Here is a 288,043-nt window from a genome sequence, read left to right as displayed (position 1 = left end):
CGTATGTGAATAGTTGTTTTCTCTACATTGTCTGTAGAGGGTCGGAAAGTGAAACTTCTGCTAATCCTGTGAGTACCGTCTAACAAGGACTACCACTGACTTCGCAGACTCCCAGAACTTTGAAGATTCGCCGAGCGGAATTCTTATGGTCCGTGTGTAGATAGTGGTTTTTAGTACATCGGCGGAAGAGGGATGTGAGCAGAGGGGCGTAGAGAACTGACGGGGCGGACCTGAAGCAGCGATGCAGACCAGGACTTTTGAGGAGTGGTCTTATGAAGATTATGGAAGCGTCCCAGAACGGCGGTATTCAGTACGCTCAAAGTAGTGGGAGAACCGTTTTGATGTTCGGATCTGGTGGCGTCAAGAGCGGCCATTGAGGCGGCGCAACGCGCTAAGAGCTGAAAGGAGTTGTCTTTGCATTTGAAGATTGGCAGCACTCCCTTGGCGGGACAGCCTTGCTCTCAAACGCGGGGCAACCAGACATGCATTGTTTTGAAAGTGTCTACAAGTGCACATTAAGATCTCGTCGGCCACCGTGCACTGATCTATTTGGATCAAAATTATTGTCTTTGGGGTATGTCCGCGCAGCCTGGGCAAATTTGACTTGGTTTGGCTCAAATTGTTTTCCCCTGACAGGTCACGTGGGCTGGTCAGCTTATAGATGCAGTCATGAAGACGCAGTGGGGTCTGTAAATAAACCCTGGAATACACACACACACACACACACACACACACACCGTTTCTTTAGAACGAATTTCAGGCAAAAATTGCTATTTCACAAAGTTTTACATTTGGTTTCTTAAAGATTTCAACGTACAAATTTAGTAAACAAAGTGTGTACTAACAACGTTTGTATTTACTATACCGGTAAGCGTGAAAGCAGTAAATTTGCATGTAATGTTTAGTAAACATCCTTTGGCATGGATATCTGTTCAGAGAAAACCAAACTGATGACCAACAACACCAACGGCATTGGCATCAGGGTCTGTGACAAGAAGCTAAACACCATCGAAAGCTTCAACTATCGCGGAGCAATTGTCAAAGAGGCTGGATGCAACCATGAAATAGCGCTTACATAACGTTTAAGACCATATGGAAGGACATGGTCCTCAGCTAAAAGATCAGACTGATGGAAACGATCAGAAGATAAACTATCAAACTGGACGGGGTTGAGGCTTGGCGAAGCCTTGAGACTGTTCGAACGACGAGAGGAATGACAAGGGCTGGCTGCCAGGTTACCTGTAGACTACCGGTTCAGTGAAGTAAAGACATAAAATGGCAGACAATCTTAATTTTGTGGTTTCTGTTTTTACTCCGAGTACGATAATAAGAACACATTGTTGACATACTAGAGCTCGATTGGTCATTGTCGGCTCTGGTTCTAATTACATGTACCCCGGGTACGGAAAACATACTAAAACGTACCCGGTAAATTAATGTATACTGTACCAGAGTTTTATTCCAGCCCATAATCCGATGTCGTAATACGCGCTACGGAATACGAAACAAGATTATCTTTGAAAAAATCTACCTTAACATTCATTTTTGAGTATGAGTTTCGATAATATAGATGCCATTTTGCAAAATATTGACATAAGAATGAACATAATTAATTAAAATAATCCGACAACGACCAATTTAGCGTTAGAATTCCCGGGTACGTTTTTAGTATATTTTCCTTACCCGGGGTACATTTAAGTATACTTAAGAGTACTCGGGTACATTTAAGTAGTACCCGAGCCAACAATGACCACTCGAGCCATACTATATATAGACACTCAAAATGTAAGCATGCATCCATAGTATTAGACATTCATTTATTTTTTCATCAACAGATCGAACATAATTTAGAATGACATCGCAATGTGATTGATGGTTATCAGATTGGATAGGTCATACCACTACATCATGCACGTTCAAATGGCTTTAATCATGTCTGTTAAATAGTTCAATTGATCAAAGTTCAATGAGTATGTGCAAATGCGCAATCTCATAATTAAATGCGCCACTGAATACATTAAATGCTAAACAGTTGCTACGGTGGATAGGAGATTGCAAGTCTTTGAAAACTTTAGGTAAAATGATATTTATTCATATTTATTTCCATCTTATCATGATGAAAATGGTATGAAATGCGTTTAGAACGAATGTGTCTGTTCACGAACAGCAAACATAGAAGCATTCCGTGACAACTGAAACAAAATGTGTTGTCATCCCTTCGTAAACGATTAAATCAGGAGTTTTATTGACAATTACTTTATATGAGTGTATAGCAGATTTCCATTGTGAATTAAAAGTAAGAAAATCTACCGAAAATGTTAAAGTGTGAATAAATTAAACTGTACCGTCTTCGGACGGCACATCTTTCGGGTAATTATCTTTTAAGTTGACGTTGAACCAGACACTGCTAAGTTAAACACTGATGTTTTGTTTTAGTTTATTTTTTAGCCATTAACTTGTTATAAAGTTTCAATTTTGTTGATATTTCTTCAGTACATTATAAAAAATGACAATGAGATGATTTTGTAGACCCATGTAGAGTGTAATACTAACATTTTATGTTGTGGATTCCAACAATTTTGATTTCAAGTTCTAAAACTGTTTTATTTGTTAAATATGTATTTATTTTTTTTAAGCATACTCATATATCTAGTAAGACAGTACTATAAAGAATTGCAGTCATTTCGCGTTCAACCTTTTACCTCCCCTGTCGTTTTACTCCCAAGTTGTTTCTGCAATCATTATATCTTCCCCATTTTTAAAGATATAATAACATAAAAAAATGATATTTATGTCAACCATAAAGACTAATATTATTTCAGCAATCTTCATTGGCATGGAAGTAATACACTCGGAAAATATAAAGACACGGAGGAAGGTGACATACACTAGCTGATATTGAAGAAAAACTCTGATATTTCTGAAAGCTCAAGATGAAGCGGAATTTCTCAATATCAGTTGACATGTCCAAGTATGTGTACTGTTGTATTGTTCATTGCTGTTTAGTTATTGCTTTCTTATTACATTAAATCAGTCCACAAATAAATCCAATATTGCATTTTTCCTTTTTCAAAATTATTACTTGGTTACAATTTGATGAAATATTAAATGCAATTACATATCCAGTCACAATTTAAACAGCAGATTTGTATTTTGTTTTGATATAACAGCAATGACATTCTAGCATCTATAATATTTTCCAAAACCAATGTGAACTCTTTTTCTATTGAAAAGTATAATCACTGCATGACAGTGTTTTTTCACCATTTTGGGAATGGGGCCAGGTCCCTTTGGATTGGGAAAATTTGCAGAGTTTTGACCAAAATTGGGAAATTAGTGTTGTTTTGCTGAAATATGCTTTAAAATTGAGAATATTTGTGTTTAAAGTATTATATTTACTAAGGATGAACTTATATGGATGTTGAATAGATGAACAATGTATTGAGATCTAAAAAAAAATAATAAAAACAATTTTGGAAACCTTCCATTGAGAATTTAGAATTTAAAATATATACTTTTTTCCATTGGGAATGGGGACTATTACCGGACCTGATTGCCGATGGAAAAAGAAACACTGCATGATAATCACTAGAATCATTTTGTGAGAACTCATGTTCATACCCTGTGAGAACTCATGTTCATACCCTGTGCTGTTGATAGGCTGAAGAACAGGCGTGCCCGACATGACGAGCATTACCAGCCCACCGATATGGAACACATCGCAAACATGCTCACCCATGGGGTTTGTCAAAAAATCAGTTGTCCATAAGTCTAAACAAGCAAAGCTTGAATTCTGGTACTAGTGGTTGATCATTTAGACTGAGTGCAGTAGAATGGTATAAGCTCACTACCCTATATACAAACAAGAATCAAAAAGATAAAATAAATTTGAAGTGTGAAGGGCTTTTGGCATGTGCTTATTTCATTCACTGTTAATTTACCTAAACATTATGTGCTGTGTAGAATAGGGATTGCAATTTTACCAGCCATAAATTTTAATAGTAATTACAATTACCATTAAACCATGGTTTTAAAGGGATCTTTTCACGCTTTGGTAAATTGACAAAATTGAAAAAAGTTGTTTCAGATTCGCAAATTTTCGTTTGAGTTATGATATTTGTGAGGAAACAGTAATACTGAACATTTACTATGGTCTAATAGAGCCATTATATGCATCTTTTGACGATTTTAAAACCTAAAAATTATAAAGCGTTGCAACGCGAAACGAATGAATAATTTGGAGAGTTCTGTTTTTGTCGTTAAATTTTGTGAAACTATGAAGATTGCTTATATAATGTATAAAATACATTCAGCATGTGTGCTCGACGGAATAGCTCAGTAGGCTAAAGCGTTTTTACTTCAGGACTCTGGCAGGACTCCAGGGGTCACTGGTTCGAAACCTGGTCCGGGCAATGTTCTTTTCCTTTTTTTAATTTTATTCTTGATTTTTTACTGGAGCTTTTACGATCCAATGTTTACATTTATCGATATAAAGCATTTAATGAATAAGTTAAAAAATGCCAAAATCTGTGAAAAGGCCCCTTTAAAGGCCTTACAATTGAATCTTGATTTTATTAGCGCTATTTGTTTTCTTGTTCATTGATATTTACTATTAAATAATTAAGTTAGTTATTTTATCTCAATTGCATTAAAGGCCTAAAGCTAATTGAAAGGCTCTTGAGTTAATTTCCTGGGTAGAACGAGTACTTATGGGAAGAACGAAAAAAACACTCCATCGCATCCTTGACCTCCTGGTTACTAGAGGGACACTGCAACCACGCACCACAGCAACACTTTGTCCCAAAATTGCATCAGTTATTTTAATGCTGAAAAATTACTACTGCTAATATTTCAATTTTCTCACCCTTCAATTTGGTTTTTATGCTGTTGTTTTTACCATGAAATGATAATGTTTTATATGTTTCTCATTTGTATTGTTTAGTGATTAATCTTGTTTCCAGTAATGTTTGTTCTAAAATGAGTGTTGGTTTTCTTGGCATATTTCATTTTGAAAATACCTTCAGACCCGCGTATATTTGCCTATTATTTACACCGTTTTCTACTTTCCTGACAGATATGTATAATTCCGAGCCTGTATGGTCTGAAAACCATGCACGAGAGAGCCTCTTCCCCGACAGAAGTTATTGCACTCTTAATTTATGGCATGGCACTCTTCTTTTTGTTCACAACATCTACATTATATCACTCATTGTCGTTTGCTGGTGCAAAAGGGTAAGCTTTTGATATTTGCCTTGGTATAATGAATTAAGTTTCATAAGCTGATGTGATGATTTCATTTGTATTTTCTGTTTGGAAATGTGTCTACATTTAAACTGTTCCTTGAGCTGAAATGTAGCCCATTTATTTGGTCTGGACAAGGTTTAATATTATTTTTACCATTTTACCATTTTTGTTGCTCAGTATCCTTTAAAATGCAATCTTTAACCTTACTGTTAAGAATCCATAAATTCAATTGTTGAACATTTACCTTCAAAACAGTGCAAGAAACTAAATGTGATACAGACTGTAAAGTTTAATTTATAATTTGAATATATACTTTGCATACTATGGTAATGTGCAGACTGCAGAGTTGATTATATGAGACACTGTTCCTGTTACAGACTTCTGAAGCACTGTTTCCACATGGGTGACCGGGCTGTGATCTATGTATTTATTGCTGCCTCTTACACACCATGGTGAATGTCGAGTCTACATGCTCAGTGAAATGGGAATTTCCCACGGATTTTTGTGTTCTCATTTATGCTGCTGAATTATTGTTTTTGAATTACGATGTTTTCACAAAATGAAGATTTTCATTAAACAATTGAATAGTGGATATGGTAATACCCCCCCCCCCTCCCCCTCCTCCCCACTCCAAGCCCCCTTTATGTTTATAATATCACAGCGTTAATGTTAATTTACCGATTCCTTGGTTTTCCTGAATACCATGATTACTAAAATTCTCAGTTTCATGTCTTGTCTTTAGTTCATTAAAGAGCATGTTAACTAAAGACATCAATAAAAAAAAACATAAACCAGACATGATTGTTAAATTATTTTAATTTGTTTAGCATAACTATTTGTATACACATATTATGAATTTTAACATTTTATTTGAAGAAATTGCTGAATCAAACTGTAGATGGCCGTTAAATTAACTGGCTGTTTATTAAGGGTTATAAGCCAATTTCAGGAATGCACACATATAAATTAATATTTATGTTCAAAATATATTCATTACCGGTATGCCAAATTATGATGGTACTAATATAATATTATAAATATGATTATAAATTTTAAATGAAGCACATATTTAAAAAAGAAAAAAATGAGCATTTTTTCGGGTTTTCAGAGATTTCCAGTTTATAAGGATTTCTGTGTTAAGTAAGTCCGTATGTTTCCTATTCATTTACTATAGTTGCTGTCTGCTTCACATTGAAGTGAACTGTTTCAGGCTTCTGTTGAAGGATTTCGGGGGAGTGAGCCATTTCTTCATGTGGCTGGTGTGGGTGATGTGTGTACTGGGCATACTATACCAGTTCTTGTTTCACAGCAAGTAAGTCACTAACACAGCCGCCGATCAGACTTTATCACTATGGACCAGAGTATGAGCTATGATTTTCATTATCTATACATCTGGTTATGGATTGTATTGATATATTTAATTATTATTTACTTACAATGGTGTGTGAGATGGATTTTATGTTGTAATTTTGAAAACTAGAAAACACACAGGTAACTCGGTGACCTCTTAACCCTTTGAATGCTGGGAAATTTGTCTTCTGCTAAAATGTCGTCTGCTGAATTTCTTAAATTAGCATTTTCATCGATTTTTTACAAAGAATACTATAAGAATAGCAAACAGTTTGGATCCTGATGAGACGCCACATTCTGTGGTGTCTCATCTGGATCCAAACTGTTTGCAAAGGCCTTCAAAATTTGGTTCCCGCACTGAAAGGGTTAACTACTTTTTTTTTACTCTGTAGAAGAAGGGGGCATATTGCAGTATCACTGTCCGACTGTAAGTCTCTACGTCTGTATAAAACTTTCTTTCTCAGCCATAACATTGCCATTTATGGATGGACATTAAAGTAACTTGGCAAAGATGTCAACCATCCCAAAACAACATGTTGCGTGTAAAAACCGTCTCCCAACCTGTTAGGTTGAGGTCACAATTTTATGTGAAAGGGCTTATGTAGCCATAAAACAACTTCAGAACTTCCCACCGTAGACATTGCATACATGTGTATATTGTTGGATTTAAAAAATAATTTGGCGCAACTATCAACCATCATTATGCAATATGTTGCATGTAGCTCATGCCTCCTTACCTTAAAGGTCAAGGTCACACACACTTACCTATTGATCAAAGGTCAGATGTGGGCTTTAAAATCTTGAAAAGTTCTTTTTGTTGGCCATAACTATAATGTATATTGAGGATTTTTATAAGTAACTTTACACATATGTAAACTATAAGAAGACAGGTCTATTTTGACACCTGTCTCCCTACCTCAAAGGTCAAGGTCACACATAGTGGTCAAAAGTAAGACTTGGCTAGAAAACAGCTTGAAAATTGCGGTCTCACTCAAAACTTTGCCATATATTGATGGATATTAAAGTAACTTGGCACATTCATTGTATGTAAACTTTCATGATAAGATGAGGGATGTGTAAAATTCTTCTCCTTACGCAAAGAATAAGGTCACACTAAGAGGTCAATGGTCAAATTTGACCATATAATAGCTTTTTTTGACAAAAGTGTAGGTTTGAGACAAAACTGGAATATTGTTTTGGTATCCTTTTAATGCTATTTATGTAAGCATATTTATAAAGTGGCCATAACTGATGCACAATGTAATTATGTTTTATTGTAGGTACAAATCTTTGGAAGTTATTTTCTATCTGATGATTGGAATATGTCCAGCCTACGCGATCACTCATATGGTAAGGTGCAAATATTGACCTTTAAGGGATCTAATGCTTGCAATTCATTTAAATAAATCAAGATAACAATCAAATGTTTTACCTTTAGAAGTACAAGGGCTGCTTCATAAATTTGTTGAATTCTTTTTCTCAAGACATTTTCATAAATTCATATAATTTTCTTTCTCAAAACATAGTTGGTTCATTCACTGTGCATGATTTCAGGTGAGGAAATAGTTAAATGCATATCTGATTATATTTTTAAATAAGGTTTAATTTTCTTCAGCTCCATGAAGACTGGTTGTATCTATATCAGCCATAAATTAAGAAACTTAAAACAATAAACTATAAATTTTCGATGTTATTTCATGAAAGAATTAAAAGGCATTTTTTATGCTTTGAGGTAATAAAAGAATATGAACAACACTGTTTAATTCAGTGACCTAGATCATGTTAATTTAACATTACTTTGAGTAGCAACATGCAGTAGCTGTGTTCAATGTTCAATTGGAAATTAGCTCTATTCCAATAAAAAAGTTTAAAGTTTTAATCTCAACTATTTTTTTCATTAGGAAGTCAAACATATGTATATTTATTTATTGATTTTATCTATCTTCAAAAGAAATAGATGAATATCGCAAATGAAACAGCCCTCAAACGTATTTGTTTTAGTATTAAATTAACTGATAAGTAAATATGATTAAATATTCCTTGATATTTGTTTTAAATAGTGGAGACTGCTTCATTTTTCCTGACATTTCATTTGTCTGAAAGTGTTTGAATATAATTGTGTGCTTTGCATACATTTTAAATTCTTTATGTTATGGCCTATGTTATGCACTAAGACTACGTTATTGCAGCATATTGTGTGTTAGTCCTTTGACTGTCTGTTGTAATTTGTATCCACTACTTGCCTTCTCTCAGGTAAACCTTATTTATTAATAATAAATGCATCATTCAACTCCTGTTCAAACACTTTTTCCCCTTTTATCTTACAGACTGATCCCTCAGGTGTTCAAGAGCTAGCCATTGGTGGGATAATATACGTCTCGGGAGTTGTATTCTTCAAGTGCGATGGAATCATTCCTTTTGCTCACGCCATTTGGCACTGTTTTGTTTTCTTGGGAGCGTTCTCTCACTTCTATGCCATCAATACCTACTTGGTAGGTAAGCACGGTGCAACCCAGGGTAGTTTTGTCAGTAATACTGCTTAATTGCAACAACATTAATTTTTACTTTCAATTTATAATATAAAAATGATTGGAAACAAGTTTCAATGATATTATTTATTATTTTTGCTGTATAAGTGATTTAATACTCAATATATAGCAAGCAACTTTTATAAAGATATATATTTTTGTATTGAAATTAAGTAAACTATTTTGTTTTTAGTAAAAAATGAAATGTTTATATGATTTGCCCTTTGGGATTTAAGTCATCCATTTCTGGCAGTCAAAGGCTATTGAAAATGCCTTCTAGTCTGCGCTGTTTCCTAGAAGTTGTAGAAGTAAATGATGTTGTTCTATTGTAAATCGTAAAAAAATATAAATATTTTGTCGGAAATGAGTGTACATGTACCTCCATTTTGGTTGTTGCAATAATATACAATGTTTCATACTCGTAGTTCTATACATGGTGTTTATGTTACCTTTTATTATCTGACAAACATCTACAAAATTACCATGACAATGGCTCTATAGAATTTATATTGATGGTATAACTGTTACTGTAAGAATGACATTGTCTAATGCAATATAACAGTTAAAGGAAAGTATGAAATTGATATCAATATCTCACAGTGGATACTACTTTACATTTAAATATTGAGACTGTTGGAGACCATGGGAGGGGGGGGGGGGATATTTATTGTTATGTCTTGCTATAATTGTATACACATTTTTTGTATTGTTTGAATTCTTGAAATTCTCTTTTTAATTCCATTGTAGATCTTTAATATTTAAAGTGCTAGTATTTAGTTTTTCAGTGTAGGTGATAAACGTGTATACATAATGGTATATTATTTATTCATATGTTTACTAGTTCAGTATTTTGTAACTGAAAAGCAATCAAATTATATGTGTGTCTGACCTTAATTGTTGATTTATCTGTTTTTCTATCTTGTATATTAAAACCTACCTAGGCATGGAAATCGTGATTGAATTTGTTGTTGCAGCATCTCCGTCCTCTTAATTATCTTTAAAATGATCCTTTATTTCTCTGGCCCCTACCAAAATGCTTCAAAATATTGATGTTTTACTAAACATCTGTCTGTTTTGAGGATTTTGTTCCTATAATGAAACCTTATCTTGAACATATACCATGGCTTGGATTTGGAAATTTATATTTTTTTAAATCCTCTTTTCTTCTCTTTTGCATTATGTGCACACACTTTAGATTATTTAATACAAAAAAAATGTCACTAGGGGCCGATTTTTCCTTATATCAAGCCTTTAATGATAGTTTAAACTCAGAAGAGCAGCTTAAGATCGTTAAGGATCTCTTGTAATTAACTTCATGGTCTGTACATGTAGCTTCAATTGTTATTGATTTGTACCTGAAACAAGTACTTCTGAGTATTCCTGACAACCGAGAATGTGCTGTCTGATGAAATCTGCCTTTCGGTACTCTCTTTGATAATTACAATATACTTCTACCAATTACCAGTACATATTTTAACAGTAAATACTGTACCTTTTGGGGCTCAACCTACATCATAGGACAGGCTTCTTTAAATTGTATGTTTCCTTATAAAGTACAGATGAAATTTAAGTTTTTTCACATAATTTGTTTGTTCATTTCACAGCTGTTTTTAAATCCAAGTTAATTGGATTTTGGTACTGTCTCAAGAAAAAAAGTTAATAAATTCGTAAGGTGAGCAATAATGCGTTGATTAAATGTTTGCCAAATATATTGTTTTTGAAGAACATTTAGTTTAGGCTGTATCTTTGTAAAATGTTTCATCTTTTGTTGTAATTATAGTGTTGTTTATGCAAACAATGGAATGTAGCAATACTTTTATTCCTGTATGTGTATAAAGACATTGCCTGTTTGGTGTTATTAATCAGGCATTGGTAGAATATGCAGCGCCTTTGGAACCAAAGTTTCCTCATAAATACCGAATTGAAGAAAGATCATTAATTAAAAAACATTTAAATTGTTTTGTTAATGCTGGATTATACAATCTGTAAATGAAAGTAAAATCAGTTAACGTATTACTGGTTGTTGGTGGCGTGTTCAATTAAGGCATGCTCTGGGAATACTGGTTTAACGCATGTGTGTAAAGTGTCTCCATGTGTGTAAAGTGTCTCCATGTGTGTAAAGTGTCTCCATGTGTGTAAAGTGTCGCCATGTGTGTAAAGTGTCGCCATGTGTGTAAAGTGTCGCCATGTGTGTAAAGTGTCTCCATGTGTGTAAAGTGTCTCCATGTGTGTAAAGTGTTGCCATGTGTGTAAAGTGTCTCCATGTGTGTAAAGTGTCTCCATGTGTGTAAAGTGTCGCCATGTGTGTAAAGTGTCTCCATGTGTGTAAAGTGTCTCCATGTGTGTTAAGTGTCGCCATGTGTGTAAAGTGTCTCCATGTGTGTAAAGTGTCTCCATGTGTGTAAAGTGTCGCCATGTGTGTAAAGTGTCTCCATGTGTGTTAAGTGTCGCCATGTGTGTAAAGTGTCTCCATGTGTGTAAAGTGTCTCCATGTGTGTAAAGTGTCTCCATGTGTGTAAAGTGTCGCCATGTGTGTAAAGTGTCGCCATGTGTGTAAAGTGTCGCCATGTGTGTAAAGTGTCTCCATGTGTGTAAAGTGTCTCCATGTGTGTTAAGTGTCGCCATGTGTGTAAAGTGTCGCCATGTGTGTAAAGTGTCTCCATGTGTGTAAAGTGTCTCCATGTGTGTAAAGTGTTGCCATGTGTGTAAAGTGTCTCCATGTGTGTAAAGTGTCTCCATGTGTGTAAAGTGTCGCCATGTGTGTAAAGTGTCTCCATGTGTGTAAAGTGTCTCCATGTGTGTAAAGTGTCTCCATGTGTGTAAAGTGTCTCCATGTGTGTAAAGTGTCGCCATGTGTGTAAAGTGTCGCCATGTGTGTAAAGTGTCGCCATGTGTGTAAAGTGTCTCCATGTGTGTAAAGTGTCTCCATGTGTGTTAAGTGTCGCCATGTGTGTAAAGTGTCGCCATGTGTGTAAAGTGTCGCCATGTGTGTAAAGTGTCGCCATGTGTGTAAAGTGTCGCCATGTGTGTAAAGTGTCGCCATGTGTGTAAAGTGTCGCCATGTGTGTAAAGTGTCGCCATGTGTGTAAAGTGTAGCCATGTGTGTAAAGTGTCGCCATGTGTGTAGAGTGTCGCCATGTGTGTAAAGTGTCGCCATGTGTGTCAAATGTCGCCATGTGTGTCAAGTGTCGCCATGTGTGTCAAGTGTCGCCATGTGTGTAAAGTGTCGCCATGTGTGTAAAGTGTCGCCATGTGTGTCAAGTGTCGCCATGTGTGTCAAGTGTCGCCATGTGTGTAAAGTGTCGCCCAAGATTAGCCTGTGAAGTCTACTGTGGCATATAAGGGACAACACTTTCTGCTTAAAATGGATTTTTGCTAAAATAAGACCTTTAAAAGAAGAATACAATAAAACGGTATTTTGTGGTCCTTTATTAGCCTCTGGAATGTACAGGCTAATCTGGGATGACACTTTATGCGCATCGTTTTACAACAACGGGGCTAAATTATTATAAATATCAGTAGGATGATTTAGTACTAAGTGAACAATCTCGTTGTAATTCTGTTTCTCAATTCTAGTATGCCTCACTGTATGTTTTTTCCAACTCTTATTTTGTATTATTATTATATTATTAAATAGTGACCAGTAGGTTAGTATTGAATCCAGACAAGTTTATTCAGCGAAGCTTGGAAAACTAGTACCATAAATCTTTGCGAGAATTTTATGGAGGAAAAAAAAATTGGGACAAAAAGGTCTGCACATTTTTTACTATCGTCGATTGTCTGTAATTATAAGGTACCATAGACGGAAAAGATAACATTGGCATTTGTTGTATGAATAGGTTTTTAAAACTACCATGACATTACCAATATGGTAGAACTGACACATGATTGCAATATATAATATTACTTTTGTATTTACATAATATGTATTATTTTTATAGAATGCTGTATCCTTACCCTATCTTTCTTATTATTGTTATGTGACATAGTGTTACATAGTGTTTAAAATATTTATAAGATTTTATCACTGATTTATTTTAATATATAAAGCTTATATATTTAATACTCCTGTTTCTGAAATAAAGTGTTGTTGCAAAAAGTGTTGTTTATATACTTTAACTGTATTTGTTACCAAGCCTTGAAACATTTTTTACAAAAGCCAAAGGATTTATAATTATTGTAAAATTTCTTCCATGAAATGACAAGGTTCAGAGGTGTAATATTTTGTATGTAAAAATCCTTAAGTGGTCCGCTACAAAGTTGTTCATATTATGCACTTATGGTCAAGACTGACAATACTATGGGTGCCACATGGTTAAGACTTACAATACTCTTGGCGTTACATGGTCAAGACTGACCGTACTTTGGGCGTCACATGGTCAAGACTGACCATACTCTTGGCGTTTCAAGTGGTCAAAACTCCATACTCTTGATGGCACGTGGTTAAGACTTACAATACTCTTGGCGTTACATGGTCAAAACTGACCATACACTAGGCATCATGTCAAAACTGACCATACATTTCACATCACATTGGCAAGACTTGCCATACTCTTGGCGTCATGTGGTCAAAACTGACCATACTCTTGACTCCGCATAGTCAAGACTTACCATACTCTTGGCGTTACATGGTCAAGACTGACCGTACTCTGGGTGTCACATGGTCAAGACTGACAATACTCTGAACATCATGTGGTCAAAACTGACCATTCTCTTGGCATCAAATGGACAATACTGACCATACACTAGGCGTCACATGTTCAAGACTGACCATACACTACTCCTCACTTGGTCAAGACTGACCATTCTATGGGTGTCACAAGGTCAAGACTTACCGTACTCTTGGCGTTTCATGGTCAAAACTGACCATACTCTTGGCGTCACATGGTCAAGACTTACCATACTCTTGGCGTTTCATGGTCAAAACTGACCGTACTCTGGGCGTCACATGGTCAAGACTTACCATACTCTTGGCATCATGTGGTCAAAACTGACCGTACTCTTGGCGTCACATGGTCAAGACTTACTATGCTCTTGGCGTCACATGGTCAAGACTTACCATACTCTTGGCGTTTCATGGTCAAAACTGACCGTACTCTGGGTGTCACATCGTCAAGACTTACCATACTCTTGGTGTAACATGGTCAAGACTTACCATACTCTTGGCGTCACATGGTCAAGACTTACCATACTCTTGGCGTCACATGGTCAAGACTTACCATACTCTTGGCGTTTCATGGTCAAAACTGACCGTACTCTGGGTGTCACATCGTCAAGACTTACCATACTCTTGGTGTAACATGGTCAAGACTTACCATACTCTTGGCGTCACATGGTCAAGACTTACCATACTCTTGGCGTCACATGGTCAAGACTTACCATACTCTTGGCGTTTCATGGCCAAAACTGACCGTACTCTTGGCGTCACATGGTCAAGACTATCCATACTCTTGGAGTTACATGGTCAAGACTTACCATACTCTTGGCGTCACATGGTCAAGACTGACAATACTCATGGTGTCACATGGTCAAAACTGAACATACTCCTGGCGTGACATGGTCAAGACTGACCATACTCTGGCGTCAAATTGACAAACTGATCATACACAAGGCGTCGGGTTTTCAAGACTTACCATACACAAGGCGTCACATGGTCAAAACTGACCATACTCTGTGCATCACATGGTCAAGACTGCCCATACACTAGGCGTCACATGGTCAAAACTGACCATACTCTGTGCATTGGATGGTCAAGACTGCCTATACACTAGGCGTCACATGGTCAAGACTGCCCATACACTAGGTGTTACATGGTCAAGACTGCCCATACACTAGGCGTCACATGGTCAAAACTGACCATACTCTGGGCGTCACATGGTCAAGACTGACCATACACTAAATTCTCACTGTAAAGACTACCATACACTAGGCGTCACATGGTCAAGACTGACCATACACTAGACATCAAATTATCAAGATTGACCATGCACTAGGCGTCACATGGTCACGACTAACCCTACATTGTTCGTCACATGGTCAAAGCTGACCAGACGTTGTGCATCACATGGTTAAGACTGACCATACTATGTGCATAACATGGTCAAAACTGACCATACTCTTGGTGTCACATGGTCACGACTGACCATACTCTGGGCGTCGCATGATAAAAAGCTGACAACTCGAGGCGTCACATGGACAAGACGGACACTATATTCTGGGCGTCGCATCATCTATTCTCTATGCATCACATTCCCATTCTCTATGCATCACATTCCCATTCTCTATGCATCACATGGTCAAAACTGAACATTCTCTGGACGTCACATGGTAAACACTGACTATACTTTGGGCCTCACGTGGTTAAAATGTACTTTATAATAGGAACATCTGAAATGTGAAGTGAAACTCCAGCTGCTGCAGCAGTATTGCATTCTTATTATACACAATTTCGTAGTCCTTTATTTATGTCAAGTTGCCAATTGCCAAAAAAGTACGGCACAATACGAAACAACATACACACATAGTAGAATAAAGCTGGCTTCACCGCCTTGGAACGGTCAATACAACGCACTATATAGGGGTTTAAACCGGTTGAAGAACGCTCAGCCTCACACGTGTTTAAACCACATTTAAAACATGGCTGAAGTGAGCGATCTACGTCCAAGATGGTCCTCACGTTTGTTTGTGGCTTTTTTTCTCAGAAAAATAGTGCATTCCATGCATGCTTTAAGAGGGAATTATAGGCTGTTCATACATACGCGTCTGGCAAAAGGTGTATTTCAGAAAAGCATTAACTTGTATGGTCATGCATCGCATGCAGTATATCTTTTTATAACATTGCATAAAAGTATGAACACCGTTTATATTTGATTTTGTTCCATAATGAAAACATAATTGATTTTTAGTTTTCTTTCTTAGGGTGTCTTAAGATGCTATTAATAAATAACACTATCAAATCAAATTAATATATTTATATATGAATACGTACAACAAAAGGTGTCGAAACCCAGCATGTTTACTTCAAGGCACTCTTAAGGCAATACATTTTTCATGGCCACATTTTAAATAAGTATCCACGACGTCATTTTGTGTGTATTTCACTTATCAGTAATTCTTATTCAATAATCTCATTGATAAAAATCGCATATGAATTTATACCACACATGCAGAATAGTTAAATATTAAATTAACACTTAAATGTACAGCTATCGATTGTTAACCCATTTATGCCCAGTGGACTCTCCCATCCTTCTAAATTGGATTAATTTATTTCCAAAATTAGGGATGTCTAGTATATTTATTTCTATATTGAGAATATTACTTACTACAATTCCTTTAAGCAAACAGCGTAGACCCAGATGAGACGCCGCATCATGCGGCGTCTCATCTGGGTCTACGCTGTTTGCAATGTCCTTTTTTCAGGACGCTAGGCATGAATGGGTTAAACACTATCCTAACTACACTAATCGTACAAAGTTTCTCAATTATTTTATTAAACCCCATGCATATATATGCACATATAATTAAATACACGTTAAAATGTTTATTTTTTATAATTTGTATACATGCAATAATCGGACGTATTGGTTGGTCTAAACATCGATCAACATAATTTATATTATAAGCTTAGATCATGAACAATTTAAGAGTACTGTAGGTACTATTTGAAAATAGCAAATACGTAATATTCTATTTAAAGCTAGGCTATATTAGCCTATATGACGATATGTACGAAAAGCGCATGCTCCGTTAACATGTTGAAACCTAGTCTTAACTTGTCGGTTTTGTATCTAGCTTACTATATAAACGCAGCGATTCGCTTATTTGCTATCAATATTGTAAGGGCGAAGCATCGAGATAACTGCAAGAAAACTTTTAGCGGTTCTTTTTCTGAGTTGTCTCCCTTTCAAAGAGGAAAAAGGTAATAAAAATATATCAACACAAGTTACTACATTACCTACATAACTTGATCATTAAGTAAAACTAACATTTTAATAATAGCTTTTATATTGCATACATTTTATAAATATATCGTACGTACTGTATAAACATGCAAACATTCATTCATACGCTTTCATTACATGTACAATTTCTTCTCAGATTCGTAACAGAATGGCGCTCCCAAACGGAAATATGGAGATCGTCTTCTCGTTTGACACGACCGGGAGCATGTCCAGTTGTCTGGCAGAAGTCAGGGGGCGCGTGTCTGACATGGTACAGCGCCTCCAAACGGACATTCCGGGCATCAAAGTCGGTCTGTTCGCGCACGGAGATTATTGCGACGCTCACACCTCGTACGTCACAAAGTTCGTGGACCTCACGAATGACCTGCCTAAACTGGTTGACTTCGCAAAGACCGTCGGCTCCACGGGCGGCGGAGACTCGGACGAGTGCTACGAGCTCGTGCTGCATGAGGTTCGAACCAAGCTCTCCTGGACGCCCGGCACACAGCGGGCTCTGGTCATGATTGGCGACTGTAACCCACACGAGCCATCCTACAAGCAGAACACATTGAAGCTTGACTGGAGGAAGGAGGCTGACGCCTTGGGGAAGATGGGAGTTCGAATATACGCTGTTCAGTGCGGCTCATATTCAACATCTGATAAGTTCTACTCGGATATTGCGCGCCGAACTGACGGCCAGCATCTAAAGCTTAGTGACTTTACAAATGTATTCGACATGTTGATGACCGTCTGCTACAGAGAGAAGGGAGACGATCTGTTCCATGCCTACGAGAAAGAAGTTAGAGAACGCGGTGCCATCCACAAAGATATGGACACTATGTTTGTTAATCTCCGAGATAAAGCACCGGCGTCGTGGACTGCATCCGGATCTTCAGTGAGTGCGCCGCCGAAACTCACTAAGAAAAATTCCAAACCTAAAGCAGTCAAGCTCACCAAAACGATCAAAGCAAAGAAACTTATATCGCCGAAACTCATCGGTAAAATCAGGCGGAGCGTGAAGACGCCGACTAAAAAGCCGCCAACCGCCGCTCTGAAAAAGTACCACGTCGCATTCATGCCTAGACTGCGTCGTGAAAATGTTCCGGAATGCAACTTTATGTTGAAAAATCTGAGCTGGTCTACGTGGCAACACGTCATTTCTCCAGATAAGAAAATCACCATCTCATGCAGCCGAAGCGGTCTGGGGTGCGGATACAGGACTCAGCAGATTTTCGGAGGAAAAACAAAAGTCCCAGCCATATACGAAGTAGCCGTTCAGATAAGACAACGGTCGCGAAAATATGTTGTATTCAGCAAGTTCAGCCGCCGTGGCTTCTCTGGTAAAGTCAGCTGGGAAAAACAGCTGATTGGAAAGAAAGACATCAAAGCACAGATCGACAAGGTGGTTCAAAAGAACTGCAATGTATTCGTTCGACGGGCCGACGTAAAAACGATTAAAACGCGTGACGAGATCGAGAATGCGCAGAAGAGATACGATTACGCCTGGCAGAGAATCCGCAATGGACGTAGCGGACACAGACACGTGACCAAGACAGACGTTGACATCTCCGAGCCCATGGAATCATGAAAACAGATTGCGTTTTTACAATTTAATGATGATTCAACATATTTAGTAGTAGTGAATCAATACCATTAATTGTATTAATAGCAGCTATCAGTACATTTTATGTCATATAATTATGTGTTCATATAAATCTATTCTTACTCGCTGATCTTTGTGTATATATACATGTTGTTATTGTTTACAGCTGTTGTTGTTAGTGCTTCTGATAAAAAAATGACTGTAAATATGTTTTGTGAACAAATGCCGAAATGAATTAACTTAACAATTTTTCTTTTGTTTTATGTTATCTCTCAAACCTTATATTAATTGTTAAAGTGTTTAGCAATTAATTTTAAGTTCAGTTTTCAGTCGAAACCAATAGTTTTTGAAGCCCATAAAACAGCAGTTGTCAAAGAGGACAATAATCTGCATCAGCATATATAGGACATTATAAACATGTGCAAACTAACTGTTTCACTTTCTTAATATCAGATACACGTCAATGCAAATAAATTCAACATCTTTTTAAGGCTTCTAAGAATTTCACGAAAGTACAACAATATATTATTGTTGTAAGGCAAACAGCTTCAAATGATAAAAAAGGCAATTGTAAACCAGTTATCCCAACAGAAAATTTGCATTTTATTGCAAGTAACTTGTACATAACTGTATAATAATTGTCAGTTTTAAACCGAAAAACTCCACATGCATTTTGGTTGGTAGTTTTAATACGTAGATATTAGTATTATATGATACGCGTCAAGTAAAAATGGGAATTATTTCATATGCGGCCAGCGCAGCTACAGAACACCATGCGCATCCCCGCAGTATGATCAGCAGCTTGCATGTCCTCTATAAATGGTTTTAAATATACATTCAACCTTCAGCTGCACCAGCAGGGCAGAGACATGTTTGCATCACGCGGCCCTTTATTTATCTCAAAAAACCAATTCCCAAACAATGAGACAAAAGATAGATCCATTAGACAAGACAAGCACGTACATAACAAACGCACAAACATTAACAACGCTGGAATAAGCGCCTTTAAACGGCCGATGTAGGTAGACCCCCATACCAAAAATTAGCCAAAAGCACAAAGCATAAAAAAAAAACTCTGGGAAACGGAAAATTTCGAAGTCCAAGTCCAATAACTTCGCCCCAAATCCCTAGACAGGAACGAAACTCACAACTCATCTGTAGGTAATTTAGGTAGGCTCACCTACCAAAAATCAGCTTCATATCTGAAAGCGTGGCGTGACAACGACGTCCGGAAAAAAGAAAATGTCAAAGTCCAAACCCCACAACTTCGCAAACAATCAATGTCCTAGTACAAAACTCACACTTCATCTGTAAGTCATGTAGATAACCTCACATACCAAAACCAGCTCAATATCTGAAAGCGTTGCGTAAAAACTCCGGAAAACTGTTGTTAACGAGAAAAGGTTCAACGCCAATTAATAACTTCGCAAAAGCAATGAACCAGAACGCAAATTACAATTCATCTTTAGGTCATGCGGGTAGACTCACATACCAAAAATGAGTTCAATAAAAGGCCTTATAGACTTGGCATTATATTTTTCTCCGTTCAGATCATCGTCAGAAAGACGCCGCACTAAGTTTGTAAACAACATTATTACAAAGCTTGGTGTGTGTGATTATAACACAAATTAGTACCAACAAATAATTTCAAACATTTGTTAATGAATTGAATCAAAACAGCAGTCAAGATTTCGTGGTCCAACATTTTTTAAATTTTAATCGTGTACTTTTGGTTTCTTTTGTATGGAAAGCCAAAGGGGACCCCCGCTAAAATACATATACTTATATAGTAAATATCGGGATTTTCATTTTTCGCGGAACTCTCACTTTCCGCGAAAAACCAAGGCCAGCATAGCCATAAAATACTACATACAAATCGAAATCTAAAAAGCGCGAAACTTTCATATATTTTCCGTCGGAACAATTCTCTTTCAACCCTGGAGAGAATGCGGGCTCAAATAATCGCGCGGAACCTAAATATTATCTACTCTGTACAAAAAGTAGTGTATAAAATCGCGCGGACCTTATCCACAAAGCGCGGAACACAAATATCTTCCGCGAAAATTAAGCATTGAATTACTGTACAAATCTCGGGTTGCTATGTAAATTGCGGGTTGCTAATGAAAAATCGCGCGGAAGATTCATTACTCCGCGCGATTTTCAATAGCATTGAATTACTGCACGAAATTCGGGTTGCTATGTGGTTACGCGATAAAATTTGATTGGTTCCGACACCTAGAAAGAACCTATCAAAACTCGCGTCTTATCCAGCATTCATGCAGTCATCATGATGACTGTTTCACATTAACACAAAAAATTTTAAGGGCGAAAGCGTGATCAATTTTGATGACATTAGCAATGAGGTTAGTATTTAACATACATGAATTTTAATGCAATTAAAACAGCTCAAGAGTATCGAGTGTTGTTTTCACGGTTTGTCTATATGCAAACGTCTCTGATTAAACATAAACACCCGCAAAAACACGTCATAATCATATGTCGGCAAATAATGAAATATATCTAGTGTTTGTGTGTAAGAAACATCTTCCCTTAAGCTCAGTTAGTAGAGAGCCAAGTTATTGTTATGGCAGTCGTATGCTCTAGTCCAGCGCCGTATACATCTTCAATTAAAAAGAAAAAGAACAAGGCTTTACAGGCAATTCATCCCAAAGGCAACTCGTACCTTGGTCAACTCGTACCCATTTTTAGCTCGGCGTTTTCGGAGAAAACCCGAGGTATTGTCATAGCCAGCTCGTCGTCCGCCGTAGGCGTCGTGCTAAAACCTTAGCATTGGCTCTAAAATCAAAGTGCTCCACCTACAACTTTGAAATTTCATATGTAGATGCACCTTGATGAGTTCTACACGCCACACCCATTTTTGGATCACTAGGTCAAAGTCACTGTGACCTCTAATATAAAACTTTAACATAGGCTCTAAAATCAAAGTGCTTCCACCTACAACTTTGAAACTTCATATGTAGATGCACCTTGATGAGTTCTACACGCCACACCCATTTTTGGGTCATTAGGTCAAAGGTCAAGGTCACTGTGACCTCTACTATAAAACTTTAACATTGGCTCTAAAATAAAGTGCTTCCACCTACAACTTTGAAACTTCATATGTAGATGCATGTTGATTTGTTCTACACGCCACACCCATTTTGGGGTCACTAGGTCAAGGTCATTGTGACCTCTAAAAAAATAAATCTGACAAGCACCTGTAGCAGAGCGTGGCATCCGTTATGCGGTGCTCTTGTTGTCAACTCGTTCTTCATTCAAACTATTCAACTTGTTTCATTTGTCTTATTTTGTCACAATTGTAAAATTCTTGAAAGACATCAACCACAAGTGTCAATTTTCATCAACACTTTCGCTGCTTATACATATCTGCAGCAGACAACTTGCGTGAGCAATGCTTAGATAATTTAAGTTGAAACATCAAGAGGAAAATAAAAATTGTTTGGGTAGGTACAAGTTGACTAAAAAACAGGTACGAGTTGACCACAATGGGTAGGTGTTTACCACGGAACAATTTGACCGGCATGCAGAACAAGATTATTGATTATTATATTTAACTGTCACACAAATCTGAAAGATAACACAATGTATTACAAACACAATGACTGTCAAGACATTCTAAACTCTTACAGTTAACATATAACAGGTGCACACATCTGATATACTGACCAAATTAAATAACTCAAGATTCACACCAGATACGACACAGTTTCAAAACTCGACATTTTGTCTGCATGCCACGCCAATTTAGTCCAAAAAATTTGATTTAACCAGTGAATTCTGAGCTATATATCTTAAAGCAGAATGCACATTATGTCTAAAAAGTGTTTTTCGGCTAATTTCTGGTATGAACTATCTTCACACATAGCATCTGGTAAACCTTCAGATAGCAATAGCAGAATGCTAATAATGAGTATAATGTTCTGTATTGTGGAAGAAATACATGTAGTAAAATAATATGATAGTATGAAACATGGTTTTTGTATTTTATAGCTGTAGCAGTGTTCCCAACTTGAACATCATCTTCTGTGTACATATCTGAGGCAGAGCCAGCTTGCCCATCTGACCTCTGTTGTGGACAACCGAGTAAGAGCCAGCTTGCATGTCATCTGTTGTGGACATCCGTGTTAGAGCCAGCTTGCACGTCCTCTATTGTGGACATCAGTGTTAGTGCTAGCTTTCATGTCATCTGTTGTGAACATCCGTGTAAGAGCCAGCTTGCACGTCATCTCTTTTGGACATCAGTGTTAGAGCCAGCTTACACATCCTCTGTTGTGGACATCCGTGTAAGTGCTAGCTTGCACGTAATCTGTTGTGGACATCTGTGTTAGAGCCAGCTTGCACGTCATATGTTTAGGACATCAGTCAGAGATAGCTTGCATGTTATATACTTGTGGACATTAGTCAGAGCCAGCAAGGACAATCTCTGTTGTGGATATCTGTCTTAGAGCTTGCACGTCATCGGTTGTTCACATCCTTGTAATAACCAGCTTGCACATCAACTGATGTGGAAATCTGAGTCAGAGCCAGCTTGCACATCATCCGTTGTGGACATCTCTTTATGATTCTACTCTTTGCTTAGATTGACACTGTGACTTTAGTGTAATATGTTACAACCTTAAGCTATTCCTATTGTTGAATAAAAATATTGTGTCATTAAAATATATTTTGTTGGATAATTTGTATGTTGAGTTGTATTGTTTGGTCATTGCAAAGTATCAAGTTATTTTAAGACAAGAAAAAGCTCATCTTTCATCATGTATTTATATTAAAATTCTTGAATGTTAGTGAAGGTACAGTTCATATAATTAAAAGCAATTTTAATATGATTGCTTGTGTTTTATTGCACAGTGAATACCATCTTGTCTTTATGCTGACATATAGAACGGAAAAATAGTAAACTGTCGTTTTTATATGCAATGGGATTGTATATGAAGACTTGCATGTTCAGATGAAAAAATTGCCATAATTTTTCTCTTTATATTTTATTCCTGCTAAATGGTTGATGCAATAAAGTTAAGTCTTTAATGACTTGTGTTTCTTGTAATATTATTTGTAAGCAAATTTGGCTGTAGTATTAGATGCATGCTGTACAAGATACTGTAGATCAACATTATATTGTATGAGTATGAATAGATAATTCAAGGTGCACAGCCATTAATTTTGCCCTCCACCATCTCCGATTTTGGTTAGACAGTTGCAAGTTACTTGCATTAGTATGAAGTCTTAAAATAACTTAAGTATAATTGCTGTTGTGTTATTATTAACCTTTTCCTGCTCTGAGGAAATTTTAAATTTTCTACATGCAAACATCATAAAACCAGAACAGCCTGCAAGTAACTCACAATCTGTTCAGGTTTTATGCTGTTTGCTGCTCATCAGTATCCATGGGTTGGAAACAAAGCCTTTAAAACTTTAATATAGTAAGAAAGGTCTTAAATTAAATTTATTCTCGAATGTGTCTTAGTGCGTTTTTGAGTGGTACAGGGTTAAATGTCTCATTTTGTTTTTGATTATCTTTGGTTTATTGAACATATATGAGCCTTGCTCTGTGAAATAGGGGTTTTATGCATGTGCGTTTAGTATCCTCCCTGATTAGCCTGTGCGGTCTGCCCAGGCTAATCTGGAGTGCACATGCATTAAACCCCTTTTTCACAGAGCGAGGCTCATATGTATTAGACAGTGCATTCAAATAATACAATTTAAATCTGAATATTTTATTTAGTTGCAATACTCAAAGACCTATCAATATTGATAGGTCTTTGCAATACTTTAAAGCTTACTATGTTTGCAGTTTTAGTGAAAACACAAACTTTTAATCAAAGAAGCATATAATGTGTATTACTCATTTAATCAACTTCCACTTTATTCCATACACGTGTTCGACTCTGTGACATTATGTTCTGTCAAAGCTTTTTATTGCAAATTTATTAAACATAAATTGGTAACCTTGGGTATCCAAAAGGAATCCAAATTTTACTAGCCATAGACTTTCCAAAATGCAATTGTTTCTGAGAAGTATTTTTCTCTAGAAGGTGGCAAAACTCCTAAGCAATTCCTTTTTGGGCTAATGGTAGGGCTTATGCGTGTAACACCCATTGACAAATTATTAAATATACATTGAAAGGTCATTGTTCACAAAACAGATCATGATATAACATGATGCAGCATTTTGTACTATATCAAATTAAATGTTGCTGAAAACAGTAGAATATTCAAATTATGGACATTTTATTCTGTTAATAATGCTATCTTTCTAACATTACAAATCAATAAAGCATGCTTAACAATAGCAGAACTCTTTTGACTTTTAATTATCTTTTCCAGTCTTTAAATCTTTACAAAATTCATTGTCCCACTAACACCATCTTAAAAACAGGTTATGGCTTCCAATTGTTAATCAACTATAAAGCATGAACAAAGGCACAAATATCGCAGTATCTTTTGCAAATGATACAAATGTCCATGGCCTCGATACTGAACAAAAAGCAAGATTTCTTGTCAGGCGGTAAGCTGAATCCTTGAGAACATTCGAAAAATGTCCATTTAATGCGCCACTGGGCCGTTCCTATTTAAATGGGCATCATGCACAGAACTTGGCCATCCAGGTCATATGTCCAAACATTTCAAGTAACTGTCACAGACTGCTTGAAGAACTAAACTGCTGATAAACAAGGACCTATGCTCAGATGTTGAAGCAGGACATGCACTGTGGGTTCCATCAACAGTCCAATCATTCTACATCATTCAGGAAATTCATAGGCAATGATCTTCAGCTCATGACGAGATTCTGGAAATCTGAAGTACTGCTCCATCATTGCTGACAAGACTCTACATGTTGAAATGACTGTGTAATGTTGAGTCCCTGAAATACAAAAGTAAAATTCATGCTAGAGTTTAGCCATATTAATTATGCTTGATTGCATTGAAAGCTTTATGCTTATTAAGACATTCTAGAGTCCGTTTTCTGGGAGTAATCAGTACTTTGTATATATGAAGATAAAGAGACCGCTAATAAACAGGGTTGAACCCAAAATGTTCCCATCACTAGGTGAACACCATATCCACTACGCCAGCCTGACAAAGTAAATGAAGTGAAGCTTCTAAGTTATGTCTCATTTGATTGTTAACAAGAGCACGCCCTGCAGGTTCAGACCTCTCATCTATTTTTTTTAAAGTTGAAGGGACCTATCTCAATACTTCAATCACAAAGGAGGGAGAGGTGGGGTGGAGAAGGGTGTATAGTGTGGTGGTGTGGTCATTTATTACACTATCTTCCAAAAATGAAAAAATGATAAAAATAAATATTTGTGTTTTTTAGCCATGTTTAAAAAAAATGGGCAGGGGGTATAGTGTGAGGGTGTGGTCATTTATTAGATGATCTTTCAAAATGAAAAAAAAGTACTTTTTTCTTTTTTTTGGGGGGGGCGTGGGGGATGGTTTGGGTGGAGTCTATTGTGGTATGTCAGATAAGAGTTGCTTTGTAACGCTTGTAAAGAAGTTATGGAAATTTTAGCAAAATTTAATAATTTCACCTTGAGAGTCATGGTCATTCAAAGGTCAAGGTAAAATTCAACTTGCCAGCTACAGTAACTTATGATAGCATGACAGTATTTGAAGTTTGAAAGCAATAGCCTTGATACTTGAGAAGTAAAGTAGATCAAAACACAAAATTTAACCATATATTCAAAGTTACTAAGTAAGAAAAGGACCATAATTCTGTCAAAATGACAACCAGAGTTATTCAACTTGTCCTGTACTGTCCCCTTATGATAATTTGCGAGTGTTCCCAGTATGAAAGCAATATCTATGATACTTTAGGAGTAAAGTGGACGAAAACACAAAACTTAACAAAATTTTCAATTTTCTAAGAATAAAAAGGGCACATAATACTTTCAAAATGCCAGTCAGAGTTACATAACTTTGTCTGCACAGTCCCTTTATGATAGTAAGTGTTGCAAGTATGAAAGCAATAGCTTTGATACTGTAGGAATAAAGTGGACCTAAACACAAAACTTAACCAAATTTTCAATTTTCTAAGTATAAGAAGGGCACATAATTCTGTCAAAATGCACGCCAGAGTTATCTAACTTTGCCTGCCCAGTCCCCTCATGGTAGTAAGTAAATAAGTTTTATACTTGATACTTTATGAGAAAAGTGGACCTAAACACAAAACTTAACCGGACGCCGACGCAGACGCCAAGATGATGACAATATCTCTTTTTTTTTCAAAAAAAAAGATGAGCTTATAAATAAAATGTAACATATTGCAAACTTGATTACACGATTTTTCATAAATACTCTTTCAGCTTTTTATTTATATATGAAGGCTAGGGTCACTTTCTGCGAGCCTTACAAAAAAACTAACTATATTTGCAATTGTCAAGACTCCTTCACATACAATTTACCTTTGCTTATTCCAATATCCTTTTGCCAACCAACATTGTGCGGTCACGTACCATACATGGTTCCACAGTTGTACAGAATTCCTACAAAATAAATGAAGTATACATTTACAATTCAAATTTCTTTTCAAAGAATGTGTAGGTAACTAAATTCCCTATACATTACTTTAATGTCATAAAATAAATTTCAAACAAGGGCTGTTTGTAAAACATGCATGCCGCCCATATGGATTGTCAATTGCTGTGGCAGCCATTGTGTGAATACGTTTTTTGGCACTGTGACCTTGACCTTTGACCTAGTGACCTGAAAGTCAATAGGGGTCATCTGCGAGTCATTATCTATGTACCTATGAAGTTTCATGATCCTAGGCATAAGTTCTTGAGTTATCATCCGGAAACCATTTTACTATTTTGGGTCACCGTGACCTTGACCTTCGACTTAGTGACCTCAAAATCAATAGGGGTCATCTGCGAGTCATGATCAATGTACCTATGAAGTTTCATGATCCTAGGCATAAGCGTTCTTGAGTTATCATCGGGAAACCATTTTACTATTTAGGGTCACTGTGACCTTGACCTTGTGACCTGAAAATCAATAGGGGTCATCTTCGAGTCATGATCAATGTACCTATGAAGTTTCATGATCCTAGGCAAAATCGTTCTTGGGTTATCATCCGGAAACCATCTGGTGGACAGACATATGGACATTCGGACCGACATGTGCAAAACAATAATCCTGCTCTTCTTCGGAGGGGGGCATAAATATTTAACAGATGTATTTAACAAAAATTAACTTGATTCATCAAATTAATCAGTATCGAATAATAGACCAGTTTCACAATATGAACACCGATACTATTTATAGATATCAATCATATCACCTGACGCGTTGAATTGCAGAACAAGGCTGAACGTGGAACTGCATTTTCTTTTGCTATGCAAATTGCGTTGAATATCAAGATTATAATGCGCACTTGACACTGGTTACAATTAAGTCAAACATATGAATACAGACAACCATCACATGTCATGCTGTGTTAAGTAAAAAAATTGATAAGTAATTCAAATATAAAAATTATAACACCTAAATAATGATTCAAGGACATAAGTTATGTACTATTAGTGTATATTAATGAATTATATTTAATCTTTATATATAACAATAGATGTGTTCATCAGAAACACAATGCCCACTACTGCGCCGCTTTTAATTCTACATATATTTTTTTAACCTTTGACCTTGAAGGACGACCTTGACCTTGAACTTCCACCACTCAAAATGTGCAGCTTCATGAGATACACATGCATGCCAAATATCAAGTTGCTATCTTCAATGTTGCAAAAGTAATGGCCAACGTTAATTTTTTTTCGGACAGACGGACAGACTGACATCCTGACTGACGGACAGTTCAACTGCTATATGCCACCCTTCCAGGGGCATACAATTTCCAGTTACCCATAAGCATCAGAGTAAATGTGGTCTGAAGACTAAACATCGATTATTGCACAAATCGAAGTCATAAATTAGCAGTATACAATACTAAGTATTGTAAGACTACAATTTTCAAAGGTAGGATGTGTACAATTTCATGAATTATAGAACGTGTAAGAGTTGAATCAAGCATCAGACAAAGTCCTATCAAATAGAAGAAAATGACACAAATGTTTAGCATTAAATTTTTGAAATATTAAAAATATATAGGTATAAAGCACTTTATAATTATGATAAAACTGGCTAATATGTATACAGTATTTAGTTTCTGACAATCTTTTTGGACAGATGACTTTCAATGTTGACAATATCTTTTATGTTCAGTAAAAGCAACAATTGAGTATTTGGCGTTAAATTATTCCAAGAAACAGCTACGCAATGCTACAACCATGAGACGCCATGGTCACATGGAGGTGTCATTAATTGTGTTAAATGACCAGATGACCAGATATCTACAAAATGTGGTTTATGACATCACGTTGTTATTTAGTATTTGTCTGCACAGTATCTGATCATAAAGAGGTTATGGGTTTGTGCTGAATACAGGGGAATTTAAACGCAAGATCTATCAATAAATAAAATAATTGATTAATCGCCCAAATAATGGGAAAACAAAGAGTGTCAGATAATCCAATAAGTTTAAGACTGTCAATTTACACACACTAAGAATTGAAAGCCATACTTGGAGTGTCAGAGTTTGTGCAAAAAAAAAGAATACAAACAAGAATACAAACAAGTACTTTAATCAAGAAAATGTATTTCATATATTGGCACTTAAAATGGAAAGTATATATTAAGTAATTAATGGCTATATCTGATGAAGTCAACTTGTGTTGGCAATATCATTAAGTAGATCTAGCTGAATGATCGAAAGCAGAGCGATATTGCGATGCACTATTAGAAATCTCTAAACGTTCAGCCTCATTCTGGAATTCTGCAATCATTTGACTACCTGCTATATTGGCTTATTGTGAAAAGGGTCTATTCACTTATAAATACTTTAAAGAAGTAGATTTTCCATCACTCTACAGCTGTTGGGCTTTCTTAAAGGTATTTGGGAGTAAAATAAATCTACTCCAAGTTTTTATCACAAAAAACTTCCAACAAGTGGAGAATTAGCCGCATTTAGTGGATGATTTAGAAACATGATTAATTTAAATTAGATCTACATGTAATAGCTATTGAAAAGTTAAGTTATCCAGTTATTCTTGCTGCAATGTGGATAAGAATAATACAAACCAATAGCTGACAAACCTGATATCAGTGATATGTTGACCTTTGAAGTCGAAATTGAGACCTGAAATCTGTCTGTATAGAGAGGCACAATTTGTTTGGCATATCTTCAACCATTACTGGCAACACACACCTACAAAATTTATATATAAATTATATTAAAACATAAATTTATTAATAATTTTATTTATTAATTTATGACGAAATGTTTAAATCTAGGTCAGCTATAACGAAACTAAAAACGGATTAAAAACAATACCTTATTTTAATTAATAGGTTGAAAACAAAAATAAATGTATTAATATATTGACGTTCAACTGAATACAAGACACAAGTACATTACATTACAATAAGTTATTATTTCAGTCGCATTCGGAGAAAACTGGGCTTAGTGCATGTGCGTAAAGTGTCATCCCAGATTAGCGTAAGCCTGTGCAGTCCGCACAGGCTAATCAGGGACGACACTTTCCGCATAAACTTCATTTTCGGTAAGGAGGGACTTCCTTGAAATTAAAAATACCATAAAAGCGGAAAGTATAATCCCTGATTAGCATGTGCGGACTGCACAGGCTAATCTGCGATGACACTTTACGCACATGCATTAAGCCCAGTTTTCTCAGAACGCGGCTCATTTAATTAACAATTGTCAACATTAAGCATATTATCGGATAGTTGTACACAATATTAAAAAAGTACAAATACAAACCTGGTAATACATGTAAATGATCGTATGCAATACAGTTATTGATCCCAATCTGATCTATTTCCGAATTATCTGCGAATCCATCGAGTAGAAACAATAACCATGCAATTCGCTCCGCCATCTTGAAACGTTATACTTACTGAACGCACTGATTGTGTTGCATTTGTTACAAAGTATCTGATTGGTTATTTCTAAGTATCGGATCCAATCAAATTTTTCGGGTAACTAGGGATTCTAACACCTAACAACCCGAGATTTGTACAGTAATTCAATGCTTAATTTTCGCGGACGATATTTGTGTTCCGCGCTTTTTGGATCTGGTATTTACTGGATTTTCTCTCTTTAATAGACTTCTTAAAATAGCATTCTACAATCTCCGCGCGATTTTAAACACTACTATTTGTACAGAGTAGATAAATAACGTTCCGCGCGATTAATTGAGCCCGCTTTTTCTACAGGGTTGAAAAATAATTGCTCCGACGGAAAATATATGAAAGTTCCGCGCTTTTTAGATTTCGATTTGTATGTAGTGTTTTATGGCCATGCTGGCATTGGTTTTTCGCGGAAAGTGAAAGTTCCGCGAAAAATGACAATCCCGATATTTGCTATATAAGTTTATGTTTTTTAGCGGGGGTCCCCTTTGGCTTTCCATACTTTTGTAAGCTGTATTAAAGCGATAAAAAGTGTGGTATTTATTCAAACCATGTCAATTAATGTACGAAGATGTGCACTTTAGTCGGCTGAATTAATCTTTTTTGTTAAAGATGACTTGTGGGCTGTGCTGTTCTCCAAAAATAAATGCGTTGACAGTCACATGTTTATTATTTATATTTTATGTAGATCATATTTCATATATGTTGTACGATTTTTCGGTTTTATAGAATAGAATTATAAAGAAAAACACAATCGGCTGCTGCATTGGATTCAATAAATTATTGTGTGAACTGTTTTATTTTGAAGTTGTTTCAGTGGTCAATTCGCTTTTCACGCTCGTGAGAATGCATAAGTACAGATAATTGATGTTTGATTTCAGTGAAGTTTCGCGCATCTAGGATGACTAGCCAGATGCATCAATGTCATGTTAGGTGAGCCGTGTAAAATTGAAGGCCGTGGTGTTTATCGCTGAAGTATATTTTGACGACGGTGACGCTTATTGCATTCAACAAAGAAGGGAGCACTATTAAAGAAAACTAATCGGAGCAAACTCATTGAAAACGGAGATAAAGGGTCTGTTATTGTTATATTTACATAAAAATATTACCTTGTTTACGACGGTGAATTTAACTGTTCACTTTGGACAGAAGAAACGGTACATTACGGCTATGCTAGAATCCGGCAAGTACAGTTATGACACGGGGTCGGTGCCGAGATTCCATGCCGCAGATTACGCGGTGTTCGCGTGCACACTGGCCATCTCTGCGTTTATCGGAATCTTCTATGCGATAAAAGACCGGAACAAACAAACGACAGACGACTACCTGCTCGCCGGCCGCTCCATGCATCCATTTCCGGTCGCCATGTCGCTCCTCTCCAGTTTCATTTCCGCGATCACGATTCTCGGAACGCCAGCGGAAGTATACGTGAACAGCACGATGTACTGGTGGATTTCCGTGGCCATGGTGATCACGGCGCTAGGGGCGGGCCAAATCTTCATTCCGATTTTCTACAAACTTGGCATTACCAGCGTGTTTCAGGTATTTTCCACCTTAAAATTAATATAACATTTCATATGAAGCAAACACATGTATACGTGTAATATGACTTAATTTCCTGGGCAAATTGTGTACTGTTGACACCGTCATATAAAAACTTGTATATCATTTTCGGGGTGTTTGTTTTAAAAGTTGATATTCGAGTACATTGACATACTGCTGATTGCTTGGCATCTAGTTTAATTCACTTAATGCAAATCCCTTGAAAGCTCGTGTTTGGTTGAGGATTGAACGCTTACCGAAGGGGGTCTCAGTAGATGTCATTACGACGGTTATCTTTACACATTCTTATACCGACTTAATTAGATTTGAGAAAAACATGTAGCAAGCTGTAATGAAGTTGTGAACAGATAATTATAAAACTAAATTGACAACGCATCTTACTGTGGAAGACACGAAAATAATGAGACAGACAAAATGTCAAGCTGTGAGCGGAAAAAAAACCCTAAAATGTACGGAAGCTTATATGGTACACCCTAATAATATGGTCATGCCGGATTAATTTATATCGACTTACTGTGAAATAACATGGTATGTCATCATAGTTTTGTAACCTTTTCCCACTTAATTTTACTCGCCATAACGACATTAAATTAAAGTCTCGACGTAATTGTTTTCGGCTTTCCTGAAAAAATATTTTGTCGACATGATCTAAGTCGACAAATTAACACTTTTTTTTTGCGTCATGCTCTTGTGAAAATGACTGGCCATCATAGTTTTAGTCGACACGATGAGTTATTTTTTACTCCATGACACCTTTTTCATATCATGTCGTCATAGAATATGGTACACCCCAATAATATGGTCATGCCAGATTAGTTTATATCGACTTACTGTAAAATAACATGGTATGTCGTCATAGTTTTGTAAGTTTTTCCCTCTTATTTTTACTCGCCATAACGACATTAAGTTAAGTCTCGACGTAAATGTTGCCGGCTTTTCCAGAAAACATATTTGGTCGACATGATCTAAGTCGACAAATCAACATAAATTTTGGCGGCATGCTCTTGTGAAAATGACTTGCCATCATAGTTTTTGTCGACACGATGAGTTATTTTTTTACGCCATGACACCTTTTTTCTATCATGCCGTCATAGAATGTTGACATCATCACATCATCAGGGTGTACCATGTACGCTTCCATAAAAATGAAACCTGCGTCAGTCGAGATGAAGTGAACACTATCGTCAAGTGTATGTTTAGAACTACTGCCACATAAAAGAAACCATCGCTTGTCCAAACAAGAACAGGTAATCATATTCCGATTGCGAACAGGGCAACATAAACTTACCCACCACATTTACAAGAGATTCCACCCTGTACCGTCTCCAAAGTGCCCCTGTTCAAAAGCCGACCAAACGTCTGAACACATCCTCCAGGAATGCCGGGACCAATCGTTGATGGAAAATATATGGCAAACAAGTGAGCGTGCTTGATAATCTGTATGGGCATTTTACCAAACCAGTGAGCGTGCTTGATATTCTGTATGGACATTTGGCCAAACCAGTTAGCGTTCTTTTATAATCTGTATGGGCATATGGCCAAACCAGTGAGCGTGCTTGATAATTTGTATGGGCATATGGCCAAACCAATGAGCGTGCTTGATAATATGTATGGGCATATGGTCAAACCAGTGAGTGTGCTTGGTAATATGTACATGTATCGACATTTAGCCAAAAACAGTGAGCGTGTTTGATAATCTGTATGAGCATGTGGCCAAACCAGTGTGCCTGCTTGGTAATCTGTATGGTCATATTGGCAAAGCCAGTGAGCGTGCTTAATAATCTGTATGGGCGTGTGTCCAAACCAGTGGGCGTGCTAGATAATATGTATCGGCATGTGGTCAAACCAGTGAGCGTGCTAGATAATATGTATGAGCATATGGACAAACAAGTGAGCGTCTTTGATAATCTGTATGGTCATATTGGCCAAACCAGTGAGCGTGCTTGATAATCTGTGTGGACATGTGGCCCAAACCAGTAAGCGTGCTTAATAATATGTATGGACATGTGGCCAAACCAGTGAGCGTGTTTGATAATCTGTATGGGCATGTGGCCAAACGAGTGAGCGTGCTTGCTAATCTGTATGGGCATGTGGCCAAACCAGTGAGCGTGTTTGCTAATCTGTATGGGCATGTGGCCAAACGAGGGAGCGTGTTTGCTAATCTGTATGGGCATGTGGCCAAACCAGTGAGCGTGTTTGCTAATCTGTATGGGCATGTGGCCAAACGAGTGAGCGTGTTTGCTAATCTGTATGGGCATGTGGCCAAACCAGTGAGCGTGTTTGCTAATCTGTATGGGCATGTGGCCAAACCAGTGAGCGTGTTTGCTAATCTGTATGGGCATGTGGCCAAACGCGTGAGCGTGCTTGATAATCTGTATGGGAATGTGACCAATCCAGTGAGCGTGCTTGAACATCTGTATAAGCATGTTGCCAAACGAGTGAGCGTGCTTGATAATCAGTATGGGCATGTGGCCAAACGAGTGAGCGTGCTTGATAATCAGTATGGGCATGTGGCACAACCAGTGAGCGTGTTTGATAATATGTATGAGCATGTGACCAAACCAGTGAGCGTGCTTGATAATCTGTATGAGCATGTGGCCAATCGAGTGAGCGTGCTTGATAATCTGTATGGGAATGTGGCAAAACCAGTGAGCGTGCTTGATAATATGTATGGGCATGTTGCCAAACCTGTGAGCGTGCTTGATAATCTGTATGGGTATGTTGCCAAACCAGTGAGCGTGCTTGCTAATATGTATGGGCATGTGGAGGCTCTACAGAAGACCACCCGGTTCATCCTTGTCTCCAAATGTGTAGCGGCAATCGAGAAGACAAAAATAATGCTATGTCTTTTATAAAGAAATCATGCAACACAATTATTCCACGAGCGGGAATATTAATGTGTCGATTTACTTGCTCTTAACCGGAAACGTAAAAAAGTAGTTATCGCAAAACGGAATATGAATGCATTCCCTCAATCTTTTTTACCGTTGCGAACTGTCTAAATAACCAATGTAACACTATTCACGTAAAAACATTCAATTTAATTCATTACAAGATATAATGACGACGGTACACTTGATAATAATGTGACATGTTGCTTAGTTTCGACATTTGATCGACAAGAGCATTCTTAATACAAAGTCATTGACCGAGCTCACTATTGAATCACTTCACAATGGGATTTTATAAATATTCTACTTATGGAACAAGTCATATGAAAACATACATAATAGCCGCACTCTGGAAAACTCGGGAATAATGCGTGTGCGTAAAATGTCGTCCCAGAACAGCCTGTGCAGTCCGCACAGGCTAAACAGGGACAACACTTCCGCGTAGACTTGCTTTTCCTCAAGATGAGTCTTCTTATGATTTCCATAAAAGCGGAAAGTGTTGTCTTAGATCAACCAGTACGGCCTGCACATTCTTATCTGGGACGACATTAACTTTTTCAGTGCGGGAACCAAATTTTGAAGGCCTTTGCAAACAGTTTGGATCCAGATGAGACGCCACAGAACGTGGCGTCTCATCAGGATCCAAACTGTTTGCTATTCTGATAATATTCTTTGAAAAAAATCGAAGAAAATGCTAATTTTAGAAATTCAGCAGACGACATTTTTGCAGACGACAAATTTCCCAGCATGCAAAGGGTTAAAGCACATGCATTAAGCCCAGTTTTCGCAGAGCGCGGTACTTATTCATTAAACATCATCCTGTGTGAATTTGTACCTATTTATATGTGGCACGAATACAATTGATATGCTCCTTAAGCTTGTTAAACATACTAGCGTCCATTCTCTGTTTGTCCAGTACATAGACATGCGGTTCGGGCGGCCTACCCGGGTGCTCGCCAGTATCATCTACCTACTCTGGATGGTGAGTAATCCACTGATGTGAGCCGCGCTCTTGGTAAACAAGGGCTTGACCCAGTTATGCCTAGTGAACTCTTCCATCCTTCTAAATTGGATCAATTTATTTCCAAAATTAGGGATGTCTAGTATATTTATTTCTATATTTTGAATATTTATTACAAAAATTCCTTTAAGCAAACAGCGCAGACCCAGATGAAACGCCGCATCATGCGGCGTCTCATCTGGGTCTACGCTGTTTGCCAAGGCATTTTTTCCCAGAGGCTATGCATACATGGGTTAATGCTGTCCGCACAGGCTAACCAGAGACGACAGTTTCGGCCTAGGCTAGATTTTCGTTTTGACAAGATTTTAACGATAAAATCCTTAAAAGCGCAGCGTCTTCCCTGAATAGCCTGACATCTCGCAGGCTGCTCTGTGACGATACCGGTACTTAACGCACAAGCTCGGTTTTCACAGAGCGCGGTTCATGTGCATCTCATGAAACATGTATACCAATTTTAGTTGGGATATGTGATTTTCCGTTGTTTTTTTTTACATAACATTATCATTGACATGAACACTTCACTTTTTGCTGTATTGATACAAAGTTTTTATCCTGCATCTTCATCAAACTGTTAGTAATAAATTTTCACATTCGAAGGGATTATTTAAACACCGAGGACATTCAAAGTGAAATTTGAGTTTGTCTGAAAAAAAATACAACAACTTTAGTTGAAGGTTGTCAACGGTTGTCTCAAACCATGTCGAGATCGTATGAACAATGCTATCTAAAGACGACATACGGATTTGGTTTTTAATTTTGAAAATTTTATTACTTCATTTAAAACGTTAAAATGCAAATGCTGTACACTTGATGTCACCGTTGCAAATCGGTTTTTCCATTATGGTAATGTCTTTTAAAGGAAAATGTTCAAATACTTTCATATGTTTTGAAGTAGACTCTCGGGTTCTTAACTTGACAGTTTAAAGCACAGTAACTAAAAGTATAAGTATAATAACTAGAAAAATGTATTGGAAAAATCATAAACGACACAAATTATTACCACCAGGATTCGTGTCCTGCTTTAAAAGGCGATCCACGTATTCTAAATTAATAAAATGAGTCGGGCTCATGGAGAACGGACCTTAATGTAAATGCGTTAAGTCTCGTCCCTGATTAGGCTGTGCAGTCCGCATATTCTAACATGCTCATGAACGACACTTTCCATCTACACAGGATTTTTGCTAAGAAAGGACTTCCTTAAAACGAAAAACACAATCCACGCGGAAAGTGTCGCCGCTGGCCAGCCTTTGCGAACTGCACAGGCTAATCTTGGACGAAACTTCACGCATACGAATAAAGCATTTTTCCAGAGCGAGGCTCAATTAAAACATTAACAATTGCATGTGTTTTTCAGCTGTTGTACATGGCCATTGTCCTTTATGCGCCGTCACTAGCCCTGAACGCAGGTAACGTAAGTCACGTGATATTTGGCGTCTTTCATCAACAATTATCAATCTTGCACAGTAACATATGGAGTAATGGCTCATGCATTGATTGCAATAATGGCAAGTATTTGTGCGCTAAAATATAGTATTGTTCCCTATCCTTTTTTTGCAAAACATTATTTTTTACGGATTTCATAATTATCCATTTAATGTGCTTAAGTTTTGAGTTTTACCTATAATAAACAGTTGTTCCAGCAGTACAATCGTGACCTCTCTTCAAATGCATTATGGACAATGCATCTCACATTAATACTCAAAACAATGAATCTTGCGCAAAATATTTCGTAAAATAATGTTAGCACATCAAAAATCAGTGTTTCTTTTAGCAAAAGCTCGTTTTTATATGTGTGTGCCACAATTTATTCCATGTGAATTTCCCGCCACGATATCCGAACATATACGAGCGAATGCGAGATTAGCTTAGGGAAGCGCGTCGGAAGAACGACGTATTCATACGAACTACTACGGATTGACTATGTACATAATTGTGACACCGGCTTGAGTGTTTGACGTTCGAATGCAACAAAAATGATACAATCAATGTACGTGTTATTACTAAAATGTAGAATTTACAAATGAAAGTTTTGTCAGTACCAAAAATTTCTTTAAAGAAGATATTCGGTGTATGCAATAATTCAATAATTATCATGCAAACATGGCAGGTAAATAATAGTTTTTTAATGTGTTTTTTTGCAACATGAAAGGAATCAATTTTCGATTGATGAAATAAAACCATGTCCATAAACTTAAGCATCATCGGTGACTCACGATATTATAAATATTCGAGCCAAATAGCCGTGTACGGAAAAAGTAGTAAAACAGGTCAGAACGCTTGAATAAATATTTGAAATATGTATGGATCATTCTCGTTTGGCCGTTTAACTTTTATGTTTGTTATTCATTTTCACAAAGTTCCTCTGTGTTTTATCTATAGATGCATCAGGAATAGTAACTTATAATGAGGAAAAGGTCACCCAAACGGGCGAAACGTTTCGTAAATGATGTAAGTGTGATTCAGCTACGGACGGCGCAGATAAGAATCATGCGCGATCGTTGATCTCATTGATATAAATGATTATGTTTTACCAACCATCTTCAACGCGGCATATCTTAAAAAATCTTCTCATGCCTCATACTTAATCCTGTTTACTTGCTTCAACAGTCTACCTCAAAAATCCAGTGATATTACAAGCACACATCTATTCACCAACACTATATTTCATACGAGGAGAAATTCAATGCAATTCTTTCATTCTTTCCCAGACGATACGAACGACTGTATGTGTGTTATGTAATCATAGATAGTGTGCTATATGTTGACTGTCGTTCAACAACATTTTTTTTTAAAGAATAAGCTTGTAACAAATCATTGTCACTTATAATTTGAAATTAACGTTCAGAAATAAATCGGCATAATTATAATAACACAACAAACTTTACGCTCCGTTGAGGCTATGAAGTATGTTTTGTAACTATGTATAGTCTGTTTCAGTAACTGGTTTGCATTTATGGGGGTCCGTGGTGGCGGTCGGTGTGGTCTGCACCTTCTATACTGCTGTAGTAAGTGTATTGCATGTACAATGCTATATTGTTATTTAAGGTGGCTTTAGTACATTCGCCTATACATATTTATTAAGTTGTTTTGCCGGTATTAAGTTTTTAAGTTCCAACAACGGTAAAAGATAGACACTTTGATTCACTCACAATTTCGCATATGAACAAGTTTTAAGTGCTAAAATATCGTAATTGTCATAAACAATATTTTCACGTTACATAAATAAAAGTTATTGATCATGAGGACGTTTATCCGTTGTGAATTGTTATGAGCGCGCAGTGAGAATTATCGTCATGTCCGTTCTCCTGTCTGTCTGCAGGGCGGCATGAAGGCGGTACTGTGGGCGGACACGGTGCAGATGGTGATCGTGTACGCCGGGCTGATCGCCCTTATCGCCGTCGGCGCCAACCTACTCGGCGGAATGGGGGAGGTCTGGAGAATCGCAGACAGCCATGGTCGCATCGTGCTTCTAGAGTAAGTTCTTTTTGGGAATGCTGAGGACTACGATAGTATGAAATAACTACTCTCATAACTCTTGTACTCTATGGTAAAACGTATTGAAACATGCTGTCTAAAAGGTGTCGATTCTCGACTATCGAACACAATTACGTCGCATTTGATCTATTGGTCGCTTTTTAAATGTATGAATAAAAGGAAAGATATGCATTACCGCCACACGGCTTCACAACCTAAGGTGGGTTTTTTATTTTATAGCTCACAATTGCGACCGGAGCGGGCCGTCCGCTCCTTTATGCAGTATCCTAATTGTTAGTCGGCACTAACATTTTTTTCTGGTGTCGATTACCAGATTTAAGATCTATAAATGTTAATTGATAGATATTTGGTCATATAAAAGATGATCACCATGTGCTTGATACAATTGAACTATACACTCGGATTTCCCGCATACACGGTACTTACTGTAGTATCATAACAGGTTCGATCCTGACCCCAGGATGCGGCACTCTGTGTGGACTGTGCTGTTTGGTGGTTCTGTGTTCTGGTGTTGCGTGTTCGGGACCAACCAGGCCCAGGTCCAGCGGGCCATCTCCGTGAGATCACTTACAGGAGCAAAGTGGTAGGTTACCAAGGTCACTGGCTAACAGGCCGGTTCGGACCGAACGACAGACACATCCTCCCGAAACGAAATAAATCATCCAATGAAACTTTCGGTTATTAGGCTAGCATACCAAATAGACAGGTGCATTTTATTCATGCCAGCAATAAGTGCAAGTATAATAGTATTTAAATCTGTTCGATCTCTATGTCATTAAAAATACATGTACGAAAGAACAAACCTATGCCTACACGACAATTTATTTTGCGGTGCGGGTTTCAACACAGTAGCCTGGATGACAACTAAATGGCTCGTATACGTACATATAAACATAAGATACATTTATTCACCATAATTACCGTTTATTGCTGTATTTAAAATCCGATTTTAAATTTTGCAAACACCGTTTTTAAATGATCGACGTTCTGTGAAAAATAGTCAATGAATATATGCGAAAAAGTATCGTCAAAGATTAGCCTGTGCAGTCCGCAAAGGCTTATCAAGGACGATACTTTCCGCGTAAATGGTATTTCACATTTAACGGAAGTCTCTTTTTAGAGAAAATCCAGTCAAGTCGGAAAGTGTTATCCCTGATTAGCCGGTGCTGACTACAAAGACACTTTACGCACGTGCATTAAGCCGACTATTTCCGAGAACGCGACTCAAATGATGACATTTTCAGGTCGATCTGGCTCAATGTTCCCGGTATGGCGTCTATTATCACTGTCAGCGTTCTTGCCGGTCTGGTCATGTTCTCCTTCTATGCAAATGCCAGATGTGACCCCGTTGAATTTGGTATCATATCAAAATCTGACCAAGTATGTATTGTCATATATATTCATACGAAAACTAACGTTACCAACATTTACCGGTATTTTGATTTCCATTTCCTATGGTGTTCCCCAATTGCTATACATGTATACTTTTATTTACCATCGAAATTAATCTTTTCAAAAGCCAAATTCCATCAAAGGTACACGTGCAGCAGTAACATTTAAAGGACAGGTCAACACCGGTGTACTTTCATTGTACAAGTGTTGTATGTTTATCTAGTGCTTTGATTGCTATATTGCAGCTGGTTCCCTTGTACATGATGGATATCCTGAACCAGTACCACGGACTGCCGGGACTTATGCTGTCCTGTATATTCAGCGGAAGTCTCAGGTATGGCCAAATCAAGCCCCCCCCCCCCTCTCGGATAAAGGCATCATAAGTATCAATAATTAGTAAAATACATCCAGATCTAGAAGGATTTCTAGTTTATTAGGTGTTTTTGTTGATGTTAAGGTGGCGTGTTGCTATATAAATGAATTCAAACATCATGCCGAAACACAAAATAAGTTCATATGTAAGTATTGCTACATCTTAAAACCAATCCAATTTAAAAGAGAAGTGTTTTTGATTCACCAACCGATGCGTTCACTACGAAGTATTCATAAAACTTTAAAAAAAACGCCGTTCGTTTGATTCTTAAATAACATTCACCTACGCAAATTTCACTATTTCGCAATTTGGGACAATGTGGCAGGGGCTTAATGTATGGGAGTAAAGTGTCGTCCAAGATGCGACTTTGCTGTCCGCATGGGCTAATCGGGTACGACACTTACCGCTATAATGGATTTTGTTTGTTTTAAGGAAGTCTGTTCAAAACGAAAATTAAGTTAAGGCGAAACGTGTCACTTTCCGCACATGCATTAAGCCCATTTTTCCTAGAAAAAGGCTCAAATGGTACATTAAAAACACACGGATTATTTTCCTTGTACACCTGTGGTTTGCAGCACAATCTCGTCCGGTCTGAACGCCGTTGCCGCGGTGATGCTCGAGGACTTCGTGCGCCCCATGTGCTGCAAGGCCATCACGACGGAGCGGGCCACTTTCTTCTCCAAGGTCTTCGGTAAGTGGATTAGTCGAAACATTCACCGAGTATGTATCTTTGTGTACTTTTTTCGGGGGGATAATAATGGACAATATGATACATTTTTATGGAAACCGCTTTGGTAAGCTCCCTGTAGCTTTCACTGTGGTGTATTTGATGTGTTAAGTGCGTCAGTTCGTAAGTACGCGCTTGTCAACCCTGTTACGTCATCAGTTAAAATAGAATTTGAAGAAAAAACATTGTCACACATATTCCCCAGGAAGTGTGTCTTGTGTAAGATTTGTCGTTAAGAAGTCCGGTCCCAAAATGTGCTTAAAAAGAATTCAGTTCCAAAAAGGGGGGTTAAACCATTTTTTAATGCAAATATAGATTACCGGTAAACTGCATCGGGAAAATGAAATAATCGTGATATTAGTTATATTTTACTGTAAACGTGCGTCAATTCTGTGTATTATAAGAAAAAAAAAGATATTTGTACATCAAATTTCTCAAACGTCACGTAAGTAGACAACAGATCTATGGAGGGTTTTGCTTTTTTTTATCCCGATGTACACGATCTTGAAACAAAAAACCGAGGGAAGCACAAAGACCGTAGAGCCGAAAGGGCGTATTCATTTAAAATAAATATAAATACAAAGTGGCTTTCCGGGTGAAAAAAAGCCACTACTCCTTCACGAAAAACAGAAAAGCGACGCTATCTTGGAAGTAAGTTACAAATAACCTCACTTACCCCCCCCCCCCCCCCTGTTTTATGAGGTGCACATAAACCGTCAATTGTTCCATTTTATAATTTTTATAAATCAACATCTATTTTATAAATTTGATATAGGAATTAGCAAAACAAGAAGGTTGAATCATTTTAATTATGTGTTATTGTTTCTGTTGCGTGGTTATGATTTATCGAGGTACAGTCTAAAACCTTATCGAATGACCACATTCGGTTGTAAAAACACAGATGTTGCATTACACTACAAACTTATTACAACATTATGCAGTTTTGATTTATTTTTCAAATTCTGTTTTTCTACATTTTCGTTCAGCCCACATTGTCGATCTGTCTCTTTCAATTGGTGATCCCATTTATTTCAGTGATTGCGTTTGGGCTGCTGTGTCTGGCGTTTGCCTTCCTAGTATCGTTGCTAGGAACGATGATACTCACGGTAGGGCGATAGTATGAGCTGCGTTTTGGGAAAACATGGTTTAAGGCATGTGCGTAAGTGTCGTCCAAGATTTGCCTGTGCAGTCCGCACATGACAGTCAGGGACGACACTTTCCGCTATTATTGCATAACGAAGGTCTCTTCTAAACAAAAATCCAGTGTTTGCGGAAAATGTCTTCCCTGATAAGCCTGTGCGGACTGTACATACCAAATTGGAACATAACTTTTCGCACATGCAGTAAGTCCAGTTTTCCCAGAGCGAGCCTCATAAATTCGTAAAATACGAATAGCGGGATCATATGGTGCTTGTATTCAGTGGAATTGTTCACTTTCTGATAAAAGCAACAAACTTGGCACATTTGTAGATAAAAATATTTTATTCAATTTTAGCTATGGACCCATTTCCAATTTTCAAAATGGCCGCCATTTTCAAGATGGCCACCAAGATGGCCGCCAAAATTTAGGAAATTACATGTTACTGCCATATTTGATAAAAATATTCTGTTTTTGGCATTGAAATTAGCTGTTTTATGATATCAATTAATTTTAATATGTTTCTACATGAAAAATAATAATTGAATATTGCATATAAGTCAAAATGGCTTCCAAAATGGCCGCCTAAAGTACAAAAAATAGGGTTTTTCCTACTCCAATCTATAATTTCAATTTTTCATTGAACGTATGTTATATGAGCAAGTGTTTTTCTTTTTATGCCCCCCTTCGAAGAAGAGGTGGTATATTGTTTTGTACATGTCGGTCGGTCCGTCCGTCGGTCGGTCCGTCCGTCGGTCGGTCCGTCGGTCCGTCCACCAGATGGTTTCCGGATGATAACTCAAGAACGCTTAGGCCTACGATCATGAAACTTCATGGGTACATTGATCATGACTGGCAGATGACCCCCCATTGATTTTTAGGTCACTAGGTCAAAGATCGAGGTCACAGTGACTCGTTCTTTGATGCAGTTTAGGACCACATTTGCAGATTATATTATGTACTGTTGTGGTGGGGTCTCCGTCTGTCCACCAGAAGCTTTCCGGATGATAACTCAAGAACGCTTATGCCTAGGATCATGAAACTTCATACGTACATTGATCATGACTGGTAGATGACTCCTATAGATTTTGAGATCACTAGGTCAAAGGTCAAGTTCACAGTGACTCGTTCTTGGATGCAGTTTAGGACTACATTTGCAGATTATATTATGTACTGTTGTGGTGGGGTCTCCGTCCGTCCACCAGATGGTTTCCGGATGATAACTCAAGAACGCTTACGCCTAGGATCATGAAACCCTGGGTATATTCCCATGACTTAAAATGTCTATTTATTTAATAATTCCAGAAATCAGCAGGAAAACTTTCGATTTTGAGTGATTTTACCCAAATCATCATAGATATGCACGGCTGTGACACATAAGAAATGGGTTTTCTTGAAGAATATAAAATACCGTTTTCAAATGTACAAAAACAATTCTTGGCCTCAAAACTTGCAATAAACAACAGTGGGCTCTCGGACCATCACCACCAAAGGTAAAAACGTTCTGAGTAATATACCGATCGAAGAAAGCAGTAGCCTTTCCCCATGTACACACGAAGAAGCAGATTCAATACTCTTACTCCATGCGAATCATGCTGCCAACCAGAACAATAAGAAAATCCGAATACGAACAGTTGATACAGATGTAGTTGTCATAGCTACAGCAGCTTGTCAACATATAAATGTAGAAGAACTTTGGATAGCATTTGGCACAGGAAAACAGTTTAGATATATACCTGTACATAAACTGTGTAATGTTCTTGGTCAGGATATCACGAGCGGTCTATTGGCAGTCCATGCATTTACTGGATGTGACCAGACCTCAGCATTCAGTGGTAAAGGTAAAACAAACAGCATGGGGAACGTTGAAGGCATATGGAGCCGCATTCAAGATTCTCGGTCAAACTCCAACAGACGAATCCATTGCAACTATCATGCCGACGTTGGAACGTTTTATAATACTAATGTATGATCGTTCAAATGCTGAATGTATCAATGATGCCCGAAAGGACATCTTCACACGCAAAGGTAGATCAATAGATGGAATTCCACCAACACAAGCAACCTACTGCAACACACTAAGCGTACTGCATACCAGGCTGGATACTGCTGGGGACAGGCACTATTGCCCTCACCAGAACTCCCTTGTCCAAGTCATTTGGGTTGGGTAAGAGACCAGGACAACACTTGGGTACCGCTCTGGACAGCACTACTGCAAGCATCAGAGTCGTGCCAGGAGTTACTGAAGTGTGGCTGCAGTCCCCAGATTGGTTGCCGTGGGATTCGCAAGTTTATAAAAGCTGACTTGTTGTGCACAGCCCTTTGCCTGTGTAGTGGAGGATGTGGCCGGGGATTTATATAAAGGCAGCTTGAAGGTCTGGAAGTGTGAACTCAATAAATGCAGTTTTGTCTTTATGTAAGGACTGACACAATATGTTGAGAATATTACATATGTACAAATGAAGGTATCTGTAAATACAAAAAAAGAAAAACACTTGCTTATATAACATACGTTCAATGAATATTGAAATTATAGATTGGAGTAGGAAAATCCTATTTTTTGTACTTTAGGTGGCCATTTTGGAAGCCATTTTGACTTATATGCAATATTTAATTCATTTTTGTTTCATGAGGAAACATATTTTAATTAATTAATAACATAAAACAGCCAATTTCAATGCCAAAAACAGAATATTTTAATCAAATATTGCAGTAACATGTAATTTCCTAAATTTTGGCGGCCATCTTGGCGGCCATCTTGAAAATGGCGGCCATCTTGAAAATTGGAGATGGGTCCATAGCTAAAATTGAATAAAATACTTGTTCTACAAATGTGCCAAGTTTGTTGCTTTTATCAAAAAGTGAACAATCATTTCACCATATGACCCCACTAGAAGAACTTCGAGGAGCTCCGTTACAAAATCTGTTGTTCCGTATATATTGTGTAAGTGTTTCAATGCTCTTGCCGCAGTCTTTCGTATCTTCTTAAAAATTGGTCCGATTTGTTTTGCTTCTTTTTTTTTCAGAAACTTTAAGTCAATTATATTAAGTTGTTATAGTTATTTCCGGATTAAGGATACATAATTATTCGTAAGTGTTCCAACACTTAGAATAAAAATAATATTGACGGAAAAACTACATTTTCGATTTTTATTTAATTATCTTATATAGTACTCCAAAATAAACGTTAAAACAAACTGTGTCATGAATCTTCTTTTTACGTTGCCATTACAACAAAAATGTGTTTAAGTTGGACGCCACCATTGATTTCGCCGACAAAGGTTTTGTCATGGAACATTTAAAAACTTGTTGTCACAGATTAATCGTCCCAGACTAGCATGTGCAGTCCGCACAGGCTAAACAGGGACGACAGTTTCCGTCTGGAGTGGAGTTTCATTTAGGCTAGACTTCCTTTCAACGAAACAATTCCATTAAGCGGAATGTGTCATCTCTGATAAGCCTATGCGAAATGCACAGGTTAATCAGGAACGACACTTAACGAACATGCATTTAGTTTTTTTCTCCACAGATTAGAAATTATGTATATGGCAGTAGCGTCCGAAATGGAGACTGTTAACCCGTTTCAGTTGGCCTATGTGTTGTTCGGAGTTCTGGGAGGACCGTTGCTGGGGATATTTTGCCTTGGAATGTTGTTTCCCTGGGCTAACAAATGGGTAGGCGATTGTATTTGTATACCGTTTCCTTTTTACCGCACATGTAAAACGCAATATGAAATTGGAATAAATACCGATTTCTACGAATATCTACATCTTTTTTTATAGTTTATAATTCAAATAAGAAACACATTGTCTGCAAATTGCATATGTAGATTATTATACATATTACATTAATATACCAGTAAATAAGTTTTTTTTATGATTTGTAGTATTTTTGTTTAGTATATACATATCAGAAAATAGTGGTTAAGTGCATACAATGTACATGCATGACTTTTTAAATATACACATGCCGATAATGTCCTCGTTTTCAGGGTGGTTTTATAGGTCTGGCAAGCAGTCTATCTTTTCTGCTCTGGATTGGACTGGGCCAAGCTATCACCGGAACCAGCGTTGTGATCACGCCCCCGGTAGAGTCTGTCGGCTGCAACTGGACCGCTATTAACAAACCGACCCCATCCCCTCTGCTACCGACCACCACGCCGGATTTTGCGCATCCCGTTACTTCGGAATACGATAAATACGAGTAAGTCAGTTTGTGTACAGGTGAGGTCGCTGAAAACCGTAAGCTTCAACTTGCATATTAAGGTCATGATGTCAAGAACAAGGGTCAATTTTGAATTTGAACTCTCGATCAAAAACAAAAATATTACAAGTAATCACAATTAGTCTTGTGTTGTCGGAAAGTTCGTTTGACTATTTGAATTTTGCAAAGTATTCCGTAAATTAAGTATGAAACAATTTGCAAATGTATTGACAATGTATTATGACTATATTTTAATTCGCAGTGGTATCAGCCGCCTTTACACGGTGTCCTACATGTGGTACAGTGCAATTGCCGTGCTCGCTTGCGTCGTTATCGGCCTTCTCGTCAGCATTATCACCGGTGAGTCCTCATTTCGAACGTTTTTGAGTAAATGAGCCTCGTTCTTTGAAAACTGGGCTTAATGCATGTGCGTAAAGTGTCATCCCCGCACAGGCTAATCTGGGGCGAAACTTTCCTTTACTTGATTTTTGTTTTTAGAAGAGAGCTGCTTTTAACGAAAAATTCTATAAAAGCTGAAAGTGTGATCGCTGATTAGCCTTACGGGCTGCACAGTCTAATCTTTGGCAACACTTTTACGCACATGCATTAAGCCCCGTTTTCTCATAGCGCGACTCATTGATAAATGGCGTTATATTTTTTAACAGTTTTACATGCAATTTTTGCGTGCTCCTTACTGGTCTGATTCTTGTCCCACAGGTATTCAGGATCCGAAAGAGCTGGACCCCAAGCTGGTTTGTCCGTTTTTTGACATTTTCTGTCCCTACCTGCCAGAGACGCTGCGAAGACCGCTGAGATTCGGGGTCAGACACGGAGAGGTGAGATTACACGCAATCTGGGAAAATTTTGGTTAATGCGAGTGCTTAATGTGTCGTCCAAGATTAGCCTTTGCAGTCCGCACAGACTAATCAGGGTCTAAACTGTCCGCTTTTATCGAATTTTTCGTTTATAGGAAGTCTCTTGTTAGCAAAAATCCAGTCGCGGCGGTAAGCACCGTCCATAATTAGGACGACACATAATGCACAAACATTTACCCATTAATGCCTAGTGGACTCTCCCATCCTTCCAAAGTGGATCAATTTATTTCCAAAATTAGGGATGTCTAGTATATTCATTTCTTCATTTAGAATATTTCTTACAGAAATTCATTTAAGCAAACAGCGCAGACCCTGATGATCATGCGGCCTCTCATCTGGGACTACGCTGTTTGCCAAGGCCTTTTTTCTAGACGCTAGGCATAAATGGGTTAATGCACAAATAATAAACCCAATTTTCCTAGGACGAGGCTCAGATAATCTTTGTTTGTGCACGTGAACATCTATGTAAGATTCCAAACCAATTCGCAGATATGTATTGAGTTGTGAAAATAATTAAAATGTGTTGCATATGGCGTATGACAGACTTTTTTTAATGAAAAGATGTATCTCTTGCATTTAGCAAAATATTTCAGGTTAAGTAATTATAACAACATTTAATATATGCAATTACACAGTAATTAATTTCTGTTGAACGAAAAACTGAACCCACACACATTTTGTCACATTTGGTCAATTAACTAGGAGGTACCAGAAGAGGTCACGTCGGAGAAGCGACGCGAGCGGCTCGCCAGTCTTCATTTAAACGATGATATAGGGAAGCGGGCGTCAAAAGACTCCGAGAAATCCGACAGCGTCAATTCAGTCAACGGCACGCCAGGGGAGAAATCCGAAGGGGTCGAGAACAATGGGTACGAACCGCAAGGTTACGAGATCGGCAATGGTTCGACACGATATCAGACACGTCTATAAATCCTCTTATAGTTACGCTTACCCATTTTCATAAAGTACAACTATTCGAGGAGCCTTTTTCGTTTATCCAGACATTAAGAGATATAAAACATACTGTCTCAGTCCACATATGATTTTGTTACATTTTTACATATGTCATTATGTGTAATAATACGTTTGACAATGTAACCTATCCCATCGCTAAAATTATTTAATTACCCCGGTAATAACATTTTGGCCATTTGTTACTGTTTATCGTATGGTAAGCATGTTATGCATCTGGAGTAAATCAAATTATTTATAATCCATGTTTAAGAAGCGTCTACCAATATTCTATGTTTTGTATTCACACGCACTGGAAACATATCATTAAGTGTTATTCATTCAAACATACATTTTCATTTTAAAAAGTCATTAACTTACATTAGATACGATGCTCTTTTAAAATACAATGAGTTGTTTTCGTTGGACTGGGGCTTTTAGAGATGGCACCCTGCACAGGTTTCACTCAGTCAAAAATGCGTCTCCACCAAGTTTCGTTGCTTGGAAAGTTGGAGCCCATGTTTGTCCATAATCATATTATGGTGCCACATTGGTAATGCCGGGCAATACGAAACAAACAAATCTAGATCAGAGTTTATTGAATGCAATAACCAGTTTGTGCAGGTTACGTACACATTACTTATTTGTTTAATAAATTTATATTTTGTCATTGCGTTTTATGTCAATGTAGCGGGCATAAAACACCACTATGCATTACAAAAGAACATGGCTAGTCATGTGCTTTAATTAGTCCTCGTGTAATTAGAATGTATGTGCTGAACACAGCGCCATTTCAAAGGCTCTGAAAACATTTTGTAAAATGTTCCATGTATGTGAATGTTATTACCTGCTTTGCAATTTTTAAGAAGGGTAACCCGGTATGATAGCAGATACATGTTTCTCAGAGTTATCTTGATGTTCTTATGATGAAATGGTGATATGCCCATCACAATTTATATATGCAAGTTACAATTTTGGTATGCAGTTAAGTTCAATGATACTGGAATAAATACAGTATAGAACTTTCCGTGCAGAAAACGTAGATTTTGAAAACCGTCATATTGATATCAATACTGCATGAAAATTTAACACACTAATTATAACCTTAGGTATTCTATTCTAATTGATAAAATTGATCAACTTCGAATTACTGATTTCTAAACAAATCATATTTTCCTCGAAGGCATGTTATACACTTTGTTCTGGTTTTATCGTTTGGAGATATTGATAGGGTAAGCATAGGTGTTCACTACTTAATCCCTGAAATAGGATAAAGTTGGAGATTAAAGTAAAAAATGGCACTGCAAAAGGTTACAATCCACTAGAAAACGGCCGAAAAAGGCGCAAAAACAGTCGATTTTGATTTGAGTCGAATTTGTTTTTGGTTTGAACATGACAAATCTTTTTTATTGCTTAAATCGATTCAGCTAAGAATGCCCGTCAAGAAAAGGTATGGTTATGGGGGTCTCTATGTGCAAAATGTTGTATTTATTTTCGCTCAAAGTTGTCGCTTTTACATCGAAATATATAAGGAAACTATTTAGTATATTTTGACCTAAACATTTACTTCAGCAGCAACTTCCCTGTATCTTGCAACTATGCTTTCAGCGCCATCGGCGCTCTCGTTAATGAATGATAACCGCACACACGGATAGAATACTTAACACATTTTGATAATCTACCGCGACTATCTAAGATCAGTAATTCTAGTAAGGTATGTTTATTTAATAAACGAGTCTCGTAATTGTGCCACGAGCGCGAGCTTGTCCACGTGGTATTAGTTATTTAGTGGGGAATGGGTGAATGTTTATGCTAGTACAGTCGTATGAAGAGTGTGTGCAGTTTGGGTCGCGGCAGTTGCTGTGTATATTCACCCATTTATGCCAAGTGGACTCTCCCATCCTTCTAAATTGGATCAATTTATTTCCTAAATTAGGGATGTATAGTATATTTATTTATATAATTAGAATATTACTTACTACAATTCCTTTAAGCAAACAGCGTAGACCCAGATGAGATGACCCATAGGCATGAATGGGTTTAACGTGGTTTGGGGTGCATGGCCTTTTGGTGAGGCTGGGCTTAGTGGTTAAAGTCGCGTACAAAACTTATAAAATTGATCCTAAACAAGGTGATACGTTAAAAACCACCCTTCTTTTGGACGCCAACTTTGTGTCCATGGTCACATTCAGTATGCAATCTGTTTACCCTCACTTAAATTGAACTTCAGGAATTCCACTGCTTCAATATTCAAAGAAACAGATTAGTGACTTTTTCAAAAAGCTACATATTCCGGAGGAAGTCTTTTAAGGGATCAGAATGTACTGAAATACTATACTAAATGGTCTCTCTTTATATTTAATGGGGTAGAGTTAAAATACTAGATATACAACTTGTTGTCAATATAAGAATTTTTAGTTCAACGAAGCGCACATGAAAGCAGCCATTAATTTCAACAACAACAATATCTGAACCAATTCGGCAATATTCACACAATCATACTCCGTAAATTGCAAAGATTTATATCAATATATACATTATATGAATTGCAAAAATAAACAATCTTGAAACAAAAAAAGCTTCAACAGCCCGTTGGTGAATATATGAATGTTTACTTACATTTGATACTCAAAGGGTAAACAGTAAATACATAAATAGACATTGCGATCTTCCGGCTAACTGCATAGAATAACATATTTGTCATCACAAAGGCATACTAGAACATATTTCAAAGTCATAGCCGTCGTCATCTTTAATCGTTTGCATTTAAATTAACTGATGAGTGATGAGACGCCGCATCATGCGGCGTCTCATCTGGGTCTACGCTGTTTGCAAAGTCCTTTTTTCTAGACGCTAGGCATAAATGGGTCAATTCATTTCAAAATTGCTTGTTTTACTGGAATCATACATGCTGCACGAAAATGTGTAAAATATTAGATTACACCATTGACGGCATTGTGTTCATTATGTTACATTCATTCTTTTCTACTGATTGAAAAAACTGCCCAACCACGAAAGTTTCGACTCTGATACGCTCATTTCGATTCACGAATAGTTCTCATTTTCTGACTTTCAGAAAAACTACAATTATCAAATTGAATGAGCGAAGCTTCTTATTCGAGTTATTTAAGATCTAAGGACATGATGAGAGAAATCGACCATGATAGAGAAAGCTCGCAACATTTCAAGCGTATGTGCTGTGCATTAAAATTTAAAAGTGTAATACACCAATATTTTGGTCAATATATAATGCAGTTGTCAGGTTTGAAGTGCCGTTAATCCACGAGGTTGTTGATTGGTACTAGTATTTACCGAGGTTCGTTCGTGTGTGACATTAACGTGCCGCACGCGTCTCACATTGTCCGAGTTTTTTCCAGCGGGGAGATGAGCTGCTCGTATAAACACATATATAAAACGTGACAGAAAATCTACACATGCGCGAGCAACTGCTGAATCTACCTGGTACAGTACTTTAAGTGGTGAGACGCTGATATGACTTTTGTCGATTGTTAAATACAAGTCGTTTAACTACAAAACCTTGGTATAGGTTTTGCAGCTTCAAACACTTACATGTAGCAAGCGACTATGTTTCTTTTTAAACATGGGTCGAAACACAAAAGTGAGTATAGCCGCATTCAAGTTTAAAGCTGAGTTCTTAGAGGTAGTTACGCACACACCAACCAGTTACAAACCAATACATATAGGCAGGGCAATAAACATTGAACTAATTGAAATGTTACAAATGGCTTAAGAATCACACAAACCATATTGTCCTCTAGACAATAAATTAACCGTAGTTTTAATTGACTACGCTTGATGCGTTTAATGTTTATAGTTGTGTTTGATCCAACGTCGCAAACAACGTATTAACCATACGCACAAAGCCGATAAGTGGACCATGGCTTGAGTAAACATGCAGTCTGTTTGAAAATATGTATGTCAACGCAGAGAGCATTACGATTTAACGTTAAATCCTATTAGAATGAACACGCCTCAACAGACTTTTTCAACGTGGTCAAAAGGCGAAGAACTTTGGCAGATTTTATCATTCATTTACATCATTCAATGGTTGTGGTGCATACGCATTAACATACATTTGCATGCAAATACGTGTTCTGTACAATTGCGACTAAATACACCCATGTGCGTATGGTTAATACGTTGCTTTCCATGGAGGCAGCGCCAAGTGTAGTGCGATAAGAACCTTCAGATTAAGTGGACCATTCTCGTATAATCTACATTTATAATGGTTTGTCCAATGGATTATTTCTTACTTCTTACAAGTATGACTTACATTTTTTTAAGCACTGGCCGCATGGCGTGATGCCATCAGTAAACAGGTATTAATCAAAGCGCTGAAGGCACTGGATTTGTTCGCTGTTGTATAATCTTAGACGCAACTCAGTTTTCAAAATTATGTTATAGCTTTTTATATCGCAAGTTTGAAATGACCACAACCCATTCAAATTTATAAAGAGTGTGTCTTAAAACACATGTCGCAATGTGTGTTTTTTTCACATCATTGATACAGCTAATCAGTGTGCACAGGCTAATCTTATTTGACATGCATTAAGCCCCGTTTTCCCTGAAAGCAGCCAATATGTACAGATTTCAAGGATAAACACTAGACTGGCCAACGTTGTCTTACAAGCTGTTAAATACACACTATGTACTGTACCAGTGAGAACAGGCAGATGCGGTGGTTAGAGTAGACGCTTTTAGCATTCTGTCGTCTGCTAAATTTTACTGGAGTTATCCACACAGGCAGTCACGGGTTACAGTTCCTAGCGTAGCTAAGGCCTACTGATTTGCAAAATTCGGTCTGCATTATTTGTGAGCGAAAACTATAAAGAGAACATTTGAGCACGGCGCACATTAATTCAAGGGCATTTAAACTAAATACTACGTAAAGTGTACATGAATTGAGCAGTAAAAATCATTCATAATGGTATGTTTGCCATAATTATTTGTAAGTCATCTCGTCTAATAAAGCATTCAGCACTATGAATTTTATAATAAAGATAATTCACGAATCACGCGTTTTTTCTTTCATTTTGTTTGCTCCGGAGTCCAGCTTTTGTTCAGGCCACGTGCCCAAATAAATACAAACCTTACATAAAATGACGTAGAAATCTGTTTCAACAATTAAACTTCACTTACCATATAATTGGACGGTTTACAAGAACTGGTTCTAAAATAAATATTTTTTGATGTCGCATACTCACTTTCGTCATAAAAGATATTGACTATTGTGAAGTATTTATCCCCCTGTAAAATATAACACAAATCTCAGGCTTTTAGAGATGGCACCCTGCAGAGGTTTCACTGAATAAAAAAGCCGTCTCCACCAAGTTTCGTTGCTTGGAAAGTTGGAGCCCATGTTTGTCCATAATCATATTATGGTGCCACAATGGTAATGCCGGGCAATACGAAACAAACAAATCTGGATCAGAGTTTATTGAATGCAATAACCAGTTTGCGCAGGTTATAATTATCATGTTTCTTGATTATAATCAGAATGAATATGAAATTATTGATACGTACACATTACTTATTTGTTTAATAAATTTATGTTTTGTCATTGCGTTTTATGTCAATGTAGCGGGCATAAAACACCACTATGCATTACAATGAAAATGGCTAGTCATGTGCTTTAATTAGTTCTCGTGCAATAAGAATGTATGTGTTGAACACAGCGCCATTTCAAAGGCTCTGAAAACATTTTGTAAAATGTCCCATGTAAGTGAAAGTTATTACTTGCTTTGCAATTTTTGACGATGCTGGAACAGCATCGTCCAAGGTATGATAACCATCCAAAAAAATTTCACAATGGCGACCTATGTAAAAGACCGAGCCAGTCCGATTGAGATAACTCGATTTTTCAGTTACTTCCCTTTTGCATTCGCCACTGTATCTGTATCTGTGTAGTCTTCACCGCCAAAGATGGCGAAACCCAGTGGTTGCTGGGAGTACAAGTCCAATGTATAAATATCACACCTTCACCACACTAGTTCCTATATACATGGTTTTCACAAGTATATCCCAAGGTACATATATTTACACATCACAGTCATTGCACAGTTTTCACAGGTATATCGTACAGTACACATATATACACACGGGTTATTACAGACGTTGGGGACATATCTGGACCACATGTTATTTTTTGTCACACGTACATCACAGGGTTCGTATATACACACATCAGTCATTACAAACACTGAACAAGTATCTAGACCGCATGCCATGCAACCAAGAAGTCCTCAGTTTCCAGACAGTTCTTTATAAAGCCTATATCTTGTAGTATGTAAGTGGAAGAATAGTCTTCGTATATGAAATTCTAACATGCACGTTTTGTCTCTATATGAAGGAAGGTTTGGGACTATGATTGACCAGTCAATGAGGGTTTGGGCTAGTAGAGCAGGGGAGGTAACTTGTTTGGTGAGATCCATAGATTCCAGTATATTCCAAATTTCGCACATAACTGGGGCTCTTACCTGTTCCAGTGCAGAGCAGTGTAACAGGAAGTGTTCGAATGTTTCATCTTCCACTTTACAGTTCGGGCACACTGCGCTTATGGCATACTGGTTGAAGCGGAATCTATTTACTTGGAGTACGTAAATGCCGGTAAGTTGCCTGAATATTGTAGGGAGTCGAGTTACCTCTAGTGCTGAGGAGCATCCAACTTGTATCAAAGGATGAAATTTGCCAGGTGAATATGTAATGTGCGTAGGATATTGCTCGTCATTGATAACATTCTCCTAGCAGAGTTGTCGTTCGTGTTTCAACATTCAACAATGGCCGCCCCCATGAGAGTCTCGATTCAAAATTTCTTACTGCATAAATTGGCTTGTTTCGCTATTTAGAAGCTGTCATTTAGGATATATGAATTATTTATTCACTAAATCTCCGCTTATGACAACAATAGTTGGAATTCGAAGGATATATACTCAATGTGAATGAAGGACTTCCTGGATCGTTATAGCTGAAATATTTCGCGTTCAGAATAAATCTGAAGAGTCTGCCAAAGCAAAAATCCTCAAAAGACTCTAAGGGGGCAATTTATATTGACTAGGATCGTAACAGCTTGACACGGCAAAACTGGCATACTGGTATTTTTAGTTATCAATATAAGTCACATTGTGCTTTATAAATTGTATTCGAGCATTTTGCGACTTATTGAATGACTATGATACCCGATATCAACATTTCATCGGGGATTTGCAGATCACCAAGCTGTCCTGAAATTCAACATTGATTTCAAACTCTTTACTGGTTTGTACTCTTTCTTAGTGTTAGTACTTTTTATCATTTTAAAGTTAAATGAACTGTATCACAGTAAAAGAGACATTAAGGCGATTGTGGCCAGTTTGGATCTAGATCAGCCTGCAGTCGCTTGAAAGCTGTTTGCTTAAAAGCGTTTTTCTGACAATAACAAATAATTTAATTGGATACTGATTTGACTGCGCTTTTCCTGTGACCTGGCTCAAATAATAGAATTGTCATTAATCAAATTATTTATTTCGAACATTAATCAATTGTTTTTCTTGTCCCTCGGGATCAATGACTCCAGCACTTTCCTGTTGAGAATTGAATACTGCTAAAGGCGATGCTAGAGGGCGTGAGAGATGTTGCACCTTCCTGTATCGCTCGATTGTTCATTTTCGGCTCGGGTACTACGTACATGTACCCCGGGTACTCTTAAGTATACTTACATGTATCCCGGGTACGGTAAATATACTAAAATGTACCCGGGAAATTTAACCCTTAATCAGTCGTTGTCGACTATTTTTTTGTAATAATTATATATACACATTTATGTCAATTTTCTGTAGAATGGCCTCTATATTATCGGAACACATACTCAAAAAGCATGTTGATGCAGTGTTTTTTGAAGAGAAGTGTGTTTAAGATAATCGGTTGCGCGTTTTACGACATCGGATTTTTGGCGCGAATACAACTCGGGTACAGTCTAATATGGACCGAGTACAATTACGTTTATTTACCGTATCTGGGGTACATGTAAGTATACTGAGAGTACCCAGGGTACATGTAAGTATACTTAAGAGTACCCGGGGTACATGTAAGTAGTACCAGAGCCGACAATGACCAATCAAGCTCCATTATCCCTCATGAACCGACTCAAAAAACCGAGTCGGCAATATTTGACTTAATTTTTGGTTTGGTTGCTCTCGAGGTATCGAAAATTTCAGAATCTTCCTAAAAGCCCAACATTGAAAACTAGCATACTTTGTTATCTAAAAGGCTGCTAAACCTGATATACAATGATAATGTGAATTTTCTCTCACATGATGTTCATCAGTCATATTATATAAAAACTTACAGCAGTAGTAAACAACTGGACAATAATTAATGAACGCATCTTTCATTTGTCTTTGACACTTTGATTTTGACATGGCCTAGATTTAAATATGTGACTGGACTTTACCAGCACTCTTGTAACAGCTAAAGTTTAAATGTACCATTGAAGATTACCTAAATCCAGATTTGCTATTATAGACGTGTGGAAAGTTTTAAGGGTGTGACAAGTGAGCAAAAATTGGTCATTACCCAGAGGCCACAACTGATCTATGACTGTATTAAAACAAGAAAAATCAGTGCCTGATTTAGATTTCCTTAGATAGTTCAATAAAAACTAATTTCATAAGCCTGGTAACAGTTTAACGGAAATGCTACCAATGTGTCACACCAGGGCCTTGCATTTGAAATCTAGGACATGCATGGTCATTTCTTCATGAAATCAGGACACAAAATTGTATTTTAATTGACCTGGCTATAGTTCTCAGATTATTATAAGCTCAATCAGTATTTATATCATTATTTATGCTTTGTGTATTGTAAACATATGCACAATCATGCAGTTTTTATGATAGCAACAAATAATATCAAAGCTACCCATACTATAAAGGTCATTGACAAAGCCTATGGTCAAAATGTGAACACATTGAGTGTAATCGCCCTCTCGTGCCAGCAAAAACAACACGTTGACAGGTTGTCATTTTTGACAGTTCTACTTTCACTTTCATTTTGAGATATCGAACTATTAACAATTATGTGGCTGAGAAAAATATCGCCATTGCTTTTTATGCCCCCGGTAGGGTGACCTATATCAGTCAGTCAGTCAGTCAGTGTGTAAGTCTGTCCGTCCGTCCGAAAACTTTAATGGCCATAACTTTTTTAATATTGAACATAGCAACTTGATATTTGGCATACATGTGCATCTCATGGAGCTGCACATTTTCAGTTGTGAAAGGTGAAGGTGAAGGTCATCCTTCAAGGTCATATGTCAAATATAAAGCGTCTGTCTGTCTGTCCGAAAACTTTAACATTGGCCATAACTTTTTCAATATTGGCGTGCATGCGTATCTCATAGAGCTGCACATATTGATTGGTGAAAGGTCAAGGTCATCCTTCAAGGTCAAGGTCAAAGGTCAAATTTTGCAATATTGAAGATAGCAACTCCATATTCGGCATGCATGTGTATGTCATGGAGCTGCATATTTTGAGTGGTGAAAGGTCAAGGTCATCCTTCAAGGTCAAAGATAAAATATATGGCATCAAAGCTGCGCAGCAGGGGGCATTGTGTTTCACAAACACAGCTCTTGTTTAATATATTTTCTGCACATTTCTTCAAAAAACTTACATCAATACACGACTTTCTTCGTTAATTCAATTATTCCTGACAGACTTGTGAACATATTTCGCTTACATTTTGACGCGCGTAGGTAGGACCGCATTACCGCTTCCGAAATGTGTATTCATACTATTGCCTACGAGGAACTTATCTGATGTTTGACGGAAAGGGCCGAAAATGTGCGAGTGTGGGTCAAGTTCCCCACAGGTACTACTTTCCCGTTACCCCAATTCTTTTTCCGTACCTAAAATTTTTCGTACCCAATTTTTTTTTCGTACCTAATTTTTTTTTCATCCCCAATTTTTTGTTCGTGCCCAAATTTGTTTCGATCCCAATTTTTTTCCCCAAATATTTTTTCGTACCCAAATTTGTTTTCATACCCAAATTTTTTTCGCAAAATTTGTGTACCAAATTTTTTTTTCGTACCAACATACACAATTGCGGTGATTGTGGTGATGTTGATAAACTTAACTTATGCTTTTATATCCATCCTCTCAAAAGCATCGTCACACCAGTACTGCCAGTACTTTGATTAAGAAGGGTAACCCGGTATGATAGCAGATACATGTTTCTCAGAGTTATCTTGATGTTCTTATGATGAAATGGTGATATGCCCATCACAATTTATATATGCAAGTTACAATTTTGGTATGCAGTTAAGTTCATTGATACTGGAATAAATACAGTATCTGCTCACAACGAACAGATACTGAATTCAAAATTGGATTAAATGTGCTGGAAATTGTAGACAAATATAAGTATCTGGGTGTAGTTATGCACGAAAAGCGTGATTATAGTTTTCATTGTGAAATGCTCGCAAAAAGTGCCGGGAGAGCTCTCGGGTCTATTATAAATAAAATCCATAATATGAAACAAGCTGGCTTTAAAACCTATGAAAAACTATACAATTCGTGTGTGATACCTATATCGGATTACTGTGCATCCATTTGGGGATTTAAACACTTTCAATCAGCAGAAAATGTTCACCACCGGGCAATACGGTACTTTTTAGGTGTACATAGATTTACGCCTATATTAGCGTTACTAGGTGAAATTGGGTGGTTACCGAGCATTTACCGTAGATGGCTTGCAATGATTAGGTTTTGGAATAGACTTGTAAAACTTGACGAATATAGATTAACCAAACGAGCATTTGAAAGGGATTACAGTTCATCAAATAACAATAACTGGTGTAGTGAATTTAAAACGGTCATGTCTAGTCTTAACCTTACGGATTATTATAACCGTAAACGCCCCATTCCAATGGATTTAGCTAAAGAAAGCATGACTCAGTTTTATTCAATAATTTGGTCTAGAGACTATGAACGTGTTTCAAAGTTAAGAACATATAGAACCTTCAAAACTGAATTTGTTTGTGAAGAATATCTGACACTGAACTTAAAAAGAAATGAACGCGCCTTATTTGCGCAATTCAGAACCGGAATTCTACCACTTAGGGTCGAAACCGGAAGGTATGTGGGTGAAGCCCCCGAGCAAAGACGGTGTAAGCTGTGTCACAGTGGACTGGTCGAAGATGAAACTCATTTTCTTGTTGAATGTGCTCTTTATGAAAACACAAGATCAGTTATATTTGGGAACATTTTGAACTCTGAAGAATATGCTACCTGTCAATCAAATAAAGATAAATTAGTTCTCTTGGTTAAATGTCATCCAAGAAAGTGTGCGAAATTTGTTGTAAATGCTTTTTATATCAGAAGCAGTATTTTATATAAGTAACAATATCTGTTGTATGATGTTGTGTCAGTTAAAACTTTAAAATAATATAATTATGTAAATGGGCTTCTAAGTATCAACTACGAATTACACATTTTTCAGGCATATGTCTTCTTACTTATGATAAAATTGTACATATCATATTATCATTGAACTCTTGCTATGTTCTTATACATATATTATATAGAAGATGCTAACTTATTCATTGAACTAAGTATGTTGCTCAAATATTTCATTGTCTATTTGTATAATAATGATCACGTTATATTTTACACTGTTGTTAAGGTGACTTATAGGCCTATTAGGCCGGGTGTTCTTGTATGCATTGTATATATGTCTGTTAATCTCCTGTACGTAAACACATGTCACTATAATAAAAGATTATCTTATCTTATCTTATCTTATCTTACAGTATAGAACTTTCCGTGCAGAAAACGTAGATTTTGAAAACCGTCATATTGATATCAATACTGCATGAAAATTTAACATACTAATTATAACATTAGGTATTCTATTCTTATTGATAAAATTGATCAACTTCGAATTTATTTGATTTCGCGTTGGAGCAAAACTATTTATCGGGTCACAAGCAAAAGATATACATGTACATGAGTTTTGCAATTAATTTTGCATGTACAAGTTTTGATAACGAAATTTTTCATAATAGATCCCACATGCGTGGAATTCAACTAAACGTACAACCAACGATTATCGATTAATATTAAGTCTTTAAAACAATACATACAAAGTGAATATTTCATCTTTAAGATGATTTAATCCGTTTAAATACATCAGCACTTGGATGTATTAATGCATGTCGCAGAACATGTCTGGTGTATAAAGTTGTCTGAATCGTGATCTATTGTACGCAACTACATGCACCCACATGTTCTGATGCAATGGTATCATATCTTCGGAATGTGTATTCTAGCCTTGTATCAATCGACGTTCTTAATACAGTAAAACCATGCATAACTTTTTAAATATAATTTTCCATTCAAAACAGTTCAGTGACATTGCCGGCCTCGATAAAATTCCTGTTGCGGGGTAAATTAAGTCCATCAAATGCATGAACATATACTTACCTAATTGTGAAGGAGTCAAACGATATAATTAGTAATACCATTACATTGTCTTATAATGGCTATCATGTATATTAAAGCATATAGTAGTATAATATATGAGTGCACCAAAACCTATAATGGGTAAGAGCACTTCTTATTAGTTAAATAATTGTTTAACAAAGTCAAATGGAAGTTGGTTTGTCTGTTTATTATTGTTGACAACGTTCATAGCGTCGTCACAAAATAGCATTGGGCATTCAATGTAAATCCAAAATATGGTTCGATTGACAAGGTAGCATTAGTAAGTCCACATTAGTCTTTCAATTTAATTGTGCGTTACAAATTACACAATACCCTATGCAAGTTGGTTAAGTAATTAACTGCAGATTACAGTTGGTGTTTTGTATTTGAGCAATAATAACAAGAAAACGCTGTTAACATTTAATAATTTATCAATTTCTCCTTGTTTGAAAATCATCCAGTTCAAAGCAATTGAGTGAACTGATGTGAGTTTTTCTGTCACATAAATTCTTTCTTTCTCATATTCATAACAAGCCAATTACGTTTGCAAAAGTAACTTTCAATTTCCAAAGAAGAGGAAACAATGCCGATTTTCTGAATGATCTCGTGAAATGAGCCGCGTCATGCGAAAATAGGACTTAAGCAATGTGCGTCCGTCTTAGCTCCAGACCAGCCTGCGCAATCTCACAGTCTGGTCGGGAGCTGGGCGGGTCGCAATAAAGTCTCGCAAGGTTTCGTGGTCTCATTAGCGAACAGTGTATTACGTGACCAGAAAGCGCTGATACGCGAACTGGTCTGGAGCTCCGCTGAACGCATAGAACATAAGACACGCTGTCACATGACACAGTTCATGTTCTCATCTCACATTTTATTATAAAGCTGTGTATGCATTCAATATATCAATATAATAAATCATGTTACCAGTCAAACAGTATAGTGTAAACGTTTGATGCTTCTTCCCTGTTTATTGAGAAGGCACCTTTTATTTTGTAATATATTTTGGCACGCCACACGATTTACTAACAATAATAACAACATAACATATTTAGGCGATGTCGGTCAAATAATACATGAAAGACGAGACTGTACAATAAATATCTCCCACCATCTAACGTCATATTCAACACTTTCTGTCAGGGCGCGCTACATTCTCCACTAATAACCAACCGCCCCATGCGATGAACATTTGGCACGAAATCAATGCATGTTTTACCTGGAAATAATGCATTCAACCTCTATATAATACTGAATACCTATAATTTATATGCTTGATAATAAAACACACGTACAGATAATAGTACATAATATTTAGTTCGAAACTTTAGAGACAAACTATCTTAGTTAAGAGGAGAAAAATTGTTGCTAAAACAATTTCCAACTTCTGAAACAGTGCGCCAGGTGGCGCTCTTGGTTGATTTAGTTTAAACCTATTTATTTTAGGTCGATTGCATAGAAAGCCTTATCTAGGCTTATTTGAAACGCTCTCGAGTCCGTTTCCTGGGACTAGAACCAGAACTTATGTGTCTATAGAAGAAATCTAAGGAACGCTCCCACAGTGGGCATCGAACGCGTGACCTCCCGATCGCTAGGCGGAAACAATATCCACTACACCACTGAGACCTTTAATGCACCTTCTTGCTTGATTTCAAGGAAACATAATGCATGTTTTGGGTAAAAACGTATTTGGAACAACCCATTAATGTAACATGGGAATCCTAAAATAGTTTATCAACGATTCATGCAGTCGAAACAAAATGAACAAAAAATAAAATAACAATTGCTAAATATAAATGTAAATACATATATACATATATATAAATGGAACTTACTCAAGAGTAAGTCTGCCTTACCCTTACATAAATATATTTTCATCACTTTATTAAATGAATCTATGATTCATCTTAATAAAAGAAACTATAAAATGTTTGGTTAAAAAAATCACCATAACCGAAACAATAGCCGAAACATTAACCTTAACATACAAGGTATAAATTAGCAAGCTTAATAAGCGCCAAACAAACGACTCTATTCATTGCACAAGCTAGTTGTCCATGAGTGGACGGCTCTGCCCTCCTTTAGACTGGAGCGCGCGGTCCGCTTCCTTTTAGAATCAGCGTAAGTATTCCATCTAGTCCCGGAAGTGAAGACCCTCTTCTAAAGGCACGGCAATGTCGTTGAGGATGATGTCGTCATCATAGTTGATGCAGTGAGACAGTATCACAGACGCCTTGACGGTGATATCACCGAACACCGCTTGAGACTGCCTCATGAGACTGTCTCTGAGCGACCGTTTGCTCTCCTCCGCCTCCTCTTCGAACATCGGAACCGAGATAAATGTGTGCAGCTTGGTTCCCCCTTCTATATAGCGCCACCGTATGCTGTCCAATTGATCACGCGCCATCACGCCGGGTCCAAGTGGAATGCCATTCAAAAGTCTGGGGATTTTCTTCATACACGTGTTAGGAATCGGCGAGTCGCTGTACACCGATTGAAACGACACTTGGAGAAGGAAGCAGAATCTGTCGTCATCTCTCTTTCGCTGATTTCGAACGAGTTTCGACGCCTCACTCGAACTGATGGTGAAGAGTGACGCGGACATGCCTGGTGGTTTCGATCGAAAGCTTACTAGCAGGGAACCTGCGCCTAAAGTCGAAGTGTCGGCCTCGATGGGAAGTACCGGAAGGGAATTAACCGCGCGTGTTCTGGGGGGTTGGAAGGAGGAGAAGTTTGCCTGCTGGACGTTCACCCAGCCTGCCAGCTTGATATTTGAGCGTTAAATTTCCGAAAATCAAGACAGACACTGATCGTCCGTTGCTTAGTATCTTTCTCAAACGCTGTATGTTATCACAGCAGAAGCCTACAATCCAAATACTAATGCTATCTCAGTATTTCTGTTCTACCTGTTTTCATTTTCCTGAGCACATAACAGAACTGTATCATGGCCGAAACGGAAAATGCGCTGCCTACATAACCACTGGGCTGAAAAATATCCACCGTAACACTGACGTAACACATAAACAGTCGTTAGCTGTAATTCCGAAGATCGGGTTGGTTTTCAGAAAAGCAACTGTTCTATAAAGAATGTCCTTACGTCTTGTTCACTGAAGGTCGCTGTTGAATACCCCGTGTTCCACTCACCCAGATACGCCAATCTTCACATATACGATGTATACATGTTGATCTCATTACGTATTATCTACTGAGTTAATCATTAATCATTGGGCTATTATGTACGCCTTTGTGCTAATCAATAGCATTGCTTTTAGTCTGTATACACACTGTACACTGAATACATTTGTACGAACCACGTATAAGCCCGTCAAACACTGGCTGTCGTTAAGCAATAGTTGTTCCCGCGCAGGTAAAGTAGATCAAATCGCACGCTTATTGTTTGGCACCGTTGGTATACAGCGGATAAATCCAGAAGGCTGCGTTGCGTCATCGAGTATTGCAAAGCAGGGACCTATACAAACAAATTTGTTTGTATAGGTCCCTGTGCAAAGGATAAAACGGTTAATCGTTCAACCATTTTGCTATACATATCTAAAGACGATTATGTAACATTTCACTGAACTAGATGTAAGACACCAAATAATAGTATATGTAGTTGCAATCGTATCGTTCAGAATGTTAAACAATCGAAGCAAATACAACGAAAAAAGGAAATATGAATTAAAATAAAGACACAGTGTATAACATAAACATGGTATGGCATTGTCAAAACTCCTACTTCTATTTGAGTACTATATTTTTTAACACGTATTTAGTTTTTTTTAACTGTAGTACTGTATTAAATAAAAAAGCCATTAATTCACGTATCCAGGGGCACCAGTTAACAGTTTATAATGCAACACAAGTACAACGATATGGACTTGGGCTTGGAAATAAGGCATGATTGTAGCTGCAAATTAATTATTCAATCACAGTCATTGATCACTTACTTAACTAGACTAAGTTGCCATTAATCATTTGCACCATCATTAACCTATCAACATTCATCATTACATGTTAGTTTTTTCGATGTTGGTAATAACATTGTTTGTGTTTGCATGTAAACGTGTACATGAAAGAAGATATTTCATATTTTAGTCCGTCGACGAAAATTACAAATAATATGTCCTCAGAGCAACCAAAGTAACCGACAAATTCAAGCCAGATCTTTTGATTTCAATATAAACTGACACACGGGAATATATGGTGTCGATAACTGCAACCGTTTCTTAAAGTGATGAGCAAATATTGTAACTAACTTGGTTTGAATACGATCATACTCGAAAACAAAATGTAACTTAGTGTCGAAATACCAAACAGCTGAATAAATCTAAAAAATTAAAATCTATCGCAACAAAAAATCAGTATATTTTGATATAAAACTCATTATTTGTCCACTGTGATTCTTTCTATGCGAACATTATAAATATTTATGTGTACAGACTCGTTTCTCATTTATTTTACCGACATTTCCTCAATATGTTATGTTGTTATTATGGTTAGTTATTCGCCCAGCGTGCCAAAAAGTATAATCAAAATAAAATGTGACTTCAACATGCAAAATAAACGGGTAAGAATCACCAACCGTGTACAATATACTGCCAACTAAATTGCTTGTATTCGTTCAGTATGTAGTCCAATATATAGACAGCTATAACAATAAAACAATGTGTAATGTGAATAAGAGCCGCTTCATGCGACAGCGTGTCTTATGTCATATGCGACCAGCGTAGCTCCAGACCAGTCTGCGAAATGGCGAAGTTTGGTAAGGAGCTACCCTATCGCTAATGCGACCACGACGCCCCTCGTAGTTTTATAGCGGACAGTTCAGCTTCCGACCAGACTGAGCGATTCCGCAGGCTTGTCTGGACCTATAATTGCCGCATGTGGCTTAAGAACCATTTTCGCATGACGCGGCTCATATCATATCGATAAATCTGAAATAATTCAGAAAATCGGCATTGTTTCCCCTCCATTTGAAAAGGACATTTACTTTTGAAAATTTATGTGTATCACTCGTAAGCGAATATCAGAAAAAAAGCTATATCTATCTATGGCAGACAAATTCACATCAGTTCACTCAATGGTTTTTAATTGGAAAATGGTCAGACAACGAGAAAAAGAGTGTAAAATGTTAAAATCGCTTTTATGTAAGGGTGCTCATGACAGAAATTAACTTCTGTAAATTGTAGTTAATGTCTTAAAATACTACTTAAGGTACTAGGTATTTTGCAACCAACAATTAACTTGACAGACTAATTGAAACGTATTAATGCTATCTTGTCAATCGAACCATATTTTGGATTTTTTATTGAATTCTGAATTGTACTTTGTAGTGACGATTTCCAACCTATCTTAACGAAATTACATTCACTGTATATATATTGTTATATATCGTGAATATAGATCGATATGCGTAAGTTAAGTTGAAATACACCCGTGGAATCTACAATAGAATATTGCGTTATCAACACTTGTCAAGCTTATTTTCATTCTAATGTATACCTTTTTCTCGCACCAAATAACCTTATGGTAAGTATTCCAAGAACTCATACCATAAAAAATTATAAATATCAATTTGACGGTTTGCATATATATATTATAATGTGCATTTATTCAAACTCGTTGTTAAAGATACAGGCGGATTGCGTAGACTGGGGGACATATTGTTTTGCCCTGTCTGTTGGTTTGTTTGCGTAAAACTTTAACATTGGTCAAGGTCATCCTTCAAGGTCAAAGGTCAAATATATTGGGGGGGGGGGACATAGTTTTTCACAAACAAATGTTCTGTTTTTGAGATATAGATAGACTTTTATTTTCCTTCATTCATGGAGAGCATAACATATAATACAGGTTATAAACAATAAAGTACAATCGACTATATACACATACAAGAGATCAAAATGAAGTAACTCAATACTGACATTATATTATTTACAAAGATAAGGAACATAACTAGAGTATATATAAACACAATTGTTAGGTCAATGACATGAATAAAATCAATGATAATGATTTTAGTTCACACACGCACGCACGCGCGCATGCACGCACGCACGCATAAGAATATATACGTTTACATGTACATAAAGACACAGTATTCGTTATGGACAATCAAATACGCATAAGAGATAACAATTATAAAAAGAACAACCTGATACATCTGGATATATTTATAATCATTTGGCAGCATCATCGCTGTATTAATGAAGCAATTTGCAAATTGAGACGGCAATACCAAGGTGTAAAAAAAGCTTCTGAGATGTTCAGAGCCCAACTTTAATATGTTCACACATTGCCCAAAGGCACTGATCTGGATGAAGCGTTTATAATCTTCAATCCCACAACTCTCAAGTATGAGTGTCCACAATTTCTCACGTTCGGCTTCAATAGCAGTACAATAACACAACTTGTGGATAATCAGGTTTCCCGTTCTGAGATTACACAGTGTGCAGATCTGCTTGAACTGATTTGATATTAATAAGCCGATGCCATTCATTAGGGTTTTGCACAAAGCTAAGAGTTTCTTATTGTCCTTTGCGATTAACCATAAAGGAGAGTAACCGTTAGTTCTTATAACATGCGCCGTTACGCCCCATTGGTCTCTAGCTTTTAAACGATTTACCATTGTCTTTGTTGATACGCGTCACGATATTGCGTTCAATGATTTGCTTCCACTGTCCCTTGGAAGGGAATGTTCCGTGTTTAACATATGAATGTAGATACTGATACAGTAGTTGGTAAGATTGTATCTTTGTAATATTTTATACGTATCAGGAAGAAAGCCGAAAGATTGGCGGTCTATATCAAGGAATCGTATAAGTCTGTTGTTGAATAGATCTTTTGCAAGATACTGTGGGTTTAATCTGCAAATTTGGCCTAGTAATTTGAGTTTCTGACACTCGAGTATGTAAACTATTGGTATAGCATTTATTGTTACTAGACAGAAATCCGTAAAAATGCATTTCTGGTATCCTTGCATGTGTTTTAAACATAAGTTTTGAGTGATTTGCAATTTCAATAGATCACTTGGTGAATTGTTATTCCAAAGCTCACTGCCGTAGATAGCCTTCGGTAACACCGTAGAATGGACTATCGTGATCTTAAGGATAGGGCTTAATCTCTCAGGTCCCAGACCTTTAGCGCATACGCTTATATATGTCCCTCTTAGATTCAAACATGCTTCTTGAATGCAGTTGCCTGTTGACAAGCATGAGTTACATTCCATGCCAAGATGAATGTAACTGTTATTTACAGGAATAGTTTCTGTTCCGAGGTAAAATTCCTTTTGAGTGATCAAAGACTTATTGTTATATATCACAACAGAACATTTGTTTGCATTATATAAAAATCGCCACTTATTGGCGTAACTGGTGCAAAGTTTGAGCATATTGTCAAGTCCAGCTCGTGAGTACGACACCAGAACCATATCATCGGCAACAGTTGGTGCGGACATGTTAATGTCATATAGGCACACTCCATTCCCATTTTCTTCCAGCTCTGAAATGAGAACGTTGATAAAAACGAGGTAGAATAGCGGCGAGCTCTTTCCGCCCAGGCGGGTTCCCTGGCGTACCGGAAGTGGCCCTGATAGCAGTCCCTGGTACCGCAAGCGGCTTTTAACATTCTGATACATATCACGAAACGCCACTAACGAGTTAGCGTCGATGGCTGGCGTATGGGCGTCATAACTGGAAGTGAGAGAGGACATCTTATAAATTGAGCCATCATGCCACACTCTGTCAAACGCTTGGCGTGCATCCAAAAAACACATGTACACAGGTGATGAGTGCTTCCTAGAGTAATTAAGACATTCCCGTAGAGAAAAACTTGACAGGATGCATCCAAGTCCGTCTTGGAACCCTCCTTGTAATCTCCTTATGGAGGTAATTATATTGCCCTTACTCCGGTCAAGCAAGACCATCTCGTACACTTTTAGCAAGGTCGAAGATAATGTTATGGCCCGATAGTTGCTCGGTTCATCTCGCCTTTTTCGGCCACCTTTATGAAAAGTAATAATGTCACCTTCTTTCATTCTATCGGGGATTAATCCGGACCGTAACATAACAGTATATAACTGGGATAAGTGGTACGCGATTATGTATTTACCATATAGTAAGTGTTCTTTGGTGATATTATCGGGACCACATGCTTTCCCCTTCGATAAAGTCTTAATACACTCGGTCACCAATGCGGGAGACACGGTGACATCTTGATCGGGAGACAAGCCACGAAACGTTTCATCAACTTCCTGTTTGACATAGTTCTCCCACTCAGCATCAAAGTCATGTAAGTTGGATGGAGTGTGAAATACTTGGCCCACTGGTCAACTATATCTTCGCGACTTCTATACGTCGTTCCATTAAATTTTATACCACCGCCAAGATAGGCTCCGGATCCATGTTTCCTGGGATTAACCGTTTTCCAGAAACTCACAGTATCATGTACAGAATCGTGTTCTAGCTTATTGTCAAGTTCGGCCATGTAGCGATCCGCGCATTGTCGCATCACCCTTCTGAAATTAGCCTTATCTTCCTTGTATTGACGATATGCGCTATGCTGAGTTCCTCTGGGTCTTCCAGCTCGTTGCCAGGCATCACGTGACCCTGCCATTTGAATGTGGTGGACGGTAAGGGCATCCGTCCAGAACGGCTTCAAATGTCCTCTGAATCGCCTAGTTGGGAAACAGTCATTTGCACAAGTATTCATCACTTCACACAGCCTGTTGTATAACTTGTCGGTCGTAAGATTGTGTACTGTATCAGTCTGCAACGCTTTATCCAGAGATGCACAATACTTCATTACATGATCATTGTTAGCAGATTTCCAATTAATATATTTATTACTAACAACATGTTCATCAGTATGAATTATAAAATCAAAACAACATAGTATAGGTCTGTGTCTGGAAACATTAAGACAGGCATCATCAGCAACTTCACGGTGACATACACAATCAGATATCTCACAAGGTACAGATACATAGTCAATCAACGACGTAAATTTATCATCATACGATACATGTGAATTATTAGGACCAATGCAGGAGTTATGTATATTCATAGCACACAAATTACAATCATTTTCACATTTGTATAGTAATCTCTGCCTATAAGTGTGAATTTGAGATTGAACGTCAGCATTAAAATCACCCAAAAATATAGTGTCACCTTGGTCGCTATATGTATTAAATACATCATACAAGTTATTTATACTGTCATAGTATTTCTCATTTGGATGGTTCACCCAGGGGAGGTAAACTTGAATAACAAATATGTATTTCACTGGAGAGAGTTGCATTTGTATACCCGCTATTCTATCGTCATCAATAGTTAACGGTGAAATAATATTGTCATATTTCTTTTCCACAAGATAGACACACCGCCTCTACCTATCACGCGTGAGGATGACGAATAATCAGCATTACTACAAACTGTGTGGTGACTATAGTCTCTAAGAATGCATGAAATGTACATTACTAGGCAGTAACCAATGTTCAGATATACCGCATATATCAATGTTGCCTCCGGGCAGTATTTCTGACAGGTACGCCGCGCTAATACCGGTAATGTTCCATGTCAGTATATTGAGACCCAAAACAGCCATTGTTAGAAAGATAATTGTTTTCACACACATCACTGATATTAAGCAGTGTTTTTGTTCAGTCAATTTCACTATATAAACTAACATAACGGTTGTATGTCGGAATGTCATAATACAGACGGTTATCTGTGTACCCACATTGTCTGTAAGTCTGTCGCTGGGCAGTTCTCCCGAGTCGTGGTGGGATCTCTGCGCTACGTTGCTTGTTTGTTCTCCATGCGTTTTCCGCCGATTTCATAGGCCGCTCGTTTCAAAGCCGCTGATTCCGAGATCCATTCATCGGTACCTTGTGCTCTCTGCGTGTCTCGCGTGATCTCCATGGTAGGCATCTGACGTACGCGGGCCAGAAATTGTCCGTAAGAACGAGGCTGGCGTTATCGTTTGCTACAAGTGTCAACTTAACTAACGCCCGTCCCGGATCCCGACGTATGGGAAACACGCGAATAGCCTTCACCTTCGGGCCCTGGTCCTCCACCTCTGTGGTAAGGAGTCTGGTATTCACAGTCGACCTCAGCCCTATCAAGCAATATCGTTCAACGCGATGGTTTTCTACTAACTGAAACTCGTCCTCGCACCACGAATCACCGTCGCTAGTGTCACGTGGTCGGGTTGTGACCCTGACAGAGATAGATTGTCCTTTCACATCCATTCCATGATCAACCGGAAGTTGAATTGTACTATCGCCTATAGAATTGCCGTCGTTTCCGACGATGTCATTTGATGGGTGCACATGTACCGTAGTGGTATTTGTCTGTGTATTAGCGATTTGCATTCACAATTGGGGACCCTTGACTCCTCGGTATAAGCGATGCGATGAATGGAACGTTCGTGTCTAGTCCTGTAAAGGGGACGTCATATCCTGGAGGATCAGGGACGTGATTTGGAGATTGGGGGTGTATAATGTTCCTATTTTCTAGGTATATTTTCTATTTTCTGATCATGACTCGCTCATGACCCCTATTGATTATCTGGTCACTATGTCAAAGGTCAAGGTCACAGTGCCAAAAAACGTATTCACACAATGGCTGTCAAGGTCACGGTGACTCAACTTAGAAAAATGATTTCCGGATGATAAATCAAGAATGCTTACGCCTAGGATCATGAAACTTCATAGGTACATTGCTCATGACTCGCAGATGAAATAATGATGAAACTTGACCAGGATGTTTGTCTGGACAATATCTAGGTCAAGTTTGACATTTGGTAAAGATTGAAAGATTGAAGATTGTATTACATGGAATTAGATCACTAATTAATGGCATATTATTTGAAAGCTGGTATTCTGTAACCTTTTCTTTTTATGCCCTCCTTCGAAGAAGAGGGGTATATTGCTTTGCACATGTCGGTCGGTCTGTCGGTCGGTCCGTCCACCAGGTGGTTTCCGGATGATAACTCAAGAACGCTTGGGCCGAGGATCATGAAACTTCATAGGTATATTGATCATGACTCGCAGATGACCCCTATTGATTTTGAGGTCACTAGGTCAAAGGTCAAGGTCACGGTGACCCGAAATAGTAAAATGTTTTTTGGATGATAACTCAAGAACGCATACGCGGCCAACAGGGCGAACTCTGAACAATATAACTGAAGCAACTGGTCTGTAATCCTAAATCTATTATTATCAATCCAATGAAACATCATCATTGGAGTAAAATAAAGTGGATCAGTAAAAATATTATCAGAATATGAGATAGATTTTTTGTATATTTTGTATATTAAATATTGTGTTAATGTTTAATTTATTGATAAATGTAAATATAAGTAGGACAGGGGAGGTAATACACTATTATATCTTTCTTATATACAGGGGAAACAAATGCAATACGTTTAAATTTCATGTTTAATAAATAGAGGATATTTGTTCATGTCAGTGTGAGATCATTTGTTATTTTTTATGATCACATTTTATTATTACTATGACAAAACAACACTTACCTGAATACCACAATGGATTCCACCCAAACAATACCCCACGCCCCTACCAGAATCCCTTCCCCCCAACCTCGTCCCCCCATATTTTTTTTAAACATCATCTAATAAATTACCACACCCCACATTATACCCCCCTCTCATCCCCCCTACCCTCCCTTACATTATACCCCCTCTCACTCCCCCCTCCCCCACCTCCCCCCAAAAAAACATTTTTTAAAACATCTAATAAATTACCACACCCCACATTATACCCCACCTCTCACCCCCACCCCAACCCCCCACCGGTTAACCCCCACCCCCAATTTTTTTAAACATCTTATAAATTACCACACCCCACATTATACCCCCCTCTCACTCCCCCTACCCCTCTTCCCCCCACCCCCCAATTTTTTTAACATCTAATAAATTACCACACCCCACATTATACCCCCCTCTCACCCCAACCCCCCTACCCCTCACTCCCTCCCAAAAAACCATTTTTTTAAACATCTAATAAATTACCACGCCCCACATTATAACCCCCCTCTCACCCCCACACCCCCTAGCCCCCCATCGCCCCAAAAAAAACATTTTTTAAACATCTAATAAATTACCACACCACACATTATAACCCCCCTCTCACCCCCACCCCCCTACCCCCCCCCCCAATTTTTTTTTAAACATCAAATAAATTACCACACCCCACATTATACCTCCCTCTCACTCCCCCCTATCCCCCTACCCCCCAAATAAAGGATTTTTTTAAACATCTAATAAATTACCACAACCCCACATTATACCCCCTCTCACCCCCCACCCCCCTACCCCCCACCTCCCCCACAAAACAAAATAAATATTTTTTAAACATCTTATAAATTACCACACCCCACATTATACCCCCCTCTCACCACCCCCCTACCCCACCAATTTTTTAAACATATAATAAATTACCACACCCCACATTATACCCCCCTCTTACTCCCCCCTACCCCCACCCCCATTTTTTTAAACATCTTATAAATTACCACACCCCACATTATACTCCCCCGCTAAACCCCCCGACCCCCCTACACCCCGCAATTTTTTTTTCCTTTTTATTTTTGAAAGATCGTCTAATAAATTATTGAATATGAACAATTTCCCCATGATGGCTTACATTATACTGTCAAGCACTCGAATAGTCGAGCGCGCTGTCCTCTGACAGCTCTTGTTAGGTCACAAGGTCAAAGGTCAAGGTCACAGTGACTCGAAATAGTAAAATGGTTTTCGGATGATAACTCAAGAATGCTTACGCCTAGGATCATGAAACTTCATCGGTACATTGATCATGACTGGCAGATGACCCCTATTGATTTATAGGTCACAAGGTCAAAGGTCAAGATCACAGTGACTCGAAATAGTACAATGGTTTCCGGATGAAAACTGACATTAGGTCAAAGGTCAAGGTAACAGTGACAAAAACGTATTCATACAATAGCTGCCACTACAACTGACAGCCCATATGGGGGGCATGCATGTTTTACAAACAGCCCTTGTTTCTTTTTGAACTTCATGATTCATTTTCCTTAGCAATTGAATTCCATGAGTTAAGCCTTATTTTTTATACCTTATTATAGTATCATAATTCATCTCTAACTGCTGTATGTCTGAATCTTTTTTCAGGGTTTAATACATCAAGGCAGAGGGGAACAACAAAACAGATGATCCTCTTGATGGCGATAATGTGGGAATTGATCCTCAAACACTGGAGATTGCTCGCATTTTACGGTCACCGGCTGACGAGATTACAGAGGAAAAAAGTTTGCCAGTGATAAAAGAAATAATCACAAAAATTTCCAATGAGTCAGTCCATGATAGAAATTACAATGCTTTGACCGATTATATGCGGCGCTTAGTCAATGTTCTTGGCTTTAGTGTACAGTTTTCAGTTAGTAAGACCAAAGAGATAATTAAAATTCTGCTTGTTATCTGGAATCAACCTAATGTCGCCAGATATGTTATGCAGGAAGTTTAAAATGAGGATATTTGTGCTCCTGAAAAAAAAACAATTGACCCAAACATACTGGATAAGATCCCAAATGCAGTTAAACAGTTGGATGACAAAGCCATTGATATTTTTTTTAAAGCATTACAATATGGAGAGGAAGAAGTTAAGAATATACGCCTGATGGTTGTTGGAATGTATGGTATGGGAAAAACTTCACTTGTGAACAATCTTATAAAAGACTTTAGAGATAAAAATATCAAACCGTTAAGCACCGATGGTATTGATCTCCACAGGTGCCAATTGATGGACGATGGAGTTTAGTGTTTAGATAAAGAACACAAATCACAGAAATATATAAAAAGGTTGGAAAATGCTTTCAACAAAAGGCCAGTAAACACTGATGCTGCAACTGCTTCTATTGATAGCACTGATAGCTTAGACGTCTTACACGTAGAAGAAAATCTTGATGCTGATCCAAGTGAAAAACAATTACAAACTGAACCAGTGCAAAGCAGGAACACTGTTGAACATCTTGAAAAAGATGATTTGGTACAAATGTTTTAACCTTTGGTAGAAAAAATGCAGAATGAAACCAACAAGATACCATCAGAGGACACCAAAGTTTCTCTTGAAAAAACTGAAAAAGAGATCACTGTGTCTGTTTGGGATTTTGCAGGCCAGACTATTCTACACATCAGTTCTTCTTGAATAAAAGGTCAATCTACTTAGTGCTGATGGACATGACAAAACCTTTGGATGAAGATGTAAAAGAGTTGGATGGTAGCGGAATTTTGTGTGGTTTGGTTAATGACTGTAAGTATTTAGATTTATTTAAGTTTTGGCTGAATGCAATCCACATGTATAGTGGTTACAAGACAACTACAGGGGAAATAAAACCAACTGTCATCTTAGTTGGAACTCGAAAAGACAAAATGGAGGGTACTGATAAAGAAAAAGAAGACATAAAGGATGAATACTTTAAAAATGCACAAATGTCATTTGAAAGAGATTCACCAATATTTAAACACATTCACGTGAAAACATTCTTAGTGAACAATCTATCTCCAACTGATCCTGATTTTGTTGAAATGAGAAAGGAAATCCAATGTTTAGCTGAGAATCAAGAATACTGGGGTACAGATAAGTATCCAGTTCGATGGATTCATATGGAACATTCTCTTGACAAACTTAGAGATGATGGAGAGTAATTAGTACACATGGATAAGATTGAAGAAGTAAATATTTCAAACAAACACAAACTTTATCTTTCTAAATAAGAATTGTCAGTGTTTTTGGAATTACAACACATGCAAGGCAATATCCTTTATTTCAAAACATCTGAACTGGAGCACCTGGTTGTTCTTGCTCCCCAATGGATCATTGAAGCTTTCAAGTGCTTTGTCACACAAACAAAAAAAATACAACCCAAAGCCATTAAAGATTGGGAAGACTTTGAGAAGCTTGCAATTCTTTAACCACAAGTTATCGATGAAATAATGAACAGCAGCCCTTCTCACGTAAATAAATACAAAGACGATGTCATTAAGTATATGGAACATCTAAATGTTATGGCAAAGCCAAAGGCAACAGAACTAAACGAAGGTGTACAGAATGAAACTGCTGTCCATTTAGATAACAATGTTGAATTGCTCGATTTCCACATTGTTCCTTGTCGACTCCCATAGACCTATTTACTTCACCTGACTGCACACGAACCCCAGTTTTAGGGTTTGTTTTTTTCGAAAGGTTTATGTCTCCATCCTTCTTCCATAGGCTTGGCCAATCACAAAAGAAGAGGACGAATATCGCCTATATAACGGATTGGCTATTTTTGCCATTCGCTCAACAGCACTCTAACCATCTGGTATAACGACTACATCATTTATGCAAGAATAGTGTGTTGTTCAACGAAGCATACGTCCGATATCGACTTCCACCTTTGTCAAGAAGTTCGAAACAAACTTTGGCAAAGTTTGCAAGATTTTGTTGGTCATTCTGTAGAGAAACCACGAACTGCTACAGCATTTTATATGTATATTCAGTGTCCTTCCATGAAAATATATGAATACAATAAAGGCATGCTGAGAGTCGCACAGTTCAATTACGAGAGTGAATTAGACTGTAAAGTATGTAAACGTCATTCAGTTGAAAGAGCAGATGCTTTGAAATATTGGTTCAAAAACGAACTGGATTCAGCAGACAAATGTGATAGCGATGATTTAAATAAACAAGCTGAAGATAAACATCTATAAAAAGCGGCCAGTGTCATTGGTAAAGAATACTGGATGCTTGGTATTGAGCTTGGGTTACGCAATGTGGAGTTGAACCAGATGTATGCTGACCCTGATTGTAAGGGCAATAAGTATGACTTTGTTTTCAAGTACTTGGTTAAATGGAGGAACATAGAGGCAGAGAAGGCAACGCTTCGAAATCTTAATAGAGCTATCAACGCAGCGCGATTGTATTCTAATGTGGAATCAAAGCCGGTCTTCTAGAGAGTATTAAGGTACTTGATTCTGTCAGAATTGAGCTTCTTTCAGTATGAAATGCTCATTTTTAATCAACAACTCAATTATGATTGAAAGATTTCGTCAAAATTAAAACATGCGAATAGGTATAACCAGCTATGGTTGACAACATGGTATATTTCGTTCGATGAATCACTGAATCAATAAATACATGTTATGAGATATCCATTCTGTCCATCTGTACGAGTGCCTGATGTCCGTTCAACAATTCCTGTCTCTCACACACATTTGCTATGTAGTTACTGATTTTAAAATAACAGCACAAACCTGTACACTGTCCTTGCAAAATGTGTCACGTGTAAAAACCCGTGAACCCACCTCAAAGGTCTTGGCATAATTAAGAGTCAGCTCATATTTTGCCATTAAACAACTTGCCTATTCCTGTATAAGCCATACTGTTGCCATATATAGATAGATTTAAATATAACTTGGTACATTGTAAATCGTCATAAAACAATGTGTCCATGGTAATTACCCTGGTCCCAGCCTCGCAGTCTCAAAGGTCGATGTCACACATCGACACTTAGAAGTCAGACGTCAAATTTAGGCATTTAACAGCTCACGGTTGATATAACTTACATGTAAGAGGAGGAGAGTGCAATAAGAGGACATACACGGTTAATGGACAAATGTTAGTGTTTGTTTAACAATTTAAGTTGTTAGTTTGTACGGCTGTAATGTATTTAAATATATGTGTAGTGAAGAGTGAGTTTTGTACAAAAATATGTTCAAAATTGTCCTTATGGAAAGATATGTAGGTGGGACAATTTCATATTACATGTATATGCTTAAATCGTTTTTGATGGTTGTAGATAGAGATTTGTAAACAGCATTATTGTTTTTATGTATTTGTTCTTAAGTCGCATAATTTGTTTGAGAATTGTGTTTCACAATGTTTATATGTAAACATATAATGGCTGGTTCTATTGTGGATTAAAAGGCTACCACTATTTCTTACTCATTGGGGCTCAGAAATTGCTTTTTTGTAAGCCCTTTAATAAGCAACATGTCTTTGATCTGTTAAAATGTTTTTCTTTTATTTAGTTTGTTTTATACATTTAAGATATAATTCTGAAACTTGAGGAATGAATGTATTAGGAAGGGCAATGCGAAAAAACAACATTAGTCTGCATATCGTAATTATAAAGTTTTTGCTCTTTGTTATTATTTCTTTTATTATTGTGTGATGAATAATTCATAGATTAAAAGCGGTATTCTTTTGAAATATTGAATTTTGAAGTGGATAAACCGCATCAAAAGCCATTAAATGCCTCAGTTATTGTGCTTTGTTAATTGCCCGCTTTAGGGGAGGGCCAACAATTGTTCGTTATCATTTGGCAATAATTTCTGCTTTCGGCTTTCGAAAACTCGAGAACAAATTGAAATAAACCCATTTTCCGGTTATTAACTTATGAATGAATTAAGGTCATGTGCACTGATGACACTGAGATCGCATATGGGTTGGGGCTCGTTAACGCAATCTCCAGTAAGTGGGAAGAAACAACCAGTTAACCAAGCTTACCAGATCAATGTAACAGACATGTCGCTTAAACCTTCACCACCACCTGCTTTTATGTAGGGCACGTTGCATCCCCTCAGTTCTTTTTCAAATATCTAATATCAAATACCGTATGTTGTATTTTGTATTTTGATTTTTTTATCTATATCTATAGCGTATTGTTTATATTGTATCTATTGACAAATAATTTAGAGGGTTGTGTCATTGTGGAATATGAAGCCAACTTGAAAATTGAGGGGCTTGACAAGTATGTTTCATATACGTAGGTCTTTTGGTCTTATGTTTTTGTATTGCCTTCTATATTTTGTAGCTTAATTTTGGTATAATGAATTGTTTGTTTTGTTTGTCTTGGTGCAAGTAATTATATACTATTTTATGATCCCTTTGAAACACATGTAGTGTTGTTATTATTCTTACGCTCACTATAAATGTACGCTTCTATTATAGTTAAACTTCTGTGACATAAGCACCTTTGTACCATTTATTTGAGTTTTATTTTATAGATTGTAATTTCTAATTTAAATTCAAATTTACTTATATATCCATGCTTAAAATGTATTTTGTTGAAGCTATAATACTATGTGTGACTACACGATTTTTAAGGGATGGCTTAATAATTTTTATGCCCCCGGTAGGGTGGCATATAGCAGTTGAACTGTCCGTCAGTTAGTATGTCAGTATGTCAGTCAGTCTGTCCGTCCGTCCGAAAAAAACTTAAACATTGGCCATAACCTTTTCACTATTGGAGATAGCAACTTGATTTTTGGCATGCATGTGTATCTCATGGAGCTAAACATTTTGAGTGGTGAAAGGTCAAGGTCATCCTTCAAGGTCAAATGTCAAATATATGGCGTCTGTCCGTCAGAAAACTTTAACATTGGCCATAACTTTTTCAATGTTGAAGATAGCAAATTGATATTTGGCATGCATGTGCATCTCACGGAGCTGCACATTTTGAGTGGTGTAAGGTGAAGGTGAAGGTCATCCTTCAAGGTCAAATGTCAAATATATGGCGTCTGTCCGTCCGAAAACTTTAACATTGGTCATATCTTTTTCAATATTGAAGATAGCAACTTGATATTTGGCATGCATGTCTATCGCATGCAGCTGCACATTTTGAATGGTGGAAGTTCAAGGTCAAGGTCATCCTTCAAGGTAAAAGGTCAAACAAAATATTCAAAGCGGCATTCTCATGAAGCTGCTCATTTTGCGTGGTGGAAGTTCAAGGTCAAGGTCATCCTTCAAGGTCAAAGGTAAAAAAATAATTTTTTTTCAAAGCGGCGTTCTCATGAAGCTGCACATTTTGAGTGGTGGAAGGTCAAAGTCATCCTTCAAGGTCAAAGGTATTTTTTTTTCAAAGCGGCTCAATAGGGGGCATTGTGTTTCTGACGAACACATCTCTTGTTTGTAAAGTTAATTCATATATATGTTTTAAAAATTTTAAAAGTGTGTAAATTGACTTATGATGCATAATTTAGCCTCACCTGAATATGTTGTGGTTTAATGTTTGTCTTGACAAAATCTAGACCAAGTTTGAATCTTTGTCAGGTGGGGTAAAACTTGGTCAAAATGTCAATTAAAAATTGTTTCTATTGCAGAAGTCACATTTATAGTTCAGTCTTGCTGAAACTTGTTCAGAATGTTTGTATTTACGATAACAAGCTCAAGTACAGTTCCGGGTCAAGTGTGGTAAACACAACTACGTTATTAGATAAAATCTTTATTTAAACACATAACTGATTAAATTTTGATGGATCCTGGTCAGATTGTTTATTTTGGTAATATCTGGGAAAGGTTCGACTATAGATCAGGTGGAGTATAACAGTAGGTCTCAAGTTCAAATCTATGAAAAATCTTGATACTTGTGTAGTTCAGAAATGTATTTATTGGTTGATGTACTCCATCTTGTCTGTATCAATATTTCTCAAATGAGCGACTGTCATTCATGTAATAATTGACACACAGCACATCTTGGAATTTTTATAATATATTGAATAAGCAGACATACGACAGTTAAACAGAGATGCTTCATGTTTTATTTATGTTTCTTTCACTGAAAATAATTTCCAAATGCACCCCTGATATTTTGTAAAATATAAAAATCTTTATAAAGTGTTAACATTCTATATTACTTTACAAATTTAATATATATTGTTGTACATATGTCTTTAAAATATCATATAAATTGAAAAAATCAATAAAGCATTACCACTGATTGTATCAAGGTCACCATTCAACGAAAACACCAAAATAATCTTAATGAATTGATTAGATGTCACGCATATGATTGTTTGATAGACCAGACTCTGAACACAGCACCCAAGACATGCCTTTGACATTTTATATGCTACTTTGTATGAGAGGGATCTACTTCATTGACAAATGTTAAGATCTAACAATTATATCACTGATGTTTGCATGTATATTTGTATTCCTTATAATGTTCTTCAATGTAATTGTTTTTCTACACAGTTAGTCAGTTACTTTTTAGTTTTAGCTCAACTTTGCAGAAAAAGCAATCTATTCTATCAGAGGGGTTAATCACGTGATAGTCAAGATGGCAACGTCCATGTCGAGACAAGAACTTGTCGCCGTTTTATACCCTTTGTAACTTGTATATTTAGCTCGACTATTATATATTAAATATATAAAGTGGAGCTATCCTACTCACCCCGGCGTCGGCGTTAGCGTTAGCGTTCCCGTGCAAATGTTAAAGTTTGCGTACCACCCCAAAAATTTTCATTGTCATTTGGCATATTGCTTTAATATTTTGCATACTTCTTTACCAACATGACCCCAACCTATAAACAAGAGCAGACAACTGTATCAACCATTTTGTAAGAATTATGGCCCTTTTATCACTTACAATATGCATATTATTGATAAATTTATGTAAAAGTTTGCGTACCACCTCAAATATGTTCTATGTTCTTTGACATATTGCTTTCATATTTTGCATACTTCTTTACCAACTTTGACATATTGCTTTCATATTTTGCATACTTCTTTACCAACATGATCCCAATCTATAAACAAGAGCAGACAACTGTATCAAGCATTCTGACAGAATTATGGCCCCTTTTATACTTATATAATTGAACATGTTGCTTAAATTGCCAGAACTTCTTTATTTATGATCACATTTGATTCATACTTTGACAAAAACAACACTTACCTGACATACTACAATAGACTTCACCCAAACCATCCCCCAGGCCCCACCCCAGAATACCCCCACTTAAAAAAATAAATATTTCCTCCCAGTAGGGTGGCATATTGCAGTTGAACTGTCTGTCAGTCTGTGCGTCCGTCCGAAAACTTTAACATTTGTCATAACTTTTGCAATATTGAAGATAGCAACTTGATATGTGGCATGCATGTGTATTTCATGGTGTTGCACATTTTTAGTGGTGAAAGGTCAAGCTCATCCTTCAAGGTCAAGGTCAAATTTTGCAATATTGAAGATAGCAACTCGATATTTGCCATTCATGCATATCTCATGGGGCTGCACATTTTGAGTGGTGAAAGGTCAAGGTCATCTTTCAAGGTCAAAGGTCAAGGTCAAAGGTTAAATTTTGCAATATTGAAGATAGCAACTCGATATTTGGCATGCATGCATATCTCACGGAGCTCAAATTTTGAGTGGTAAATGGTCAAGGTCATCCATAAAAGTCAAGGTCAAATGTCTAATTTTGCAATATTGAAGATAGCAACTCCATATTTTGCATGCATGCGTATCTCATGGAGCTGCACATTTTTAGTGGCGAAAGGTCAAGGTCATCGGTCAAGGTCAAAGGTCCTATTTTGCAATTTTGAACTTGTTATTTGGCATGCAATTGTATCTCATGGAGCTGCACGTTTTGAGTGGTGAAAGGTCAAGGTCATTTTTCAAGGTCAATGGTCAAGGTCAAAGGTCAAATTTTGCAATATTCAAGATAGCAATTCGATATTTGGCATGCATGTGTATCTCATGGAGCTTCACATTTTGAGTGATGAAAGGTCAAGGTAATTATTCAAGGTCAAAGTTCAAATTTTACAATACGATAGCAACTTTATATTTGGCATGCATGCGTATCTGATGGAGCTGCACATTTTGAGTGGTGAAAGGTCAAGGTCATCCTTTAAGGTCAAAGATCAAATATGTGGCTTCAAAGCGGCGCAGTAGGGTGCATTTTGTTTCACGAACACAGCTCTCGTTGTTTTCTTATTTTTGAAATATCATCTAATAAATGACCACGCCCCAACATTATTCCCCCTCTCCACCCCACACACAAAAAGATTATTTTTATTTGAAACGGTACAAAAAAAACCCCACAAGTTTTTATTATTTTATTTTTCAAAGACCGTCCAACCATCCCACCCAAGCTATTGCCATCAAACTTGAAATATAATCTTATAAGTTTGTTGTATGTCTTCAAAAATGTTCAATAGATAGTAGAAAATATACCTGAACTCAGAATCTTCTTTAATGTCTCACTTCTTTAAAACATTAGCGATCATTATGTTTCAATTATGGTCCTCTTAAAATTGCAGTAAGAATATGACTATATTGCCTCAGTAGCATGACATTATTGAATATGAACAATTTCCCCATGATAGCTTACTTTATACTGTCAAGCACTCGAAAAGTCGAGCGTGCTGTCTTCTGACAGCTCTTGTTAACATTTATTACACAACATTAAATGTGGTTACCAGTACATAAAGAATTTAGTATATTTTAAAGTAGGTACACATTTTTTTTGCTAACAAATGAATAATATTGCTCTTGAGAAGAAAATACGGCTATAAGGGATTTTGGTATATAGTTTTTACTTATGTGTTATTGTTCGTTTTTAATTGTTTGTAACTTTTGTATATATCAATGGGCAGTTAATTTCACGCCTTTCATTATGCTTAGGTAGAATAGATCCTTGTTGCTGATTGTTTACTAATTAATGTATTTAACGTTGTGTGTATCATAACTGTTCGTTCTTTTAACATGTTAACTTAGTGTTATTAAACATCCTTTAATTAATTATATTGGAACAAAACACAATTTAAATCAACATAGTTTATCATCCCTATTGTTTGCATGCTACAAAATTTAGTTTTGGCTTAAGTGCAAATTTAAACACAAGTTGAAGTTGCTTCTTTCTGATGATGATTCAAATCAATAAAGAAATACTATGGTATTGTGCATTGAAATTGTTCTGTTAATGATGGTGGTGGTTCACGACGACGACGATAGTCCCAGTAAGACATGAAGAACTGTTTTATAGTAATCTAATTTGTCCCTTCATCCTATATACATGATATGTCAGTACCTGTAATAATTCACAAGTGACCTATTGCACTATGTATAGACATACGTCCTGTGTTGGACATATTTTCAATTATCAAACTTTTGTCGTTTATTGTGCGTAGAAATGAAATATTTATATATACTTTTTGAGACAATTATTTTGAAAATATTAATTAACTTTGATTTTTGTTATAAATTGTATAACAGTTTAAGAATAACATTTTAAGATAGAGCCACTGTAATGATTTCCCGCGATTTCTTCAAAGATTGAAGAGCCTTTTTACCTGTTTACTTATGGATGTCTAATATAAGCAGGTACTAATGTAAAGTTGTCGTTGTCGAGTGGTTAAGGCGATAGACTTGAAATCTTTTGGGATCTTCCCGCGCAGGTTTGAATCCTGTCGACAATGTATACTTTTTGCGACGCGTTTTATTTCTTTTCTAACGTAATTTGATTTAATATAGCATATAAGCTATGTTTATTGTTTAATAGTAGTCCGGTTTTCCAGCAATAACACAAAAAAATGCAATTACTACCCGTATAAACCAAGCTTTGCATCGAAGTACAAAATGTTCGTATTTTCACTAGCGCCATGCGCTCGCGAAAATATTAAAAAGTAAACGGTAAATTTGTCTCTTTCTTGGTATTTTTGCTGTATATAGTGTATCTATATAAACTAAGCTCAAAATATTAGTTAAATGATACTATTTTGAATTTTATGAAACTTTGTTTTTAACCAACCCAATTTCTACTTGGCTGAGACCACTTACATTTCAAGGCGCTCTTCCATAGATAACAAGTTATAAAAAATAAATGTCTATAAAAGAATACTTATTTCATCTTATTTAAACTTAAACACCTTTACTGCATCTGTACACACCAACTGCATGCCCATATTTGGAAATCTGGATGAATTATGGCACGTTCATATACCCCAGGGGTGCAAATAAACCGGACAAAAGCCGAGCGTGGGGGTGGTTTTGAAAATAAATAAATATATTTTTTTAAGCTTGGTACTATTAAATAAATTAGAAATGAGAATAGTCATAATCATGCAGTATTTTATTTTAAACCGTTTTAAACACATAACATCATCTAGTTAGCGAGGCTGTTTTCGGAGAAAACCCGAGCTATTGTCATAGCCAGCTCGTCCGCCGTCCGACGTCCGCCGTAGCCGTCGTGCTAAAACCTTAACATTGGCTCTAAAATCAAAGTGCTTCCACCTACAACTTTGAAACTTCATATGTAGATGCACCTTGATGAGTTCTACACGCCACACCCATTTTTGGGTCACTAGGTCAAAGGTCAAGGTCACTGTGACCTCTAATATCAAACTTTAACATAGTTATTTTGTTAATAAACAATTCAGTGGTCACAATGTTATTTTGTGAAAATATTGAAATAAAAAGTATTAAAATTAACTCTAAAAGTATTTATCATTTGTGTGTATGCATAAATTACCCATCTAAAATCCATTAACACATCAATTGTTTGAATAAGGTACGCGTTGACCACGGTTCGAGTTGACTACCGTGTGAGTTGACCAAAAAACATGCGAGTTGACTACCGTGCTAGTTGACTAAGGTGCGAGTTGAATGTAAACTATTTTAATATAACCTTACATGGTGTACACACCGGTCTTACTGACCTGTGTTCTAGCGCGAAAGGAATTGTGGGTAGCACTTCTTTTACGAGTGAAAGCGAAAGAAGGTCAGGTAATCGTGCTTCGGATAATCGCTATCAGTCTTGATAGAGATTCAAAATCACATTAAAACATAATTTAATAAAATTTCTTTAAACTGTAACGTGTGTACCGTTCCTTCGGGATATATATATAATGGCTTTTCCTCGGGCTTTCCTTAGCCGTGTGATTTGATAAACAAATAATATAATTTGCCTCTATACAAGCCGGTTCCGTATGCCCTGTGCGACTTGGATTGCTTTGATCACTTGGGTTGACTTGGGTCGACTTGGGTTGACTTGGGTTGGCTTGAGTCGACTTGGGTCGGCTTGAGTCGACTTGGGTTGACTTGGGTCGACTTGGGTCGACTTGGGTTGACTTGGGTTGACTTGGGTCGACTTGGGTCGACTTGGGGTGTCTTGGGTCGACTTGGGTCGACTTGGGTCACCTAGGGTGTCTTGAGTTGACTTGGGTCAACTTGGGGTGATTTGAGTCAACTTGGGTTGACTTGGGTCACCTAGGGTGTCTTGGGTGACTTGGGTCACCCCGGGTGTCTTACACCTATTGCAACGAGTCTGCAATGTCCCCCCCCCTCTGCGTTATGCAAGGAAGACAATCGGTCAGTGTTGTACAAGCGACAATCGGTAGCTTGACAGACTCAGGCTGACCTACGAGACCTGACACGTGCACTAACTGGAATGGAAACCTTTGACCCGGACTTATATACGAGTCTCTAGGCTACCCAGCAAGCTATGGTATGTTGTGCGCAAAGTTGCCAGGGTCACCTCCACTCGAAAGTATCCAAAGTCACAGAGATGTCCCTTGCTCAGGCTGACCTAAGAGACCAGAAACGTGCACTGTCTTATATTACCAAAGGAGACCTGTGCCCGGACTAATATATGAGTCTCAAGCTTACCCAGCAAGCTATGGTATGTTATGCGCAAAGTTGCCTGGGTCACCCCCACTCAATAGGCATCCAAAGTCACAGATACTTCCAATGGTATAAGGTCTCTAATTAATGCAACGTATTTAACGTTGTGAACTGTTCGATGAAATACATATTGTGCATCTTAATAACCGACTTGTATTATTAAATCATCAAATTATGTACATAAAAATACAATGATCAATCCAAAATACACACGCTATTTGCGTGGAACGTACCGAATGGTCGAATGCTTGTTCGCGGGAAACGTACTTTCGTTTTGGTGTAAATAATAGGAAAGAACTCAAAGAATAATGAACCTAAAGGATAAAATACCGGCCAAAATCGTCACAAAAAGACATTCCGTTTTAAACAATCAATAAAAACGATTTTTCTTTCATTATTTACATTTTCATTCCTACGCAGAACTACTTTGGCAGAAGCATAATTCCCCAAACCAGGGAATGTGATGCGTCTTAGTATAGAGGTGACAATAACGTAGTGACGTCACCATCTATGTATAGAATGTACATCCTTACACCGGTGTGACGTGAAACTCGTCAGACCATGAGAAGGGTCAGATAAACGGAAAACACAGAGCACTGCGCATGCGCATTAGAACATAAATAAACAAAATCATATGTGTGAGAACCGTCAGATACAGGTAATAGTGAGCAACGATTCTTTCCATTATTTAATTATATTTGCAACAGACACATGACAATCTATGCATGATATTTCATGTATAACTACGATTACAATTTACCTTCAATTTTACTGCAGTTATTTACTAAATGTTTCTTAACGACATCTGTGCACAATGTCGCTACTACAGTCGCTACTACACTGCGGTGCGTTCAACTTCAACGTCTCATTTAATAATGTATTAGACTAATGCGGACACTTGTGCTGAATGTGCTTTTTATACTGAACAAAAACAATTTCGTCGCAAGTGAGATAATTTCTTTTAAGACTGATGTCTTAACAAAATACAGGCGAAATAGTTATTTTCAGATAGTTCTTTTGCAACCGACCTTAAGCCTGGCACAGGAGCTTGAAATTCTATCCATAAAGCTAATCTAATGGCTAAATAACAAAAAAATATACCCCTTTATAGTATATAGACTACCATATAGGGGTATATTTTTGTAATATTAGTTATTATTAGTTTTATGGATAGAATTTCATACTCCTGTGGGCCTAGCAACCCTGATTTGTTGATATCTTTCTTCTCAATCTCTTCTTCTTCTTCTTTTATAATAATGGCTATGTTCAATACTGATACATTATGGCCATGCGTGGGGGATTAAAAAGAAATAGATTGATAGGTTTCCCGAGTTACTCAATCCACTCAGGAAAATCCTATCAACAGTGATAAAAAAGGTGCAAAACCTAACACCTTAAGCCCCTAAGACCTAAATATATACATATACAACTGTGCATGTGGTGAGAATATTAGTCGTGTTAAAAACAGGATAAAAGCAGAATCATGTGATCTAAGGAAGGAACACTGATGTAGACAGCACTGATTTAAATCCAGGGATCGTATCAGCGCTGACTACATAAGATGGAAGTGTGTTCCATTGTACAACTGTTCTTGGAAAGGAAGAAAATTTGTGGTAATCTGCTGTACTTGGTGGTATTTGGTATGCCATGTGATGGTGATGGCGTGAGTGTCTAATGTATGGAGTGAGATAGTGAAGGGGTTTGACATCAACATGATTATATACTATTTTATAGAACAAAATGAGTCTAGCTTGTTGTCTTCTTGATTGCAAGGTATTCCAATTCAAATCCTTAATTATATTTGTGACCGTGCACGGTGTCTTGCTGTAATTATTTGTTACAAATCTGGCAGCTCGACGCTGAACATTTTCAATTTTATCAATATCTTTCTGATGGTAAGGGTCCCACACACTAGAGCAATATTCCAAGGATGGTCTAACAATGCTGTTATATGCCGCTGCCTTAGTTTCCATTTTAGAAGAATGAATGTTTCGTTTTAAGAAACCTAAGCTCTGGCTTGCTTTACTACTAATTTTATTTACGTGAGGTGACCAGTTTAAAGTTGAGCTTACTTCAACGCCAAGATAAGTGGCTTGGTTTACAACAGACAGAGGTTGATTGTGAAGAGTGTAGGCTGTTTTTAATGGTTTACGGTTTCTCGTAACATGCATGATATGACATTTTTCTATGTTAAAAGACATCTTCCATTTCAGCTCCCACAATGATAGACTATCTAGATCTCTCTGAAACTGAATATGTTCAGACTGAATGGCAGTCATCATTTTTATAAGATTAAGAACACACTTAACAATAAACTTGTCATGATTTTGATATAAAGCATTTAATAAATCGTATACATGAATGATCACCAACACACTGTTAATAGTGCTCGATTGGTCATTGTCGGCTCGGGTACTACTTACATGTACCCCGGGTAATCTTAAGTATACTTACATGTACCCCGGGTACGGTAAATATACTTAAACGTACCCGAGAAATTTAACGCTAAATCAGTCGTTGTCAGCTTTTTAAAAAATATTAATTATATTCACATTTATGTCTATTTTCTGTAAAATGGCCTCTATATTATCGAAAACTCATACTCAAAAAGCCTGTTGACGCAGTTTTTTTTAAGATAAGTTTGTTTAAAATAATTGGTAGCGCGTTTTATGACATCAGATTTTAGGCGGAAATACAACTCGGGTACAGTCTAATATTGAACGGGTACGATTACGTTTATTTACCGTACCCATGGTACATGTTAGTATACTTAAGAGTACCTGGGGTACATGTAAGTAGTACCTGAGCCGACAATGATCAATCAAGCATTATTAGTGAATATTTTCCAAATTATTTTCATCTACACAACATATGTAGCAAAGTTGGCAACTGTTTATTTAAAAAAATCCAAATAAAATGTAAAATTCTAGGAAATAAGGATAAGTCGTAGATTAGATATTTTATAAATTGTTTGTTAAAAGAAAGTGGCTAGCCGTACGGCCCTGTACGACAAGCCAATATACTTTATATAGGCTTGCCATACGGGGCCGTACGACTAGCCTATATTGGCTTGTCGTATGGCTCTGTACATTTAGCCTTTCCTATAGGGAATGTTTAGCCATACAGCTGTTATAACAAATAAATATATTGATTATTTATTGATCTACGTGCAGATATCTTTGCCATGCATTATGAGAACACGTGCTAATACATGTACTTAAAATTGTGTGCTACCACGCAGGCTGATTAGATGCTAATTGTTTTTTGCTACATGAACGTCAGGCAAGATAATAAGTGCATATGTTTTAGCTACTTAGATAGTGAAATTCCGATTTTTGTGCATAGTATATAAAGGGTGTAAAAAAGGGAGATATGAAAATGTAATTTATTTCGCCAAACAACAAATACAGCAAGTAATATAAATCACAGTTATGTAGTATTTAAATACGCATTGTACATTAATTCCTTAAACCCGGGTTCAAGACTTTGAACCGCGGTTCAAAGTCTCTTAGCTCTATAGTTAAGAAACGACCAATGAAACCGTGACATTTGCCTTCTAATTGTGGTTTAACCTCCGCTGATTGGTTGTCTCTGAATTATGTAGATATGAGATTTGTATCTTTTTTAGACGCAATTTGAACCGCGGTTCAAACTCTTGAACTCGGGTTTAAGGAATAAATAGTTAACTGTTTAAATAATGAATGTGCATTCCGCGCGTCTTAACCCCAGTTTAAGACTTTGAACCGCAGTTTAAGACTTTAAACCGCAGTTTAAGACTTTGAACCGCAGTTCAAAGTCTATTAACCCTATAGTTAAGAGAGGACCAATAAAGAATTAATGTGCAAACGGCACTTTGAACTCCGGTTCAAAGTTTCTTAACTATACAATTGACTGTAAAATAATAAATGTGCATTCCGCGCCTCTTAACCACAGTTTAGGACTTTGAACCGCAGATCAAAGTCTCTTAACCCTATAGTTAAGAGATGACCAATGAAGTCCCGGTATTTACCTTCAAATTGTGGTTTAAGCCCCGCTGATTGGTTGTCTCAGATAACAGATTTATATCTATGTTTAGACACACTTTGAACCGTGGTTCAAAGTCTTGAACCCGGGTTTAAGGACTTCATGTGCAAACGGCATTTTGAACCCGGGTTCAAAGTCAATTAACTATATATTTAACTGTTAAACCGTGGTTTAAGGAATTAATGTGCATTTCGCGTGCCATACATGTACCACTGCCTTATTTAAATGATCATTCATTAGTGAAGATTTTCACCTATAGACAGTTGTGATAAAGAGATCTTTATCAAGCAAATTGTTGGTTAAGAACCTTGAAACTTTCCCACATGGTAGCTACGAGCATATGTGCACATAGTAGCTACGAGCATATGTGCAACCCTGCACTATTTGGAATTTTTTGATCAGACCCCTGGGTCAAAAGTTATGGGGTTGGGGTGAGGCCGGGTCAGAGATTTTCACTCATTTTTGTAGGTTATTTTACATTAACTTCTTCATTTCTACACCGATTTACTTCAAATTGATACTGAACCTCTTTTATTACAATACGGTCAATCTCAACTATGCATGGCCCCATTACCAACCCTGGGGCACCCCGCCAACAAAGACCACGCCCACCCAAAATTGCCTTTTACTATAACTTCTTCATTTCTACACCGATTCACTTCTAATTGATACTGAACTTCTCTTATGACAATACGGTCAATCTCAACTATGCATGGACCCATTACCAACCCTGGGGCACCCCTGGGTCAAACATGCGGTGTAGGGATACTCGTCGGCCTCTACCGCGCCATTTCTAGTTATTACATGTATAAGTTTATTACTTCCTGTGAGATTTGTCAGACCAACTCTTTGTATGCTATAATGATTATGATGATGATGATGATGGTAGTGAGGGTTACTTGTCTTCATTATAATTACTGCCCATTAGAATTGTCAGACCAACTCTATGTATGCAATAATAATGATGATAAAAGTAAAAGTGGTGGTAACTTGTCTTTGTAATCATATAAATGATTACATGTTTATTACTGCCTGTAAGATTTTTCAGACCAAATCTATGTATGCAATTATGATGATTATAAAGGTGGTAGTTGTGGTAACTGGCATTTTTCATGATAACATGATTATCACTGCCCATGAGATTGGTTAGACCAACTCTATGTATGCAATAATGATGATAATAAAAGTGGTAGTGGTGGTGACTGGCCATTCTCATGATAACATGAGTATAACTGCCTGTGAGATCTGTTAGATCAACTCTAAGCATGCAATAATGATGATGATGAAGGTGGTAGTGATGGTGACTTGTCTTTCTCATGATAACATGATTATAAGTGCCTGTGAAATTTGTGAGACCAACTCTCTGTATGCGATAAAGATTATGATGAAGGTAGTAGTGGCGGTTACTTGCCTTTCTCATGAATACATTGATAATTACGGTACATCCCGTGAGATTTGTCAGACCAACTCTATGTATGCAATAATGATGATGATGAAGGTGGTAGTGGTGGTGACTGGCCTTTCTCATGATAACATGAGTATAACTGCCTGTGAGATTTGTCAGACCAACTCAAAGCATGCAATAATGATGATGATGAAGGTGGTAGTGATGGTGACTTGTCTTTCTCATGATAACATGAGTATAACTGCCTGTGAGATTTGTCAGATCAACTCTCTATATGCAATAATGATGCTTTCTCATGATAACATGAGTATAACTGCCTGTGAGATTTGTCAGATCAACTCCAAACATGCAATAATGATGATGATGAAGGTGGTAGTGATGGTGACTTGTCTTTCTCATGATAACATGAGTATAACTGCCTGTGAGATTGTCAGATCAACTCCAAGCTGCAATAATGATGATGATAAAGGTTGTAGTGGTGGTGACTGGCCTTTCTCATGATAACATGAGTATAACTGCCTGTGAGATTTGTCAGATCAACTCCAAGCATGCAATAATGATGATGATGAAGGTGGTAGTGATGGTGACTTGTCTTTCTCATGATAAAATTTATATAAGTGCCTGTGAAATTTGTGAGACCAACTCTCTGTATGCAATAAAGATTATGATGAAGGTGGAAGTGGCGGTTACTTGCCTTCTCATGAATACATTATTAATTACATCCCGTGAGATTTGTCAGACCAACTCTATGTATGGAATAATGATGATGATGAAGGTGGTAGTGATGGTGCCTTGTCTTTCTCATGATAACACAAGTATAACTGCCTGTGAGATTTGTCAGACCAACTCCAAGCATGAAATATTGATGATGATGAAGGTGGTAGTGATGGTGACTTGTCTTTCTCATGATAACATGAGTATAACTGCCTGTGAGATTTGTCAGATCAACTCCAAGCATGCAATAATGATGATGATGAAGGTGGTAGTGATGGTGACTTGTCTTTCTCATGATAAAATGATTATAAGTGCCTGTGAAATTTGTGAGACCAACTCTCTGTATGCAATAAAGATTATGATGAAGGTGGTAGTGGCGGTTACTTGCCTTTCTCATGAATACATTATTAATTACATCCCGTAAGATTTGTCAGACCAACTCTATGTATGCAATAATGATGATGATGAAGGTGGTAGTGATGGTGCCTTGTCTTTCTCATGATAACACAAGTATAACTGCCTGTGAGATTTGTCAGACCAACTCCAAGCATGCAATAATGATGATGATGAAGGTGGTAGTGATGGTGACTTGTCTTTCTCATGATAAAATGATTATAAGTGCCTGTGAAATTTGTGAGACCAACTCTCTGTATGCAATAAAGATTATGATGAAGGTGGTAGTGGCGGTTACTTGCCTTTCTCATAAATACATTATTAATTACATCCCGTGAGATTTTTCAGACCAACTCTATGTATGCAATAATGATGATGATGAAGGTGGTAGTGATGGTGCCTTGTCTTTCTCATGATAACACAAGTATAACTGCCTGTGAGATTTGTCAGACCAACTCCAAGCATGAAATATTGATAATGATGAAGGTGGTAGTGATGGTGACTTGTCTTTCTCATGATAACATCAGTATAACTGCCTGTGAGATTTGTCAGATCAACTCCAAGCATGCAATAATGATGATGATGAAGGTGGTAGTGATGGTGACTTGTCTTTCTCATGATAACATAAGTATAACTGCCTGTGAGATTTGTCAGATCAACTCCAAGCATGCAATAATGATGATGATGAAGGTGGTAGTGATAGTGACTTGTTTTTCTCATGATAACATGAGTATAACTGCCTGTGAGATTTGTCAGATCAACTCTCTATATGCAATAATGATGCTTATAAAGGTGGTAAAGGTGGCGACTTTTCTTTCTCTTGATTGCTTGATTATAAGTGCCTGTGAGATTTGTCAGACCAACTCTCTGTATGCAATAATGATTATGATGAAGGTGGTAGTGCGCACTTGCCTTTCTTATGAAAACATTGATAATTACTGCCTATTTTTCCTTCTGTACGGACGGGAAGCAATGTACCCGAGTCAGTTGCAGACTGTGGCTCTTGATGTATGTAAATAAAGCATCTTTGATTACATACTTAATATGTTGCTGACAGGAGTTTAGATGAAGATTTAATGTTTTCCATATCCTGTGTCAATTAATTGTTTTAGTCCCACATTCTTTAACATATCCTTGTTATGTAAAGGCCTAGAGTGAAAAAGAAGGGGGCAGCATAGCGATCTCTTATTGGTTCATCCCTCCTGCCCCTCATGGTTTGTCAAAACCAAAAATACGAAACAAATGCTTAAATTTTATACATTTTTAGCTCACCTCAGCACTACGAGCACATGTTGAGCTATTTATGCCCCCGGTAGGGTGGCATATAGCAGTTGAACTGTCCATCAGTGTGTCAGTCAGTTTGTCAGTCTGTCCGTCCGTCCGAAAAAAATTAACGTTTTCCATAACTTTTGCAATATTGAAGATAGCAACTTGATATTTGACATGCATGTGTATCTCATGAAGCTGCACATTTTGAGTGGTGAAAGGTCAAGGTTATCCTTCAAGGTCAAAGGTCAAAAAACTAAATCCAAGGGAAATAACAAGCTTTTAAGGGAGAGAATTTTTATTTTATATCTTTTGGCCTGTACAGATCAATTTCACAAGGGAAGTCATATTTTTTTAAAGGATATAATAAAACCAAATTTTAAGGTCACGGTCTTCCTTAAAAGTAAAAAAATACAATCCAAGGGAAGTAATAAGCTATACAAGGGAGATAATTTCTAAACCTGCCTAATGATATATTTAAATTTTATATCCAAGCGGCGCAAAAGAGGGCATTGTGTTTCTGACGAATACATCTCTTGTTCAATCACCTTTTGTTTGTCGTTGGTAATGCGTCATCATAATTACCTCGTGAACTTTCCCTTTCAGGCCACATTTATTGTCCAATCTTCCTGAAACTTGGTAAAAAAATGTGTCCCTATTATATTTTTACCAAGTTTGAAACTAAGTTGCCAGAGGTCAAGAAATAAGTCACTAGGTAAAATTAAAGAAAAGGTTTTTGAACTCCCTAGTTTCATGGCTAAATCTTTACTAAACTTGGTTAGAATCTTGACATTATCTAGGTCGAGTTCAAATCTGGGTCAGTGAGTCCAAAAACCGGTTCAACTGTTTAAATTTTACCAAAATCTTGTGACTACTATAGTGGCCACATTTATGACCCAATCTTGACGAAATATTATTTTTGAAAATACCTAGTCCAAGTCATGTGTATCCAAAAACTAGGTCACTAGGTCCAGTTTTGATTATTTGGTTACATGTACCTCAAACTCAGGTGAGCAATTCAGGGCCATACTTGTTAAACAACGAGTATATTTCTTGATCACCACCTAAATTATAAGTGTTTAGAATAAGGAATTCCCTAGAAATATTTAATTATTACGTCAACGTTTATGTTGTATGTTCAATTTATGTGCTTTTTCTTTTACAACGATATATTTCTTGTTCTGTCTACATAATAAGTTATATCTTTTCTCAAAAATTCATCAACTGCACTTATGAATAAACACTCACTTTGGAAACAAACATGGAAACAAAAATTATATTTTATGTTTTGTCAAACTGACAGAAAAACAATTCTGGATATTGACATATAATGGACTATTTTCTCCTTCTTAAATCAAGTACTGGTATGATTCATTCAAAATGAAGAAGTATATTTGTTTAGAAATGTTCTTTAGAAGAGTAAAAAGACTTGTTTGTTACACAAATGTAATATTAATCAGCAAAAGCAAAAAAATCATGAACAATACTTGTTCCTTTTTTTGGTGGATTGTTTTATGATGTGCATTTGTCTTTTTTTCATCAGGACAAAAAAGGTGTATTGTCCGACCCAGACATGATTGAAAAACAATCCAGTGTGCGAAAGCAACAAACAGAAACTGCAGGAAAAGTTGTACTGGACAATATGTCTAAAGCCAAAGAGACTAATTTCAAGCCAACAACAAAAAAAGAAAATTTGATCAAATACATGTTGGGGCTAGAGTGTTAAAGTTCAATGCTTCGAGGGCGGCGAGAAAAGCCAAAGGAAATCTTGAAAGTAATTACACTGGACCATATGTTGTAGACAATATAAAAGGGAATATTGCAACACTTAAAACAATGAGTGGACAAGTTTTGAAGTCTGGAGTGTCCCTCAACAACTTAAAAATATTTGTGGAATCAGCAGTGGAATCAGCAGAAAGCTTCAAACAGGAGTCAGCAGAGTAAATACAATACAATGTATTTGCAGTTTTACAGAAAAGCCAAGTGTTTGTCCAGTCAGCTCCTTCATTAATGAGGCTTTAAAACTAAATCAAGGTCAAATACACTTAATACTAAAAAGTAAAGATGGGCACTAAAATTTTGTGTGTACATGGTTTACGTGCATAAATAATTTGGAATTGCATATTTTTTTAAATTATAGAACAACAAAGTAAATGTTGAAAATGGTTCATGATAGTTCTATGTATACATATTGTTAAATCACTCATTTTAGGGCAATTATAATTTTTTTGTTTAAAAAGGCAATCTTACTGAACATTTGCAGATTTTAGGTGATATTGATACTGATTTTAAGGTGATGCCATGTTTTATAGTTAACTTGAATGTACAGATATTTTTCAATTCATTGCTTTGTAACTGAATTTATGTATTTTTTACCACCTTCCTGTAACTTTTAATTTAGTGTTTTGTTGGAAATTGAGATTTTCATGTTAAAAAGTATGCATTATTCAAGATAGATTAAATCAAAGACAAATGTTGATAAGTGCACATTGATAATATTTCATTCACTATGTGTGTAGTTTCCTATCCTTCACACAAATCAGGAATCATGTAAGAAACAAAAATTTGTTTGCAGCTGGTTGTAACTGCATGTGTAATTTCTATTCAAAATGATGGTTTTAATAACATGTGATTCAATTAGAAATGCATTTCTCATTTTGACCAGTTAATAATGGATAATCAGAGGATATAAAAAAAATCATCAATTTACATAATGAAGTATTAATAACACCATGTTATTCGGGTACAGACAACTGTAACATTTATTAATTTATATGAATCATAATTACTATATGTGCTCATGCATACATGTTGATTATTGTTGATGTCTTAATAAACCAATAGTATATTATCAATATGTGTTGTTGCTCGAAAATATGTTTTTGTAGCAGGAAGTGCTTTGGGCTTTGAGAACTCCACAAAATATTAATAAAATCCTTCTGTGCCTTTTATTTCTGAAAACAGAAGTAGCCAGTTGGTATTACACATCTCCTAAACAAGTACAGCACAATGAAACTTAAAGGTTCTATAAATAAATTCTAATTTTTTTATAACATCTTATCCACACACAAAATATTGATGATTGTGGTGCTCAAATCGCAAAACCAACTGTTTGGCAAAAATAATGCAGATGGTTAGATTATGATAAGTGCCAGAAAAAACAAACTCTGGAGATAATAATTGATATGATAATCATTGCTTGACAGAATCACAATTGACCTAAATATTTATTTGTGTGGTGATGTATTTTTCAATGAGTGCTTTAAGATTCCAAGAACATATTGACTTAAAATAAATAATTTGATGGCGGAAATGACTTATTATTTCATGTTCATGAACCGGTTTTTATATACTTTGTAGACTTATCTTCTAGGCGGTGAGGACTTTTAGACCACCTCGAAAGGTGATAAACTTCAACTATATTTTGACCTAGGTCAGTAACCGACTTAAGAATATTATGCAAACATAATACTGATGACTGATGAGTCTGTTGTGTCTTATATAATCAATGCTATTTAAAATGTTAAGTCCATTTCAACCTTAAGACTAATAATAACAAGCAAATTCATTAAATTGATATCCCCCGCAAAATAAATGTTGAATATTGATGGATGCAGAACTTACAGAAAAGTTTATTTGAAGGGTTGTACCCTTTCTCACTTATTTAAAAGTTACAACATAAAAAAACAATGGGCAATAACTCTTATTTAATAAAGTGAAGGGTTATGGTTCTATTTATGAGATATAGCCCTGAAAAGTTACATCATACAAAAACAATAACAAGAAAGGGCAATAACCGTTATGTAAGAAAGTATACGATTATGGCTCTTGTGCATTGATAATTATACATCCATGAAGTTTCATGTTAAAATCTTGTATAGTATCTGAGATATAGCCCTAATAACATCATACCAAAACAACAAAGAGCAATAACTCTTATTTCAGAAAGCGATGGGTTATGGTTCTTGTGCATGGCACCTTTCCTCAGCAATATTTATACACACATAAAGTTTCATGTTGAAAACTTATATTGAGTTTCTGAGAAGAAGCCCTGAAAAGTTTGTGAGAGACTGCACTGACAGACAGGCAGACGGTACATTTTAGTATATTTAGTGTACCCGGGGTACAGTTAAGTATACGTAAGAGTACCCGGGGTACTTTTAAACAGTACCCAAGCAAAACCGACAATGTCTGACAGACTAAACAAATGATGATAGTGGTAACTTTGATTGTATGAAATATATTATAATACAATAATTTTCTTGAATTGAGAGTGTACATGTGAATTAGCTAAAATAATGATAAAAACAGCGTTTAGGATTATACATTTCTGGAATTGAATTTTGTTTATAATCATTTTTTATCTGAAATAATATATATATATATTCTGAAAATATTTTCTTAAATCAATGTTAGATATTTCTATTAAAACACTGCAACACCATAAAGTACACATTAACCTATTTATTTACAACATAATGCATGTACATCATCGATATATATAACATTTGAAACGAACATCGTTCAAAAAATCAAATGTTTGCATGGTGATAGAACTACTGTTTTGATATCTTTGTTGTGAACAACGTCTTTACGTTGGTAATGTAACGACTCGCCCCCTTAACGACTCGCCCCATAACGACTCGCCCCACTTTTTATAACGACTCGCCCCACATGTATAACGACTCGCCCACATGTATAACGACTCGCCCCACATATATAACGACTCGCCCTTTCAAAATAAAATGTTATATTATATATGGTAATATAAATGAAATAAATTCATAATATTAATTTAAGGTTCGGCATTGTTTGATAACCATCGTTCAGCGTTTTTTTGCCTTATACCTGACCTTAAATACGTCTATTGTAGGCATATTCTGAAAAGTAATAATTTTTATTTTATGATTTTTTTTACATCTTTGTTCAGTGACAATATAATCATAAAGCAAGACTATTGGATATCGGTACTTTTGTCTCATCTCATACTTTCCTTTATATTTATAAAAAGAAGCAAAGGCTAAGATCATATCGACAATTAAAGATTCCCAGGTTAAATTACTCAAGAATTTAGGGATTATCGTTATAAAGGAGACCGATGAATTAACAACATAATTGACAGGTACATTACCGCGGGCGGGTGATGACAATCAACAATACACGTGTCATAATCGCGAAAGCGTGAATACCTTGTTTCGTGGTAAAGATATTTTCATATATACGGGTATTGAAAGGTAAGAAGAATGAAAAAAAGGTCTTTGCCGAAATTTATTTTTTGCAGAAATTTTACGGACACAATTCATCTGTAAGATAATTTTTTATTTATAATTTTAAAATAACCATTATAATCTTAAATCTACCTATTTATTACCTTTAAAATGCTAATCAAATGGCGTTTCTTTTAAATTTTGGTGTGAACAATTAGCGCGGAAAGTTTTCAATGGTTTCAAATAAACATTAAACGCTAATTAAATGGCGGCTCTTTGAATTTGTAGGTGTGAACAATTATCGCGGAAAATTTGCAATGGTTTCAAATAAACAAGAAACCATTTGTGATAAATCAATTAATTCCACGATTTGTTTAATTACTTAAATGGTTGTAACTTTAATTGAGTAATACGTGCCACTGCGGAGTTTAGTATTTAAAGATGTATACATGATTATATAAACCATCATTTTAAATTGATAATTCGACTAACACGATGCCTGCGCTTTGCACTCTGTATTTGCAGCGCAGCTGCTGGACTTGTGTTCAGCCATGTACGGACCTGTGTAAATAGTTGTTGTTGCTGTATTTGTTGTTGTTTGTGTAAATAGTGTTTAAATTTGTTATGAATAAAACGTTTGAATAAAATCATTTTCATAAATTCAATGTTGATAATATTAAGATATAATTATATTGATTACCCGGTACTGATGTATTACTGTCTTTTTGTAAACTTTTCTTATTATATCAATGTATTGATATTATTATACACACTGCGTAACTTTCTATTTTTATAAGTTGTTGTTGTTGTATATAAGTACATAAGTATCCAATAAACCATCAACACAAAAAAAGTTTTTCTTATATATTTCTCTTTCTTTTCATCTGTACTGTTTACATTTAACATAGATGCTAAAAATGTAACAATAAAAATGATTGGACGAGTCGTTATATATTATATACGCAAAAACATAGTTATGGTACTGCGGTAACGCATAATATTAATTGCAAGAGTTGATAAAATTCCAGGTGTAGAAATCTTGAACATATGATGCAGGATGCGATACAGTATTCCAGTTTCTGTTGAAAGTTCCTGAAAAAGGTGAAAGTTAAAGTAAAGCATTTTAACAAATTTCATCAAACTTCTAATTTGCCAAATCTTAAGATATTTTGTCAATACCCCACCAGTTTTTACCGACTTAAAACACAATAAAATCGAAATTAATTAAAAATCATACCATATAAGTAATTATGGGTCGAGTCGTTATCTATGTGGGGCGAGTCGTTATACATGTGGGGCGAGTCGTTATAAAAGTGGGGCGAGTCGTTTTAAGAAGTGGGGCGAGTCGTTATGGGGCGAGTCGTTAGTAAATCTTTACGTTCAACGTCCGAAAAAAAGATGTCCGAAAATAACTGCAAAGTGTTAAAACGCGAAATGAAGTTGAATATAAACAACCATTCGTAAAATATTATTTTTCATCAATCTGACATTTTTCACGGCGACTGATCTGAGCAATCTCACGGGGGTACTGTGAGAATCGTCAGATTTCCGGTTTATCTGACAGATCTCACGATCTGACCATATTCACGCTACACCGGTATTAAAACAGCCGTTAATAAGGTAACACCAATGACAATATAACAACAATATTCCATTACTAAATATGAAAAAAGAAACGGATTAAAGTCTTTTATGTGTTTCTTTCAGATTCTTTGTTTATCTGTGTGAGTTGTTTTACGCTTTAGGACGTTTAGTATGAAGATGTTCATAGTAGTGTGTAGCCTCATAATAAAAAAATCCTACTTCCGATTTTAAAACCGAAAGTGAGCGATGAAATCCATGATTAAATTTTAAAAACTAGGTAAGATCTAAGTGTTCGCTATGTGGTTGTTATCAAGAAATATGTATGTTAAGTTTGTCGATCAGATCAATATAATGTGTGTCCTCTAAATCGTTAAAAAAGTGTCCACAAAATTTCGCCACTTAATAAAAAAATATGGCCTTTATTATGGGCGATACAAATATTTCTTCAACAATTCTCTGTAAATACATTCAGGCTTAAATGACAGATTTAAGCAATTAACAGATAACCAGACTTTGTATGTGTCGCATTCGTGTTCTGGATGGCAATATTATAGTAATACAAAAGCAACAAAGCTAAATTTTATATTGCCTCCCAGCTAGCACAAAAACATTCTTAGAACGTTATCATAAGGTTAGCCCAAACGTTCCAGGAACGTTGCACTGTAACGTTCTCCTAACATTAAAATGTATGGTTTGCTTAAAGTTCCCGAAACGTTGCGGAATAACGTCATCATTTAACCTAAAACGAACATAAATATAATTTTCATATTGAGGTTGAAAACCAAGACATCTTTATTCTACACAAGTTTATCGCATGTAATTTATACAAATATATATCATCGCATTGTTGTTCTTTTTTGTCTTGAATCGGGATCTGTTCTGGTGTCTTCCCAGTTGTCCTGGAAGTACAAAAAATATCAGAATGACCAACTGTTCTTTTTTTTAATAAAACGGAGAAAAAATGACAAGACATACATGTACTGCATGAATAAACCAAGAAAACACACATGTATGCGTCATCTTGAACATACACATATATGAAACCGAATTTTCTATCATACATGGTAAAATAATCAAGCGTTACAACATCTTTAAATTTAATAATGTATTTTATGACTGTATCAATTCATAACTAAATTTGAAATTAACCTACAAGATCAATATTTTAATCATGTCATGACCAACAAACACTTTTAATGCCACCGGATCGAATGATCGGGGGTATATTGTTTTTGGCCTGTCTTTCTTTCTGTCTGTCATTGCATCATTAATTCTGTCATTCTGTCACCAAAACTTTAACCTTGAATTAAAGTTTTGCAATAACTTTTGAAATATTGAACATAGCAACTTGATATTTGGCATGCATGTGTATCTCATGGAGCTGCACATTTTGAGTGGTGAAAGGTCAAGGTCATCCTTCAAGGTCAACGGTAAAAAAAAGCGGCGCATTAGGGGGCATTGTGTTTCTGACAAACACATCTCTTGTTATCAACTACATTTAACATAATTATATATTTCAATTTTAGAATTTAATAATGTTAATAATTTAGGTTAAGATCAACTTTTGAATTTTATTTCTTTTTTCAATTAACGGTAATTCGGATTATCGGTGTTCGAAATAACGGCGTTGAAGTGTACATATTAATTATTCACGTAATTACATGTGTTTTCAAGAATGTTTTCAACAACAAATGCCTACCAAAAAATGACTTTTAAGTGAACGTTAGTATATTCAAAAGTGGTACGCAGTCTCCATGGTACGAGTTTTCCCATAACTCCGAATTTGAAATTAAAGCAAGTGCATAATGATATCAATTGTAATATTACAAATTGAAATAACAATAAAAACCTACCTCGCAAACTCGTTGTTGTAGGCTCCAACTTCTCTTATTATTGAACAAAAAGGTTTACATTCAATAACAGCAAAGTTTGAAAAATCAAATTAGCCAGTTTGTAGGTCAGTGAACAAAGGAATCGAGTGGCGCGCACGCGGGAGATCTGCTGGTTTAGATAACAAGAGAACCCAAACAAAAAAAATCTTTAGCAAATTGTACCAAAATTGTCAATAAATTGGTAATAAATCTGAGAAATACAATTCATTAGCCCCTTTAATTGACAATTCATTTAACGAATAAGCAATAAATTGGTTTCTTCAGTGAAAGCCCTAACCCTATTTGTTGTCAACTCATTATTAAGGCCCGATTTCTGTACAATTTATTTGAGAAAGAAAATACATAGAGTACTCTTTATTGCCAATCCATTGTAACAGAAAAATGTTTAGTACTATTTATTGCCAATTCACTATAGATAGAAATAAGACAAGCACTATTTATTGCCAATTCATTATAGATAATTAGAAATAGAGCATTATTTATTGCCAATTCATTATAAATAGAAATAAATTGAGCAATATTTATTGCCTATTCATTATAGATAGAAAAAATTGAGCAATATTTATTGCCTATTCTTTATACTTAAATATATGTCTTGTACATATTTAATTCATAATCATTATATTTGCGCAATGAAAATCGTTTCCTGCTAATTTCAAACATTATTTGTAAGTAGCCATAAATTGGTAGATTTTATTTAAAATTACAAAGCCATAAAAAGCTAGTTTCTGGCAATTTTAACATGATTAATTTATGCAATAAGCCTGATTACAATTCTTGTTTATCAGAAGACCAGCCATGTTCATAAATACTGAATTCAATACTAATTTAAATATATATAATTTTTGTCAAAAAAACTGATGAAGATCAAAGATATTTGCAGTTATGTCTTCCATAAATTAAGGTCATGGACGCTATACCTTGCTCAGTACAGACGACCCAGCGAACACGAAAGCAAAATTTGTTTTTCTATGTAAATGAACTTTTCTTTTTTTTGTTTTTTATGTCCCCACTATAGTAGTTTTTGCCCTGTCTGTTGGTCCGTTGGTCTGTTGGTCTGTTTGCGCCAACTTTAACATTTTGCAATAACTTTTGCTATATTTCTCCTTTTAAAAATGTATTGTCAAACAACAAAACACAGTCAACGAGAAACAAACACATTATTCTAGCAATTTGTATACATTTTTAACAAAACCTGTGCGCTGGCTATATCGATCATATGTAACCGTATAATATTGCGCTGCTTACTTCCCTTGGATATATCAGTGTTTGTTCACCTACGAATGTTCGAAGCGTTTGCCACCAATGCTATTTCGGCATTTTCTTAAGACGTTTATACCGGTTTATAGCCCCGAATGGTGTAAGTTTCCACATGTTATCAATGCTATATAACTTGTATTTTGTTAAGGCAGTAATTATTTTTGAGGTATATTCATTCATTCAGGGTTTTTCAGTAAATGCTATTCGTACCCAAATTACGTCGTACCTACCATTTCGACCCAGTTGAGGCTATATGTCCTAAATGTAAAGGTAACTTCCAAAGCTTTTCTTTCGTAACTATGTCATTGTTTATTAATTAGGTATAGGCTATATGTTTTACCTTTTTTTAGTCATTTTAAGTATTTTTTATTACAATACACCATTTTCTTTGTATCATTGATACTTAATTTACTGCAGAACTGAACGTCTTTTATATTGTTTTGCAGCAATTTACCACATACATCGAGTTGAATCTAAGAATAAATACTGAATACCACCACATCAGTATTCTTTTTCGACACAATCGGTTCACTATCTGTTTCCAGAACAGAATAGTAAATTGACCTACACTTTGCTAGTAGCAGATGGAGATGACGGGTACTGGACATCGAACTAAATCCACATTCAAAATGGTCACACTCAAGTCTCATCTGTATTTAAACCGGCTTTAGAAAGTTTATTGTATGTCAACACAGCGTGAACGTCTGTTATCTGTATAAGGAATGGCTCTTTATTAAGAGAGAATTGATGACTTTAGGAAGCGCTGTTCTGCTTCATGGCGCAAAGTGGCTGAAAGTTTGGACAAATTAAGTAAGAAGTTTAACTTATGAGAGTTATGTTGGTGAAATTAACCTGATTGAACAGCAATTACAAGAAACCTATGAAAGTTACGTAAAAGTAAAAGACGCATTTGAAGTGTACTTAAAAAATGTGTAAAGTGAAGCAAGTCTTAAAGAATTATTGGCTCTCACTATACAGACGCGTTGCTACAGGAAAAAGCAAAGTTACACGCGCTGGAAAAGATTGACCAAATTAAACAATAAATATTAAGAAAAAAGTCATGTTAAGCATGAAGCCAAACTCTGTTTATGGTGGTGTGAATTAAGACACACAGTTCGAGATATTCTAGCCATTTGAGTGAAGTTCAGTGAACTCATCACATTGAAACAAGCAGAAGCTGAATCTTCAAAGATAAAACAGAAATATACTCAACAGGAAGCAGCTCTTTTGAAACAAAAGGCAGAATCAGAAGCGAATTTTCAAGTTCTTTCTCAGCAAAAAGCTTTTGAAGCCGCGGCTGCAGAAATAAAGGTACTACAAGAGCATGATGAGCATGAGGCTCTGATAGGTCGGAAAGTCATGTTGCACCAGACATTAAATTCAAATTGCAAACTTTGCCTGTTGTAAAACCTGACAATCTAGTTCAAGATTACATCAAGAAATCCACAAAAAATCCAACAGTATCTGACACTAATATTGGAGAAAATCTGTGCAAATTCCTCCTTAAAAAAGACTTGGCTCTCTCGCGACTGACTATATTTAGTGACAAGGCGGAGTCTTATCAAGCCTGGAAAACGAGTTTCAAGAACGTGATGTTCGAGATGGATACAAGCGCTTCTGAGGAAATGGATTTGGCTGTGAAGTGGCCAAGTTCTCGCCAGCACGCAGTTAGCTTGAGATCATCGTACCGCAGAGATCCAGTCTTAGCATGCGAGAAACTATGGTCTCGACTGGATGAACGTTATGGAAAAGCGGAGATTGTCCACCAATCTATCACAAGGCGTATTGAATCTTTCCCTCAGCTGACCTATAAAGACTCAAAAAATGGTATGAGCTTAGTGACTTGCTGAATGAAATACGTGCCTTGAAAGAAGACAATGAGTTCTCAACGGCTCTATCGTTCTACGATACCCCGATTGGCTTAGCCCCTATACTAGCCAAGCTTCCAGCAAATGTTCAAGAACGTTGGGCAGCCAAAGCCAACGATTACGAGAAGAAACATATTGTTAGTTTCCCTCCATTCACTGCCTTTGTGGAATTCATAAGAGACCAGGCTACTATATGTAAATTGTAAATAACTAATATTGATAAAGGCACCTGATATGTACATTTATGCAAAACAAAACTGCGCAAGTTTTCATTACTTTATAAGAATTATAGAGCTACAATTCATATTCTAAAGATAAAAACATAGTTACATAAATTTGACATACATTTTTGTGGTCACTACCATTTTGCGTTTATTTTGATCCCCTAATTTGAAGCGTATAACATTTTTGAAACATATTTGAAATATATATTTAATTTTATATACAATTTCATACCATTAAGCTACAATGTTGATTTTTCTTCGAAAGATACCCTCCATTCTGTATGGTCTCAGACAATTTAAGGCTATATTCTTTTCCTTCAATTACTTCCATATGATTTCATCATCAATACTACATGTTGTTGTATCTATAGCTTACCAGATATCTAATATATTGTATAATGCCTCACCATTAACTGGCTGTATATTTCTTTGTAATGTATTATATTTGGAATGATGGGCATATTGCCTTTTTTTCTGAATATATATGGCCTTAAAATATGTTTTCATGAACTTTTATTAGTATAAACGACGCTTTCTTATTATACAGCCCATGCATAAAAAATCTCTGTAACAAACCAATACATTTAATAAAAAAAATACAGGAACAAATTAATACTTTGTTACATTTAAATTTTCATCAGATTTTTTTTCAGTTTTCAGAATTTATCAACACTATTTATTATAGACTTGTTAACCCGATTTATTGTCAATTTATTGCGTATAGGCTTTGTACTTACGTCCAATTTATTGCCAGTTTATTGAACGTATTTATTGACAATTCATTTATCATGTATGAATAAATTATTCACAATTTATTGCCCATTTATTGATCCAATTTTTTGCATATTTATTAGATACCCTATTTATTGACAATTCATTTATCATGTATGAATAAATTATTCACAATTTATTGCTGATTTATTGATCCAATTTTTTGCCAATTTATTGCATATTTATTAGCTCATTTGCATGTGATTTGCATTAGCTTATTTATTGAAACAAACATTCTAAGATACACAAACGGGTCAAAATGCAAATCTACTTATAAGCGTATTTTGTAAAAGCAAAACAACAACGTCAAATTCTTTATGAAAACATATTTAATGTACATGTTTATATTGTGTGATTTTTATACGTTCTTATAACGTTCTGCGAACTTTAGGAATGTAACGTTGAAATTTGGTTTCTCGATAACGTTCCGACAAAAACGTGGTAAGAACGCTACAGGAACGTTACACTTTTCAAGTCCACCAATACATTCTAGGATCTGTTCAAATGTGGCTTTCATAATATATATTTCATATAACAAGAATAAGTTACGAATACTGATAGTTTGATTTTTGTTACAACGTTCTGAAAACGTTCTGGGAACGTTCTGTGTGATGGTAACCTGAATAGAACTTAAGCGTAACGTTATTTGAACGTCACGTGCTAGCTGGGCTGTTAACAGTGTACGTTTAATCAAATGTTGCTAAAGAAACTCCAGCGAACAGTTTATATAGTATTGACAGACCTGTTTAAAGTCGCGCCGGTCAAAAATCATAAAAATCGACATTTAAAGTTATGGTAGACAGAACGAAATCAAATGGAGATTCGATCAACTGAATAAGTTCATAGACATATTTATTTGTGGAATTTTGCACTTAACCTTTCCCCTTTACGAAGCAAAGTTAAAATGGCTTTTGCAAACAGCATTAAACCAGAACAGCCTGCGAGCTGTTTGCTGCTCTGACATCAATAACTAAGGGTTGGAAATGAAGCCTTTAAAACATGAATTTAATAAGAAAGATGTTCAATTAAATTTAACTTTCTGAGGGACAACAAATGTGTAAAGATATATACTTTAGCGGTAAAGGGTTAAATTAATTTGAAATCAGATGAAGTACCTGGGCTAGAAGCGATGTTTCAACTTTGGCTCAACAGTTTTATGAACTGTTACAGTAGGCGTCGCCTTTTCCTGTTCTGCATGTGACTAAAAATTACAAACTTGGATTTTTTGGAACGAACATGACTGAAGTACCACAAGTGTGCTAATGTGATGGGATTCAAATATTTATAAATAATGGCTAATTATTATCACATTTTATTAAATTTGGAGTTCAATTTTCAACAAATACATGTAGATGAAGTGTACATCACTAGATGTAAATATACCATCTACAATTTAATTGGATATTGTCAGATTATTGTTTAATATTTTTAATGAGTACTTGTCTTCAAAAAAATACTCATTTACTAGAGTAATGAATCTGATTTGGAATACGCCTCTGCATAATATAGTTATTGTTGTAAGTCCATTCAAATACAGGTAAGTAAGTATTTCTGGCAATTCAAAGCTAGGACCTATACAGGTCCCTGTTTGAAGGAATATAAAGAATAAAGATACATGTGTATATGGTATATTTCACAAGTCTTTCAAACTTTTCCAACAAGTTATGGAAATAGTGTTCGGTAAATTGTTTTGAAAAAAGGCTACATTCATATTAAATTTCATTTGTTTACTTTGTTTTCACAGTGAAACTCAATGGTGTGTTTTGACACAGTCCCTGATCTTTTTGTACAACCATTGGGCCATATTTTTCTTTAAACGTATATATCTCAGAAGACATTTTGGTATCTTGGAAAATTATTACATTTAAATGAATGTGAAACTAGAAGAAAAACTATCTGTTCATACTTGAGTTAAACTCAAAGTAGTCTGTTGAATAAATTAAAAGGATGAAAAGTTGTAAGTACTCCATTGTTAGGGCCCTGATTGTATCAAGTGTGTTGAAGCTGAAGCTTTTCAATGGCATGAGAGTTGAACATCTTATTTATTATACCAAGTTCATAGGAGCAGCATAGGGCAGCTAATTTGCTTTTGACCTTCACTTTCTTACTGTTTGGAACAAGCAAATTATCTTGTGACCTTATTTCACCCAAATTATTTACGACTGTGACCATCTATTTGTCTGTCATTTCATCAGTTTGTCGAACTGAATCCTGAGATATCTTGTTCAGTACTGAAGACACTTAGATGAAACTTGGTACACTTATCAATCGGACTTTGGGGATTATGCATAAACTTTTTGTTATTCCTTATTAATTATAAATAATAAATATATGTAATTTATTCATTACATTCCAAAAGCTAGGTAGATACTTCTTTTAATAATAGACATGAGTAACATATATTTAAAATACAAATTCTAAATTTTGTATAAAAGAATGCCGTTTGTCTATCTGTTTGCAGCCTTATTTGGCACACACATGGTATAAATTATTAAATAATACTTGAAATCCGTGTATTACTTACAAACTCTGTTTTGTCGCCATTATGTGGTACCAAATCATAACCTTAAATGTGAAATTATATACTAGTAGTACAATGTGATGGTAATAAACATAATGAACTATCTGTAATTGATAGGGTGTTAATTTTAATCCTGTATTATTGGTCACATAGGTACATTAGGAAACATAGCCTCATCTTTTCCAGACTGATGTTAGATCTTTGATGCTACCATAACTTTATTATATACTTTTTTTTTAAAGAATGTCTGGTAAACATATGTATTAAATGGAATTAGATCACTAATTAATGGCATATTATTTGAACTTCATGATTCATTTTCCTTAGCAATTGAATTCCATTCGTTAAGCCTTAATTTTAATACCTTATTATAGTATCATAATTCATCTCTAACTGCTGTATGTCTAAACCTTTCTTCAGAGTTTAATACATCATGGCAGAGGGGAACAACACAACCGATGATCCTCCTGTTGTGAGCGATGATGTGGTATTTGATCCCCAAACACTGGACATTGCTCGCATTTTGAGGTCACTGGCTGATGAGATTACAGAGGAAAGTATGCCATTGCTAAAAGAAATAATCACAAAAATTGCCCACGAGTCAGCCCATGGTAGAAATTACAATGTTTTGGCAGATTATATGAGTCGCTTTGTCAATGTTCTTGGCTTTAGTGTACGGTTTTCAACTAGTAAGACAAAAGAGATCTTTAAAATTCTGCTTGTTATCTGGCGTCAACCTACTGTCGCCAGGTATGTGATGCAGGAAGTTTACAAGGAGGATATTGATGCTGCTGAAAAACCATTTGACCCAGATAAGATCCCAAATGCTGTGAAACAGTTGGATGACAAAGCCATCAAGATTTTTTTTAAAGCATTACAAGATGGAGAGGAGGAAGTTAAGACTATACGCCTGATGGTTGTTGGCATGTTTGGTGTGGGGAAGACTTCACTTGTGAACAATCTGATTAAAGACTTCAGAGATAAAAACATTATTCCTTCAAGCACAGAAGGTATTGATCTTCACAGGTGCCAAGTGATGGAAGATGGGGATTGGTGTTTGGATACAAAACACAAGTCACAGAAATATAAAAATAGGATGGAAAGTGCTTTCAACAAAATTCCACTGAACACTAATTCAGCAACTGCTTCTACTGATGACACTGATAGAATAGACGGGTTATCTGTACAAGAAGAAATAGATGCTGATGTTCATGACAATCAAATAGAAACTGAACCAGAACGAATGAACAATATCAGGAAATATACTGAACAACATGAAAAAGATGAGTTTGTACAAAACTATTTACCATTGGTACAAAAGAAAAACGATAACAAAGATGAATCTTTAAAAGACTCCAACGTTCCTCTAGAAAGAATAGAAACAGAGATAACTGTTTCTGTTTGGGATTTTGCAGGCCAGACATTGTACTATTCTACACATCAGTTCTTTTTGAATCAAAGGTCGATTTACTTAGTGCTAATGGACATGACAAAAAGTTTGCATGACAAGGTCGAAGAGTTTGATGGAAGCGGAATTTGGTGTGGTTTGGTTAATGAGTGTAAGTATTTGGATCTATTTAAGTTTTGGCTGAATGCAATCCACATGTATAGTGGTTATAAGTCAACAACAGGGGAAATAAAACACACTGTCATTTTAGTTGGAACTCGAAAAGACCAAATGGCGGGGAATGATCAAGACAAAGAAAATACAAAGAATAAATATTTTAATGACGCACTATTGTCGTTTGAACGAGATTCACCAGTTTTATATCATATTCACGAGAAGATATTCCTAGTGAACAATTTATCACCAACTGATTCGGACTTTGCTGAATTGAGAGAGGAAATCAAACGTTTGTCTGAGAATCAAGATTACTGGGGTAAAGATAGGTATCCACTTCGATGGATTCATATGGAACAGTCTCTTGACAAAATGAGAGATGAAGGCCAGCAATTAGTACACATGGATAATATTGAAGAAGTAAATCTTTCCAAAAAACACCCACTTGTTCTTTCGAAAGATGAACTATCAGTGTTTCTGGAATTACAGCACAGGCAAGGCAATATCCTTTTTTTCAACACTGATGAACTTAAACATTTGGTTGTTCTTGCTCCCCAATGGATCATTGAAGTCTTCAAGTGTTTTGTAACACATATCGGTAGAAGAAAACCCATATTTCAAAAGGATTGTGAATACTATGAGAAGCATGCAATCCTCAAACCACACGTTATCGATGAAATTATGAACAATAGCCCCCCTTACATAAAGGAATACAAAGACGATGTCATTAAGTATATGGAACATCTAAATGTTATGGCAAAGCCAAAGGTATCAGAACTAAACACATGTGGACACGGTAAAACGGATGCCATGTTAGATACCAATGTCGAATTGCATGATTTCCACATTGTTCCTTGCCGACTGAAAATTGCACCGCCTCCCATAGACCAATTCACTTCACCTGACTGCAAACGATTCAAAAGAACTCCAGTTTTAGGTTTTGTTTTTTGCGAAAAGTTTATGCCTCCATCGTTCTTTCATAGGCTTGTGGCTGTGTGCATCCGCGCTTGGCCAATCACAACGGAAAAGAGCGAATATCGCTTGTATAACGGATTGGCAATTTTTACCATTCAACCAACATACACCTTAACCATCTGGTATAAAGACTATATAATTTATGCAAGGATAGCTTGTTGTTCAAATAAGCATACGTCTGATATTGACTTCCATCTTTGCCAGGAAGTTAGACACAAACTTGTGCAAAGTTTGCAAGATTTTGTTGGTCATTCTGTAGAGACACCACGAACTGCTTCAGCATTTGATATGTATATTCAATGTCCATTCATGACAAAATGGGCGCACAATAATGGCATGCTCAGAGTGGCACAGTTTAATTACCAGAGCGAAGCGGACTGTGAAGCATGCACACGTCATTCAGTTGAAAGATCAGAGGCTTTGAAATATTGGTTTAAAAACGAACTGGATTTAGCTGACAAATGTGATGGTCATGATTTAAATAAACTAGCTGAAGATGATAATCTTAAAACAGCTGCTAGGGTTATTGGTAAAGAATACTGGATGCTAGGCGTTGAACTTGGTTTTAGCAATGCAGAGTTGAACAAGATGCACGCCGACCCTGCTTGTAATAACAATGTCTATGAATTTGTTTTCAAGTACTTGGTCAAATGGAGGAATACAAAGGCAGAGAAAGCAACGTTGCTAAATCTTAATAGGGCTATCAACGCTGCACGATTGTATTATTATGCGGAATCAACGCCGGTCTTCTAGAGAGTACTTAAGTACTTGATTATGTCAGAATTGAGCTTCTTTGAGAATGAAATGATTATTTTTAATCAACAAGTCAATTACGATTGAAAAAGATTCAGTCTAAATTAAAAACATCATGTATGATTGATAGGTATTAACAGCAATGGATACATCATGGTATGTTTTCCTTTGATTCGAGCAATAAATAAATCTTAAAATTTATTAACTAAATCAATTAATAAATGGAATGAAATTGCATGTTATGCCCCCTTCGAAGAAGGCTGCATTTAACAGTCACACTGTCAGCGTGTATGTGTGTCCAGATGTCTGTTCAATAACATATGTATAGGCTATGATTTAAGAATAGGTGGACGCAAATGTAAGACGACTTGTCACGTGTATCACCTGTCTCCCTACTTCAAAGGTCAGTGCCATATTTAGAATCAAATCACTTGCCATATAGACACATGTAATTGCTTTTTGGTGAAAAGTTATTTATTGCAAATAATATTGTGCTGGACTCTGAATGATGAATGACATTGAAATTTTCACAATTGTTCTCATGTAAAAGTATTTATGTTCGATAGTTTGGAATAACTTGCTAACAATTTTTTGCTGCGGCTGACTTGCAATTAGTTGGAGAAAGAGATTTGCATAAAGTGTCATTTTTAGCTCGACTATTATATATGAAATACATGTAGTGGAGCTATCCTACTCACGTCGGCGTTAGCGTTCCCGTTCCCGTTAGCGTGCACATGTTAAAGTTTGCGTACTACCCCAAATAATTCCTATGTCCTTTGACATATTGCTTTCATATTTTGCATACTTTTTTACCAACATGATCCCAATCTATAAACAAGAGCAGACAACTGTATCAAGCATTTTTACAGAATAATGGCTCCTTTTATACTTAGATTATTGAACATTTTGCTTAAATTGCCACAACTTCTTTATTTATGATCACATTTGATTCATACTTGGACAAAACAACACTTACCTTACATACCACAATGCCCTCCACCCAAACCATTCCCCATGCCCCACCCAGAATCCCCCCAATTTTTTTCCATATTATTGAAAGATCATCTATTAAATGACCACACACGCACATTATCAACCTCCGCGCAGTGATTTGACGGGAACCAGCATAGCTGGATCAATGTATGTGAGAGCAAGGAACGACAACTCTGCATGGAGATTGGCACATTATACCCCCTCTCCATGATGGCTTACGTTATACTGTCAAGCACTCGAATAGTCGAGCGAGCTGTCCTCTGACAGCTCTTGTTTATGTGTTTGTTCGTAAGTCGTATCGTCTGTATTATTTGTATTCTTTGTACTCACTTGTTTAACAAACCTTTAGTTAACTGCTTTACATACGAAAGTGTTTGCTTTAATATTGTATTTGAAATGTGTAAACATTATTATTTAATATGTTATTGGGATCTACTGTGGTTTTAATGCTTCCACTATACTCCTTTAATTGACGTTTCGGCATAATGCCTTTATCAAAACATTGGAAATTATATGTTAACTACATTTTTACGTCTTTTGACTGCACAATTTAAATAACAAAGAAAAATGTTTTTAAACGTCAAATGACGTTGTACATGATGACGTCATAAATGGCGTTATATAAAATGGCGCCAAAAAATGTAAAAATTCGCCAAAAATGAAATGACGTTAAACACTTACATATTGTATCTTAATCTTATGTTAAATGTGTGCTTTATATATTTAATAAATTGATATTTTACAATAAAACAATCATCATCATATGTAATTATAATCTACCTTAACTTATTATCATAAATTAAATAGGGTAAACTTATTTAATGACTCTAATTATTTCAATCCATATCTATGTATAATATTCTAATGATATTTGATTAAATAATCATATATACTTGCTATTCTATATATCATATACACATTATGGACAAGATAAATTGCATAAAGTACTATTATTTTTACATTCATTTATGTTGATGATTAATGTAAAATGTTTTTCACATATATTTTTTACAAGATAGTTTCCCGTAGCAGGACATCAAGTTGATTTTTTGTATTTAGTCCATTTGGTGATTGCGTTTGAAACTTCTTTATAAATTCCAATTCTTTAATAAGTCTGTAATAATGGGAACTGTCTCTTATTTGTGTTAACACTGATACACCCATATCCTGCACTCTGTGGCCAGCACCATTGAAATGTTCTGAGATTGGTTTCCCTCTTCGTAGTCGCACGTCAGCCTCGTGTTCTTTGGCACGTTCCTTTAATGATCTGCTTGTCTCTCCGACGTATACCATCTTTTGGCATTTAATACAAAACATACCGTACACCAAGTTATAAATGTTACAGTTCTGTTTTATTGCTTCGTTTGGAATGTCACTTTTTGGGTTGTTATGAAAACCTCTTTTCAACATTTTACAGACTATACAATTAGTCTTACACGATTGTGGTATTAGTTGAAAACGTTTGTTTATTTCTTTGTTTGTTTTTCCATGAACTAAAATGTCACCGATATTCCTATCTCGTATGTATGCAACTATTGGTACGTCTGGGAATATATTTTTCATTCTGTCTGATTTATATAGTTTGTCTGTATGTTTTCGAATTATTGAGTGGATATTTGGAAGGTTGTTAGAATAAGTTATAGCTAGTGGTACTCTCTTGTTGGCTGTTTTATTTGTTTCCTTCTTCTTAAGTAAGTCTTTCCTATTTAAATTATCAACTCGGGATAGCTCATGGTTTACAAATTTATTTGGATATCCTCGGTGACATTTTAGTTCATGGAAAAACAAACAAAGAAATAAACAAACGTTTTCAACTAATACCACAATCTGGTTTCTGCATTCATAATTATTCAGGTATCGCGTTTTGTTAGTTGTTGGCTTTCAGGAGCAACACTTTTTTGTTAACAGGTGGCAACAACTTTCGGTTTTGGCTTTCGAGAACTCGAGAACAAATAAGATGCATCTATTTTTAACGAAACTTCAAACATTGAAGTCATATATCGAGACCAGGTTATGAATTGCATAGTATGGATTGGGGTCAACGTTTAAAGAAAACAATCAGACAAATTACTCAAGAAATAGTACTACCCTATATGACCCTATGACACCTTATTTGGGTATTTAACTGGAATTATATGTAAGGTGGATAGGGTTGAAGTCCGTTGCCTATTTTTTTTTAAATTTCTGCCCAAAAACTAGATAAAAACAAATATGCATTTTATCTCGTCATTGGTAATTCATATAATTTGGGTTGGGTCAAATAACCGGAACTAGATTCAGAAAAAAATGACAAAACAAAAACTTATTAATGAAATTATTAGCATAAGATTGCTCCTGGGTTAATTAAGTCTCGTTAATTTGATCTCCACTTAGTGGGTGGAAACAAAAAGTTGACCTAGCTGACTGAAACAATCTGACAATTTTCTTCCACCTTCAGCATCACCTGCTTTCATCCAGGACACGTTGCCTACCCTCAGTCCTGTTGAAATATATGACTTTGTGTTATGAAGGCAATCTTCTTTAGCAAGTTAACTTTAAGTGTATTGCTAGTGTTGCGTCATTTTGGAATGTGAAGCCAACTGGACAACCGAGAGGCTAGACAAGTATGTTACATGTACATGAAGGTCTTCTGGTATAATGATTGTTTATTGTCTTCTAGATTTTGTTGCTTAATTTTGGCATGATCAATTGTTTGTTTATATTTTTTTGACACGATTACCTGTGCATGTAATAATATACTATTTTATGATTCACATTGAAACCAATGTAGCGTTGTTGTTAGTGTTTATGTTCACTGTGAAAATGTACCCTTCTATTATAGTTATATCTCTGTGACATAAGCACCTTTGTACCATTAATTTGTGTTTAATGTTAGAGATTGTTATTTGTAAAGTACATTTAAATCCACTGATATACCCATGCTTAAAATGTTGTTTGTTTAAGTTATGATTATGTTAATAATTTAAGTCCAATAACATTCTTGTATAAAATATGAATTTAAACATTAATAATTGGAATTTTAACATCTATATTTAAATTCTAATTGTATACAAGAATGTAAATTGAACTACACATATGTTGTTAAATTTTGCCTGACCTGAGTATGTTGTACTCAATGTTCATCTTGACAAAATCTAGACCAACTATGGCTCTTTTGAATCTTGGCCAGGTGGGGCAAAACACTAGGTCAACAGGTCAAATCTCTGATAATAAGTTCCTGTTCTAGAAGTCACATTTATGATTCAAATTTGACGAGAATTATATCGAGCTCAAGTACGATTCGTGGTGAAGTGTGGTACAAAAACATCACGTGAAATATGAATAAAAACGTGTTTCTTCTCCAGAAAACACATAAATGATTTATTTGTTATGGAATTTTATCGGGGTATAAAGCCAATATCTGGGTCTGGTGAGGTCAATAAGAAGGTCACATGGTCTAATCTATTAAACAATATTTTAACTACTCTAGTTAAAAAATGTAGTTATTGGTTGATGTAATTAGCATTTGGTAATAAGCAAAGCAAGGCTTCTTAAATTAGCGACATCAGACCGTCATGGTTTTATTGTAATAATTGACACGTAACACATCTTGGAATTTAAGCAATTTCTCATATTGAATAAGCAGGTAAACGTCATTTATATAAAGGCTCTTCAAGTTTTATTTGTGTTTTGTACAATGAAATAAATGTCCAAATGCGTCCCGATAGTTTGTAAAATCTGCAAACTGTTAACAGCGTTTTACTTTACTAATTTAATAGAGATTATTGAAAATATGTCTTTAAACTATTATTTAAATTGACGTAGTCAATCAAAACGATCGATTTTGTCACGGCCACTATTGAATGGAAAATACCAAAACAAATTAATAAATTGATGAGACATCACAGATTTAAAACGTTTACTAGACTAGACTCTATCACCGAACCCGAAATGTGCATTTGACTAATTATATGCTATTTTGTATAAGACGGAACTAAGGCCTTGTAAAATGTTAAGATTTTACAATTATACTTATTATGGGTGTGTGTTTATATGTATTCCTTATAATGAGGTCATTGTTATACCGCTATTACTTAGATAGAAAATATGGATTCTGCGTAATTTCTTAAAATACAATTGATCTGTTGTCACGCAACTGCATTAAAAGATACGTTTGCTCAAAACTTCATGTGATATTGCAGATTGGGTGAAGGACACTGTAACAAATTATAAAGCAATAGTTTCAGCTCAGTAACTCAATAACAAATTGAGCTGTTGTATTTAAACTACGTACATACATGAATAGTATCCAGATCTACCATGGAATCGTATATGTGTTGTATGGGTTAATGTAACTGTTAGTAGTAAGAATTGTGTGTGCTCAATAACTTGAAATAAACGTTTGCAAGTGTGATAAAATTAGAAACAAATATTCCTTATACTCAGGTTATATATATGGGATGGATGTGATCAAGGTAAAATGTCACTTTTAAAAATGCATAAGGTATTTCTGCCTTATATCTGGAGAATGAATATAGCTATTGTGATGCAAACTTATGTAGATAGTAAACTAATTTCATTTTTGTTTCTATATTGGGCAGATCGGGCCAATGTCTATGGTCAATGTCCCTTGATATTAGTAAATATCGAAAAAAGGATTTCACTTAAAATTTAAGTTTATTTGTCTCGTGGGATATTTTGCAAATTGGAAAAATACTAACTTACTTGATAGCTAAATTATCTACTGAACAAACAGTTTGTTTTGGTTTAAAAACAAGCAGCTTAATCTCTGACACGAACTCGAAAGGTCGAGCTCGTTGTCCTTTTGATAGCTCTTGTTGTAAATATCATTTTGATTTAATAATGTAAAAATGATATAATATCCCCAACTGAGATAACTATTTATCATATGTATCGTCTATTTGTATATGCTGGTGATCGCCTTTTGGGTAAGACTGACACTAAGTAAACGCTAAAAGCCTTATCGATACAATTATTAATGGCTATACATGTATATAAGCCTACGGCTTTCGATGCAATCGAGCTTCAATAAATAGGTTTAAACTAATTAAAATAAAACAAACGAAAAATTGAGCATATCTTTAATTGCTCTTACTCCACATGTACGGGTAATAATAGATCATTATCGGTCATTATTAGGGGACAAACACCATAATTGATCCCCATGAACGACCCGTAAATCGTTCATACGTGTTATCTAAGCCCCTTATGCACACACCGCTGATAAGAGCGTGCATGTTTTGATTGAACATTGGCCAAATGCAGACAGCAAGCGCTTGTGAGAATTTCAAGTGCACGCATTTTAGCCCGCTGGGCTAAAATCGCCTGGGGAAATCATAATTCTTATAATCCATGCATTACACGTTTGTTATTTTCTATTTTGTATATGGCTAAAAGCAATTGTATGCTTTAGAGATAATACAAGTTGCTGCTGTAGATGTTGTATTATAATTTCAAATGTATGTTGTCTGACCGCTATTCATATACAATTAACATAAGTATTAATTAAAATTTGAACAAACTATATATAAAATTTCTGTCCATTTGAAACAAATATTTTATATTTGAAAATGTGCTTTCTTAAAAACATAAATTGTATGTTCAGAGAAAAGCATAGGTAAACCGTTTATTGGTACATCTCGTTGTAAACACACCGCGTGCGTTCCTTTAATTTTTCTTTTGGTTAATAAAAACTGTTCCATATGCAAACAAGTTGACATTTACATTTACGGTTGACGTGTTTGAAACTTTGATTAAAATCTTTCTTCTGCGAGCACACCATATTATGCAAGGTATCTTAATTTGCTCATTATAGATATATTGACGATCTATTTGTGTTAATTCATGCCAGAAAATAGTTTATGTTGCTAATTTTACCAATAAATCAGCGCCCGGAATCCAGGCGGTAAAATTGTTATGGTAAATCGTCAAACCAGTTGCAACTCCCAGGACCCGGAGGGTCAATAGCTGGGAGTTGGATTATTGCAACTATACTATGCGATAGCAATACAAAAGCAACAGCACTAAATTGAATATTGCCTGTTACTAGTGTTAGTGTTAACAGAGTAAGTATAATCAATATAGATTGAATCAACTGAATTAGTTCATTCAGTCAATTTACCATTACCGGATCAGTAGCGTAATTAAGTTGTTCTGGTGAAAAGCAATAAATGTTTTGCGACTTCTTTTACACCAGTTTGATTAAATATTAAATTTGCTTACTGATTCAGCACATAGTCTTAGTTTTAAACGCAGGCAAATGTATTTTTGACACCTTTTTTATGCCACAAAATTCATGCATTATGGATCAGTTGTAGCCATAATGGATCATGTGACTGAAACCACTCAGGGGAGCATCTAACACGCTATTTGAACTGTCGAAACATGAAATGTGTTGTTTACAATGACCAAGTTACATTGCCAGTTATAAATTAAATTCATTTTTTTGTAATTAATTGTTTCCTATATGTGATCTTGTATGCACACTTTACGCATGGTGTTCTTGTGTGAATCTGTTGAAAATACTAAAAAGATCAAAATGATATGGGCATCTTATAAACCATGTAATTGTTTGATCATCGATATTGAACATGGAACATTAAAAACATTAAGATTGAGATCATTTATTGTAAGAATCAACAAGATTTGCATATATTTTAATATAATATATTATCAATACGCATATTATCACACTTGATCCGTTATTGCCCTATTTCTTCATTTCATTTAAGGTGTTGCAAAATCTTAAACACGACTCAAAACTGAAATGGACTTGTGCAGGCAGAAATACTACTAAATGGCCTTTAAATTAATGCTTAAACTTCTTACTTTCCAACATAGTTATAGCATGTGGCCGCGAAAAATACGGAAGTCAACAAAGTCGTTTATACATGTCACAATACATACCGAAATGTTTTACAAAGAGTAGCTCCGATTATGACTCAATCAATGCGTTTTAAACAACAGGCCTTGAAGATCGTGTGCAAAATATAATCTAAAAATGTCAACTATTTATCGCGATACGCAGTCTTGAACATCAACTGATCCGCTATGGGCAATGATCAGGTAATGGTAACTTGACTGTATCAATATTAATTTGTGGAATTTTGCACTAAATTACTTTGAAATCAGATGTAGCACCTATGGAAGGGAATATCTGTCAGTACATTCATGTTGCCAAATGACAATTAAATATTTCTAAGTGACAACTGCATTTTGCTTTATTTTATTTCTTACAAAATAACTGCGTCTTCCTTGTGTCTTTATGCTTGTTTCTATCAGTTGCATACCGTAATTACTCTAAGTTTTCGGACACTAAGTTTTCCGAAACCCTGTTTTTTAGCCAAAATAATTATTTTTCGTGACTATATTTTCGGACATACGGATGTTCGTCCATAATTAATGATTCCAATTTTTCGGACAATATATTTTACAGCGCTAGTTAACTAGATTTCTGCCCTGTTTTCGCTTATCTGGGACCCTTCGATCATGGAGTTTTACAACCGGATTAACATAATAAAACCTGGCATAGAATGCCCTGAGGGCAATGGATCATTACAATTGCGTTCTTGGGTAGATTATAATGTAAACATGTAAAAAAATGGTTTTACACAACAGCGTTTGAAATTTTATAGTATTCAGGAAGCAGTATGGTTGTTTTTATGACGTTTTTTACAAACCATTTCAGGTAAGCGATTGCAAATAAGTGAAGTTGTACTTGATTTGAAGCAGGGAAAGGAGAGTACAACACAATACAATTATTGCACATTTATAATTGGTTTTATTTCATTACAATAATTTACAAACTATCATAACATGTATGTCTCTAAATGTTCCGACACTCGTAATTTTTGAATATTTTTCGTATCTAAATTTCCGTACACGAACTTTTTTAATTATTTTTAAGTGTCCGAAAACATAGAGTAAAAAAATTACGGTACTTTGTTTTTATGTTTACTCGATGTATGGTAATCATACATTCTTGCGAGTAAATGACAAATGAACTATTTCTGTTAAAATGTTCATGTGACTATCTTCTTGTTGCTGAACTATTATCATTTCAATACTTAGTAATGCTAGAAAAGGAATATTGATTGTAAATTCTACTAAGCGAAATGAATAAGCACAAGGCAGCAGCTCACATGAAGTAAGCCGAATGCCAAGTGAATTTTGACGAATGAATTAGTAATACTGAATTCATATACGACGGAGAACCAGAGTTTTCTGTAGTTTTCGGTAGTTTTCGTAAAAGGTTGACATTAAGAATGGTGTTGTATTATATATCTACTAGATAAATTACTCTACCGCGTCGTTTCGAACGCATTTTCCACTGTTCTTATTCAGGTAAAGTGTACTTGTTTATTGTACTTGTTTATTAGGTAAATTGCAAACGATTGTAATCCCCATTTGGAACGTTTAGTTGTGATTAAGGTTTATTTGAAGTTAATGGACGCAGTATTGTTTTCATTTACACGTTAAAGGTACCACTGTCAGAACGTCCCATAGGCATGGTATCATTGTGACAAAGGTGAGTTACAATGATCAAAACGTCTAACTGTTGGCTTGTTTAAATTTAACTTTTAATTTCATACTGTTTTCATCGAATATCTTCGTAACGCTGTCTTTATCTAATTCAATGGTTCGAAAAATCATATCTTATTCTTATTATTCATGGTTATTGTTTTTTACTAGTTTATCATCAATACAGCATAGACATTCATATATAATTAAAACGGAAATCACCGTGAGAAAATAAGTACGCACAGTTACCTCATTTACGAACAAAAATGTAATATCTAACTACGTAACAGTTGTTATCTCTCGAATCGATCACTATACTACATAGTAGTGACTTGTTTTTGTAAATAAAAAATAATGTACATGAATACATTTGCAGATATGAGCCAACAGCAAAATGCAGCTGCTCTTTTAAGGCAGGCAGCAGATTTGTTGAATGTCAACACAAGTGACAGGAGTACACAATACCAGCACCTGCACCAGTAACCTCTGTCAGTAGCACTAGTGCTGCAAAGGCAATTTTTGCACCCGACAGTAAAAGTAAAAGAATAAGTCATGGACATGCAAATACAGGAACTGAGGCAGTGTCAGCACTGGACTATAATAACCCAGGTGTAATCACGTAGGCATCACTAAAGAGGCCTGCTGTGCTAGATATTTCGGAATTACAGTCTATACCACACTTATCCGTTTTTAATGTAAAGATTTATTTTGTTTCATAATATTCCTGCATATACATCTTATTTTACTGTGCAAACTTAAAGAAGTCATTTATTATTGTATACTTCCTAATTATTGTTTACAAGACCTTTCTGTACTTTCAATTTGTTCTGGAAACACACTACATAATTAATGACGAGGAAAAATGCTTTAAGCAGCTTATCTTAAAAGGTTTATGGTTTGAGTTCCATAGTTTAGGATATTTTAAACACTTTAGAATTAAAAACAAAAATTCCCAAGTGTACCCGTCCTTTTTCCAATTGGGTAAAAAATTGCTGCAATACAGAAAATCAGATTCCACAACACGGCACTTATAAGTACTGTATACAAATAAACATGTGTATCCAGTTGAGTCAGGTCCAAACTGCAAAGGCTATACCAGTAACTCTGCTGGTATCAGTTATAGAATTTAAATGTTTTGTTTGCCCTTAAATCCAATGCCAATAATTATTATAAGTAATCAGGTATAAAATTGCATATACGTTACGTTTCTTAATAAGGCCTAAGCTCTTGCATAAGTCAAGCTTAATATTAAATAATTTCAACCTTAACAAGTGTTTCATTCACTCCCCTGCTGTAAATGCAGGTCGCTGGTTACAACTAATTACCACCTGTTGAAGGAGCTAGACGAGACCCGGAGAAACACCAGCACAGAGGTTAATCAGATCAACTGGAGCAACAAGCAGCTTAAGAAAACCCACGAGGAACTAGTCTAAATGTTCTGTTAATGACAAAAGAGTGTGCTATGTGTTTTATTGCTAAGGATTTTTGCTACTCTGTATCCAATATCCGAAGTGTTATTTTATTAAGATTTAGAAAAAATAAGGCCAATCGTAATAAGAAATATTCTGCTAGTTAGAATAAATTGAACTGTTTATTCAATCATGCAGCACTTTGTTGTTTGCCATTTGAGCATTTTGCATTTTAGCTCAACATAATATTAGAGAAATTGATTTATTTCACATTATTTTACTTGCGATGATTTTACAAGCATCTTGTTCACACATCTTGTCGATTGGTAAGCAGTTACAAGAATGTTATTGCTAGATTTCAATGGTGTAGTATTTTAGAAAAAAGTTCTTGCCTTTCTATTTTGTTGTGCTGACATTTAAATATAAGTTATGTTTTGTTTGCAGTAAACAGCCAAGGTAAAGTAGACCTGGTATTCAGTCAAATTGAGCCGTGATCTTGGGAAAATGCATGTGCGTGAAGTGTCGTCCCAGATTAGCTTATGCGGTACACACCTAGACTGGATTTTCTTTTTGAAAATACTTTCCTTAAAAAAATCTCATAGACCAGAAAGTGTCTTCCCTAATAAGCCTGTGCAGACCGTACAAGTTAATCTGCGACGATACTTTAGGAACATGCATTAAACCCCATTTTCCAAGAGCAAGCGTCAATTGTATGTATTTCCATTCAATATTCACATGCCCTTTATTTTAGGACCATACTTATTCTTAATGCCTATTTGTGGTAAGCTGAATATTCAGTCATAACCAAAAAGTGTCATAAGTTCTTTGTTAAGACAGGACCCCGAATTCTAGCTTTAATGAGGTAATGTGCTTTTCCACACTTATTCTATGTCTTTTATAGGTAATATGTGATCACTAGCAACAATATAATTTGCTACCAACAATGTTTTCCATATATTACTTCTTTTACACGAAATAAATTAATACGTGTAAAAAAAGTTTGATAAAGAAAATGACAAGTATTAATTTATTTGTGGTTTTATTGCATTAATTTTACACGAATTATATATGTATGTATGATGAAGTATATGTAATTAACAAATAGGAATCAGTTTATTTATTGTGCATGCAGGCATTTACATATAACCACACAGTAGTACAATCTCACATGTATATGTAGGTTTTTAACTTATACTGCACCAGTGTATAGATTGTTTTGGAAAACAAATGTATGATCATGTCTTAGTCATAAGCAGTATACGTGAGATACACAAGGAACAGGACGAGAGGGATGATGTTTATGTAATGTGGGTCTCATCCGAATATTTATTTAACCAGAATACCATGTAATACATATATTTTCTAATAAAATTGTAAAAAAGGTTATTCAGCTTATCACTGATGAACTTTCTGCTTTAATGGAATTTTTCGATAATAAAGTCTCTGACAGAAAGTGTTGGCCCTGATAAGCCTGTGCTGACGGTACAGGCTAATCTTAGACAACATTTTTTTGCACATGCATTAAGTCCCATTTTCCAAGAGCCAGACTCAAATGATAAAGCAATGCTCGTTAAATTAAGGAATATACTAGTATATAATGCAGAGCAGCACTAGTGGTTTGCAATTTATTGAAAATCTCATAATTGTTCAAGCAAAAAAGATTTATTCATTATTTACAACAAGATGCAATTATGTTTCCAAAACAACAACGCAATTGGCATTTTATGTAAAGGCTATACACACTATATGATATATTAAACTGGTATTTATTATAAACAATACCATACTAAAGAAGCACATACAGTTCTCACTATTCCATTCATAGCAATTCATATTTAATTCAACAACAACTACCATAAACAACATTCCCATTTGCAAATTTTTAAAGGTACAAGTATTTCAAAATGCTATTTCAAAACACAACCTATCATGGAAACAACATGTTGACATTTGAATTGTAGCGGGCACTGTCACGTAAAGCTCTGTCTTAAAATGCACGTTTTTAAGTCATCAAGATAAAAAAATTCGGTACCTCTTCGACTCCTTCAAAATAAACACAAACTTATAATGATGTAACAACCGGTGACATGCAGTCTGATGTCTGGTTATCTGCTGAAACACCTTTTCTATTGTGTGAAAATGACATCAAAATATTATTTTATCTTCAGACATTTCTGGCTGAACAAACGCTTGTTGAAACAAAAAACATATTCAACCGGATAAATATCAACAATGATAGTTTAAGTTATATCTAAGATTTTATTTTTTTTACAAGTATAATTTTTTTGTATAATCTATATAAAAATTCATTTTCAAATCATTTTTCAATTTTCTTGAATGATTAATTTACAATAGTTTTCTAATAAACGTTCATTCATGTATTTAAATGATTTTTATGCCCCCGGTAGGGTGGCATATAGCAGTTGAACTGTCCGTCAGTCAGTATGTGTGTGTGTATGTCAGTCTGTCCGTCCGTCCAAAAAAACACTTTAACGTTGGCCATAACTTTTGCATTATTGAAGATAGAAACTTGATATTTGGCATGCATGTGTATCTCATGAAGCTGCACATTTTGAGTGGTGGAAGTTCAAGGTCAAGTCATCCTTCAAGGTCAAAGGTAAAAAAAATAATAATTCAAAGTGGCGTTCTAATGAAGCTGCACATTTTGAGTGGTAAAAGTTCAAGGTCATCCTTCAAGGTCAAAGGTCAAAAACATTTTTTTTCAAAGCGGCGTTCTCATGAAGCTGCACATTTTGAGTGGTGGAAATTCAAGGTCAAGGTCATCCTTCAAGGTCAAAGGTAAAAAAAAATTAATTTTATTTTTTATTTCAAAGCGGCGCAATAGGGGCCATTGTGTTTCTGACGAACACATCTCTTGTTAGTGTGTACATTTAGGAAATACTAATAGTTCATAATGATGTTATTTATCATGTCTTCTGCTTGTTCGAATCCTGCAATAATTTAAAAGCAGATGAGAAGTCTTTTCCACCAAACCCGTGAGTAGTCATAATGCGGTAAATCTGATGAGAAAGAGACCCATATGGTGTCGGTGACTTCACTGCCGTCACAGCATTTTGAGCAGGAGCCAGGTCCTACAATGTTGACAATTAATGTTTTTTGAGCCGTGTGGTGCGAAATGGGTCTTAGAATCTAACTTCAACAGATGCGACCAGAAAAGTGGCAGACCACAGCCTGCGCATCTGCTTACTTGTCTGCCATAAAGTCACGCAGGGTTTTGTGGTTTCATAAGCGGACATTATAACTCCTTATCAGAGTGTACGGATGGCAGAGGCATATCTGCAGCACTGCGCTGATAAGACCTAAGGCCCATCTTTGCATGAGCTTCTGAAGTAAATTTCTCCTTTAGACATTTTTTGTGTGATCAATATCTCAAAAATAACATGCTGGTATATATTGTTTATAATTTGTTTGAATTGTGGTTAAATAAGAAGCACCTGCTCTTATAGTAGAGGAATCATTCGTAAAATGATTAAGGGCTAGTCTATATATGCATTTAAACATTATTTTTTTCACAATAATAGCTGGAGGCGAGTGTTCTGCTATTGCAGTTGTATATTAAATGCTTACTTAGATGACCAGAGATCCTCACACAACGCCGCATTGTCATGATGAAACCTCATAAACTTTAAAAACAAACACACATACTAAATATGTACTCACCTTGGTCATAAAAGAAGTCCCGAATCTACAATTGTAGTGATTGCTGGATGGAGCCCCCTAAAAGACACCAGGGCATTGGTTTAACATTTCAGAAGATCAGCATCGCCCTGAACACATGTTTAGAACCTTGGCAAGCAGCATTGGACACAGCCGGGACCTGCAATAACACAGCATACATATGAGTTTTTGATGGCATTCACACTTACGCGAGAACATGACGTATTTACTCATCTCCTCAAAGTCTTTTAGTCATGTTAAAGGGACAATGAAACAATACTTGACTGATTTACTCACTTTATGCGCTTGCTCAAATTTAAACATGTGGTATAGTTCCTGATTTTTTAGTCTATAATAACAAATGAACTGAGTGTACTCCACACAATAGGAACCATAAGCTTACAAGGTATGCTTCTTAATTTGTTAATTGTGACATAAGTTCTCCAAACTTATACTAATCAATCTCTGTTCTGCCTCCTGCATATCTAACCAGGTCCCTGGTTAGGTATCCAGGTGCAGACTGTGCTACATAGCTACCATTAATACTCGAAAAAGGGTTTGGCATTAAGCAGAAATAAAAAAATGTTGTCCCGCTCATCACGGAATTTGAACCAAAAACTTTCGTATCCAGTACAGAGACAATTTCCGTGGACCAGCGTTCTACCCAAGTAATTGATCGAGTTGTATAGTAATTAGGATCTTCCTCCATCACCAATGAGAGGATCGCAATATAACTGAACTACACTTAACAGACTACTGCAATAAAACCTCTTCAACTTGAGACAATTAATCCATCGTCATTTGGTTTTCCAGGCATTGTGCTATATGCAGCAACCTATGGCCTGTGATAAATACTAAAGTTTGAAGGTATTGGAAGTGGTAAAGCTAAGATCATCTCTTATATTTTCATTTAACACTATTCAACTAGCAATTCTGTCATCATTTTTCTATACAATTGCTTCATTTTCGCTTTCACATGAAGCTTTTTTAAAGTGTTCTATGAAAGTGAGATGCTAAATTAAATTTCACTGTATGATTCAACATTATTGGCCAGAGTATTCTATCCTTTTTCTAAAGTATACTAGCTACACATTTAGTAAAGAAACGTCTTTTCTTGTGAAATTATTGATTTCCACTGAAAGCTTATATTAATAAAATTTACATCAAACACCAGAAATAATAAATGGCTTATAAAATTCATATAGGAAATAAAAGTAGCATGGTTGTCACACTTAGGCTTTGTCAAGAGAATGTATATCATTATATTTCTCACAAAAACTAATTCAGGCATTTATAAAAATAAATTTATGCAAAATAATCAATAGTATCTACATTGTTTACTTGCAATTTAACGCTTTCAGTATAAGACCTTAATCCACATGTAAACAACCATCTCTATAAAAAGCAAAAACCTATTTTATTATAAACTTTATGCTTATGATTATGTTTATCCTATGTTTGCCTGATTCTAATTGTTTCTCTAAAAACTATTTACCAGCTTCTTGATAAAAACTGCTGTTGAATATGACTATAATCCTTGATGTCGTATATGTCATTGTCCAATGCATATAACCAACTTGTGTTTAACCAGATTCATTTATCATATTATAAAAATATATTGTTACAAGATATGAGTATTACTATGTAATTGTTGTGTGCACATGAAATGTAAAACGACCTCGCTTATAAACTCTTAAATATTATTCATGTAACCTTTTAAAAAATAAAATAATTCAAATGTTAACTGATTAACTTTTAACATCTACTTCTAAATATTATAAGAAATTATACAAAAGCTAAGCAATAAAACATTAATATTCGAATATGAAATGTCCTGTGTTAACTTTACACTGAATTGCATATGTTCTGTTTTATTCTTTATTATTAATTATATCTATTTCATTTTTGTGTATTTCCAGTGTACGGAAGTGCGCTTTTTGTGTCTCTATTTGGGACCAGTTGTTTATTGTTTTTTCTCTCTCACTTTTGTCATTATTTTTCATACTTCTTCATTTCTATGGAACATTCATCTTCATGTTTCCATATTTTTTGTTTTCCTTTTCTGCTTGTATGTATGTACATCTTATGTCTTATAATGGAAAGCAACTGGACATATTTAAAAATAGAAACTAACTGGACAATCACACACAAACTATCATTTAGATCACCCTCCACCTCTTTAAATGATTAAAATATGTACTTTGAATGTAAAAGGGCTTAATAACACAATAAACGAATAAAAATATTCAAATGGTTAGACGAAAAAAATATAGTGTATGCCTACTACAAGAATGTCACTTGACACATACTTTAGCACAAACCTTAAAAGATGAATGGGACGGAGACATCTATCTCAGTGGACAGCATACTAATAAACAAGGCATTGCCGTTCTAATTAAAAACAATATAGGGATCACAGTCAATACTTTTAACGAAATAATAATTGGCAGACTAGCAAGTATAGATATCAAAATACATGAAACACAATTAACATTAATCAACATCTATGGTCCTAACATAGATGATTCCACATTTTACGAAACATTACAATCCTTTATAATTAATAACCAAGATAAAAACATTATAATCGGTGGTGATTTCAATACTGTCCTGAAACAATTATTAGATAAAAAGAAAGGAAACCTTTATACCCATCCTAAAAATAGAAGCATTTTAAATAACATAATTGAAAACTACATTATGATAGACATCTGGCGCACAGTATATCCAAACGAAAGCAAATTCACCTGGCACTCAAACACAAAACCAACAATATTTTGTAGATTAGACTATTTTTTAATTTCTGAGTCTCTTTGCAACATTATTGACACATGTAACATAAAACCAGGATTTATGACTGACCACTCTCTAGTTGAACTTAAACTGCACAATATACAACCTGAAAGAGGCCCAGGATACTTTAAAATTAACAACAGCATCTTATTAGATACACAATATCAAACACAAATAAAACAGGAAATATTAAATACAGTTCAAAATAATAAAGATGCAAACCCAAACACCTTAAGGGAAGTAATTAAAGGAAATATACGTAACACAACAATTAGATACACATCATTTAAACAAAAAGAAACACATAAACTTGAAACTAAAACCATCAAAACCATTGAAACACTTGAAAAACAATTGCATCAAACAAACACAAATGATACCACCGACATTGAAAATGAAATAACATTAAAAAAACAAATATTAGATGGAATCTATCATACACAACTCAATGGAATACTACTAAGAGCGCGTGCACAGCATGTTGAACACAATGAAAAAAAAAATACTTCGCAAACATTGAAAAACGTAGAAGTGAACAAAAAACTGTACACAAATTAGTAGTCAATGGCAAAGATATAACAAACCGAACTGAAATACTAGAAGAACAACGTTTATTTTTCGAAACCCTCTATAAACGAAAAAATGTTGAAAATAACACCCTTTTTAAAAATACACAACACGCTTTAAATCAAGAAGAAAAACTATTGTGTGACGGATTACTAAATGAATATGAATGTGGATTAGCACTAAAAGAAATGCAAAATAACAAAAGTCCAGGTTCTGATGGTATCACCATTGAGTTTTATAAAATATTTTGGAATGATATCAAAACACATTTTATTAATTCACTAAACTATTCATATAATAATGAAAACTTAACTACGCTTCAAAAACAAGGTATAATATCACTCATTCCAAAACCTGGAAAAAACTTAGAATCCTTATCGAACTGGCGCCCAATTAGTTTACTAAACAATGATTATAAAATTGCAACTAAAAGTATAGCAAACAGAATTAAAAAAATATTACCATCAATCATTTCAAAATCTCAATCTGGTTTCATAAAAGGACGTTACATTGGTGAAAACGTTCGTCTTATCCAAGAATGCATAAACTATTATAACAATTCAAATAATCCTGGTCTCATATTCTTTGCAGACTTTGAAAAGGCATTCGATTCGCTTGATCACTCATTTATGTTCTCTTGCTTAGAAAATATGAACTTTGATGAAAGTCTCATTCAATGGGTCAAACTATTCTATACCGATATTAACAGTATAATCATTAACAATGGCTTCAAACAGTTTTAACATCGAACGAGAGGTTCGACAAGGATGCCCACTCTATCCAATTAACGAACATTGACTCATTCTTGAATGCAATCAAATGCAGCTGGGTAAAAAGATACCAAGATAATACCAATTCGAGTAAATGGAAATTATTCTACCAGAAAATCCCCCAAAAAATATGGTGACTCCTTACTCTTTGAATGTAACATCAGCAATACTATCATACATGAAATTGCAAACGAAAACATATTTCTGTCTGATGTTCTATCAGCATGGAGTGATGTCACTCATAAACTAGAAACCAAAACCAGCAGTAAAACTATTTTATGGAACAATAAAGACATAACTTCAAAGAATAAGACGTTTTTCTATAAAGATTGGTTTGAACGAAGCATTAAATATGTCGACCAATTATATGACTTCAGAATTAAGGATTTTTACTCGTTTGATGATATATGCTACATATACGGAATACCTTCAAATAATTTCCTGAAGTATTACACACTAATCAAAAGCATACCCATACATATTAAATCTGAAATCAATACAAATAATACACCATGTACTCAAACAAAATTCGTAGAAAACATACTTGGAAGAAAAAACAAAACAAATAAAATATTGTACACACTACAAATTAAAAACCCTACAGAAAACTCCAAAACCCAAAATAAATGGCAAGTCCTTTTCGGAGAACATGAACTTAATTGGAAACACATATTTACCATGCCATATAAAGCAACTGTTGAAAGCACACTGAGAAATTTTCAATATAAATACATCCATAGAATTATAGCTACAAATAAATATCTCTTTAAATGCAAATTATCTAATTCAAATCTGTGTGATTTCTGCAGTGAAAACATCGAAACTATAGAACATCTTTTTTGGGAGTGCAAACACATCCAGCCTATTTGGAATCAATTAGCATCTTTTCTTGAACAACAGCAACTAAACGTTAAACTATCTTTCTTAAATGTAAGTTTCGGAATTAACTCATTGAAATCAATAGACTGTAATAATATTGTGAATTTTATTCTTATAATGATGAAATATTTTATCTTTATTATGAAGTACAAAAAACATGTACCAAATTTTAATTGTTTTGTCCATAGTCTTAAACTAAAAATCCAAATTGAGAAAGAAATAGCCCTCAGTAATGACAGATTACAACTCTTTGAACAAAAATGGAATCGGATTTAATTCTCATGTTTGTCCACTTATATACATTTCACTCTAATGTTAGTTTATCTTTCTAAAATATATATATATTTTTTTCAATCTTATAAGATCATTGTGAATGTTCAACAAAACACACAAGTCCAGTATGCTTTCTTCCGACTTTATACAACTCATCATTTTTCATAACTATTCTTCAGTTGTTCTTTTCTTTTCTCTTTAAAAAAATATATATATTAGCATATCTTGTATAACATGTCTGAATTTATTGCTTTGTACAATCACTATGTTGTATGATCATATACATGTATACATTATATGTATTATATTGAATAAAAAAAAAAAAAAAAAAAAAAAAACCTATGGCGACACAGATCTTTTATTTGAATAACTTGCTCCTCGTCACTGAAAAGAGAATGATAAAGATAGAATGTTAGTAAAAACATCATACAGCTACAATTCTATACTTGTATGGAGATTTAATGTTATTTTCAATACAGTGTATTTATTTTCAGCTTCATTGCAGCATCAGTTCATTAAGTCATGATCCCTGAAATGCAAACCACTACAAAGATAGGGAAGTGTTTCTTGCCCAGGAACATTTCCTTATAACCACATTCTATGCAATACAAAATATGGTAACTTTAAAACATACCATTTATGCAAACAAAGTGAAGTTAGAATACATTAGCCTCATTCTGGGAAAACACAGTTTAATGCATGTGCGAAATGTATTCTCAGATTAGCCTGTGCAGTCTGCATAGGCTAATTATGGTGACACTTTCCGCTTTTATGGTGTTTTTGTTTAAAGGAAGTCTTTTCTTACGAAATTCATTAGGCTGAAAGTGTCGTTCCTGATTAGCCTCATTAATCTTGGACAACACTACGCATTTGACCCTGTTTTCCCATAACAATACAAATTTGTTGACATAACAAAGAGACATGTTACTGCATGATCAAATTTTGAATATTGCATTTATAGATTTACTTTTTGACTATTAACTCTGGCAATTATTATAAATTAATATAAATTGGGGTGTACTCAAAAACCAAAGGATTTAAGAGAAATGATAAAGGATATCATTTATGAAATAGTATGTGTCCAACAGTTACTGTGAATTAAATTCTCCAAATGTATATTATCACTCTCTATTCTGCCGCCTGGATATGTAACCAGTAGGCCTACTTGTGTCTGATGTTGATTGATGCATTGTGGTTCAGTTATGTTACGCTTGACCACCAATCAAAAAGTCTAAGAATCGAATCTCCGTCAGGGCAGTGGGTTTTTCAGAGACAATTTCCATGTTTCCAACCCAACTAGAGGTAAACTTGTAGGAAACCCAGAGGGTAGCCCATGTATCAGTGCTTTAAACAGAGCACGATAAAGAACCATGAAAGTTCATTGACATTTCATAGAAAGAGCTAGTGTATCGCACCCTGATATCCATTTGTGACTCTAATCTATATATTTCGTGACTCTTATCTATATATGCCATTTTCAGCTCACCTGATTGCTCAGGTGAGCTTTTGTGACCGGTCTTTGTCCGTCATATGACCGTCCGTCCGTTAACATTTGCTCGTAAAGACTTTAGAGGCCACATTTCTTGTCCCATCTTCATGAAACTTGGTCAGAAGCTTTGTCCCAATGAAATCTCGGCCGAGTTCGAAACTGGGTTGTGCCGGGTCAAAAACTAGGTCACTAGATCAAAAAAAAAAGAAAAACCTTGTAAACACTGTAGAAGTCACATTTCATGCCCAATCTTCATGTAACTTTGTCAAAATGTTTGTCTTAATGATATCTTGGTTGAGTTCAAAAGTGGTTCCGATCCGTTGAAAAACATGGCCGCCAGTGGGCGGGGCAGTTTTCCTTATTCGGCTGTAGGGAAACCTTGTAAACACTCTAGAAGTCACAATTTTTGTCCAATCATCATGAAAATGGTCGGGATCGGTGAAAAAACATGGCCGCCAGTGGGCGGGGCATTTTTCTCTATATGTATATAGTGGCAGTTTTCCCTATTTGGCTATAGAGAAACCTTGTAAACACTCTAGAAGTCACACTTTTTGCCCAATCATCATGAAGGTTGGTCAAGGTTGGTTAAAACATTGGTTTTATTGATATCTCGGACGAGTTTGAAAATGGTTGGGATCGGTGAAAAAACATGGCCGCCTGTGGGTGGGGCATTTTTCTCTGTATGTATATAGTGAAAACATGTGAAGTCACAGTAGAAGTCACATTTTTGGCCCAATTTTCATGAAATTTGCTCAGAACATTTCGAGGGGTGAAAGCGAAACAGCTCTAAGTGCATTTTTCAACATTTTTTCAGGAGAAGGTTAAAACTGTATCATATTAACAATAACAACAAAAAAGGCTTTATATTTTCAAGTTTGATAGAGAATGTTCTGTTCTAATCACATTTTTAACAAACATTTTTGAATTTTCACAAACAAAAAAGTTATTTAAAAAAATGTCACTTAGACCCTTTTCGCACTGAAATTTCACATTTTTTGTACTTGGCGTTAAGAGCAAAACAGTTCTAAGTGATTTTTAACCTAACATAAATAATCAGTTTACAGAATTAATTTTTACATGAAATACTTTTTCTATATTGAAAATAATAATATTGCCAAAAATGGCACTTAGAACCATTTCGCACTGAAAAAACACTTTTTTCATCTTATTTGTTCAGAGCAAAAAAGTTCTAAGCGACATTTAGTGACTTGAAAAAGTATTGAAAATTCTCCCTTAATGGAATATATTTGAAATTGATTAATATTAACATTTTTATAAAGGTATTTTTAAAATATATTTTGAACAAATGTTACTTATAACCATTTTTGCTCTAAACAGATAGCATAAATATATTGTTCTTATACTATTTAATAATGCTTAACAATTCTATAAGTCAATTGATGTTATTTTATTCTTAAAAAATACTTTTTGCAGTTGTTTTTTGTTTAAACGTTGGAGATGTACCAAAGTATTTTTTAAATGTCTCAAAAACAGAATGTTTTTTTTAAATTGAATTCACAAAAAAGAATAATTAATAATGATTTGTTGTTGTGAGTGTTTCCAACAATCAGTAACAAGTTAGAAAAGGTGCATTTGGGAAACTTACTTGTTTTTCATTCTTAATTTAAGGTGTAGTTTTCAGTTATTTATGCAACATTCTACATGTATCATTACTTGTGAAATCAATTAATGCTTTGGCAGATATTTGGCGTAATTTGTAGGCCTAGGCCATGGCATTATACAACAAAATTTATACCAAAGTAATTAACAATTGAATATATTTAATGATTTAACATCATAACTATTAGTTTAGTACTTACCTTTTTATACAAAGTACACACTCAAAAGTCAAGCACTAAACAACAACATCCACCATCAAACTTTTTTCACTGAGCACTAGTATAAGCATGGTGGTGTATGTCGGATGAACCTTAAAACACATAGTTAATTGAGAAGGGGCTTTTCCACTGGGATAACTGAACTGTTATAGGCAATTAATACAAGATTTTCAAATGATCATAATTGGTATACATTTACATCATTCAGCTGTTTGATTTCTTCTCCACAGAATTGTTACAAATTGAAACCTTCTGATGGACAACCATTGGCACAGATACTAACCAAATCACATCACTCCTGAATGGTTACTTACTGTGAAACATCCACTGGTACAGGTAAAAAGCAAATCACATCATCCCTGAATGGTAACTTCCTGTTTAACATCCACTGCCACATATATCAAGCAAATCACATTGCTCATGAATGGTTACTTACTGTTAAACAACCACTGGCACAGGTACAAAGCAAATCACATCATCCCTGAATGGTAACTTACTGTTTAACATCCACTGCCACATATACAGAGCAAATCACATTGCTCATGAATGGTTACTTACTGTTAAACAACCACTGGCACAGGTATCAAGCAAATCACATCATCCCTGAATGGTAACTTACTGTTTAACATCCACTGCCACATATACCAAGCAAATCACATTGCTCATGAATGGTTACTTACTATTTAAACCACTGACACAGGTACCAAGCAAATCACATCATCCCTGAATGGTAACTTACTGTAAAACAACCACTGGTACAGGTACCAAGCAAATCACATTGCTCATGAATGGTCAATAACTGATTAACATTTACTAGCACAGATACCATGCAAATGAATCACATCACTCCCGAATGGTTACTTATTGTTTAACATCCACTTGCACAAATACAAAGCAAATCACTTCACCCCTGAATGGTTACTTAATTGTTTACCATCCATTGGCACAGATACCAAGCAAATCATATCACTCCTGAATTGCTATTTATTGTTTTACTGATTAACATCAACTGGCACAGATACCAAGCAAATCACAGCATTCCTGAGTGGTTGCTTAGTAATAAACATTCACTGACACAGATACCAAGCAAATCACATCACCTATGAATGGTTACTTACTGATTAACATTCACTGACACAGATACCAAGCAAATCACATCACCCCTAAATGGTTACTTACTTATTAACATCCACTTGCACATATTCTATGCAAATCACATCACTACTTAATGGAAACTAACTGATTATCAATCGCCGACACAGATACCAAGCAAATCACATCACTCCAGAATGGACATTAACTGATTAACATCTGCTGGCACAGAGACTAAGCAAATCACACCACAACAGAGTTGAAACTAACTAATTAAGAACCACTGATGCAGATTCAAACCAAATCACATCACTCCTGAAAGAAAGCTATCTGATCAACATTCATAAGCACACTTACCGGTACAAACCAAATCACATCACACCAGAAAGGTTGCCTACTGATTCACGGTTTATTTTCAGAGTTTCATACAAACTCAGAAAAGTAATTAGTTGACCAACTAATTAACATCTCACCTCAGAAATCCATTAGTGTTGGTTAATACCACAATATAAACCAAATTGCTGTCATGTTTTTTTTTTATATCTATTTATCCTAAATGACACATTTAACTTTCTATGATGGTATATACAACAAACTAGGTGTATTAGGTAATTACGAGAGGAGAATACAAAGATTTAAGGTATCAGCAATTTAGCAATTTAAATACACAACTATACTTTTAAATTATGATCACCTTAATTCTTTTATTGTTTTAGTTTTCTAAAACATTATAGCAATATATTTTACATTAATAACTTAGATAGAGCTAAAAAAAGGCTCACATCTCTCTGAAATTCATTTTAAAAATTCAACTAGCTTTTCTGCAATTACGTAACTTTCCTATTTTTCAATAAGCTTTATAGTTAAAAAAATATACATGTATAAAGAATTCGGAATTCAAATTGTGATTTAATGCTTATTAAATTGTTAAAAAGTTATTTATTAATGTTATACATGAAAAAACTCATTTAAGAAAATGTGTTAATACCCAAATTCAGTGCGAAAAAGGTCTAAGTGAATCTAAGTGAATATTATTACACAATGTATCAATATGTTTTCTTAGTTTGTATCAGTTACAAAATATTATCTGTTCTGGGGGTTCTCAAAATATTTTTTTTCAATTTTTTGTAAATATATTCCTGAATTATTGCTTAAAGTTTCATTTAGAATTTATCTTAGCATCAACAACCATAATGCGAAAGAGCTCTTAGTAGCACTTCACTGCACATAGAACCTTTTCGCACTAAACAATATATTTAATTTCACTTAAAGCTTTAGGACAAATTTCAATTTTACTTTTATGTGATTGCCTGGAACTAAGATATTTTAATACAAGATGGGCATGGATGTTACGAAACAAAATATACAAAAAAGTCATTTTGTGAAAAAATTTCAGTTAGAGCCGTTTCGCTTTAACCCCTCGATTTGTTTCCTTGATACGAGAGTTGAGTTCAAAAATGGTTCCGGTCAGTTGAATAACATGGCTGCTGGGAGGCGGGCAGTTTTCTCATTAGGCCCCCCCTTTTTCGAAGAAGAGGGGGTATATTGTTTTGCTCATGTCGGTCCGTCCACCAGATGGTTTCCGGATAATAACTCAAGAGCACTTATGCCAAGGACCATGAAACTTCATAGGTACATTGATCATGACTCATAGATGACCCCTTTTGATTTTCAGGTCACTAGGGCAAAAGTCAAGGTCACGGTGACCCAAAGCAGTAAAATGGTTTCCGGATGATAACTCAAGAACGCGTATGCCTAGGATCATAAAACTTCATAGATACATTGATCATGACTCGCAGATAACCCCTATTGATTTTCAGGTCACTAGGTCAAAGGTCAAGGTGACGATGACCCGAAATTGTAAAATGGTCTCCAGATGATAACTCAAGAACGCTTAGGCCTAGGATAATTAAACTTCATAGGTACATTGATCATAACTCGTAGATGACCCCTATTGATTTTTAGATCACAATATCAAAGGTCAAGGTCATGATGACCCGAAATAGTAAAATGGTTTCCGGATGATAACTCAAGAACGCTAAGGCCTAGGATCATGAAACTTCATAGGTACATTGATCATGATTTGTAGATGACCCCTATTGATTTATAGGTCACTAGGTCAAAGGTAAGGTCACGGTGACCAGAAATAGTTAAATGGTTTCCAAATGATAACTCAAGAACGCTTATACCTAGGATCATGAAACTTCATAGGTACATTGATCATGACTCGAAGATGACCCCTATTGATTTTCAGGTCACTAGGTCAAAGGTCAAGGTCACGGTGACCTGAAATAGTAAAATGGTTTCTGTATGTTAACTCAAGAACGCTTATGCCTAGGATCATGAAACTTCATTGGTACAATGATCATGACTCGCAGATGACCCCTATTGATTTTCAGGTCAAAGGCCAAGGTCACTGTGACCTGAAATAGTAAAATGGTTTCTGGATAATGACTCAAGAACGCTTATGCCTAGGTTCATGAAACTTCATAGGTATATTGATCATGACTCGCAGATGACCCCTATTGATTAACAGGTCACTATGTAAAAGGTCAAGGTCACAGTGCCAAAAAACGCATTCACACAATGGCTGTCAAGGTCACAGTGACTCAACTTAGAAAAATGGTTTCCGGATGATAACTCAAGAATGCTTACGCCTAGGATTATGAAACTTCATAGGTACATTGATCATGACTCGCAGATGAAATAATGATGAAACTTGACCAGGATGTTTGTCTGGACAATATCTAGGTCAAGTTTGACATTTGGTAAAGATTGAAAGAACCGACTCCTCTCAGGTGAGCGAACTAGGGCCATCTTGGTCCTCTTGTATATTGAAATGATCTTAATATATCTATGTGCTACACACCGCCCGTCTCTAGATTTGCCACCGATTTCCACCAAATGCCACCGTTTGCCACACTTTTACACTTATGGAAAACGATGGAAAATGGTGAAATGCCATCGTTTTCCACTTATCGATGGAAATTAACAGTGGCATTCGATGTAAAACGGTGGAAACTTGATGGCAAACGGTGAGAAATAGGATTTTTTGAAGTGGAAAATGTACATTTTGAATAGGAGAAAATGGCTCTTAGAAAATTTTGCAAGAAAACCTGAGTTGCAAACGGTGGGAAAAAAACCTTTTCAAACAAAATGCTCTCTAACAGACCAGAAAGTGACAAACAGTTCTTTATTCAAATTCAATGTTCGTGTAATAAAAAGACATTTTCCGCACTTGCATGCGGAAAACGAGTAAAAATATGCAGAAATATGCGGAATGATGACGTTAATATGCAGAATAATGGTGGAAAAGACTGAAATATTTTTATGAGATTGCGGATGCTCAAGAAAATTTGTCCGCATATTTTTGCGGACATTTGGTTTTGATACGCGGAAAGTAGATTTTGTATGCAGAAAGCTTGATTTTGTATACGGAAAATACACTAAAGTAAGGACTTAAGTTATTTCAGGCTATTTAAAAAGACACATGTGTGCGGAAAACACTTTGTCATTTTTACAAGTATTCTGGACTTACGCATTAAAAAAAAATTGAGTGCTGTTTCTTATTGTAAGAGCAGTAGCAGTTGCAGTTGTTGTTGTATCAGTAGCGGTGGCGGCTGCGGCGGTGTAGTAGTAGTAGTAGAAGTAGTAGTAGTAGTAGTAGTAGCAGGAGCAGGAGCAGCAGCAGCAGCAATAGTAATAATCATTGTTGTAGTTGTAGTAGCATTTGTAGTTGTTATTGTATCAGTAGCAATGGTGGTGGTGGTAGTAGTTGTAGAAGTAGTTGTAGTAGTAGTAGAAGCAGTAGTAGCAGTAGTAGCAGTAGTAGTAGTTGTCATCGTCGTCGTAGTAGTAGTAGAAGTAGCAGCAGCAGCTGCAGTAGCAGCAATAGAAGTAGTAGTAGAAGTAGAAATAGTAGTAGTAGTTGTTGTTGTTATTGTTGTAGTAGCAGTTGTAGTTGTTGTAGTATCAGTGGTGGTGGTGGTGGTAGTGTTGGTAGTAGTAGTAGAAGTAGTAGTAGTTTTAGTAGTAGCAGTAGTAGTTACAAGAAGTAGCAGTAGTAGTAGAAGTAGTAGTAGCAGTAGCAGTTGCAGTCGTTGACATAGTCGTCGTAGTAGTAGTAACAGCAGCAGCATCAGTAGAAGTAGTAGAAGCAGTAGTATAATTAGTAGTAGAAGTAGTAGCAGTAGTTGTTATTGATGTAATATTGTTGTAGTTGCATTTGTAGTTGTTGTAGTATCAGTGGTGGTGGTGGTGGTGGTAGTGGTGGTAGTAGTAGTAGAAGTAGTAGTAGTTGTAGTAATAGCAGTAGTAGTTACAAGTAGTAGCAGTAGTAGTAGTAGTAGTTGTAGTAGAAGTAGAGGTAGAAGTAGTAGTAGTAGTAGTAGTAGTAGTAGTAGTAGTAGTAGTAGTAGTAGTAGTAGTAGTAGTAGTAGTAGTAGTAGTAGTAGTAGCAGTAGAGTAGTAGTAGTAGCAGTACAATGTAGCAGCAGCAGCAGCAGCAGCAGCAGTAGTAGTAGTAGAAGTAGTAACTTTCAAAGCAATTTCTACAGTTTAAAATTTCTTAACCCTGTTCAAGTTACATACACACTCTGATTTCTTTGCATGAATATCAAACTACAGCAAAGGTTTACAAACTATCTGCGGTTTGTCTGCTGCTAATCTATTGGTTATAATAGATAACAGCCTTTTCAGATTGGCTGAATTCAAACACAGATGGTTTACCTCTTAGTTTGAAATACTGGAAATACACAATGTAAGACAATATACAGGTTAAACTTTTTGTTAAAATGATATTAAAGTAATTTCACAATCAGTAGAGATGAGTTATTTCATTACCAACAATTTATTTAAATAATAATTAATGTATTGATATCATTTGGAAAGTGACATGAAGTGTTGTTTAAGAGTGATGCATACAGTGTTTCAGCAGTCTGTCTAGGAATAGAACAACAACTGGAGGTTTGCGCTTTTCATAATATTTCTAAATATTCCTCAAAAGTAATGCTTCTTATGTCATTATTGTAGACCTTTTTTTGGATGGGATATTTATGGCAAATTTAAATGCTGCTGTCATACAAATTTTCACTAAGTGCAGTTTGCAGCTTGATAAAGGAAGTAATAAGACCTATGGTGTAGAAATTAATATGGTTGAATGTAGTATTGGAAGTTTATCATGCTAGGGAACTGAGGCTTAAAGGGAGTTTTGTGCAATGTGCATGAAGAGCACTCAATGCTCATTAATGATGTGAATGTTTATAAATAAATAAATTAATTTTTTAGGTTTTACTGTGCATTTTCATACCAATAGAATTACACATCATTCTAATTGTAGCAATATTTAATTTGTACAAATTATACGAACACATTAAGTTAAAATAAAAATATACTGTGTTAAATATATTTTGTCATAATTAGATGGTCGCTTTAGCGACCGTCTAAAGTGCTTAGTGTAAAATTCAGGTCGGTACGGCCTAGGTATGATTAGCCCAATTCCCGCTTAATACGCGCGAAGAAAGAGTTGTATAATTTATGCAAGAGGTTTGAGTTCTCCAATTATGTTTATTCACAAATGGAAAAATTATATTAATATCGTGTTAAATGCAATAGTTTCGAATGGTGTTTTATAGAAAAGAATTAAAAAAACAATGATCGTATTGTACGTGTCGCGGAGGAGATTGTTTATGAATGATTAAAATAGGCCACTTTCTGCTGCGTCTGCGTGACGTAGTATTTTTGCTCATCTCATTCATAAATCTGAGGCTGGCGATAAACAAAGGGGAGTCCGGGTGAGAATAACGCACTAGTATAAGGTTACGCTTGTTTATATTCACAGGTCTCAATAAATAATACGTTAACCACGAGTTCAACAATTATTACAGGGATACGATAGACAACATAAAAAATGTTTTATATCGCTGAAACTGTTAAAAAACATATAAATATAACAAAAATATTCTCTAAAAAATGTTGTCTTGCTGTTTTGAAATAAGGTTTGGAATTTTGGTTTCTAAATAACTTAATTCAAAACACATGTCTAATTATAATGTTTTTTACTTTTTAGTCGCATATTTACCGCATAATAATCTGTGTTATAATAGGCAAACCATACATTAGTAAAATTCAATCTGCCTTCGCACATAGAAGGAATGGGTCAATTAGGTGCTGCGTTTCCTTTGCTTACTTCAGTTAGAGGTCAATTCTTTACGTAATAGCAATCACACGGCCCCGGCTTCAGGAATTGCGGAGCGTTCTTACATAATACAAGTCGTAGTCGCATGGTATTTGCGTTTAGCGTCCTATTTGGTCATGTGGTTCGTTTCCGCGGGTGTTTTGGCATTCATGATATGAGGCTATTAATAGATGCGCCTGTCGATAAACAAAGGAAAGTTTACGGGCGATAACAACGCAATAGGTTACACTCTCACATACATCTCAATGACGTACAGGTCGTAAATTGAGAGATTTGGGAAAAAGTTGATGCTTATTTATATTCTCAATTTATAAAACGTTGAACATAAGTTCAACAATAACTTCAGCGATACGATAGACAAAAACAAAAAAATGTTTCATAATCGCTAAACCCGAATATAACAAACAATTTATAATAATACTACGAATGACCTGTTCATAACCTCGTTCATGCTACTACAGCGGGTATTTCTGGAAAACGTTCTTTGGTTCTCAACAGATAGCGGCGATCTTTTGTATTTACGGGTGCTAGCAACGCAATAGTAGAAGGTTAGTAGAAGGTTTAGCTTGTTTATATTCACAGTTCTCAATACATAGACAGTTGGATATGAGTTCATCAATTACTACAGGCATACTATAGGCAACCTCGAAAATGCTTTATAATCGCTAAAACCGAAAACAACTTAATATATTATATTAAATATATTTATAACAATAAATGTTTTTTTTAAAAATGTAGTCGGCTTATACGCTGACTTTGAAATAAAGTTAGCAATTTACTTTTTTAAATAATAAAATACAATTAAACAAAAGTTAAACTATTGTGTTGTGTTTTTCACTTGTAAGCTGCATATTTACCGCATGAAATGTGTGTTAGCATTGTCAAACCACACATTAGTGTGAGTAAATAAAAAATATACTACGGGAGAGCACTTCATATGTGTCCTCATATGCCTTGTTATGAGTATCTTTCTTCACTATCGAAATATATCGTATGTTTATATTGGATTTAATGCAGTTTTCTTTCAACACATTTAAATCACACGTCAATAGCAATGTCATGCGAAAATGGGTCTTATGCGTTTCGGCAAGCGTTTGTTAAACCCAACATGTGCTCTTGCGCAGTCAGGCCATAGGCGATGCTGTTCGCTTTAAAATCACTCAATATGTTATGTTTCTCCTTACCAGAAGGTGGGATAGCTGATTGGGCTATTTATATGATGGGCGCATATGGAATAAGACCCATTTTCGCATGACGAGGGTCATTACAAATCTCATTGCGAATTGAAAATGCCACATTTAAGAACAATGCTTTTTGATACAAAATTGAATTCAAAATAGCAAACTTGTTAATAATGGCAGCCTATCCACACATTAAGGAATGATTTTCAGACGTGCTGACCAAGTACGGCAAACATTGTGGTATGATAATTAAACGATTTTCTCATATCGTGACACTATACTATTTCGCTAATGATTGTTTTCTCATCTTGGAGGCGAAAGTGAAATTCTGCGAGATGGATTGTAACGCGTAATTGTAACAGGGTCACAATTTGTCAGAGGTTGTATCTCGAATCAGCTTATTAGGTCGCCGTGGTGTAATGGATATGGTGTCCGCCTTGCGACCGGGAGGTCACGGGTTCGATCCCCACCGTGGGAGCGTTCTTTAGATCTCCCCCAAAGACACCAAGTACTGGTTCTAGGCCCAGGAAACGGACTCGAGAGCGTTTGTATAAGCCTAAGGCTTTCGACGCAATCGAGCTAAAATAAATAGGTTTAAACTATCTAAACTAATCAGCTTATTAAATATTTGAAAATATTCATGCGTGTCTGTTGGCATTATGTAAAAGTCACTGCTCGGGTAACAAGTAAAGCATAAACAGCAATGTTTATATACTTTTATTCCTCCATATACAAGATATGAAGATTATTGTATATTTTGAATTTGTATATGGTGTCAAAAATCAAAAGTTTAGTACACGGAACTTTCATTATGAATTTATATTCTTGGTGAGATAGTCATTTGATATTAGAAAAAATATTCCTTTAATATGATGGTGACTGCAAATTTTCTTTATATTAAGTTCTCATTACCATTTTCATCATACTTTCTATGCTTTCAGAACTTCCAAAAAGCATGCTGTTTTTATTTTGTCTTGGTTATTTCTATGAAATAATAAGGATGATAATAAGCGCACACAAAACTCGACCCGTGCGCTATGACACACACTTTATAAAGTTGAATGGCGTGTGTTCATTTCAAACTTGCGATTGATTTTGAAAAATGAATTACGTGTTAAATTATGCAATAGCGAACATCTTCAGTGCCTTCAGCGCTTTGATTTTATTTAGTTGTAAGCTAACCTGAGCAAAAAAATGCTCATTAACTTGGCTGGTATTCTACAGACTGAGCTATCCCGCAACCTGACACTTAATCTCCTAAATTGACTTATTCAAAACATGACATAAGATCAAAATAACATTTATTTGAGTCACCAGTTGGACTTCAATATTAAGGGTAGATGGCTCCAGATTTATTGATTTCAATGGTTTGTCATACCTTTTTGACAGATTGATGGCCGACTTACAGAGCAACCGCAAGAGTTTCAGCAGCAACTTCTCCAACAGCAGCAACTTCTCCAACAGCATCAATCACTGCAGCAGCAAAAACAACAACTCCAGCAGCAACCAACCTAGCAGCTACATTAACCACCCCAGCAACAACAACCGCAGCAACAACAACTCCAGCTACAACAACCAGATCCTCAACCAGATTATCAAGACTTGCCTGCACCAGACGCTTTCAACAGGACATATGATGGGTACACAAAAGTAATTATTACAAAAAGTATATAACTCAAACTACATTATGCAGTGGCAAACAGAAGCATCAGTTATTGCTAACTGACCTGAATTCAATTTTAACAGAATCAAACAATTTTATCTTCACTCTGTAATTTGTAAAATTATTTTAACGTCACAGAAAAGTGATGGTAAAAGAACTAATTTTCTTAGAGCAACAAGAGCTTGTCACATAAGTGCCAAATCCCCGCCGAAATGTGTTTGCATGTATGACAACATTTGTTTTAGAGAGTAAAATAATATTTGTAAAAACAATTAAAGGGAGATAATTCATTATGCTCCCGACAAAAATATACTTTGAAATTAATTAAAGGGAGATAATTCAAACACTAAGGTAGATAGAGTTATGGTTCTTAGTCACTGCATTCCTCCTACTTGCCATATGTTTATATTTGAAGTTTCAAGTAAATCCCTTCAGAAGATTTAGAGTTATGCTCCGGACAAAAATTAACTTTAAAATTATATAAAAGGGGAGATAATTTAAAAACTAAGGTAGATAGAGTTGTGGTTCTTGGTCACAGCACTTCTCCTAGTTGCCATCTGTTTATGTTTCAAGTTTCAAGTAAATCCCTTTAGTAGATTTAGAGTTATGCTCCGGACAAACATTTGCTTTAAAGTTATATAAAAGGGGAGGTAATTCAAAAACTAAGGTAGATAGAGTTATGGATCTAAGTCACTGCACTTTTTCTACTTGCCATCTGTGTATATTTCAAGTTTCAAGTAAATCCCTTCAGTAGATTTAGAGTTATGCTCCGGACAAAAAATTACTTAAAAATTATATAAAAGGGAAGATAATTAAAAAACAAAGGTAGATAGAGTTGTGGTTCTTGGTCACCGCACTTCTCCTAGTTGCCATCTGTTTATATTTTAAGTTTCAAGTAAATCCCTTAAGTATATTAAGAGTTATGCTCCGGACAAAAATTTACTTTAAAGTTATATAAAAGGGGAGATAATTCAAAAACTAAGTTAGATAGAGTTATGGTTCTTAGTCACTGCACTTCTCCTAGTTGCCATCTGTTATTATTCTAAGTTTAAAGTAAATGCATTGAATAGATTTGGAGTTATGCTCCAGACAAAGTTTCGGCCGGACGTCAGACGGACGGACAGACGGACAGGGCCAATTACTATATGCCCTCCGATTTTTTTTGCGGGGATAAAATAAAAAGAAAGGAAATCAAACTTTTTATATGAAGTTACAGAATTCAATGTAAACATTTATTTCAGGCCCAGCTACTATCAGATATCACATGCATAACAGATGCCAGTAAGGCTGCATAGAAGTTGTTCCGCCGCCTGCACAGGGAGGAGGAGTGAAATAAAGTGAAGGACTGTGAAACACTAGAGTACTTGAAATATTCTGTTTTGTTAAGAACTTGTATATATCCATTGTCTACTTCAAATAATAAAATGTTATACGTTATTTATTTACCTAATTTGTATTTTATTTATCCTTTTTTTCATTTAGGTGACAGTCAAACTGAGGATGCAATATGCCATCAATATCCGTAAAACAATGACTAATTGTACATCTTTTTCCACCATTGCCATCGTCTGTGGCAAATGATGTAAAATATTACACCATTTTCACTGGATGGCAAACGGTAGCATTTTGTCCAAATACTCCGTTTGCCATCGTCTGTGGCAAACGATGTTAAATTTTACATCGTTTTCCTCTGGATGGCAAACGATGGCATTTTGTTTCAATACTCCACCGTTTGCCACCAAATGCCATCGATGATGTAAATTCTTCCACTGTCCTCTTTATTTCACTGTTTTCCACCAATTTTCTTCGAATTTGATGTTCCAATACTCCACCGTTTGCCACTCTTTTTATGCCCCCGGTATGGTGGCATATAGCAGTTTAACTGTCCGTCAGTGTGTCAGTATGTCAGTCAGTCAGTCCGTCCGAAAAAAACTTTAACAATTGCCATTACTTTTTCACTATTGAAGATAGCAACTTGATATTTGGCATGCATGTGTATCTCATTGAGCTGCACATTTTGAGTGGTGAAAGGTCAAGGTCATCCTTCAAGGTCAAATGTCAAATTTATGGCGTCTGTCCGTCCGAAAACTTTAACATTGGCCATAACTTTTTCAATATTGAAGATAGCAACTTGATATTTGGCATGCATGTGCATCTAACGGAGCTGCACATTTTGAGTGGTGAAAGGTGAAGGTCAATGTCATCCTTCAAGGTCAAATGTCTAATATATGGCGTATGTCCGTCCGTCCAAAAACTTTAACATTGGCCATTATTTTTTCACTATTGAAGATAGCAACTTTATTTTTGGCATGCATGTGTACCTCATGGAGCTGAAAATTTTGAGTGGTAAAAGGTCAAGGTCATCCTAAAAGGTCAAATAAATGGCGTCTGTCCGTCCGAAAACTTTAACATTGGCCATAACTTTTTCAATATTGAAGACAGCAACTTGATATTTGGCATGAATATTTATCTAATGAAGCTGCACATTTTGAAAGGTGGAAGTTCAAGGTCCAGGTCATCCTTCAAGGTCAAAGGTAAAAATAAATAAATCAAAGCGGTGTTCTCATGAAGCTGCACATTTTGAGTGGTGGAAGTTCAAGGTCAATGTCATCTTTCAAGGTCAAGGTCATCCTTCAAGGTCAAAGGTCAAGAAAAAAATCAAAGCGGCGTTATTTGAGTGGTGGAAGTTCAAGGTCAAGGTCATCCTTCAAGGTCAAAGGTAAAAATAAATAAATCAAAGCAGCGTTCTCATGAAGCTGCACATTTTGAGTGGTGGAAGTTCAATGTCAAGGTCATCCTTCAAGGTCAAGGTCATCCTTCAAGATCAAAGGTCAAGAAAAAAACTCAAAGCGGCGTTATTTGAGTGGTGGAAGTTCAAGGTCAAGGTCATCCTTCAAGGTCAAAGGTACCAAAATCAAAGCGGCGCAATAGGGGGCATTGTGTTTCTGACGAACACATCTCTTGTTTCCATGTAAAACGATGAAAATCGGTGGCAAATCTACAGACGGGTGGTAGCTGTCTGTAATAATGGAAAAGTTGTTGGTAGTAATTAGAGATAAATGGGCTGCCCCCGCGCTTCACGGGACTCGAACCATTAACTTTCGTATCCCGAGGCTATATCTCTGGACCACCGTCCTACCAAAGTAATTGATTTGTAAAATTCAAACCAAATCAAATCCCACGCGATACATGCTACAACATAGACACGTTTAGCTTTGAGGTTCCTGTTATAGCGTAAATTAAAAAAAAAGAAATTACCTGGGCATCATTTTTACTCAAAGCGATAACAACAGGAATTGTGTTACAAGAGTGGGATTTTAAACATTCCAAGCAAAACAATAGGCATGATATAGACGGGTATGTTATTTTTACTGTCTCACCGCTTTTTACGGAGGATTTCAGAGATAGTTGATATATCACAATTGATACCGGAGATTTTGATTTTGATGTTTAGAGTGATCTCCCGGCAATAGTAATTTGCGCTAGAATTTACGCTGGAATAGGTTTTTTTAATACTGGTTCCCCTTTTTGCAATGTGAACTATTAATAATGGCAGTGTATGCAAAACCAAAGACTAATTCTAAATCATAGACACACTAGCAATCACCTTAAGAATAAATATAGATCCACAAAGATATTAACAGCTAGTAAAATTCAGTAGCACCATAGCCAAATGCACATAGTAAAACAAAGAACACCGTTAGAATTAGCATTAATACAAATTCTAAAAGTTTAACGGCAGTTGTCAATAACACACGCAAAGTAAAGATATATATGAAGTAATTATAAACTTATCAATATGTGACAATTGGGTGAAGTGCTTGCACAGCAAATGTAACTAAGCAAAATGCAATTACCATGTATAAGAAAGCATATGCCAGTAGTTTAAATAAGAAAGTCATTTAACAGCATGCATGTTCTGTATTAAAATAAGAATGTCATTTAACAGCATGCATGTATTGGCGGGTTTCCCCTTTCTTAAGCACCTGTGTCAGTCTCCAATAGCAATGTTTGTCTAAACATTATTTTGAAATGTTAAAGTACCCGTTACTTTTTCTGTTCTGCCAGTGACTTTTACAGACTTGGATTTTTTTGTAATGAACAATGACGTACCATATGTGTGCTTATGTGATAGTATTCAAATATTAATAAATAATTGGTGTTTGTAGTTGAATTTCCAACAAATTACATATAGATGAAGTGTACCTTACTAGATCTAAATATACCATGTACAATTTAATTAGATATTGTCAGATTATTGTTTAATATTTTCAATAAATACTTGTCTTCAAAAAAATACTCAAAAATGAGAGTAATTAATCTGCTTTTGAATAAGCCTCTGCGGAATGTAGTGACTGTGTTGCATGTACATTCAAATACAAGTCAGTATTTCCGGCAATTTGAAGCAGGGACATATACAAGACCCTGTTTGAAGGAATATATAGAATAAAGATATATGGTATTTTACACAAGTCTTTCAAACTATTCCGATAAGTGATGTTAAAAGTGTTTGGTAAATTGTTTTGGGAAAAAAATCAGCATTCATATTTTATCTGACTTGTTTACTTTGTTTTCACAGTGAAACACAATTGTGTGTTGTGACACAGTCCCTGATCTTTTTGTACAACCATTAGGTCATATTTTTCTTTTAACGTATATATCTGAGAAGACATTTTGGTATTCAGGAAAATGATAACATTTAAATGCATGTGAAAAATTAAGAAGAACTCTTCCTGTTCATAGTTGTGTTTAACTCAAAGTAGTCTCTTCAATAAATAAATAGGATGCTAAGTTGTAAGTACTCCATTATTGGGACCCTGATTGTATCAAGTGTGTTGAAGCTGAAGCTTTACAATCGCATGGGTGTTGAACATCTCATTTATTAGACCAAGTACATAGGAGCAGCATAGGGGAACAAGAAGAAGAAGTGCTTAGCACCCTGCAATTTTGCTTTTGACCTTCCCTTTCTTAGTGTTTGGGACAAGCAAATTATCTTGTGACCTAATTTTACCCAAATGTTCTGTGACCATATATTTGTCTGTCATTTAATTAGTTTGCCAAACTGAATCCTGTGCTATATTGTTAAGTACTGGAGCCACTTTGATGAAACTGGGTACACTTATCAATCGGACTTTGGGGATTATGCATAAACTTTTTATTATTCATTATTAATTATAAATAATAAATAGATGTAATTTATTCATTACATTCCAAAAGCTAGGTAGATACTACTTTTAATAATAGACATGAGTAACATGTATTTAAGATAAAAATTCTCCATTTTGTATAAAGGAATGCCGTTTGTCTATCTGTTTGCAGCCTTATTTGGCACACACATGGTTTAAATTATAAAAACTATACTTTAAATCAGTGTATTACTTACAAACTGTTTTGTCGCCATTATGTGGTACCACATCATACCCTTAAATGTGAACATACATAGTGCATGACTTATGTTCATAATTATATACTAGTAGTACAATGTGAAGGTAATAAACCTAATGACCTCTGTAATTGATAGGGTGCTAACTTCAATCAAGTATTATTGGTCAAACAGGTAAATTAGGAAACATTGCGTCATCTTTGCCAGACTGATGTTAGATCCTTGATGCAACCATGACCTTGTTATATAGTTTTTTTAGCTCACCTGATTGCTCAGGTGAGCTTTTGTGACCGGTCTTTGTCCGTCGTATGTCCGTCCGTCCGTAAACATTTGCTCGTAAACATTCTATAGGCCACATTCCTTGTCCCATCTTCACTAAGCTTGGTCAGAAGCTTTGTCCCAATGAAATCTCGGCCGAGTTCGAAACTGGGTTGTGCCGGGTCAAAAACTAGGTCACTAGGTCAAAAAAAGAGAAAAACCTTGTAAACACTGTAGAAGTCACATTTCATGTCCAATCTTCATGTTACTTTGTGAAAATGTTTGTCTTTATGATATCTTGGTTGAGTTCAAAAGTGGTTCCGATCCGTTGAAAAACATGGCCACCAGTGGGCAGGGCAGTTTTCCTTATTTGGCTATAGAGAAACATTGTAAACACTCTAGAAGTCACAATTTTTGCCCAATCATCATGAAAGTCAAAACATTGGTTCAATTGATGTCTCGGATCAGTTCGAAAATGGTCGAGATTGGTGAAAAAACATGGCCGCCAGTGGGTGGGGCATTTTTCTCTATGTGTATACAGTGGCACTTTTCCCTATTTGGCATTGAGAAAGATTGTTAACACTCTAGAAGTCACAACTCTTGCCCAATCATCATGAAAGTTGGTCAAAACATTGGTTTTATTGATATCTCGGACGATTTTGAAAATGGTCGGGATCGGTGAAAAAACATGGCCGCCAGTGGGCGGGGCATTTTTCTCTATATGTATATAGTGAAAACATGTGAACACAGTAAAAGTCACATTTTTGGCACGATTTTCTTGAAATTTGCTCCGAACAATTGTTTCCTTGATACGAGAGTTGAGTTCAAAAATGGTTCCGGTCAGTTGAATAACATGGCTGCTGGGAGGGGGGCAGTTTTAACATTATGCCCCCCCCCTCTTTCGAAGAAGAGGGTTTATATTGTTTTGGTCACGTCGGTCCGTCCGTCCACCAGATGGTTTCCGGATGATAACTCAAGAGCGCTTATGCCAAGGATCATGAAACTTCAAAGGTACATTGATCATGACTCGCAGATGACCCCTATTGATTTTCAGGTCACTAGGTCAAAGGTCAAGGTCACGATGACCCGATATAGTAAAATGGTTTCCGGATGATAACTTAAGAACGCTTATGCCTAGGATCATGAAACTTCATAGATACATTGATCATGACTCGCAGATGACCCCTATTGATTTTCAGGTCACTAGGTCAAAGGTCAAGGTCACAGTGACCCAAAGCAGTAAAATGGTTTCCGAATGATTAATCAAGAACGCTTATGCATAGGATCATTATACTTCATAGATACATTTATCATGACTCGCAGCCCCTATTGATTTTCAGGTCACTAGGTCAAAGGTCAAGGTCACGATGACCCGAAATAGTAAAATGGTTTCCGGATGATAACTCAAGAATGCTTAGGCCTAGGATCATGAAACTTTATTGGTACATTGATCATGACTCGCAGATGACCCCTATTGATTTTCAGGTCACTAGGTCAAAGGTCAAGGTCACGCTGACCCGAAATAGTAAAATGGTTTCCAGATGATAACTCAAGAACGCTTATGCCTAGGATCATGAAACTTCATAGGTACATTGATCATGACTCGAAGATGACCCCTATTGATTTTCAGGTCACTAGGTCAAAGGTCAAGGTCACGGTGACCTGAAATAGTAAAATGGTATCTTGATGATAACTCAAGAACGCTTATGCCTAGGATCATGAAACTTTATAGGTACAATGATTATGACTCCCAGATGACCCCTATTGATTTTCAGGTCACTAGGTCAAAGGTCAAGGTCACGGTGACCTGAAATAGTAAAATGGTTTCTGGATGATAACTCAAGAACGCTTATGCCTAGGTTCATGAAACTTCATAGGTACATGTATATTAATCATGACTCGCTGATGACCCCTATTTATTATCAGGTTACTTGGTCAAAGGTCAAGGTCACAGTGCCAAAAAACGTATTCACACAATGGCTGTCAAGGTCACAGTGACTCAACTTAGAAAATGGTTTCCGGATAATTACTTAAGAATGCTTACGCCTAGGATCATGAAATTTTATAGGTACATTGTTCATGACTCGCAGATGAAATTATGATGAAACTTGACCAGGATGTTTGTCTGGACAATATCTAGGTCAAGTTTGACATTTGGTAAAGATTGAATGAACCGACTCCTCTCAGGTGAGCGAACTAGGGCCATCTTGGCCCTCTTGTTTTAAATGTCAGGTAAACATAAGTATTACATGGAATTAGATCACTAATTAATGGCATATTATTTGAAAGCTGGTATTCTGTAACATTTTCTTTTTTCTTTTTGAATTTCATGATTCATTTTCCTTAGCAATTGGATTCCATGCGTTAAGCCTTAATTTTTATACTTTATTATAGTATCATAATTCATCTCTAACTGCTGTATGTCTAAATCTTTCTTCAGGGTTTAATACATCATGGCAGAGGGGAACAACAAAACAGATGATCCTCTTGATGGCGATAATGTGGGAATTGATCCTCAAACACTGGAGATTGCTCGCATTTTACGGTCACTGGCTGACGAGATTACAGAGGAAAAAAGTTTGCCAGTTCTTAAAGAAATAATCACAAAAATTTCCAATGAGTCAGTCCATGATAGAAATTACAATGTTTTGACAGATTATATGCGGCGCTTTGTCAATGTTCTTGGCTTTAGTGTACAGTTTTCAGTTAGTAAGACCAAAGAGATAATTAAAATTCTGCTTGTTATCTGGAATCAACCTAATGTCGCCAAGTATTTTATGCAGGAAGTTTACAATGAGGATATTTGTGCTCCTGAAAAAACAATTGACCCAAATATACTGCATAAGATCCCAAATAAAGTTTAACAGTTTGATGACAAAGCCATTGAGATTTTTTTTAAAGCATTACAAGACGGAGAGGAAGAAGTTAAGAATATACGCCTGATGGTTGTTGGCATGTATGGTGTGGGAAAAACTTCACTTGTTAACAATCTTATAAAAGACTTTAGAGATAAAAAAAATCAAACCGTTAAGCACCGATGGTATAGATCTCCACAGGTGCCAATTGATGGATGATGGAGATTGGTGTTTAGATAAAGAACACAAATCACAGAAATATATAAAAAGGTTGGAAAGTGCTTTCAACAAAAGGCCAGTGAACACTGATGCTGCAACTGCTTCTATTGATAGCACTGTTAGCTTAGACGTCTTACACGTAGAAGAAAATCTTGATGCTGATCTAAGTGAAAAACAATTTCAAACTGAACCAGTGCAAAGCAGGAACACTGTTGAACATCATGAAAAAGATGATTTTGTACAAATGTTTTCACCTTTGGTAGAAAAGATGCAGAATGAAACCAACAAGAAACCATCAGAGGACACCAAAGTTTCTCTTGAAAAAACTTTAAAAGAGATCACTGTGTCTGTTTGGGATTTTGTAGGCCAGACCCTCTACTATTCTACACATCAGTTCTTCTTGAATAAAAGGTCAATCTACTTAGTGCTGATGGACATGACAAAACCTTTGGATGAAGATGTAAAAGAGTTGGATGGTAGCGGAATTTGGTGTGGTTTGGTTTATGACTGTAAGTATTTGATTTATTTAAGTTTTGGCTGAATGCAATCCACATGTATAGTGGTTACAAGACAACAACAGGGGTAATAAAACCAACTATCATCTTAGTTGGAACTCGAAAAGACAAAATGGAGGGTACTGATAAAGAAAAAGAAGACATAAAGGATGAATACTTTAAAAATGCACTAATGTCATTTGACAGAGATTCACCAATATTTAAATACATTCACGCGAAAACATTCTTAGTGAACAATTTATCCCCAACTGATCCGGATTTTGTTGAAATGAGAAAGGAAATCAAATGTTTTGCTGAGAATCAAGAATACTGGGTACAGATAAGTATCCAGTTCGATGGATTCATATGGAACATTCTCTTGACAAACTTAGAGATGATGGAGAGCAATTAGTACACTTGGATAAGATTGAAGAAGTAAATATTTCAAACAAATACAAACTTGATCATTCTAAACAATAATTGTCAGTGTTTTTGGAATTACAACACATGCAAGGCAATATCCTTTATTTCAAAACATCTGAACTGGAGCACCTGGTTGTTCTTGCTCCCCAATGGATCATTGAAGCTTCCAAGTGCTTTGTCACACAAACAAATAAAATACAAAAAGCCATTAAAGATTGGGAAGACTATGAGAAGCTTGCAATTCTTAAACCACAAGTTATCGATAAAATAATGAACAGCAGCCCTTCTCACGTAAATAAATACAAAGACGATGTCATTAAGTATATGGAACATCTAAATGTTATGGCAAAGCCAAAGGCAACAGAACTAAACGAAGGTGTACAAAATGAAACTGCTGTTCATTTAGATAACAATGTTGAATTGCTTGATTTCCACATTGTTCCTTGTCGACTGAAAAATGCACCGCCTCCCATAGACCTATTTACTTCACCTGACTGCAAACGAACCCCAGTTTTAGGGTTTGTTTTTTTGCGAAAGGTTTATGCCTCCATCCTTCTTCCATAGCCGTGTTGCTGTGTGCATCCGCGCTTGGCCAATCACAAAAGAAGAGGACGAATATCGCCTGTATAACGGATTGGCTATTTTTGCCATTCGCTTAACATACACTCTAACCATCTGGTATAACGACTACATCATTTATGCAAGAATAGCGTGTTGTTCAACGAAGCATACGTCCGATATCGACTTCCACCTTTGTCAAGAAGTTCGACACAAACTTTGGCAAAGTTTGCAAGATTGTGTTGGTCATTCTGTAGAGAAACCACGAACTGCTACAGCATTTGATATGCATATTCAGTGTCCTTCCATGAAAATATATGAACACAATAAAGGCATGCTGAGAGTCGCACAGTTCAATTACGAGAGTGAATTAGACTGTAAAGTATGTAAACGTCATTCAGTTGAAAGAGCAGATGCTCTGAAATATTGGTTCAAAAACGAACTGGATTCAGCAGACAAATGTGATAGCGATGATTTAAATAAACAAGCTGAAGATAAACATCTATAAAAAGCGGCCAGTGTCATTGTTAATGAATACTAATTGCTTGGTATTGAGCTTGGGTTACGCAATGTGGAGTTGAACCAGATGTATGCTGACCCTGATTGTAAGGGCAATAAGTATGAATTTGTTTTCAAGTACTTGGTTAAATGGAGGAACAGAGAGGCAGAGAAGGCAACGCTTCGAAATCTTAATAGAGCTATCAACGCAGCGCGATTGTATTCTAATGTGGAATCAAAGCCGGTCTTCTATAGAGTATTAAGGTACTTGATTCTGTCAGAATTGAGCTTCTGTCAGTATGAAATGCTCAGTTTTAATCAACAACTCAATTATGATTGAAAGATTTCGTCAAAATTAAAACATGTGAATAGGTATAACCAGCTATGGTTGACAACATGATATATTTCGTTCGATGAATCACTGAATCAATATATAAATGTAATGAGATATACATTCAGTCCATCTGTACGAGTGCCGGATGTCCGTTCAACAATTCCTGTCTCTCACACACATTTGCTATGAAGTGACTGATTTTAAAATAACAGGACAAACCTGTAAACTGTCCTTGCACAATATGTCATGTGTAAAAACCCGTGTACCCACCTCAAAAGTCTGGGCATAATTAAGAGTCAGCTCATATTTTGCCATTAAACAACTTGCCTATTCCTGTATAAGCCATACTGTTGCCATATATTGATAGATTTAAATATAACTTGGTACATTGTAAATCGCAATAAAACAATGTTTCCATGGTAATTACCCTGGTCGCAGCCTCAAAGTCTCTAAGGTCGAGGTCACACATCGCCACTTAGAAGTCAGACGTCAAATTTAGGCATTTAACAGCTCATGGTTGATATAACTTACATGTAAGTGGAGGAGAGTGCAATAAGAGGACATACACGGTTAAGGGACAAATGTTAGTGTTTGTTTTACATTTTAAGTTGTTAGTTTGTACGGCTGTAATGTATTTAAATATATGTGTAGTGAAGAGTGAGTTTTGTACAAAAATATGTTGAAAATTGTCCTTATGGAAAGATATGTAGGTGGGACAATTTCATATTACATGTATATGCTTACATTGTTTTTGATGGTTATTGATAGAGATTTGTAAACAGCATTATTGTTTTTATGTATTTGTTCTTAAGTCGCATAATTTGTTGGAGTATTGTGTTTCACAATGTTTATATGTAAACATATAATGGCTGGTTCTATTGTGGATTAAAAGGCTACCACTATTTCTTACTCATTGGGGCTCAGAAATTGCTTTTTTGTAAGCCCTTTAATAAGCAACATGTCTTTGATCTGTTAAAATGTTTTTCTTTTATTTAGTTTGTTTTATACATTTAAGATATAATTCTGAAACTTGAGGAATGAATGTAATAGGAGGGGCAATGTGAAAAAACAACATTAGTCTGCATATCTAATTATAAAGTTTTTGCTCTTTGTTATTATTTCTTTTTTTATTGTGTGATGAATAATTCATAGATTAAAAGCGGTATTCTTTTGAAATATTGAATTATGAAGTGGATGAACCTCATCAAAAGCCATTAAATGCAAATAATCTGTTATGCATTCTTAATTCCTCAATCATTGTGCTTTGTTAATTGTCCGCTTTAGGGGAGGGCCAACAATTTTTCGTTATCATTTGGCAATAACGTCTGCTTTTGGCTTTCGAAACTCGAGAACAAATTGAAATAAACCCATTTTCCGGTTATTAACTTATAAATGAATTAAGGTAATATGCACTGATGACACTGAGATCGCATATGGGTTGGGGCTCGTTAATGCAATCTCTAGTAAGTGGGAAGAAACAACAAGTTAACCAAGCTTACCAGATCAATGTAACAGACATGCCGCTTAAACATTCACCACCACCTGCTTTTATGTAGGGCACGTTGCATCCCTTCAGTTCTTTTTCAAATATCTAATATCAAATACCGTATGTTGTATTTTGATTTTTTTTATCTATATCTATAGCGTATTGTTTATATTGTATCTATTGACAAATAATTTAGAGGGTTGTGTTATTGTGGAATATGAAGCCAACTTTAAAATTGAGAGGCTTGACAAGTATGTTTCATATACGTAGGTCTTTTGGTTATATGTTTTTGTATTGCCTTCTATATTTTGTAGCTTAATTTTGGCATAATGAATTGTTTGTTTTGTTTGTCTTGGTGCATGTAATTATATACTATTTTATGATCCCTATGAAACACATGTAGTGTTGTAATTATTCTTACGTTCACTATTAATGTACCCTTCTATTATAGTTAAACTTCTGTGACATAAGCACCCTTGTACCATTTATTTGTGTTTTATTCTATAGATTGTTATTTCTAATGTAAATTCAAATCTTCTTTTATATCCATGCTTAAAATGTATTTTGTTAAAGCTATGATACTATGTGAGACTACAAGATTTTTAAGGGATGGCTTAACAATTTTTATGCCCCCGGTAGAATGGCATATAGCAGTTGAACTGTCCGTCAGTCAGTATATCAGTCAGTATGTTCGTCCGAAAAAAACTTTAACATTGGCCATAACCTTTTCACTATTGGAGATTTGGCATGCATGTGTATCTCATGGAGCTGAACATTTTGATGTATAAAAGTGTGTAAATTGACTTATGATGCATAATTTTGCCTCACCTGAATATGTTGTGGTTTAATGTTTGTCTTAACAAAATCTAGACCAAGTTTGAAACTTTGTCAGGTGAGGTAAAACGTGGTCAAAATGTCAATTAAAAATTGTATCTATTGCAGAAGTCACATTTAAAGTTCAGTCTTGCTGAAACTTGTTCATAATGTTTGTATTTACTATAACAAGCTCAAGTACAGTTCTGGGTCAAGTGTGGTTAACACAACTACGTTATTAGATACAATCTTTATTTAAACACATAACTGATTAAATTTTGATGGATCGTGGTCAGAGTGTTTATTTTGGTAATATCTGGGAAAGGTTCGACAATAGGTCAGGTGGAGTATAACAGTAGGTCTCAGGTTTAAATCTATGAAAAATCTTGATACTTGTGTAGTTCAGAAATGTATTTATTGGTTGATGTACTCCATCTCGTCTGTAGTTAGTCAGTTACTTTTTAGCTAAACTTTGCAGAAAAAGCAATCTCTTCTATCAGAGGGGTTAATCAAGTGATAGTCAAGATGGCAACGTCCATGCCGAGACAAGTATTTGTCGCCGTTTTATACCCTTTGTTACTTTTATTTTTAGCTCGACTATTATATATTAAATATATATAGTGGAGCTATCCTACTCACCCCGGCGTTAGCGTTCCCGTGCAAATGTTAAAGTTTGCGTACCACCCCAAATATTTTCATTGTCCCTTGACATCCTTCAAGTTCAAAGGTTAATTTATGCAATATTGAAGATAGCAACTCGATATTTGGCATGCATGCATATCTCATGGAGCTCAAATTTTGAGTGGTAAAAGGTCAAGGTCATCCTTAAAAGTCAAGGTCAAATGTCAGATTTTGTCATATTGAAGATAGCAACTCCATATTTTGCATGCATGCGTATCTCATGGAGCTGCACATTTTTTAGTGGCGAAAGGTCAAGGTCATCGGTCAAGGTCAAAGGTCCTATTTTGCAATTTTGAACTTGATATTTGGCATGCAATTGTATCTCATGGAGCTGCACATTTTGAGTGGTGAAAGGTCAACGTCATCCTTCAAGGTCAATGGTCAAGGTCAAATTTTGCAATATTCAAGATAGCAACTCGATATTTGGCATGCTGATTTATTTTGGTATAGATATAAGCTATATAAAACAATGCGAATTAATGAGTGTAAGACCTATCAGTATTTATGGTTTGCTTGAGTTTAGAAATAACGCATTGTTTAAAATTGCTATTGCTTCAAAATATAACCAATATTACAGTTCAATATAATTTTATAATTCTTACAGTTCAAGGACAAAATGAATGTGTTCAAATCACTTCATTCAATACAATTTAAAAGGTATCTGTTTAGACCTTTAAAGTACTGCGCCATGACAATTTGCCAAATCTTCATTCTTGAATCAAAATTATATACTATAATTCTGGAATACCAACACCCTGATTTTTATACTTTATTTTTTTATCAAGCAAATTTGGACTATCATTTAAGTCGACAAAAAAAAGTAAATTATATTATATAATAAACATTAATTATAATTATCAATTCTAGTAACCTACAATTATAGTTATATTACACAAACATTTTTTTATGGCAAACTTTCATCATTTGAACATCATGGTATTGACAAATAAATTCACTGACTTAATTATTAACAACAAATAAATTAATAATATTATAACTAATCAACCCAGTCAAAACATTTTGTACATAGAACCTATCATTTTTTGTTGTTTTATCGAGTACTACAATGGACAATAATTGTCTGTATTGCATAATGACCCGATTGTCTCTGTTCAATTATCTTCCTGAAACTTAACCAATATTAAATTGAATGTTATGAATCTAATTTCACTTTCTGTGTGAACATCATAAATTCATTTCAAAAACAAACAATTTGTGTACAATATTTACAATAAATAAACATATACAACACTATATGGATTTATTTGGAATTTGAATCATCTTTCCACAAAGATATTGGCAAAACAAAGAGGAAATTCCTATTTTAACATGCTATAGCACGGTTTGCAAAATAAACTTGTTACATACAAACATTTTAAAAACCATTCTTGATTTAAGAACATAAATGAATACAATATTCTGTATCTGTCTTGATATTTATATTACAATGTTCAGAAGCATGGCATACATTTTCACTCAATGAAAAAATAGAATTCACAATAACTGTAATATCACAAATAATGTATTTACAATAATATACAAAATCATTAGCAAAACTGGACATGGTAGGTAACATGCAATAATTAGAGGTAACATAACACACAACTTGAACATAAAAGCAATATGAGTACATTAAACAAAATACTCTGCTACCTCTTCAAAATACCCTTCACCAAACATGTCTGGTCACTAGTGGACAAGATTGTTTTAGTTTTTTTAAAAGCTGTCTAGTGGTGGTTGTGCTCTGATCTCTAGACATGGAAAGAAGGGTCAATCTTACCTTTAAGGATTGTAATGATCTATATCATTATTTTTTTCTCATATTATTCATCATCTGTTTCTATTCGATCTAACCTCTCTTTGAACCAATGTTTCATAGCATTTGATCGTGTCACAGCATGCGGGTTACATACTGGACAAAACATAGCCTTGTTGTACCTGAACTGTTTTATTACGAACAACCCTTTATTGTGCAAGGACACCTTCATGTCTGGGCACTGAATGCACTCTTCAAATACAGAAGAAGATTGATGACCAAAGTGTTGTAAACTTTTCTTAAGTTTGCGTCGCACCTCTTGAAACAGCCAGCTGAAATCGTCTAACTTCTCATTTTCTGAGCAACAAACTATCCTTGCATAAATAATGTAATCCATATACCATATTCTCAATGTATAGGTTTCATTAAGAGAAAATATAGCCAAGCCGTTGAATAAACAATAGTGGTCACGTTCCTGGCTGATAGGCCAAGCACAAATGCACACTGCAACAAGCCTGTGGAAGAAAGAGGGGGGCAAAAACTTTCCGCAAAACACAAAAGCTAATACTGGTGTTTGGGGTTTATCAGGTGGGGAAGTAAAGATGTGTAATGGCGGTGGTGCTCTGCTCAGTAGACAAGGAACGATGTGGAAATCTAACGGGATTCCAGTTATTCCCTCTTCACTTGTTAAAGGCTTGGCTATAACATTTAGATATTCCATGTAATTTATAACAGCAGGCTGGTATTCATGTATGTACGGAGGACTGTTTTTCATAACTTGGGCCAGAACATTTGGTTTAAGAATAGCATATTGTTTATATTCTTCCCAATCTTTCAAAACAGTGTCTTCTATTTTCTGATTATGCGGTATGAAACATTTAAAAGCTTCAATGATCCATTGAGGAGAAAGAACAACAAAATTCTTCAGTTCGCCTGAGTTGAAAAAAATGATATTGCCTTGTTTGTGCTGCAATTCAAGAAACAAGGTAAGCTCTTCTTTACCCAGTGGGTGTACGTTTTCAAGATCTTCTTTTTCAACATCCTTCATTTTAACTATCTGCCGCTTTTCATCTCTCATTTTGTCCAATGTTTGTTCCATGTGAATCCATCGAACTGGATATTCTTCGTCCCAGTAATCTTGCTTTGCAGCCAAACTTACAATTTCTTTTCGTAACTCTGCAAAAGCAGAATCCTTTGGAGACATATTATTTACAAGAAATCTGTTCTTATAAATGTGATTAATGATTGGTGAGTGTTTATCAAAGCTCCATAAGGCATTGTCAAAATACAAATTCATATTTTTCTCTTTTTCTTCAGCACTCCCATTCATTTGGTCTTTCCGCGTGCCAACTAAAATAACAGTTGGCTTTATTGTCCTTTCTCCAGATTGATAATCACTGTTCATGTAAATTGCATTAAGCCAAAATTTAAAAATGTCCAAATAGGTACAACTATCCACCAAACCACACCAAATTCCAATTCCATCTGATTCACATACAACATCGTTCAAACTTCTTGTCATGTCCATCACAACTACATATATAGACCTCGTATTTAGAAAGAACTGATGTGTTGAATAGAACAGAGTCTGACCTGCAAAATCCCAAACAGACACAGTGATCTCATTTTTCGATTCATCAAGCGAAACCTTGCTCTTTTCTGAATTATCACTAGTAGTTTCAAGCATTTTCTTGGCAGCCTTAATTCCCTGTTGTAAAATTTCATCTCCTTCATGCGAGGCTATTCTTTCTTTGAAAGTTTGTAAAGGCTCAGTTTGTGTTTGAGTGTTATGATCCTCAGTAGATGTGACCCTCTCAACAAGCAAATTGTGACTGCTAGCAGTTTCATAATAAGCTGAAGTTTCTGAAAGCGTGTTCTTAGAAATCTGGTTGTGCTTACAAACGATTTTTTGAATTCGACCTTCAAACTTAACCCCTTTTAATTCTGTATCTAAGCACCAATCACCATCTGTCATCAACTTACACCTATGTATAGCGATACCTTCTGTGCTGCTTGTTGTTTTATTATTTTTGTGTGTGCGCAATTTCCAAATCAAATTGTTCACCAAAGATGTTTTACCCACACCAAACATTCCTACAACCATCAGGCGAACATTATTGACTTTTTCTTTACCATGTTCAAGAGCTTTATAAAAGAGTGTAATTGCTTTCTCATCCAACTGTTGAACATCCTTTGGTAACTTAACATCCTCATTGTAAACTTTCCTCATCACATATGTAGCAAATTTCGGATTCTCCCATATCTCTACCAGTATGTTAAAGATGTCTTCGGTAGCATTGATGTCTTCGGTTGCATTGATTGAAAATTTTCCCCTAAATCCTAGACAATCCATAAATTGCCTTGTATACTCTTTAAAAAGATAGTAGTTTTTTTCACGGACAGACTCATAAGCAATTCTAGAGACAATTTCTTTTAACAATAACTTATCATCGTGATCTGTGATTTCGTTATCCAGTAACTGTAAAGTATGAACAAGCTTATTTACATTGGCATCCAATCCTTCTAAGTCTTCTTGGTGATGCCCTGTTGCCGCAAACACTGAAATCATTAAAACGGGGAATAATAATTACATTAAAGAGTTATCAATTTTGCAAAAATGGCGAGTTACATGTACAACATGGTCAGACAGGCTAGCTCAGTTGATAGATAGATGGAAACTAAATTGGAAGATTGCAGGTTCAATTCCACTCAAAAATAAATTGTCAACTAAAATTGTTTCTAAAGCCCTCCTTGCCCACGTGTGATATAAATAGAGCAGTTGTCATTATATGGCATAAGTGTATGCACTAAGTACTGGTAAACATACACATCCAGAAAAATTGTAATTTTTGATGGACAAATGTACAACGGACAAAAAAGGTTTCACAAGAGCTCTCCATGAGCACGTTTTGCTCAGGGGAGCTACAAATGGACAAAAATGTGACTTAGAGTGTTAACAAGGTTTTACTATAGCCATATAAGGAAAACTGCCTGCCTTCTGGCACCCATGTTTTTTCTACGAGCTGTAACCATTTTAAAACGCGGGTGGGATATCATTAGAAACAAGGGTTGTTTGTAAAACATGCATGCCCCCAATATGGGCTGTCAGTTGTAGCGGCAGCCATTGTGTGAATACGTTTTTGTCACTGTGACCTTGACCTTTGACCTAATGTAAGTTATCCGGAAACCATTGTACTATTTCGAGTCACTATGACCTTGACCTTTGACCTAGTGACCTGAAAATCAATAGGGGTCATCTGCCAGTCATGATCAAGATGGGAGTGAGAGGGGGGTATAATGTGGGGTGTGGTAATTTATTAGATGTTTAAAAAAAACAATTTTTTTTTGGGGGGGGGCAGGGGGGTAGGGGGGGTAGGGGGAAGTGAGAGGTGGTATAATGTTGGGTGTGGTAATTTATTAGATGTTAAAACAAGAGCACTGCCTTGCGGGTGCAGACCGCTTATCTATTTTCTTTTTAAAGGTGAAGGGACTCTCATTTTCAATCACAAAGGAGGTAGGGGTGGAGATAAGAGGGATGTATAGTGTTGGGGGCGTGGACATTTATTACATTATCTTCCAAAAATGCGAAAAAAATGCAAAAAAAAAATTCGGGGGGGGGGGGGGGGGGAATTTTTAGTTGCGATGGTTGGATGGTATTTCAAACATAAAATAATAAAAATAAATATTTGTGTTTTTTAACCATCTCAAAAAAACATTTAGGGGGGGGGGGGGGGGGGGGGGGGGGTATAGTGTGAGGGTGTGGTGGTCATTTGTGAGATGATCTTTAAAAAAAAAACATAGGGAGGAGGGGAATTTGGGGGGGGGAGTTCGGGGGGGGGGGGGGGGGGATATTATTGGGTGCGATGGTTAGACGGTATTTCAAACATTAAATAATAAAAATAAATATTTGTGTTTTTTAACCGTTTGAAAAAAAAACAATTGGGGGGGGGGGGGTGGGGGGGGTATAGTATAGTGTGAGGGTGTGGTGGTCATTTGTGAGATGATCTTTAAAAAAAAAATAGGGGGGGGGGGGAATTCGGGGGAGGGGGGGAGGGCACGGGGGATGGTTTGGGTTAAGTCTATTGTGGTATGTCAGGTAAGAGTAGTTTTGTCAAAGTATCAATCAAATCTAATCATAAATAAAGAAGTTATGGCATTTTTAGCAAAATTTAATAATTTGACCATGAGAGTCAAGGTCATTCAAAGGTCAAGGTAAAATTCAACTTGCCAGGTACAGTAACCTCATGATAGCATGAAAGTATTTGAAGTTTGAAAGCAATAGCCTTGATACTTCAGAAGTAAAGTGGATCGAAACACAAAATTTAACCATATATTCAAAGTTACTAAGTCAAAAAAGGGCCATAATTCCGTTAAAATGACAACCAGAGTTATGCAACTTGTCCTTTTACTGTACCCTTATGATAGTTTGCGAGTGTTCCAAGTATGACAGCAATATCTATGATAGTTTAGGGGTAAAGTGGACCAAAACACAAAACTTAACAAAATTTTCAATTTTTTAAGTATAAAGGGCCAATAATTCCATCCAAATGCCAGTCAGAGTTACATAACTTTGCCTGCACAGTCCCCTTATGATAGTTAATAAGTGTTGCAAGTATGAAAGCAATAGCTTTGATACTGTAGGAATAAAGTGGACCTAAACACAAAACTTAACCAAATTTTCAATTTTCTAAGTATAAAAAGGGCACATAATTCTGTCAAAATGCCAGTCAGAATTACATTACTTTGCCTGCACAGTCCCCTTATGATAGTTAGTAAGTGTTTGCAAGTATGAAAGCAATAGCTTTGATACTGTAGGAATAAAGTGGACCTTAACACAAAACTTAACCAAATTTTCAATTTTCTAAGTATAAAAAGGGCACATAATTCTGTCAAAATGCCAGTCAGAATTACATTACTTTGCCTGCACAGTCCCCTTATGATAGTTAGAAAGTGTTGCAAGTATGAAAGCAATAGCTTTGATACTTAAGGAATAAAATGGACATAAACACAAAACTTAACCAAAATTTTCAATTTTCTATGTATAAAAAGGGCACATAATTCTGTCAAAATGCACACCAGAGTTATCTAACTTTGCCTGCCCAGTCCCCTCATGATAGTAAGTAAGTGTACCAAGTTTGAATGCAATAGCATTTATACTTTCTAAGAAAAGTGTACCTAAACGCAAAACCTAACCGGACGCCGACGCCAAGGTGATGACAATAGCTCATTTTTTTTTTCAAAAAATAGATGAGCTAAAAAAATTGGGGGGGGGGGGGCCGGGGGGGGGTAGGGGGGTGAGAGGGGGTATAATTTGGGGTGTGGTAATTTATTGGAATTAAAAAAAAAATTGGGGGGGGGGTGGGAGTTTAGGGGGGGGGGGGTGAGAGGGTGGTATAATGTGGGTAGTAGTAATTTATAAGATGTTTAAAAAAACATTGGGAGGGTGGGGGGGTAGGGGGGGTGGGGTGAGATGGGACTATAATGTGGGGTGGGGTAATTTATTAGATGTTTAAAAAAAAAATTGGGGAGGTGGGGGGGTGGGGGTGTAAATCCTAGACAATCCATAAATTGCCTTGTATACTCTTTAAAAAGATAGTAGTTTTTTTCACGGACAGACTCATAAGCAATTCTAGAGACAATTTCTTTTAACAATGACTTACCATTTTGATCTGTGATTTCGTCATCCAGTAACTGTAAAGTCTGAATAAGCTTATTTACATTGGCATCCAATCCTTCTAAGTCTTCTTGGTGATGCCCTGTTGCCGCACCCACTGAAATCATTAAAACGGGGAATAATAATTACACTAAAGAGTTATCAATTTTGCTAAATGGCGAGTTACATGTGCAACATGGTCAGACAGGCTAGCTCAGTTGATAGATAGATGGAAACTAAATTGGAAGATTGCCGGTTCAATTCCACTCAAAAATAAATTGTCAACTAAAATTGTTTCTAAAGCCCTCCTTGCCCACGTGTGATATAAATAGAGCAGTTGTCATTAATTGGCATAAGTGTATGCACTAAGTACTGGTAAACCTACACATCCAGAAAAATTGTAATTTTTGATGGACAAATGTACAACGGACAAAAAAGGTTTCACAAAAGCTCTCCATGAGCACGTTTTGCTCAGGGGAGCTACAAATGGACAAAAATGTGACTTTTAGAGTGTTAACAAGGTTTTACTATAGTCATATAAGGAAAACTGCCTGCCTTCTGGCAGCCATGTTTTTTCTACGAGCCGTAACCATTTTAAAACGCGGGTGGGATATCATTAGAAACAAGGGCTGTTTGTAAAACATGCATGCCCCCAATATGGGCTGTCAGTTGTAGTGGCAGCCATTGTGTGAATACGTTTTTGTCACTGTGACCTTGACCTTTGACCTAATGTAAGTTATCATCCGGAAACCATTGTACTATTTCGAGTCACTGTGACCTTGACCTTTGACCTAGTGACCTGAAAATCAATAGGGGTCATCTGCCAGTCATGATCAAGATGGGAGTGAGAGGGGGGTATAATGTGGGGTGTGGTAATTTATTAGATGTTTAAAAAAAATAAATTTTTTTTGGGGGGGGGGGGGGGGGGGGCCAGGGGGGTAGGGGGAAGTGAGAGGGGGGTATAATAATGGGTGTGGTAATTTATTACATGTTAAAACAAGAGCACCGCCTTGCGGGTGCAGACCGCTCATCTATTTTCTTTTTAAAGGTGAAGGGACTCTCATTTTCAATCACAAAGGAGGGAGGGGTGGAGTGAAGAGGGGTGTATAGTGTGGGGGCGTGGACATTTATTACACTTTCTTCCAAAAATGCGAAAATAAATGCAAAAAAAAAAAAAAAAATGGGGGGGGGGGATTCTTGGTTGCGATGGTTGGACGGTATTTCAAACATACAATAATAAAAATAAATATTTGTGTTTTTTAACCGTTTCAACAAAAAAACATTTACGGGGGGGTGGGGTGGGGGGGGGGGGGGGGGTATAGTGTGAGGGTGTGGAGGTCATTTGTGAGATGATCTTAAATAAAAAAAAAATTAGGGAGGGGGGGAATTCGGGGGGGGGGGGGGGGGGTGGTATTATTGGGTGCGATGGTTAGACGGTATTTCGAACATAAAATAATAAAAATAAATATTTGTGTTTTTTAACCGTTTCAAAAAAAACTATTTGGGGGGGGGTGTGATGGGGGGGGGGGGTATAGTATAGTGTGAGGGTGTGGTGGTCATTTGTGAGATGATCTTAAAAAAAAAAAATTAGGGGGGGGGGATTCGGGGGAGGGGGGACGGGGGAGTGCACGGGGGATGGTTTGGGTGGAGTCTATTGTGGTATGTCAGGTAAGAGTAGTTTTGTCAAAGTATCAATCAAATCAAATCATAAATAAAGAAGTTATGGCATTTTTAGCAAAATTTAATAATTTGACCATGAGAGTCAAGGTCATTCAAAGGTCAAGGTAAAATTCAACTTGCCAGGTACAGTAACCTCATGATAGCATGAAAGTATTTGAAGTTTGAAAGCAATAGCCTTGATACTTAAGAAGTAAAGTGGATCGAAACACAAAATTTAACCATATATTCAAAGTTACTTAGTCAAAAAAGGGCCATAATTCCGTAAAAATGACATCCAGAGTTATGCAACTTGTCCTTTTACTGTACCCTTATGATAGTTTGCTAGTGTTCCAAGTATGACAGCAATATCAAGTATGACAGCAATATCTATGATAGTTTAGGGGTAAAGTGGACCAAAACACAAAACTTAACACAATTTTCAATTTTTTAAGTATAAAGGGCCCATAATTCCATCCAAATGCCAGTCAGAGTTACATAACTTTGCCTGCACAGTCCCCTTATGATAGTTAATAAGTGTTGCAAGTATGAAAGCAATAGCCTTGATACTGTAGGAATAAAGTGGACCTAAACACAAAACTTAACCAAATTTTCAATTTTCTAAGTATGAAAAGGGCACATAATTCTGTCAAAATGCCAGTCAGAATTACATTACTTTGCCTGCACAGTCCCCTTATGATAGTTAGTAAGTGTTGCAAGTATGAAAGCAATAGCTTTGATACTTAAGGAATAAAATGGACCTAAACACAAAACTTAACCAAAATTTTCAATTTTCTAAGTATAAAAAGGGCACATAATTCTGTCAAAATGCCAGTCAGAATTACATTACTTTGCCTGCCCAGTCCCCTCATGATAGTAAGGAAGTGTACCAAGTGAGAATGCAATAGCATTTTCTGAGAAAAGTGTACCTAAACGCAAAACCTAACCGGACGCCGACGCCAACTCAGACGCCGACGCCAAGGTGATGACAATAGCTCATAATTTTTTTTCAAAAAATAGATGAGCTAAAAAAAAAATTGGGGGGGGGGGGGGGGGGGCGGGTACGGGGTGAGAGGGGGGTATAATGTGGGGGTGTGGTTATTCATAGGAATTTAAAAAAAAAATTGGGGGGGGGGGTGGGGGTTTAGGGGGGTGGGAGTGAGACGGTGGTATAATGTGGGGTTGTAGTAATTTATAAGATGTTTAAAAAAAAATTGGGGGGGGGGGTGGGGGGAGGTAGTTTTTTTTGGGGGGATGGGGGGTACGGGGGGGTGGGGTTGAGATGGGGGTATAATGTGGGGTGTGGTAATTTATTAGATGTTTAAAAAAAAATTGGGGAGGTGGGGGGTGGGGGTGTGTAGGTGGGTAGGGGGGAGTGAGAGGGGGGTAAAATGTGGTGTGTGGTAATTTATTACATGTTTAAAACAAGGGCTGTTTGTAAAACATGCATGCCCCCCATGTGTGCTGTCAGTTGTAGTGGCAGCCATTGTGTGAATATGTTTTTTGTCACTGTGACCTTGACCTTTGACCTAGTGACCTGAAAATTAATAGGGGTCATCTGCCAGTCATGATCAATGTACCTGTGATATTTCATGATCCTAGGTGTAAGCATTCTTGAGTTATCATCCGGAAACCATTTTACTATTTTGAGTCACTGTGACCTTGACCTTTGACCTAGTGACCTGAAAATCAATAGGGGTCATCTGCCAGTCATGATCAATGTGCCTATGAAGTTTCATGATCCTAGGCGTAAGCATTCTTAAGTTATCATCCGGAAACCATTTTACTGTTTCGAGTCACTGTGACCTTGACCTTTGACCTAGTGACCTGAAAATCAATAGGGGTCATCTGCCAGTTATAATCAATGTACCTACGAAGTTTCATGATCCTAGGTGTAAGCATTCTTGAGTTATCATCCAGAAACCATTGTACTATTTCGAGTCACTGTGACCTTGACCTTTGACCTAGTGACCTGAAAATCAATAGGGGTAATCTGACAGTCATGATCAATGTACCTATGAAGTTTCATGATCCTAGGCCTAAGCGTTCTTGAGTTATCATCCGGAAAGCATCTGCTGGATGGACGGACCGACATATGCAAAACAATATACCCCCTCTTCTTCGAAGGGGGGCATAACAAAACAAAAGTATGAGAGCATAAAAAGCCCAACTGACTGGTTTGAGAATTAGGCCTGATTGGGCTCATTCCTGGCACATCTGTCCCTGCACCCTGCTGATTGTGTTGTTCCTCACGGAGACGGATATGCTTCTCCTGCAACTATTTCAGGATTGTGATCTTCTCCGCCAAAAAGTGGTAATATTCCTCCTGTTTGACCAGTCAAAAGATTTACTCATTTTGGTATTGTATGTTTGTTTCCATGAAAGTATTATACATTGAATAAACAGCTCTGTTAAAAGCAAGTTATAGCAATTACTGTGAAGCCATTATCATTCGTCAGACATTAATTTTCGTCTTTTTCGTCCTTCGACCGATGGACGAATTCAAGATCTTAACAAACAATCATGTCCCATATTTGAAACAAAGACTGAATTACCGTAGGCATGAGGCATTTAAATCCAGCGTAATCCACGCATATACACAGGGCTCGAAATTAACACTCGCACACTCGCAAAATGCGAGAAAATAAGATTGCAAGGTAAGTTATAAGCCACTAGTATTTTTTGCAAGTAAAGAAATAGTGGAAAAAAACGAGTTATATTGCTAAATGCGTTCGACGGCGTGAACGCTAAACCGTAGGTCAAATTTTTTGAACATCCGAATACCCATATGTGGAAGCGCGCACCTTGTTTGTTGACTGGTTTACTTATAGTACAGATACCCGGATGGTATTGATAAAAAGAACATGAAACAGTCGACTATTCACACTCAACTAAATCCGGTTTTGACACAAAGGGGTGTACATTATACATGTACTGACAACTGACATTTCCTGTAAAACGCGAATGCAATAAGGCGGTATCGAAAGCGTCGACTTCGTTTAGGTATAATAGTGTTGATTCGCGCTAATTGTAAACAACTTTATTACCCATTGTGTGGATTGTGTTTTTCAGGGGTGTTGAAGATTATACAGCCAACACGCGACGAATCCGGATTAAAGACAATACTATTAAACGCAATTAAAATATGACGATGTGTGATCAACACCTTACTGAAATATACTCTGCGCTTTTATTACAAATTAATAAACAACATATTGATTTGTGTTTGGTTGTCCGTGATTGTAATGGAAAAAGACTAATTGGCAATTGGCTTCGTTGTTTAAAACACTCGTTAACGGTTATTCAGTCCCACTTATCCGCTAATCATAACAAAGAACGTGCCAATGACATAAAATAATAAGGGACAATAACTATCACCTAAAATAACAGACTTGTTAATTGGCATATGCCAAGCAAGGCCCACCTCCTGCAAGTGACTACCAAGTGTCACCCCTCTTTTCCCAGCACGATTTTTTCGCAACCGCGTATTACATGTATTACAAACATTACAAACAAATCGGACGCTTTTTTCAAAACCAGAAATGGACGAATTTAAGTGCTGACGAAATACTCATTTTTTTTAAAAGGACGAAATTTCGTGCTGACGAAAATAAATGGTTTCACAGTATTTAACAAACATTTTTAAATGCCTGATGAACTCTCTGACTGGTCAGTAGCAGGAATGACTGATACAGTCCATTTTATAATGGCTTAATGTGGCTTTAATGTGGGTTTCACCTTCGATTCTGATACTGATTTTTTGGAATGTCTGATTATCGTTAAATTTTAACAAGAGGGTCAAGATCATCAGGGGCATGATTGAAATTATCTTTGAACTGGACTGCAATCTGGTGTCACAAAACAAATATCAAAGCGGTTGGCTTTTTGGGTTCAGAAAAAGTTGTTTCCTGTAATTATGCTATGTAATTCAATATTGAAGTAATCCAAGATATCAATACAAAATATCAATGTTCTAACCAAGTTCATTAAAGACTGGACTATAAATGTGACTTAGAGTGGTAAAAAGGTTTTACTAGTACCATAAAATGAACAAGGGACAAAAATTGTCACAAACCAGGTTTTCAATGTGAAAATAGTCTGATAAAGGGAGACAACTCAAACTGAACTGATTATTTATAATTAGCCCCCTTTGAATCAAAATAAATCTATTTTTAATTGTGGCAACCTTGACCTTAGAGATGTTGACGTAATTCTTTCATGCCACACACCGTCCCATGATGGTGAACAAATGTGCCAAATGATTTTAAAATCTCACAATGAATGACATAGTTATGGCCCGGACAAGCTCATTTATAGCCATTTTTGACCTTTGAACCCAAAGTGTGACCTTGACCGTGGAGATATCGACGTAATTTTTTCGTGCGACACACTGTCTAATGATGATGAACATATGTGCCAAATGATTTTAAAATCTGACAATGAACGACAAAGTTATGGCCTGGACAAACTTGTTCTGCCCGCCAGCCAGCCCGCCCGCCGACATTCGCCAATGTAATAACCAGTTTTTTCCTTCGGAAAACCTGGTTAAAATGCCCCACCCCCTAGCAGCCATGTTTTCAACTCACTACAACCAGTTTCAAACTAATCCAAGATATCATAAGAAAACAGTTCTGACCAAGTTTCATGAAAATTGGGCAATAGATGTGATTTCTAAAGTGTAAACAAGGTTTTACTTAAGCCATATAATGAAAAATGCCCCGCCCCTAGTGGTCATGTTTTTTAACCAACCAAATTTTTTTTAGAACTCATCTGTTCGCTGCCGATCGCCATTGTCGCAACTTGCAGCATATTTTCAAAAGTGGCAACATTTTTGTGTGTGTGGCGAATTACATAACTGGCAGTCTGTGCTAATTTCTTGCCTTGCAAATTACTAGAGCATATTTAGTCATCAAATTGTGTACAAAAAAGCCCCAGGATCATAAATAGTTATTGCTAATTGCCCCTTGGTTCCAGATGAGAGTGACAAACTGTTTAAGAGTATCTTTAAAATTAAGCAAACTTTTGAATGCGAAAATGCGGTTTATTTCAAAACAAGGTTAATCTACACATTTTTTGGAATTGATTTTTTTTTTTAATGGCCTCAATCTTGCTGAAATTTAACATGAACAAGGGCAGACAGTAGTTATTTCATCAAGTACAGATCTTGTTTGGAGGGAATATTCTGTTTTAATATTGCGAAAAAGTGGCGACAACTTTTTTAGGCCAGTGAAATCCCTGTATCCAAGGTATCATTGAGACAAATATTCTGACAATGTTTCTCGAAGACCAAACAATGAATCTGGCCCCTAGAGTGTTAACAAGGTTTTACTATAGCCGTAATTACATAGCGATATTAGAAAAATTCCCCACCTCCTGGCGTCCATGTTTTTAAAGCAACCGAAACCATTTTCGAACTTGTCCATGATATCATTGGGACAAATCATCTGACCAAATTTCATGATGATCGGACAATAAATGCGGCCTCTAGAGTGTTAACCAGGCTTTACTATAGCCATATAAGGAAAAATGCCCTGCCCCCTGGCTGCAACGTTTTTCAACCATGCCCCGCCCCCAGGCTGCCACGTTTTTAATCCAATCAGAACCATTTTCAAACTCGTCCAAGATAATATTGGGACAAATCATCTGACCAAATTCATAAGGACCGGACAATAAATGTGGCCCCTAGAGTGTTAACAATGCAAATGTTGACGCCACACAACGCACAACAGACACAGGCGATCACATAAGCTCACCATGAGCACATTGTAGTTAGGTGAGCTAAAAAGAGAAAAAACTTCTGACCTCAGGGAATTTCAGATACCAATTTTTTTTTTTTTAGTTTTTTTAAATCAAGTTTTAAGACATACAATAGGGGACCCAAAGAGTACCATATGAATTGCACATGTTAACTTAAAAGTTGTTACCTAACTGGCTATTTAAACAATTGTACAACTTACCGCTTTATTTTTATTTCAACGCAAAAAACACTTCTTTAATATATTTGCTGAGTCAATTAGTAGTTTGCTCAATATACATACTCTACTATTGGCTGTTTCATACATGTCCCCTTCCACTTTTCTTGCATATGCAACAATATTGTTCATCCTTCTGTCCTTTAATGCAGCTGGATTTGGAGTGGGGACTAGAGTTTGAACCCTGAAGAAAAATAACAACTTTATAGCTGAGCCAGTCATATAAGAAAGTGTTGTAAAAGAAAAACAGAAATACAAAATTTCATTTGTTTTAAAATATGATTTGGGAAATATCCTGTTTATTCAAAAATAGTAACTTATTTGTTAGACTAGTGCCCTAATATGTCCTTTATCCTGAACATTAAAGTACTTGTCCTGGGCTTAAAATCTTATTATGTTACTTTTCAGTAATTTAACAACATATATTAAGCGATATTTTTACAGAAGTTGTATTTGAACAAGTTCACTCACCTGATACATGTTGGAAAAAACTGTTTATGTACCGATTTCGTAATGTTTGTGTGGTTTCTATCTATGTTTTTTATTCTGTACATATATGCAGAGATTTGATATGGTCTAAGACAGTATTAGAACAAACACGATTGTTAATTACCATATAAGTCTACACAAATAATTTAAGCCCAAGGGCGTGATGATTTTTGACCCCTGAGACAAGATACATGTTTGAATCAACTAACAGAGGACAACTTTTAAAATGTGACATGACAACTAGAGATTTGTCACAGACGTGACGTATACCCCCAAGTGACACATTGACACAGACTATTTAGCATGCTGTCTTCACAAAACAAGAGAATCTAATTTTTTGCGATTTTTAAGAATTATTATGCCAATATAATTTATGGCCTTTTTGACCTTTGAACTCAAAGTGTGAACTTGACCTTGGAGATAACAACATAATTCTTTCATTTGACACACCGTCCAAATGATGGTGAACAAATGATTATAAAATCTCACAATGAACGACATAGTTATGGCCCGGACAAGCTCATTTATGGCCTTTTTTTACCTTTGAACTCAAAAGTGTGACCTTGGAAATATCAACATAATTCTTTCGCATGACACATCGTCCAATGATGGTGAACAAATGTGCCAAATGATTTTTAAATCTCACAATGAACAACATAGTTATAGTGCCCAGACAAGCTCATTTATGGCCATTTTTTTACCTTTGAACTCAAAGTGTGACCTTGACTTTTGGGATATCGACGTAATTCTTTTGCGCCACACACCGTCCAATGATGGTGAACAAATGTGCCCAATGATTTAAAAATCTCACAATGAACAACATAGTTATTGCCCGGACAAGATTTCGGGACAGACCGACAAAGTGACTCCTATATAAATATATAAATATTTGGTTTCCTCAACAGTGGGGCAAATTTGAACAAATGGAAATGATTTGAACACATTTGGTACAGGACAACTATACAATGTTACACACATTTTACTTACCCACTAACTTTTGTGATTTCAGAGAGCTGATTTAAATCTTGAGACCCCTATGTGCAGCAAGTTTATACCCAAAGGTCATTATTTGAACAAAATTGAAAAAGGATCTACCTCATTTGATGTAACTGAGCAAATACCAAAACTCTCAGCCGTATGGTTTCAGATATTTTTTTCAAAGTTTACATACGAACATATGAAAATCAAGTAACCATAAGGAAGGCCCCAATGTTTATGCAAGAGGGAGGCATGATTTGAACAAAATTTGTAGAGGATCACCACATGATGGTACACATCAAATATTTAACAAATTAGCATAATGGTTTCAGAGACAGATGTTGACATTTCTATTTTTTAAATATATTTTTAGCTTCATAGATCTACACATGCAAAAACTGAATTACTTGAATAACTCACAATGTAAACTTAAGCAACCCAAGAGCACTATGTGCTCAGCTGAGCTAAAAAAATTAACGTAACTTTACTGCAAGATATGTTGAAAGCGTAAAATAAATAAGGAAAACAAACAGATTCGTTGAATTGCTGTCCCCACCAAATACATTTTGTTTCTGGATGGGTGCAAATCCATTGATATAGGTATACTCCTATTTTTTTTTAGAGATATTGTTTTTATGCATTGCACTTCTCCTCACTGATATCTTTACAACCATGAAAACTCATGTTGAAATCTTGCACTGTATCCGAGATAAAGCCTTGAAAAGTTACATCATATGAAAACAACAAAGGGAAATAACTCTAATTTAAAAAGGTGTACAGTAGGGTTATGGTTCTTGTGCATGGCACTTCCTCAAAATGATTTCTACACACCCATTAAGTTTTAGGCTGAAAGTGGTATCCTATCTGAAATATGGTCATGAAAAATTCAATTATTCAAAAAACACAAAGGGCAATAACTCTTATATACAATGTAAGAAAGTGAAGGGTTATGGTTCATAAGCATGGCATTTCTCCTAATATATTTCAATACATCCATGAAGTTTCCTATTCTAGTCTAGCATGGTTTCTGAGATACAGCCCTGAAAAGTTACATCAAACAAAAACAAGAGCACCGCCTTGCGGGTGCAGACCGCTCATCTATTTTTCTTTTTAAAGGTGTAGGGACCTATCTCAATTTCTATCACAAAGGAGAGAGGGGTGGAGTGGAGAGGGGTGTTTAGTGTAGGGGTGTAGTCATTTATTACATTATCTTCAAAAATGCAACAAAATTTAAAAAAATTGGGAGGGGGGGGATTCTTGGGTGGGATGGTTGGACCGTATTTCAAAAATAAAATAATATCAATAAATATTTGTGTTTTTTAACCATGTTTGAAAAAAACAATAGATGTATTTGTCAGAAACACAATGCCCCCTATTGCGCCGCTTAAAAAAAACAATTGTTTTTTTTTACCTTTGACCTTGAAGGATGACCTTGACCTTGAACCTCCACCACTCAAAATGTGCAGCTTTATGAGAACGCCGCTTTGAAATACATTTTTTTGACCTTTGATCTTGAAGGATGACCTTGACGTTGAACTTCCACCACTCAAAGCATTTGCAGCAATTAAAATAAATATATATGTAGCTTCTTAACAATTACTGTATTAGGTTTTCCATTCTGAATTATGATGCTAATACAACTACACATTAAAACTCATGACTAATACTATTTCTTCATTTTTCTTGACAAGACAAGGGACAAAATTGTCACAAAACCAGGTTTTCATTGTGAAAAAAAAATCTGATTAAGGGAGAAAACTCAAAATGAACTTTTGAAATGAACAAACAAAATTAACCCCCTTTGTAAGTTTGTTTTTAAAAAAAATCTATTTTTAGTCATGGCGACCTTGACATTGGAGATATTGACATGATTCTTTCGTGCGACACACCGTCCCATGATGGTGAACAAATGTGCCAAATGATTTTAAAATCTCACAATGAATGACATAGTTATGGCCAGGACAAGCTCATTTATGGCCATTTTTGACCTTTGAACTCAAAGTGTGACCTTGACCTTGGAGATATCGACGTAATTATTTCACGCGACACACCGTCCAATGATGGTGAACAAATGTGCCAAATGATTTTAAAATCTGACAATGAACGACATAGTTATGGCCCGGACAAGCTTGTTCCGCCCGCCTGCCAGCCAGCCAGCCCGCCCGCATTCGCCAATTTAATAACCAGTTTTTTCCTTCGGAAAACCTGGTTAAAAACACAAGCCAACTAGTAAGCTAAGTAAATGAACACTTATTTCACTGTGTCATCCGTTTCCCATCGTGTTTTCTAATGTTTTACACCACCGATGCAATTAAATCGTTAAATATCGCGGCGACAATGTCTTTTTCTGGGTTTACAGATTTAATGTCAGGATGGTTAGAAGACACCGTATGTAGTCATTATATGACAACAAAGTGTTGTTTTGAGCCCCTTTTGGTTAAGCTGGCATTCAATTGCGCGCAGACATATCGTTTTTGCGGATTTACAAGTAACAGGAAATCACGCGACAGAATAGACAATAATATATGAACCCAGTCTACAACTTTTCGGTAATCTAAATTAACGAAAAGCGCTGTTAGGTTAGAAACCAACAAATCATGTCGCGCTGACGCAGACGTATCGGTACAGCCAGATTTTTTTTGTAAATGCGTAAAATAGATATTAATGTCGTAATTGTACGTCCAGTTTATAGAAATAAATGCGTAAATCTTCATGAAAAAGGCGTATTTATGGCTGTACGGCCCTTATCTGGAGCTCTGCAGAGTTATCTAACTTTGCCTGCCCAGTCCCCTCATGATAGTAAGTAAGTGTACCAAGTTTGAATGCAATAGCATTGATACTTTATGAGAAAAGTGGACCTAAACGCAAAACTTAACCGGACGCCGATGCCGAGGTGACAATAGCTTTTTTTTCCCAAAAAATAGATGAGCTAAAAACAAAATGCTGACATTTTTTTTTAAATCTGAGCTTGTTTGTTATTCACAGGACGCCGTACCTCACTGGACTCTTGCTAATACTCCTACGACCGCCCCTCCGTGGAGACCGGCTCTTCCGTTTGCGGTCACGTGACCTCGAACGTTTACGATCCCGATCCTTTCTGTCCCTACTTCGACTGCGCTTCTTTTCCTTATCCTTATCCCGACTTCTACTCCTCTTTTTGTCACTTTTGCTGCTGCGCTTACCATCCCTTTCTTTACTTCGCTTTCTTTCTCGATCCCGATCTTTACTGCGCCTTTTTTCCTTATCCCTGTGAAAAAATAGAGGATATTTGTTGGATTTGGTGGAATATCGATTAATATTCACATGTGATCATAAAAATTAATTTTGGCTATGATCTCAAATGAATTAAAATCGTTACTCCACCAAATCCAACTAGTTTTCTTTTTATTTTATACTACAAACGATTATTTTTGCTGAAATAATGACGTTGTAATGTCATATAAACGACTTCAGTATAACAGTGAAAATTATCGATAATTTTCACTGGTAATTTTCAGTTGAAAACAGTGAATTATCAGTTTTAATACACTGCTATTTTTTTATAAACCACTGGGAAGCATAAAATAATTTGTTTCTAATTAAATTTTACAGATTTCTAAAATATGCACCGACACAGACAGAATTAATCTTATGCTAATTGTCAATCAAGTTGAGCTGACCAACTATAGGTCATTATTTCAGTGGTAAATCATTCCACATAATGGAGTTATCCAATCAATTTGCTTCAAATCATTTAACAACAAAGAACAGTGTTTAACCCATTTATGCCTAGTGGAATCTCCCATCCTTCTAAATTGGATCAATTTATTTCCAAAATTAGGGATGTCTTGTATATTTATTTCTATATTTAGAATATTTCTTACAGAAATTCATTTAAGCAAACAGTGCAGACCCTGATGAGACGCCGCATCATGCCTCGTCTCATCTGGGTCTTCGCTGTTTGCCAAGGCCTTTTCTCTAGACGCTGGGCATAAATGGGTAAAGTTATTGCTACTCAGTACTGGTCAAATGCAAACCTAGCACATTTAATAAGCTTTCATGTTCCTGAGACATAGACAAAGACAATCAAATCATAAAATTGTAATTAAAGGAAGGGATTGATAAATGTTGAAATACATTTATGAGATTTGTTATGAGAGATTTAAAATCTTACTTCTTCCGGTCTTTATCACGACTTCTGCTTCTTCGACGCCTGAAAAAGTTGGAAACAAATAAGCATATGCAGGCAGCAGCATAATATACCACAAGATTTAATAAATAGATTAACTTTTTTTAATTTATTCTGAATGAGCCAAATGGTAGAAATCTTTTTAAAGAATACATGTATTTTATTTGTGGATAGTGAAAGCAGCCATTTGAAGAGAAAACAACACTAAATTGGAAAGTTGTAATTAAAACTCAATACTCATATCAGAGAAAAATATCAATAACCAGTTGCTGACAGACATGTACACATCAAATACTGTTAATATGCTTCAGAAAATGAAAACAAATAAACTATAAATGTTTTTTAGATTAAACTTTACCTCATATACATGTTACAACTGAGCTGAAAAACAACTTTTAATGAAATAGTGAAACTGAACATGACTACTCATGTATTGTGGCTTTACCCTCTCACATCTTAGTTGGCAGTCACCTTTAATACAACATACCTTCGTGTTTGCGCTCATTCTGCATTTAACATTCTGAGCTAGATTTCTTTCCCAAATAGGACGTAAATTGCACCTATTTAACGATACACAATATACCTATTGTTAGAATTGGAAGTGTAGCATTGACAAGCAAGTATATGTATAGATTACAGTTTCTAATTATCCCAGGGGTTTCAAAATTGGGTTGCCTCCTTTGTCACCTGTAAAGACAGTGGTAAAGAGGAATTATTGCGAATCTTTGCGTACCTACGAAAGGAAGACCTTCACTGAGAAGTAAGCTCCTCTGAAAAACACTAGTCATGGTTTAAAACCCACTATCAGATAAACACTGTTCCTTCCATGTGGGCATTTTTGGATGGAATTAAAAGAGACCCAATTTACATATCCCAAGTACTGATTACAAAACACTGAGGCTGAAATCTTTGATACTATCTCATAATCTGAACAAGAGCACCGCCTTGCGGGTGCAGACCGCTCATCTATTTTCTTTTTAAAGGTGAAGGGACTCTCATTTTCAATCACAAAGGAGGGAGGAGTGGAGTGAAGAGGGGTGTATAGTGTGGGGTTTGTGGACATTTATTACATTATCTTCCAAAAAAGCGAAAAAAAAAAAAAAAAAAATCGGGGGGGGGGGGGGGGGGGGGGGGTATTTTCAAACATAACCGTTTTAAAAAAAAATGGGGGGGGGGGGGGTTATAGTGTGAGGGTGTGTGGTGATAATTTGTGAGATGATCTTAAAAAAAAAAAAAAAAAAAAAAAAAAATCAAAAAAAAAAATTGGGGGGGGGGGGTGGGGTGGGGTGGGGGTATAGTGTGAGGGTGTGTGGTCATTTGTTGTGAGATGATTTAAAAAAAAAAAAAAAAAAAAAAAAAAAAATTAGGGGGGGGAGGGGGGAGGGGGGGAGGGGGGGGAGGGCACGGGGGATGGTTTGGGTGAAGTCTATTGTGGTATGTCAGGTAAGAGTAGTTTCATCAAAGTATCAATTAAATCTAATCATAAATAAAGAAGTAATGGCAATTTTAGCAAAATTTAATAATTTGACCTTGAGAGTCAAGGTCATTCAAAGGTCAAAGTAAAATTCAAGTTGCCAGGTACAGTAACCTCATGATAGCATGTAAGTATTTGAAGTTTGAAAGCAATAGCCTTGATTCTTCGAGTGGATCGAAACACAAAATTTAACCATATATTAAAAGTTACTAAGTCAAAAAAGGGCCATAATTCCGTAACAATGACAACCAGAGTTATGCAACTTGTCCTTTTACTGTACCCTTATGATAGTTTGTGAGTGTTCCAATTATGAAAGCAATATCTATGATACTTTAGGGGTAAAGTGGACCAAAACATAAATCTTAACCAAATTTTCAATTTTTTAAGTATAAAGGGCCCATAATTCCGTCCAAATGCCAGTCAGAGTTACATAACTTTGCCTGCACCGTCCCCTTATGATAGTTCATAAATCTTGCAAGTATGAAAGCAATAGCTTTGATACTGTAGGAATAAAGTGGACCTAAACACAAAACTTAATCAAATTTTCAATTTTCTAAGTATAAAAAGGGCACATAATTATGTCAAAATGCCAGTCAGAGTTACATTACTTTGCCTGCACAGTCCCCTTATGATAGTTAGTAAGTGTTGCAAGTATGAAAGCAATAGCTTTGATGCTTAAGGAATAAAATGGACCTAAACACAAAACTTAACCAAAATTGTCAATATTCTAAGTATAAAAAGGGCACATAATTCTGTCAAAATGCATGCCAGAGTTATCTAACTTTGCCTGCCCAGTCCCCTCATGATAGTAAGTAAGTGTACCAAGTTTGAATGCAATAGCATTGATACTTACTGAGAAAAGTGGAACTAAACGCAAAACTTAACCAAAATTTTCAATTTTTTAAGTATAAAAAGGGCACATAATTCTGTCAAAATGCACGCCAGAGTTATCTAACTTTGCATGCCCAGTCCCCTCATGATAGTAAGTAAGTGTACCAAGTTTGAATGCAATAGCATTGATACTTTCTGAGAAAAGTGGACCTAAACGCAAAACTTAACCGGACGCCGACGCCAACGCCAACGCCGACGCCGACGCCAAGGTGATGACAATAGCTCATAATTTTTTTTCAAAAAATAGATGAGCTAAAAAGAAGGGCTGGAACTCTTATTAAATAAAGTGTAGGGTTATGGTTCTTGTGCATGGCACTTATTCTCATTGAAATCAATACTATGAAGTTTCATGATGATATCTTATCAAGTGTTTGAGATATAGCCATAAAATGTTTTGTGACATACGGACCGACAGACTGGATGAACAACACCTATTCTATAAATTAATACCAATTGAAAGGAATTTCAAGCCAAATTAATGGATTTTTCTGCACATTTTGTTTTTTCCATCATTAATTAAAGACGCCTTGAATTGTTCCACTTGTCCAGTCAGACCAGAAGATTTTTTTAACTATTTAAATTTGATAACTGTAAATATCTAGCCCACAGTGTGGAAATATTTAACCAACATACACGATCTACTTATACTCACAATTTATTGACATGATGATTTCTGAGATCCTGGGTGACACTCTCGTGCCACTGTTTTGTGCCTTTGTTTGTCTGTGCCACAATCTGCAGCCCATCTGTGGCATTCAAACCACCCACAGCAGTGAGGGAGTTCAGGGTCAGATTGGAGTTACCCACCTGCACTGGCTGGTCCGGATTTAAACCTAGGTTCACTGAAACACACACACTTAATACTTAACCTTAGCAATTTAAGTCCTCTATCAGTTTCATAGCACAAACATTATCCCAAAGTCACACAGCCCCTCTTCCCCAAGGCCTTATAAAACCCTGCTTATGCATTCAAAATAAGTATAAAACAAGTAAATTTGTTGAATTGATATCCCCTGCCAATATACTTCTGGACATAAAAGTTTTCTGGACGGATGGACAACGCCAACTGCATCATCCTCTTATTCATATATATACTCATACCAAGTTTCAATAAAATCCGTGAAAGCACTTCCAAGATATGGCTCCGGACACAGTGCTTTCCACAAGATTTTTTGGCAGGCGCCCCGGGGCTAATAGGGGTGTTTTTTTTAAAGTGTCAATTGACGTTCTGTGGTGCGTTATAACTCTAGAACAGCGTCAAAAGACGTCATTTGGTGCGATATGACTCTTCAAGAAAATCCCCCAGTCATTTAAAAATGTATATTGTTTAATTGTTTTAAAACTTTCCCGCATAGATAGTAAAATCCCGACTCGAACGATTCCCCAATATATCCATTTCAACCCGACTCTATTACTGTATACTTACTACTTTTCAAGTTTCTTTTTATTACCCGATATAAATCCTGTTTATTCCATTTTTATAAATCACTTTCTGGTAAATATTTACGATAAAAGCTCTCAATTATTTCTTGAACAAAAACCTTGCCATTTTTCTATAGTATCAAATAAATTTAAAATGACTATTTATAAATTTGATGAAATATTGCCTCTGAACATGCGTCAATCCCCCGACATGTTGGACTGGATGGAAACTAAATGTAGAGATCTAAACAAAATAGTATTTTGACTCCTTCAATTTGAATTTTTTTGGTACCATTTGGGAAGAATATATACTTTTTTCCATCCGGAATGAGGCCCAATACTGGCCCTGACTTTCAACGAAAAAAGAAACAACCTTGCTTTATTTGAAATTAGGAGTCACTTGACGAACTGCTCACAACTTTTAGGGAACATGATTTTCACACATTCTTTATATGTTTCAAATGTAAATTGTTAAAAAACATTCATTTTGACAATGTTCCAATTTACATGTATTTCTTAAATCAAACCTTACCTGCCGCTGCTACTGCTACAGGCTGTTTCTGGAGATCAGAGGCATGCTTTAGTGGTAAGCACACCGGACAGTCCTGTCGCAAGCAGTTTCTCCAGTGGGTGATTATCTGCCTTGATGAAGCACAGTGATCAACTGCAAATAGATATAAGAACTCTGTATGAGGTGCTTACTAGTGAAGCAAAAATAACACATTTAACCTAAACTATAATCAAAGTTTACAAATTCCTAGCTGGGTCTTGGCTACCATTATTTCTTCAACAGTCCATTTCAGTCTAAAGCTTTCTTTGAATTTTAAATATGGCAGCGGCCGTAGTGGGGATTGCATAATGGCTAAATTATCATAGATTAGAGACAAACAATTACTAAGGAATATGACAGTTTAAGTGTGATAATTGATTGTTTGGTGCAATACAGGTGTGAAATTAGCATAAGTTTCACGCTCTGTTGCTGTAACTACAGTATGTATGTGCTATCTTTCTTATAAATTATTGACAGCTTTGACAAATTTTACGATAAATGTTTCATTTCATTAAATTTGTAGGCAATATGAATTTAAATATTGTCTGCTAAAATGCAATTGAAAACGTAACAGGCAAATAGAAATTAAATAATAAATGAAGCAATTAGTTTCATCCATGGTAAAAGTATATACAAATACACTTCCATTTATCGGATAATCAGGAAATCTCCGGGATGCACGTTTTCTGCATGACTGAGTATGACGCAATAATCTTAATGCATTCAATCTAAATTTAAGCTCACATTTCTATTGGTTGTTACAATTGAATCTGAACAGTGCCCCATGAAACTACTGTTCCATAATGCATAGAACATTTTACACTTAAAACAAGGGACAAAATTGTCACAAAACCAGGTTTTCATTGTGAAAAAAAATCAACTCAACTCAAACTGAACTTTTGAAATGAACAAACAAAATTAACCCCCTTTGTAAGTTTGTTTTAAAATAAATCTATTTTTAGTCGTGGCGACCTTGACATTGGAGAAATTGACGTGATTCTTTCGTGCGACACAACGTCCCATGATGGTGAACAAATGTGCCAAATAATTTTAAAATCTCATAATGAATGACATAGTTATAGCCCAGACAAGCTCATTTATGGCTATTTTTTACCTTTGAACTCAAAGTGTGACCTTGACCTTGGAGATATTGACGTAATTTTTTCGCGCGACACACCGTCTAATGATGGTTAACAAATGTGCCAAATGATTTTAAAATCTCACAATGAACGACAAAGTTATGGCCCGGACAAGCTTGTTCCGCCCGCCCGCCAGCCCGCCCGCCCGCCAGCCAGCCAGCCCGCCCGCATTCGCCAATCTAATAACCAGTTTTTTCCTTCGGAAAACCTGGTTAACAAAAATGTGTATGTTTGTGTTTATGAAAGCAAGTATTGGCGAATGGCAACACAACCTTGCAATAATTTATGAATGAATGAGCTCAAAACGCAACGCGAATCCATTTACAACGCTGACCTGTGGCTTGGACCCCGTCAAACCCGTTATATTGGAGTTACAACGTATAGATATGATTCACAGGCATCTTTGAAAAAAATTCTTATAAATGGGATGAACAATAACATCTCACACCCAAAATTGTGTACAGAATGCAAGATGAAAAAACGTCAGCTACCTTGACATGACTTGCCAGCACTACAAGTGGTCATGTGGTTCAGCACATTCTTCATGGTTATGCAGTGTGGCAGGGTGCACGCCTCACCATTGCTCTGCTCACGCTTCTTACACTTGTGAGCGTGAAGTAGCAAGACCAATTGCTGCTGGATAAGTTTGTGTTTCTCTGGGTCTGCAGACTGGGGCTGGGCCCCTTGTGCCTGGGAGCCAGCAGCTCCCTGAGTACTGGGCACACCAGTGTGGGCTACTGGCTGGTTCTGGGGAATCTGCTGCTGAAAAAACAAACTTTATTGATGTTTATCAGAGATCCAGATAAGGTTTTGTGAAATTCTTAACGTACTACCAGATTTTCAAAAAGAATTCTTAACTCTGAAATTTTATTCTCAACGTTACTACTAAGTTTTGGAAAATAATTCTTAACTTTTCTAAATGACCAATTTGTTTGTTGTTTTTTTTTGGGGGGGGGGGTGGGGAGGGGGTGGGGGGTAGGGGGGGAAGGGTGAGAGGGGGTATAATGTGGGGTGTGGTTATTTATAAGATGTTCAAAAAAAATTGGGAGTTTTGGGGGGGGGGTAGGGGGAGGGTGAGAGGGGGTATAATGTGGGGTGGGGTAATTTATAGATGTTTAAAAAAATGAAAAAAATGGGGGGGGGGTGGGGGTGGGGGAGGGGGGGGGGGTAGGGGGGGTGTGAGAGGCGGGTATAATGTGAGGTGTGGTAATTTATTAGATGTTTCAAAAAAATGGGGGGGGGTGGGGGTAGGGGGGGGTGAGAGGGGGGTTATTTATTAGATGTTTAAAAAAAATGGGGGGGATGGGGGGTAGGGGGGTGGGGGGGTAGGGGGAAGTGGGGGGTGAGAAGGGGGTTTAATGTGGGGTGTGGTAATTTATTACATGATGTTTAAAAAAAAAAATTGGGGGGGGGGGGATAATATCCTCTATTCATTAAACATGAAATTTAAACTTATTGCATTTGTTTCCCCTGTATATAAGAAAGATATAATAGTGTATTACCTCCCCTGTCCTGCTTATATTTATATTAATCAACAAAATTAAACATTAACACAATATTTAATATACAAATTATACAAAAAATCTCATATTCTGATATTTTTACTGATCCACTGTATTTTACTCAAAGGATGATGTTTCATTGGACTGATAATTATAGATTTAGGATTACAGACCAGTTGCTTCAGTAATATTGTTCAGAGTTTGCCCTGTTGGCCGCGTATGCATTCTTGAGTTATCATTCAAAAACCATTTTACTATTTCGGGTCACCGTGACCGTGACCTTTGACCTAGTGACCTCAAAATCAATAGGGGTCATCTGCGAGTCATGATCAATGTACCTATGAAGTTTCATGATCCTAGGCCCAAGCGTTCTTGAGTTATCATCTGACAACCACCTGGTGGACGGAGCGACAGACCGACCAACATGAGCAAAGCAATATACCCTCTCTTCTTCGAAGGGGGGCATAACAATATGTCTGCGCGCAATGGAATGCCGGTTTAACAGAAAGCGGTTCAAAACAACACTTTGTTGTCATATAATGACTACATACAGTGTCGTTTAACCATCCTGACATTAAATCTGTAAACCCAGAAAAAGACATTGTCGCCCCGATATTAAACGATTTGATTGCATCGGTGGCTTAAAACGTTAGAAAACACGATGGGAAACGAAAGAGACAGTGAAATAAGTGTTCATTTACTTAGCTTACTAGTTGGCTTGTGTTTTCTTGTCAAGAAAAATGAAAAATAGTATTAGTCATTAGTTTTAATATGTAGTTGTATTTGCATCATAATTCAGAATGGAAAACCTAATACAGTAACTGTTTAAGAAGCTACATATATTTATTATAATTGCTGCAAATGTTTCTGTAAAGTCAGTTATACACCCTTCAATATCCAAGAACACGGGTATTATATATTTTTGGATATGGTAGTACAGGTACTAATTGATTTTAAGCGTTATTCCTTTTCTTTCTGCCAGTGGCAGTACCATTACTAATTTCACAAATCCTTATCTGGAGCTCTGACTGTGGTTATATTAATTGGCAAGTATCAGTTAAAAGACGACATTTTGTGTGTCGTATTTCAACAAGTTTTCTATACAACAACAACAATTGCCGCGGGGATCAATCTTCATCGAACTTCATTAATTTTTTTCATGGACGACCTCATAAGTCATTCGTAATTTTAATCAAATTTTGGAGGTAAAAAATCTCGACTTATGACTGCGTTTTTACGGTACTAGACTTTCTAGATTAAATATTTTAGAGCTTCACTTTCTACTGATGAGAGGCAAACAGCATAAAACCTGAATGGAAAGTAAGTTAATCATAGGCTGTTCTGGTTTGATGCTGGTTGCACATAGCCATTTTCACTTTGCCCATGAGTGGGAAAGGGTAAACAGGTTCAACGAATTGTCATTTATAACAACTAAACCATAATTCTTTTGAGCACGCCAAACTTCAAAAGGTACGCAATCTTCCAATATCAATTATACCTGTGAAAAACCTATAGACTGAGTGACTGGATAGCAATACTGTGGTAAGTGGATTGTAGGCAGAGTTAGAAAATCAATATTTGACACTTGCTAGCCCATTGCACTAACAGCCAACATGCTGTATATCAGAGGTCCAAGATACTTCCACAGTTTGTAAAAATGGAATTGACTTCATTTTTTAGGGGCAGAATTCTTGCCTGGAGGTCCATTAACAGACAGGAATTGAGCTCCATTCCGAGTCATAAAACAAGCTCAAACAAGAGATGTGTTTGTCAGAAATACAATGCCCCCTAGTGCGCCCCTTTTATTATCTTTTACCTTTGACCTTGACCTCTCGGCACTCAAATGTGCAGCTCCATGAGATACACATGCATGCCAAATATTAAGTTGCTTTTATCAATAATGCAAAAGTTATGACCAAGGTTAAAGTTTTGTGACAAATACAATGACAGACAGATGCATAGAATGACAGACAGACAGGCCAAAAACATTATACCCCCGATCATTCGATCCAATATACCCCTAATCATTCGATACAGGGGCATAAAAAACTACCTGACGAGACAAATAGTCACATTGAAATGAAAGACTTATTGTGAATTGAGACAAGCTATGAACCTTGATCTGTGAAAACAGGGGGTTAATGCATGTGGTTAAGTGTCATCCCATATTTATCCGTCCAGTCAGCATAGACTAATCCGAAATAAAACTTTTCTCCCTAAATTGGATTTTTGCTAAGAAGAGAATTTCTTTTAACCAAAAGTATTATAAACACGGAAAGTGTCATTCCTAAAAGGCCTGTGCGGACTGCATAGGTTAATTTAGGAGGCACATGCATGAAGCCACCTTTTTACAGAGCATGTCTGAAATAGTTCACCTCCTCATCCTCCATCTCCTCTTCTGCAGCTCGTTCTGCAGCGCGGCGTTTCCTTGGTCTGTCCTCCTCTTCCTCATCCGACTCATCTGTCAAGGATAAAACACAATAACATATTATCTATCAATGTTCATTACTTAAAGAGACAGCAAAGAGCCCAGTACAGTCAATGTTTTTCTAGCCGTTTTTGGAAAAGAGGGTGGTCATATTGATATTTTTTAAATCTATAAAAATGGCAAATTAGGGCATTTTTTTATTGTAAATAAGGACCAAATTTGGATTTTTTTTATCAACAAATATTGACAAAACAAGCTTTTTCATCACCATTTTGGGAAAAAAAATCATATACATTATAGTTATATATCTTTTTAATGTATTTAAAATAAAATCAAGATATAATTAATCATTAAACACTTATTTCTCTAAAAAATATTTTTGGGGAAACTTGCGATTTTTAAAATAATTACGGGTTGTGATCAAGTCCAGTTTACAGTCATTTTTTACATAGCAGAAAACCCACTGACAGTGTTTGTTGGATGGCAATAATTCCATGAACGAAGCCATGGAGTAATGATCCACAGGACAGAGATACAATTTCAATGTTTTTGTTTGCAAGGGCTCAAATTTTAATTTCTTTTTTTACTTGCACAAAAATACAAGCAGCTGTAATTCCAACTGTCAAAATCAACAACCTACTCGCAATTTTTTCTGGAAATATATTTTTAAAGTTTGTAAAAGAGTTGAGTAGTACTAAACAATGAAAAGCGTACTGAACCTTTATATTTAATTTCTGGGATCATACAATATAGTCTGATGTTAGATCATTTGACAATAAGGGTCCACATCATGTTTCTTTGCTTTTAATCCACTTAGCCACTACCTCTGGACTGCCATCCTTGGATGAAACTAACAATTTTGCTCCTCATGAGCCCATCCATACACTCAATACTCAGAGAAAACCTACAATCATTCATTTTGTGTTTCATCACTGAGAATGCACATTAACAAGATGCATAACTCAGCGAGTAAAAACTTTTAAGTTAATGACATGTTTGTTTTTAATATTCAAGGTCAATGAATATGTGGGAATCAATTGTGCCTTTTTACACCTGTATTAAACCCAAACCAGTCTGCATGACAGGGTGCTTGATTCATCACATGGTTATTTAGACGTTCTATACAATGACCTACTGACCAGCATTCATGATATGGAGTGCATACAGCAAGACATATATCTTTTTTCCACTATTTCTTTACTCGCAAAATATGCTAGAGGCTTATAACTTTTTTTGCAATCTGTATTTTGCAAGTGTTAATTTCGAGCCATATTTACCAAAACTATAGATAATTTGTTGTTTTTTTTCAAATAAAAAAGAAGAAAAAACTATGTTTTGGAACAGCTTAACATAAATACTAGAATGAACCATAAAACAGACCACACATCAAGCCTAGGCTAGCCATGAACAATAAAATAGTAACGGCACATATACAGTAGTAGTAGCTCATACCGCGCCTCATGCGACCAGTTAACCGTCCCTCCTCCCTATCACGTTGATGCAACTCATGTTCAGCAGCCTTACGCTGACTCTCAGACAGGTCTGAATAGTCCTCATCATCCATTACCTCCCGATCATACACATCCAACTCTGGCATAGGCCGATAATCTCTACAAGTAGATTAGACCAGTAAACATATCATGCACTTGATCTTGCTGTTTGCTGTCATGCCCCTCTTCAGAGCTAGCGCCGGCCAGTTTTCGTTCTTTGGCGCGCGAAATAATAATATATGCTTTCAACTTGTTTATATTTCTTTTAATGACAACAAGGGAATATCACATATCATAATATAACATGCAGTTTTCAATTTAGAAATAGTGATTATGTACTTGTCAATGTACAAACATAAATGATTGTATACATGTACATTTAACAGTGGTGTTGATTGTCCCAAATTTGAAATCCTGAAAATTAGGCCGGGGGTCTTAGAACCGAAGCCGCAGGAACCCAACAGGAATACAGGGCAGAACCCTACTCCTATAAATCACTGGGGGCTGACGAGGTCAAAGCGTAGTCCGTTTCGCTACGACGTCGAGTATATGTTTTACTACGAAAACATTGTTTAAATACACATGACATCGAGAACGGATTAGTCGAACATTGTGTTTAAAACATGTAAGATTATGATTTTGTAATAACAAAACTCTGAATTTAAGCACAATGTCATTTCATAGGTCTGTTACATAAAATTATAATCCAAGATGTGTCTGGTTTATGCGGTTAAACATGAAATATACCGCTGATTTATCAAACCGAAGTCAAGTTTCACTTTAAAAAATGCAATTAAGGTTTACAACTGTGTATAATTGACACAATTTTACAATTTCCATATTGATCTATGTATTGTTAAGCCACTGGTGTGTTTAGAAATGTGTAGGGTGACCCAGTTATCATAAATAAAGGCTAAATATTATTATAAGGCATGATCATGTCTCTGACAGTATACGTATATGCCTCGCTACGACAACGCTTTAGCGTGCATGCGTTTCTCACAGAAGACGTATTGGTTATCTCTCAAAGGCAAAATAAAGAAAAAAATTTTTTTAATAGAGTCATGGAGTGGCTGGATATTTCCTTTGAGACAGAGGTAGTAACAACGGCACAACATGATCCGAAGCGCACAGTCGACATGGTAATGCACATTATTATGATATAATTACATTCACGTCTAGGCCAAAGGAAACGATTAAAATCGAAAATCCATATATAAGATGACAGTTGAGAGTCGAGTACCTAATGTCGTCGGTCTCAATAAAAATGACTCATCTTCTCCTCGTGACAATCCCTTATACGTTTATTTTGATAGAGACCGACGATAGGTTTTCAGCATACGGTACTCTTTATCAAATAACATTCGATTCTCGTTATCCCCAACTCGCTTATCTCGAAACTCTGCTTATGTCAAAGTAAATCCCATGTCCCAACTTCGATCATTACTTATCTCATACGGATTTTGATTTTAACATTGTATATATCAAAGCGATTTTCTTGAAAATCGGTTATCGTCAACTAATTTTGAGGTGAATTTCATGTTTGTATACATGATTGTACCTGTAAAATCCACACCTGTAACAGCCGTAAGGTGTGGAAAGTAGGACCCCAATGGCACAAATCCGCAATTGCATAATCAATATATTGTTGTAAAGGTGTGGCAGTGGGTTTCTGTCACAGGTTATTGTTAACTGCGTACATGAGACGGCCGGTAAATTTACCTCGTGTTACAATGCGGTTAAGGCCCAGTCTCACTATGATGCCGGCGGAGCCCCAGTGCGTGATCAGGCATCTACCGGGATGAGCCGGGGCCCTACCGGGATGAACCGGTGCTCCACCGGGATGAACCGTGGACGACCGGGGCTCCACCGGGAAAGTATTAAAATGTTTAATATCTCCGGGATGAACCGGTTGTCCCCGGTTAAACCGGGGCGTTGCCGCAGCTCTGCCGGGGTCTGATGCCGGTATAACCCCGGTGAGTGCCGGCGTAGTGACGGTTTACCGGGGCTCTGCCGGGACTCTGCAGGCTTTCACCGGGTTCAACCTTTTCGTTTGGATGTTCATGCGCACAGTGAAGCATGGCATCTTTTGCACTGGGAAATGGCAGTCTGCAGTAACTGCAAACTGCATGTGATATGTCCTGAAATGGATACAAAAACTTCGTTGAGCAACCTATGCATTATATTTGTACTTCGTTGCGCAACCAATACATACTCTGTGCGAAACCTTTACATAAAGCGACTTGTAATTTCCTTCGAAACAAAGCATTTGAATAATTAAAATATATGTTCGTAACCTGTTTTGTACTTTAAAATGTGTAATGTACACTGAATCAAAGTAAAATGTAGTTTTATTTAATTTAAGTTACCGTAATTGGCTATTTTAACAGAATAACCATCTTATGCATTGCTTCAAATCAAAATAATTCGATTTTAGCTCAAAATAAACTTAAAGGTTGCAACTACGCGCATTTGTTCTTAGTTTGTTATTGAAAATAAGTACCTACCATTACTGGATGTTCCGTTCTCTAATCCATAAACACCAGAAAATATGAAACTCGCCTATGAAAGAAGTGTATTTACACCATGTTTTCGTAGTAAAACATATACCCGACGTCGTAGCGAAACGGACTACGTTTTGACCTCGTCAGCCCCCAGTGTAAATATGAGGTCGATTTACATCGACTACTCCTATAAATATGAGGTCGATTTACATCGACCTCATATCGTTTAACGTTATTTTGCAATAGCATCGTTCCGACATGAATTCATATCGGAAGCTTTAACGGCATCAAATTCATATAACAGCACAGAATAATCATGCAATAAATTATTAAACATAAAATATAAACATTATTTTACTAATTGCATTAGAAAAATGTTTATACAAACTTACAAGTAATGATAGTCCAGACCTTAAAACACTACCACTGTTCAAATTCCATATTGTTGCCATATAGCACTGTGTAAATTGAAAGTTGCATAATGTTACCTCATTGGTCGGTTATAAATACATTGTTTCTCTATATATAGTATTCGATTTAGACGAAAATAATAATTTACGTGGAATGTCATATTAGTTTTCCATTAAAACTTTTATTGACATGTTAAATTCGATACTTGAAAAGGTGTTTAGTCTTTAAAAAGATGTCGCTGATATTGTTAATTTAAATAACTGTTAATATGCTTAATGTTATGTAAGAAATTGAATAGTTTCACTGAGTTTTATTCCCGCCTAAAATCCGATATCGTAAAACGCGCAACGGTTAAGAATAAGGTCTAAATAAGTTTAAGTATTCAGATCTGAATATCAGCAGCTGTGCCAGCTGGGAGCCCCGTTTTGGCTTTAACAACCGCAAGCGAAACAACATACTTTTTTAAGTCTTGCACTTAGACTCCATGATCACAAGTATAGGTCCCTGCTGTGGCGTATGGCACCATAGTGTTATTTAGTATTGGTCGGCACAGTATCTGATCATAACGAGACAATTGGTTTGTGCTGAACACAGGGGCAATAAAACCACAGATCTATCAATAAACAAGATTATTGAGAAATCTTTTATTGAACACCGCGATAAAAATGCTCAAACCACGGACTCTAGATTACACGGATAAGAAACATGGCAACATTCTCATAATCATTACTGCTATATGTGTAATCACCTAACAATTCGTCTAAAAATAATTTATATATTTGAGTTGAAGACGATGTACTGTTGTATAAGTCTGAATAAACTATCTGTCTGCCTGTCTAAATCTAAGCCGTCATCGTCCCAGTGAAAAAAAAATCTGATTTTGAATAGTTGAACATGATGCCCTAATGTCAAAATACGAAATGACCCGCGTAACACCGACCGTGATTTTCAAGAATCTTTAATAAATTGATAATTTAAGGTAAATAACATTTCATATAATTATACATAATTCCCTCGTTGATAATTAACAGCAAACGATGAATGTTTTTGACACCCATTTTATTTCAAGTATGCATGCAAAGCCGAATAAAATCGAGAGGGTCCGCTATATACGCTGTTTCATCATAAATTTAACACCTTTTCTGTGTTATAAACAAGAGCTGAAATAGTTAATTTATTAAGATTTATTTATAATAAGCTTTATTGATATGTTTCGTGAACAAAATACTACAATATATCATAAAAAATATAATAATCATGGCAAAGGAAATTCAATGGCCGGTTTCTAAACAAAAGCATAATCGCCAAGACCGTAGCATCAGTTCAGTGCGTTAGGAACGCGCGCTACTTTCTTCCGCCTTCATTCCTTAAATCTAGATTCTAAAACTCCAAAATGGTATGATATTTGAAAAAGTTAAAGTTATAACTCGCCGGGCTGTCGAAATCAGAAGAAAAACTTAATATATATTTATATATCTGTTTACTACGTAACGTAAGCTTTCTAATGATATATAATTTGTCAAAATCGGCCGAGAAATGAAACAATAATTCAACAAAAGACGTGAGTGGGTACATCAAAATGTATAACCTCGGCGCTTCGCTGTACGCTAATTGTACAAAATCGATAGCCACAATACGGTAAAACGCGCGGTGGTAAAACATAAAATGTGTATTTCTTGTGTTTATCTCGCTATAAATCCATTAATAACAACGGGAATATACTAAAACGTATATTTTTGAAAGAGGAATTAATAAGCAACAAGATAACGTATAAACCAATAAAATCGGATGAATAGTTTTTGCATAAGATTGAATGTACTACAGTAAGGGTCAAATACTCGATTCATCTCCTAACAATATACACTCCGTGATACAACTGGTAGTTTTAACACACACATATAGGTTTCATTTAATAATGAGTACAGAAAGCTAAAAAGTGATGTGGTTTGTTTTACAACAACAATTGGTTATGTGTAACCTATTCAAAAAATAATTTCGTTCAAGATAATTCAATGTAATTCTATGAACGACAAACACACGAAGTGTGTTGTGTATGTTTATTTAAAAAAATGTACATAAGTGGTTTAAAAGCACAATTTTTACACATTTAAGAGGTAATCGCTCACATATATGTCTAATTAATGATAATTTTATGCATTAGCAAAGATTTAACGAGAAAAACTTAAGTTTTAGTTGAACTCAATTTGCTATAGGAAAACGACGTCTAATTATTTTAGCTTACGTCTAATTATTTGGACTAGGCAGAACCCCCCCCCCCCCCCCCAACCACCCCACTCATGCAGAGCCCTTAGTTAATTGTTCTTTGTTATAGTCTCTAATTGCATTTGCAGGTGAATAGAATTCGAAATAATATAAACCATATCGTCCGTATAACCCCATGTCATTCTATTTCTTCTATAAAGAACTTCGAAAATAAATTATAATCGACGAAAAAATAATGTATCCGAAAACGATAGTCCGAAAAATTGTACGCGTTTTGCACTTGAGATTAAATGTGCATATCGTTTGATTGCAGACAATGAAAACCAGTAAATTATCAAATACGTAATTTATATACAATTTGGTTGACATAATGCTTTACAATAGCATAGTTTGTGGGTAAAAAACAACTTAATTATCACCTTTTAATTTCAAACGATAATCGGCAGAAAGGCGTAACATCATCGACATAGAACTAATTATTTAATAATCATCCTTTTAATTCAGATCGATAGTTGGTAGAAAGGTGTAAAGTGATCAGCTTAGAAATTATGTGTTGCGCTTTTGTTCATGTGTTTATGTTTAAATAGGACGTTTGCCATCGGCCGCTATATTGTTGGCAGACGACAATATGAACTGTGTGTTCCGACTGTCTGCGCATGAATGACTTATGAGTGAGCGAACTCAATGCTGATTGGCCAGCTACCACGTGCGCTTAAATAACAATAAGGTCAAGCGATGTCTCATGTTCTGGTGCAGACCGGTTTTATCTTATTGTTAAATTGCGAACACTTTCATTGAAACAAAGAGAAAACAAGGGCTGTTTGTAAAACATGCATGTCCCCCATATGGGCTGTCCGTTGTAGTGGCAGCCATTGTGTGAATACGATTTTTGTCACTGTGACCTTGACCTTTGACCTAGTGACCTGAAAATCAATAGGGGTCATCTGCGGGTCACGATCAATGTACCCATGAAGTTTCATAATCCTAGGCGTATGCGTTCTTGAGTTATCATCCGGAAACCATTTAATTATTTCGGGTCACCGTGACCTTGACCTTTGACCTAGTGACCTCAAAATCAATAGGGGTTCATCTGCAAGTCATGATCAATCTACCCATGAAGTTTCATGATCCTAGGCGTATGCGTTCTTGAGTTATCATTCAAAAACCATTTTACTATTTCTGGTCACCGTGACCTTGACCTTTGACCTAGTGACCTCAAAATCAATAAGAGTCATCTGCGAGTCATGATCAATGTACCTGTGAAGTTTCATGATCCTAGGCCCAAGCGTTCTTGAGTTATCGTCTGACAACCGCCTAGTAGACGGACCGACAGACCGACCGACATGAGCAAAGCAATATACCCCCTCTTCTTTGAAGGGGGGCATAAAAATTGGGGGGGTGGTGGGGGGTAGGGGGGTGGGGGGGTTAGAGGGGGTATAATGTGGGGTGTGGAAATTTATAAGATGTTTAAAAAAAAAAAAAAATTGGGGGGGGGGGGTGGGGGGGGGGGTAGAAGGGGTGGGGATGAGAGGGGGTAATAATGTGGGGTGTGGTAATTTATTAGATGTTTAAAAAAATTGGGGGGAGGGGGGTGGGGGTGGGGGGGTAGGGGGGTGGGGGGTAAGAGGGGGGTATAATGTGGAGTGTGGTAATTTATAAGATGTTTAAAAAAATATTTGTTTGGGGTGGGGGTGGGGGGTAGGGGGGTGGGGGGGTGAGAGGGGGTAATAATGTGGGGTGTGGTAATTTATTAGATGTTGAAAAAAAATGGGGGGGGTAGGGGGGGTAGGGGGGAGTTAGAGGGGGGTATAATGTGGGGTGTGGTAATGTATTAGATGTTTAAAAAAAAATTGGGGGGGTGGGGGGGTGTGAGAGGGGGGTATAATGTGGGGTGTGGTAATTTATAAGATGTTAAAAAAAAATTGGGGGGTGGGGGGTTGGGGGTAGGGGGATGGGGGGGGAGAGGGGGTAATAATGTGGGGTGGGGTAATTTATTACATATTTAAAAAAAATTGGGGGGGGATGGGGGAGTGGGGGGTGGGGGGTAAGGGGGGTAGGGGGAGTGAGAGGGCTGTATAATGTGGGGTGTGGTAATTTATTAGATGTTTAAAAAAAAATTGGGGGGTGGGGGTGGGGGATAGGAGGGTGGGAGGGTGAGAGGGTGTTGTTTTGTCAAAGTAATAATAAATTGTGATCATTAAAAATTACAAATGATCTCACACTGACATGATAAATATCCTCTTCATTAAACATGAAATTTAAACTGATTGCATTTGTTTCCCTTGTATATAAGAAAGATATAATAGTGTATTTCCTCCCCTGTCCTGCTTATATTTATATTTATCAACAAAATTAAACATTACACAATACATTTATTTAGTATACAAAATATACAAAAAATCTCATATTCTGATAATATTTTTACTGATCCACTTTATTTTACTCAAAGGATGATGTTTCATTGGACTGATAATTATAGATTTAGGATTACAGACCAGTTGCTTCAGTTATATTTGTTCAGAGTTCGCCCTGTTGGCCGCGTATGCATTCTTGAGTTATCATCCAAAAAACATTTTACTATTTCGGGTCACCGTGACCTTGACCTTTGACCTAGTGACCTCAAAATCAATAGGGGTCATCTGCAAGTCATGATCAATGTACCTATGAAGTTTCATGATCCTAGGCCCAAACGTTCTTGAGTTATCATCTGACAACCACCTGGAGGACGGACCGACAGACGGACATGAGCAAAGCAATATACCCCCTCTTCTTCGAAGGGGGGCATGAAAATGTTTCGACCAAGTTTCATGAAGATTGGACAATAAATGTCACTTCTAGAGTTTGAACAAGAGTTTACTACAGCCAAAACTGCCCCACCCATGGCTGCCATGTTTTTCAATAGACAACAACCATTTTCGAACTCAAACAAGCTATCATAAGAACAAATGTTCTGCCTGAGTCTCATGAAGATAGGAATATATATGTGCCTTCTAGAGTATTAACAATGTTTAAATAAAGCAAAAGAGGGTTAAATGCCCCAACCCATGTCCGCCCCAAACTGGCACTATTTTCAAACTCTGAGATATTATTGGGACAAAATGTTTTTCATTAAGATTGGACTAAAAATTTGACTTCTAGAGTGTTAACAAGCTTTTTCATCAATTTGACCTAGTGACCTAGTTTTTGACCTCACATGACCCAGTTTCAAACGCACTCAAGATTGGGACAAAAGTTGTTAACAGCCATATAAGGAAAACTGCCAGCCCCCTGGCAGCCATATTTTCTACGAATTGTAACAATTTTATAACTCAGACGTGATATCATTAAAACAATATATATATATATATTTTGACCAATGTTCAATAAAGACTGGAAATGTGACTTTTAGTGTTAACAAGGTTTTACTATAGCAGTGTTAGGACAAATGCACTACCACCTAGCTGCCGTGTTTTTCAATATACCAAAACCATTTTGGAACTCATCGAAGATATCATTAGAAAAAATTGTTTTGACCAAGTTTCATGAAGATTGGACAAAACATGTGATTTCTAGAATGTTTTAATATAGCCATATAAGGAAAAATGCCCCACCCCCTGGCAGAAATGTTTTTCAACCAGCCAGAACCATTTAAGAACTAATCATTGAGGAAGATATCATTGAGACAAATATTCTGACCAAGTTTCATGAAGATTGGACAAAAAATGTGGCCTCTATAGAGTGTTAACAAGGCTGTGCTACAGCCATATAAGAAAAATGCCCAACCCCCTGGCTGCCATGTTTTGCAACCAACCAGAACCGTTGTTCAACTTGTCCAAGATATCATTGGGACAAATTTTCTGACCAAGTTTCATGAAGATCGGACAATAAATGTGGCCACTAGAGTACGTGTTAACATTTTGCTTAAGCCATATAAGGAAACATGCCCCACACCCTGGTTACCATGTTTTTCAACCAACTGTAACTATTTTTGAACTTGTCCAATATATCATTAGAACAAATCTTCTGACCAAGTTTCATGAAGATTGGACCATAAATGTTGCCTATAAAGTGCTAACATGGTTTTACTATAGCCATATAAGGAAAAAAGCCCCGCCCCCTGGAAGCCATGCTTTTCAACCAACTGGAACCCTTTTATAACTCGTCCAATATATAATTGGGACAAATCTTCTGACCAAGTTTCATGAAATTCGGACAATAAATGTTGCCTCTAAAGTTTTAGCAAGGTTTTTCCATAGAAAAATGCCCCCCCAATGGACTCTAGTGTGTTAACAAGGCAAATGTTGACGCCACACAACACACAAAAGATGATCACAAAAACTCACCATTAGCACATTGTGCTCTGGTGAGCTAATGAAAAAGGCATGCAATATGATATGTTAGAAGGAACTTGACAAGCATCAAAGTTAAAATTTAATTTTGTTTTCTTTTTTTATTGTAACCTGCCTTTGTATAAATTAACATCGATGATTTCACAGCACGCAGGTAAAACAAGGGCTGTTTGTAAAACATGAATGCCCCCCATATGGGCTATCAATTGTAGTGGCAACCATTGTGTGAATAAGTGTTTTGTCACTGTTACCTTGACCTTTGACCTAGTGACCTGAAAATCAATAGGGGTCATCTGCCAGTCATGATCAATGTACCTATGAAGTTTAATGATCCCAGGCCTAATAATTCTTGAGTTATCATCAGGAAACCATTTTACTGTTTTGAGTCACTGTGACCTTGACCTTTGACCTAGTGACCGGAAAATTAATAGGGGTCATCTGCCAGTCATGATCAATGTACCTATAAAGTTTCATGATCCTAGGTGTAAGCAGTATTGAGTTATCATCTGGAAACCATTTTACTAATTCGAGTCACAGTGACCTTGACCTTTGACCTAGTGACCTGACAATCAAAAGGGGTCATCTGCCAGTCATGATCAATGTTCCTATAAAGTTTCATGATCCTAGGCCTAAGCGTTCTTGAGTTATTATCCGGAAACCATCTGATGGACGGACCAACAGACGGACTGACCGACCGACTTGCAAAACAATATTATACCCCCCTCTTCTTCGAAGGGGGGCATATTATACCATAAATCATCTTACTTGTGATATTATATTCCATCTTACTTGTGATATAATTTATCATCTTACTTGTGATATCATATATCATCTAACTTGTGATATTCTAACTATAACATCTTCTGAGTGATATCATATCTCATCTTACTTGTGATATCATATTTAATCTTACTTTTGATATCCTTACTATTACATCTTACTTGTAATATCATGTATAATCTTACTTGTGATATCCTAACCATTACATCTTCTGAGTGATATAATATTTCATCTTACTTGTGATATCATATTACATGTTACTTGAGATATCATATTTTTTTATCTTAGTTGTAATATCATATTTCATCGTACTTGTGATATCATATTACATCTTACTTGAGATATCATTTTTTTTATATCTTAGTTGTGATATCATAGTTCATCTTACTTGTGATATCATATTAAATCTTGCTTGTGATATATTTTTATCTTACTTGTGATATCCTAACTATTACAATCTACTAGTGATATCAACTTACTTGGAATATCCAAACTATTACATCTTCTGAGTGATATCATATTAAATCTTATATGTGATATCACATTACATCTTACTTCTGATATCCTAACTATTCAATCTTACTTGTGGTATCATATTCCTCCAGACACCTCTCACTTGAAGGGATTGGAACCTCCAAGCTAGGGCGTTTCCAGGGAAGGCATTCGGAATTGCTAGCAATTAAAGCTGTCAGCGAAATACTGTAAACAAACATGGAAGACAACAATTAATGTTAACTTGCTGAAAATTAGATCTGTCAGTGATATTCTGTAAGACAATCATGGAAGACAGCGACAAATATTACTGTCAAGGCCAGCATACCAAGAATAGACAAAGCTGGAGCCCAAGGGCCCTTAATTTTTTCCCTGATTGATGTGAGGAATATACTAATTATTTACATACCAAAGCACCAAAAGGGACATGTTCACAAATGTTTTTTTGTAAAATGTCATTATGTTTATTTACTAATAAAACGGAAATATTTGAAATTGTTTTAAATAGTTATAGCAAGAGAGCTAGCTTTTTACCTTACACGAATCAGTTTCAAGCTAGGCTGAGATATCATTGAGCTTTTGTTTAAATCGGACATGGTGAATTTCAGTTTTGTTGTTCATGTGACCCGGTTTAAAACTTGGCCAAGATTACAACCAAGTTTGAACAGCATGCGAGAGACTCACAGGCTGTCCAGGTTTAATGTTGTTTGCTGCTCAACAGTATTTTGAAAATCAAGCCTCTAAAACTTGAATCTATTAAGAAAAGTCTTAAATTGTATCTGATTTTCTAATGGCCTACATGTACAAACAGGTCAAAATGTGGTAAAAAATTAACCATTTACCACTTAGATACCTATTTTGACGCATTTGTAGTCCCTAAGTCCCTTTGAAAGTTATATTTAATTAAATACCTTTCTTACAAGAGTCAAGTTTAAAGGCTTCATTTCCAACCCTTAAATACTGAGGAGCAGCAAACAGCATAAAACCTGAACAGACTGTGAGTTACTCGCAGGCTGTTCTGGTTTTATGCCATTTTAACTTTGCTTCTTAAGGGGGAAAAAGTTAAGTCGTAATTTTTTTAAATATGTGGTAATTTATTCAAGGCGTTTCTGAGCCTGAAAAAACTAACCCTTTAGAAAAACGCAAGTAAAATCATGAATATGATCAAAATAAACGTAAGCGCAAAATTTCCTTAGGATGGTTGGAAACTAGGCCTTGGTTGACGAACGATCATGAGAGTGGTATGAAATGCAAATATTGTATTGAACAAGACATGCAAAATTCTTTTGCAACGGCTTGCTCCTCATTGAAAATCTATAGCATAAAGAAACACGAACAATCTAATGGGCACAAGCGTGCTGCGGTTATTGAGTTAGCAAAGAGCAAATATTTGCTCTTTTGATTTATGTATAACAAGTGTCTATTTTCAGTGCCTCCAGGGTTTTTTTTCCACTTTTTGGGAAGATAGCCCATGGCTTTGGAATTGGGAATTTTATCGGCATTTTCATGAAATCGGGAAAATAAATTAATTAGCATTTTTTTCCACACGAAAAGTCCACTGATTAGGGAAATACTAAATTTGATATAACCCTTTATAATCATTGAAATTAAAAGAACAAAATCATATTATACTTTGTTAGATGTAATTGAATTAAAATTGAGATAAAATATACGTTAGACATCTTTCTAAAAAAAAAAAAAAAAAAAAAAAAAAAAAATTTTTTTTTTTTTTTTTTTTTTTTTTTGGAAATTGGGAATTTTTTGCCACATTTTGGAAAAAAAGTATACTTTTTGGGATTGGGAACATAGCCGAATTTCGGCTATAAAATCGGGCCAAAAAAAACCCTGGCCTCAAAATAAGGTGCAGTTAAACTAATTGCATTACAACATGTATTAAGACCTTCAAATAAAAGAACTTACTTAACAAGAAAGCTTTGTGTTTATTACAATGGTCTTGCCTAGTAAGGGTCAAAATTAATAAAAAAATATGTACACGCAAAAGTGTGCGTTTGAGGTTTATTGTCACCTCTTAAGCTTTAACTAAATTGTCAGGTCATGAATAAGTGAAAACAATGTACAAAATGTGAAAATTATGTCATTTTATAACCTAGCTGTCTGACCTCACCTTGTACGTTCATTGAACAACAAAAATGTATATAAAGCATAAGGAAAGTTCTGGGCTTGTAGGTTTTTTGCTCGGCAACCTAATTTCAGGAATTGGTTGCCCGTCTTGGCAACCAGCTAGTTGCAATAATTCAACTCTAAGCTTTATAGCTCAATGGGCTGCTTAGAGTTGCAATGCGCTCTCTCTTGTCCATGGGTGCAAAATGTTTTTAGCAATGCAATGTTTAAGGAACACTGAAACTGCAAGAACTAAATAAAGTTCAGGTTTTTTTTTGGGTTGTGGGGGAAGGGGCCTTTAGCCCTTATATGGGGGAAATTTTAAGCGGGATTTTCCACTTTGGGGGAAAATTGTGTGCGTGGAAATTTTCGGGCGTTCCCCTTTTTGGGGGATTTGTTTACTTACTTTCTCATTATTACAATACATTTGTACATGTTTGCACTATATTCATTGTTTTTTTTTCATAATTTATTACGTTTGGCAAGATTAAATTGAAATAGAATTGAGAAATTATAATCATGAGACACATCTTTCTATTAAAAAAAAAAGGGTGAATTTTTGGTTCTGAAAGGGGAAAAAAACAGCCTAGTTTGGTGGGGGAAGACGCCGATATTCGGCGTTTGTTATATAAGGTAAACAACCCCTGAAGTTTACCTATCTAAACCACAAACTCATTTATATAGTCCGTTTATATGGACTAGGCAACTATGTCATAGGGTGAGAATTTAATAATTTTATATCGTCAAAATGCCACCTTTGTAGTTAGTCATTAATTAGTTATTGTAGTTAGGTGGTCATTGATAACTAGTTAGGTGTAGCCTTTCTAACAAATTATACTAACACCGGTTTATGCACGGGATACCTAATCCTTGCCGCCACTTTCAAATACTCCAGATCTACACTGACGATCGAACGCCATTTTCGTGCAAGCGTTATATGCAGGCATACATATATATATCTGCAGCATACATGCCATACGTCCCGGAAATCTGTCAAATGTCCCGGAATTTACAAAATCCATATATACATGTACCTTATCTTAGGCTTAACTGCACCTTGAATCTGTGTATATCTGCAGCGTCTCCATGAAAATGCCTACCCAAATAGGCAGACTACGCTATGTGTCAAAATCGATCAATTAACAGGGGTCCTGTTATCATATCGATTGTCTCGAGTTCGCTGTCAAACCGAAAAGGCGGCATTTTAATGTGGTTGTTAATTGACTTTAATCTACTACGTCATTATTTCCCGCTGCGTAAGGGCAAAGGATAGTTGTTCACACATCTGAAGTCCAACATCGCTGAGTAAAAAATTAAAAGCAGTTTATGTTCGCACGTTTAACCGACAAAGAAGTTGAGTAAAAAAAGTAAACATATAAAAATGTCATCCTCACTAGGTTTATTATTGTCTTGTTCTAAACCCCCAGTAAACGTAACATTAAAAATAATAAGTGAATTTGAATTGTGTTCGCCATGTCAAAACGCCCAGCAGATTCGTCCACTTGTCCCAGCAGCAAAAAAGTTTTATTGTGATTGGTTGTATGTATTGTAAATTGATTTGAGTTGACAATCTAACGGTACTGTATTGTTGTATTTTTTATTATATAAATGTTATAAATGAATAAATGTATCAACAACTACGCGTTACACACCGGTCTTAATAACAATAACGCAGTGACGTCACCATCTATGTTTAGAACACTAACACTGAAAACACGTGGCTTGTATCTGGTAACGGAAGTAGTAATGTTTAATTTGACGTTAATAGATCAAGTGTATTTCGGATAGGCTTTCGAACTTTTGCAATTAACGATGCGAAACAAAAAACGTACCAAAAATGCATATGTCTATAAATATCGCTACATTTTATACATGTCCCGGAAAATCGGCAAAAGTCCCGGACAATTTAACTCAATGTCCCGGAATTGGTCTGAAAAATTATGGCATGTATGATCTGCAGGTAAACTCTAATACAACTGTCTAAATAAGTACTATGATGCTTATTATGTTTATGATTATTATGATTATTATTGTGATTATTATTGTATTGATAGGATACGATTAACGAATGTCATATCGTTTGTATTCTTTGTATTATTTAACGCCTTCAGGGGTTTTTTTGGCCCGATTTTATAGCCGAAATTCGGCTATGTTCCCAATTCCAAAAAGTATACTTTTTACCCAAAATGTGGCAAAAAATTCCCAATTTCAAAAAAAAAAAAAATATTTTTTCTTTTTTTTAAATTTTTTTTTAGATAGAAGTCTAATGTGTATTTTATCTCAATTTGAATTCAATTACATTTAACAAAGTATTATATGATTTTGTTCTTTTAATTTGAATGATTATAAAGTGTTATATCAAATTTAGTATTTTCCTTATCAGTGGACTGTTCGTGTGGAAAAAAAGGCAAATGAATTTATTTTCCCAATTTCATGAAAATGCCGATAAAATTCCCAATTCCAAAGCCATGGGCTATCTTCCCAACCAGTGGAGAAAAAAAACCTGGCCTTATCTATTTTACCATTTTATAATGTAATTACCTTTATAATATTATATTAAGATTTGTGGATTGTTGCAGATCATAACATCATAATACTATCATCAGTCTGCAATATAGTCAAAGAAACCACCAAATTTGTTGCTTGTCATTACCCCAGAAGGGCTGACTAGGCCGGCGACAAGTTCAATTTTCCAATATCTATCTATCTATATATACTGCCAAGCGCCCTTTAGAGCATTATAGGCAGAGGGACATTAGCGAGTCCGTTTCCTGGGAAGAACCAGTACTAGGTGTCTATGGAGGAGATAATGAGAATGCTCCCCGAGTGGGGAGCGAACCCACGAACTCCTGATCGCTAGGCTGACACCTCATCCACTACACCACCGCGATCTTCGACATCAAAATGGAAAAGAGTATGGCGGATACAGCGTACGAAAGCAAAACTAACTCACTTTTAAAGCAATTATTTATTGTTTTAATGGTACCATTCGTAAGAGTTTGTGGTTTAGACAGGTAAACGTTGATAAGATCTTGCAGTTTCAGTGTTCCTTAACCATTGCATTGTTGATTAAATTTTGCACCCATGGGCAAGAGCCGGCGCATTGCAACTATCAGCTAACCATTGGGTTATAAAGCTGAGAGTTGAATTATTGAAACTACTAGGCAACTAGCTGAAATAATTCGCGTTCAGAATAAATCTGCCAAAGCAAAAATCATCAAAAGACTCTAAGGCGGCAATTAATACTGACTAACTAGGCAACCAGCCATATAAAGTAAGTTTCCATCCCTGTAAACACATATGGAAAATAAAATAATTGACCTTATCGCAATGACGTCACAAAAGGGGCAGTCCCTTAGCGACGGTGAAAACAATGCCCTAGATACAGTCGATTTACTACGCTGATTGAGCACCTCTGCTGATATTTCGTCAATTGCATTCCTATTGGGAAGTCGATAGGTAATTAAATGTCCTGTATTTGGTGTTTAAATGTCTTTTGACTATTATGAAGGGTTAGATTGCACTTCGAAAGCCCGATATGATCAGAAAATAAAACTAATTGGACTTAATGAATGTCCGTACAAATTGCAAGCTGGATGTTGGAAAAATGACCCGACCAAGTGGGCGACGATCGAGTACGGCGACATTCATGATTAACTTTCTCACTGAGACACCGGGTAAATTCGTTTATTCTGTAATAATGGGAGTATCTTTGTAGATGTTGATGTAATGAGTAGTGTCGTTCTTTTCAGGGTTCATTTATCTTCGAACATTATAATTATATTTCTACTATGTCAATTTATCATGCTAATGTGAAGCTGTAAAATACGTAGGGACATCTGGTACATGACTTACTGAAAGCCTTAGTTGTGTTCATTGTAATGAGTACGAGTGACAAATAATAAAATTAACACACATACATCTGTATAAATATTTGTTTTTCAAACATTATTTACCCCCGCTGCTGTCAAACGTAATTTCTTTTTTATGATGTCGATCGTTTATTGTCGTAACATAAAATCTTAATACGGAATGACGTCTTTTTAATTAACTGATACACGCTAAATACATTACTTTTTTTTTACGTAAATTTTATAGTTATTAAATACTTTAATAAATTAATCGGGCTTGTATCTTTACGGTGTAAATTTCAAATTGGACATGATTTTATATTTGACCATATGTCACATATCTAATTTAAGCAACTGTTAAGTACATCGGCGTTAATTATTCATCCAAATGACTGCTTAATACTACCAGAAAGAGGAGACATGGTGGCATCTATCGTGTTAAATGACACTGTCTGGACCACCCAGTGTGGTTTATGACACCTTCTTGTCAGTTAAGTTTGGACAATATTTGATCAAAACGAGATAATCGGATTATGCAAAACAAAGGGGCAATTAAACACCAGAATACAAAAGCTTACACGATTTTAAGACTGATGCAAACAATCAAATGAAAAATATTGCATTTAATTTAATTAAATGTTTATTTAAGGTGTCAACGTGTTTTATAAAGCAACTGTATATTCAATTATTTCGGCATTAAAACTTGGCTTAAATGACTGCTCAGTATCATAAGAGATGACATAGAGGTATCATAAATTGTGTTTAATGACCACATGTGGTTTATGCAGAGCCCCAAGTATAGGTCCCCAGCTAGCTTTATGACACCGTGTTTTCTTTGTCTGGACAGTATCCGATCATAACGAGATAATCGGTTTGTGATGAAGAAAGGGGCATTCAAATGCCTAACATGCGGAAACAAAGTGTTGAAATTGGTGTGAATTAAATAAAAACAATAACATTTATCATGAGAATTTATTTAATACGTAACAAGGTAATAAGGTAACAAATATAGAGGTTCAAATCAGCTATACTATAGGAGGTTTTTGTGTGACGTCACAAAAGGGGTTTTCCGTTACTAAAAATAGATTGGCCGTCAACTTCTCGATAGCGGCCTAATATATTGTATCAGAGTAAAGGTCGTCGGAAGACTTAATACTTACAATTTCACAAAACAAAACTATAAATACCCGTATTCTTTTTAAGTAAGACTTTAATAAATGATATTTCAAAAATTATAAAACATATAAAAATTTGAATATTATTATAAGTGGTGTGAGTGCAATAGTGTAATTTTTCATCAGAGATTGAAATTTAGTGTAAGGGGTGTATTGAATCAGTCATAAAACAAAGCCCTTAAATAGCTCAATACATTTCAATTTTGAAATGTAGTTTTAATTTTCTTTTACATTGAATGAATTTTCGTATCGTTTAAATTGAATGAAAATATTAATAATCTAAGCATTCCAATTGAAAAAACACCTGCATATTTTGCAAATTGAACTGTCTTTGCATGTACATGTATATTGAAAACTCTTCTCTAGTGATAATGAGCGATACAAATCTAGCATTTTATGATACCATAAATCTACACATTTAATTTATTTTACGCAAGTATTTTATATCCGTATATAATGACCAAACGCGATTGCTTGTTTTCATGATGATGTTTCGAACACTGCTGCAGTAACGTACAATCTTTACACATTATAGCAGAGTTTACATTTGCAGGTACCCGTTAAAAACGTTAATTGTGTAGCAGTAAATTTGTAAAATATTTTAAATGTATAGTTATTAAACACTTTATTGTTATGTTTAAACTGGCTAATATATATACTTAATAGTTCCTAGCTGTTAATCCATTTCGGACAAATGTCTATTTTTTAAATATGTTCAAATATTTTATTAAAGCAACTGTTAAGTTTTTGACTTAATATGCTAAGAGATGACATGGAGTTATCATATGTGTTTAATGACCAGACACATGTGGTTTATGCAGAGACCCCATACAGAGTCCAGGGGTTTTTTTTACTAAGAAAGTGACGCCGATATTCGGCGTCTTCCCCTACCAGAATTTTTCCCCTCAAAATACAATTTCCCCACCCAAAAATATCATTTTTCACCAAAATATAATATTTTCTCTCAAAGAAATGTTTATTTTTCCTTTGGGCATTCGACAATTATCCAATTTGCACCATGTACAACTATCTTTCTCTCTCTCTCCAGACGAACACAAAAAATCTGGGAATCCCAGTTATTCTAAATATAGCTCTTAAATAACGTTATGTAAACTGGGCAACTAATCGTAATAATCATGTGACTATTTAACTGGATACCGGTCTTGCGCGAGAAGGGTGTTTCGTCAATAAATTACCAGAAACCAGTCGAATTTTCATCCGGGCTATGTGCAAGCCAAGATATAAACGTGAAAACAGAAAAAAATGTCTCACAATTGGCGTTCTTACACAAACAAAATAAAACATTCGGAATTGGAAGATACTGAACGCATCGAGGCATTTTTTAAGAAAGAATCATCGAAAACCGTTATAACCCATCAGGATTCTGAGGTAATCAACATCGAACATTGTGAAAGTGAAAGTAGACAATCGGCAGCTGCTGCTCCTTTCCCTTCCAATACTGTAGCAGATCAAGATCGTCAACCCATTCATCATGAAATTGAAATCACAAAATTGACATCGTCCCCCGGCCCCAGTACAGAAATATAGTTGAAAACATTTCCCATAATTAGATCTACACCTGCAACTTAATTAAGGACTTTGACTTTAATACGTGTTAAATGTGTTTTAGAACAAAAAGGACGGAGACAAGCCTCTTTTGATGAGTTATAGACATTGAAATGAACAGTTTTTATTTTTTCCCCTAATATGTCTCTTTCGCACTCTTTTTTCCCCTTTCACCCAGCGTCCAGCGTCTTCCCCTTTCTCTAAAAAAAACCCCTGAGAGTCATATAAGCATAGGTCCCTGGGTTTATTACACACTGTTTTCTTAGTAATTGTCTGGACAGTATCCGATCAGATCATATCAAGATAATTGGTTTGTGATAAACAAAGGGGCAATTAAACACTGGGTTAAAAATGCTGAAACAAAGAGTGTCAAAACTGTTGTGAACAATTAAATAAAAGCATTTACATTTATCAAGAGGATTTAGTTAATCTGTAACAAGGTAGGTTTTTACAGACAAATTGGTTCAAATCAGTTTCTATATGTTGATTACATAAATTCAATCAATTTGTTGTTTGTTTTCATCCTTATTTGTGGTCGTTCATTGGTTTCAATTTAATCTGAAAGAATTTGAAGCTCTGAGAATTTTTTGTTCTTCAAAAGGGTCGCGAATATGATTGTAACCTTATCACAATGCGGTTCATCACATGCAAACAATAGCAGAATGGCCGCAGTTTTGACGGCCAAAATTTGAGCATGCGCAAACGTGACGTCATTATCGGAATCCCCAAAACCTCCTATATGTTGCATATATTTAAAATTTATTGGTTGTTTGTTTTCATCCTTATTTGTGTTCGTTCATTAAATTAAATTTATTATGAAAGAATTTCTATTTCTGGGTATTTTTATTCTAAAAAATGCTCGCGAAGATGTGCTTTAACTTAAGAAAATTGCGAGCAGTGTTAAATATTTCAATGCAAATAAAATGGCGACAGCGCTTTTGTTTTCACCGTCGTCAAGGGGCATGTAACTCTAACTGACGCAAGTGCCCGGATGTTGCGATAAGGTCAATAAAACGGGCTTATAATGGTAGCACAAATATGCAAACAATGAATACATTGACACAAAAGGTAACTAATCAATACACACTTCGTTATTTCAATTCATAATCAATTCTTCTGTTCACTTTTGTTTTCGAAAACGGAAATAAGAATTTTGGAAAACACTCTTTTCCATTTTCCTGATTCCATTGGCTGTTTCGATTGGCTGTTTCGGCTATGGAAAATAGTTGTTTTAGAATTTTTACTGTAGGCTACACAACAATAAACGGTTTACAGTCAACTCGTACCTAAGTCATCTCGCACGGTAGTCAACTCGCACATTGTTTGGTCAACTCGAACGGAAGTCAACTCTTTCCTTATTCAAACTATTTATGTGTTAATGGGTTCTAGATGAGTAATTTATGCAATAAATACAAACGGGAAACACTTCAGATTTTAGTTCAATACTTTTTATTGCAATATTTTCACAAAATAACACATTGTTTCACACAATATTTATTACACCGTATTTACACCATAGGCACAATTATAACAGACAAACATTTACATAGGTAAAAGATGTATTCATGGTTTTTACTTTTTTTTTTCAATTTAAAAAAACAAACATGTATTTTAAAAAATATTTTCATGCACATCTTATTTTTATTTCAATATTTACACACATTATCACATTTTTACAATATGTACACACGTATACATGTATTTATATATATTTTTTTTATATTTTCATTACAATATTTACACACATTATCAAAGCTTTACAATATGTTAACACGGAGACATACAGCTATGTATTTTAACATATTTTGTACATTTTTATTTTAGTTTTAATTTCAATATTAACATGGTATTTTAATACATGTTTTATAGCACAGGGCTTGTATTTTGTGCTTATCTGTTTAAGCAGGGCTGTTATTGAGACTTCGCCCGGCCTGTACAACGACCACAACCAGGCTATCTGGCCTGGCATTGTTGTTTGCTGGCGTCGCTGATAGCGAGTCAGTTGAAGCTCAGTAACCAGCTGAACGTTCCTTGGCGCAATGTGTGCCTCGTCAGACAATCGACGTATGAGAAGATACATAGGAGGGGTAGCCCCCTCCCCCCCCCCGCTTACCCATTGTGATTTGAGACGTCTGTGCCAACCTAAAGTTAACCACTCTGTGCCGAAGTTGAGCAGGGCTTGCAGACAAACGTTATTATACTTAACTAAGACACTTTCTCACAAATACTTTCAATCTCACAAATACTTTTAGTTAAAACTGTTATGTACATTTGAGTGATAACTTGTATATTGTGTGTTTTAAACCTGAATAAAAATCAATCAATCAATCATTTATTATGAAATAACCGCATGCAACAAACATCACCTAATTTTCATTTTAATTTTCTTTAAGTTAATTCAAACCTGGTTATAATAGTAAAACCTATTAATTACAAGCTTCTTTCGCGGTAAACAACACCATTTACACCATTTATCGTCTTGTGACAAATATTAAAGTACAACTTTAATTGATTAATGTTTGGCAATTTTAATTATTGTTCGTTGTTTATAACACCTTTCACACCTCTTACACATAGACACATATTCCGTGAAAAACACCGACCACAAGTGTAAAAGAGACATTACTTGTGACAACCGTATATTCAGATACAGCCTACTCTCGTTATCTTGACATCGCATATCCCAATTTTCTCGACATGTCGATATAAAAATTTGTCTCGAGTCCCGATTTTACATGTATTTACTGTGGTTTATCTCGAAGTGCGAATAACTGTCCCAGTGACGACTAAGGTGAGAAATGTTTTCTTTGATTTACCGTCCCGATTCGCCCGGCTGATATCGATACTGTGCGGTAGATAATTGATCCGTTAATTGCATCAATGACCACACGTGTCTTATGTCGTTAGCCATTAACACTTGAGTAAGGCCTGTCACTTTAACTGCAATTAACTGCAATTAATACACAGCCTGCCGAAAGGCCGAAAGACTAATTGTTTTTACAAACAACATTCCAAAATGCATCGAGTTATATTTTTGCGTATATAAAATGTCGCAAATTTGCAGAAATGTGTTCTGTCCTTAAACTCCAACAGTGGATTTAAATGAACGCCCATGTCTATGTGCTGCTCTGTTATTGCATGAAAATTGGTTGGAATGCTAATTAAGGTTATAAAGATAAGACTCAGAATGGCTTTTCATTTTTATTTTATCCTGTACTAATAATCGATTGAACTTTGCATTTCAAACTACAAAATGTACATGTACAGTTCAGTATTTTTTTTTAACATCAAAGAATCGTAAAAAACGCGCATTGAATCCTATACAGCAATTATTACGCCGTTGTGCCACACGGTGGCGGCTTTAGTTAGACCACTAAGTAGGTACTTAGATGTTAAAAACAAGTTAAATTTCAATAGGGGTCATCTACTGTCCAAGGCCAATGCACATGTGAAGTATCAAGCCAATCAGCAAACAACAAATGGGATTGTTTACCCTCGGGACTTCGGTTAATAAACCATTGCTCGAGCACACTGCTTAACATAAAACTCTGCTAAAAAAGGTCGAAAACGGCCATAAAATGGACAGCCCGATTTTACTGGGCTGTACCATTGATATAAATAGAAAACTTTGCAGTGTTGGTGCGGTGCCTTAATAAAAATCTATTGGTTTAAAAATATCTATACTTATTTAAGAAGCGTTAAAAACGCAGTACTTTACACTTTCAAGCGCGCGGTCGTATCCAGAATGCTCCCTGTTGCACAATTAAATGTTACATTATTAATAATTGTTAGACTACATTACTTCCATTATCATTATTATTAAACCATGCAAATAAAATGTCTACAATGAAGAATAAATTAATAACAATGCAATAAGGTTTATAAATTATAATATGTCTCAAAAAAAATAATTTTTTAAGGGTAGGGAAAGGCCTTGGAAGGGCAGGGTGGAGCTTAGGAAGGGCAGGGCGGGGCGCTGGTCTCATCATTCAACCATTTACCTTTACCTTATTTAGAACTGGAATAAATATAACTATCCATTTGTGACGGGTGAAGTAGATTTTGTCTTAATATATAATACCTATACGAGGGTTATTTTTTCAAACTATGAATTTTTGTCAATATTCGTTGTTGAAAAGTCAAACCATACATAATAGGTGTACATTTAACAATCTGGAACCCCTGGGATAAGCTGGGGGGGCAAATTTATGATACTGCTGCCTGTGTTTTTGTAGTTTCAAATGCCTGTCATTCCTAATTTTACATGAGAAACGTTCTTGTTATGCCCATTCAAAGAATGGTGAATGGCATTAAGATTTACTCCTGTCCGTCCATCTGTGGTGAAATCTATTATGCCTTATACTTATTATAAATTGTAATACCAGTATTTAATTGAATTTCAAATACTTATCCACTTCATTTCTCAGCATGAATGTTTTCTGACTAATAATTGAGGAAGTGATTTAGACTTGTCCAATTTCCAATCAACATACTGTAGTTATCTTAATCACTTAGTTTTTGTTTAATAATCTTACCAAACCCTCAAACGTCATACTGATGATAGTGTGTTTATACATTTTCTTGTGTACTTTTCAGGCATCACACAGAAGCAGTGAATCCAGTGCTCAGTGTTCTAAAGACAGTGACCAGAATTCACCAAACATGATTTGTCTGCAAAACTGTGTGATTACATGTAAGGGTTATCATGTGTACAAAATCAGGCCACTAGTGACAAACCTACCAACAAAGCTTTTGGTGGAAAGATAGTATACATGACTACTGTGCTTGTTTGGTTTGGGTTCCAGAGCTGGACTGTTTTGATGCAGGGTTGCATGGTATGTTAACCGATGAAAAACGACGACTCTATCTCACTGACATTTGCCGGTTTGCCTGTTGGCCATGTGCCAAGAGAGTATGCACCTTTTGTAAGGAATGTTTTAGATGCTGGTGGAAATGTGTATGCTGAGACATGATCAGTGAGTTCTTATGCTAATTAATTATGTTTTCCATTAGTTTATTAACACGTTAGTAACTATCCACATTTAAGCAAACTTCTTGCTGTTTCTGTGTTCAAACACATGTATGCAAAGTTATTGCTTTTAGTGTGTTCAAATGTATACATTCAATTTATGATGCATCTGATATTGGTTGTCTTTTTAACTTTTGCAAAAACTTTGCAAATGTTTTCATGTACATGTTTTTATGTCAAAGGTATTGGCTGTGATGTATTTGGTTAGTGGTCTCAATTGTATAGTATTATTCCCCTAATTTTGCTTCAATTTATGTTGGAGTAGTTCATTTTATTAATCTGGTCATAACGTAACTTCTTTAAATTTCAAACAAACCAGATTGTTTGTAAAGATTGATATAACATTAAATGGTTTGTTTGGAGAAATGTTTATAAATGCAGGGTCTTATTTCTAGAAACATTCCAAACTAGTCAGTCTAACTGTAAAATGTTTATATATGTTGATTGTTTTTCTTCATTTTATTGTTAGAATAATTTGTTTTGTTTTTACCAAAATGATCTGTGATTGATTAGTTCTCATCTTTTTGTTGTTTAGATTAAAACATTGAAATTGTTGTTTCTATTGCTTGTTTCATTTAATCACTTTGATGCACAACATAAATCAAGTAAGCTGCATTTTGACAGCTGTTTGACAGTCAAAACATCTTTTGAGACGGTCCCTGACCTTCACACCGAATGCATCTGGCAAACGATTGGCCAATCAGTCACGTGATTCGGAATACCCTCGATTTGTTTGAAATTCCCATTGAGATTAACAGGTATTGATTAATTTAAACGGGTTATTTACTTTTTGTTGCAATAATCCAACTCCCAGCTATTGACCCTCAAGGTCGCTGCAACTGATTACCCGTTTAATCATGTAAAGATGCTTCCCAGAATCCAGGCGGCACTTTAATCGGAAATATTCTGACATAAATAAACACAAATAGATTGTAAATATATCCATAGTGTGCAAATTAAAACAACTTACATGATATGGTATGCTCGCATAATATTGATATTAATCCAAAGTTTGAAAACACGTCAACGGTTCATTTAAATGTGTTTGTTTTTGCAATGGACAAAACCGAGTATTCTGAATATAGGCTATTGACTACCTCCGGAATCCTAGATAGATCTCGTGTCTAATATACTAATTGTAATATATATATACCGACTATCTCTGGAATCTCTGTAAAAAAGATCGAATCATCTATTTAGAACTTGGCTTTCGGTGGGAGCAAAAAACAAAGAAACCAATTTCCCAATATCAAGACTTTATGACGTGAATTTTCCCAATTTGAGGGTTTTTTTGCACAAAATTTACCCAATTGGGCTGGTACCGGTACTTTTCCCAATTGGGCAAAAAAAAAATCACTGGAACATGCAACATCCACAGGTGGTTAGCGTGTGGCTATGACATTAATTAGTGAAAACATCATTTTGAATGATAAATTATCATATTATAACGAAAAATCAACTTTTCTGAAAAAAAAATTCACTATCAAATATATTTATATAACAAGGTAACCAACTCGAAATCACCCGAAAACGGGGTGCAGTGTTTTTTATGGCAATTTCGGGGCCGATATTCGGCCCCATTCCCCTAAAAAAAGTATATATTTTCCCCAATTTTGTAGAAAAAAATCCCCTCCTGAATAAAAAAATAATTTCTTTTTAGTTTTTTTAGAAAGAACTCTTATGATAAATATTCATTTCATAACAACTAACAAAGTATATAACAAATTAATAATATTACAGTATATGATTTTGAATTATTATAAAGAGTTACATTAAATTTGTATTGCCCTAATCAGTGTACTTTTCATATGAATTTCATGCTTTTCCCAAAATGGCAAGGAAAAGGCCTGATGTTTCTATGTATATTGTGTCAATATTTGATGATAAAAACTGTTGTGTTTGGGTAAACAAACGAAGTGAAACGCATATAATTTCAGTGACTACTTTATTATCATTCAACGATAGAAGCAATCAATGCCTAACAACTAACTAACACAGATCAGAGGTCAACATGCAGTTATGAAGAACATGGGGCGGAGCGTTGCTACGCTTCATTTACAAGTAGGCGTGGCATAGCGGCATTATCTAAATACACAACAATTCTCCCCTTTTAATTTCATTGATCATACATGTACATCAAAATGAACATACAAACACATGCGTTTACATGTAAATATCAATGTACACAGTTCTAACAATTATAATGAATAATCAATAAAACCTTGAACATTTCAAGTTCATGACCTCTTAACTAAGCATGACCTTTTATTTATTATAGCATTCAATCAAAGAACATTAGTGAGCGTACGAATTCGACACAGGTTGTAAAAACAACTGAGGACCTGTCTTTCTCTCCTGCCAACTAAAGTTAATGTCTGTATGCCTCTATAAAACGTAATTGGCTATCAGTGTCATTAGTACTGCAGGCGTTCGGATGGTCTTCTATTGCGTAATGGATAGCGCCTTTCTGGCAATCGTAAATCCGTATCATTACTACGATTATCCCGGGGCTCATTTATTTCCACCGAATTCGGTGCCGGCTGAAGTTCACTGACATTTGTGTTCGCGGCATTTAAATTAGTTTCTAAGGGTGTGAAAACAGGTACATTTATACCAGAATACTTCTGCATTTCCGACGCGCGAAGCTGATCAACATGGCGTTTCCATGTCATATTATTCCCGATATCTACTTTGTATAGAAGTGGACCATCTCGAGAAACTATTGACCCAGGGATCCATTTTTCCCTTGAAGTAGGTCTGAAATCTCGCGCTAAGACACGTTGGCCTAATTCGAATTCGCGAACTTTTCTATTGTCAGCCATTGACAATTGCATTTGACCATTAGTGACTCGTGTCTGTGTGTCGGGTATCATCAAATCAAGTTTACTGCGCAAATTCCGACCGAAAAACAGTTTTGCAGGAGTTTCCCCCGTCGAACAATGTGGCGTATTACGATATGCCAACAAGACAGAGTTGATCTTCAAATTGAAATCGGTGTTTTTATGCATTAAAGCGCGCATTGCAAATTTGAAAGAGCCATTGAACCTTTCCACAAGACCATTTGTGGACGGTTTTGCTACCGCAGTTCTTATATGACATATCCCGTTTCTCTTCATAAACAGAGAAAATTCTTCAGATGTAAATTGACAACCATTGTCTGATACTAATTGCTTGGGCAAGCCGTATCTTGCGAATATTGTACGTAATTCTTCAATTGTTCTTTCAGAAGTTATTGATTTCATTTCGATGACTTCTGGCCATTTCGAATGAGCATCTACGATAACCAAAAACATGCGTCCAAGAAATGGACCTATGAAATCTACATGTATTCGCTCCCAACTTGACGTAGGCCATTCCCACGGGTGTAACTGAACTTTCGCGGGCGATTTCTGTTGCATCTGACACGGTTCGCATCTTTTAACCATGTGTTCGATGTCAGTGTCAATGCCAGGCCACCAGACGTAACTACGCGCTAGTGCCTTCATTTTAACGATACCTGGATGGCTGATGTGCAATAAATCAAGCACACGTTCGCGCATCTTAATGGGAATCATCACCCTAATGCCCCACATTAAGCATCCGTGGTGAATCGTCAATTCATTTCGTCGCGCGTAATAGCCTTTCAAAAGAGGGTCATTATCATTGGTATTCCAACCTTGTTGTACATGCCTAAATACACGTGACATAACGCGCTCCCGCCTAGTTTCACGGCTGATTTCCGCGCTTGTGACCGGAATTTGTTCTAACTGAGAAGTGTAGAACACATCTTCAACTGAAATTTCTTTACCCTTTTCCTTTGACGGCGCGGGTAAACGCGACAATCCGTCCACATTAGTATGCATTTTAGTACTTTTGTACTGTATATCGTAATCGAATCCAGAGAGAAATATAGCATATCTCTGAACGCGTGCGGCAGTCGTTGCCGGAATGCTTTTGCTCTGGCTGAATATTGAAGTGAGGGGTTGGCAATCAGTAACCAATGTGAACTTTCTACCATAGAGATATGGGTAATACTTTTGTACTGCCCAATAAATTGCCAATGCTTCCCTATCGATTTGAGCATATTTCATTTCAGTTTTGGTAAGTGACCTTGATGCGAACGCGATCGGCTTTTCTGAGCCATCTGGCATAACGTGTGACAATATACCGGAAATACCGAACGGTGAGGCATCCGACGCGAGCCTAACCGGAAGTTTCGGGTTGTAGTGTGTAAGAACAGGTTCCGTAATGAGAAGTGTTTTCGACTTTTCGAACGCGCTCTGGCATTCTTTTGACCAGACGAATTTTCGATTTTTCTCGAGCAACGCGTTCATGGGCTTTGTTACGGTCGCGAGATCTGGCAGAAAACGATGGTAATAATTGAGTACCCCGAGATATGCCCTAAGTGATGTAACATCACATGGAGGTGGTGTATTCAATACCGCCTCTACATTATCCTGACACTTCCATAAACCTTGTTCGTCAATTTCATGACCACAGAATGTAATCCTTGGCACGAAAAACTCACACTTGTCCTTATTTACTTTAATTCCATATTGCTGTAACCTACACAACACCTTTTGTAAGTTATCCAAATGCACATTAACACTTTCACCAGTAATCACCATATCATCCAGCATGCACTGCACCCCAGGGATTCCTTGAAGAATTTGGTCCATTGTGCGTTGCCATATAGCTGGAGCAGAAGAAACCCCATATAGCATCCGGTTGTAACGGTACAATCCTCGGTGGGTGTTGATCGTTAGCAACTCCTTGGTTTCGTCCTCGCATTCTAGTTGTAGGTACGCTTGTCGTATATCAAGCTTGCTGTATTTTCGCCCATTTGACAGAGTGGCGAAAATGTCCTCGATTCTTGGGAGAGGATATCTATCAACCTTGATTGATTGATTTACGGTAACCTTAAAATCACCGCATATTCTCACATCGCCGTTTCCTTTTACGACAGGAACGATCGGTGTCGCCCATTCACTGGTGTCCACTTTCGAGATGATTCCTTGACTCTCGAGACTGTCCAGTTCTTTTTCTATTTTTGGCATAATAGAGTACGGTACCGGCCTAGCCTTTATGAATTTAGGCTGAGCATTTTCATTTAGGGTGAGCCTTGCCTTAATGCCCTTCACCTGTCCTATACCGTCACTAAACACGTCTTTATGTTTGTCAAGTATAGAATTTAGACGTACCTTCAGGCCTTCCGTTGTCACAGCGTTCACGTTAAAAAGTGTGTCCCAGTCCAGTTTGATGTGACTCAGCCAGTCCCTTCCGAACAGTGCAGGCCCATCACCTTTTACGACGCAAAGTCGCATTGTTCGCGATTGTCCATTATAACTGACATGCACCATAACTGTCCCTTGTTGCTCTATGACATCGCCTGAATATGTCTTCAGTATGGAAAAAGCAGGATCGAGCTTCATATTTCCGAATCGTTTTCGGAAATCCTTGTTTGTTATGAGGGTAACTGCTGATCCTGTATCAAGCTCCATGGGTACCTCGACATCGTTAATCTTCGGCTTTACGATGAATTTCCCGTTGTCTCCTTTGTTCACAGTGTTGATCACTGAAACGTTTTCCTCCATACACTGCACCGACATAAGCTTCCTACATATAGCCTTTATATGTCCCTTTGCTTTACAGTGATGACAAACTGCATCTTTCAGTCTGCATTTCTCGGAGTGGTGGTTAGTTTTTCCACAATGGATGCACTTGTTGCTCTCTTTGGCATGTTTGTGATGCTTCCATTTCTTGGGTTTTGTTGAATGTCCAACTCGATTGACAGGCACATCGGCGGCTGCCGATAACTGTAACTCGGCGGCGTCCTTATGTGCAGCTTCCATGGCAAGCGCTATTTCTATGGCATTTTGCAGTGTCAAATCAGCGATTGACAATAATCTTCGCTGTGTTCCTGCATCTTTAAGTCCACAAACGAACCTGTCCCTTAAAGAATCGTTCAAGTTCGATCCGAACTCACAGAATTCTGCCAACTTCCGAAGTGAAGTTACGTAACAACTCACACTTTCGCCCACTGCTTGTTTCCTCTTGTGAAATCGGAATCGTTCCGCGATTATTAACGGTTTCGGGCACAAATGAGTTTGTAAAAGCTGACAAAGTTCCTCATACAATTTCTCGGACGGCTTTGCTGGTACGGTAAGGTTCCTTAACAACCCGTACGTCTTTTCACCGAGGAGTGTTAAAAGTCCTGCCACTTTTCGTTCATTATCGATGTCATTGACCATAAAGTACTGTTCAAGTCGTTCCTGGTAGGAAGTCCATGTTTCGACATTGCTGTCATATGCGTTAATGTTCCCAATCAGGCCCGTTGCCATTTTGTGTTTATATCCAGAATTTCACGCACAATCTTATTAAACGGATAAAATTCTCGAAATATAATCCACAAAGTTTTTTCCTCGTCGCCAGTTTGTTGTGTTTGGGTAAACAAACAAAGTGAAACGCATATAATTTCAGTGACTACTTTATTATCATTCAACGATAGAAGCAATCAATGCCTAACAACTAACTAAGACAGATCAGAGGTCAACATGCAGTTATGAAGAACATGGGGCGGAGCGTTGCTACGCTTCATTTACAAGTAGGCGTGGCATAGCGGCATTATCTAAATACACAACAAAAACATTTTAATTTGGTCCATTTTATTGATAAAAAAATGCTCACATTTGCCATTTTATCGATTAGAAAGTCCAAATTAGACTCAAAATGGCTAGGAAAACTGAGACTGTGCATGAAGGCTTAACTGTCTGAAACTAATGTTGAAAAAATCATTGGTATATATTTTAGAAAAAGGACAGAGAAATTCAGCTGTGAATATTACATTCATACATACATGTGTATTCATATAATAAATTTCAGAACATATAAGAGTGAATTTTTAATTTTCCCCTTTTCCTAAAAAACGACGCGTTTTTCCCCTTTGGAAGGGCCCCGCCACCATTCCCCTATTTGTGAAAAAAACACTGGCGTGCATTGTTTTGAACAGCCATTACTTCATCAATTTTGCAGCGATTTTCACGATCTCGGTCTTATTCAACGCACAAATGAAGTTCCTTTCTGGAAATGTATATGTCTTGCAATATTTTTACAAATACTGGGTAAACTTTTAAGAAATAACACGATACACAACTCGCGTGACCCAGTTAACATCGATCAGACAGTATTCATGACTGAAATCTTCACGGAGTAAAGTGCATTTTCCATGCAAAGTTCACGAACCTCGATACCATAATTCAATAAAACGTAAAAACATTCTTACCGTGCTTGCCGTTGCAGGGGTTTTTAACTGATTTGGGGGAAAGGGCCTGGCCTTTTTTGAGGGGAAAAAATCGCGCGAAATGCCGGATTTTGGGGGAAAATTCAGTTCCAAAAAGGGGGTTTAAACCATTTTTTTCATGCAAATAGAGATAAACTGCATCGGGAAAATGAAATACCCCCGGTAATCGTGATATTAGTTATATTTTACTATACACGTGCGTCAATTCTGTGTATTATAAGAAAAAAAAAGATATTTGTACATCAAATTTCTCAAACGTCACGTAAGTAGACAACAGATCTGTGGAGGGTTTTGCTTTTTTCATCCCGATGTTCACGATCTTGAAACAAAAAACCGAGGGAAGCACAAACACCGTAGAGCCGTATTCATTTAAAATAAATATAAATACAAAGTGCCTTTCGGGGTGAAAAAAGCCACAATTCCTTCACGAAAAACAGAAAAGCGACGCTATCTTGGAAGTAAGTTCCAAATAACCTCACTTAACCCCCCCCCCTCTTTTATGAGGTGCTTATAAACCTTCAATTGTTCCATTTTATCATTTTTATAAAATCAAAATCTATTTTATAACTTTGATGTAGGAATTAGCAAAAAAAGAAGGTTGAATCGTTTTTAATTACGTGTTATTGTTTCTGTTGCGTGGTGATGATTTATCGAGGTACATTCTAAAACCTTATCGAATGACCACTTTAAACTTATTACATTATTAAGCAGTTTTGATTTATTTTTCAAATTCTGTTTTTCTAGATTTTCGTTCAGCCCACATTGTCGATCTGTCTCTTTCAATTGGTGATCCCATTTATTTCAGTGATTGCGTTTGGGCTGCTGTGTCTGACGTTTGCCTTCCTAGTATCGTTGCTAGGAACGATGATACTCACGGTAGGGCGATAGTATGAGCTGCGTTTTGGGAAAACATGGTTTAAGGCATGTGCGTTAGTGTCGTCCCAGATAAGCCTGTTCATTCCGCACAGAAAAGTCAGAATCAACACTTTCCGCTATAATTGAATTTTTCGTTTAACGGAGATCTCTTCTAAACTGTTGCGAACTATTAAAAATATGTTTATGTTTGACGCCACCGTTGATTTCGCCGATAAAGGTTTTGTCATGGAACATTTGAAAACTTTTTTGACATAATAAACAAACAAACGGACTATAAACTATAAATCGAGGTGCTAAATAACACTAATGACGGTGACTCATACTGAAGATACAGATTTAGTTTATGAAATATCGCCACTATTTAGTGATAAATGTAAAAACGTTTCAAAAGGTAAAAGATTGAATAATTAGAAAGATTCCGTTGATGTCGTTTCATTTTTGATACAACTCGAGGATTACTTTTATTAAGTATAAAATTGCTTATCGTACAAGACAGTTTGGCTGACCAACGGTTTTAGCCAAAGCTTTTTAATACAACGACACTGGTTTAAGCCACGCTCGGGAGGAACTTTAATTCGTCAAGTCTGTGCTTGTCCACACAATTGAGCTCTACGGACCCTTGGTTAAAAACTTTAAATATAGCATTTTAATGCATTTACTAAAACAGTTTAAAAAGAAATCTGTGAATAAGTCCCTTTAACTAAGTTTATACTTAGTTAAGACGAACGCACACATAAATACATTTTGGTATAAAGATTTACATAGAGTTGATGTTAAATTAACTTCATAACATACGAGGCTTATCTTGGAAAAAGTTTATTTAAGCAAACACAGCATCAGCATTTGTTTGAACAAAACTTTTGTTTTATTTTTTCCACGTTATACTGACGTGCTGCAAAACCCGAAATATTATGTGAGCCGCGGTATGTGAAAAAGACGCTGGATGCATGTGCGTTCAGTGTCGTCCCAGACCAGCCTGTTCAGTCGCACAGGCTGAACAGGGACGACAATCTCTGTCTGGACTGTAATTTTGTTTAGACGAGACCTTTTTTAAACGCAAAAAAAAATCCATTAAGCGGAATATGTCATCCCTGGTAAGCTTATGCGAAATGCACAGGCTTGCCAGGGACGGCACCTAACGCACACGCATTTAGTATTTTCACAGTATAGAAATTATGTATCTGGTAGCAGCGTCAGTAATGGAGACTGTTATCCCGTTCCAGTTGGCCTATGTGTTGTTCGGAGTTTTGGGAGGACCGTTGCTGGGGATATTTTGCCTTGGAATGTTGTTTCCCTGGGCTAATAAATGGGTAGGCGATTGCATTTGTATAATACGAATATCAAAATGTTTTTTTTTAGTTTATCATTAAAATAAGAAATACACTGTGTGCAAACTGCATATGTACAATATTATATATATATTACATTAATATACCAGTAAATACGATTTTGTATGATTCTCTTAGTATTTTTTTAGTATACATATCAGGAAATAGTGGTAAATTGAATATAATGTACATGTACATGCATGACTATTTAAATACATACATGCCGATAACTGTCCGCGTTTTCAGGGTGGTTTTGCAGGTCTGGCGAGCAGTCTATCTTTTCTGATCTGGATTGGACTTGGCCAAGCTATCACCGGAACCAGCGTTGTGATCACGCCCCCGGTAGAGTCTGTCGGCTGCAACTGGACCGCTATTAACAAACCGACCCCATCCACTCTGATACCGACCACCACGCCGGATTTTGCGCATCCCGTCACTTCGGACTACGATAAATACGAGTAAGTTAGTTTTTGTACAGGTGAGGTCGCTGAAAACCATAAGCTTTAAAGGGGCATTTTCACAGATTTTGGCATGTTTTGAAGTTTGTCATTAAATGCTTTATATTGATAAATGTAAACATTAAATTTTAAAAGCTCCAGTAAAAAAATCAAAAATAAAATTTAAAAAAAGGGAAAAAAGTAGCCCGCAGCAGGGCTCGATCCAGAGACCCCCGGAATCCTGAAGTAAAAACGCAATAGCCAACTGAGCTATCCTGACAAGCATACATAACATGCGTATTTTATACGTTATATAAGCAATCTTCGTAGTTTCACAAATTTAAACGACAACAACAGAACTCTCCAAATTATTCAATCGTTTCGCGTTGCAACGCTTTATAATTTTTAGGTTTTTTAATCGTCAAAAGATGCATATAATGGCTATATTAGACCATGGCAAATGTTCAGTAATACTGTTTCCTCACAAATATCATAACTTAACCGAAAATTTGCGAATCTGAAACAACTTTTTTCAATTTTGTCAATTTACCAAACCATGAAAAGATCCATTTAACTTGCATATGAAGGTCAAAGTGTCAAGAACAAAGGTCAATTTTGAATTTGAACCTTCGGTCAAAAACAAATATATAACACGTAAGCACATTTTGTTTTGTGTTGTCGAAATTTTCGTTGGCACTATTTACATTTTAAAAAGTATTCGGTAATATATATAGAATATTATGTGAGTTTTGGATAAAGATCAAGTTTATCATGCGAGGCTTAGAACCAGGGTAGCGCGAGGCTTGCCGAGCGCTACCATGGTTCGAGCCGAGCATGATAAACTTGATCTTTATCCAAAACTCACATAATATTCTATTTATCCTATTATTTCCTCCCCTTTTCCATTAATAATTATCAAATATTTTATTTTTTTGACGATTTTATCTTTCCGTAGTTGACAAAAACATATTCACAATATTTTGGAAAAACCAAAATCTGATCTAAAAATAGCGATAGTATAAAGCTCATGTTTATACGGTCTTTGTTATACTATCGATTTTCATCTGGTAATAGGATAAAAGTATAAAACAAATGCAAATGTATTGACAATGTCTTATGACTATATTTTAATTCGCAGTGGAATCAACCGCCTTTACACGGTGTCCTACATGTGGTACAGTGCAATTGCCGTGCTCACTTGCGTCGTTATCGGCCTTCTCGTCAGCATTATCACTGGTGAGTCCTCAGTTCGAACTTTTTTGAGTCAATGAGCCTCGCTCTTCGAATACTGGGCTTATTGCATGTTCGTAAAGTGTCATCCACGGAACGCACAGGCTAATCAGGGTCGGAACTTTCCTTTACTTGATTTTTGTTAAGAAGAGAGCTGCTTTTAACGAAAAATTCTATAAAAGCGGAAAGTGTTGTCGCTGATAAGCCTTGCGGGCTGCACAGTCTAATCTTTGGCGACACTTTTACGCACATGAATAAAGCCCTGTTTTCTCATTGCGCGACTCATTAATAAATGGCGTAATATTTTTAAACAGTTTTGAATGCAGGTGCGTGCTCCTTACTGGTCTGATTCTTTTTCCGCAGGTATTCGGGATCCGAAGGAGCTGGACCCTAAGCTGGTATGTCCGTTTTTCGACATTTTCTGTCCCTACCTGCCAGAGACGATGCGCAGGCCACTGAGGTTCGGGGTCAGACACGGGGAGGTGAGATGTAGTACAATTTAGCTTAATGCGAGTTCGTAAAGTGTCGTCCCAGATTAGCCTTTGCAGTTCGCACAGAATCAGGGTCTACACTGTCCGCTTTTATGATGTTTTATCGAATGTTTCGTTTATAGGAAGTCTATTGTAAGCGAAAATCCAGTCTAGGCGGAAAGTACCCTCCATAATTAAGGCGACACTTAATGCACAAACATTAAACCCAGTTTTCCCAGAACGAGGCACAGATAATCTTTGTTTGTGCACGTGAACATCTATGTAAGATTCCAAACCAATTCGCAGATATGTATTGAGTTGTAAAAAATAATTAAAATGTATTGCATATGGCGTATGACAGTAAAAAAATTTATGAAAAAATGTATCGCTTGCATTAAGCAAAATATTGCAGGTTTAGTAATTATAACAACATTTAATATATGCAAGAACACAGTAATTAATTTTTGTTCAACGAAAAACTGAACCCACACCCATTTTGTCACATTTGGTCAATTAACTAGGAGGTACCAGAAGAGGTCACATCGGAGAAGCGACGCGAGCGGCTCGCCAGTCTTCATTTAAACGATGATATAGGGAAGCGAGCGTCAAAAGACTCCGATAAAGCCGACAGCGTCAATATAGTCAATGGCACGCCAGGGGAGAAATTCGAAGGGGTCGAGAACAATGGGTACGAACCGCAAGGTTACGAGATCGGCAATGGTTCGACACGATATCAGACGCGTCTATAAATCCTCTTATAGTTTCGCTTAACCATTGTCATAAAGTACAACTATTCGAGAAGCCTTTTTGGTTTATCCAGACATTAAGAGATATCAATCATACTGTCTCAGTCCACATATGATTTTGTTACATTTTTACATATGTCCTTATGTGTAATAATAAGTTTGACAATGTAACCTATCCCATCGCTAAAATTAACTAATTACCTCGGCAATAACATTTTGGCCATTTGTTATTGTTTATCGTATGGTAAGCATGTTATGCATCTGGAGTAAATCAAATTATATATAATCTATGTTTAATAAGCGTCTACCAATATTCTATGTTTTGTATTCACACGCACTGGAAAAATATAATTAAGTGTTATTAATTCAAACCATATTTTCATTTTAAAAAGTCATTAACTTACATTAGATACGATGCTCTTTTAAAATGCATTGATTTGTTTTCGTTGGACTGGGGCTTTTAGAGATGGCACCCTGCAGAGGTTTCACTGAATCAAAAAGTTGTCTCCACCAAGTTTCGTGGCTTGGAAATGTGGAGCCCATGTTTGCCCATAATCATATTATGGTGCCACAATGGTAATGCCGGGCAATACGAAACAAGCATATTTGTATCAGAGTTTATTGAATGCAATAACCAGTTTGCGCAGGTTATAATTATCATGTTTCTTAATTATAATCAGAATGAATATGAAATTATTGAAACGTACACATTACTTATTTGTTTAATAAATTCATATTTTGTGATTGCGTTTATGACAATATAGCGGGCATAAAACACCACTATGCATTACAATGAAAATGGCTAGTCATGTGCTTTAATTAGTACTCGTGTAATTAGAATGTATGTGTTGTACACAGCGCCATTTCAAAGGCTCTGAAAACATTTTGTAATATGTTCAATGTAAGTGAATGTTATTATCTGCTTTGTAATTTTTAAGAAGGGTAACCCAGTATGATAGCAAATACATGTTTCTCAGAGTTATCTCGATGTTCTTATGATGAAATGATGACATGCCCATCACAATTTATATATGCAAGTTACAAATTGGTATTCAATTAAGTGCAATGATACTGTAATAAATATAGAACTTTCCGCGCAGAAAACGTAAATTGTGAAAACCGTCATATTGATATCAAAACTGCATGAAAATTGAACACACTCATTATAACATTAGTTTTTCTAATTGATAAAATTGATCAACTTCGAATTTATATGGTTCTGCGTTCGAGCAAAACTATTTATTAGGTTACAAGCAAAAGATATACATGCGTTTTGCAATAAATTTTGCAATTGACAAGTTTTGATAACGAAATGTTTCATAATAGATCCCACATGCGTGGAATGCAACTAAACGTACGACCAACGATTAATATTAAGTCTTTATAAAAATACGTACAAGGTGAATATTACATCTTAAAGATTATTTAATCCGTTTAAATACATCAGCACTTGGATGTTTAAATGCATGTCGCAGAACATGTCTGGTGTATTAAGTTGTCTGAATCGTGATCTATTGTACGCAACTACATGCACCCACATGTTCTGATGCAATGGTATCATATCTCCGGAATGTGCATTCTAGCCTTGTATCAATCGACGTTTTTAATACAGTAAAACCATGCATAACATTTTTTAAATATAATTTTTTCCATTCAAAACAGTTCAGTGACATTGCCGGCCTTGATTAAAATTCCTGTTGAGGAGTAAATTAAGTCCATCATATGCATGAACATATACTAACCTAATTGTGAAGGAGTCAAACGATATAAGTAGTAATACCATTACATTGTCTTATAATGGCTATCATGTATATTAAAGCATATAGTAGTATAATATATGAGTGCACCAAAACCTATAATGGGTCAGAGCATTTCTTATTAGTTAAATAATTGTTTAATAAAGTCGAATGGCAGTTGGTTTGTCTGTTCATTGTAGGTGACAACGTGCATAGCGTCGTCACACAATAGCATTCAATGTAAATCCAAAATATGGTTCGATTGACAAGATAGCATAAGTACGTTCACATTAGTCTTTCAATTTAATGGTGCGTTACAAATTACATAATACCCTATGCAAGTTGGTTAAGTAATTAATGGCAGATTACAGTTGGTGTTTTGTATTTGGGCACCATAACAAGAAAACGCTGTTAACATTAAATAATTTATCAATTTCTCCTTGTTTGAAAATCATCCAGTTCAAAGCAATCGAGTGTACTGATACGAGTTTTTCTGTCACAGATATTCTTTCTTTCTCATATTAAGAAAAAGACAATAACTTTTGCATTAGTATTTTCACTTTCCAACGAGGAGGAAACAATGCCGATGTTCTGAATGATCTCGTGAAATGAGCCTCGTCATGCGAAAATAGGACTTATGCAATGTGCGTCCATCTTAGCTCCAGACCAGCCTGCGCAATCGTACAGTCTGGTCGGTAGCTTGGCAGGTCGCTATAAAATCACGCATGGTGTTGTTGTCTCATTAGCGAACAGGGTATCACAAGACCAGACAGCGCTGATACGCGAACTGGTCTGGAGCTCCGCTGAACGCATATGACATAAGACACACTGTCACATGACACGGCTCATACTCTCATCTCACATTTTATTGTTAACCCTTTCAGTGCGGGAACCGAATTTTAAAGGCCTTTGCAAACAGTTTGGATCCAGATGAGACGCCACATAAAATTCTTTGAAAAAAATCGAAGAAAATGCTAATTTTAGAAATTCAGCAGAAGACATTTTAGCAGACGACAAATTTCCCAGCATGCAAAGGGTTAAGCTGTGTATGCATTCAATATATCAATATAATAAATCCTGTTACCAGTCAAACAGTATAGTGTAAACGTTTGGTGCTTCTTCCCTGTTTATTGAGAAGGCACCTTTTATTTTGTAATACATTTTGGCACGCCACACGATTTACTAACAATAATAACAACATAACATATTTAGGCGATGTCGGTCAAATAATACATGAAAGACGAGACTGTACAATAAATATCTCCCCCCCATCTAACGTCATATTCAACACTTTCTGTCAGGGCGAGTTACATTCTCCACTAATAACCAACCGCCCCATGCGATGAACATTTGGCACGTAATCAATGCATGTTTTACCTGGAAATAATGCATTCAACCTCTATATAATACTGAATACGTATAATTTATATGCTTGAAAATAAAACACACGTATAGATAATAGTACATTGTATTTAGTTCGAAACTTTAGAGACAAACTATCGTTGCTAAAACATTTCCAACTTCTGAAACAGTGCGCCATGTGGCCCTCTTGGTTGATTAGTTTAAATCTATTTATTTTAGCTCGATTGCATAGAAAGCCTTAGGTCTATTCGAAACGCTCTCGAGTCCGTTTCCTGGCACTAGAACCAGTACTTGGTGTCTATGGAAGAAATCTAAGGAACGCTCCCACAGTGCGCATCGAACGCGTGACCTCCCGAGCGCTAGGCGTACACAATATCCACTACATCACTGCGACCTTTTATGCACCTTCTTGCTTGATTTCAAGGAAACATAATACATGTTTTGGGTAAAAAACGTATTTGGAATAACCCATAAAAGTAACATGGAAATCCTAAAATAGTTAATCAACGATTCATGCAGTCGAAACAAAATGAACAAAAAATAAAATAACAGTTGCTAAATATGAATGTAAATACATATATACATATATATAAATGGAACTTACTCAAAAGTAAGTCTTGCTTACCATAACATAAATATATTTCATCACTTTTTTAAATCCATCTATGATTTATCTCAATATTAGAAACTTTATTATGTTTGGTTAAAAAACTCACCATAACCGGAACATACAAGGTATAAATAAGCAAGCTTAATAAGCGCCAAAAAACGACTCTATTCATTGCACAAGCTAGTTGTCCATGAGTGGACGGCTCTGCCCTCCTTTAGAATGGAGCGTGCGGTCCGCTTCTTTTTAGGATCACCGCAAGTGTTCCATCTAGTCCCGGAAGTGGAGACCCTCTTCTAAAGGCACGGCGATGTCGTTGAGGATGATGTCGTCATCATAGTTGATGCAGTGAGACAGTATCACAGACGCCTTGACGGTTATATCACCGAACACCGCTTGAGACTGCCTCATGAGACTGTCTCTGAGCGACCGTTTGCTCTCCTCCGCCTCCTCTTCGAACATCGGAACCGAGATAAATGTGTGCAGCTTGGTTCCCCCTTCTATATAGCGCCACCGTATGCTATCCAACTGATCACGCGCCATCACGCCGGGTCCCAGTGGAATGCCATTCAAAAGTCTGGGGATTTTCTTCATACACGTGTTAGGAATCGGCGAGTCGCTGTACACCGATTGAAACGACACTTGGAGAAGGAAGCAGAATCTGTCGTCATCTCTCTTTCGCTGATTTCGAACGAGTTTCGACGCCTCACTCGAAGTGATGGTGAAGAGTGACGCGGACATGCCTGGTGGTTTCGATTGAAAGCTTACTAGCAGGGAACCTGCGCCTAAAGTCGAAGTGTCTGCCTCGATGGGAAGTACCGGAAGTGAATTAACCGCGCGTGTTCTGGGGGGTTGGAAAGAGGAGAAGTTTGCTTGCTGAACGTTCACCCAGCCTGCCAGCTTGATATTTGAGCGTTAAATTTCCGAAAATCAAGACAGACACTGATCGTCCGTTGCTTAGGATCTTTTTCAAACGCTATATGTTATCACAGCAGAAGCCTGCAATCCAAATACTAATGCTATCTCAGTATTTCTGTTCTACCTGTTTTCATTTTCCTGAGCACATAACAGAACTGTATCATTGCCGAAACGGAAATTGCGCTGCCTACATAACCACTGGGCTGAAAAATATCCACCTTAACACTGACGTAACACATAAACAGTCGTTAGCTGTAATTCCGAAGATCGGGTTGGTTTTCAGAAAAGCAACTGTTCTATAAAGAATGTCCTTACGTCTTGTTCACTGAAGGTCGCTGTTGAATACCCCGTGTTCCACTCACCCAGATACGACAATCTTCACATGCACGATGTATACATGTTGATCTCATTAAGTATTATCTACTGAGTTAATCATTAATCATTGGGCTATTATGTACGCCTTTGTGCTAATCAATAGCATTGCTTTTAGTCTGTATACACACTGTACACTTAATACATTTGTACGAACCACGTATAAGCCCGTCAAACACTGGCTGTCGTTAAGCAATAGTTGTTCCCGCGCAGGTAAAGTAGATCAAGTCGCACGCTTATTGTTTGGCACCGTTGGTATACAGCGGATAAATCAAGAAGGCTGCGTTGCGTCATCGAGTATTGCAAAGCAGGGACCTATACAAACAAATTTGTTTGTATAGGTCCCTGTGCAAAGGATAAAACGGTTAATCGTTCAACCATTTTGCTATACATATCTAAAGACGATTATGTAACATTTCACTGAACTAGATGTAAGACACCAAATAATAGTATATGTAGTTGCAATCGTATCGTTCAGAATGTTAAACAATCGAAGCAAAATACAACGAAAAAAAAAGGAAATATAAATTAAAATAAAGACACAGTGTATAACATAAACATGGTATGGCATTGTCAAAAATCCTACTTCTATATGAGTACTATATTTTTAACACGCATTTAGTTTTTTTAACTGTAGTACTCTATTAAATAAAAAAGCCATTAATTCACGTATCCAGGGGCACCAGGTAACAGTTTATATTGAAACACAAGTACAACGATATGGACTTGGGCTTGGAAATAAGGAATGATCGTATCTGCAAATGAATTATTCAATCACAGTCATTGATCACTTATCTAACTAGACTAAGTTGCCATTAATAATTTGCACCATCATTAACCTATCAACATTCATCATTACATGTCAGTTTTTTCGATGTTAGTAATAACATTGTTTGTGTTTGCATGTAAACGTGTACATAAAAGAAGATATTTCATATCTTAGTCCGTCGACGAAAATTACAAATAATATGTCCTCAGAGCAACCATAGTAACCGACCAATTCAAGCCAGATCTTTTAATTTCAATATAAACTGACACTCTGGAATATATGGTGTCGATAACTGCAAACATTTCTTAAAGTGATGAGCAAATATTGTAACTAACTTGGTTTGAATACGATCATACTCGAAAACAAAATGTAACTTATTGTCGAAATACCAAACAGCTGAATAAATCTAAAAAATTAAAATCCAGCGCAACAAAAAATCATTATATTTTGATATAAAACTCATTATTTGTTCACTGTCATTCTTTCTATGCGAATATCATAAATATTTATGTGTACAGACTCGTTTCTCATTTATTTTACCGACATTTCCTCAATATGTTATGTTGTTATTATGGTTAGTTATTCGCCCGGCGTGCCAAAAATTATAATCAAAATAAAATGTGACTTCAACATGCAAAATAAATGGGTAAGAATCACCAACCGTGTACAATATACTGCCAACTAAACTGCTTGTATTCATTCAGTATGTAGTCCAATATATAGACAGCTATTACAATAAAAACACTGTGTGATGTGAATATGAGCCGCGTCATACGACAGCGTGTCTTATGCCATATGCGACCAGCGTAGCTCCAGACCAGTCTGCGAATAGGCGAAGTTTGGTAAGGAGCTACCCTATCGCTTATGAGACCACGACGCCTCTCGTAGCTTTATAGCGGACTGCACAGCTTCCGACAAGACTGTGCGATTCCGCAGGCTTGTCTGGACCTACAATTGCCGCATATGGCTTAAGAACCATTTTCGCATGACGCGGCTCATATCATATTGATAAATCTGAAGTAATTCAGTAAATCGGCATTGTTTCCCCTCCATTTGAAAAGGACATTTACTTTTAAAAATTTATGTGTTTCACTAGTAAGTGAATATCAGAAAGAAAGCTCTATCTATGGCAGACAAATTCACATCAGTTCACTCAATGGTTTTTAACTGGAAAATGGTCAGACAACGAGAAAAAGATTGTTAAATGTTAAAATCGCTTTTATGTAAGGGTGCGCATGACAGAAATTAACTTCTGTAATTTGTAGTTAATGTCTTAAAAAACTACTTAAGGTACTAGGTAATTTGCAACCAACAATTAACTTGACAGACTAATTGGAACGTATAAATGCTATCTTGTCAATCGAACCATATTTTGGATTTTTTTTATTGAATTCTGAAGTGTACTTTGTAGTGACGATTTCCAAGCTATCTTAACGAAATTACATTCACTGAATATATATTGTTATATATCGTGAATATAGATCGATATGCGTAAGTTAAGTTGAAATACACCTGTGGAATCTACAATAGAATATTGCGTTATCAACACTTGTCAAGCTTATTTTCATTCTTATTTATACCTTTTTCTCGCACAAAATAACCTTATGGTAAGTATTCCAAGAACTCAAAACGATAAAAAAAAGGTATTAATATCAATTTGACGGTTTTCAAAAACTACGTTTTGAACGATATCTTCTAGCATGGTTCCATATTTACACGTATGAACGTATGCGAAAATCCAAATTATATTTGGCATATATATACATATGGATTATAATGTGCATTTATTCAAGCTCGTTGATAAAGATACAGGCGGATTGTGTACATTTTTATGTTGCCCAGTCTATACTGGCGGACATATTGTTTTTGAAAGTGCAATGCTAATCTCGCCAATATTGCGTGTGAAGATAAAATGCAGTGGTCAGGTTTGAAGTGCCGTTAATCCACGCGGTTGTTGATTGATATTTACCGAGGTTCGTTCATGTATCTCAGAAAGCACTGCTTTGATTGACCAGGAATGTGGCATTAACGAGCCGCACGCGTCTCACATTGTCCGAGTGCATTCCAGCGGGGAGATGAGCAGCTCGTGAACATGACACGTATAAACGTGACAGAACATCTGACCATGCGCGAGCAACTGCTGAAGCTTGTTGTTTTTGTTTTTTATCGAGGTCACCGGAATTGTCTCCCATATGGCCATCGCCCCCAGAAAGACGTGTTAGTTGGTTACGGGGGATAGTGCAAGCTACAGAAGACACCCCGTTCCAGAGGTTACCCTGGGTCTTTTAGTGCCCGGTGTGTAGCACCTAGTACACTGCACCTCGGTTTAACGTCTCATGCGAAAGACGAGTTAAAGGGTTGGGTTCAGCGGGGGATCGAACCAGCGATCTCTGGATTGTGAAGCCAGTGTGTTACCACTAGACCAAGGATCCGCTACTCTGCTGAAGCTACCTGGTAAAGAGCTTTTAATGGCGAGACGCTGACATGTCAACATTACACTTATAGACTTGAAAGAACGAACATCTGATCATGCGATATGTGCGAGAATATGCTTTATCTACCTGGAACAGTACGTTTAATGATGAGACGCTGATATGTTTGCCGATAGTTAAATACAATTCATCGAACGACAAAACCTTGGTAAACGCTTTGCAGCTTCAACAGCTTACATGTCTTAAACATAAAGTGGTTAAATTTCGTTCAAAGCTTGGGTCGAAAGACAATAGTGAGTGTAGCCACATTCAAGTTTAAATCTGAGTTCGTGGACGTGGTATGGCACAAACAAACAGTTACACAGCAATACATTCAACCTAAACAATTAACAATTACTAAGAACCCTGGAAAATGTATTCACAGAAGTTTAAAATGACTTAGCTTGATGCTTTCAATATTTATAGTTGTGATTGATCCCAATGTCGCAACATTGTTGACAAAGAAAAAACATATGCAGAGAATATCCAACATTGAAAAATGATTTAGGAAGTGGACCACTTTTGTGCAACCAGGCAGTTTGTTTGAAAATACGACAACGCAGAGAATATTACGTTTAATCCTATTAGAATGTACATTCCTCAATAGACAATGTCAACGCGGTAAAATGGCAAAGAACAATTGCTGCGTAAATCCATGTTTTTATATTTTTAATAACCTTCATTAACGGTGGTGAAGAAGAGCACATCCGTCTTAGTTAAAAAAAAAACGAATCGTTGTCAAAATTTTCATGGCCCTGGGATCGAATTATTTTACATAACAGTAATCATTTTTGGTAGCGTCGTATTGATCGACTGAATATGTTCAATTCTATTTAATTAATCTATGCATGATCAAATAGGCGTGCATACATTTCCAATATCGAAAAAATTCACCATTGAATGTTTTTGGTGCTAACGCATTAGCATGCAAAAACATGCTTTGTTCAATTGCGTAGCATGATCTATGTGCGCACGGTTAAAGGGTAGCTTTTCATGGGGTCAGCACCAAGTCTAATTTAGTAAAAGCGATAACATTCAGATTTAGAGGACCATTCTCGTATAATCTACATGTGTTATCGGTGGTTCAATGGATTATATCCAAATAATATAACTTGCAAGAAATCTCTAAACACTGACCGCATGGCCTGATACAATCAGTACTTAGGTACGAAATCCGATAAGGAGTTCACATCTGGTTACGTTGAGATTTAAAACTAAATACAATGTACTACGTAAGTGTACCTGCATTGACATGTAAAAAAACATTTTTAGAATTTTAGAAAATTGTTAATGCGCATATGTTATTGCGTTTCAGACCAACAATATGACTTGTAACAGATGCCAAAATGATAAGTATACATTAGTAGATACCAAAACGAGTAGTTACCAGAGTGCAAATATGCATACCTTAATGAGCATACGTTATTGCGGAGCATACGTTATTGCTATTTCGACACACAATATGACTTTTAGGTAAAACAAACATTCTCATTCAGGTTGTTGTACATTACAGATGCAAAAATTTGTATACATTAAGTATACATAATAGATGCCAAAATGTTTAATTATCAGAGTAAAAAATTCATTGCCTCTGGTATTATACGCATCATCAAAATCAACATCAACATCAAAACACAATCTAATGTAATCTAGGGCAATACCTTCTACGTGATTTAATCAGCAAAATAGAGAATCAGCCGCTCAACAATGAGCACGTGTTCGAGTTCGAGTAACGTCGAAACTCGTTCGGTATCAGCGAAAGATATATGACGACATATTCTGCTTCCTTTTTCAAGTGTCGTTTCAATCTATGTAAAGTGATTCGCCGATCCCTAACAAGTGTATGAAGAAAACACCCATACTTCTGTACGACATTCAGCTGGGACCCGGCGTGATGACGCGTTATCAGTTGGACAGTATACGGTAGCGCTATATAGAAGGGGGAACCAATCTGCAATCCTTCATCTCGGATCCGATGTTCGAAGAGGAGGCGGAGGAGGGCAAACGGTCGCTCAGAGACAGTCTCATGAGGCAGTCTCAAGCGGTGTTCGGTGATATAACCGTCAAGGCGTCTGTGATACTGTCTCACTGCATCAACTATGATGACGGCATCATCCTCAACGACATCGCCGTGCTTTTGGAAGAGGACCTACACTTCCGGTACTCGATGGCGAATTTGCGGTGATCCTAAAACGAAGCAGACCGCTCGTTCCATCAAGAGGACAGAGCCATCCATCTGAAGGAAAACTTGCTTGTGCAATGGATATCGTCGTTTTCTAACGCCAATTAAGCTTGATATTTATTACTGTATTGTTTCGGTTTTGGGGATTTATTTCATATTTAATTATCTAAAAATAAAACATATGTACACGTATGCATACTTGAGAGGTGAAGTGTATTTAGATATGGTTTATCCAGATTTAATATTAATATATGAGTTCCAAATAAGTGTGGTTATCGATATTTGTTTTTCAAGAAAGCGAACACGAGCCCAACTGGGGGTAATGATTCGCAAGTACAGGTGTAGCGTGTATTTCGAACTCAATTCAATTAACAATTTTCTACATTTGTGTTTTATTATCAAGCATATGAATTATACGTTTTTTAAGCATCTTACAGAGATAGAATGCATTAATACCAGGTAAAACATATGCATTGATTTCGTGCTAAATGTTTCTCGCAGGGGGGGGGGGGCGTATGGTGATTAATTGAGAATTTAGCTCGCCCAAACAGAAAGTGTTAAATATGACGTTAGATGGTGGGAAATATTTATTTGTACAAGCTCGTCCTACATATATTATTCGACCGGTATTTCCTAAGTATGTTATGTCATTGTTATTGTTAGTTATTCGCGCGGCGTGCCAAAATATATAATAAAACAAAAGATGACTTCTTAATGTAAAATAAACAGGTAAGCGTCGCACTTTAAGAATATACTGGCAACTGGATCGATTGCGTTTATTCAGTATATAGGTCAATGTATACACAGCCTTACAATAAAACAATGTGTAATGTGAATATGAGCCGCGTCATGCGACATTGTGTCTTATGTCATATGCGACCAGCGTAGCTCCAGACCAGTCTGCGAATAGGCGCAGTTTGGTAAGGAGCTACCCTATAGCTAATGGGACCACGACGCCTTTCGTAGCTTTATAGCGGACTGCACAGCTTCCGACAAGACTGAGCGATTACGGAGAACCATTTTCGCATGACGCGTCTCATATCATAATGATGAATCTGAAATCACTCCGAAAATCGGCCTTGTTTCCCCTCCATTAGAAAAGGAAATTTACTTTTGCAAACGTATGTGCCTTTCTCTTAAGTTAATATAAAAAAGAAAACAGTATATGTGACAGAAAAAAACTAGCATCACTTCACTCAGTTGTTTTGAACTGGAAAATGGGGGGGGGGGGGGGAAAGAGTGTTTAATGTTAAAAGCGCTTTCTTTTAAGGGTGCTCATGACAAAAGCCAACTTCTGTAATCTGTAGTTAATTACTTAACTCACTACTTTGGGTACTGGGTCATTTGGAGCGCACACTTAAATTGACATACTTATAGGAACGTATAAATGCTATATTGTCGATCGAACCCTATTTTGGATTTATAATATTGATCGATACACGTACTTTAAATTGAAATATATGTACACGTGGGATATACGATGCAATATTGCTTTATCAACACTTGGTCAGCGTATTTTCATTCGTTTTTATATGTATCGGCAGACATTAAAAATACACTTGCCTAATAATTTTTCCTACCAGGAAATAAATCATTCCATATAGGCCTCGCCCTAAAATATTTGTAAGAAATCCGGGATCGTAGCCTGAACTCGAGTTGATTGTGAGGTAGATGTCCCCGTTACATGTGTAAGGCGAACACCCATAAACAAATTCAGGCCATTCTGACCGAATAACGTCCGTACCAAGGCCATATCAAATAGATCTTTATAGAAAGGCAACAATGCATTCAGTGGATCAATCTGGTTTTTAATGAATGATAACCGCACACACGGATAGAATACTTAACACATTTTGATAATCTACCGCGACTATCTAAGATCAGTAATTCTAGTAAGGTATGTTAATTTAATAAACGAGTCTCGTAATTGTGCCACGAGCGCGAGCTTGTCCACGTCGTATTAGTTATTTAGTGGGGAATGGGTGAATGTTTATGCTAGAACAGTCGTATGAAGAGTGTGTGCAGTTTGGGTCGCGGCAGTTGCTGTGTATATCCACCCATTTATGCTTAGTGGACTCTCCCATCCTTCTAAATTGGATCAATTTATTTCCTAAATTAGGGATGTATAGTATATTTATTTCTATAATTAGAATATTACTTACTACAATTCCTTTAAGCAAACAGCGTAGACCCAGATGAGATGACCCATAGGCATGAATGGGTTTAACGTGGTTTGGGGTGCATGGCCTTTTGGTGAGGGTGGGCTTAGTGGTTAAAGTCGCGTACAAAACTTATAAAATTGATCCTAAACAAGGTGATACGTTAAAAACCACCCTTCTTTTGGACGCCAACTTTGTGTCCATGGTCACATTTAGTATGCAATCTTTTTACCCTCACTTAAATTGAACTTCAGGAATTCCACTGCTTCAATATTCAAAGAAACAGATTAGTGACTTTTTCAAAAAGCTACATATTCCGGAGGAAGTCTTTTAAGGGATCAGAATGTACTGAAATACTATACTAAATGGTCTCTCTTTATGTTTAATGGGGTAGAGTTAAAATACTAGATATACAACTTGTTGTCAATATAAGAATTTTTAGTTCAACGAAGCGCACATGAAAGCAGCCATTAATTTCAACAACAACAATATCTGAACCAATTCGGCAATATTCACACAATCATACTCCGTAAATTGCAAAGATTTATATCAATATATACATTATATGAATTGCAAAAATAAACAATCTTGAAACAAAAAAAAGCTTCAACAGCCCGTTGGTGAATATATGAATGTTTACTTACATTTGATACTCAAAGGGTAAACAGTAAATACATAAATAGACATTGCGATCTTCCGGCTAACTGCATAGAATAACATATTTGTCATCACAAAGGCATACTAGAACATATTTCAAAGTCATAGCCGTCGTCATCTTTAATCGTTTGCATTTAAATTCAAAGATGTGTTATGAAAAAAATTGATGCCAACGCTAAGACAACAGTGGATAGTAGTAATCGATTTCTGTAGCAAACTGGAATTTGCAATTTAATGTCAACACTCGGAAGACAGTGGCTAGTAGTATTTAAGTATATGAACTTGAACATGCATTTAATGTTTGTCGAAATTACTGATGCTCACTGAGAGAGGAATTTATGAAATCTCTTAACTTTAAATACCCGGTACTCGTATCTCAGTTGTCAAAAATATAATTGTTTAACCCATTTATGCCTAGTGGACTCTCCCATCCTTCTAAATTGGATTTATTTATTTCCAACATTAGGAATGTCTAGTACAATTATTTCTATATTTAGAATATTTCTTACAGAAATTACTTAAAGCAAACAGCGCAGACCCTGATGAGTGATGAGACGCCGCATCATGCGGCGTCTCATCTGGGTCTACGCTGTTTGCCAAGTCCTTTTTTCTAGACGCTAGGCATAAATGGGTTAATTCATTTCAAAATTGCTTGTTTTACTGGAATCATACATGCTGCACGAAAATGTGTAAAATATTGGATTACACCATTGACGGCATTGTGTTCATTATGTTACATTCATTCTTTTCTACTGATTGAAAAAACTGCCCAACCACGAAAGTTTCGACTCTGATACGCTCATTGCGATTCACGAATAGTTCTCATTTTCTGACTTTCAGAAAAACTACAATTATCAAATTGAATGAGCGAAGCTTCTTATTCGAGTTATTTAAGATCTAAGGACATGATGAGAGAAATCGACCATGATAGAGAAAGCTCGCAACATTTCAAGCGTATGTGCTGTGCATTAAAATTTAAAAGTGTAATACCACCAATATTTTGGTCAATATATAATGCAGTTGTCAGGTTTGAAGTGCCGTTAATCCACGAGGTTGTTGATTGGTACTAGTATTTACCGAGGTCCGTTCGTGTGTGACATTAACGTGCCGCACGCGTCTCACATTGTCCGAGTTTATTCCAGCGGGGAGATGAGCTGCTCGTATAAACACATATATAAAACGTGACAGAAAATCTACACATGCGCGAGCAACTGCTGAATCTACCTGGTACAGTACTTTAAGTGGTGAGACGCTGATATGACTTTTGTCGATTGTTAAATACAAGTCGTTTAACTACAAAACCTTGGTATAGGTTTTGCAGCTTCAAACACTTACATGTAGCAAGCGACTATGTTTCTTTTTAAACATGGGTCGAAACACAAAAGTGAGTATAGCCGCATTCAAGTTTAAAGCTGAGTTCTTAGAGGTAGTTACGCACACACCAACCAGTTACAAACCAATACATATAGGCAGCGCAATAAACATTGAACTAATTGAAATGTTACAAATGGCTTAGGAATCACACAAACCATATTGTCCTCTAGACAATAAATTAACCGTAGTTTAAATTGACTACGCTTGATGCGTTTAATGTTTATAGTTGTGTTTGATCCAACGTCGCAAACAGTGTTAACAAAGCCGATAAGTGGACCATGGCTTGAGTAAACATGCAGTCTGTTTGAAAATATGTATGTCAACGCAGAGAGCATTACGATTTAACGTTAAATCCTATTAGAATGAACACGCCTCAACAGACTTTTTCAACGTGGTCAAAAGGCGAAGAACTTTGGCAGATTTTATCATTCATTTACATCATTCAATGGTTGTGGTGCATACGCATTAACATACATTTGCATGCAAATACGTGTTCTGTACAATTGCGACTAAATACACCCATGTGCGTATGGTTAATACGTTGCTTTCCATGGAGGCAGCGCCAAGTGTAGTGCGATAAGAACCTTCAGATTAAGTGGACCATTCTCGTATAATCTACATTTATAATGGTTTGTCCAATGGATTATTTCTTACTTCTTACAAGTATGACTTACATTTTTTAAGCACTGGCCGCATGGCGTGATGCCATCAGTAAACAGGTATTAATCAAAGCGCTGAAGGCACTGGATTTGTTCGCTGTTGTATAATCTTAGACGCAACTCAGTTTTCAAAATTATGTTATAGCTTTTTATATCGCAAGTTTGAAATGACCACAACCCATTCAAATTTATAAAGAGTGTGTCTTAAAACACATGTCGCAATGTGTGTTTTTTTCACATCATTGATACAGCTAATCAGTGTGCACAGGCTAATCTTATTTGACATGCATTAAGCCCCGTTTTCCCTGAAAGCAGCCAATATGTACAGATTTCAAGGATAAACACTAGACTGGCCAACGTTGTCTTACAAGCTGTTAAATACACACTATGTACTGTACCAGTGAGAACAGGCAGATGCGGTGGTTAGAGTAGACGCTTTTAGCATTCTGTCGTCTGTTAAATTTTACTGGAGTTATCCACACAGGCAGTCACAGGTTACAGTTTCTAGCGTAGCAAAGGCATACTGATTTGCAAAATTCGGTCTGCATTATTTGTGAGCGAAAACTATAAAGAGAACATTTGAGCACGGCGCACATTAATTCAAGGGCATTTAAACTAAATACTACGTAAAGTGTACATGAATTGAGCAGTAAAAATCATTCATAATGGTATGTTTGCCATAATTATTTGTAAGTCATCTCGTCTAATAAAGCATTCAGCACTATGAATTTTATAATAAAGATAATTCACGAATCACGCGTTTTTTCTTTCATTTTGTTTGCTCCGGAGTCCAGCTTTTGTTCAGGCCACGTGCCCAAATATATACAAACCTTACATAAAATGACGTAGAAATCAGTTTCAACAATTAAACTTCACTTACCATATAATTGGACGGTTTACAAGAACTGGTTCTAAAATAAATATTTTTTGATGTCGCATACTCACTTTCGTCATAAAAGATATTGACTATTGTGAAGTATTTATCGCCCTGTAAAATATAACACAAATCTGGGGCTTTTAGAGATGGCACCCTGCAGAGGTTTCACTGAATCAAAAAGTCGTCTCCACCAAGTTTCGTTGCTTGGAAAGTTGGAGCCCATGTTTGTCCATAATCATATTATGGTGCCACAATGGTAATGCCGGGCAATACGAAACAAACAAATCTGGATCAGAGTTTATTGAATGCAATAACCAGTTTGCGCAGGTTATAATTATCATGTTTCTTGATTATAATCAGAATGAATATGAAATTATTGATACGTACACATTACTTATTTGTTTAATAAATTTATATTTTGTCATTGCGTTTTATGTCACACCACTATGCATTACAATGAAAATGGCTAGTCATGTGCTTTAATTAGTACTCGTGCAATAAGAATGTATGTGTTGAACACAGCGCCATTTCAAAGGCTCTGAAAACATTTTGTAAAATGTTCCATGTAAAAGAAAGTTATTACTTGCTTTGCAATTTTTGACGATGCTGGAACAGCATCGTCCAAGGTATGATAACCACCACAAAAATTTTCACAATGGCGACCTATGTAAAAGACCGAGCCAGTCCGATTGAGATAACTCGATTTTTCAGTTACTTCCCTTTTGCATTCGCCACTGTATCTGTATCTGTGTAGTCTTCACCGCCAAAGATGGCGAAATCCAGTGGTTGCTGGGAGTACAAGTCCAATGTATAAATATCACACCTTCACCACACTAGTTCCTATATACATGGTTTTCACAAGTATATCACAAGGTACATATATTTACACATCACAGTCATTGCACAGTTTTCACAGGTATATCGTACAGTACACATATATACACACGGGTTATTACAGACGTTGGGGACATATCTGGACCACATGTTATTTTTTGTCACACGTACATCACAGGGTTCGTATATACACACATCAGTCATTACAAACACTGAACAAGTATCTAGACCGCATGCCATGCAACCAAGAAGTCCTCAGTTTCCAGACAGTTCTTTATAAAGCCTATATCTTGTAGTATGTAAGTGGAAGAATAGTCTTCGTATATGAAATTCTAACATGCACGTTTTGTCTCTATATGAAGGAAGGTTTGGGACTATGATTGACCAGTCAATGAGGGTTTGGGCTAGTAGAGCAGGGGAGGTAACTTGTTTGGTGAGATCCATAGATTCCAGTATATTCCAAATTTCGCACATAACTGGGGCTCTTACCTGTTCCAGTGCAGAGCAGTGTAACAGGAAGTGTTCGAATGTTTCATCTTCCACTTTACAGTTCGGGCACACTGCGCTTATGGCATACTGGTTGAAGCGGAATCTATTTACTTGTAGTACGTAAATGCCGGTAAGTTGCCTGAATATTGTAGGGAGTCGAGTTACCTCTAGTGCTGAGGAGCATCCAACTTGTATCAAAGGATGAAATTTGCCAGGTGAATATGTAATGTGCGTAGGATATTGCTCGTCATTGATAACATTCTCCTAGCAGAGTTGTCGTTCGTGTTTCAACATTCAACAATGGCCGCCCCCATGAGAGTCTCGATTCAAAACTTTCTTACTGCATAAATTGGCTTGTTTCGCTATTTAGAAGCTGTCATTTAGGATATATGAATTATTTATTCACTAAATCTCCGCTTATGACAACAATAGTTGGAATTCGAAGGATATATACTCAATGTGAATGAAGGACTTCCTGGATCGTTATAGCTGAAATATTTCGCGTTCAGAATAAATCTGAAGAGTCTGCCAAAGCAAAAATCCTCAAAATACTCTAAGGGGGCAATTTATATTGACTAGGATCGTAACAGCTTGACACGGCAAAACTGGCATACTGGTATTTTTAGTTATCAATATAAGTCACATTGTGCTTTATAAATTGTATTCGAGCATTTTGCGACTTATTGAATGACTATGATACCCGATATCAACATTTCATCGGGGATTTGCAGATCACCAAGCTGTCCTGAAATTCAACATTGATTTCAAACTCTTTACTGGTTTGTACTCTTTCTTAGTGTTAGTACTTTTTATCATTTTAAAGTTAAATGAACTGTATCACAGTAAAAGAGACATTAAGGCGATTGTGGCCAGTTTGGATCTAGATCAGCCTGCAGTCGCTTGAAAGCTGTTTGCTTAAAAGCGTTTTTCTGACAATAACAAATAATTTAATTGGATACTGATTTGACTGCGCTTTTCCTGTGACCTGGCTCAAATAATAGAATTGTCATTAATCAAATTATTTATTTCGAACATTAATCAATTGTTTTTCTTGTCCCTCGGGATCAATGACTCCAGCACTTTCCTGTTGAGAATTGAATACTGCTAAAGGCGATGCTAGGGGGGCGTGAGAGATGTTGCACCTTCCAGTATCGCTCGATTGTTCATTGTCGGCTCGGGTACTACGTACATGTACCCCGGGTACTCTTAAGTATACTTACATGTATCCCGGGTACGGTAAATATACTAAAATGTACCCGGGAAATTTAACCCTAAATCAGTCGTTGTCGACTATTTTTTTGTAATAATTATATATACACATTTATGTCAATTTTCTGTAGAATGGCCTCTATATTATCGGAACACATACTCAAAAAGCATGTTGATGCAGTGTTTTTTGAAGAGAAGTGTGTTTAAGATAATCGGTTGCGCGTTTTACGACATCGGATTTTTGGCGCGAATACAACTCGGGTACAGTCTAATATGGACCGAGTACAATTACGTTTATTTACCGTATCTGGGGTACATGTAAGTATACTGAGAGTACCCAGGGTACATGTAAGTATACTTAAGAGTACCCGGGGTACATGTAAGTAGTACCAGAGCCGACAATGACCAATCAAGCTCCATTATCCCTCATGAACCGACTCAAAAAACCGAGTCGGCAATATTTGACTTAATTTTTGGTTTGGTTGCTCTCGAGGTATCGAAAATTTCAGAATCTTCCTAAAAGCCCAACGGGTTTGATCCCCAGAAGCGACATTGAAAACTAGCATACTTTGTTATCTAAAAGGCTGCTAAACCTGATATACAATGATAATGTGAATTTTCTCTCACATGATGTTCATCAGTCATATTATATAAAAACTTACAGCAGTAGTAAACAACTGGACAATAATTAATGAACGCATCTTTCATTTGTCTTTGACACTTTGATTTTGACATGGCCTAGATTTAAATATGTGACTGGACTTTACCAGCACTCTTGTAACAGCTAAAGTTTAAATGTACCATTGAAGATCACCTAAATCCAGATTTGCTATTATAGACGTGTGGAAAGTTTTAAGGGTGTGACAAGTAAGCAAAAATTGGTCATTACCCAGAGGCCACAACTGATCTATGACTGTATTAAAACAAGAAAAATCAGTGCCTGATTTAGATTTCCTTAGATAGTTCAAAAAAACTAATTTCATAAGCCTGGTAACAGTTTAACGGAAATGCTACCAATGTGTCACACCAGGGCCTTGCATTTGAAATCTAGGACATGCATGGTCATTTCTTCATGAAATCAGGACACAAAATTGTATTTTAATTGACCTGGCTATAGTTCTCAGATTATTATAAGCTCAATCAGTATTTATATCATTATTTATGCTTTGTGTATTGTAAACATATGCACAATCATGCAGTTTTTATGATAGCAACAAATAATATCAAAGCTACCCATACTATAAAGGTCATTGACAAAGCCTATGGTCAAAATGTGAACACATTGAGTGTAATCGCCCTCTCGTGCCAGCAAAAACAACACGTTGACAGGCTGTCATTTTTGACAGTTCTACTTTCACTTTCATTTTGAGATATCGAACTATTAACAATTATGTGGCTGAGAAAAATATCGCCATTGCTTTTTATGCCCCCGGTAGGGTGGCCTATATCAGTCAGTCAGTCAGTCAGTGTGTAAGTCTGTCCGTCCGTCCGAAAACTTTAATGGCCATAACTTTTTTAATATTGAACATAGCAACTTGATATTTGGCATACATGTGCATCTCATGGAGCTGCACATTTTCAGTTGTGAAAGGTGAAGGTGAAGGTCATCCTTTAAGGTCATATGTCAAATATAAAGCGTCTGTCTGTCTGTCCGAAAACTTTAACATTGGCCATAACTTTTTCAATATTGGCGTGCATGCGTATCTCATAGAGCTGCACATATTGATTGGTGAAAGGTCAAGGTTTTGCAATATTGAAGATAGCAACTCCATATTCGGCATGCATGTGTATGTCATGGAGCTGCATATTTTGAGTGGTGAAAGGTCAAGGTCATCCTTCAAGGTCAAAGATAAAATATATGGCATCAAAGCTGCGCAGCAGGGGGCATTGTGTTTCACAAACACAGCTCTTGTTTAATATATTTTCTGCACATTTCTTCAAAAAACTTACATCAATACACGACTTTCTTCGTTAATTCAATTATTCCTGACAGACTTGTGAACATATTTCGCTTACATTTTGACGCGCGTAGGTAGGACCGCATTACCGCTTCCGAAATGTGTATTCATACTATTGCCTACGAGGAACTTATCTGATGTTTGACGGAAAGGGCCGAAAATGTGCGAGTGTGGGTCAAGTTCCCCACAGGTACTACTTTCCCGTTACCCCAATTCTTTTTCCGTACCTAAAATTTTTCGTACCCAATTTTTTTTTCGTACCTAATTTTTTTTTCATCCCCAATTTTTTGTTCGTGCCCAAATTTTTTTCGATCCCAATTTTTTTCCCCAAATATTTGTTCGTACCCAAATTTGTTTTCATACCCAAATTTTTTTCGCAAAATTTGTGTACCAAATTTTTTTTTCGTACCAACATACACAATTGCGGTGATTGTGGTGATGTAGATAAACTTAACTTATGCTTTTATATCCATCCTCTCAAAAGCTTTGATTAAGAAGGGTAACCCGGTATGATAGCAGATACATGTTTCTCAGAGTTATCTTGATGTTCTTATGATGAAATGGTGATATGCCCATCACAATTTATATATGCAAGTTACAATTTTGGTATGCAGTTAAGTTCAATGATACTGGAATAAATACAGTATAGAACTTTCCGTGCAGAAAACGTAGATTTTGAAAACCGTCATATTGATATCAATACTGCATGAAAATTTAACACACTAATTATAACATTAGGTATTCTATTCTAATTGATAAAATTGATCAACTTCGAATTACTGATTTCGCGTTCGAGCAAAACTATTTGTCGGGTCACAAGCAAAAGATATACATGTACATGAGTTTTGCAATTAATTTTGCATTTACAAGTTTTGATAACGAAATTTTTCATAATAGATCCCACATGCGTGGAATGCAACTAAACGTACGACCAACGATTATCGATTAATATCAAGTCTTTAAAACAATACATACAAGGTGAATATTACATCTTAAAGATTATTTAATCCGTTTAAATACATCAGCACTTGGATGTTTAAATGCATGTCGCAGAACATGTCTGGTGTATTAAGTTGTCTGAATCGTGATTTAAACGAAAGACCAACAACACATATAGAGGGGTAAGGAGAGCTTTATTAATACTACTAACTATAGCTCCAAAACTAAAAGCGCGCATAATAACAAAACATGGCAAATCAAAGTAGATGCGCGCTAAAGGTAATGCAATAATTAAATTAAATATATTCATGTTACACACATTGGTAATAACGCATGTTCAAGCATTGTAAACAATTCAAAGATATGCATGCATACACAACAAACAAGATAATGTTATTCCCGAAAACCCACGCAGTTACTGTCAAAGGGAGGAGGGTGGGTAAAAACAAGCATCCTTGACGGAGATTGCGCGCAAACTTCCCCAGACAGAATCAGCCGGTCAAACCAGTAACTAATTATCACGTGACTGATAAGACCAAACTGAGGCCCCCGAAGGGAGCAGCGGGTGTGTTAATATTTCCTCTAAATACAATTAAGAACCTTAATTATACTTAAACGAAAGACCAACAACACATATAGAGGGGTAAGGAGAGCTTTATTAATACTACTAACTATAGCTCCAAAACTAAAAGCGCGCATAATAACAAAACATGGCAAATCAAAGTAGATGCGCGCTAAAGGTAATGCAATAATTAAATTAAATATATTCATGTTACACACATTGGTAATAACGCATGTTCAAGCATTGTAAACAATTCAAAGATATGCATGCATACACAACAAACAAGATAATGTTATTCCCAAACTCCCAAAGTAGGGGTAGATAGTAGGGGTTTACTCGTTTAACATTAAGATTCCTGGATTACTTTTTGCATGGATTGGATAATATTGTACCTAGCACGAGTGTCATTTGATAAGTAGTTCTGATAACAGTTTGAACGCCAATCGCCCAGTAGTTTGATTGCATCTGGGGGAAGCCCGATGGCATAGCAGAAAGTAGCACCACCGCGCCTGAATGAATGTGACGCAATCTCACTAGGATCCACACCACCTGCCTGCAAACACTGTCGAATCCGACCAATGAACAGATTACTGGTTAGAACCTGAGTATGGCCATCCTTCAAATAAACAAAGGCTGGGCCGTCATTGTTTGCTAGCGCGGAAAGTTTTGCGGCATGGAATATAGCCTGCACAGGACACAAGCGATGCTGCTTAAGGCGCGGGAGCGGGATATCAAAGGTTCTAGACTGGTACTGATTTGTCTTGCTCCATCTTATGTGCACCATAATACCCCATTGATGATAGGTTATGTCACGCCGTCTGAGATGTTTGTGGGGGTCGAAGGCCATATCACTGGAGACCAAAACGTTACTGCGACGCAATAAGCCGTAAAACATTGTTAGGGCTACAGCCCACACGGATGAGTCGAATGAGGTGGACATGTCTAGTCGTTCCAGAATGATTATTAGTAGTTCCGGTGTTATAGGTTGTTTGCGCACAGTTATGTCCCCAATATGACGGCGTATACCCTGCATCGTGTACTTAAGTTTGAAGTTGTCTGCTACCGGGTTAGGCAGGTTCCATTCTGCGTGAAGTAAGCGTATAATGTTCATGTACTGTTTGATTGAGCTGAACTTTAACGTTTTTGACAGATAGGCAGCATAACGACACAATGTCGTCGTGCATGCAGGAACAGCGGCATATCCGAACTTTTCGCAGAATTTGAGATAGGATTATCTATGCGTTGAATAGGTCCGTTTCGTGTTGGACGACAGAGCGTTACTGTAGAAATATTCAACGGACCGATCCAGGTCCTCTTCCGTTGTACCGCTTCTATCTGTAAAGAGAAAAACCCGATTGTTCCATGATTTCGATTAGCCGCGAAAACCCATTTGGTTCATGGAGTCTTGATACCCTGTCAGCTAGAGTGTTGAAACGGCCAGGGTAATAAACAGCACGAATTCTAAAGTTATAAATAGCACTCAGCCAAAAGATTCGTCTAAGCGAATCCATCACAGTTGGATGTTTGCAAGATCCTTTGTTTATGATCGCGCATGCGGTTATGTTGTCACAATGTACGTATACCAAATTGTTGGACCACGCACGTGACCATCGTCTTGTAGCTATTTCCAATGAAAGTACTTCCAAGTAATTTATAGGTAGTAATGCCGTCTGAGGAGTCCATGGTGCATGTATGAAGTCCCCTTGGAAAAACGAGCCGCATGCAGTTTTGCATGCGTCAATGCTGACTGACACAGGCATTCTATCGTCTATCATCTGCATTGTACCATTGAATACTTTCATGAAGTCCAACCACCACATAATATCAAGTTTCATATCTTTATTTACATAAGTACGATGTCCACTAGAGCGAAGAGAATTTGCGCGGTCAATTAAGCGACGCATATGAAACCGACCGCCGTAAACACATTGTGTTATCCAATTTAATTTGCCGACTAGTTGTTGAATCCGTCTTTTTGTAATTTTCCTTGCGTGCAGTGTATTTATCAGGAGCGTGTGTATTTCCGTGATTTTTTGGTCCGGTACCGTTATAGTCATATTAATTGAATTTAAAACGAGCCCAAGGAATGTCAGCTTCTGATACGGTCCTTCCACTTTATTGTAGTTGATTTGAAATCCTAATTCGCGGACTAATTTCATAAGTTCATGAAGTGCTTTTTGACAATTGTCGTATGTGTCTGCTACTAAGAGAAAGTCATCTAAATACACAATGATATCTTTGAAACCTCTATTTTTCATAATCACTCGTACAGCTTGGGTCAGTGTATTAAATATATAAGGGGACAGTTTTGCTCCGAAGGGAAGTTTTGTATCTACCATGTAAGTGAAGTGTTTATTGTTTCCAAAACGCCATTTTAAACCTGTAGCTTGAGTATTTGAGGAATGAATATTAACGCTTCGATAAGCATTTTGAAGGTCTAATTTAGCCATGTAACAGTTAGGTGTGATTAGCTTTATGGCGTCTTTAATTGATTGATATTTAAAGGTAGTTGCGTCCGCAAAGTCATTAACTGCAAATCCTGTCGGCTGACTACAATCATGAATTAATCTTACTTTCGAAGAATCAGATTTTGGTATGGCTCCAAGTGCAGAAATGATGAGCGGTTTTTCATCGACTATCTTATAATGCCCGTTCTCAACTTCCGTGAGAATTTGGGCCTCAGTTCGCGCGCGCATATTTAAATTTGTGGCCGATGAATAATTTTCCACCTCTGCACTTTGAGAAATTTTGCCCATGTCCAGGACATGAAAACCGTTCTTGATTCCTGAAAGTATAAATTCACGATCCTTATAATCCGCCGGCAGATTTTGTTTCCAGGCTTGGAGTTTCAAGGTCGACGGTCGGACTACTGGTTTTTTGTAGCGTCTTGGCGAGAGTTGTTTGAGGGTAGAGCCTTCACGTGCTTGTAACGGCATTTATCCCCAAACGGACATGCACCTTTCGCCTTAAATATCCTGCAGTCCTCTTTTGGCGCTGGATTTTGGACCGGAACTGACGGTTTTGGTCGTTTAGGAACTAGCATTTGGAGTTCCATATGCGGGGAGTATGTTCCCCACTTAAATCCATGTTCTGCTTGCAGTTCACGATAGTGGTAATCATAGTTCAGCACACTATTCCACTCGAAGGACTCTGCAAATTCAAAAATTCTGGTAGTGTATGCGAGGTAAAACTCCACCTCGCTTCTTTCAATGTCGTTCACCGTAAGAAGGTGGTTAAGGACTCGCATATTCGCTGCCCCCCATTCCTCCATTTGAATGCCCAAATAGGGATGCTCATCTTCAGTTTTGAAGACAATAGTTTCACGTTCGCTTGAGTGCAAGACGAATTCTTTCCTTTTATTATTCTTCCGTCGTTTGCTGTTCTCCGACAGGAACTGTGTTATGTGAACTGTCTTTTTTGTATTTGCTTTCATGGTAAGGATTGATCTTGGGTCCATAAAGCTAGACCCATTATGCACATTACTGTGTCTTTCTTTTGAAGGAAGCTGTGTTATGTTTGGGAAAGTAAGAAGCTCATCGAGCAACTTACCGGAACCATCCAGCGTCACCTCGTTTTGCGTTTCTTTATCGTTGGGTTGCTCGCCAGCAGTATCACTAATCTCGCCCTGTTTCCATTTTCTCACTTGCTCAAGGATCACCTTCGTACAACCCAGAGGTAATCCTAAGCCTTTAAGGTCGTTTTCACTTAATAATGACAATGTTTCTTTTGATGTCAGTTCCTCCTGACGTAAGATCTGCGACACTTTTCGGGGTAAATTTAGTTCTGTAATCCAAGCTTCAAAAGCAAAGCCACTCGTAGCTTCTATATCGTCGTTCATTTTTCAACACCAAAGATTTAAGTAAAAACACTTTATCCGTTAAAACTGATAATAGGTTAAAGACACAATTGAGCAACACAAAAAAAAACAAGCATCCTTGACGGAGATTGCGCGCAAACTTCCCCAGACAGAATCAGCCGGTCAAACCAGTAACTAATTATCACGTGACTGATAAGACCAAACTGAGGCCCCCGAAGGGAGCAGCGGGTGTGTTAATATTTCCTCTAAATACAATTAAGAACCTTAATTATACCTATTGTACGCAACTACATGCACCCACATGTTCTGATGCAATGGTATCATATCTCCGGAATGTGTATTCTAGCCGTGTATCAATCGACGTTCTTAATACAGTAAAACCATGCATAGCTTTTTAAATATAATTTTCCATTTAAAACAGTTCCGTGACATTGCCGGCCTTGATGAAACTTCCTGTTGCGGGGTAAATTAAGTCCATCATATGCATGAACATATACTTACCTAATTGTGAAGGAGTCAAACGATATAATTAGTAATACCATTACATTGTCTTATAATGGCTATCATGTATATTAAAGCATATAGTAGTATAATATATGAGTGCACCAAAACCTATAATGGGTAAGAGCACTTCTTATTAGTTAAATAATTGTTTAACAAAGTCGAATGGAAGTTGGTTTGTCTGTTTATTATTGTTGACAACGTTCATAGCGTCGTCACAAAATAGCATTGGGCATTCAATGTAAATCCAAAATATGGTTCGATTGACAAGGTAGCATTAGTAAGTCCACATTAGTCTTTCAATTTAATTGTGCGTTACAAAGTACACAATACCCTATGCAAGTTGGTTAAGTAATTAACTGCAGATTACAGTTGGTGTTTTGTATTTGAGCAATAATAACAAGAAAACGCTGTTAACATTTAATAATTTATCAATTTCCCCTTGTTTGAAAATCATCCAGTTCAAAGCTATTGAGTGAACTGATGTGAGTTTTTCTGTCACATAAATTCTTTCTTTCTCATATTTAAAACAAGACAATTACGTTTGCAAAAGTAACTTTCAATTTCCAAAGAAGAGGAAACAGTGCCGATTTTCTGAATGATCTCGTGAAATGAGCCGCGTCATGCGAAAATAGGACTTATGCAATGTGCGTCCATCTTAGCTCCAGACCAGCCTGCGCAATCGTACAGTCTGGTCGGGAGCTGGGCGGGTCGCAATAAAGTCTCGCAAGGTTTCGTGGTCTCATTAGCGAACAGTGTATTACGTGACCAGAAAGCGCTGATACGCGAACTGGTCTGGAGCTACGCTGGAAGCATATGACATAAGACACACTGTCACATGACACGGTTCATGTTCGCATCTCACATTTTATTGTAAAGCTGTGTATGCATTCAATATATCAATATAATAAATCCTGTTACCAGTCAAACAGTATAGTGTAAACGTTTGGTGCTTCTTCCCTGTTTATTGAGAAGGCACCTTTTATTTTGTAATACATTTTGGCACGCCACACGATTTACTAACAATAATAACAACATAACATATTTAGGCGATGTCGGTCAAATAATACATGAAAGACGAGACTGTACAATAAATATCTCCCACCATCTAACGTCATATTCAACACTTTCTGTCAGGGCGCGCTACATTCTCCACTAATAACCAACCGCCCCATGCGATGAACATTTGGCACGATATCAATGCATGTTTTACCCGAATAATGCATTCAACCTCTATATAATACTGAATACGTATAATTTATATGCTTAAAAATAAAACACACGTACAGATAATAGTACATTTTATTTAGTTCGAAACTTTAGAGACAAACTGTCTTAGTTAAGAGGAGAAACATTGTTGCTAAAACAATTTCCAACTTCTGAAACAGTGCGCCAGGTGGCGCTCTTGGTTGATTTAGTTTAAACCTATTTATTTTAGGTCGATTGCATAAAAAGCCTTAGCTAGGCTTATTTGAAACGCTCTCGAGTCCGTTTCCTGGGACTAGAACCAGTACTTATGTGTCTATAGAAGAAATCTCAGAAACGCTCCAACAGTGGGCATCGAACGCGTGACCTCCCGATCGCTAGGCGGAAACAATATCCACTACACCACTGCGACCTTAAATGCACCTTCTCGCTTGATTTCAAGGAAACATAATACATGTATTGGGTAAAAAACGTATTTGGAACAACCCATAAATGTAACATGGGAATCCTAAAATAGTTTATCAACGATTCATGCAGTCGAAACAAAATGAACAAAAAATAAAGAAACAATTGCTAAATATAAATGTAAATACATAAATACATATATATAAATGGAACTTCCTCAAGAGTAAGTCTGGCTTACCCTTACATTAATATATTTTCATCACTTTATTAAATCAATCTATGATTTATCTTAATAAAAGAAACTATAAAATGTTTGGATAAAAAACTCACCATAACCGAAACAATAGCCGAAACATTAACCTTAACATACAAGGTATAAATTAGCAAGCTTAATAAGCGCCAAAAAAAACGAATATTCATTGCACAAGCTAGTTGTCCATGAGTGGACGGCTCTGCCCTCCTTTAGACTGGAGCGCGCGGTCCGCTTCCATTTAGAATCAGCGTAAGTATTCCATCTAGTCCCGGAAGTGAAGACCCTCTTCTAAAGGCACGGCAATGTCGTTGAGGATGATGTCGTCATCATAGTTGATGCAGTGAGACAGTATCACAGACGCCTTGACGGTTATATCACCGAACACCGCTTGAGACTGCCTCATGAGACTGTCTCTGAGCGACCGTTTGCTCTCCTCCGCCTCCTCTTCGAACATCGGAACCGAGATAAATGTGTGCAGCTTGGTTCCCCCTTCTATATAGCGCCACCGTATGCTGTCCAATTGATCACGCGCCATCACGCCGGGTCCCAGTGGAATGCCATTCAAAAGTCTGGGGATTTTCTTCATACACGTGTTAGGAATCGGCGAGTCGCTATACACCGATTGAAACGACACTTGGAGAAGGAAGCAGAATCTGTCGTCATCTCTCTTTCGCTGATTTCGAACGAGTATCGACGCCTCACTCGAACTGATGGTGAAAAGTGACGCGGACATACCTGGTGGTTTCGATTGAAAGCTTACTAGCAGGGAACCTGCGCCTAAAGTCGAAGTGTCGGCCTCGATGGGAAGTATCGGAAGTGGATTAACCGCGCGTGTTCTGGGGGGTTGGAAGGAGGAGAAGTTTGCTTTCTGATCGCTCACCCAGCCTGCCAGCTTGATATTTGAGCGTAAAATTTCCGAAAATCAAGACAGACACTGATCGGCCGTTGCTTAGTATCTTTCTCAAACGCTATATGTTATCACAGCAGAAGCCTACAATCCAAAAACTAATGCTATCTCAGTATTTCTGTTCTACCTGTTTTCATTTTCCTGAGCGCATAACAGAACTGTATCATTGCCGAAACGGAGAATGCGCTGCCTACATAACCACTGGGCTGAAAAATATCCACCTTAACACTGACGTAACACATAAACAGTCGTTAGCTGTAATTCCGAAGATCGGGTTGGTTTTCAGAAAAGCAACTGTTTTATAAAGAATGTCCTTACGTCTTGTTCACTGAAGGTCGCTGTTGAATACCCCGTGTTCCACTCACCCAGATACGCCAATCTTCACATGTACGATGTATACATGTTGATCTCATTACGTATTATCTACTGAGTTAATCATTAATCATTGGGCTATTATGTACGCCTTTGTGCTAATCAATAGCATTGATTTTAGTCTATATACACACTGTACACTGAAGTCTGTATACACATTGTACACTGAATACATTTGTACGAACCACGTATAAGGCTGTCAAACACTGGCTGTCGTTAAGCAATATTTGTTCCCGCGCAGGTAAAGTATATCAAATCGCACGCTTATTGTTTGGTACCGTTGGTATACAGCGTATAAATCCAGAAGGCTGCGCTGCGTCATCGGGTATTTCAAAGGATAAAACGGTTAATTGTTCAACCATTTTGCTATACATATCTAAAGACGATTATGTATCATTTCACTGAACTAGATGTAAGACACCAAATAATAGTATATGTAGTTGCAATCGTATCGTTCAGAATGTTAAACAATCGAAGCAATTACAACGAAAAAAAAGGAAATATGAATTAAAATAAAGACACAGTGTATAACATAAACATGGTATGGCATTGTCAAAACTCCTACTTTTATTTGAGTACTATATTTTTTAACACGTATTTAGTTTTTAGCATAGGTGCTTGCACCTATGCTTAAGGTATATACCACATTTTGAAAATCCACATCGGTCGGTTACCCTTTATGAAGCCTTACCTGATCAAAAATCAGACGAAATATCTATTTAATTTAGCATATGGTAATTCTCACAATTTTTTGGGGGGAAACGTTTTTCTAACGTTTTCTTCCAAGAATATTGCTGACACAGTTTTTAGTGAATTTTTCTAAGACCGTTTTATGTCAAAAAATCTTCTTATAACCTAAAACAAATTTCGTTCGTAAAACAATTCTGTTCTTGTTGATAGTGACCTCACACCTAATTTATATGGGATCCCAATTTCTATTTATTTCGTTTACTGTTCTGTGAGAGGTCAAATGTTTACATAACTGAATTAATAAGGCCCTGGTTAAAGTATATGTAACATTTCATCGGTTAATTATAAATAGAAATTAAAACATATTCTCAGCAGGAAGTGGGGCATAAAGCACTTTTATTCTTTGAAAATGTGTAAAAAATGGCGGAGTACGATGAATGTTTTCTGATTTATGACATGGATTCTGACGTGCCTTTCTATGGATTTGATGAAGTAGAGTTTAAAAGTAAGAGATGTGTTAATTGAAGTTAAAATGATTTACTTTGAGCCAGAAATTTACGTTACGAGTAGAGTTAACGGTTTAAATGTGGCATCGGATTTAATGGATTCGCGTGAATTCTGGACGAGTGCTGTGTCTGTAAAATATTAAATGGAAAGCTGTAAATGTATCAAGTCGGAAAAGAAAACGGATGGTTGCATAATGGTATGCGTGAAATAATGTAATTCTACGTATTTATTTTCATAGTTATGTCATTTTGTAACCATTCACATTCGTCACTATTTGGAATTCCCGTTTCTAAAAATATAGCATTTTGTTAACAAGGGGGGCGACTCGTGATGTCAGCAATCGTTAAGGCTACAATATACTAAATAATCGAGTCATGAAGGGCTGTACTTTCTAAACAAATCATCATATTTTCCTCGAAGGCATGTTGTACACTTTGTTCTGGTTTTATCGTTTGGAGATATTGATAGGGGAAGCATAGGTGTTCACTACTTAATCCCTGAAATAGGATAAAGTTGGAGATTAAAGTAAAAAATGGCACTGCAAAAGGTTACAATCCACTAGAAAACGGCCGAAAAAGGCGCAAAAACAGTCGATTTTGATTTGAGTCGAATTTGTTTTTGGTTTGAACATGACAAATCTTTTTTATTGCTTAAATCGATTCAGCTAAGAATGCCCGTCAAGAAAAGGTATGGTTATGGGGGTCTCTATGTGCAAAATGTTGTATTTATTTTCGCTCAAAGTTGTCGCTTTTACATCGAAACATATAAGGAAACTATTTAGTATATTTTGACCTAAACATTTACTTCAGCAGCATCTTCCCTGTATCTTGCAACTATGCTTTCAGCGCCATCGGCGCTCTCGTTTTAACTGTAGTACTCTATTAAATAAAAAAGCCATTAATTCAAGTATCACAGGGGCACCAGTTAACAGTTTATATTGCAACACAAGTACAACGATATGGACTTGGGCTTGGAAATAAGGCATGATTGTAGCTGCAAATTAATTATTCAATCACAGTCATTGATAACTTATTTAACTAGACTAAGTTGCCATTAATCATTTGCACCATCATTAACCTATCAACATTCATCATTACATGTTAGTCTTTTCGATGTTAGTAATAACATTGTTTGTGTTTGCATGTAAACGTGTACATGAAAGAAGATATTTCATATTTTAGTCCGTCGACGAAAATTACAAATAATATGTCCTCAGAGTAACCATAGTAACCGACCAATTCAAGCCAGATTTTTTGATTTCAATATAAACTGACTGGAATATATGGTGTCGATAACTGCAAACATTTCTTAAAGTGATGAGCAAATATTGTAACTAACTTGGTTTGAATACGATCATACTCGAAAACAAACTGTAACTTATTGTCGAAATACCAAACAGCTGAATAAATCTAAAAAATTAAAATCTATCGCAACAAAAAAATCAGTATATTTTGATATAAAACTCATTATTTGTCCACTGTGATTCTTTCTATGCGAATATTATAAATAGTTATGTGTACAGACTCGTTTCTTATTTATTTTACCGACATTTCCTAAATATGTTATGTTGTTATTATGGTTAGTTATTCGCCCGGCGTGCCAAAAAGTATAATCAAAATAAAATGTGACTTCAACATGCAAAATAAATGGGTAAGAAGCACCAACCGTGTACAATATACTGCCAACTAAATTGCTTGTATTCATTCAGTATGCAGTCCAGTCTGCGAATAGGCGCAGTTTGGTAAGGAGCTACCCTATCGCTAATGAGACCACGACACCCTTCGTAGTTTTATACTGGACTGCACAGCTTCCGACAAGACTGTGCGATTCCGCAGGCTTGTCTGGACCTACGATTGCCGCATATGGCTTAAGAACCATTTACGCATGACGCGGCTCATATCAAATTGATAAATCTGAAGTAATTCAGTAAATCGGCATTGTTTACCCTCCATTGGAAAAGGAAATTTACTTTTGCAAATTTATGTGTTTCACTCGTAAGTCAATATCAGAAAGAAAGCTATATCTATGGCAGACAAATTCACATCAGTTCACTGAATGGTTTTTAACTGGAAAATGGTCAAACAAAGAGAAAAAGATTGTTAAATGTTTACATCGCTTTCATGTAAAGGTGTTCATGACAGAAATTAACTTCTGTAATTTGTAGTTAATGTCTTAAAATACTGCTTAAGGTACTAGGTAATTTGCAACCAACAATTAACTTGACAGACTAATTGTAACGTATAAATGCTCTCTTGTCAATCGAACCATATTTTGGATTTTTTATTAAATTCTGAATTGTACTTTGTAGTGACGATTTTCAACCTATCTTAACGAAATTACATTCACTGTATATATATAGTGTTATATATCGTGAATGTAGATCGATATGCGTAAGTTAAGTTGAAATACACCTGTGGAATCTACAATAGAATATTGCGTTATCAACACTTGTCAAGCTTATTTTCATTCTTATGTATACCTTTTTCTCGCACAAAATAACCTTATGGTAAGCATTTCAAGAACTCAAAACCATAAAAAAGGTATTCATATCAATTTGACGGTTTTTAGCGATATGTACTCGCATGGTTCCATATTTACACGTATGAACGTATGCAAAAATCAAAATTATATTTGGCATATATATATATGGATTATAATGTGCATTTATTCAAGCTCGTTGTTAAAGATACAGGCGGATTGTGTACATTTTTATGTTGCCCAGTCTATACTGGCGGACATATTGTTTTTGAAAGTGCAATGCTAATGTCGCCAAGATTGCGTGTGAAGATAAAATGCAGTGGTCAGGTTTGAAGTGCCGTTAATCCACGCGGTTGTTGATTGATATTTACCGAGGTTCGTTCATGTATCTCAGAAAGCACTGCTTTGATTGACCAGGAATGTGGCATTAACGAGCCGCACGCGTCTCACATTGTCCGAGTTCATTCCAGCGGGGAGATGAGCAGCTCGTGAACATAACACGTATAAACGTAACAGAACATCTGACCATGCGCTAGCAACTGCTGAAGCTACCTGGCAAAGAGCTTTTAATGGCGAGACGCTGATATGTCAACATCACACTTATAGATGTGATATAACGAACATGTGAGCATGCGATATGTGCGAGAATATGCTTTATCTACCTGGCACAGTACTTTTAATGATAAGACGCTGATATGTTTGCCGATAGTTAAATACAATTCATCGAACAACAAAACCTCGGTAAACGCTTTGCAGCTTCAACAGCTCACATGTCTTAAAGTGGTTAAATTTCGTTCAAAGCTTGGGTCGAAAGACAAAAGTGAGTGTAGCCACATATAAGTTTAAATCTGAGTTCGTGGACGTGGTAAGGCACAAACAAACCAGTTACACAGCAAAACATACAACCGAAACAATTAACAATTACTAAGACCCCTGGATAATGCATTCACAGAAGTTGAAAATGACTTAGCTTGATGCTTTCAATATTTATAGTTGTGATTGATCCCAATGTCGCAACATTGTTGACAAAGAAAAAACATATGCAGAGAATATCCAACATTGAAAAATGATTTAGGAAGTGGACCATTCTTGTGCAACCAGGCAGTTTGTTTGAAAATACGACAACGCAGAGAGAATTACGTTTAATCCTATTAGAATGTACACTCCTCAATAGACAATGTCAACGCGGTAAAATGGCAAAGAACAATTGCTGCGTAAATCCATGTTTTTATATTTTTAATAACCTTCATTAACGGTGGTGAAGTTAAGTCTTAGTTAAAAAAACCCGAATAGTTGTCAAAATTTTCATGGCCCTGGGGTCGAATTATTTTACATAACAGTAATCATTTTTGGTAGCGTCGTATTGATCGACTGAATATGTTCAATTCTATTTAATTAATCTATGCATGATCAAATAGGCGTGCATACATTTCCAATATCGAAAAAATGCACCATTGAATGTTTTTGGTGCTAACGCATTAGCATTCATATGCATGCAAAAACATGCTTTGTTCAATTGCGTAGCATGGTCTATGTGCGCACGGTTAAAGGGTAGCTTTTCATGGGGTCAGCACCAAGTCTAATTTAGTAAAAGCGATAACATTCAGATTTAGAGGACCATTCTCGTATAATCTACATGTGTTATCGGTGGTTCAATGGATTATATCCAAATAATATAACTTGCAAGAAATCTCTAAACATTGACCGCATGGCCTGATACAATCAGTACTTAGGTACGAAATCCGATAAGGAGTTCACATCTGGTTACGTTGAGATTTAAAACTAAATACAATGTACTACGTAAGTGTACCTGCATTGACATGTAAAAAAACATTTTTAGAATTTTAGAAAATTGTTAATGCGCATTGAAACTAAATACTACTATTAGTAGATACCAAAAGGAGTAGTTACCAGAGTGCAAATATGCATACCTTAATGAGCATACGTTATTGCGGAGCATACGTTATTGCTATTTCGACACACAATATGACTTTTAGGTAAAACAAACATTCTCATTCAGGTTGTTGTACATTACAGATGCAAAAATTTGTATACATTAAGTATACATAATAGATGCCAAAATGTTTAATTATCAGAGTAAAAAATTCATTGCCTCTGGTATTATACGCATCATCAAAATCAACATCAACATCAAAACACAATCTAATGTAATCTAGGGCAATACCTTCTACGTGAATTAATCAGCAAAATAGAGAATCCGCCGCTCAACAATGAGCACGTGTTCGAGTTCGAGTAACGTCGAAACTCGTTCGGTATCAGCGAAAGATATATGACGACATATTCTGCTTCCTTTTTCAAGTGTCGTTTCAATCTATGTAAAGTGATTCGCCGATCCCTAACAAGTGTATGAAGAAAACACCCATACTTCTGTACGACATTCAGCTGGGACCCGGCGTGATGACGCGTTATCAGTTGGACAGTATACGGTAGCGCTATATAGAAGGGGGAACCAATCTGCAAACCTTCATCTCGGATCCGATGTTCGAAGAGGAGGCGGAGGAGGGCAAACGGTCGCTCAGAGACAGTCTCATGAGGCAGTCTCAAGCGGTGTTCGGTGATATAACCGTCAAGGCGTCTGTGATACTGTCTCACTGCATCAACTATGATGACGGCATCATCCTCAACGACATCGCCGTGCTTTTGGAAGAGGACCTACACTTCCGGTACTCGATGGCGCATTTGCGGTGATCCTAAAACGAAGCAGACCGCTCGTTCCATCAAGAGGACAGAGCCATCCATCTGAAGGAAAACTTGCTTGTGCAATGGATATCGTCGTTTTCTAACGCCAATTAAGCTTGATATGTATTACTGTATTGTTTCGGTTTTGGGGATTTATTTCATATTTAATTATCTAAAAATAAAACATATGTACACGTATGCATACATGAGAGGTTAAGTGTATTTAGATATGGTTTATCCAGATTTAATATTAATATATGAGTTCCAAATAAGTGTGGTTATCGATATTTGTTTTTCAAGAAAGCGAACACGAGCCCAACTGGGGGTAATGATTCGCAAGTACAGGTGTAGCGTGTATTTCGAACTCAATTCAATTAACAATTTTCTACATTTGTGTTTTATTATCAAGCATATGAATTATGCGTTTTTTAAGCATCTTACAGAGATAGAATGCATTAATACCAGGTAAAACATATGCATTGATTTCGTGCTAAATGTTTCTCGCAGGGGGGGGGGGGGGGGGGCGTATGGTGATTAATTGAGAATTTAGCTCGCCCAAACAGAAAGTGTTAAATATGACGTTAGATGGTGGGAAATATTTATTTGTACAAGCTCGTCCTACATATATTATTCGACCGGTATTTCCTAAGTATGTTATGTCATTGTTATTGTTAGTTATTCGCGCGGCGTGCCAAAATATATAATAAAACAAAAGATGACTTCTTAATGTAAAATAAACAGGTAAGCGTCGCACTTTAAGAATATACTGGCAACTGGATCGATTGCGTTTATTCAGTATATAGGTCAATGTATACACAGCCTTACAATAAAACAATGTGTAATGTGAATATGAGCCGCGTCATGCGACATTGTGTCTTATGTCATATGCGACCAGCGTAGCTCCAGACCAGGCTGCGAATAGGCGCAGTTTGGTAAGGAGCTACCCTATAGCTAATGAGACCACGACGCCTTTCGTAGCTTTATAGCGGACTGCACAGCTTCCGACAAGACTGAGCGATTACGGAGAACCATTTTCGCATGACGCGTCTCATACCATAATGATGAATCTGAAATCACTCCGAAAACCGGCCTTGTTTCCCCTCCATTAGAAAAGGAAATTTACTTTTGCAAACGTATGTGCCTTTCTCTTAAGTTAATATAAAAAAGAAAACAGTATATGTGACAGAAAAAAACTAGCATCACTTCACTCAGTTGTTTTGAACTGGAAAATGGGGGGGGGGGAAGAGTGTTTAATGTTAAAAGCGCTTTCTTTTAAGGGTGCTCATGACAAAAGCCAACTTCTGTAATCTGTAGTTAATTACTTAACTCACTACTTTGGGCACTGGGTCATTTGGAGCGCACACTTAAATTGACATACTTATAGGAACGTATAAATGCTATATTGTCGATCGAACCCTATTTTGGATTTATAATATTGATCGATACACGTACTTTAAATTGAAATATATGTACACGTGGGATATACGATGCAATATTGCTTTATCAACACTTGGTCAGCGTATTTTCATTCGTTTTTATATGTATCGGCAGACATTAAAAATACACTTGCCTAATAATTCTTCCTACCAGGAAATAAATCATTCCATATAGGCCTTGCGCTAAAATATTTGTAAGAAACCCGGGATCGTAGCCTGAACTCGAGTAGATTGTGAGGTAGATGTCCCCGTTACATGTTTAAAGTCTCTATAACGCTCAAAATCAACGAAAATTTCTTTAAGTATTTCGTAAAATAAAGATAACACCTAAACAATCAGTGTTCCTTATAGCAATAGCCAAAATTTCAACGCTAGATGTGGTATGATTACATAGATTTTTGTAGATACAAAATGCTCGTTTTTATTTATTTGTGGCCACAATTAATTCCCGCGAATATATATATTCATACGACACACGAACACCATTTTAGTGTTCATGTGTCGTATGAATAGATATGCAATACAATAATAAAAACGAGCATTTTGTATCCACAAACATCTATTTTACCAGACCACATCTGACGTTAAAATTTCGGCAATTGCCATAAGGAACACTGATTTTTAATTGGTTAAGTTTATTTTACGAACAATTGTACGAAATTTTCGTTGATTTTGAATAGTAATGTTACTTTAAGGCGAAAACCCAAAAACAAATTCAGGCCATTCTGACCGAATAACGTCCGTACCAAGGCTATATCAACAAGATCTTTATAGAAAGACAACAATGCATTCAGTGGACCAATCTGTTTTTTAATGAATGATAACCGCACACACGGATAGAATACTTAATACATTTTCATAATCTACCGCGACTATCTAAGATCAGTAATACTAGTAAGGTATGTTAATTTAATAAGCGAGTCCCGTAATTGTGTCACGAGCGCGAGCTTGTCCACGTGGTATTAGTTATTTAGTGGGGAATGGGTGAATGTTTCTGCTAGTACAGTCGTATGAAGAGTGTGTGCAGTTTGGGTCGCGGCAGTTGCTGTGTATATTCACCCATTTATGCCAAGTGGACTCTCCCATCCTTCTAAATTGGATCAATTTATTTCCAAAATTAGGGATGTCTAGTATATTTATTTCTATATTTAGAATATAACTTACTACAATTCCTTTAAGCAAACAGCGTAGACCCAGATGAGACGCCGCATCATGCGGCGTCTCATCTGGGTCTACGTTGTTTGCAATGTCCTTTTTTCAGGACGCTAGGCATGAATGGGTTAAACGTGGTTTGGGGTGCATGGCCTTTTGGTGAGGGTGGGCTTAGTGGTTAAAGTCGCGTACAAAACTTATAAAATTTATCCTAAACAATGTGATACGTTAAAAACCACCATTCTTTTGGACGCCACCTTTGTGTCCATGGTCACATTCAGTATGCAATCTGATTACCCTCACTTAAAATGAACTTCAGGAATTCCACTGCTTCAATGTTCAAAGAAACAGATTAGTGACTTTTTCAAAAAGCTACATATTCCGGAGGAAGTCTTTTAAGGGATCAGAATGTACTGAAATACTATACTAAATGGTCTCTCTTTATGTTTAATGGGGTAAAGTAAAAATACTAGATATACAACTTGTTGTCAATATAAGAATTTTTAGTTCAACGAAGCGCACATGAAAGCAGCCATTAATTTCAACAACAACAATATCTGAACCACTTCGGCAATATTCACACAATCATACTCCGTACATTGAAAAGATTTATATCAATATATACATTATATAAATTGCAAAAATAAACAATCTTGAAACAAAAAAAAGCTTCAACAGCCCGTTGGTGAATATATGAATGTTTACTTACTTTTGTCATCACAAAGGCATACTAGAACATATTTCAAAGTCATAGCCGTCGTCATCTTTAATCGTTTGCATTTAAATTCAAAGATGTGTTGTGAAAGAATTTGATACCAACGCTAAGACAACAGTGGATAGTAGTAATCAATTTCTGTAGCAAACTGGAATTTGCAATTTAATGTCAACAATCGGAAGACAGTGGCTAGTAGTATTTAAGTATATGAACTTGAACATGCATTCAATGTTTGTCGAAATTACTGATACTCACTGAGAGAGGAATTTATGATATCTTTTAACTTAAAATACTCGTATCTCAGTTGTCAAAAATATAATTGTTTAACCCATTTATGCCTAGTGGACTCTGCCATCCTTCTAAATTGGATTAATTTATTTCCAACATTAGGAATGTCTAGTATAATTATTTCTATATTGAAAATATTTCTTACAGAAATTACTTAAAGCAAACAGCGCAGACTCTGATGAGTGATGAGACGCCGCATCATGCGGCGTCTCATCTGGGTCTACGCTGTTTGCCAAGTCCTTTTTCTAGACACTAGGCATAAATGGGTTAATTCATTTCAAATTTGCAGTTTTACTGGAAATATACATGCTGCACGAAAATGTGTAAAATATTAGATAACACCATTGACGGCATTGTGTTCATTATGTTACATTCATTCTTTTCTACTGATTGAAAAAACTGCACAACCACGAAAGTTTCGACTCTGATATGCTCATTGCGATTCACGGATAGCTCTAATTTTCTGACTTTCAGAAAAACTACAATTATCAAATTGAATGAGCGATGCTTCTTATTCGAGTTATTTAAGATCTAAGGACATGATGAGAGAAATCGACCATGATAGAGAAAGCTCGCAACATTTCAAGTCTATGTGCATTAAAATTTAAAAGTGTAATACCGCCAATATTTTTGGTCAATATATAATGCAGTGGTCAGGTTTGAAGTGCCGTTAATCCACGAGGTTCACGAGGTTGTTGATTGGTATTTACCGAGGTTCGTTCATGTTTCGCAGAAAGCACTGCTGTTATTGACCAGGAAGGTGACATTAACGTGCCGCACGCGTCTGACATTGTCCGAGTTTATTCCAGCGGGGAGATGAGCAGCTAGTGAACATAACAGTAAACACATATATAAAACGTGACAGAAAATCTACACATGCGCGAGCAACTGCTGAATCTACCTGGTACAGTACTTTTAATGGTGAGACGCTGATATGACTTTTGTCGATTGTTAAATACAATTCATTTCACTACAAAACCTTGGTATAGGTTTTGCAGCTTCAAACAATTACATGTAGCAAGCGACTATATTTCTTTTTAAACATGGGTCGAAACACAAAAGTGAGTATAGCCTCATTCAAGTTTAAAGCTGAGTTCTTAGAGGTAGTTACGCACACATCAACCAGTTACAAACCAATACATATAAGCAGGGCAATCGTCCTCTAGACAATAAATTAACCGTAGTTTTAATTGATTTAGCTTGATGCGTTTAATATTTATAGTTCTGTTTGATCCAACGTCGCAAAGCCGATAACTATGCAGCAAAATATCCAATATTGAAAAATGAAACAGGAAGTGGACCATGGCTTGTGTAAACATGCAGTCTGTTTGAAAATATGTATGTCAACGCAGAGAGCATTACGATTTAACGTTAAATCCTATTAGAATGAACACGCCTCAATAGACTTTTTCAACGTGGTCAAAAGGCGAAGAACTTTGGCAGATTTTATCATTCATTTACATCATTCAATGGTTGTGGTGCATACGCATTAACATACATTTGCATGCAAATACGTGTTCTGTACAATTGCGACTAAATACACCCATGTGCGTATGGTTAATACGTTGCTTTCCATGGAGGCAGCGCCAAGTGTAGTGCGATAAGAACCTTCAGATTAAGTGGACCATTCTCGTATAATCTACATTTATAATGGTTTGTCCAATGGATTATTTCTTACTTCTTACAAGTATGACTTACATTTTTTTAAGCACTGGCCGCATGGCGTGATGCCATCAGTAAACAGGTATTAATCAAAGCGCTGAAGGCACTGGATTTGTTCGCTGTTGTATAATCTTAGACGCAACTCAGTTTTCAAAATTATGTTATAGCTTTTTATATCGCAAGTTTGAAATGACCACAACCCATTCAAATTTATAAAGAGTGTGTCTTAAAACACATGTCGCGATGTGTGTTTTTTTCACATCATTGATACAGCTAATCAGTGTGCACAGGCTAATCTTATTTGACATGCATTAAGCCCCGTTTTCCCTGAAAGCAGCCAATATGTACAGATTTCAAGGATAAACACTAGACTGGCCAACGTTGTCTTACAAGCTGTTAAATACACACTATGTACTGTACCAGTGAGAACAGGCAGATGCGGTGGTTAGAGTAGACGCTTTTAGCATGCTGTCGTCTGCTAAATTTTACTGGAGTTATCCACACAGGCAGTCACAGGTTACAGTTCCTAGCGTAGCTAAGGCATACTGATTTGCAAAATTCGGTCTGCATTATTTGTGAGCGAAAACTATAAAGAGAACATTTGAGCACGGCGCACATTAATTCAAGGGCATTTAAACTAAATACTACGTAAAGTGTACATGAATTGAGCAGTAAAAATCATTCATAATGGTATGTTTGCCATAATTATTTGTAAGTCATCTCGTCTAATAAAGCATTCAGCACTATGAATTTTATAATAAAGATAATTCACGAATCACGCGTTTTTTCTTTCATTTTGTTTGCTCCAGAGTCCAGCTTTTGTTCAGGCCACGTGCCCAAATATATACAAACCTTACATAAAATGACGTAGAAATCTGTTTCAACAATTAAACTTCACTTACCATATAATTGGACGGTTTACAAGAACTGGTTCTAAAATAAATATTTTTTGATGTCGCATACTCACTTTCGTCATAAAAGATATTGACTATTGTGAAGTATTTATCCCCCTGTAAAATATAACACAAATCTGGGGCTTTTAGAGATGGCACCCTGCAGAGGTTTCACTGAATCAAAAAGTCGTCTCCACCAAGTTTCGTTGCTTGGAAAGTTGGAGCCCATGTTTGTCCATAATCATATTATGGTGCCACAATGGTAATGCCGGGCAATACGAAACAAACAAATCTGGATCAGAGTTTATTGAATGCAATAACCAGTTTGCGCAGGTTATAATTATCATGTTTCTTGATTATAATCAGAATGAATATGAAATTATTGATACGTACACATTACTTATTTGTTTAATAAATTTATATTTTGTCATTGCGTTTTATGTCAATGTAGCGGGCATAAAATGCCACTATGCATTACAATGAAAATGGCTAGTCATGTGCTTTAATTAGTACTCGTGCAATAAGAATGTATGCTTTGAACACAGCGCCATTTCAAAGGCTCTGAAAACATTTTGTAAAATGTTCCATGTAAGTGAATGTTATTACCTGCTTTGCAATTTTTAAGAAGGCTAACCCGGTATGATAGCAGATACATGTTTCTCAGAGTTATCTTGATGTTCATATGATGAAATGCAAGTTACAAATTGGTATTCAATTAAGTGCAATGATACTGTAATAAATATAGAACTTTCCGCGCAGAAAACGTAAATTGTGAAAACCGTCATATTGATATCAAAACTGCATGAAAATTGAACACACTCATTATAACATTAGTTATTCTAATTGATAAAATTGATCAACTTCGAATTTATATGGTTCTGCGTTCGAGCAAAACTATTTATTAGGTTACAAGCAAAAGATATACATGCGTTTTGCAATAAATTTTGCAATTGACAAGTTTTGATAACGAAATGTTTCATAATAGATCCCACATGCGTGGAATGCAACTAAACGTACGACCAACGATTATCGATTAATATTAAGTCTTTATAAAAAATACATACAAGGTGAATATTACATCTTAAAGATTATTTAATCCGTTTAAATACATCAGCACTTGGATGTTTAAATGCATGTCGCAGAACATGTCTGGTGTATTAAGTTGTCTGAATCGTGATCTATTGTACGCAACTACATGCACCCACATGTTCTGATGCAAAGGTATCATATCTCCGGAATGTGTATTCTAGCCGTGTATCAATCGACGTGTTTAATACAGTAAAACCATGCATAACATTTTTTAAATATAATTTTTTCCATTCAAAACAGTTCCGTGACATTGCCGGCCTTGATAAAAATTCCTGTTGCGGAGTAAATTAAGTCCATCATATGCATGAACATATACTTACCTAATTGTGAAGGAGTCAAACGATATAATTAGTAATACCATTACATTGTCTTATAACGGCTATCATGTATATTAAAGCATATAGTAGTATTATATATGAGCGCACCAAAACCTATAATGGGTAAGAGCATTTCTTATTAGTTAAATAATTGTTTAATAAAGTCGAATGGCAGTTGGTTTGTCTGTTCATTGTAGGTGACAACGTGCATAGCGTCGTCACAAAATAGCATTCAATGTAAATCCAAAATATGGTTCGATTGACAAGATAGCATAAGTACGTTCACATTAGTCTTTAAATTTAATGGTGCGTTACAAATTACATAATACCCTATGCAAGTTGGTTAAGTAATTAATGGCAGATTACAGTTGGTGTTTTGTATTTGGGCACCATTACAAGAAAACGCTGTTAACATTAAATAATTTATCAATTTCTCCTTGTTTGAAAATCATCCAGTTGAAAGCAATCGAGTGTACTGATACAAGTTTTTCTGTCACAGATATTCTTTCTTTCTCATATTAAGAACAAGACAATAACTTTTGCATAAGTATTTTCACTTTCCAACGAGGAGGAAACAATGCCGATGTTCTGAATGATCTCGTGAAATGAGCCTCGTCATGCGAAAATAGGACTTATGCAATGTGCGTCCATCTTAGCTCCAGACCAGCCTGCGCAATCGTACAGTCTGGTCGGTAGCTGGGCAGGTCGCTATAAAATCACGCTTGGTGTTGTTGTCTCATTAGCGAACAGGGTATCACAAGACCAGACAGCGCTGATACGCGAACTGGTCTGGAGCTCCGCTGAACGCATATGACATAAGACACACTGTCACATGACAAGGTTCATACTCTCATCTCACATTTCATTGTTAACCCTTTCAGTGCGGGAACCGAATTTTAAAGGCCTTTGCAAACAGTTTGGATCCACATGAGACGCCACAGAACGTGGCGTCTCATCAGGATCCAAACTGTTTGCTATTCTGATAAAATTCTTTGAAAAAAATCGAAGAAAATGCTAATTTTAGAAATTCAGCAGAAGACATTTTAGCAGACGACAAATTACCCAGCATGCAAAGGGTTAAGCTGTGTATGCATTCAATATATCAATATAATAAATCCTGTTACCAGTCAAACAGTATAGTGTAAACGTTTGGTGCTTCTTCCCCGTTTATTGAGAAGGCACCTTTTATTTTGTAATACATTTTGGCACGCCACACGATTTACTAACAATAATAACAACATAACATATTTAGGCGATGTCGGTCAAATAATACATGAAAGACGAGACTGTATCTCCCACCATCTAACGTCATATTCAACACTTTCTGTCAGGGCGAGTTACATTCTCCACTAATAACCAACCGCCCCATGCGATGAACATTTGGCACGTAATCAATGCATGTTTTACCTGGAAATAATGCATTCAACCTCTATATAATACTGAATACGTATAATTTATATGCTTGAAAATAAAACACACGTATAGATAATAGTACATTGTATTTAGTTCGAAACTTTAGAGACAAACTATCGTTGCTAAAACATTTCCAACTTCTGAAACAGTGCGCCATATGGCCCTCTTGGTTGATTAGTTTAAATCTATTTATTTTAGCTCGATTGCATAGAAAGCCTTAGGTCTATTCGAAACGCTCTCGAGTCCGTTTCCTGGGACTAGAACCAGTTCTTGGTGTCTATGGAAGAAATCTAAGGAACGCTCCCACAGTGCGCATCGAACGCGTGACCTCCCGATCGCTAGGCGTACACAATATCCACTACATCACTGCGACCTTTAATGCACCTTCTTGCTTGATTTCAAGGAAACATAATACATGTATTGGGTAAAAAACGTATTTGGAATAACCCATAAAAGTAACATGGAAATCCTAAAATAGTTAATCAACGATTCATGCAGTCGAAACAAAATGAACAAAAAATAAAATAACAGTTGCTAAATATGAATGTAAATACATATATACATATATATAAATGGAACTTACTCAAAAGTAAGTCTTGCTTACCATAACATAAATATATTTTCATCACTTTTTTAAATCCATCTATGATTTATCTCAATATTAGAAACTTTATTATGTTTGGTTAAAAAACTCACCATAACCGGAACATACAAGGTATAAATTAGCAAGCTTAATAAGCGCCAAAAAACGACTCTATTCATTGCACAAGCTAGTTGTCCATGAGTGGACGGCTCTGCCCTCCTTTAGAATGGAGCGTGCGGTCCGCTTCTTTTTAGGATCACCGCAAGTGTTCCATCTAGTCCCGGAAGTGGAGACCCTCTTCTAAAGGCACGGCGATGTCGTTGAGGATGATGTCGTCATCATAGTTGATGCAGTGAGACAGTATCACAGACGCCTTGACGGTTATATCACCGAACACCGCTTGAGACTGCCTCATGAGACTGTCTCTGAGCGACCGTTTGCTCTCCTCCGCCTCCTCTTCGAACATCGGAACCGAGATAAATGTGTGCAGCTTGGTTCCCCCTTCTATATAGCGCCACCGTATGCTATCCAACTGATCACGCGCCATCACGCCGGGTCCCAGTGGAATGCCATTCAAAAGTCTGGGGATTTTCTTCATACACGTGTTAGGAATCGGCGAGTCGCTGTACACCGATTGAAACGACACTTGGAGAAGGAAGCAGAATCTGTCGTCATCTCTCTTTCGCTGATTTCGAACGAGTTTCGACGCCTCACTCGAAGTGATGGTGAAGAGTGACGCGGACATGCCTGGTGGTTTCGATTGAAAGCTTACTAGCAGGGAACCTGCGCCTAAAGTCGAAGTGTCTGCCTCGATGGGAAGTACCGGAAGTGAATTAACCGCGCGTGTTCTGGGGGGTTGGAAAGAGGAGAAGTTTGCTTGCTGAACGTTCACCCAGCCTGCCAGCTTGATATTTGAGCGTTAAATTTCCGAAAATCAAGACAGACACTGATCGTCCGTTGCTTAGGATCTTTTTCAAACGCTATATGTTATCACAGCAGAAGCCTGCAATCCAAATACTAATGCTATCTCAGTATTTCTGTTCTACCTGTTTTCATTTTCCTGAGCACATAACAGAACTGTATCATTGCCGAAACGGAAAATGCGCTGCCTACATAACCACTGGGCTGAAAAATATCCACCTTAACACTGACGTAACACATAAACAGTCGTTAGCTGTAATTCCGAAGATCGGGTTGGTTTTCAGAAAAGCAACTGTTCTATAAAGAATGTCCTTACGTCTTGTTCACTGAAGGTCGCTGTTGAATACCCCGTGTTCCACTCACCCAGATACGACAATCTTCACATGCACGATGTATACATGTTGATCTCATTAAGTATTATCTACTGAGTTAATCATTAATCATTGGGCTATTATGTACGCCTTTGTGCTAATCAATAGCATTGCTTTTAGTCTGTATACACACTGTACACTTAATACATTTGTACGAACCACGTATAAGCCCGTCAAACACTGGCTGTCGTTAAGCAATAGTTGTTCCCGCGCAGGTTAAGTAGATCAAGTCGCACGCTTATTGTTTGGCACCGTTGGTATACAGCGGATAAATCAAGAAGGCTGCGTTGCGTCATCGAGTATTGCAAAGCAGGGACCTATACAAACAAATTTGTTTGTATAGGTCCCTGTGCAAAGGATAAAACGGTTAATCGTTCAACCATTTTGCTATACATATCTAAAGACGATTATGTATCATTTCACTGAACTAGATGTAAGACACCAAATAATAGTATATGTAGTTGCAATCGTATCGTTCAGAATGTTAAACAATCGAAGCAATTACAACGAAAAAAAAGGAAATATGAATTAAAATAAAGACACAGTGTATAACATAAACATGGTATGGTATTGTCAAAACTCCTACTTTTATTTGAGTACTATATTTTTTAACACGTATTTAGTTTTTTTAACTGTAGTACTGTATTAAATAAAAAAGCCATTAATTCAAGTATCACAGGGGCACCAGTTAATAGTTTATATTGCAACACAAGTACAACGATATGGACTTGGGCTTGGAAATAAGGCATGATTGTAGCTGCAAATTAATTATTCAATCACAGTCATTGATCACTTATTTAACTAGACTAAGTTGCCATTAATCATTTGCACCATCATTAACCTATCAACATTCATCATTACATGTTAGTTTTTTCGATGTTAGTAATAACATTGTTTGTGTTTGCATGTAAACGTGTACATGAAAGAAGATATTTCATATTTTAGTCCGTCGACGAAAATTACAAATAATATGTCCTTAGAGTAACCATAGTAACCGACCAATTCAAGCCAGATTTTTTGATTTCAATATAAACTGACACACTGGAATATATGGTGTCGATAACTGCAAACATTTCTTAAAGTGATGAGCAAATATTGTAACTAACTTGGTTTGAATACGATCATACTCGAAAACAAACTGTAACTTATTGTCGAAATACCAAACAGCTGAATAAATCTAAAAAATTAAAATCTATCGCAACACAAAAATCAGTATATTTTGATATAAAACTCATTATTTGTCCACTGTGATTCTTTCTATGCGAATATTATAAATATTTATGTGTACAGACTCGTTTCTTATTTATTTTACCGACATTTCCTAAATATGTTATGTTGTTATTATGGTTAGTTATTCGCCCGGCGTGCCAAAAAGTATAATCAAAATAAAATGTGACTTCAACATGCAAAATAAATGGGTAAGAAGCACCAACCGTGTACAATATACTGCCAACTAAATTGCTTGTATTCATTCAGTATGCAGTCCAGTCTGCGAATAGGCGCAGTTTGGTAAGGAGCTACCCTATCGCTAATGAGACCACGACACCCTTCGCAGTTTTATAGCGGACTGCACAGCTTCCGACAAGACTGTGCGATTCCGCAGGCTTGTCTGGACCTACGATTGCCGCATATGGCTTAAGAACCATTTTCGCATGACGCGGCTCATATCATATTGATAAATCTGAAGTAATTCAGTAAATCGGCATTGTTTACCCTCCATTGGAAAAGGAAATTTACTTTTGCAAATTTATGTGTTTCACTCGTAAGTCAATATCAGAAAGAAAGCTATATCTATGGCAGACAAATTCACATCATTTCACTGAATGGTTTTTAACTGGAAAATGGTCAAACAAAGAGAAAAAGATTGTTAAATGTTAACATCGCTTTCATGTAAAGGTGTTCATGACAGAAATTAACTTCTGTAATTTGTAGTTAATGTCTTAAAATAATACTTAAGGTACTAGGTAATTTGCAACCATCAATTAACTTGACAGACTAATTGGAACGTATAAATGCTCTCTTGTCAATCGAACCATATTTTGGATTTTTTATTAAATTCTGAATTGTACTTTGTAGTGACGATTTTCAACCTATCTTAACGAAATTACATTCACTGTATATATATAGTGTTATATATCGTGAATGTAGATCGATATGCGTAAGTTAAGTTGAAATACACCTGTGGAATCTACAATAGAATATTGCGTTATCAACACTTGTCAAGCTTTTTTTCATTCTTATGTATACCTTTTTCTCGCACAAAATAACCTTATGGTAAGCATTTCAAGAACTCAAAACCATAAAAAAGGTATTCATATCAATTTGACGGTTTTAAAAAACTACGTTTTTAGCGATATGTACTCGCATGGTTCCATATTTACACGTATGAACGTATGCAAAAATCAAAATTATATTTGGCATATATATATATGGATTATAATGTGCATTTATTCAAGCTCGTTGTTAAAGATACAGGCGGATTGTGTACATTTTTATGTTGCCCACTCTATACTGGCGGACATATTGTTTTTGAAAGTGCAATGCTAATGTCGCCAAGATTGCGTGTGAAGATAAAATGCAGTGGTCAGGTTTGAAGTACCGTTAATCCACGCGGTTGTTGATTGATATTTACCGAGGTTCGTTCATGTATCTCAGAAAGCACTGCTTTGATTGACCAGGAATGTGGCATTAACGAGCCGCACGCGTCTCACATTGTCCGAGTTCATTCCAGCGGGGAGATGAGCAGCTCGTGAACATAACACGTATAAACGTAACAGAACATCTGACCATGCGCTAGCAACTGCTGAAGCTACCTGGCAAAGAGCTTTTAATGGCGAGACGCTGATATGTCAACATCACACTTATAGATGTGATATAACGAACATCTGAGCATGCGATATGTGCGAGAATATGCTTTATCTACCTGGCACAGTACTTTTAATGATAAGACGCTGATATGTTTGCCGATAGTTAAATACAATTCATCGAACAACAAAACCTCGGTAAACGCTTTGCAGCTTCAACAGCTCACATGTTTTAAAGTGGTTAAATTTCGTTCAAAGCTTGGGTCGAAAGACAAAAGTGAGTGTAGCCACATATAAGTTTAAATCTGAGTTCGTGGACGTGGTAAGGCACAAACAAACCAGTTACACAGCAATACATACAACCGAAACAATTAACAATTACTAAGACCCCTGGATAATGCATTCACAGAAGTTGAAAATGACTTAGCTTGATGCTTTCAATATTTATAGTTGTGATTGATCCCAATGTCGCAACATTGTTGACAAAGAAAAAACATATGCAGAGAATATCCAACATTGAAAAATGATTTAGGAAGTGGACCATTCTTGTGCAACCAGGCAGTTTGTTTGAAAATACGCAGAGAGAATTACGTTTAATCCTATTAGAATGTACACTCCTCAATAGACAATGTCAACGCGGTAAAATGGCAAAGAACAATTGCTGCGTAAATCCATGTTTTTATATTTTTAATAACCTTCATTAACGGTGGTGAAGTTAAGTCTTAGTTAAAAAACCCCGAATAGTTGTCAAAATTTTCATGGCCCTGGGGTCGAATTATTTTACATAACAGTAATCATTTTTGGAAGCGTCGTATTGATCGACTGAATATATTCAATTCTATTTAATTAATCTATGCATGATCAAATAGGCGTGCATACATTTCCAATATCGAAAAAATGCACCATTGAATGTTTTTGGTGCTAACGCATTAGCATTCATATGCATGCAAAAACATGCTTTGTTCAATTGCGTAGCATGGTCTATGTGCGCACGGTTAAAGGGTAGCTTTTCATGGGGTCAGCACCAAGTCTAATTTAGTAAAAGCGATAACATTCAGATTTAGAGGACCATTCTCGTATAATCTACATGTGTTATTGGTGGTTCAATGGATTATATCCAAATAATATAACTTGCAAGAAATCTCTAAACACTGACCGCATGGCCTGATACAATCAGTACTTACCCCGGTAGGTACGAAATCCGATAAGGAGTTCACATCTGGTTACGTTGAGCAATAATTCAAGGGCATTTACGTAAGTGTACCTGCATTGACCTGTAAAAAACATTCGTTATAGTATGTTTATATAAATAATCCAGCAATATGACTTGTAACAGATGCCAAAATGATTAGTATACATAGTAGATACCGAAAGGAGAAGTTACCAAATGCAAATATGCATACCTTAATGAGCATACGTTATTGCGATTCCGACCAACAATATGACTTGTAGATAAAACAAACATTCTCATTATAACGACAACAACAGAACTCTCAAATTATTCAATCGCTTCGCGTTGCAACGTTTTACAAATTTTCAGGTTTTCAAATCGTCAAAATATGCATATAATGGATATTTCAGAGCAAGGTAAATGTTCAATATTACTATTTCCTCACAAATATCATAACTAAAACGAAAATGTGCGAATCTGAAACAACTTTTTTCAATTTTGTCAATTGACCAAAACGTGTAAAGGCCCTTTTCACTACTTTGGGTACTACTACTAGGTCATTTGTAACGCACAATTAAATTGACAGACTAATTGGAACGTATAAATGCTATCTTGACAATCTAACACTATTTTGGATTTATAATATTGATCGATACACGTACTTTAAAGTGAAATATACACGTGGAATATACAATGCAGTATTGCGTTATCAACACTGGTCAGCTTATTTTCATTCGTTTTTATACCTTTTGCTTGCACTAAATAACGTTAATTTTAGTATTGAAAGAAAGCGAAACCATACAAAATCAAAGTACTGACAATACTGGTGTGACGTTGCTTTTGAAGAGGATGGATATAAAAGCATCAATTTAAGTTTATCTACATCACCACAATTGTGTATGTGGGTACGAAAATTTGGGTACGAAAAAAAATTGGGTACTTAATTTGTGGGTACGAAAAAATTATGCCAAAAATGTGGGTAAGAAAAAAAATGGGTACGAAAAAAAAATGGGTACGAACAAAAATTTGGGTACGAACAAAAATAAGGTGCGAAAAAATTGGGTACGAAAACAAATTTGGGTATGAAAACAAATTGGTACGACAAAAAATTGGTACGAAAAAAAAATGGCATACTTTTGTTCTTTGTTACTCAGGAAGGATAAGTGCGAAAGGCATATTGGATTTTGGGTTACTTTTAAGCTGGAATCGCTAGTAGGGTCACGCTGTGAATTAGTGCGCGAAAACCACTAGGATACATGGTATTTATAAATGGTTTGATGGGTTGTGCTATGTTTTGCGTGTACAAATATCATTCCAAAAGCAGGCTATCTTTACGTTTCATTCGTGCCCAGCCACTTTCGTACATGCCATAACATGGTAAAAAGTTGATTTTGAAGCCCCTGTTTGTGGCCTTGCCTTTCTTTCATTTTTGTCAATAGTATCACCTGTACAGGTTCCATATGCTTTTTTATCTTAAAAATGTAAGTTTCAAACTACTTGTGTACAGTGAATGTGTTATTATGATTGCAGGTTTGTTGTTTTCTGAATTGAGCTTGGTGGAGATTAAGAAGGCGTCCGCGGCTCCGAGAGTGTGTTTCTACCGTGGTCTGCTACCTATCAAGATAATCAGCGAGGTATGCCAATTGAGAAAATTTAGCTAACTCAATCGGACTGGCTCGGTCTTTTACATAGGTCTTCATTGTGAAGATTTTTTTCATGGTATAACTTAGACGAGCTGCCGAAGCAGCATCGTCAAATATGTATTCAACATTTACAATGTATATCAATCAGAACAAATAAAGGAATAACCAGTATGTTAATTATTCATACAGTATTAAATCAATATGACGGTTTAAAAAATGCTTCAGTTTGAGCGATATCTTCTCGTAAAGTTTTATGTTAACACGTGTATCATTGAACTTATAGGAAATCCCAAAATTATAACTTGCATAAATGTGAATATATTGCAGCTCGTTGTAAAGATACAGACATATTGCGTTCAATTTTCGTTTTGAAAACGTGTCTTTCATAATTATATTTTTGTTGTAGAAATATTATTTTCCGTTTGTTCAATACGTTTTATGCTAAAATCGCATTTTGTTACACATTTGTGAAGATTCGTATTCGACTATCTTTAAAGAATGCATAAAAAACTGTCTATGTCGTTTTGCTCTGAATTTCAATTTACAAAATAAATATATTTACTTACGTTTTTATAACTATAATTACAGTTTTATAAATATTGTATATCTGGTATTTCATTACATCATTGGGTTTAGTACATGTCCGTGTGGATCAAGTGCTTATCGATATTATATTATTGGCGTCGCCCTGGAGGGCGGCGACTAGTATGTAATGCATTTTTTTCGCTTATGGGAGAAGTTATTTTACGGATCAATGTATATATTTTTGTTCTAAGAATATCTTGCATAGTGGTGATTTTTTGTGTAAATTAGTGTAAATAAGTACTGCATTTGTGCCTATTACATTTATTACAACATTTATTGCCAATAATACAAAGCTAATTGTTTTAATTAATAACTGATCCACAACTGATCACAGGGGAAAGATTACAGGGACTGGGCAAATACGCGAAACTTTCTGGTTTTGTATAAAAACAATTGATGTTTTGTATAAAAACAAAACATAATCAAAATATATTTATTTTGTGTTTTTTCTAATTTGCTTATTTTGTGGAGAATCAATGTAGTACGATATTTGACGACCTCTCGCGCAAGCAAGTTTATTGGAAGGCGTAGTGGTACGAAAACGTACAATGTATTAGTTTATTAATAGACATATAATAACGATCGCTATACACAACTTCACCAAATAGCAGTACATAAGTGAATGTCAGCCGGAAAAGCTCAGTTGGGAGAGCGTTAGACTGAAGTTGTTTACGCAACAGTCATCTAAAGGCCCCCGGTTCAATCCCTGGTTCCGGCACGAACGGAACAGTTCGACGGCTGACAATTTTTTCAGTCAGGTTAATAAATATAATAAAGCTTTATTTTATGTAGACATTTTAAAATCCATTTTACTACAATTGGATATTTTTATTAAAATTAATGGATGCAACGTGGTGACAACATTAATAAAATTTCTTACATCACTTAAATATCTTATAAAAAATACACGTGTTTTTATATTAACAAATTAATGCAAACAACACATCTATTATCCATGTATTTTTATGGTTGTCTATCATAGGCCTATCCCTACCACATATAGAGCGCGAAGCGCGACACGTATTATTGATTTTAACAATGAGTTGCGATAAAGGAAGCAGCCGCTTATCAAGGAGGAGTTGTGTCCCAGCAACCCATTTCCCTAGAGTCAAGCACTCCTTTGAGTTTTTTTTTTAAGAACCGCATATAGAGCGCGAAGCACGACACGTATTACTATCCAGGTGGTATGGGCCCTTTAGCATTATCCGACCATTACGCCCATAGTTATCTTCCTTAGAATTTGAGAAATTTTGAAATCCTTGTTCGAAGTCCAAAATTTTCATCCGATTGTTCCCAAACTTTAACAAGTTTTTTTTATCGATGAGGACCCAACCCAAACTCTATATGAGCAATATCGGACCATAAGTCCAGAATTATGTCTCTTTGAATTTAAAAATAAAAGTGAAAAACTGCTTGGTAAGGTGATTATGTCAACATTTTTCATCAGATTCTTTCCAAACTTACAGTGTCTTCATATCAATGGGCATTTTTACCTCATTTAAAATGAGAAACATCGGGACAATAAGTCCAGAATTTTTTCTATTAAATTTGACTAAATAAACAATTGCCACTTGTTTAAAAGATTTTACAACTTTCGTCTGAATCTTTTCAAACTTGTTAAGTGTTTTTATATCAGTATTACTCGAACCCTATTGAAAATGATGAATATCGGAGCAATAAATCTATTATGATCTTTTACTGAATTTCAAAGTATTGTGAAATGCAGCTTCTTTATACAATTTACAGTTTTCATTCAATTTTTTTTTCCAAACTTTTACAGTGTTTTCATATCAATGAGTACTCAACCCCTATCGTAAATGAGCAACGTAAGAATAAGTTCAGAATCATCTCCCCTTGAAGTTGAGAAAAATATTAAATTACGCTTACAAGATGAAGCAGATTTTTTAAAACCTACACAGTTCTGTTCCATTAATGAAAACTGCACACGGATACCAGTAAAAAAAGGAAAGCAATGTAAACAAGACTATTGCCAAGCAATAAAAGTCCCCTACCGGCTCCACCATTGTCAGAAATTCCACCATTGTCAGAATATTTTGTATGCCCCCCTTCGAAGAAGAGGAGGTATATTGCTTTGCACATGTCGGTCTGTCGGTCGGTCCGTCCACCAGGTGGTTTCCGGATGATAACTCAAGAACGCTTGGTATGAAACTTCAGAGGTACATTGCTCATGACTCGCAGATGACCCCTATTGATTTTGAGGTCACTAGGTCAAAGGTCAAGGTGACCCGAAATAGTAAATAGGCTTCCGGATGATAACTCAAGAACGCTTAGGCCTAGGATCATGTAACTTGATAGGTAGATTGATCATGACTCGCAGATGACCCATATTGATTTTCAGGTCACTAGGTCAAAGGTCAAGGTCACAGTGACCCGAAATAGTAAAATGGTTTCCGGATGATAACTCAAGAACGCTTATGGCTAGGATCATGAAACTTCATAGGTACATTGATCATGACTGGCAGATGACCCCTATTGATTTTCAGGTCACTATATCAAAGGTCAAGGTCACGGTGACCTGAAATAGTAAAATGGTTTCGTGATGATAACTCAAGAACGCTAATGGCAACATTGATCATGACTTGCAGATGACCCCTATTGATTTTGAGGTCACTAGGTCTAAGGTCATGGTGACCCGAAATAGTAAAATGGTTTCCGGATGATAACTCAAGAACGCTTATGCCTAGGATCATGAAACTTCATAGGTACATTGATCATGACTCGCAGATGACCCCTATCGATTTTGAGATCACTAGGTCAAAGGTCAAGTTCACGGTGACCCGAAATAGTAAAATGGTTTCCGGATGATAACTGAAGAACGCTTATTCCTAGGATCATGAAACTTGATAGGTAGATTGATCATTACTCGCAGATGACCCCTATTGATTTTCAGTTAACTAGGTCAAAGGTCAATGTCACGGTGACCCGAAATAGTAAAATGGTTTCCGGATGATAACCCAAGAACGCTTATGGCTAGGATCATGAAACTTCATAGGTACATTGATCATGACTGGCAGATGACCCCTATTGATTTTCAGGTCACTAGGTCAAAGGTCAAGGTAACAGTGACAAAAAACATATTCACACAATGGCTGTCACTACAACGTAGAGCCCATATGGGGGGCATGCATGTTTTACAAACAGTCCTTGTTTATATTTGTTGCCATAGCAACCCGAATTTTTGACGTAGGAACAAAATGAAATGACGTGCATAATGTCCATATTGCCATCTATCCATGTTCCAAGTATCATGAAAAAATATTAAGAAAAATTAAAGTTATCACAGGATCCAGAAACCCACCATTTTCAGCAGTATTTCTAGTCTATTTGTTGCCATAGCAACCAGAATTTTTGACGTATGAACAAAATGAAAGGATGTGCATAATGTCCATATTGCCATCTATCCATGTTCCAAGTTTCATGAAAAAATATTAAGAACTTTAAAGTTATCGCAGGATCCAGAAAACCACCATTTTCAGCGTTATTTCTAGTCTATTTGTTGCCACAGCAACCAGAATTTTTGACGTAGGAACAAAATGAAATGACGTGCATAATGTCCATATTGCCATCTATCCATGTTTTAAGTTTCATGAAAAAATATAAAGAACTTTTAAAGTTATCGCAGGATCCAGAAAAGTGTGACGGACAGACAGACTGACAGACGGAGTGCAAACCACAAGTCCCCTCCGGTGAAACCGGTAGGGGACTAATAAAATGAACTATGAAATATTTGGGAGTTACAACACAAAATCATAGATAATGGTTATTTTGGGGTTATAACACAACATCATAAATAATGGTTATTTGGGGGTTATAACACAAAATCATAGATAATGGTTATACCAGTATCTTTTTCTATTTTGTTTAAAATAATCGGCCAATATACTAATATTTACAGTAGAAAAAAATCGTTCCATTTAACTTCATTGAGTGTCTTTTACACTGAAATTCCCGACGCCCTTTGATGCTTTGCATCAATACTTATCTTGTAGTTTATATTAATAATCAAAGTACTGACAGTACTGGTGTGACGATGCTTTTGAAGAGGATGGATAGATAGCATCAATTTAAGTAGATCTACATCATCACAATTGTGTATGTGGGTACGAAAAAAAAAATTGGTACAAAAATTTTGGGTACGAAAACATTTTTCCAAAAAAAAAATTGGTAACGTAAAAAAAATAAAGTACGAAAAAAATGGGTTAAAAAAAATTGGGTATGAAAAAAATTGTGGTACGAAAAAAAAATTGGGAACGAAACAAAAATTGGGTACAAACAAAAATGGGTACGACAAATTTTTGCTACGGAAAAAAATTGGGGTACGCGGACGTAGTACTCCTGGGGAACTTGACCCACAATCGCCCATTCTTGGTCCTTTCAGTCAAACATTGGATAAGTAACTTCAAGGCAATATTATGAATACACATTTATGGCGTACCATTTGGGTCGCTAGTCAACAAGATCTAGAAGGTTAAAAGAGAAATGTGCTTTTACGTACAATATGTACGTCGAAGTACATTTTTGTATTTCGACGTACATTATTGTAATTCGACGTTCAATCTTTACTGACCCTTGAGTGTAAGCCAATCAGAAGACGCCTTACATCTGTTGTTTTTAGAGATATTTGACAATGAACATTATTATTATTATCATGCCCCCCCCTTCGAAGAAGAGGAGGTATATTGTTTTGCACATGTCGGTCGGTGTTTGTCGGTCGGTCAGTCCACCAGATGGTTTCCGGATGATAACTCAAGAACGCACGCTTACGCCTAGGATCATGAAACTTCATAGGTACATTGATCATCACTTGCAAATGACCACTATTGACTTTCAGGTCACTAGGTCAAAGGTCAAGGTTACAGTGACTCGAAATAGTAAAATGGTTTCTGGATGATAACTCAAGAATGCTTAGGCCTAGGACATTAATCGTGACTGGCAGATGACCTTTATTAATTTTCAGGTCACTAGGTCAAGGTCACAGTGACTTGAAACAGTAAAATGGTTTTCTGATGATAACTAAAGAATTCTTACGCCTAGGATCATGACACTTCATAGGTATATTGATCATGACTGGCAGATGACCCCTATTGATTTTAAGGTCACGAGGTCTAAGCCACTGTGATTCGAAATAGTAAATGGTGTCCGGATGATAGCTCAAGAATGCTTACGCCTAAGATCATGAAACTTGATAGGTACATTGATCATGACTGGCAGATGACCCCTATTAATTTTCAGGTCACTAGGTCAAAGGTCACATTGATTTGAAACAACAAAATGGTTTCCTGGTGATAACTAAAGAATTCTTACGCCTAGGATCATGAAACTTCATAGGTATATTGATCATGACTGGCAGATGACCCCTATTGATTCTCATGTCACAAGGTCAAAGGTCAAGGTCACATAGACAAAAAACGTATTCACACAATAGATCTTTCCCGGAAAAGCACGAGTTTAGAAAAAACCACTAATCACCCCGGTACAAACAATGCTGGTCCATTAAAACAACCAATGATAGCTTACTTTAAATTATAACGGTTGATACGGTGTGTGATTTTGAAAGGATTATAAATGGGTCATGTTTATTTGTACTAGTAGATTAGTGGGTTTTTCCAAAATATTGCTTTTTCCGGG

At 36.3% G+C, this 288,043-nt stretch overlaps 11 protein-coding genes and 4 long non-coding RNA genes across 32 annotated transcripts; 9 read left to right on the top strand and 6 right to left on the bottom strand.

Moving 5' to 3' along the window:
- Positions 1–1,919: 1,919 nt before the first annotated feature.
- Positions 1,920–13,221, top strand: LOC127866751 (monocyte to macrophage differentiation factor-like). 3 transcript variants are annotated; one of them, XM_052407533.1, is made up of 8 exons: positions 1,920–2,075; positions 2,823–2,971; positions 3,661–3,742; positions 5,075–5,232; positions 5,622–5,696; positions 6,455–6,556; positions 7,875–7,944; positions 8,922–13,221. In XM_052407533.1, the coding sequence occupies exons 2-8, from the start codon at positions 2,934–2,936 to the stop codon at positions 9,135–9,137; spliced, it is 741 nt and encodes a 246-aa protein (XP_052263493.1). In that variant the 5' UTR covers positions 1,920–2,075; positions 2,823–2,933; the 3' UTR covers positions 9,138–13,221. The 3 variants fall into 3 exon arrangements, with proteins under 3 accessions (XP_052263493.1, XP_052263494.1, XP_052263495.1); XM_052407534.1 differs by lacking the exon at positions 1,920–2,075 and adding an exon at positions 2,137–2,296; XM_052407535.1 differs by lacking the exon at positions 1,920–2,075 and adding an exon at positions 2,139–2,370.
- Positions 13,222–16,962: 3,741 nt separating this feature from the next.
- Positions 16,963–18,917, top strand: LOC127866744 (uncharacterized). Its single transcript, XM_052407519.1, has 2 exons — positions 16,963–17,043; positions 17,223–18,917. Exon 2 carries the CDS (start codon positions 17,235–17,237, stop codon positions 18,651–18,653), a length of 1,419 nt encoding a protein of 472 aa, XP_052263479.1. The 5' UTR covers positions 16,963–17,043; positions 17,223–17,234; the 3' UTR covers positions 18,654–18,917.
- Positions 18,918–20,542: 1,625 nt separating this feature from the next.
- LOC127866763 (uncharacterized) lies at positions 20,543–23,714 on the top strand. The gene is made up of 2 exons (XR_008043093.1): positions 20,543–21,031; positions 22,680–23,714. It is a non-coding gene; the product is annotated as an uncharacterized LOC127866763 (long non-coding RNA).
- A 1,186-nt stretch (positions 23,715–24,900) lies between these two features.
- On the bottom strand, positions 24,901–31,139 carry LOC127866760 (uncharacterized). The gene is made up of 4 exons (XR_008043089.1): positions 30,523–31,139; positions 29,838–29,949; positions 27,095–27,175; positions 24,901–25,551 (listed from the first exon to the last, which is right to left on the bottom strand). It is a non-coding gene; the product is annotated as an uncharacterized LOC127866760 (long non-coding RNA).
- Positions 31,140–31,841: 702 nt separating this feature from the next.
- On the top strand, positions 31,842–54,924 carry LOC127866759 (sodium-coupled monocarboxylate transporter 1-like). Its single transcript, XM_052407547.1, has 16 exons — positions 31,842–32,213; positions 36,042–36,107; positions 37,501–37,552; positions 39,084–39,151; positions 39,466–39,620; positions 40,084–40,224; positions 40,886–41,021; positions 41,279–41,367; positions 41,982–42,097; positions 43,169–43,239; positions 46,859–46,945; positions 47,263–47,474; positions 47,737–47,834; positions 48,192–48,310; positions 49,052–49,924; positions 54,785–54,924. The coding sequence occupies exons 1-15, from the start codon at positions 31,842–31,844 to the stop codon at positions 49,277–49,279; spliced, it is 2,010 nt and encodes a 669-aa protein (XP_052263507.1). The 3' UTR covers positions 49,280–49,924; positions 54,785–54,924.
- A 7,791-nt stretch (positions 54,925–62,715) lies between these two features.
- On the bottom strand, positions 62,716–275,947 carry LOC127866753 (uncharacterized). Of its 6 annotated transcripts, none has more exons than XM_052407537.1 (3): positions 274,645–275,947; positions 232,260–232,828; positions 62,716–62,753 (listed from the first exon to the last, which is right to left on the bottom strand). In XM_052407537.1, exon 1 carries the CDS (start codon positions 275,642–275,644, stop codon positions 275,174–275,176), a length of 471 nt encoding a protein of 156 aa, XP_052263497.1. In that variant the 5' UTR covers positions 275,645–275,947; the 3' UTR covers positions 62,716–62,753; positions 232,260–232,828; positions 274,645–275,173. The 6 variants fall into 6 exon arrangements, with proteins under 6 accessions (XP_052263497.1, XP_052263500.1, XP_052263502.1 ...); XM_052407540.1 differs by having other exon boundaries at positions 62,716–63,027; positions 232,535–232,828; XM_052407542.1 differs by lacking the exon at positions 232,260–232,828 and adding an exon at positions 257,085–257,462 and having other exon boundaries at positions 62,716–63,027; positions 274,701–275,947.
- On the bottom strand, positions 63,041–258,557 carry LOC127866754 (uncharacterized). Its single transcript, XM_052407543.1, has 2 exons — positions 258,433–258,557; positions 63,041–64,375 (listed from the first exon to the last, which is right to left on the bottom strand). Exon 2 carries the CDS (start codon positions 64,371–64,373, stop codon positions 63,903–63,905), a length of 471 nt encoding a protein of 156 aa, XP_052263503.1. The 5' UTR covers positions 64,374–64,375; positions 258,433–258,557; the 3' UTR covers positions 63,041–63,902.
- Positions 94,683–97,863, top strand: LOC127866764 (uncharacterized). Its single transcript, XR_008043094.1, has 2 exons — positions 94,683–94,750; positions 96,552–97,863. It is a non-coding gene; the product is annotated as an uncharacterized LOC127866764 (long non-coding RNA).
- Positions 101,782–118,316, top strand: LOC127866740 (uncharacterized). 2 transcript variants are annotated; one of them, XM_052407510.1, is made up of 2 exons: positions 101,782–101,835; positions 110,756–118,316. In XM_052407510.1, exon 2 carries the CDS (start codon positions 110,769–110,771, stop codon positions 113,622–113,624), a length of 2,856 nt encoding a protein of 951 aa, XP_052263470.1. In that variant the 5' UTR covers positions 101,782–101,835; positions 110,756–110,768; the 3' UTR covers positions 113,625–118,316. The 2 variants fall into 2 exon arrangements, with proteins under 2 accessions (XP_052263470.1, XP_052263469.1); XM_052407509.1 differs by lacking the exon at positions 101,782–101,835 and adding an exon at positions 101,972–102,076.
- LOC127866757 (putative uncharacterized protein DDB_G0283051) lies at positions 146,624–148,308 on the top strand. Its single transcript, XM_052407546.1, has 2 exons — positions 146,624–146,952; positions 148,207–148,308. Exons 1-2 carry the CDS (start codon positions 146,696–146,698, stop codon positions 148,235–148,237), a joined length of 288 nt encoding a protein of 95 aa, XP_052263506.1. The 5' UTR covers positions 146,624–146,695; the 3' UTR covers positions 148,238–148,308.
- LOC127866739 (protein cbp-1-like) lies at positions 161,723–213,200 on the bottom strand. Of its 9 annotated transcripts, none has more exons than XM_052407499.1 (13): positions 213,074–213,200; positions 203,365–203,480; positions 192,498–192,655; positions 190,993–191,078; positions 187,607–187,877; positions 185,959–186,090; positions 184,657–184,846; positions 181,625–181,663; positions 180,467–180,718; positions 176,071–176,188; positions 172,208–172,310; positions 168,384–168,494; positions 161,723–165,282 (listed from the first exon to the last, which is right to left on the bottom strand). In XM_052407499.1, exons 3-13 carry the CDS (start codon positions 192,640–192,642, stop codon positions 162,791–162,793), a joined length of 3,939 nt encoding a protein of 1,312 aa, XP_052263459.1. In that variant the 5' UTR covers positions 192,643–192,655; positions 203,365–203,480; positions 213,074–213,200; the 3' UTR covers positions 161,723–162,790. The 9 variants fall into 9 exon arrangements, with proteins under 9 accessions (XP_052263459.1, XP_052263465.1, XP_052263462.1 ...); XM_052407505.1 differs by having other exon boundaries at positions 187,607–187,874; XM_052407502.1 differs by lacking the exon at positions 213,074–213,200 and adding an exon at positions 209,652–209,670.
- LOC127866762 (uncharacterized) lies at positions 212,756–214,314 on the top strand. The gene is made up of 2 exons (XR_008043092.1): positions 212,756–213,054; positions 213,893–214,314. It is a non-coding gene; the product is annotated as an uncharacterized LOC127866762 (long non-coding RNA).
- Positions 216,582–230,353, top strand: LOC127866749 (sodium-dependent multivitamin transporter-like). Of its 2 annotated transcripts, XM_052407529.1 has the most exons (7): positions 216,582–216,962; positions 225,100–225,170; positions 226,394–226,480; positions 226,745–226,956; positions 228,074–228,171; positions 228,529–228,647; positions 229,157–230,353. In XM_052407529.1, exons 1-7 carry the CDS (start codon positions 216,956–216,958, stop codon positions 229,382–229,384), a joined length of 822 nt encoding a protein of 273 aa, XP_052263489.1. In that variant the 5' UTR covers positions 216,582–216,955; the 3' UTR covers positions 229,385–230,353. The 2 variants fall into 2 exon arrangements, with proteins under 2 accessions (XP_052263489.1, XP_052263490.1); XM_052407530.1 differs by lacking the exon at positions 226,394–226,480.
- LOC127866756 (uncharacterized) lies at positions 233,202–235,062 on the bottom strand. The gene has a single exon (XM_052407545.1). It carries the CDS (start codon positions 233,825–233,827, stop codon positions 233,357–233,359), a length of 471 nt encoding a protein of 156 aa, XP_052263505.1. The 5' UTR covers positions 233,828–235,062; the 3' UTR covers positions 233,202–233,356.
- Positions 257,469–258,440, bottom strand: LOC127866755 (uncharacterized). The gene has a single exon (XM_052407544.1). It carries the CDS (start codon positions 258,428–258,430, stop codon positions 257,960–257,962), a length of 471 nt encoding a protein of 156 aa, XP_052263504.1. The 5' UTR covers positions 258,431–258,440; the 3' UTR covers positions 257,469–257,959.
- Positions 275,948–288,043: the final 12,096 nt, after the last annotated feature.

Source organism: Dreissena polymorpha, chromosome 2 (assembly GCF_020536995.1).
Source record: "Dreissena polymorpha isolate Duluth1 chromosome 2, UMN_Dpol_1.0, whole genome shotgun sequence".
NCBI lineage: Eukaryota > Metazoa > Mollusca > Bivalvia > Myida > Dreissenidae > Dreissena > Dreissena polymorpha.
The sequence above is the reverse complement of the archived record's forward strand: the minus strand, read 5'-3'. Positions and strand labels throughout refer to the sequence as shown.

What these genes read in the sequence shown, in the direction of transcription:
- LOC127866751 (XM_052407533.1), top strand. Translation starts at nt 2,934, where the DNA reads ATGAAGCGGAATTTCTCAATATCAGTTGACATGTCCAA. An exon ending in TCGTTTGCTGGTGCAAAAGG is followed by an intron (nt 5,233 to 5,621) that starts GTAAGCTTTTGA and finishes TTCCTGTTACAG; the next exon opens with ACTTCTGAAGCACTGTTTCC. An exon ending in CCTACGCGATCACTCATATG is followed by an intron (nt 7,945 to 8,921) that starts GTAAGGTGCAAA and finishes TTTATCTTACAG; the next exon opens with ACTGATCCCTCAGGTGTTCA.
- LOC127866744 (XM_052407519.1), top strand. Translation starts at nt 17,235, where the DNA reads ATGGCGCTCCCAAACGGAAATATGGAGATCGTCTTCTCGTTTGACACG.
- LOC127866759 (XM_052407547.1), top strand. Translation starts at nt 31,842, where the DNA reads ATGCTAGAATCCGGCAAGTACAGTTATGACACGGGGTCGGTGCCGAGA. An exon ending in GTCACTAGCCCTGAACGCAG is followed by an intron (nt 37,553 to 39,083) that starts GTAACGTAAGTC and finishes AGTCTGTTTCAG; the next exon opens with TAACTGGTTTGCATTTATGG. An exon ending in GGTCGCATCGTGCTTCTAGA is followed by an intron (nt 39,621 to 40,083) that starts GTAAGTTCTTTT and finishes GTATCATAACAG; the next exon opens with GTTCGATCCTGACCCCAGGA.
- LOC127866754 (XM_052407543.1), bottom strand. Translation starts at nt 64,373, where the DNA reads ATGTCCGCGTCACTCTTCACCATCAGTTCGAGTGAGGCGTCGAAACTC.
- LOC127866740 (XM_052407510.1), top strand. Translation starts at nt 110,769, where the DNA reads ATGGCAGAGGGGAACAACACAACCGATGATCCTCCTGTTGTGAGCGAT.
- LOC127866757 (XM_052407546.1), top strand. Translation starts at nt 146,696, where the DNA reads ATGGCCGACTTACAGAGCAACCGCAAGAGTTTCAGCAGCAACTTCTCC. An exon ending in CATATGATGGGTACACAAAA is followed by an intron (nt 146,953 to 148,206) that starts GTAATTATTACA and finishes CATTTATTTCAG; the next exon opens with GCCCAGCTACTATCAGATAT.
- LOC127866739 (XM_052407499.1), bottom strand. Translation starts at nt 192,642, where the DNA reads ATGCCAGAGTTGGATGTGTATGATCGGGAGGTAATGGATGATGAGGAC. An exon ending in AATCATCATGTCAATAAATT is followed by an intron (nt 181,664 to 184,656) that starts GTGAGTATAAGT and finishes CAACTTTTTCAG; the next exon opens with GCGTCGAAGAAGCAGAAGTC. An exon ending in CGAAATCACAGATCAAAATG is followed by an intron (nt 165,283 to 168,383) that starts GTAAGTCATTGT and finishes TAATGATTTCAG; the next exon opens with TGTTTGCGGCAACAGGGCAT.
- LOC127866749 (XM_052407529.1), top strand. An exon ending in TCGGACTACGATAAATACGA is followed by an intron (nt 226,957 to 228,073) that starts GTAAGTTAGTTT and finishes TTTAATTCGCAG; the next exon opens with TGGAATCAACCGCCTTTACA. An exon ending in TCGGGGTCAGACACGGGGAG is followed by an intron (nt 228,648 to 229,156) that starts GTGAGATGTAGT and finishes TCAATTAACTAG; the next exon opens with GAGGTACCAGAAGAGGTCAC.
- LOC127866756 (XM_052407545.1), bottom strand. Translation starts at nt 233,827, where the DNA reads ATGTCCGCGTCACTCTTCACCATCACTTCGAGTGAGGCGTCGAAACTC.
- LOC127866755 (XM_052407544.1), bottom strand. Translation starts at nt 258,430, where the DNA reads ATGTCCGCGTCACTTTTCACCATCAGTTCGAGTGAGGCGTCGATACTC.
- LOC127866753 (XM_052407539.1), bottom strand. Translation starts at nt 275,644, where the DNA reads ATGTCCGCGTCACTCTTCACCATCACTTCGAGTGAGGCGTCGAAACTC.